Raw genomic sequence first — 275,362 nt, 5'->3', positions numbered from 1 at the left:
TTATGCCATGTGAGCTGTCGCTGAGTCTTTAATGAGAGAGAGAGAGGCCAGATGGGTCGTTGTTTGGCCACCGCCAACTTTTGGACGTCCAATCTAACCGACGGCGACTCCCACCGCCGCTTCAATCCCACACCTCGTGATCGCGGTTTTTTTGGTTCATCGATATTGATTGGATTCTTCCTTTTTTTTCTGGATCGATTACTCGTTTGAACATTTTAGGCTCCGATACCATATTAATATTTATAAGATTCATCTCAAAACCAATTGACAATGAGATGAGTAATCCATGTGTATTATAAACTTATGTAAGGTCCCTTCTTTTATTAATCTGATATCTTTAACACATCCAATCTAAGGTTTGGACCCCACAGATATCAAATATTTATTACATTTAAGTTCTTTCATAGATTCAAATTTAAGGCATTTAAGTCGATGTGACCAATAAATTTCAAACAGACAGATCTTTTAAGTCAAAAATATAATTCTTTTCAATGTTGGTACACTCTATATTATTTTTATTTTAATGTTAACGTAGTAAGTGATAAATAGAAAAAGTATTTATATCCACGCAGTACCATAAATTTTCCTATTAGATATAATAAAAATAGATTACTGTAAATATCTCACTATCTAATTTTTAGTTATATAGGAGTACCTACTTTATTTTCTGTGTTCAATATCATATATTTTCTTTTATAAATGCTATCTAATCTCACGTAATTTATAAATGATGTTGACATAGTAGTATTGAAAATTTTACTGAAAGAGTGAGTGGTGTTCTGTTTCTATTGACTAATGTGTAAGCAAACATTGTCCTTAAATAAATAAATGGCCTAACTTTGACCATTCTTTTCATTCTTGACAAATTTGTCAAACATATAAATTATTGAAAATTTTGTCCAAAAATCTAAATTATTGGAAACTTTTTCTATATTGAAGTGTGAACTTGTGAATCTTGGAATTCTTTTAACACTATAGTACAAGGAGAAAGAAATAGAGAAAATAAAAGCACCTACTTTTTGAGGTACAAAATTGTAGATAATTTTTTATTATTTTTTTTTGAAACAAAAGGTGCAGTAGATAAGTCGTTGAATGATAGGTGAGATCATTTGATATCATCTCAAAAGTGGATAATTCGATCCTACAACTTATAAAATTGCTCAATAATAGTTATTGGTTGATACTATAATTTATTGAATATTACCATTTAATAATTATTCAAAAAAATGTGTCATTAGTAGAATACAATACTCTTATTGAATTTGTGCATGACAATTTTTTTAATATATCACGTTAATCAATTATTTGTGTGATAGAATAATTTATTATTTTAGCAATAACAAAAATAGATGAATCTCTACTAGATTGTTTTATGCGTTAAATTGATTTAGATTACTTCGATGCTGAATTTAATTTATTTGATTATTACTAGGAAAAACTTTGTAAATATTGCGATGACCAAACTACCCAATAATTAATTTTCTTTGTATTTATTTGACAATCCAATGTAGTAGGGTTTAGATACTTACGAATATAAAAAAACATAAAAAATAAGAAACTTCGTGAATATCTCGTGAAAATAAATTTTATTCACTAAAATAATAAAAAATTTATTAATACCTTGTTAAAATGGATGTTGCTAGCAAAAGTATCAAGTTTTTTACATTGCCAAACTATTTGTTTTTGCTAATATTCATTTTGTTTCGCTCAAAGATTATTTTCCTTGAAGTTGAATATTCAAAATTATATACCTCACTACTTAAAAATTAATCATTTGATTGAATTAGTTTTCTTTTTGATAAATTCAAATAATAGTTTTTGAACTTAAGTTGAGTCACTTTTCAGTCCTTTATACTACAATGGTTCAAAACATACAAATTAAAACAAACTACATGTATTTCTTCGTCGGATCCTATTGTTTACATGAAAGAAATATCTCACTCATACAAATCCTTGACATAAACCAGGCAAAGGATTTGAATAAATCATTTTTAATAATCTCCAATAGGTTTATTACACTACGTCAATATCCTGACGTGGTATATAAATAGTAGTTGTCATTTATTTTATTTATAATATTGATAATGTTAGTTCTTTATTAACGTGAGTTCCAATAATAGTAAATAATTATTTACGAAATAAAATTCATATGCGTAACAAAGAAGCAAGTACTACAATTGTCACTAAAAAATTTCCAAGTTCATTGAAATTACAACTTAATTGAATCTCTGGTTTCTCGAATCTTCTCCCACTTTGAGATCTCCATATATAGTTTGAAAATTGAATCTTCTCACATTCGTTTAAGACAAATAAACTTATAAATCGAAACATTCAGGAAACTAATAAAATACAACATTCTCAATTTCCTCCAACCATTGTCATAATTCTTGGTGAGGTTTCGAAATCAAGGCTCAAATATATGATTAATGGATGTCCCATCAATAGCTGTTGATCCCCATTTTACAAATAATTTAATTTCTATGACCTGATTGAAAACCCGCTAGGTTCACTGCAATTTCCTCCCCCACCTCAAATTATTTTTTATTATTTTGCAAATGTGATTTATTATGTTCCTGCCCATGAATCCGCTCCACTCTGATTCCGCACCGACAATCCAAAGTCAACGAAAAGTCGCCACAATTCACGGTCCAGATCTCGCCATCCACCCACCATCCCTGCTCCCGTTTCCACGCTATCCCCACTCCTTCTCATGCAAATTTGCTCCCATTTTGCATGTGACGTTTGCTTGAGTGGTGAGTATTAATTATGAGTTTAAATATCATTTTCGTCTTTTTTTTTTGCCATTTTAAAAATTGTGGTTTTAATGTTGGTTTAAATTATAGTATTGTTTATGAACTTCCAATATATTCGCCTATTTTATTATTTTTTTTTTCTATTTCGAACATTTCTTTTTAATGTTTTGACTTTATGCAAACAAACCATTTTTTTGTACTTAACTTCTAATGAAGTATTTAACATAAATCTAATATAAAGTATTTTATTCATTACGTAAATGAGAGGTTGTAGTCACATGCAGTGTAGCAAATTAACCATTGGGTTGTCAGTTTGAACTCACAACATTTTGATCAATAGTATATATATATTAACCGATTGTTCTGTTTAGATTGGCGATTGGATCGCCAATTCGAACAGTGGATAAAAATGAAAATTTATATTTTAAATGATTAAACTTTTCCAGCTTTTTTTTTAGTAAAAAACTATTGGTAGTCAACTAGTTAATAAGACATATACCTCGTACGATTTATGGACCGTGATACAATAAGTTTGCCCATTAAAAAAATAATAATGATATCCACAATTTACTCTTTATTTTGAATATCATTTCAGTAATTTTAAAATCTCAATTTGTAATCTTGATATGTTTTTGTCCAATGTTAAATTCGTTCAATTTAAAACATTATAAATATGGTTAAAGGATCCCACGTCAAAGGGATATAACAAGATTTGTAAAATACATGAGTTACCAATTTTATTGTCAATTCGTAATTTTGAGGTGGAACTCAGGAATATTAAGAACTATGATGTACATATTAAAAAAATTATTTTCAAAAAATAAATTTTATTTAAATATTTTTTAATAGATTTTGAATACTTTATTTAAAAAAGAAAAAATATAGTGAGCGAGATTTTAACAATTTAAGGAAAAATCAAACTTTATTATAATTGTTGCAAATTAATCCACGTATGACGTGACGCAATCTCCCTGGTTAGTAGGGTTTCACTGGAACAATGATTGATATATAATTATTTCAATTTCATTTATTGTATATCGCATAGAATTAATCTGACAACAAGTTTGATGTATTCCGAATTAGAGTAAGAATATAATCTAAAATCGGAGATCACGTGCTGTTGTTATGCAAAAATTATGATAAAATTTTGATCAATAAAGTAAAACAATAATATGAATAGTACAATTATTAAAGAAGTTGCGTTGAGCATAATAGTAAAATAATTCACCTCCCATTTTGTCGAACTAAAAACAGGATTGAACCTACGTAATTAATTTGGTGCATTTTAGTAATGCAGATAGAGATCCAGCGTAAAAAAATAAATAAATACTTTCATACGACATTTTTAAGTGGTGTATTTTTAGTAACTAAAAAATATTAGTGCGAGACTTGTTAAATACAATAGAGATATATTAATAAAAATATATCATATCATAATGTCGTAGGAACTTTCAAAATAGTTAAATGACATGTGGGAGCGAAAATTCAAACTTCGAACTATTTGGTCAAATATATATACCTTAACCAATTAAAATTATAACTCAGGTTAATAGTAATTAATTAGTGTGTACGTATAAGCGTGATTTGTTGATAATGAAATTGGGTGAAATAAAATATCGTGGCTTGAATTTAGTTGGTAGGAAAAAAAATATATATCTTATGGACAATAGAAAAATTCATGTTGATCTCTCCCCCCCAAAAAATTGAAAAATACTTAGGTCACGTTTGTGAGGATCCATTTTGTACGGATCACGTTAAATGTTTGACAAAAAAAAAGATAAATGCGAAAATAAATATATATTTTAATATAAATCTATCAACTTTTTTCAATGGTGTTCAGCATAAATATGTCGTGGTCCTAAATATTTTTCATAAAAAATTTATAATTATTTGAACGTGAAAATTGGAGTATGGTAATAATTCAAGGTGTATTCATAAATATTATAAACACCTGCCTAAACATCCCTCCATCTATTTTTTTTCTTTTTATAATTCTGGAAATCACCTTTTCAAGTGATTTTTTGGATTTTGTGGAATAAGATAAAATATTTGAGACATCAATACAAAATCTAAATAAGAAAAACAAACACAAAAAGTTATTGAGAGCCAGAGAGGAAGCATTGAAGGCAGTTGACCCAGTAGCAATTTTGGAGTTTCTTAAAAAAATAAAGCAAACACATACAAAAAGAGCATGCATATAATATATGATGCAACATTTTTATATATTACATATTATTTTCTTAAAATTTAAAAAAATATTACACATCTTACAAATTATGCCGCTATTTCAGAAACCCAGCCACATGGCAAAACACAGTCGTTTTATCTATAAAAACTCCATCAGATCAAACTAAACGTCCAGGTCCAGGTCCACCCACTAATTAAAAAAAATACAGTGATATATAATTAAATTAATTACAATTAAGAAATGGTATTATTGTTCGATTCGTCGGCGTTGATGGTGTTATTGTTCTGGATTAGCGAGTTTTTGCAGTGGGCAATGGCGCCTTGGATTGCACTGTGTAGTTCTTCCATGGACGACATGTCGGCCGAGTAGTGCGTCGATCCACTAGCGGAACTCATGCTCTGTACGCCTCCTCGCCGGAGCACGCCGGAGTGACTCGGCGACGACCGAGTTGAAGATGGGCAACTCGGCAGGAAGCTGCTTCTCCCCCTTGGGTACCTGATTATAGTATATATTAATAAAATAAAAATAACATTTTATAATCTATTTTCGAACTATTGTCACATTGTTTTCTCCTATTTAAATTTTTTTATAATCACTAGCAAAGTTGGGTCGGCTATTAAAGTTCTACTTGTAGCCTTATTTTCCTTCCATTATTTTTCCCTTCACCATCTCGTCTTAAAAAAAAAAAAAAAGTTCGGTGTGCGAGTAATTACAAGACTAAAATGATTAACATGTTGAAAATTCAGCTTCAGTGACGATGTCCAATAGCTACAACATTTAGAGACTCTTGTGATGAAAATTCAGTCAAGAGTGATATCTAATAAACTACTAAAATACGTTGAAGAACTCTCGTGTCAAATTTCTTCCGTTAATCATTTGTATATTTGAATCTTTTTGTTATATTTACTTCAATGACAAGGAATCTTGTCCTTATCATCGGTAAATAAAAAAATGCTAAAACATAAACTTTTCATAAAAATCAAAATTAACGATGTATCAATTTTTTAGTAATAATGACGACAAGATTTGGTTATTACCGTTAATGGGTCAAATATTTTTTGAAACTGTGGGAAGAACGGGGAGATAATTTGAAAAAAGTGGAGGGATGGGTGAGAATATAAATTAAACAAAGTTTTTAATTTTTAAAATTTTTCCATAATCCAACTATACAAGTAGTAGTTGAGGCAGGGCGAGATAAACAAAGAAGAAGGCGAGAAATTGCCCCTCGAATTTTAAAATTTTCCATATAATCTACCAGTAATAAAATTTTGAAATTTGAAAGATTATATATATTAAAAAGAAAAAAAAAAGTCTGGCTCAAGCTCAACCTTAATTTAACTTACCTTAAGTTACCGGAAAACGAGAGAGAGAATCTGGCGCCCTCCTCAGTCTTGCCGGAAGCCAAACTGGCGGATTCCGCCGCACGAGGCGTGGCCACCGCCGCCGCCGGCGAGGGGGTGGATTTTCCAATTTTCTGCTGGACTTTCCTGAAGTACTTCTTGATGACCTCCTTAGCGGTGGAACCGATCCCTCTGCCACGTACCGGCCTAGAGGACTGAGATTCGCTGGCGTGCAGATCAACGTTGTTATTACTCTTGGGCTCCCTCGATCTGAAAACCGACGAGAATCTCGAAAACGAAAACTGCTTGCACTTCCGGTCGTGGCGCTGCCGGATTTTCTTAAAATGGTCGTCGTCGTCGGCGGGGGCGGGGCGGTAGGAGTCGCTTTGGGAGGAGGAGCGGGAGTCGGTGGCGGAGGTGGAACTGCTGGCAGTGGAGTCGCGGGAGGTGGAGGCGGTGGCAGAGGAGGAGGTGCTGGAGGAGGGGAGGAGAGTGGGGACGAGGGAGTTCCGGCGGGAGTGGTGGTGGAGGGGGAGGAGGTGGCCGTTGCAGAAGAGGTCGTCGGCGGGGCAGAGGGCGGTGGAGGATTTGCGGGGGGAGATGGAGACGGTGAATTCGAAGTCGGAGGAGGAGGAGGAGGAGGAGAAAGAATTTTTGGGGGACGGTGAAATTAGGGATCGGGGGTGGGATTTTATCGGATCTCTGTTTTCGATTCTCTGCATCTTCGTTTCCTCATGAAGAATGGAGAATGAAGAAGAAGAAGAAGCGTAGAGACAGAGAGAAAAAGAAAGAGATTTGGAGATTTGGAATTTGGAATTTGGAATTTGGAAGGAAGCTTCGTTGGTTATAAGACTTAAATAAAATAAATAATGGTAATTTGGGGTTCGACAAGTTTATATGTGCGTGTGTCCCATTTCTTTTAAGGCTCTACTATGTGTGTGTGAAAATAAAATAAAACTTTTGAAATAATAAAATATTGATTTGTTTTTTTTTTTACTTTTAAATATTGAATTTGAAATGATTCTTAAAAGATGAATGAGTTTCGGTTGATTCTATTGAACTTTCGAAATATTTGTCTCAATACTCAACTTAAAATAAGTAATCAATTTAGTTGTTGCGATTATTATTATGTCACTTACGTAATTACCTGCTGATGCTCAATATACATGAGTTGGTTTAGGTCGATCGGATCGGTTTTCGAGTTTATTTGACCTACCTTTCTTTGAGATCATAAGTTTAAATCTTCGTACTTTCAATTTGTTGGAATTTTGAGATATAAAATTAATATGTTAAGTCACAATATTTATTTTTATTTGTGTTAAGGTACATGGGATTAAACTTGGTACAGAAGAAGGTAAAATATCCTATTTATATTATTATTCTTTTTAGAATAGGAAATAAAGCCCTTAACCGTAGAGTTTATTTGTACCACACACACACACAGATATATATATATATATATATATATATATATATATATATATAGCATAAGTTTGACTTTTCTTAATATATATTTTTCTTTTAGGGAGAGGAACAACAACTTTTCTTAGTATACTTACACACTTTTAAATCATGCTATTTTTATAAAATTTAAAACTTTATGCTATATTAAAACAATATATATTTATTTTATGTTATTTATGTAACTACCTCAAACTATATATTTTATATATTTGAAAAGTTATAATAGTCTTATGGTGGCCTAAACTTTACTTTTATTTCATTAAAAGTATTAATCTTTTTCTTTCATTTACGAAGAATATGTCTGACACGACGATGCTTTCTTTTTAAGAATGTGATATGATTCTCAAAATAATGAAGTAATCAATTAAAAATACATTTTAAATTTATGATAATGTTTTGGTCAAGTTATATGATTAAAAAATAAAAGTATATTGAAGATTCCTTTGAAAATAATCATGTAATGTCTAAAAGGGTTTACGAAAAACTAAAAAAAAAAGAAGTTACTAAAAAGCTATTTTACTTTAATGTGAAGTCAAACAAACTCAATTTAAATACGGAATAAATGAATTATACTATAAAGCATAAATTTGAGGAAGTACTTTTAAGTCCAAATCACTCGTGAGAGCGGAGAGATATGTCCATGTTTACCATAATTTAAAAATTCACAGCTATTTATCTAAAAAATATATGTTTTTTTTTTGTATTTTTCTCATTTAATGGTAGAGATGGTATATAAATTTTTTTTAGTACAATAATACATGGGTGAAGATTCGAAACGTTTTGATTGAAGAATGTTGCTTCTAATTTGTAAGATATATCAATCTACACCATAAACTTCTAATTTTACTAAATTACATTTAAAACTTCAATAAGTATTGCAACTTTTAATTTTTTTTATGTCTTCACTTGAAAATTCATCAAAAATAGTATCAGCAAATGTGTGTTTAATGAATTATAGATTTTAGCACAAACTACTCTTAAAATATGGTAGTTATTACCATTACACCTAAACTTTCAAATGTAATATTAAATAGCAGTTGTTTGATGAATTATAACATTTGAGTTTGATTTTGATAATTATATTTATCTCTAATGTGACAGACTTAAAAAAACAACATTAAAGTTTTTTTATCATTATTATTTTTAATTTGTGTGTTTTGTAGAAGTTATTTGTATTTAGCCATCAATTTGTACAAGGCTTAATTTTGTGCCAATTTAATTTTAGTTAAAATTGTGAGTTCTTTAGATATTTTTACCTTACTTTTCATTAAAACCAGCAGTTGAATTTGTAAAAGAACAGAAGGTAAAAACTTCCAAACTTATCTAAATTTATAGTTTAAAGTTTTAAGTGAAAATCGATTAATTTTGTTAATTCAAAGTAAAAATTGATTATTATTTTTTTCATTTCAGTATTGTTGATGCAGAAATCTGGTGTAGGATCCCGCAAATTCGCATTAATATTTTTGAATAAAAAGGATTAATGAGATCTATAAAACAGAAGAGCACTAAAAACTGGTGTGCCACACAGACTATGATGAGGAGTAGTCGAGTATAAATATTAGAGTAATTAAGCATAGCAAATAGTAGAGATTTGTAGCCTACCTTAATTATGAGAGTATTTACCCTCGATTTAAAGACCTATCATGATATTTATAGGATATATTCCAGATATATTCTCTTGAATCAGGAGAAAATCTTATATGAGGATTGAATTGCAATGAGAATTTGAATTATATTTATTGATTTGTGTCAAAAAAAAAAGAAAATTATTATCGATTAAAGTCACTGTCACTAGCAATTTATATTTTTTGTGTGTCTATCCTCGCTGCTCGAGACACACCAAGTGGGCTTCGCTTGTTGGATAATGGATTGGTAACTGTACTGTTTCTTTTGTTTACACTTTTTGAAAACAAAATAAACCCATTAGCATTTTTCTTTATGAACACAACTTTTATTTTTCTTAAAAAAAAAAAAAGAAAGAAAACAACACAGAAAGATTTTCAAAAAGTGCATGCAGATACAACAAAATTCGGTTTTTCTGTTTTTAGTTTTTGTTTTTTAGTTTTCTAAAAACATAATTTTATCATTACTATAATAAATATTATAAACATTTAAGTTTGAATATTCTATTTTTTAAAAATATAAAGTTTTCACGTAAAATTTTAATTTTTTTTAAATTAATATTTGAGTTTCTTAAAAAATATATATATGTGTGTGTGTGAGTTAACAATAAATAATTAGCAGTAATAGTTATCCGACATTTTATATTTTTAATAATAAAAATGAAGACTAGTTAATAAAAAGAATTACAGGATATATTGTTATTTTTGTTTTTTTTTTTTTGAAGAAAAAACAACAGAAAAAAGACAGAAAGGGAAAAATACGAAACAAAAACATATGCGATATGTGAAGTTGCATAAGACAATCAAGACCTAACGAGTTTTTAGTTTTCGAGCAAGGATAAATGTTTTAAAACGACCATTCATATTGCAGTGACAATATTCAATCTTTTAAGTTCGTATTTATCAGCCAATCACGAATTACAATTTCTGTCTTTAATCTTTTAGTTGACTTACTACATCATATCACATTACTATTAGTGAGTGTTTATATAATAATAACTTACTAAAATTAAAATTAAAAAAATTGAAATCGTCAAAGGCAATAGACTACATTATAAATTAACCCTTTTTTTTTACACGAGTAAAACAAAGCTTACCTTCAAATAACGTACTTGATATTGTTGATGCTGATGCGAAAAAGGCCATTGGTCAAGTTGGCTTCTAAAGGTAAGTTAGGGCCGTTGGGTTATCTCTTCCACGTGGGAGTACTTGCACGTCTAAACTCAACACTAGTGTGGTGCTCTACTAAGTGCATTACGAAATTGAAGTTGTAACTTATTTGAAAGAGCTAAAATGGATAGCTAGAAGTTGGGTCTTTGATATTAGGCACCTTTAGAAATAGTATGATTCTTGTATTTATTGGAGTGCAATATGGGAAGATGCGCTTCGGATAGTTCGGGTAGTGCAATCGAAATGAGAATTATTTACCGACTTTAAAGATACTTTGACATTCAATATCATACTTCACTCGAATGTTACACTAATTAAAAGACAAATCTAAATTAATCATCACTTGATTCGTAGAAGAAAAAAAGTTAAGAATTTATAGTGAAGGAATTTCAAATAATTAATACAACCAACATGATCATAGTTCAACAATTAAAACATTTTATATATTTTTTAAAAAAGGGAAGGTTGAATCGTCGTTGTATTAAAAAAAATTGTTAACATAAAAAAGCAGTCAGGAAAAAAAGGAAAGATAAAATATGAATAGAAACATCTATATCTATCCATAACCGTAACGAGAATCAATGTGACAGATAAGCTTGTATTTACGGGAATTTACTCGATTTAAAACATCTGTCGAAAAAAAGAAAGTAGAGAAAAGGCTGAAGGATTTGGATACAAAGGATTGGGCTTTTGGAGAAGGCCAGCGCCGCAGGAATTTTGTTTTTTTTGTTTTCTCTCTTCTTTTTTTGAGAATGAAAAAAGAAAAGAAAAAAGCCAAAAGTTTGACCAGAAAATGAACGAACCAAAAATATCAAACTGAAACTACAATTTCATCGAATCGAATGTGGAAACGTTTTACGTTCACGTCTTATTTTCTGTAGTTTGTTCAGCATACGGATCACGACGTTTTCTCTGTTACTGGATAATCGAAAGGGAAAAAAATTAATTAATTTTCAAAAGAATCGGAAATCCATATCCCAATCGCTGTTGCCGTCATGGTTTCGTCATCTACCTAAAGATGCGTGCCTGTTTATATATCTATCCGGTATGAAGCTTATATGAATTGATCCTTTTTCCGATCGGATTCTGTAATACCAATCTTTTTTGTATCTACAGTAATCGGCAGATTGAAATCTTGGACTGCTCATGGATTCTTCAGCGGCTCGCCGTCGCCTACGGGCCATTCAGGATCATCTCGTCCCCACCGGCGACGACTCTTCTTCTCAGCTCCGGCCTAACGCTACCGCTGGCGAGTTTTTCACAGGTCTATCTTTTTCTCTATTCACTTCTCTTATTGGCTCTCGCTTGCTTATTCGTTTTATTCTTCTCTACGTGCGAACAACTCACCGGCGTTGTGGTAGTTTGTTCGGAATAGATTAGTAATTTTGTTTCGTATGAAAAGTTAGGGATCTGTAACGTTTCGCAATTTACGATGATATGACCATTGTCTTGGTTTTCTTTTAATCGTTCTCGGCCAATCAGAGTAACGTGGGCCATAAGAACTATGGTTTTTTTGACTTGATGCATTAGTATTGACGGGTGGTGCTTTAATGCTGGATGTTCGAACACTTGTTGGCTCTGTTTATTATATTCTGATTCTGGATTCTTTGGATTCTCATTGTCCATGTGGTGGGGGTCTGGTGGTGTGGGACGTTGTAGATAGCGCACGATTTTGGCCTAAATTGAGCGTTTTGGCTCGGATTATTTTGAATGTGCATATGAAGGAGGTTCTTATCTTTCATATTTCTTCATTTTCTCTATGTCACAAAGCATAAGTTCCAGTGCTAGTCATTAATACGCTTGATTTCAGAGAATCTAGACGTTGCCAATCATTATTTGAACGGGGGAATACCAACTACTAAAACCTAATTGTCGAAGGAAAAATGGAAAACGAAAGTTAAAACTCAGCATGTAAGTTGTGGGAACACATGATTCTTTTTATTATTCGGAGCCCAGATATGCCTCTGATATTCTGATGAGTCTACTGGTTTGGAACTTGGAAGTGGTCGGATTATCTTTTATCGAGGTAGTTGAAGTCTTTAGTGATGGGATGCGTTGGAATTTGATTGGAGGAAACTGGTTAGAAAATATAACCAGCCTTTATCTTTTTCCTTACTTTTTTGGAATCTGCATGTTGGGGGTTGTACTCTACATTTAGTAGAAGATTCTTTGGGGACTGTTCTCTGTTGCAGGATTGACATTCAATCCCAGTTTGTAATTCGGGGACAGAGGTTGGGTTTTCTAGGTGGTATTTGGATAAGAAGCGAACGACAATTTTGAGTCCGAATCTAAACAAACGGTGTGATGGAGGCGGCAAACCACAGTTCTTGTGCATGTATAAATCTAGAAAATTTAGTGGACCATCTTCTCATATATTATCATCGAATATGGAGAAGCGAGAAACGCTATTCCCTGTTATTGTAAATATATGTGATACATTATGCTAGTCGCTTCATTTCTTCTCCCATGCTTTGCTGACATTGTCAAAGTTGTTATTAATTCTGAGCAGTGGATGGCTACAGTATTGTACTTCCAGAGAAATTGCAGACTGGAAAGTGGAATGTGCATAGGTATAGTTGTTAATGTGTTGTTTGAACTTGATCTGCCCTTTTTGCGATGGCTATGCTTCATAAAGATCATATATTTCCTCATGGTAGATCTGCTCGCTCTCCTTTGAAGCTTGTGAATAGGTTTCCTGATCATCCAGAAATTGGTACATTGCACGATAATTTTTCGTGAGTATCTTCTTTATCTCCTTCCGATCATTAAGAACTGGAATAATTTGTTCATTGCTAATGTTTATTACCTATAAATAGCTTTTGACTTGTTATCTAACTTTATCCACTTCAGGCGCTCAGTTGATGTATATAGGGATTACAAATATCTAGGTACCCGGATCCGATGTGATGGGACAGTTGGAGAGTGAGTTTTATGCTATTGTTAAATTTTAAATTTTCAGTAGTGGTTGTGTCCACAAATTTTGACATATCCTTTCACCCTTTAAGGTACAAATGGATGACGTATGGAGAGGCAGGTACTGCTAGGACAGCAGTAGGTTCTGGCCTTGTACATCATGGTATACCGAAGGTCAATGCCGTTGTTTAACTTATCACTTCTTTGTGTGGGGATTTGTATGATTACACCTGATGAATGTGTATCTACTTGTAATTTCTTTATTGTCTCCCAACTATTCTTTGCCTCTTTGACACAGGGATCTTGCATTGGGTTGTATTTCATCAATAGACCCGAGTGGCTTGTAGTTGATCATGCCTGCTCAGCATATTCTTACGTATCAGTTCCTTTATACGATACTCTTGGTTTGTCATTTCTCTTCATATTTATTTCATTGATAATTTCCCTGGCCTTGTGTTTGAACTTTATTTTTTTTCCCTTCTTTTTTTACAGGTCCTGATGCCGTCAAGTACATTGTAAATCATGCTCTTGTACAAGCTATATTTTGTGTTCCTCAGACATTGCATATTGTGAGTGAAACATAAACATTAGATGTTAGTTAGTCTGCTGCATTGTTAGATTTTATATCCAAAAGAAATGACGCTTCTCGAAGGACCAGTTTCTAGTCATATCAGAAATTAACTTCAACCACATCCTTGATTTTTGATTGAAGATTTTACTTCAGAAAATGATTCCCTAATATTTAACTTTAAATTTGCAGCTATTGAGCTTCCTGTCAGAAATTCCAACTGTACGCCTGATTGTGGTATGGATCACCGTATCTTTGTAGTTGATCTGAATTGGATTCTGATCTCCAGTTACTTGTCCTAATTAATTCATTTGGCTTCCCAATAGGTTGTAGGTGGGCTAGATGATCAAATACCATCACTTCCGTCATCAACTGGAGTTCAGGTTCTAACGTACGCCAGTTTGCTTAGTCAGGTAAGCATTTAGTCTCCCATGATTCCTTGTTATGGAGAAAGAGTTAAAAAATAGAAAAATCCTTTCTGTGATCCTAGAATGGAAAATGTAAGCAGGATCAACATGCTTAGCCGTTAGCATGTTTCCTATGGGCTGCATCTTCTTTGTTAAGTTATCTATGTTTCATTCTGCAGGAGTTCACTAAGATTTCTGATATTGTATGGTAGTGGCATTTCCTTTAGTGGTCCGGTTATTTGTTTGTTTTTAGCAGCAATATTGCATGTTCCCACTAAAAGTCTCAAAATAGGTCAGCGAATATCCTCCCATTGTCCTATACTGCACTGTAACATTATTTTAAAAATAATTTCTGATATTATAAGGGTTTCTATCCTTCCTTAAAATTTCACGAAAAAGTATGAACATTTTGATCCAACTATTATGTATTAATAGCAATACATATGGAACGAAATCAATGAATCCTAGTCCTGTTTGCCTCTAATTTATTATCCTGCAGCAACTTTACCAATGATTAGATCTATACGCATCATGCTCCAACGTTAGTTTCTTGGAAAGCCCTAGTTTCAGACATCCTCCTTATTTGTACTCTTAACTGAATTTGAGCATAGTGAAGAAAATGTAATGGAAAAAAAATATAGTACCTCATCTAGCCTAGTATAAAAGGAGCAAGTTGTAACTTCAAATGTCTTTTAACGTCATGGGTTCATACCATGGTTGCCACCTACCTTGAATATTAAATATTGAGGGATGTCAAATGTTATGAATTTGACTGTTGATTTGTGAGATTAATGCTTGTAAGTTGGTGTAGACACTCACAGTTATTGCATCATGTTGTCATGTGATATTTTCTTGAATGATGGTATCTATTAGGGTACTGTTCAGTTGGCAATAACTGAATATTGGTCTCACATGACAACATTGTTTTTGGCAACTTTTTGGGTTTCATATATTTACTGTTTACCCCATTTTTAAAAATTAATTTTTCATCTGCATACTTTCCTTCCAGGGTAGCAGTAACATCCAGCCGTTTTGCCCGCCAAAATCTGATGACATAGCAACTCTTTGCTACACCAGTGGTACAACTGGGACCCCAAAGGTGTAGCTGTTAAGAATCGTTTTCTTTCTGACCATGAAGTTGTTGATGTTGTTTAATAATGATTTGTATTTTAAACTGGACAAGGTTATTTATCTTACTTCTAATCTTCTCATTAATATCTTGCCAGGGTGCTGTGCTTACACATGGGAATTTAATTGCGAGTGTTGCTGGATGTTCTCTTGCCTTGAAATTTTACCCTTCAGATGTGTGAGCATCAGTAGAGTGACAGTAACGTTTTAATGTTTTGATTGATATATTTGGTTTCTACTGATTTACATTCTAATTTTCAGCTACATATCATACCTCCCTTTGGCACACATATATGAACGAGCTAACCAAGTTTCGTCGGTTTATTTCGGGGTTGCTGTTGGTTTTTACCAGGGGGTATGAAGCTATACAGATACTTTCTTCTACGATATATTCTGCCTATTATGCACTTGAGAGTGTTTTCATTCATTACTTGAGGCAAACTGATATGGTCTTCTATACTTGTGTTCAGGATAATATGAAATTAATGGATGATATTGTTACGCTAAGACCTACAATCTTCTGCAGTGTTCCCAGGCTGTATAACAGAATATATGCAGGGTAAAGATTCATGCATCAATAATTATTGATCAATCAGAAGATACTATACTTATCTTATCATTTGGTCGGTTAAATGGTGAACAGAATTATTAACACTGTAAAGACCTCTGGTGTGCTTAAGGAGAGGCTGTTTAATGCGGCCTACAATGCCAAGAAACAAGCAATAATGAACGGTATGGTTTTAACGGTGAAAAAGATCAGTTTTGAATGTCGTGTTTTACTTCATACTTCTACTGTTCTTTAAAAACTTCTATGGTTCCAATATCCTCCTGTTTTTTCCAAATTCAGATTTTAATGTTTAAGGTCAATGTTTTTTGAGACCATGCTGATTTTTTACTCAAAAGTTTATGTTTATTGATCGGCTAAACTTATCCAAAGTCCTTGCCCTTCTCTCTTTTCAGAAAATTTGCTTGTTGATCCATACTTGCATCTATTTATAATGTCGAGCCGTACTTTTTATTTGAATCTTTTTATGTATTAGTATTTTCATAGTTTTAAAATTTGATTATTGTCTATATTGTGTGGGCATCCTACTATTAAAGGAAAGAATCCATCTCCCATCTGGGATAAATTGGTATTTAATAAGATAAAGGCAAAGGTTGGAGGACGGGTTCGTGTCATGACATCAGGTGCCTCACCATTGTCTCCTGATATACTGGAGTTTTTGAAAATGTGAGTTCTTTAATCTTTTGGTTCCCAATTTGAATTTTACAGATCCTTATTATTTTTTTCTTCTTCTTCTGTTCATTATTATTTTTATTTCAGCTTCCTTTTAGTTTATGAATTATTAGATATAACTTCTTCACAGCTGCTTTGGTGGTCAAGTACTTGAAGGGTATGGAATGACAGAAACATCTTGCGTTATTAGTGCTATGGACATAGACGACATCCTTTGTGGTCATGTTGGGTCTCCTAACCCAGCTTGTGGTAAGCTTCTGACACGAAGTTCTCAGTAATTTTGAGTTTAAGACTTGCTTAATGAGTTTTTGCGATAAATCTATGAAAATATTCTGACGATTGCATCTTAACTTGGCTGCAATTTTAGTGGTATTCTGATGTACAATAATCTCAATTTGTAAAGCGTGGGAAATTGCTTTGAAGTTGTAGGTCTAAGTCCAAATAAAGAAAAACTATTCAATATGGCCACCATCCTCATAACCATTGGAGGATGTATGGAATCGCAGTTTTTAAACTAACTGTAACATTAATTAGATGCAGTGTAACTTAATCTATATGGTTTTGCACCCTGAGTGGGTGATTCTGAGGCCTATTTCCATGCCCACTGCAGTTGTATTCGAATTATAATTCTAGTCTTGGGTCAAGATTTTCTTTCATTTCTGTATTAGAAATAAAGCTCGTGGATGTTCCAGAGATGAATTACACATCTGATGACCAGCCCTATTCTCGTGGTGAGATCTGTGTCAGGGGTCCCATTGTTTTCAAGGGCTATTACAAAGATGAAGTGCAGACGTAATAATTTTCTTCGTCCATCTCTTGGAATGACTTTAATTGATTGAGTACTTCATAATTTAAATAATGATTTGAACTGGACAGGAGGGAAGCTGTCGACGAAGATGGATGGCTGCATACTGGAGACATTGGATTATGGTTGCCAGGTGGTCGTTTAAAAATTATTGACAGGTGAAATCAACCTCCTCGTTTCCCTTTGTTGTCTTTTGACTTATAGAATTTGGACAAATTTGTTAGTTAAGAGATTGCTATAAGTATAACCATTCTGGAATTTTCTGAAGCTACTGGAGAAGTGCCTTAGAGGTTGTAAATACGATATAATTTACTAAGAGTCGTTTTTTGGTGTCTGGTTTCTAAGGAATTTACTAGAGGTGCAGTGCATGCAAAGTAAAACAAGTGTAAGAGAGACGAGTGAAGGAGGAAGAGGGGTTCAATATATAATGAAATATTCCGTACATTATGAATTGACTAGTGTTTGCAATATGAGTTAATGTTGCTGGGAAGTAATCCTTGGGCTAGATATGGCTGGTTCGTACATTTAGTGTTGCCTAGTTCATTTGCTGGAAGTGACATTTTTTCTCTGAGAAGTGGTCTTAAGCTTAAATCAATCTCCTAATACACCTCTGTAATTGAAGGATTCCCTTCTTTTATTAAAAGTACTGTATTTTTCATAGGAAGAAGAACATTTTTAAGTTGGCACAGGGAGAGTACATTGCACCAGAGAAAATTGAGAATGTGTATGCAAAGTGCAAGTTTGTTGCCCAATGCTTTGTTTACGGTGAGAAACAGGACTCTGCAATTTCTTCACCTTTTCTTGTCTCTTCACATTCTATATCACTGGTCTTTTTGCATTCTATCATGTCATTGAACTACTTGGTTACTGACGCTCTTTGCTACTTCCTGAAGGTGACAGCTTCAATGCATCTCTGGTAGCTGTAGTCTCGGTTGATCTGGATGTGTTGAAAGCATGGGCTTCCTCTGAAGGCATTAAGGTGTGCTCGTTTCTATCTTAGTCTAAGAATATTATATCAGGCTCCATTCTAAACGTTAGTTGTCAAATGAGCAGTTCTTTTTTAGTCAATTGAGAGATTTATAACCTCTAAAGAAACTATGGAAAGTGGTTGACAAATCCTTCCTCAGCTGCCACATTCATTCATTTATTTTTTTTCCCTAAATCAAACAAAACATTCCATTAAGAAATTGAATAGTTTTACAAACAGAATTCCCGACAGGGAAATGCTAAACCAACTCTCACAAAAGTTTTGCTGAGACCAAAATACAGATCGCACACCCTTCCAACTTATTTTACTCAAGACTCTTAAGGAACGAGATCCTGTAAATAAAAATGCAAAATCTCAAAACACCTTAGAAAGCCCACCCCAGGAAGTGGAGGACAATTTGATAAAGTCATATCTTTCTGTTACGCAACCGGATAGGAACTCTAGAGAATTTTTCATAAGCATTCAAGGAAAGTTCCATTCAACCCAAACGTTCGAGAGGCTTGGACTCTCCACGCATAAAACATAAAATCACTGAAAAGATGCTTTCTACCTAGTACCTACATAACTACTTTACTTGAATACTAGTCCAGATACACACACAGAAATAACTTCTAATAACCGCCTTGGATCCCACAATGCAGAAACCTACTCTCTACTCTCTAGTATAACTCCAAAAAAAAAAAAAATAAAAGAAAAAGGTATAACTCCCCTGTCCTCGATTCAACTTCCTTCAAGACTTCCTTCTTGAATAACTGTAGTGGATGGGTGGCAAAACATGAGATGTATTACAGTATTACTTTATTCCACGGACTATTTTAGTCTCTGAAAATTCTGGAGTTTCTTTCTTCTCAAAACCCCAAAACAAAGCTTCGACAGAAACATAAATTCTAATAACCACCTTGGTCCCCACAATGCAGAAACCTCTCTGGTATAACTCCCCCGTTCTCGATTCAATTTCCTTCAAGTTTGCCGTTGTCTTTTTTCCTTCTTGAATAAATATAGTGGATGAGTGGCAAATATGAGATTTATCACTTTCTTCTACGGAATATTTTAGTCTCTGAAAAAAACCTGGGGTTTCTTTCTTCCTCAAAAAAAAACTTTGAGAAGTTATCCACATAATCTCAGCATATTTTCTAGAAACGCGACCTGACCATCCAACGAAGGGAACAAATTATTTTTTGAGCTAATGCCAAACCTATAAAAACCCAAAATCTTGGACAATTGGTGACAAGTTTTCCTGCTTTAATGTCAACGAAAGAACACGTGGCTCATATCTTGTTCAGCCTTCATACAAAGGACACATTAGCCTCAAACACATGAAAAGGCACTTCTCTTGGAGCTTCCCTGCAGTTTTTAAACTTCTCCAATCATTACCCTAACATTCACTTCTCCAGGAGACTTTATTTTCCCTAAAGCTCCCAGCAACCCTCTTGAAAAATTGTAACCTTCACAACAGTGAACAACAAATTTAACTGATGTTCTACGGTATGATTATTCCCCATTACATTCCCAACTTGAGAGAGGGAGATAAGTGCTGACTTATTATGAAAATAGAATTTCATTGATCTCTCTCTTGTACTATTTATCCAGAGAGATTTCAAAATGCCTAGGACCATTGCTTGTTTCTAGGCTCAACGTCTATGAGTTTTGCTTCTTACCTGTCCATGAAACCATGTTCGTCGGAGACTGTTTCGTGCCCTTTGGTATTTGAGGGTTTTGGCATTGGCAACCTAAGAATGAGGCCCTATTGGCCAAGTGATAGGTGTTTCTTCAAGGAACCAGATGCTTTTTAACATAGGATCATTGTGAGTAAATACGGTCCGCACCCTTGTGCATGGGTCTCGGTTTGTGGGTCTATAGGCTATTCAAAGAACTCCTGGAATGCTATATTTTTGAGATTTCCTCGTTCTCAAGTTATATAAATCGCCCTGTTGGATAAGACACAAATATTTATTTTTAGGAGGATTGTTAGGTAGCCTCTTTGTACTTTGTTCCCTCGTTTGTACTATATGTCAGATACGAATTTACATCCAGTGCCCTATGTTGTGCCGTCCTTGGGTCCTAATTCTTCTATTTTTTTTGGCTTTCATTGTCGACGTCCATTATCGGATAGAGAGTTGGTGGAAGTGTTTGCCCTTCTTTTGTCCTGGGTAATGTTTAGGTGGGTTTCAAGAGGAGGATGTTCAGTTCTGGGTCCCCAACCCTTTGAGGGGCTTTTCTTGTAGTTTTTTGTCCCATATTGTATGTGCCCTTCCGCCCCCTCTTGTTACCATTTTTTCTCCTCTCTGTCAAAGGTTCAGATCCCAATGAAGGTTAAATTCTTTGCATGATAGGTCTTGCATGGGAAGGTAAACACCACAGATCGTATTCTGAGGCATATTCCCTTTTTATGTTGGGCCTGCAGTGGTCTACTCCGTGCAATCTTGCATTGGAGGATCTTCACCATGTTTATGGGAGTGCCCATTTGCTCAAGCCTTATGGAATCGACTTGTGTCAGTTTTTGGAGTTTTGTGGCTTGTAATAGGGATTGTTCTTCTATAATAGAGGAGATTTCATTTTCCTCCGTTTCGAGATAAGGGTAGGGTGCTTTGATAAGCTTGTCTTTTTTAACACTATTTTGTGGGGTTTATGACTTGAGAGGAATGGTGAAAATTTTGGGAGGTGGGGAGGTTTTGGGAAGAGGTGTGGGAAGTTGTTAGGTTTATCACTTCTTTAGGTTAGGTTCTACCATTTTGGATTGGAGTCTGGGTTAGCTCGGATTCCTTTTGAGGGGTTGGTTTTTTGTATGCCTTGTATTATTTTTTGATGAAATCTTGGTTTCTCATAAGAAAAAAAAACTATAAAACAATGTTGCATCTAAAATAAGTACAATAACCTACTGTACATATTCTATCATTTATCCTGGCATGGTTTCCATATATAGTCCATAAGTTGAAGTTCTCTCCTTGTAATAGGAAGCCTCGTCTACTTGACCATTCACACTGAATTTTGAACGTCTTGAAGCAGGGTCTCTTTGGAATTGTGTATAAATTGATTTATGACTCCCCTGGCACAGGCGATATCTTCCTGCTTTTATTCCACATCCCCTGTAAAGTAGTTGCCTCTGTTGAAAATCTTATGAGACTTTCTTTTATTGGGATGGAAACTCTTCTTAGGGCAACTCTCACTAGGTGGATTGGAAGAAAGGTTAAAACTCCACTTGCTTTTTAATTATCTTGCAAAACCAGAGAATTTATTGGTTTCTCAATCTTTTGGTAGTTCAACAGCTCCCAAAGTTTTATCCTTCTCCAAGGCTTGCATTTGAAGACTCAATTGCATTTCCCTCCGTGTTGTGCTGTTTCTAAAGAAGTCTTTGGGAGATTTGCTTTGGCTTACATTAGCCAAACAAATTCATGTATCTAGTCGACAGGTGTAAGTGTGCCTGTTTGATTTTAAAATGGTATAAGATCGAATCAACCCGCGATAGATACAAAGTAAGGTAATGAGGTTAAGAAGGATAATGATTGGCTACAAATTTTCAACTAGTTAGTCAAAGTTAAGACAGTTTCAGAAAGAACTGCCCTTGAGCACTTATTTTATCCTCAATCAGATTTGATATATTTCTTACTAATTTGAATGTGTATGAGTTGGGTAGTTGCATAAAATATTCATAAGTCATGCATGGATCAACTCAATTTCTAAGAACACCATTTTTTCTCATCTTTCTAACCAGTGTGCCTCTTACAATTTATGTGCAGTTCGATGATCTAGCCCAACTATGCAATGACCCAAGAGCAAAGGCCGCAGTCTTGGCGGACATGGATGCTGTTGGAAGGGAGGCACAGGCAAGCAAGCAATTATTGTATAAAATTATCGATTCAATCATACAATTTTGCTCACGCTCACCAATTATAAAACACGACCTTCTTTGTTTATTTCCAGCTGAGAGGTTTCGAATTTGCAAAAGCCGTCACTTTGATCCACGAGCCTTTCACATTGGAGAACGGTCTTCTCACCCCTACGTTTAAGGCAAGTGGTGAATCTAGAAATTAATTATATGAAAGGTAGCTGAATGATTTAAACTATCGTGATATGTCTTAAACAAGTTCATTTCTTTCCCCAGATCAAGAGACCCCAAGCGAAAGAATACTTTGCGAACGCAATATCGAATATGTATGCGGAGCTCGCCTCATCGGAACCGTCCCCTCAGAAGATGTAGCAAACTGGAATAACTGTTACAAAAAGGTATGGCAAACTTAAGCTCTTAAGATCTCGAAAACGTAAAACCCGAGCCCCTTGGAATCGATCTTACTGTGGAGACTCGAGCGCTTTCCGTTCGATTACATGGTGCTCTGCTCTGCTGTAACATAACACAGTGTTAAGCCACTGACATCTCCTTGAAGAGCATACCATGTTCTAATACTGTTAGTCTCCCATTGTTCGCCCAAGAAAGAGGACGATGGAAATCATCATTAGTCTTTACATATTCGAATTTTTATGCTATTCATTTATTGAATAAATTTTATAACTTCAATTTTCTATAGTTTCAAGTAAAATAAGTAGCATCATTGTGCTTTTGCTCATATGTGCACAAGTATATGGTTGATATATTAGCACTAATAATCAAGTAGATCAATGATATATGAAATTAGACATATCATTGCTTGGGCCTCGTGTTTATTTAAAATATATTTAACTTTTGCTTTCTTCAGTTCAGATTGGACATTTTGGTTTTACTACTTTTGCAAAATTGAAAAGTGGTGGCTATTTTTGTAAATTCTTATTAATCTTTTGCTACTTTTGCAAGTGCTCATTGTTTTTATTAAAAAATAAATAATAATAATAAATAAAGAAAAAATGAATGATGATTAAGTTTCAATTAGATTCTTGAACTTTGAAAATTTTTAATATTTAGGACTAAAGAGATATAATGCAGAAATTAATTTATGGTTTATTAGTAGTAGTGCAAACACTTAGCCAAGGGAACTGCTGGGAAGGATGTTTTGCACCAACTTATTATTATACCATCTTACCTATTTGCTGCTAAATCCTCATATCATTTAGAAAATTTCACCTAAAAGTACGGATCAAATTCCATCAATATGCCCATTTTTCTTCAAACCAACTTCATTTTCTCCAATTTTCTTGCCCTCGAACTCATCCTCCTCGCCCACGAATCTCCTCCAGAACCAGTGCTGTTTCCACACCCTTTCTGTCATCTCTTCAATCGGTACATTCTTAGTCTCTGGCAGCAAGAACAGCACAAAAACCGACATAACCAAAACCCAGCCGGAGAAGAACAAGAATATCCCAAACTTGAAATGGCAAAGCATGGAGAGGAAGGCCTGAGCTATCACAAAAGTAAACAGCAAATTAACACAAACCGTCACGCTTTGGCCTGCGGAGCGAGTCTCCAGCGGGAATGTCTCGCTCGGGATCAGCCACCCCAACGGTCCCCATGACCACGCAAACGAAGACACGAAGGTGCAGACCATCACCACCACCAAGATTGCAAAGCTTCTAGTGAGATCATCCGAGTGATCCTTGACTTTGATGCCCAGAATTACTGCGATCACTAACTGGGAAATGAACATCTGCACTCCGGCTTCCAGTAACAGCATACGGCGGCCGACTTTGTCGACGGAATAGATCGACACAACCGTGGATGCAACGTTGACAGCTCCAGTGATGACAGCCGAGTACAAGGAAGCACTGCTCTTGAAACCCAGCGTGTTGAATAGGACTGGAGCGTAGAACATAATAGCATTGATGCCCGTAAACTGCTGGAATATCTGTTCCAAGGACAATGGAGTTAGTTTAAGATCTCAACTTGAAGACAATTCAAGTACAAGGTTAGTAACTTGAGTAGTTTACAAAGACTTGCAGCCAATCTGCAGTGAAGAATTTGCATCAGTTTTATGATACTAACCTGCAGGGCCACAGCAATGACAAGTTGGGGGCGATTCCGGCGCTTGAGTAGATTTTTAAAAGGGTGCTTTATTTCTCTAGCCACACGGCTGGCTTCCACCAACTCCAAGAACTCTGGTTCAACATTATCAGTCCCACGTATCTTTCTCAGCACTTCTTTGCCTTCCTCCAAATGACCGCGCTCTATGAGGCTGTTGGGAGTGTCCACCACCATTAGAGCCCCTAGAGTTAGGAGGCCGGCCGGAATTCCAGCCAAACCCAGCGACAGCCTCCACCCCCACCCTCCCTCGATTCTGTGTACAGAAAACGCAAAAGAAGATACAGTTTAATTCAGAGCTTAACAATGTAAAAAAATGGTGTGCTTCTTCTTGCTTCCATTGTTGAGGTGAACTTCTTACTTGGCTGTGCCGTAGTTGACTAGGTTTGCAAAGAGAATGCCAATGGTGACGTTGAGTTGGAATAGTATGTTTAATCCTCCGCGGATTCTGGTTGGGGCTATCTCTGAAAGGAACAGTGGCACTGCCTGTTTCACATGAATTTCCATTAATATTGAACTGAACTGAAGGTATCATATGGAGATAATTGGAGCTAATTCCAAGTTATTTGACTCACAGTCAAATGATCAAGAATTAAAAAATTGAGCACATTTTAAATTTTATAATGTAGGAACCAAAAGAAAAAAGTTAGACAAATTAAGTGTCTATAATCCATTTTTTTTCAATAAAATTTACAGTTTATATTAATGTTTTTCTTAAAAATTGTAAACTATTAGTTCCTTAAAAGCTAAATATTTTCCAAAGGTTTTTCGTGAAAGATTTTTTAAAATCAGGGGTGGATTTATCATAGGCCACAAAATACATTCTTCCAACTTTTCGTGAAATGTATGTTTATAATTAGTGGTGGATTCATCATAGGCCAAATAAATTCTTCCAATTTATACATATCAATAAGCTTCTTGATCTAGTGGCATGTGAATCTCACCCATAGAAGATAAGAGTTCGATTCTTTTATGCCATTTTGGTTAATATTTTTATTCATTTAAAAATTAAATAAAAACTCTTGCTAAAAAACTTATTATTATTTTATTTATAAATTATATTAAAACTCTGATAAAAAAAATATTTATTATTTTTACTCATTAAAAAACATAAAACTCTTTTTTAAATTTAAAGTAACTAATTTAACTTTTATATTGTGTAAAATTACGTTGTAAGCCAATAAGGTATCTACAAATATTATATATTTTTATTTTATTTTATTTGTTTCTTATTATCAAATTTAAGTAGAAATTAATAAAAAAAAGATTTTAGTAAAATTAATCACCTAAAAAAAATTGTAATTCTTAAAAAGAGAAAAATTCTACATATCATTTTGTTTTTTTATCTTTATACTTATTTCAACTTGACATAAAGTTATGGATTTGACACTATTTTTAATGTTGCAAAATATATATAATATACAAATTCTATTCCATTAGAGAAACATCACATATAAAAAAAAAGATGACATCTATAATGCCCAAAGAGGTTTAAATTTATAGAGCAAGTTTGGAGTGGATAATATCATATGTAAAAATAAATATGATATTCTCGTAATAAGAATAAAAGGAAAGAGTTAAAATATTGACCACAATTTTTTTAAAAAGTTAACAAATTTAAATTTAATTTCTGATATAAATAATAAATATGAGAGGTGTGTTTGCACTTATTTAATAATTTGAAGATCTTGTAGATCTTGTTGAACTCTAAAAAGAAAAAAAAAAAGATATTGTCTGTAGATCATGGAAGAAAAAGGGGGGAGGTCTAGAAGGCGTTGGTAAAGGATAGCAAAATCATGCAATTCAAGAAAACTGTGTAGAAAGAAATTAAATAGGTGATGTTGTACATGGCTTCATGTGAAAAATTAATAGCTAAAAAGAGAAAAAGAGGAACTTTATCACAATTCACAAGAACTCAAAAAAAATAAAAATAAAAATAAAGAAAAACACAATTTACAAGCTTCGATCAATATGTATCCAAAAAGGAAGAAAAGATGATGGAAAGGCTAAATGAATCTTAAAAGTTAAAAGTTAGGTCCTTATGATGTCATAATTCAAAATTATTGACCCCATGCAACATATTAATTTTCTACTACATTTAGTACTAACTATTAAATGTAAATCACAAGGAAGAACAACATTCTCTTTCACATTTTCAATTTTATACCATAACGATTTTTTTGAAGAATGATTTTGATAATGATTTTAAAATACGAGAAACTATCAACAGAAAATATTGTTAAATATATTTATTTTTCACCAATATAAGTATAATTCAGACATCTACTTATTCTTTTAAAGTTTGAAAGTTCAAACCTCACTCTACATCGGTTGAATTAAAATATTTATTTTTTACAAATAATTTTTAAGGATATAAACTATTATTTTTTAGGGTAAATGATTTTAATAAAAAGATAAAAGTGAGTGGGAGAGAAATTTTAACTTTTTTGTGTATTTACTTTTATTTGAATAAAAAATATTATTTAATTAATCAAGACATTAATAACTTTTTTGAAATAGCACTCCAGGTTAACTTTAACCTCAATAATCTCTCTGTTTAGTATTTTGGTCCCACTATTTTTTTGTTCTTCAAAAATCTCGTTTCCATTACATGAATTTGTATTTATAAAAGTTTCCATTCTTAAATTATAATAAAATAGATTAAATTATAAAATTAGTACTTAAACCTCGATGATTTATTTAATTTGGTCTCTGTGCGACTTTTGAACTTTCAACAATGACGTCACACTATGCAGTAACATATATTCATTTTTTTTTTATGAAAAGAGTAACATATATTTATTAATTTATTCAGTTGCCTACGCCCTAATTTATAACCTGTTAATTTCATCCAAATTCAAATGACATGAGCATCATGTGAATGGTATATCAAACAAAAACTAACAAGTAGTTAGGGAAGCATATATAATCCAAAAAGTTTATAGAAGATTAACTTTTTGAAATTCAAAAGATATTAACTAGCAAAATATATTTTATTTTATTGACAAAGCATAAATTGGTATTTATATTAAAAAAAAAGATCGACGCAATTAACTGCTGTTTATTCCACACACCTGATTAGCGAAGCCAACACCACAGCCGAGCGAGATTCTCCCAACGATGAGCATGGCGAGGTTTTCAGCCGTGGCATTAAGGACCGTTCCGATTATAAAGAAGACGCCGGCAATTAACATGGTTAACCTTCTTCCAAGCTTCCTGGTGGTGTAGGAAGCAAAGAAAGTCGCCGTTAAACCAGCCAAATACAGCGACGATGTAAATAACTGAAGGCCTTGATTATCGTATTTACAGTAATTGCTGTCGATTTCTTCCTTCAGCTGCGTCTTCCGATAAACCACCGGGAAGAACTTCTTCAAGAAATCCTGCATAGAAGTAACGCCTCCTGCGATCATTGATTAACCAAAAATTGTTAAAAGAGAACGAAAGAAAAAAAAAATCATAAGAAGGCCTACTGGCAAGGTAATCGTCGTCACAGAACACACAATCATTCGTAACGGCCATAGGTTGAGAATTTTGATTAACGAAAAATGACCAGAGAGGAAAAACCATAAGAAGGCGACTGGTAATCGAATCGAGCATATCTCGTCGTTAAAAACAGAACAAACTCAATCAATCGTACGTAATGGCCATTAGTTGAGAGATCAATTCGCATAAAATTATTATTGTGTACGAAAATTCGAGAAGATTCGAATTCACAGTATTGATGTTAATTTCAAATTTCAACACAATCAGAAATGAATGCCGTAGCGAGGTTTGTTTTTCCAAATTTTCGATCTATTCAGAGAGCTAGAGAGAGTTTTGAGAGGTGACCTGAGACACCGACGTCGTAGCCGAACATGAGGCCTCCGGTGGCGGCCATTACACAGGAAATGACGACAATCGGAGTGATTTTGGCCTCGAACTCGCCGCCTCCGTCCTTACTCACGGCGGAGAATCCTCCGGCGGCAGGCATGGTTGCGACGATCGCGTGTGTTCTAAAACACGAGCACACCTGGTGAAGATCTTGCAAATCTTCTCCCTATAAAAACGCAGCAAATCCAATGATAAATAAGGAAGAAGAAAAATGAAGAAGAGAAGAAAATTTTGGTGTGTGGAGTGCGGAATGGCGCGAGTAATTTATAGGCCGAGTGAGCACGGACTGCACCTGTAGGAGCTACCGCGAGTGCCCGGCGGCAGCGCGTGCCATCACTAGGATTCTTCCACGTGGCAACATCATTTTTCATAATCGTTGGATTGGACACATTTAGAAAAATATGGGTTTAAATTATATTTTACTCTTCACTCTTCACAGGAGCTCTAAGAACTCTAAATAGTTGGTTGGACGTCTCTCCCGTACCGCTATCCACTTATACTAAAGCTGTCCGTCAATATTATTATCAATTTTTAAGAACTCTAAAATGTGGTTTGGAAGCGAGCCGCCTGACCATCTTTCAAAGAAAAAATAGACAATCGAGATATGACATGACCTACATTTTTGTCTATTTTCATGGAATCGAGCTGCTTTGATCATCTTAAAAAGAAAAAAGAAAGACAATCGAGAGATAACATGACCTATTACTTGCCCGACATGCACTTTTGTCTATTTTCAATTTTGATTAATTTTAGTACGTAGATTTGAGAGTCAGTCCTATATTTTTTTTAAAATGATAATTTTGGTCATCATTTTTATTTTCATTTCATTTCTAATGTAACGATAAATTTTTTATTAAATGATTCACGATGGGTTTAAAATTTGTGTTAAATTTTATAAATAAAAATCAAATTGGTCACTTTTAACAATATAATAGATATCTTGAATATATAATAACTAAAATAAATAAAAAAAATAAAAGTATAACTATCAAAGTGGACGTTTTGAGAATAAAATACCAAATAAAAAATAAAAAGTTGACACCCAAATTAATTTGTTTGGGAAGGACCTAATTGACCATTTATTCATCAAAATCAAACCAAATTAACAAAAAAAAAAAAAAAACAGTTTTATACTTTTCATAGCCGAATTGACAAATATATACTTAAAATAAACCAACTTGACTTATTTTGGTTCGATGATTTCGTCGGTATTTTTTAAATTTCAACTTACATTCCTATTTGATTTCTCTCTTCTCGACTTTCTTCATCATTTCTGGTCAACATAAAATCAATTGGTGGATTGTGGAGTCATAAATGACATGACATGTTTTTTTAAATTATTTTTTTGGTTAAAGTTCACTAATTATGGATTAAATAATAGATCCATATGTGCAATTAGTTATTTTTTAATCAATTTCCATAAAAACTTTGCAATATATTTATTCGGACCTCTTACAATAAATTTTGTCGCATTAACAAAATAGAAACAACGTTATTAAAAAAAATGCAACAATCTCACGTCATATTACATTTAAAAAAGTAACACAAAAGCGTAATTTCTTTTGAGAACTTTCACCTACGAAAATCTTTAAGCTATGGTTTGTTTGTGAGTTTGAATAATACAGATGATCAAAAGAGAAAAAATTACATTCTTGAATCAAATTACTTAAAAAAGGTGATGTAACAGTCTAAAAGTTATATGTTCATTTTACCTTCAAAAGAGGCAGTTTGGTTGGCAAGAACTTGGGTCTTTTGATTATACCAGTTTGGAGACCTTAAGTTCGAAAACTTCCTTAATCTTAATATAAAAAATTCTTGATCTCTCACATCCAGTACTCCGTGTGACGGGCGCGGGTGCCTACGGTAGGAAAATAAAACTCCAACTCCCCTTATAAAAAAGGTTAGGTTATGTCAATCATTTTACTTTACCCATTTAACAAATGAGGATTATTTAAATAATATTTTTAGAAAAAATAATACTTTATCTCTGAACTAATTAGTAAAAAATCTTCGTATTTACTTTATAACAAAAAAAAAAAAAACTCTAATTTTCTTCTCCTTACATTTCTCTCTCCTACTTATCAAAACTATAATAGTGGTCAATATAAGACTTCTCATGACTAGTGAGAAAGTGAAATTATTCCTTGAAAAATGGAGGGTCACATTAATAAACTAATTTATTTTGCTTGTTTACCCTTAATTTTTATAATCAACATTCTCATTTTAAGTTTTCGTATCAAATCATTATTAGTTAGTTAGTTATCAAATATGCCAACGTTTAACTAATGATGTTAATGACACAGATGTATTAGAATTAGTTATATAAAACATTCAAAGATATAACTAGTCACAATTGAAATCGTAATTTTAACTTAAAACTTTGGATGATTGAGATAAAACATAGGATTTTATCTACTTTTGATGTGTTTTTTTTCTTTCTAAACCTTTAACTAATAATTAAGTTGGGTAAGTCAAATCATTGGTGGAATTTGAAAGGCATAGTGGTAACACCAACTAACATTAATATAAGGCATAAAAATAATTGAGTTTAGTTGTTGGGTGAATTCTCATCCACTAAAATACTCAAAAACAAGTTTCAAAAAGGCACCAAAAGAAATGGAAATTGGGCGATTGTGCCCTCTAATATTTTATAATTTTCAACAAACCCATCATAAAAAGTTTAACATTTTCAGCAAACCAATGAATCTTCTTAAGAATTTTTCGTTTATTTTTAATTTCCTCCACTTAATTTTTTTGAATTGTACATGGGCCCCATGCAAATCGTGCAATATTGTTCCTTTTCTCCTAACGATTCCTTTTTGTTTCTATAACGAGTCTTTATTTTGCTTTTGATTTTATCTAAAAAGTCTCGTACCAATATAGATATTGTTATTCACTTATCACTCGTATATCTATGATCTTCTTCCTATCAACTTATCAAGTGAATATGAGATTTGATTACGATAAAACATATCATTTGATAAATTTGTTGACATATTATATCAATGGTTTGTTGATATAAGAATATTAGTAGTTTCCAAATTCTAATGGTAAACCTAAAAGAAATAGAAGATTTTAAATAAAACAAGTGTGTGAAGTGATTAAAATAAAATTGGCACTTCACTATAACGTGGTTGGAGATAGAGGATGAAAAACAATGCTAACTTATTTATATCATACACGTTGTTTTTGGGTGGTTTGTGTACTATCCTTCATCATGATTATCTCAAAAAAAAAAAAAAAAAAAGGTTCTGCTTACTTGAGAAGTCTACAACTAATTGATTGTAGAGTTCTAAGAGTGGAAACAATTGATTAGATAAAGAATACTTTTAAAGTGATTGTTGATAAACAGGAGAGAAAAATGTAGAAAGAGAGATCCTTTTCTTTTATCCAAAATTTTTAGTGACAGTCAACTTTATCCCCACCATAATTGAATATTTGACAACTTAATATTTTAAAATAAATTTTTGTCCTTGCATTTTTCTCTTAGTTGTCAAATATTCAACGGTGATAAGGATAAGGTTACTCCTTATTAGGAAAGAGTCAAGTTTTATCTTTTTTTTAGATAAAAGAGAGTATTTTATGGAAATTATTTAGGTTAAGACTTTCGATGTAGATTAATTTAACATAACTTAACTAATCAAGTCTATTAATATTCATGAGTTTCATCTCAAAATCAATTAGCTATGAGGGGGTAGCCCAGGTGTATTATAAATCCTTGTTAGGTCTCTTATCTTATCAATATAGGATCCTTAACAAAATCTTATAAAAAAAATAAAGTCATTACTATATATATATATATATATATTTTAGAATAGTCGTTCAAATCGTTACCCTCATATTTGAATTGTAGTACTAAAAATATATATATATTTTTAGTACAACCTCTGTGAGTACTAGGGAAGACTTTAGTTTTAGATCTTTGAAAATTTACATAAATAAAAAACATATAATAATCTAATCTTAGTAGGTCTGGATTTCTTTAAAAACTCGAATATTATTTTTAATTAAATTATTTTTGTTTTCGTTTAAAAGATATAATCTTAGTTTGATCAAATTTTATTGAAAAAAGACTAATTAATTTCAAAACTGGAAATTTCATTTCCGATTTACTCTAGAATCATTAAAGATCCGTTTGGTAAAAATTTCTGTTTATTATTTATTGTTTAAAAATTTCTGTTTATTATTTATTGTTTATATGTAAGTATTTGATAACTGTTTATGTTTCTCATATCTCATTTTTAATTAACGTACAAATTTTAGAAAAAAAATCCAGTTTTTTTATAATGTTTCGAGCTTTTCCAAAATATAGATAAAAGTATTATTTTATCATTTTCTACTTATAAAATGCATAAAAAATATATAAAAAAATATAACGTAAAAATTTGAATTTTTAATTTTCATATAAAGTTTTTACTCCTTTTAATTTAAAATGTTAGAGATCAAGAAATTATTATCCATAACGTTTATGTTTCTTTTTTTTTTCTTTTAGTAAAAATAAGAAAAATTTACCTGACATAATTTTATTTTTCTTAATTAAAAAAGAGAAAATAAGAAATGAAAAATAGTTACCGAATACAAATTTATTTTCTTGAATGAAAAAGAATAAATGAGAAACAATAAGTAGAAAATAAGGGGAAAAAAACAACAAACAAAGAAGGGAATGCTACCAAAATGCCTCTACATAACACATTCTCTCTTTTACTTTCCTTTTTTAGTGCAACAAATAGGAATGAGAAACTAGAACTCATTATTTCTTAGTCATATCGAAATATATTTGGTTGAGCTAAGCTCATGTTGGTCACATTCTCTCGTATACTAATTGTATTATTATAATGAATCCAAATCATAGTGATTTACAATTTTACTCCATCTTTATTTATTTATATTATTAATGATTTTTCTTTAATAAAAAATTACACAACTTTTATTATTTTATGTGATTTTATTATAGAAATTCAATTTAATTTATCAATTATTTAATTGTACTTTGTTATTATTAATTTAGATGAATATAATTCATTATTATTCGATATTATTTCAAAAAATTTATATTAATCTTTTTGAATTCATGTAATTTTAATTACTTATTAGTTGTTCATATTAAATAAATTGTTAAAACAAAAAGAAAATATATTATTATTTTAATTAAAAATAATATTAGCATAGTTTTTAAGTTAATGTATTTATAGCTTTGTAGGTATTCTAGTAAGTGTAATATATTTTAATTTCTATTTCAGTTCATTTTAGCAAGTAATAAACTCAATTCCGAGTTCAGAAAATTTCCATAAAACAACTTCAACCAACATTCTCATTTCAATTTATGATTCCAATTCCAAAAAATTCTGGAAAACAAAATCAAAGAAATAACATTTTCATTCAACTCCGACGGATTTCATTCAGATTGTTTTGATTCAGATGGTATTATTCCAAATCGAGACGAGGCCTTGATGCTTAAACCGATTCCTTTTTAACCACATCCTCGTCCATAAATCTCTTCCAGAACCAGTGCTCCTTCCACAGTCTCTCCGTCATCTCCTCGATCGGAACGCCCTTTGTCTCCGGCAGAAAGAACATGACGAACAGCGACATCACCAGCACCCAACCGGAGAAGAACAAGAAGATCCCGTACTTCATATAGCACAGCATCGACAGAAAAGCTTGCGCGATCACGAATGTGAACACCATATTCACGCAAACCGTTATGCTCTGCCCCGCCGATCGCGTCTCCAACGGAAAAGTCTCGCTCGGAATCAGCCACCCGAGCGGTCCCCACGACCACGCGAACGACGACACGAAACTGCACACCATCAGCACCACCACGATCGCCGTCCCGCGCGACAGATCGTTCTCGTTGTCCTGCAGTTTCACCCCTAGCACGATCGCGATGATCGTCTGCGAGATGAACATTTGGACGCCGGCTTCTAGCAACAGGATCCGTCGCCCGATCTTGTCGACGAAGTAGATCGAGACTATTGTGGAGAGGACATTGACGGCACCTGTAATCACGGAGGAGTAGAGAGACGCATCGTTGCCGAAGCCTACTGTGTTGAACAGAACCGGAGCGTAGAACATGATCGCGTTGATTCCGGTGAATTGCTGGAACACCTGGAGGAGAATTGTGATGACGAGCGGCGGGCGGTTGCGGCGCATGAGGAGGTTTCTGAACGGATGTTTCACTTCTTGAGCGATGCGGCTCGCCTCCAAGATCTCCTGGTACTCTGGCTCGATGTTGTCTGTTCCTCTGATTTTTCTTAGCACCGATTTTCCTTTCTCTAAATGGCCGCGTTCGATCAAACTGTTCGGAGTATCGTCGACTAAGATCGCTCCAAGAGTCAACAACAGCGCCGGAATGCCGGCCAATCCCAGCGATAGCCTCCATCCCCATCCGCCTTGAATCCTGTAACGAAAGAAACGAACGTTCCGAATTCGAATTAGATAACACACGATCGGAAACTCTGTATTCATGATTTTGATGATGTTCTTACTTGGATGTGCCGTAATTGATGAGATTCGCGAGCAGAATGCCGACGGTCACATCGAATTGGAACAATATATTCAATGCTCCACGAATCCTCGTCGGCGCTATCTCCGATAGAAACAACGGCACGGCCTGATTTCAACGAAGGAATCAACGTCAATCTCAGATTGAAAAGATCTATCCCGAAATTGTGTTCACTTCAAAGAAATAGGAACAGAACAGACCTGGTTGGCGAATCCGACTCCACAACCGAGACAGATCCTTCCAAGAATGAGCATGAAGAGGTTGACGGCGGAGGCGTTGAGAATCGTTCCGAAGATGAAGAAGACTCCGGCGATGAGCATGGTGTGTTTCCGGCCGAGTACTCTGGTGGTGTAAGACGCGAAGAATGTGGCCGTCAAGGCGGCGAGATACAGAGAAGACGTGAACAACTGTAAGTTCTCATTATCGTATTTACAGTAATTGCTGTCGTCCGCTCCGTGCTGCTGAGTTCTCTCGTAGACGACGGGGAAGAACTCCTTCAAGAACGAAGGCATCGACGTCACTCCCCCTGAACCAAATCGACATGTCGAATTTAGAGCAGAGAAGAAAATTAGTAGTACTGAAGAACACAAGTTCAGAGATTCGAAATTACCGGAAATGCCGATGTCGTAGCCGAACATGAGCCCTCCGGTGGCCGCCATCAAACAGGAAATGATGACGACCGGAGTGATCTTGGCCTCGAACTCCGCGCCGGAGGAAGCCACCGCGAACCCTCCCGCAGGCATGGTTAGTTAACTGACCCTGCTGCAGACTGATTTTTTGACGACGGCAGTGGCGAAGTAGAAAATAGAAATGGAAATCAATGGCGGTTCGAGATTGAGATTGAGATTGAGATTGAGATTATTCTCGATTTGGAATGATTGTTATGGAAATTGGGGATTGGGATATTGATTTATAGAGACGAAGACAGTGAGTGGAGAAGAATTTGGTAAAATTCAGATCTGAAGGAACTGAAATTGAGGCTAAATTGGCTAAGAATGGAATGCATAAACTGTTTCGGAGACATTGAAACAATCAGAGATGTCTTTGGGCGATGTTTATCTTTTCGATTTTTACGACAATGTCTATTAATGGATGAAGAAGAAGAAGAAGAAGAAGAAGCTAAATTTAGTAAAATAAATAATAATGGTAATTAAGAAGGAAAATTAATTGCCATTCAGACGACATTGGAAAGTTTTATCCAAATCCAGGAACCACGTTAATCCCATTTAATGTCAAATGAAACGTTCCAATATTCCTGAATCACCATTTTTTGCTTTCAAACCTCACCCTAAAGCAATAATTTAAATTTAAAATTTATAAAATGATAATTGCTTTTTTATATAGGATAATTGAAACGAATAATAAAAAGATTTATCTACGATTTTAAGAGATCAAATATCTTATAATGGTTAATTAGTTGAACTATAGGCATACATCAACATTGAGAATGGTTATTTGGCTTTTGTGTAATAATAACATTAAAAATGATTTAACATAAATATGAAACTATTTTCAAATTCGATGCATGCAAATTTAATATTGTATTGTCATGGTTTTTGTTTTATTTAGGAAAAAAATTTCATTGCATACTATCATTGGCTAATATGAACTTGGGGTTAAAAAATCTCTACATTCCCCTATAGGGTGTAGGTATGAAGTTCCCCATCATATGTGATGTATTATTATTATTTAACAATGTTGTGGGCTGATATTGTCAAAAAAAAAAAAAAGGAAAAAAAGAAAAAAGTTGTAGGCTTGGTATAATTAAATAATTATCTGTAAGGAACCATTCATAGAGTGAATGAAGGACTTGGTTCCAATCGGATTAAGAATTTTTTACCAGAGAGCTTTATTTAAAATATTTAGCACTTTTCTATTTGTTTATTTATTTAAGTTTGTTCATATTTTCATTTTTGTTATGAGTGGTTATATATTTTTACAATAATTTTTCAGTAAAATAAATGCGATCTTGGAAGTAGGTATTAAAAAACAATACAAAACTTTGTGATCGGAAATAGGTGTCTCAACCAAGTTGAACTAAGCTAAAATTGGTAAAAATTTGAACCTGTTACTTCAATGAAAGACTTGAAGTAGATGTCATTGATCGTTGAGTTATGCTTATAATATCTACTCTATTTTCGTAGTAACTCTCTTTTATATTAATGAGTTAGTAAATCAATCACATGCTAACGAGTTAGATTAATTTTCACTATAATAATTCTTATTCTAAAATGATAATTTGCATTATTTATAATGCTTTTTTTAAGTACGGCAAAGATGAGAGTTGAGATTTAAACCTTAATCGGGTACATAGCAATGAAGTTGAATCAACTTATAGACAAATAAAAAATCATTTGTCAACTGATATTTTCAAATAAATAATTTTACTAAAAATAGCAAATTAATAATTTATTCAATAACATAAATATATATAAAAAAATAGTAAAAATAATTAAAATCTTTTCGTTTTAAATGGAACTATGTTTTAAATAGACGATTTTATTCAATACCACTTAACAATTTAATTTATATTTATTTGATTTAGGGAAAAAAAACTATTATAAATAGTTTACAAACTATTCTACATTTTGGGAAATAACAACGAACCCAGACGAAAACTCGTTAGTTCAATATTGCAACAGCCACCATATATAAAGCAAATAACATGCACACAAAGTCCAAGTCCACTGCATTTTAATTTTTAAGAAAAATGAAACTACATTATCACATTTCAAATGAATGGGTCCCAATTGCTTTTCTGAGATAGACGAAGGAGAAGGAAAAAAAATAGAAAATATTATCTTCATTGTGATTTAAATAGAAACCGTGTCATGCATTTGATATGTAACAAAGTATGTCGCCTACTAAAAAAAAGGTATATCGATATAGATGCTTTGTGAGACTTGACTAAGTTATAAGAACAAAAGTGGTAACTTTTAAAATCATATGGACATTGAATTAATGACATTTGTAAAATAGTTTTTAGGTTGAATAACAAATTTCGGTTTGACCATAGGTGTAATTTGCTCTCTATAATTTTAAAAGTTTTAACTTAGTTTCAAGGTTTAGGGTCCATATAATTTGGGTTTAGTTTCCAATTACTCCTTAAGATTTTAAAATTTTCAATATGGTTTCTATTGTTGGGAAATTAAGGCACTCCTTACAATTTTCCTCCCACGATAATCTCTATACAAAAATTTATACGGGTTCATCCCATAAGTTTATGGGCTACGTTTAGTCAGTGCGGATTCTACTAATAAAGAGATTTGATACAAGCACCCAGATATCTAATCCCGATATTCATCCTTCCGAGGTCTCAACAAAAGTCTTATATCTTCTAAGTATTATAACATACTATACTTAGGTACAAGAAGGAAAGACTCACAAGAATCAAGATCTAATTACCCTGAATACAATGATCTTGATCTATTCCAATGTTGCTGCCAATACCCCGAGCCTATGCCTTGAAACTGCCACAAAACGCTTTAAAAAACGACTGAAAACGACTCTAATTTCGACGGGAAAACACTAAAACTCAAAACTGCAGCTTTTATAGTGCTATGACACTGTCCATAGCGTCATGGCGCTACAGACAAAAAAAAGTCTGCGCGCCCCATCGGGACAGCGGCGCGGCGCCCTGTTGTAATGTCATGGCGCTGCCTCCTCGGTCGTTCTAGCCTGCAGTTCTCCGCTTCACCTGTTTCCATCACTCTTCGTCCCAACGCGTCCCAACACTATCCTAACTCATTTCGACATTGATTTGACTCCACCAATCCAAACATGTATGACTTTAAAAGTTCTAATTTAGACCTTATATTTCAAGCTTAGTTTCACTTTCGTTGAGTTTAGTTTCTATTTAGTTCTCATTAAAATTTTCAATTTGCTTCAAATGATTTAGTCTAACTTTACAATGTTAGGCCATGTTTACTTATCTGCAATCGTAATCAAAGAATCATATTGAAAACTTTCATTCTTTTTTATGGTATATACCAAATTGTAAGAATGAAATCAAATGATGGGATCCACCTCAAACTTTACAATCTCATATCCTCTCATTACATCTCTACAACCCCATCAGTCCCATTCTTCATTCCTTATTTGGTGGGCTCCACATGTTATAATTAATTTACAACTTTGAACTCCTCTCTCATCTATTAATTAGATACATAAAGTTAATAATTTTATAATTTATTCTCCATTTATAATTCAATTTTTATTAGTTGATGTTATTTTATTATATAATGTTATAAATTTATATTCATTAATATCAATAGATCTTTTTAAATAGAAATTATTATTTTTAAATATTAGAATAATAAAATTTAATAAATGTAATATTAAATTATCGTTGTTCTAATAAAAAATATTTTATTTGATGCAATTTTATTTTAATTATTCATTATTTATTAATATTAAATAAATTGTTATAAAAAAATATTTACTAGCAATAATATATTAAATTAAAATTTATTATTATTTTAATTAAAAAAGTTTGAACAGTATTTTTATTAACTAAAAAGTAGAAATAGATATACTTGTTATATATGTGATTTTGATTCCGATTCCAGATAGCTCTAATAAACAACAACAAATTAATTCTGATTATGATTTCTTGTAAACAATATCAAATGAATAATATTTTCATTTCGATTAATTTCCATTACTATCGTTGATAGTTAAATGGGACTTCACTATATTAACCAATTATTTCTATGAAGGACCAAATTTGTAATTTAATGTTCTTTAAAATTACATTCAACCAATCAAAAAACAATTTGACCCGCGGAAAAGGGTAAGACGTGTTCATGTTTTTATCAAAAAAAAAAAAAAAGAAGAAAGAAAGAAATCTTCAGAAAACGTGTTTATTAATTATTACAAGGAAGCGTCAAAGTCATTGAAGCCCGAAAAGTCAAGATTTTTGTTCCAGTAAACCGTCAAGTCTAAAACGATATCCCCCGGGCCACGGATTTGATGTCATCGTCTAATTTATTTATCTCTCCACTGTTTCTTTATTTCAAATTTCTATGGCCGCCATTGATCTGTTTCTTCATCTTTCTCTGTTATTGCTTCTCTGCTTTCTTCACTGTTACGCCCAGACCCATTCCCCACACAATACACTAATTAATTTGGGTTCCACAATCGTCGCTGGGTCGAATGAATTCTGGCGATCATCCTCCGGCGAGTTTGCCTTCGGGTTCCACCGCATTGCCGATGGTAGATACCTTGCTGGCATAGTGTTCGACAAAATTCCTGAGAGAACTTTGGCATGGTCTGCCAACAGAGACGATCCAGCACAGGCTAATTCCACCATTGTTCTCAAACCCACCGGCGAATTCGTGCTGATTTATGCCAACAACTCCCAATTTCAATCAGCGACGGCACTGTGGGGAGCTCTGCTTTTATGTCCGATGATGGCAACTTGATGCTGCTTGATTCCTCCTCCAATCCCGTATGGCAGAGCTTTGATCATCCGACCGACACCCTTTTGCCGGGACAGGTACGAATGAATCTAAAAGCTAAGTTTAGGGTTAGAGTAAATTGTTGGGATTGCAAGTGTGTGCATACAAAGTTTCCTAAAGTGATCTATGGTATACAAGTATGGACAATTGTCTCCCTTAATATAAGAGGCATTTTGGGTGAAACAAAAAATAAAGTCATAAGGGTTATGCCCAAAACCGAGGATATCATTGTGGAGATAATATACCATTGTCCATGACATAAATTTAATCCTTTTTATACATATTCTTAACATAGGTTCTTCGAATGGGCCAGAAACTGTACTCAAATGCCAACGGAACAGTCGACTACTCAACCGGCCAATTCATGTTGGACGTTCAATCGGACGGCAATGTCATAATGTCTGCTTTTCGATATCCCGACCCTGCCTACAAGTATACTGGCACTATCAATTACAAAAACTCCACCATTGTCTTCAACAAGACCACGGCTCTCTTGTATGTCCTCAATGACACGACAACTATTTATTCTACTTTGACCCAGCTGCCGGTTCCAGTAAAAGACTACTACCACAGAGCAACCGTCGACGACAAGGGGAACTTCCAGCAGTTGATTCGGATTAAGAGCGGCAGTGGTGAGTGGAGATCGGTGTGGAAGTTCGTTGAAAGGCCTTGTATGGTGAGCAACATCTGTGGGGTGTTTGGATTTTGCACCTCAAATGATAATCAAAACGCGAATTGTGAGTGCTTGGAAGGGTATTCGCCGATTGATCCTAACGTGCCCTCTAAAGGATGCTATCCAAATTTGGCCGTGGACTTTTGTTCAAATTCAGACTTCAAAATTGTTAAGCTTGAAAATGCTGATTTCCCGTTTTTCAAGGTGGAGGAGTCTGATGCGACAATGGTAGCATCGAAAGATGTGGACCAGTGTGAGGAAGTTGTGAGGAACGACTGCCTCCGCACGGCGGCAGTTTATTTTAACGGTGCCTGCTATAAGAAGAGGATGCCATTGTTGAACGCTAGAAGAAGCATTCCAGATACGAATAATCACGTGGCGTTTCTTAAAGTTCCCACAATTAACAATGTTAATGGAGAACGCAGAAAATCCCCTTCTAATGAAGCTCTGTTGGCGATATTTGTGCTCTGTTCCACACTTGTAGTGCTTTTTACCGCCATGGCTGTCTACTACCATCCCAAGGGCTTTCTGCAAAGGAAGAAGCCTGCAAAGCCAAAGCCATTGGAGATGAATTTGAAGGTATTTTCATTCAACGAATTAAGAGAAGCGACTAATGGGTTCAAAAACAAGCTCGGCAGAGGAGCTTTCGGCACAGTCTATAATGGAGTTTTGATGTTGAGTGACCAACAAGTGGAGGTCGCCGTGAAGCAATTGGAGAAGTTGTTTGAACAAGGGGAGAAGGAGTTCATCACAGAAGTCCAAGTGATTGGATTGACTCATCACAGAAACTTAGTTCGATTGTTGGGTTTCTGCAATGAGGGAGATCATCGGCTATTGGTTTATGAGCTCATGAAAAATGGTCCTTTGTCAAATTTCCTATTTGGGGAGAAGGAAAATCAAAAACCCAAATGGGAAAGCAGAGCAGAAATCGTGATGGAGATTGCAAGAGGGCTGTCATATTTGCACGAAGAGTGCGAAACCCAAATCATCCACTGCGCTCAAAACATTCTCCTCGACGACAATTACTCGGCGAAAATCTCCGATTTCGGCTTGGCCAAGCTCATGAAGAAGAACCAGACACGAACAGCCACCATGATTAGAGGAACAATGGGATATATGGCACCAGAATGGCTGAAGAATGCACCTGTTACAACAAAGGTTGATGTTTATAGTTTTGGAGTCATGTTGTTGGAGATCATATTTTGCAGAAGGCATGCAGAAGAAGGAATAATCCAAGGCGATGATGATGCAATATTACTTGTGGATTGGGTTGTAAGTTGTGCGAGAGCAGAAAGATTAAGAGCCATAATAAGTCATGATTCTGAAGCAATAAATGATTATGAAAGGTTTGAGAGGATGGCAATGGTGGGTTTATGGTGCATTTCTCCAAATCCAGCCCTTCGGCCATCCATGAAAGAGGTCGTACTAATGCTAGAAGGAAGCATTGAATTGGGAATCCCTCATTTTCTCGAAGGAGATGCTTATTTGCACGCTTAAACCCAGACTTTCAAAGTATAATCCCTCTGATGTTTACCAGAGATTCGTGCGGAGTAGAGATTCGAACTCGACCACGACCTTTTGATCGGAGATAGATGTCTAGTTGAGCTAAATTCAAGTTAGCGCATAGTTCAATATCAAAAATATAAGGTTGGTTTTATGTATTGACATAATAGCCCATAAAGGTGGGTTAGGATTGTGATCTATATTATAATAGACTTTGGTTGAGTGACTGTGATCTCCTTTTTACAAGTGAAGTACCATTTTAAGTATGAAATAATGACTATTTTTTTTTTTGAAACCGTAGGATAAGGATTGAGATTTCTCAGAGAATGTAGATTGTTTGATGTATTTGTTGAATGGGCTGAATTTTCTTTTCTTTTTCATTGAATATTCCATAAAAAATGAGAGGTAGAAATTTGAACTTACGAGTCAATGTGAAGAAGTGTATATGTTAAATCACGGGTTATATTCATGACAGAGAAATTATTTAAGAAAGTTGATACAACATGATTGATAATTTTTATTGTTGAATTTAGGAGAGAGAAACTAAAAATCATGTATTAAAACATGATTAAACTACCAATGGATCCAAAAGTTTAATTTGATGGATTAAGATAATTTAATTATTTATATTGGATATCTAACCTATTTCTTCGCCATGTATTTAAGGATTTAGGTAGAGAAAACAAAAATTTGACGACCATATTATGATATTTTGAGATAATTTGACAACCATAAACACTATAGGTACATAGATAATACTAAAAATGACAATATTTGAGATATTGGATAAATAAACACGTCTCTGCGGTAATAATTTGACTTAATATTTGAAGGAAAATAGAGAGAGAAGCAAATAGACAAGAAAATAATAAAAGAAATAGAGATACCATTTAAAAATTAATAAAAAAAAAGTGGACCCTTTAAAAGATTATAAAATACAAATTTAAGATTTACAAGCAATTGGTTAGCAATCTCAACTAAGATTTAGGTTTGAAAACAATCAAAGTTAACTACCTAATTATAAATTTAGTTAAAAACGATTTTATTTAGGTAAAATATAAAACGTTTTATGGATATTTTATACTAAATATTATAGAATCAAATAATTGTCGAACACGTCGTAAATTCATCATAGTTATAACTTATAAGAAGAAAAAGAACTGAACTTTTGGCAAAGTCGAGATGTGTTGATACCTTATAGAATTATATATTATTAAAATAAAAGAACATCTAAGATTATGTTAATGTCAAGATCTAAATTTTATGAAAATCTTAAGGTATATCTAAATTAATAAAGTAGTATTTCACAATAAAATTTTATTTCAAATATTATATGAAAATCTTAAGATATATCTAAATTAATAAAGAAGTATTTCACAATAAAATTTTATTTCAAATATTATGTCTAACATTTTTTAATATTTTTTATATTTTATGGATATATTTTTTTTATATTTTTTTCGATACTATGGAAACGTTTGATTCTCTTCAAACTCTATGTCTTTTTTTTTTTTTTACAAGCTCTAAACTCTATGTCAAATCTATTAACATATGAAAATGTTGACATATTAACAAAAATTTAATGCTAGTATCTTATAAGTTTTATAATTTCTGAGTATCGATTTTACTATTTAAAAGATGCAAAAAAGATTATTGAGAAATGACAAAGGCTTGAGATCTTGAAAGCTTGGGGCATTAAAGTACCACTTATCTTTTCCAAGTTCGAATCCTATACTGGTCATAGTGTTTTTTTAACCTAGGTAATGAACTTTGTTTATAAGGATCTATTAACATAAATTACACGATATTGTTTTCGAGAAATAAAAAAAAAAAGTGGAAGAAAGAAGAATGGTCAAGTCTTCATCCGTTAGATTTGAATTATTCAAGCAATGCAAATTAAATTTGGCCAACGAAATAAATGAGTTGTTCTTTTTTTTTTTTTTTCCAAAGGACTACACAACTATTTCTCCTTGAAATATTTGGTGGGAGTTGACTGACTTATTTATAGATACGTCAACATCGATTTAAGATGACTATTGAATTTTTCAAGCATAGTTCTAATTGACATATATCTCCAATCAAGAGGTTGTGAGTTCGATCCATCTCTACTCCCGCTTGTTGTACTAAAAAAAATTAATAGGCATGTACCATATAATTAGAGTATTAATATTCTATTTGACAATTCCATCAATATTTTTACATGTCCATAAATTTGACATCAACGTGAGAGATGAATCAAAATTTCTATAACATCGCAAAAAAATCATCAAAATATAAATAATATCAAATATGATATCACTCGTATGGACATGATGCTAATAGTAATAAATTTAAACCTATTTAAAAAGTGTAAAATACTTATTTGTTACAAAATTTATTGATATGTTATCCATATTTTTATCTATATCAACATTTGGGTATAAAATTGCTGAAAGAAAGGAAAAAGATAAGGCTGGCTTAAAAAACCGATTGCGACAACTTGGATGAAAGCTTTATTATTTTGTACGCCACCGATAATTCTTTCTCGTTTGATTTTTCTAAACTCAACAGTGGCTTAAAACCACAAGTCAAATTTTGTGGTATCAGACCAATAACGCCATTACCATGGAGCTTCCGTAGACGATTTCAAACACAATTTTTTCACAGCTCCTTCAAAACTTCAACCGGGTCGATCATTTTCATTTTCATATGCCAAAAAAGGCAACAAAAACACGACAATGGCGTCCATGATCTTTCTCTCTTTCCTTCTTCTAAATTTCTATGTGTGTTTGGCTCAAAATGGCTCCACCATAACCATGGGTTCCTCCATAACTGCTGGATCCAACCATTCTTGGCTTTCTCCATCTGGGGATTTTGCATTCGGTTTTCATCTTCTTCCCAACGGTCTCTACCTTGTCGGAATTTGGTTTGATAAAATCGCAGAGAGCACGCTGGTTTGGTCGGCCAACCGCGACAATCCGGCGCCGGCGAACTCCGTCGTCCAGTTGAGCAGCACCGGCCAGTTCGTGCTTTCATTCCCAAACGGCACCATTATTCAACCCGTGATGTCCACACAAGCGCCTGCAACTTGCGGCCAAATGCAAGACGACGGCAACTTCGTGTTGAAAGACTCCAATTCCGTGCCCGTCGGCGAAAGCTTTGATTCTCCGACCGATACTCTCCTAATCGGGCAGATCTTGGGGGTGGACAAAAAGCTGTTCTCTGCAAAAAGCGTCTCCAATTTCTCAACAGGGAATTCCATGTTGCAAATGCAAACAGACGGAAATCTGGTGCTCTCCAATTACAAAATCTCCAATATTGGGTATTGGTTCACAATCGCAACCGACATTCAAAACACTGTTTTAGTCTTCGATAACGCCACTGCTCTGATGTACCTCAACAATAGAACTGGCTCATCAAGTGGACTGATTTCTTGCAATTTGACAGTCCATGTTCCAACCCCAATTCAAGATTACTACCACAGAGCAACAATTGGCGTCCATGGCGATTTCCGGCAGTATGTTTACCGGAAAAGTAACGGCAGGGAATGGCTGAGGGTGTGGGGAGCCATGAGAGACCCCTGCCTTGTGAACACCGTTTGCGGCTTAAATGGGCTCTGTAAATCAGCAGATAATGATACAGTAACCTGCGATTGCTTGCCTGGTTTTGTTCATTTGGATCCGAGTGATTCTTGGAGAGGATGTCGGCCGGAAACTGTGATGAACTACTGTAAGGAAGATCCAGGGAAGAATTTCACCATCCAGGTGATTGACGATGTGGATATTGACTTGCCCCCTGAATCCGAGCGTTTCTCGGATTTGGCTCGTACGTTCAATGTCGATGTTGAGCAGTGCAGAGAGGCACTCATGGAAGATTGTTACGCCATGGCAGCAACTTGGAAGGATTCGACATGTCGCAAGAAGAGGACGCCATTAATAAATGCTAGAAATACTTCCATTACCAATGGGACAAAAACTCTAATCAGAGTGCCTTTCCTGCTAAAAAACGGTTCTGAAGTCGACGACGGCAATAAAGACGACAAACTTAGATACCGGAAATTCCTCGAGATTGGCGATATAGTCGCCGGAGTTCTGGCTTTTTGCTCCGGTGTCGTTGTCGTTTTCTATCATCCCACGGCTCGGAGACTGATGAGAACGAAGCAATTTTCCAGTGCAAGTGCCATCGGAATCAATTTCCGGGAATTCACTTTCCAGGAATTAGTTGACGCAACCGATGGATTCAACAAGATTCTGGGCCAAGGATCTTCCGGGAAAGTATTTCGAGGAAATTTACACAGACGGTGCCGACGTCGAAATTGCAGTGAAAGTGCTCGACAGAATGACTGAAAGTACCGAGAAGGAATTCGTGACGGAGCTCAGAATCATCGGCCGGACATATCACAAGAATTTGGTCAGATTGTTAGGTTACTGCGTCGAAAACGAGAAGCAGCTTATTCTAGTCTACGAGCTAATGCCGAAGGGCGCACTATCGGGATTCCTATTCGACAATGGCGAAAACCCTAATTGGACACAGCGGGTGGAAATCGCGATTGGAATAGCCAGAGGATTAGCGTACTTACACGAAGAGTGCGAGACGCAGATCATCCATTGCGACGTGAAGCCCCAAAACGTGCTGCTGGACGCGAATTACACAACGAAGATCGCCGATTTCGGGATCTCGAAGCTGTTGAAGAAGGACCAAACGAGAACGAACACGGAGGCGAGAGGGACGATCGGGTACATGGCGCCGGAGTGGCTGAGGGGAGCGCCGGTGACGGCGAAGGTAGACGTGTACAGCTATGGAGTAATGCTGCTGGAGATCATTTGTTGCAGAAGGCACATTGAGTTGGACCGAGTGGAGGAAGAAACCGAGGAGGAGGATTTGGTTCTTTCGAATTGGATATTGAGTTGCGCGGCGGCCGGAAATCTGGAGACGGTGGTCGGAGATGAGCCGGAAATATTGAGGGATTTGGAAAGATTTGAACGGATGGCGATGGTGGGATTGTGGTGCATTCATCCAGACGCGGCCCAAAGACCGTCGATGAAGAAGGTCACCCAAATGTTAGAAGGCACCGCCAAAGTTGGAACCCCTCCTCTGCTTCTCTAGATATTTTATTTTATTTAATAATACGTGGGAATCGAAATTCAAACTCACAAAGTTAGTTAAAGAAATCATTTTTATTAAGCTAAATAATTAACTCTAGAGTTTTAATTCAGATATAAACTTATTTGAATTGGGTTGGAATAATGCCTTTTTCGCTCCTCATCGTGGTAGAACATGAACTTGAATTTTTATCTTGAGATTTTGTGAGAAAATTCGAGTTGGATTGGACTATAAAATATATACTTTAATTGAAATGTTATGCGTATAAGATATAAATAAAAAATAAATTATACAAAATATTAAAAGAGACCACATGAGGTATTCTTGATCATAACTATTTATTTAACTGTCTGATCTTAAAACATTTGATGTCGGAAAATATATAGAAATTATTAATTTCTAAGTTAAGTGTCATCATAGATTTGAAATCATTCTCTTAATTAAATTTTGCTACTTTTGACCCTATTCCTAGTTTTGAAATTAAAAAAAAAAACCCATATATTTATGGTACATTTATGACACTTGAATAAATGAATTTATCACTAATTTACATGAAATAGCTAAACATTTTACACCTATTAATAAATCAATGAATTGTTTAGTCACTAGGAATACACTGTGATTGGAGTTGTAAATCAGTGGTACACATGAGTGAATTAGTGATACTAATTAATGAATTCATCATTTTTTTTTGAAAAGAAATGAATTGATCATGCTATCGAGTCAATGATACACTAGAATATAAGTGAATCTGTGCTATTACTGAATTTTTTTATTCATTTAATAATTCAATGAGAGGGTGATACTAATAAATTAGTAACATTGGCAAAGAAGTGATACTAGTAAATTATCCGCTGAACATTTCATTTTTCTAGGGTTTGTTTGGTTGGAAATTCAAATTCTGTTTTTTTTTTCACATTATCGAATCAAATGGATTCAGTGGATACGCAAGACTTGGGAGATTCATTTCGAATTCATAGAAATTTTGAAAACGATTTTTTCATGTTTTCAATGTTTTCAGATTCAGAATTTCAAAATTTTAAGATGCAAAATTATATTAAAAATATAAGAACTTTGATAAATATATTACTTTATATTATAAACTAATTTTATGTTTATTAAAATTAAAACAGGTAAAATATTTTAAATTATATAACCCTGTAAAATAATAATTATCAAAAGTTTATTTAGTTTTATTAGAAGATGTGAGGGTGGATTCAAACTGGTCACTAATTTAAAACTACATGGTAGATCACTTATTTAGCATCAACATTGAATTATTGTTTTACAATCAGGATTCACAACCGGTAGTAAATCACTAATTTATTCACACTACGGGAAATTTCACTTCATCTTAGCCAAAAGCCGAGGACGATATCATGGGTAATTATGTTATAAAAGGAAAAAAATTAAACACTGATTTGATTCATTTTGATCTCGTAGTTTTAAAACATTAGCATTGTAGTACTTCTATTTTTAATTTTTATTCAATGAACTCTGAAAACGTTAATCTTAGTCATTTTTATTAGAGACCTATTTTGGTCTAGACTCTCGCTCACTATAAATTTATATTAAAATATTTATGTTAAAATTTTGTTGACCTAAACTAGACAGTTTTGAAAATCAGTGACTAACCTAAATAAAAGTTGGAAGCATAAAAATTAAAATCTACATCATGAGAGTAGAGGAACCATAGTATTTAAACCAAGAAAGAAAGAAGAAACAAAAATTCCAAACAAATAAAAAATTTCATCTTTTCTTTTGTCTTTTAGCTTTACACTTGGGAAAATGAGTCGGGAAAAAGCTGAGGATATACAGAAGCTGTGGGTGAGCTGAGCTCTGCGTATCAAAATCACTGATTCTAATTGGCCAAACCAAGATCATCTTATCCACTCCCAAATCCCCTCCGCCCCCAAAGAAAAGAAAACACAACTTCATAATCAATCTCCCCAATCCTCCATTCCCAATCCAAATCCTCCATTTCCAATTCCCACCTCCATGGCCATGGCGGCTCAAGCAACCCTCTTCACCCCCTCCCTCTCCACCCCCAAATCCGCCGTCAAAATCCCATGGAAGCAATCCCCAGCTCTCTCCTTCCTCAACTCCAAGCCCCTCAAGCCCACATCCGCCCCCCGATTGGTCAAGATCGCCGCCGAGGCCGAGGCCACCACGGAGGCCCCGGCCGGATTCTCCCCGCCGGAGCTCGACCCTAGTACCCCCTCCCCGATCTTCGCCGGCAGCACCGGGGGCCTGCTCCGGAAGGCCCAGGTCGAGGAATTCTATGTCATTACATGGGAGTCCCCGAAGGAGCAGATCTTCGAGATGCCCACCGGCGGCGCCGCCATCATGAGGGAGGGCCCCAATTTGCTGAAATTGGCCAGGAAAGAGCAGTGCCTTGCTCTGGGAACCAGGCTGCGCTCCAAGTACAAGATCAAGTACCAATTCTACAGGGTGTTCCCCAATGGGGAGGTTCAGTATTTGCATCCCAAAGATGGCGTGTACCCTGAGAAGGTCAACCCTGGGCGCCAAGGCGTGGGGCAGAACTTCAGATCCATTGGGAAGAATATCAGCCCCATTGAGGTGAAGTTCACTGGCAAACAAGTGTATGACTTGTAAGCAAATTTATCAGCTTTTTGGGTTGCCCTTTTTAGCTTGTGTCTATTGTTGTAATGTTTTTTGTGATATCAATACTGTCATCTCTCTCAACTTAATTGTTATAATATCTCCTCTGTTGTTGTTTGTTCTTCTGTTTGGTGGATTCTGCTATATAATTGTTGTGATAGATGTTGGATTTCGAGGCTAAATTATGATGAAGGTTTAATAGATCATGTTTCAAGCTGTATAGGTTAGTTGTATATGGTTATCTGCTTAATTTTATACACTAATGTGGTTTTGATGTTGGATTGAAATGTTGTGACGATGATTTTCTTTTTGTGATTTGTTGGTGACAAGAATCGGTAGATGTATAGTGGTCTTTTCTCGTAAGTTCTATTTGTCTAATCCATCTCAATATATTATTAAAGATTAAAAACGATACAAAGGAAGTGTAATGCTGATGCTTCAAGTGAAAGTTTAATTACTATATCGAGTGATCGTTATTTTTCAAAAGAAATGGAGCCATCTCCTTGCTTTATCTATATACATATCATGACAAACATGAGGATTATCGATTCTCGTGAGATGAATTGAAATCTTATTAGAAAAAAGAAAGATAGAAATATTTTTTTTAAATGAAAGGAGCAAATCTCTTCGTCCATTTTTGATTCAGATTCAATCAACATTCAATTCAATCTCTTCGTTAATTTGAGCATAACTCAATTGATTAAAGTATATTCTCTGTAAAAGATCGTGGATTTGAATCCTCACTTTCACATGTTTAACTAAAAAAAATAGAAAAACTTGCTTACCCTACCTTTAGTCAAGAAAAATGGGTTAACTTTCTAAGAAAAAAGAGCATATCTATTTTGAAGACCTGGAAAGTTGCATATGAGAAGAGTATGCCTGACGAATATGAACTTGCAAAGACATTCTCCTCTAATTGTCATATAAAAAGAATTTACAAATATTTGAATAATTTTTCTTTTTTAATACAATATGTAGAAGTTGAGGAGTCAAGCAATGCGATTGACTTGTTGAATAATATGTGCAAACACACATTTCATTTGAGAAAGTAAACATAATAATTTGTTCCACCAGACACCAACTCCAAAGAATTCAATAAGATCATGAGTATCATTTTCGTAACCATGGACTAGATTTGTGTCAAGAGTTGCAGGATAGGATAGCTTGTGTTGATGCAAGATTTGGATTCATGGCTTGACATCAAACACTCCGGTGAACACATGCACACACAAGAGATTTGCAAATTGCCGCTAAGTTCAACACACTTCAATGTGTAAGCCAGACAAAAAGTTCAATCGACAATAGCTAAAAGTAGACTTGTAAAGCCAAAGGTAGAGTTGTAAAATGTACACTGTGCTTTAAGCGTCTCCTCTTATTTATAGAGACAATATCTTAAGGTTAGTTCGAATGTACCAACTCGATCGAGTTCAATTGACTCAGCATGATTGGATTGGGTGGTCTGGCTCTTGACCTCACTTCAGGTGAACTTAGAACAATAATTTCACTCATAACAACATGCATTTATTTTATATAAAGAGTTAAGAATTTGAACTTAAGATGATAAAGGGAAAATCAACCTCCAACCCAACTAAAATCCTTGTTAGAGGAAAAAAGAAAGATGGATAGTTTATGGAGAAAGGATTCCTTGCAAGAATTTCTCTGTTATAATATATAAACTTTTAAGTCAAACTTTGAATGAAGTTTTAAGAGTTTTTTGTTGATTTTGATTATACCAATGTCATGGCTCATCAGATATATTTTACAAAATTTTTACTATATAAAATACATACATTCATGCTAACATGAGTTTAGCTTAACGATAATTGACACGTCTCTGACCCCTTTTGTTATACTAAAAAAAACATATAAGCAAAAAACAACAACGGTTACATAATATTGATAAATTTTCAATTCTATTAACAACATAGTTCTCGAAAACAAGTCGGGATTAGGGTCGGAAACAGAAACTGCATCCGAGTTTCTTCGTCCCCATTGAAACAGAGAAAGAGAAGTTTCTTATTCCTGTCTCATCCTTACCAAGAACTTTCCTTTCTAAAGCAAGTCATTTCTTTTCCAAGTGATGTTACTAAATAATGTTGAAGCATATAAGCCAAAAGCCCCTTTTTTCATTACTATTATATTTGTAACTTTTAAGTCACTACACAAACAGTAAGAAACCAAAAAGAAAAAACAATACACAAAGGAAAAAAAAAAAAAAAGAAAGCCTAGAGGAGATCTTCTTTCATTTCTAGGCTGACATGATGGATTTCTATATTCTCTTATTTAGGGACTCTCTATTCTTCTCTTTTCCTCTCTTGAAAAGCTATCAAACTTGGTTGAGCTTGCAGGCTGCAGCTCCATATCCATATATGAACCTCGCTGTTCCTTCCGTGTACACGTGAGTCTCGGTGTCGAGCCTGCGAAAATTCTTGCCTGATTTAGAACTTTTCAGAATTTTGTAAATAAATCAGAAGGAAAAAAAAAACGTTTACTTACGACTTTCGAACAGCTTTGCTCAATGTGGATGCAGATGAGAATGTTTTTCCATCAAAGTACTTGTTCTCCCCTTTGATTCTTTGTTTGATTCTCTGGTCCAAATCATCAGCATTCAGGACAAAAGGGGTGTTTGAAGCCTGCAAGTTTCAAGAAATCTTTCTTAAAAAAAGAAACTAGAACCCCCATTTGAAAGTGGCATTTAGAAACCGTTGTCGTTTTCATTCAAGTGAAAAACACACTTGGACGATGACTTTCCCTACTTTTGTTCTCATGGAGTTTCTTTTCGATAAATAGTACTACATGAATATGGATATTACTCTTCTTCATGGCCAGCTACGTCGGCATCATTTAAGAATAACGTGAGGTCCAACAACATTAAAGAATTATTTATAAAAGAAAGGAGTAGATACTCCCGTAGTACTAGAAATTTTCCCGGCTATAGAAACAACCTTGAAAAACGATTTGGTATAAAACACACCAAACAGCCTCTAGACCTTTCATCTCATGTTTTATCATTATGAGAAAGATAATCATTATTCCAGCCCAAAAGCATGAGAAAGTATAATTTTCTTACCATAACCCAACCCCAAGTATCAGCAAAGGAAGGAATATGGGCAGAATAAGGCACCACATCTGCAAATCAGAAAGAAAAAGGAAAAAAAAAAAAAAGAGAACAGAACCACCACTCTATGCATTAGTAAATTCCTGATAGAAACTTAGGATAAACCCAACAACAGAAATAGCCTCAGGTTTTGCTCACATTTGAAAACTTGCTTTAGAGTATTGTAGATGCAAGAAAACACTTCTGTATGGCTGAAGATTCCAGCTGGACCAGCCTGCATAGATTTCAACAATTTGAATTCATCCCTCTCCCATTTGACATTCAAAAAACTGAATTCATTTTCATCTCTTTTGCTTACCTGAGTGATGAATATGCCATCTTGTTTCAATCTAGGCTTCACAGTATACTCATAGAAGGATTTGGTGTAGAGTTTGTAACAAGGACCTCCCTCTATTGGGTCTGCAAGGTCGCCCACAATCACGTCGTATTGCTCTTCTCGACTCTCGAGCTCCGCTCTGCAGACATGCCCAACAGAAAACTTATAGTAACTGAAAATAGCAACTGTAATGTAGGATGAATCGTAAAAATGCCTTAAATCAAACCCGAACCTGGCATCGTTGATGACAAGTTCAAGTCTTGGATCGCAGAAAGCTTCTTTGTTTACTATCAGATACGACTTGCAGAAGTCGACCACCTCCTGTTTAATAGTTTATTCCACGACAGTTTCAGAGAGCTTTCTTTCGTAGCTATTAATGGCGATAAAGAAGAATAACGAAGGAATTCGAACCTCGTCAATGTCGCACATGACAACTTTCTCCACAGTCTTGTGTCTCAGTAGCTCTCTTGCTGTGGAGCCTTCACCTCCTCCCATGATAAAGATGGTCTTTGGACTGACATTACAAAAAGAATGTTATCAACATCGTTTTATCCTTAAATTCCTCAAAGAGAATCAATAATTAGGCTTAGAAAATACTTGGGATGATGGAGAAGTGCAGGGTGAACAAGGCATTCATGGTAAATGAATTCATCAGTTTCTGCACTTTGAAGCTTTCCATCGATGACGAGCGCCTTCCCGAACGGCTTCGTGTCGAGTAGAGCAATGTCTTGGTACTGAGAAGCTCCAGTATGCAGTATGCTACAAGATTACAAAACAAAGTTCATTAAAAAGCCTGTAGATTTTGGCAGACAGGAAGTGAAAAATAACCCCCAAACTTAACCCCTTTTTGTTTTAACTTTTAAGGTTTATTGTCTGGCTTTTCCAAGACCAAAGGATTATTTTATTGAGATAGATTATGAAGTGGGAGGGGAAAAAGTCTTCCACTTTTTTAAACATTTCAACCCCATTTCAACTTGTTGGACCTTCACAAAGACCAGCAAAACATCCCCAATATAAGAACCGACAGACAAGCTAGAACTATGAAAGCATAGTTTAATGATTTTGTCTCAACAACTCCCCCTTAATCTAATCGAAATACCAACACACTTTTACCTCAAGACCCCCTCATTTTTGCTGTACCTTCCTTCTAGAAATGGGAAAAATTTTAGAAAACAAAGCTGAATGAAGTTGAAAACATTGGTGAACATGGGCAGAGAGGATTCAGAAAACAGGACACGTTTTTTTTTTTTTCTTGTGGGAAAAAGTTCATTTAAAATGTAATAGAAACAAGTACCTATTTAGAGCAAATGACCATCTTAAATTCTCCTCAATCTCTTCCTCGTACCAGCAGCTCTTTCGATACCCATTTAGGGAATGGCCCTTCTCAATGAGCTCATTTCCATTGTTAACCAAATTGACAGAGGAAACATCGGCCATTGCTGCTGAAGAGAGAAGAGAACTCAGAAGAGAGAGAGAGAGAGCAGGAGAGAGATGTGGATGGGGAAGAAATGGAGGGAAGAGGGGTATTTAAGGAAGAAGAAGGCAGGGAAAATCTGAGGGAGGGCTGTGATTTTGGTTTGCAAATGAGAAAAAGAGAGTTCAGAAAATGCATCACATTGGGAAATGGCTTGGCTGTGGAGACTGCTGAAATTGAAAAGTAAGCTCCCAAGAAAAAAGAAAAAGAAAAAGAAAAAAACAATCCTTTTGGATTTTCGTAAAGTTTCCTGAGATCAATGTTTTTGATTTTCTAAGGATGATTTGGTCGCGTGGTTTCAATTCCTGTCTTCTTCTCCCCTCCTTCCTTCTATCCAATCTAATAAATGACAATCATTACACGTTTCTTATGCATGTGACATTCAAGATTTTAGCGACAAAGAACCAAAATTCACTCAAAAACTTCATAAATTTGGTAAGGATTCAAAATTTTCCTAGGAAACAAACACCCCAGTTGTTGAAATTCTCCCAAAAAAACCAGTGCAGGAAAGGAAATTGTAAGTGGAGAAATGGTCAATAGGGAAGAAGATGGCTCTGCCCAATTGCATATCATATTCAAATTTTCTTCTTTTTCCTCTTTTCATTTTCTGTGGAGCAGAAAAGGATAAAAGATGATGATTGAAAGGGTGACAATTACCGAAAATCCAGGTTATTCATTTCTTCAAGAATATGTGAAAAATCTTGGTTAGAGAGAGAGAGAGAGGGGTGGAGAGAGAAGGGCGTGCAATGGAAACCATCATAATATTCTCTTTGCTCCAAAAGATATGAATGAGAGCGTGCTATGCCAAACGCACTCATGATCACCATTACCATACAAATATCCAACCCCCCAAAAAAAGAGATCAAAATGCATAAAAGAAAAGAATCCAAGTTCACTATAATTGAAAACAAACAATAATAAAAATTCCTCCTTGTCCCTATTCAACTCCTCTAGTTAAATCATCTTGATCCGCCACTTGTCGGGATTCTAAGGGATAATTGTGAAAAACACTTTTTTGGGTCTCGTCGGACCCCTCAAATGCATAGTTCGAAACAAGAACAGTGATGCAAGTTGAGCATGAGCATGATGTAATAGGACAACGAGTCTCTCCATATTTCTACAACAGGGGTAAGTATACAATACCATTCACTCTAAATTAGTTAAATCTGTCTAATTTTACTTATAGAATTCTATCTGAAAGACTTAGAACAATCGTTCTATTTAAAGCTCCTCTATTTCTAACAGATGTGAAACTATGTTTTCATTTCAAACATGACATGCCGAAGCAGTAACCTCTCCACACGACTAGGACGGAGGTGGGTGGGTGGCAGTGGAGGAGTGGCGGTGGAGTTATGGCCAACAGGTTTATAAGCACAACTAAGAAAGAAAAATGATCCCTTTTTTGTGGGGTGATGATTTTATTCACCCACCCCTTGTTTGGGAAAGCTATGATAGCCCCAAAGCCCTACAAGACTCCTCAAAATCCAACCTCATGTCTCTCTTTTCTCTCTCTTCTCTCTCTCATGTGCATTATTATTATTATTTTTTTATTTTATTTTTTTATTTATTTATTGTTGGGTTGGGTAACCTGTAAAGTTGATAACACTTGGCATTTTGGTCCAAGTGATTTTTTCTCATCATTCTGCATAATGGGTTAGAATCTTAATTATAAGCATGCTGCATTGGACATTATGGGTGGTGTTCTTCTGTCCAATTTTAACTATTTCAGATTCACTCTTATTTGGTGTTGAGTATGTGAAATTAATAGTAAGTTTTGAATGATGATGTAGATGTGTTTTCCTTTTTAAGTCTCTTTTTCTAAATTTTTAACGATATAAAATGGGGATCTCCTAGTGTATAAAAATGACGTGCTTTTGAAGTTATTAAACGGGAGAGGATAGCTTATGGACCAATTAAAAAAATTTTAAAACAAAAAACTACTTACTTTTATGTCACTCGAACCAATCAATCATATTATACGACTTCTATAAATAATATACGTAAAAGATTAAAAAGTTTTTTTTGGGGAGTCCTCAATCATCATTGTAGACATTTTCACATGTAAAGTTGATAGATACATGAACTAAGATTTATATTAAATAACAATACAAAATTTATTTATTTATTTAATACAATAAATGAGGGGATTCTAGGTGTGATTGAACTTCAACCTCCGAGATGAATGTATATTAATTGCTGAATAAAGCTCGTGTTGGGAACAATATAAAATTCAACAACAATAATATTTTTAGGTTTTTAATCTAGTATATGAACTTTGAGATTATTTCATTTTGGTTCTTAGAAGAAACTATAACGGGATTTTAAATTTATTTTAAACTATTTTTTGTTTTTAGTTCAACGAAGTAAGAATTCGAGATAAATAATATATTTCTTTAACTAATCGAGATATATTCACATTAACTTTATTTCAAATGCTTTTTTAAACCTATCTTAAACGAAGATATTTACCTATGTAAGTAGAGGTAGAATTGGAAAAAAAAGATGGTCACAATAGATCGTTTTCAATTCTAATAAACTAAAAACTAAAAATTCCTCTTTCATTTCAATTTGAATTGCTCTACTTGGTTTGTTTCAATCTAGCTTCCTTTTTTTTTCTTTTTTATTCTTGTCAAAAACTTGGTCCTGAGCCGTTTGAAATGACTTTTGAGAAAATAGTTTTTAGGTAAATCTAGACATTTGTTTCAAATCAATGCTTTCTTGAGAGATATTTGGCGTGTTTGAGAATAATTTTAATACGGTCAGAATCAATTTTACTAACGTCAAAATCACTTCTATTTCAAAATACACATGTTCGACACTAATTCATGGGTGATTTATGAAGCACTCAATGATTTTGGTCAATTACTTCGGGAGGTTATTTTTCAAATTTTTTTGTAAAAAAAATTAGCAAATTAAATTTTAAAATAATTATGGTTTTAAAAATTTAAATTTATCTCAACTAAACAAATTTCAAATTTAATTTTCTGTTTCACCTTAAATTTTGAGAAGTTTTATTTTCTTTATTTCTAAAATTTTTGTTTCTTTAACTTTATCGTCTTTAATTTTGTTTATTTTCACTAAATTGTTTTTCTAGAATTTTTTACACTCTAAAATTCTAGTTTCATCTCTTTCTAAATTTATTTTTCTCTCTATTTTTTTATTTTTTTTCTCACCCTTTGAAATTATTTAATTTGATTATTTAGTTATATATAAAAATTATAATTTTCAAATATATGTTAAACGTGTCGTCTACATCTATAGGAAAAGAAAGTTCAAAAAAATCAAATAAAATTTGTGGAATTTGCGATATCATTTGCGATTTGGGGAGATATCGCAAATCTTCCTCCATATTCACAAATTTCCCCATATTTTTAAAATAATTTTTTTTAGTAATATTTATAAAAATCCGTCAAAAGTTTGGTTGAAAAGCCTGTCACATAGTTTCTTTTTTTTTTTCCTTATTATTCTTCTTTTTTTTCGTTTTTTTTAACATTTTCAATTTTTCGTTGTCTAATGAATCAAAAGTTTTAGTAAGAGCCATCGCGTAGGACTTTTTCCTTATAAATATACTTTTTAATTAATTTGTTTGGTTTTTTTTCGTTTTTCTTTTAAATATAGCATTATAAATGTAATGTGAAATTTTAAATCTTTTACATATAAAATAAATTAATAACACTTTAGTTGAGTTATATTTCGCAGGTAGTTGATGGTAGATAATGGAATTAATTGTAAATTTGAGCATAACTCAACTATTAAGACATCTATCTTCAATCAAGAAATTGTAATCTTGAATTTCCATCCTTACATATTATACTAAAAAAAAGTAATGAATTTGAAATTGCGAGCTCTCCATTTAGCTTGCTAGTTGGAAGATTCTTATTTTTGTTATTTTCTTAATTTTAGTCTATACATTTGTATAAAATTTAGGCAAAATGTTGGAAATTGATGTTATTTATATGGCTTGCACACAAACCTCCTCTCTCTTAAATGTTTTTTTTTTCCTTAAAATGTATTTTTTGGCCTCTAAAATCACTTGAGAAATAATACTAAACCCTCCCTAAGTTAGCAATTCTTCTAGAAATAGTATTTAAGCCATTCCAAATACACACTTAATTAGTGTTTCTTCTAAAAATGATTTTAAAATAACATTCCCTTAAAAAACACCAATTCACTAATATATCTAACTTACCTATTAGATGAACTTTACACAATTCAATAACTTTAAGGGATAAGTATACAGGTAGACTTTTAAATAACCTAATTACATAAATGACTTAAATGTTAACAATTTACAGATTTGTCAAATAGAGATTTGGGCCGGTGTGAAAGTTACCAAATTGCTCATATTCATATACTTATAATAAATAAATAAAACTTTAAACTCTAAATCTAAAACCCTAGACCCACTGGAGATAATTTCTCTTTTTAATTAAAAATAACAATAATAGCCCTAGATGGTAAATCCTAAATTCTAAACTCTAAATTTTAAACTCTAAAAAATATATTTTAAAATATAATAATATATATAATAAAATGACATTTATTGTGCAATTTGGGAACAAAAAAAAAACTAAAAATGTAGATTTGCAAATATTTAAAGAAAATGACATTTGTGAAATATCTCTAATTTTAGAGCTAAGACTAGTAAATACTCAACTTTATACTTACAAACTAGCCCATTGGGCCAAGATGCAACCAACTACGCATAAGAGATTTTAGAAAGGTTGCTCCAAGTCCATTATAGCCCAAAATTGGATGGAGGGGGGAGAATTTTGTGGCAATACAAACTTTCTTCCTTCAAACTTTTTTATTTTTATTTTTATTTTATACAACATGTGGAGTGGGGTATGGGGGTTCGAACTCATGACCATATGTGCCTTAACCACTTGAGTCTTATGCTATATAAACAAAAATTGCAAACACCATAAAATACCTATAACGTGTTAACACAATAAAATAACATGATGATCATGTAATTATAAATTTCTCAATCTTAAATAAGAGTAGAGAAAGCTCATACAAAAATAGAGGTTACTTTTTTCATGTTTTTCTTTCCTTGATATGTTATAAAATTTGACTCTTTTGTCGAGAAGAGAATTTAAAAGATATAATTTGAAAGAATAAGTTTGGTTTAAGATCATCCCATTAAACATAACTCAAGGACATCATACATACAATCTTAAATGAACTCTTAAATTTTATTTCATTCAAATAAGTTTATAACTCGATACATCTTCTTTTTTTATACAATACGTGAGATAGGAGTTCGAACTCATGATCATAGAGTGGCTATAACCTAATACAATTTATGCAATTTGTATTGGACTCCCATTCAAATAAGTTTAAATCCCAATTAAAAGCTTAGAATTCATAATCTAAGGTTAGATTGATAGGGTTATTCTCCAACTGAAAAAGTTCTTGGAGCAATGGAGGAGTTCCAACTTCGGCGGTGCCTTCTAACATTTGGGTGACCTTCATCATCGACGGTCTTTGGGCCGCGTCTGGATGAACGCACCACAATCCCACCATCGCCATCCGTTTAAATCTTTCGAAATCCCTCAATATCTCCGGCTCGTTTGCCACCACCGTCTCCAGATTTCCGGCCGCCGCGCAACACAGAACCCAATTCGACAGAACCAAATCCTCCTCCTCACTTTCTTCTTCGACTCGATCCAATTCAATGTGCCTTCTGCAACAAATGATCTCCAGCAGCATTACTCCATAGCTGGACACGTCTACCTTCGCCGTTACCGGCGCTCCCCTCAGCCACTCCGGCGCCATGTACCCGAACGTCCCTCTCGCCTCCGTGTTCGTTCTCGTTTGGTCCTTGTTCAACAGCTTCGAGATCCCGAAATCGGCGATCTTCGTTGTGTAATTCGCGTTCAGCAGCACGTTTTGGGGCTTCACGTCGCAATGGATGATCTGCGTCTCGCACTCTTCGTGTAAGTACGCTAATCACCTGGCGATTCCAATCGCCATTTCCACCCGCTGTGTCCAATTAGGGCTTTCGCCATTGCCGAACAAGAACCCCGATAGTGCCCCCTTCGGCATTAGCTCGTACACTATAAAAAGCTGCTTCTTGTCCTCCACGCAGTAACCTAACAATCTGACCAAATTCTTGTGATATGTCCGGCCGATGATTGTGAGCTCCGTCACGAATTCCTCCCTGGATCTTCCTTACAGTAATTCATTACAGTTTCCGGCCGACATCCTTTGGAAGAATTACTCGGATCCAAATGAACAAAACCTGGCAAGCAATCGCAGGTTCTTGTAACGTTATCGGGTGATATACAGAGCCCGTTTAAGCCGCAAACGGTCTTCACAAGGCAGGGGTCTACCGAGCCATTTTGAGCCAAACACTCGTAGAAGTTTAGAAGATGAAGAAGAAAAGAGAGAAAGATAATGGATTTGGACGCCATTGTCGTAGCTGCTGAAAATGGTCCTTGGAAGTTGCTTCCTTGTAATGGTGTCGCCATTGATTAACCACAAAAATTGACTTCCAAGTCGTTGCTAAGTTTAGAGTCTTTAGACAAGGCAACGAGGATGAGGAAACCATTGTTTAATTTATTTTTATTCGGTAACTCTATGAGCTACCTATTTAACTGGTTTTGAGATGAATATTGATACGGTATTAGAGTTCAAAAGACTACAAAATACCTTTCGACAACTTATTAATGAACGAATTTTGGGACTCTCCCGTACCTATTAAGGCTAGTCATCATTAGCTCTTTGTCTTTCTAGTAGCTTTCCTTGCTTCGTCATACCGGCGAATGGACTTACTGACTAAGTCACTTACGGTTTGGAACCTTTGCTAGGTGCAACAGTTACTGGACATCTAAGGGTAAAACATTGTTTCGATACGGGCCGCTAAGGTGGCACCAAATCGAGACAAGAACATCTCATCTAAAGATGGAATGGGACCAATATTGGTAAATCTAAGAAGTATGTTAAGAATCTTTATAAATGAATTTAAATTGATTAAAACTATTATCGATTTTTGTAGGACAATAAATATTGGGACGGGAGATTAAACCTTCAACCTTAAAAAAATAATGATGTCACACACAATTTACTAATAATCAAACTACAAAAATGCCCTCGTTCAGTTCTTTCCAATTTACCGGGTCCTTTTTCTTCGTGGAGAATTTCCTCCCACTTTCCATTATGTCTCGAAAAGTAATTTGTCACGTCGTTATCGTATTCAATTTCATTATCTTCAAATTTAGTGTTCAAATACCTTGACTTGGCAAGAAAGAAAATAGAGGAAAAAAAAAAGAAAGCGTCGACCTTGACTTGTGTTTTACTATTTTATGTACACCTTGTTTGCTTCTCGTACCGTGGCTTGTCGCTGGTGAAATGAATTAATGAGCTTTTGTGTAAGTTCCGGGTTATTTCCTAAAATATAGGATATTTGTAAACTATTTTGAAAGGTGGTGAGGACAACGTTACCTCCCGTGCTTCCACAATGGTATGATATTGTCTGTTTTGGGTATAGTCCTCACAATTTGCTTTTGGTTCCACCCAAAAGGCCTCGTACAGATAATTGTCCTCTCCTATATATTTATAATCTGTAACTTTGTTTGCAATCACCTTACAACCCCAACAAAAAGGATAATACTTTTTTTATGGTATTTAGTTAAAATAAATATATATTTCTTTTAATATATAGGTTAAAAATCACATTTTAGTTCCGGTACTTTCATGACAATTTAATTTTTAAACTTTAAAATTAGTAATGATTTAGTTTTTAGGTTTTAATGATTAATCCTAAGAGAAATAGGGGGTGTCTACCAACTAAAGTCGTACCAATTAAAGAGTTGTTGCTTCAAACTTGGTTTAAATTTGAACCAATTAACGCTTTAGAAAAAGGAAAGAGAAATAAGAAAGAACCCCAACTACCAATTATCGCCACCTATGCTAGAAGTAGAAGTTGCAATGTCAAGCAGAAGCAAACCCTCAAATCCCAAGAGCCAAAGAGCCAAATTTGAGAAACAAAACATGATCATAGATGTTTTTTTTTTATTCGTAGAGATTTCAACTTTCAACTTTGATCGATAATATATACCTTAATTTGTAAGTCGAGAAATTAAGAAATTTGAGTTTTGAAGATCATAGAGAATAATATAATAATATGTTAGTAACAAGTGACGGTTAATATTAGGCATTGATGTGGAACTTTCATACTACAATAAAATAAAATCATAATAAAGTTCTCACCACCTTTAAATCTATATGATTTGGGCATATAACTACTACACACATTCATTATTGGATTTACTCAAACATCTAAAAATTCTCTCTAATCTCACTCAACAAGTATTTTAAAGCAAGACAAGACTAATTAAAACATAAATCGAAACTTGGTGCTCATTCGAGCAAAGGAGGGATTCTCACTTCAATACTTCCTTGTAGCATTAGCACAACCTGTTTCATGGATGGTCGAAGGGTCGGATTTGGAGAAATGCACCACAAACCCACCATTGTCATCCTCTTAAACCTTCCATAATCATCCATTGCTTCAGAATCATGGCTTATTATGGCTCTTAATCTTTCTGCTCTAGCACAACTTACAACCCAGTCCAAAAGTGCTATTGCATCATCATCCCCCTCTGTTCCTTCTTCAACATTCCTTCTACGAAATATGATCTCTAACAACATCACACCAAAGCTATAAACGTCAACTTTTGTTGTAACAGCTGCATTCTTCACCCATTCTGGTGCCATATAACCCCTTGTTCCTCTGATCATGGTGGCTGTTCGTGTCTGGTTTTTCTTCATGAGCTTGGCTACGCCAAAATCAGCGATTTTTGCTGTGTAATTGTCGTCGAGGAGAATGTTTTGTGGCTTTATATCACAGTGGATGATCTGGGTTTCGCACTCTTCGTGCAAATATGACAGCCCTCTTGCAATTTCCATCACGATTTTTGCTCTACTTGCCCAGTTGAGTTTTTGATTTTCCTTCTCCCCAAACAGGAAATTTGACAAAGGACCGTTTTTCATGAGCTCATAAACCAACAATCGATGATCTCCTTCATTGCAGAATCCCAATAGTCGAAGTAAGTTTTTGTGATGAGTCAATCCAATTACTTGGACTTCTGTTATGAACTCCTTCTCCCCTTTTTCAAACACCTTCTCCAATCGCTTCACGGCGACCTCCACTTTTTGATCTCTCAAAGTCAAAATCCCATCATAGACTGCCCCAAAAGATCCTTTACCGAGTTGGTTTTTGAACCCATCAGTTGCTTCTTTCAATTCGTTGAATGAAAATGCCTTCAAATTCACCTCCAATTCCTTTGATTTTGCAGGCTTCTTCTTTTGTAAGAACCCCTTTGTGATGGGATGATAGTAGACGGCTGTGGCTGCAAAAAGCACTGCAAATGTTGAACAGAGCACAAATAATGCTAACAGAGCATTTAATTTTTTATGCCCTTTAGGGACGTTATTAATTATGGGAACTTTAAGAAATGCCACAAGATTAGTTGTGTTAGGAATGCTGCGTCTAGCATTTAACAATGGCATCCTCTTCTTGTAACACCCACGGTTGAAATAAACAGCTGCCATGGAAAAACAGTCGCTCCTCACAGCTTCCAGGCACTGGCTCCCATCCGATGATTCGACCATCTCCACATCAGAGTCCTTGAGAAATGGGAAATCGGCATTTTCAAGCCTAACAATTTTGAAGTCCAAATCTACAGAATTCGATGAACAAAAGTCCACGGTCACATTCGGGTAACACCCTTTGGAGGGTGTGCTTGGATCGATTGGCAAGTACCCTTCCAAACACTCACAATTTATGGCTTCATTATCAGGTGAGGTGCAAAATCCAAACACCCCACAAATGTTGCTCACCATACAAGGCCATTCAATGAACTTCCACGCTGTTATCCACCCCTCATTGCCGCCGCTGCTGACGCTCTTAATCCGGTACAGCTGCCGGAAGTTCCCTTGATCATCGAGGGTTGCTCTGTGGTAGTAGTCTTCTACCTTTACCAAGTCTGGCAATTTGGTCGTCATAGGATAAATAATTGTCGTGTCATTGACAACAAACAACAGTGCTGTCGTCTGGTTGAAGAACGATGGTGGTGCTCTTGTTCCCAGTGGTGTCAGTATATTTGTAAGCAGGGTCGTTATATCGAAAAGCAGTCATAAGGATATTGCCGTTTGCAGCAACATCCAATCTGAATCGGCCGGTCGAATAGTCGACTGTTCCATCGGCATTCGAGTACAGTTGCTTGCCCATTCGAAGGACCTGTGTTAAGAAAACGTATACAAGATTTTAATTTACTCAAACTATAAACTTAAAGCTTTTGAGCCCAGTCTTAGTTTAACAACCTGTCCGGGCAAAAGGGTGTCGGTCGGATGGTCGAAGCTCTGCCATATGGGATTGGAGGAGGCATCAAGCAGCATCAAGTTGCCATCGTCGGACATCAAAGCAGAACGCCCCTCCTTGACATTGCTGACAGAAACTGGGGTTTTGTTGGCATGAATCAGCCATAATTCGCCGGTGGTGCTGAGACTAATGGTGGAACCAGCCTGCGCTGGGTCGTCTCTGTTGGCAGACCATACCACAGTTCTCTCAGGAATTTTGTCGAACACTACGCCGGCAATGTATCTGCCCTCGGCAATCTTTTTGAACCCGAAGGCAAACTCGCCGTAGGACGATCTCCAGAAATCATTCGACCCAGCAACGATAGTGGAACCCAATTCAATCACCGCGTTGTTCGGGGACTGGGTCTGCGCGCAACAGTGAAGAAAGCAGAGAAGCAATAAGAGAGAAAGATGAAAAAGTTGGATGGCGGCCATTGAAAGAAGTAGTCGATAAGTTAATGGCTGTATGAATTATGATGACAATGATATCATATCCCAAGGGGGTGTCGTTTCATCTTTTTTAAAAGGAAAAGTGGAAGAAAATGTTTGGCCCCTTCGCCTGCCTCTGTTTCGCACAGAAAAAATCCATCCATCAAACTTTTTTGGAATTTGACGATTCAATTACAAATTTGGTCGATATTTGACACTTGTTTGGACCAAAAATTTATAAAAAGATCCAGTAAAAAAAAATCAATTTAATTTATTTGAATTCAATTCAGTATTAATTATCTCAAAAAAAAAAATCAGTATTAATTTAATCCTCTTAATTTTAAAAGTTTTACATTGTGTTTCAGTCGAATTTCACAAATTATCCTGTATACATATTGCTTTTTTTCAAGTAGAAGTTTTCTTTAGTTAACTGTCTCGGTGGAGTGTATTAAGGTTTAAGGTTAAGTAAATAAAATAGGTACATCTTTTAAAATGGGTAAAACACAATTTAGGATTCACTTATATTTAACCAAATTATAGGGACAAAATAAAATTAAACCTAAATTTCAACTTTTAAAATCATATAAGACTAAGTTTGTCAATGTCAAGAAATAATAATGTTATGGAGAACGAAAATGACCCGAAACGAGACAAGGAGTTGAAGTCTGATTGGGGAAGACCGGCCCGAGACATAACGGGCCGGCCAAAAGAGTGACCTAACGCCGGGGCAGAGAACGAGGAAAGCGACCAGAGGGAAGCCCAATGAGCCACGAAGGGCTCGGCCCCGACCCAGGGCTCGGTCCCGAGCCGTGCTCGGCCCACGGCCCAGCCAGTGATCCCCCGTCTTCGATCGACGATGTCGCCCAGGCCCTGCAACGGTGAATTAGGGTTAGCTACGGAAGATTCTGGAACAACTTCGCGCTATAAGTATTGATCCAGCCTTAGAGGTATAGGGGGAAGAGAGTTGACTACATTTACGTTATTCTCTTGCTAACTTAAGCATCGGAGCTCGTATGACTAGAGTCACACCGGTTTAGCTCGATTTGATTTTGCAGGTACTAGTCCCGGATCAACAAGTTTGGTGGATGCGAGGTAGTGAAACGGAGGACCGAAATCCACGCATCAACAATTGGCGCCGTCTGTGGGGACGATACAGCAAAACGAGTTTCGTCGAAGCAAAATCCCGATCTGAGGTGAAATTTCGATCCAAGGCGTGTAGGGTGCAGTGGCCGACCATTCAGGCGAGGTAGGACGAAGCCCTGATCATCGACTTGGTCCGAAAGCGACATGAATCCTGATGAGAGCCATCGGTGCTTCAAAGAGAAGAGCCTGAAAGAAGCGGCTGATCACTTAGATGAGGCAAGACCGAGCCCTGATCGTCAACTTAATCCGACCACCCTTGACGGGGGAGAACCAGTGTCGGGCCTGAATAAAGCGACAGACCTCTCGGGAAAGGCGAGGCCGAGCCCTGGTTATCGACTTAATCCGACCACCCTTGATAAGGGAGAACCAGTGGCGGGACTGATTAAAGCGAGAGATCTTTCGGGAGAGGCAAGGCCGAGCCCTGGTCATCGACTTAATTCGACCACCTTTGACAGGGGAGAACCGGCTGAAGAGGTAGAATCTGTCCCTCTGACAGCCGAAGATCGACGGGTCAACATCGGAACCAAGTTGGGGAGTGAGGAAAGAGAAAGCCTTATAAACTTCCTCAGAAGCAACGTTGATGTGTTCGCATGGTCACCGGAGGACATGCCGGGAATCGACCGAGGAGTTATGGTACATCGACTCAACGTCGACGAGAGCTGTAAGTCAGTGAAACAGAAGCGTCGCACGTTCAACCAAGAAAGGAACGAGATTGTAGCTGAACAGGTGGATGAGCTATTGAAAACAGGCTTCATTCGGGAAGTACATTATCCCCAGTGGATATCCAACGTGGTGCTGGTAAAGAAGCCAAACGGCAAATGGAGAATGTGCATCGACTTCACGGATCTAAATAAGGCCTGTCCAAAGGATTCTTTTCCTTTGCCTCGAATAGATCAATTGGTTGATGCCACTGCAGGACATGAAAGATTGAGTTTCATGGATGCCTACTCTGGATATAATCAAATCAAGATGCATGTACCGGATCAGGAGAAAACTTCTTTTGTCACGAGTCGAGGCTTGTATTGCTACACCGTGATGCCGTTTGGACTAAAGAATGCAGGTGCAACCTACCAACGAATGGTGAATCGGATGTTTGCAGCCTTAATCGGCAAAAATATGGAAGTTTACGTAGACGACATGCTGGTAAAGAGTCGAAAGAATGAGCGACACGAGGAGGATTTGGCAGAAGCGTTCGACATCTTGCGAAAGTACAAGATGAAGTTGAATCCCACCAAATGCACGTTTGGAGTGACCTCAGGCAAGTTCCTGGGATTTTTAGTGCACCAAAGGGGAATCGAAGCCAATCCAGATAAGATCAAAGCTGTTCTGGAGATGGATCCACCTAAAACTCTGAAGCAGCTGCAGGGACTCAATGGAAGGATAGCAGCACTCAACAGATTCGTTAGCCGTTCCACTGACAAGTGCCTACCATTCTTCAAAATCTTAAGGAAGAAAGGACAATTTGAATGGACGGAAGAGTGCGAGGCTGCCTTTAAGGAGCTGAAACAGTACCTAGCGGCAGCTCCACTCCTCGCAAAGCCGATCGTGGGTGATGAGCTCTACTTATACTTAGCTGTATCCAGCACTGCGGTGAGTTCCGCGTTAATAAAGGAAGAAGATGGACGACAATCCCCAATTTACTACACAAGCAAGCAATGGTAGATGCAGAACTTAGATACCCACCAATGGAGAAGCTGGCATTGGCACTGGTCACTTCAGCTCGGAGACTACGCCCGTATTTCCAAGCTCACAAAATAATGGTCCTCACCAACTTTCCCTTACGACAGATCTTACAAAAGCCAGACACTTCTGGACGACTGGTAAAGTGGGCTGTAGAGCTCAGCGAGTACGACATTCACTATAAGCCAAGAACTGCCATGAAAGGGCAGGTTGTGGCAGACTTCATACAAGTATATAGTATCGACCCACAAGTGGTTGAGGAAGAACAACTCTGGACACTCTACGTAGATGGGTCCTCAAATTTTCGGGGATGCGGGGCAGGACTCCTACTAATCTCTCCAGACAAAGAAAGGTTCGAATATGCGCTGCGATTCAACTTTCATGCATCCAACAACGAAGCCGAGTATGAAGCTCTACTAGCAGGACTAAAAGTGGCCATGTACGTTGGGGTCAGGAACATACTAATACTTAGTGATTTACAGCTGATTGTGGGTCAGGTGAAAGAGGAGTTCCAGCCTAGAGAACCGCGAATGGCGAAATACCTTTCACAAGTAAGAAACCAGCTCGACCAGTTCTCAAAATATGAGATTCGACAAATTCCACGTGCTCAAAACGTCAACGCCGATGCGTTAGCTCGACTAGCTGCGGCTTATGAAACCGACTTAGGCAGAACTGTACCGGTCGAGATTCTACCTGAGCCAAGCATAGAAGCTCAGGAAGCCATGGATATCGACAATCAAGGGCAACCAGAAGAAAACTGGAAGAGCCCTTTGATCAAATATTTGAAAGATGGGATCCTGCCTACTGAAAAGATAGAGGCCCAGCAGCTACAACGACGAGCGGCCAGATATGTGCTTAAAGACGACAATCTGTACAAAAGAGGCTACTCGTTGCCGCTTTTAAAATGTCTAACGCCCGATGAAGCCGACTACGTCATGAGAGAGATACATGAGGGTGTTTGTGGGAGCCATTCTGGAGCACGATCCCTAAGCCACAAAATAATTCGACAAGAGTACTACTGGCCGACCATGCTGAATGACACGAAGCAATTCACCAAAAAATGCGACAAATGCCAACGGTTTGCAACCGTACCTAGACAACCGCCAGAGCCTCTGACAAGCATAATGAGTCCTTGGCCCTTTGCTCAGTGGGGAATAGACCTTATAGGGCCTCTCCCACTAGGAAAGGGCCAGACCAAATTTGCAGTAGTGGCAGTCGACTATTTTACTAAGTGGGCCGAAGCCAAAGCCCTAGTGACAATTACAGAGAAAAAGGTCACCGACTTCATCTGGAAGAACATAATTTGCCGCTTCGGAATACCCTACGCCATTATCAGTGATAATGGGAAGCAGTTCGACAATGCTGCCTTTCGAGAATTTTGCAGGGAGTTGGGCATTAAGCACATCTGTTCCTCGCCAGCACATCCGCAGGCTAATGGGCAGGTTGAAGCAGTCAACAAAATTATCAAAAGAACTCTGAAGACCAAATTAGAAAAGCTCAAAGGGTTGTGGGCAGAGGAACTTCCTAACGCATTATGAGCATACAGAATGACACCTTGTACTTCGACAGGAGAAACGCCATTTTCATTATCATTTGGCTCTGAGGTGGTAGTGCCAGTCGAGATCGGACTCCCCTCCCCAAGGGTAGAGCAGTTCACTCTACTTGACAACAACGAATCCGAAAAGCTCAACCTCGACCTATTAGAAGAACATCGAGAAACAGCACGACTACGAACGGCTGAATACAAAAATCGAATAGCTCGATACTACAACTCGAAGGTCAAGCAACGTGACTTTAGAGAAGGTGATCTGGTGTTAAGAAAGGTTATGCCCAATACAAAAGATTCAACTAGCGGTGCGCTCGGGCCAACATGGGAGGGCCCATACAAAGTCACTAAAGTGGTGCGAATAGGCACTTATGCTTTAGAAGACCAGCGGGGGAAGGCCTTACTACACCCGTGGCACGCCCAACACCTCAAAAGATACTACCACTAGTTCGACATATTTCTGGACATTTTTATGTTTCTCCATTATTTGGACCAACTAAGCTTATTGTAACCAAATCTTCGACATGATGATTTTCCTACTAATAAAGTATTCGACGTTCAACGTGATACTTGAGTTCTTATGTTCATTCTGAAATAAATTTCTCAAGCAGGGGGCATCATATAAATATCTACATATCTACGACCTGAACATCTACATATCTACGACCAATCAAGGAACTCAAAATTGGGACGGACCTAGAAGCAGGTCGATAAGCTGAAAGCCAATCAGTGAAACCAGGGAAAAGAATCCCGAGGTGCTGAGAAAGGCATGCGTACGGGCCCAGCAAGGTTAAAACAGAAAACAGGCAAGCCTAACCGATCAACGAAACCCACGGGTAGAAAATCATATGGCAAAAGCCAAAATAGGTTAAAAACCCGAGGGTGTTGATTTAACTGGGGGTAAAAAACCGGCAGAAGCCAAATATGTTAGAAACCTAAGGGTACCGACTAAACTCAGGGTATAAAGGCCATTGGCAAAAGCCAAGTGGGTTAGAAACCCGAGAGTAAACCCTGAGGTATAAAACATGGGCAAAAACCAAATAGGTTAGAAACCCAAAGGTATCGACATTAGTTCTGTTAAAGTTAGATCCCAAGGCCAAAATGGTTTAAACTCAGATGAGAATAAAACCAGGCTCAGGAGACTTGATTATGGTCAACAAAAATTGGAAAAACTTCCAATTCATGAATAGTATCGACAAGTTCAAGGTACAAAACCAGTGGCAGGAACCAAGCACTAAGATCCAAAATTGGATCAAAAGCTTTTGGTAGAAGCCCTGTGCGTTAGCAACCTTCCCATTTTTAGCCAGTGATATACAATGATCTCGTGGTAACGACAAAGCGACAAGTACTCTGAAAACAAAGATCATTACACAATTATTCGTCTTCTGTTTTGAGAGTGGGGGCCATTGTTATGGAGAACGAAAATGACTTGAAATGAGACAAGGAGTTGAAGTCTGATTGGGGAAGACCGGCCCGGGACATAACGGGCCGGCCAAAAGAGTGACCTAACGCCGGGGCAGAGAACGAGGAAAGCGACCAGAGGGAAGCCCACTGAGCCACGAAGGGCTCGGCCCCGACCCGGGGCTCGGCCCACGGCCCAGCCAGTGATCCCCGTCTTCGATCGACGATGTCGCCCAGGCCCTGCAACGATGAATTAGGGTTAGCTACGGAAGATTCTGGAACAACTTCACGCTATAAGTATTGATCCAGCCTTAGAGGTATAGGGGGAAGAGAGTTGACTACATTTACGTTATTCTCTTGCTAACTTAAGCATCGGAGCCCGTGTGACTAGAGTCACACCGGTTTAGCTCGATTTGATTTTGCAGGTACTAGTCCCGGATCAACAAGTTTGGTGGATGCGAGGTAGTGAATCGGAGGACCGAAATCCACGCATCAACAAATAATAATAATAATAATAATAAATAATAAATTGTTGACCTTGACTTGGACGGTGGGTACAAGTTGTATGATTGTTACAATGTGGATGGTGAAATTAATTAATGAGCTTTTGCGCGGGTTCGAGGTTATTTCCTAAGATATGATAGTTGTAAACTATTTTTAAATATATAATAGTTTTTCTTTTAGTGTTTACATAAATATTGTTAAATAAATATGCATTTTTAAATACAATATAAAGTTTGCAATTTTATCAAAATAGTACAAACAAAATCAAACTCAGATGTAATGTAAAATACCAATAAAAATGAAAAATTGTGGCATTTAGAAAATACATATAAAATTTATGTTATGAACTAAATTTTCTCTAGGTTTTTTTTCTAAGTCAAATAAAGTGCATTTGAATAGTTAAACACTTTTGAGTAAGCATATCTGCAAATTTTTCCAATTCCATAAAACTAACACATGTTACTTTATTTAAAGTTGAAGGTTCAATCTCTCATTTTACTTTAAGAAAATATGTAGTATACATATTTTTAGTCAAATCATCTATATAACAAACAATTTTAATTAGGTTAAATTATAAATTCGATCTCTTCACTTTTGGGGCTCTATCAATATATAATTTCTAGATTTTAAAACGTTTCGATCTCTTATCCATATATTTTGAGGAGTTTGCAAACTTTCAAATTTATGTTTAATAAAGTCTTATCGTCAATAGTTTAACATTTAAACGACATGTTGACAATAAAAGTGAAGGTGTCTTAACCCGTCAAACTATGTTCAAGTTGGCCACAGACTCACTATATTATATTATTTAAAGATTACACGATGGATTGAGTTTTTTTTTTGGTTGGTATCACAAACCTTTAATATATACATATATATTGTTTGAGTTAAATTCAATTTAGAAGTTTATTTGAATTTTTTAAAACATAAAAAGATTAAACAAAACTGAATTAGAGACATATTAAAAAAAGAATTAAGTTCGTGCACCACTATATATACTTTTTAATTGTTATGAAAAATACTCAACTTGTATAGTATGGTTAAATTATGTAATCATAATGATAGAGCGTATTTTGAAATAGTCTTCTTTCTTTAAATGATATTGTGATTATAGTCTATCACTATCTAAATTAATCAATAACTAATGAATATAAATCAAGAATCATCTAATTAAATTAAAAATGTAATTACTATTATTAAAGTCAACCAATAAATAACAACTTTTTAAAATAAAATATTCACGATTTTTTTTGTTCTACATGTTCTATTTTGTAATCACTAATATGAATCAGGGATAATATTTTTAGAGGACTGTTTTAGAAACTTATTTATACAAATGTCTAAAATTTTCTAATTTTACACTTTTAGATTTCTACAGGTAGGATTTCATTTTAATTTCAATTTTACCCTTATGTATTGCATTTATATTTATTAGGGTAATGGTAATGTGTAGCAAAAATATTTTATATATTTCAAAAACTGTCATCAGCTTTTCAAAATTTCAAATATAGCAAAATATTTGAATTTTTATTTTCAGATTTTTTATTATTCCAATTTTACCCTTATGATATCTAATATATATCTAATGTATATCTATATCTGATATACATCCAATTTATATCTTATATACATATGATGTAGATGTATATCATACATCAAATCTATATCTGATATACATGTTATGTAAATTTGTATATGATATACATCAAATCTATATCTAATGTACATCCGATGTAACTCCGATATACTTTCGATATACATTCGATGTACCCCTAATATACAGTATCGGATATACCACGATAATACATTATCAAATATACCACTTAAATATATTTGCAACTGATATACTAAATATAAGTTATATCAAATGTTTAATTTTTAGTGGTATATCAGCTGTTTAAATTATAGTTTATCATTTCAATTTGTTGATTAATATACTAATATTATTAATAATGTTGATTACTATATCACTACTATTTATTCAATATTAATATTAATTAGATACTAAATATAAGGGATATCAATTGTCTAAATTTATAAAGTACATCAAAATGTTAACTTGTCTTTTTGAACGTGCATGATCCACGTAAACCTTTTATATAATAACTTTATATTTCAAAAATAAAAAATAAAAAATTTTGCACCATTGTTTTCATCTAAAAAGATATTAGATATAATAATATGATATCAACACACATATGATATCAAAAAAAAAAAAAAAAGATATCAACACACATATATAATAGTTATATTAGTAGATATAATGGTTATATCGGAGGTATATAAGTGGTAAATTAGGTATATATCAGTATTATATTAGTGGTAAATCATATAATCACATATAATAAGTTATATCAGTAGATACCATAGTTATATCAGTGGTATATCATTTGCATATCAACGGTAAATTAGAGACATATCAAATATATATCACATACATATGTATTGTATTAGCAAGGTAAATCAATGGTTACCATACGCTATATCAGTGGTAAGACATGTTAGAAGTTGAATAAATATCATGGTTATATCATAAGTAAATCAATTGTATATCATTATTATATCAGTGGTATATCAGAGATATATATCAATAGTTAGATATATTACAGATATATATCAGATATATTAAATGGTGAATTTGTAATTTTACAACTGGACCTCCATTTTTTCTGAAAAAAATTGCTATATTTGAAAAAACTAAATGTGGTTGCTATTTTGCTTATTTTACTAAAATTTTTTGCCATATTTGCAAGTGCCCCTATTTATTATGGTTATTTGCATTTTTTGAAATATAAAAGATTTAATTCCATAAATTATTATCATAATCTTTTAATTATTGTGGGCCTTATACTAATTTTCAATTCAAATCCCTTAATTCACCCCTTCAACACCCTAATTTACTCATTCAAAAACATTGATTTCCCCTTAATTCACTCTGACATTCATGTTCAATCTTCAAAGACAATTCAAAATCACATAAACATCTTTTGAAGTCTCGATAAACATATATCTACATATCCAAAAAATATATTCAAAATCACAGCATATATCCACTTATATATCCGCATATATACATTAAAATCACTATAGTATATATCTGCATATATACAAGTTGAGTTATAAGATATATCCACTTATATATCCCCGTATATACTTTTAAAATCACTATAGTATATATCTGCATATCCGCATATATACAAGTTGAGTTATAAGATATATCCGAATCAAATCACTATACTATATATCCTCACATATAGAATATTTCACACCAAATAAGAAATTGAAAACATCCGTTGGAATGCAAACCTTTCAATCTGGAGATGAACTGCTCTAGCGACTGAGAAAAATGGAGGCAACCGGAGATGAAGGTAGGCAAACGTTGGCCGGAGACGAAGGCAGGCAGAAATATCCGGAGAATAAGAACCGATGGAAATCTCTTTTTAAAGTCGGTCGAAGATGAAATGCTCTTGCGACAAAGAAAACGGAGCCGGCCAAAGATGAAGGCACACGGTCGGAGAAGAGGAACGGAGGGTCAGGAAAACCGGCGGTTAGAGGAAGAAAAGAAAAACGAGGAAGAAGAAAAGGGTGTTTTCGAAAATGGATGAGTTTTTCTGGTTTTGAGATTTTTTAATTTTGGAATGTATCATTAGTATATTTTAAGGATTTGACCTCCCAATTTACCAATTATAAATTTTAATAATTATTTAACATTGAGATTGATCTAAGGATATAATTTGTATCATGGATACCATCTAATTAGGGATTGTTTGATGATAATAGTATAAATTCTATACTTTTCCATCTAATTATGATTTTTAAATAGGCCGGTACTAATCCCTGTGAATTATCCATCCTTTGGATTGGCAAATTGTATTGGGCTTTGGGCCAGATACTGGGTCAAGTCAGCCCAACAGGCAAGACTGTTGGGCCTTGCCACGCTTTAAACGATACCTAGCATTACGGACACCTTTATGGAACAGATATTTCGTTTTATTTCAAAAATTAATTTTAAAAATGGGATTTTTTTAATTATTCATTTTTTTAAAGAATATTATATCTCATATCTATGTTTAAAAATATTTTCAACTACTATGCTTAATATAAATTTTCAAATTAATGTCACCAATGGATTAAATACACTTTGTATCAAAATTATCAAATTTACACCAATTTTTTATAAGAAAATAAATCCGACAAATGCAAAATAGAAAGATTAAGGTTTTGTGTGAAACATAGCAAAAGCTAAGATTTTTTAGTACCTCCATCATGAGTTTTTCTCTCTATTTATAGTGAAAAACTTAGAGTCAATAAAATATTTTTTTTCTGAAAATTTTTCATGATCTAGAATTCTTTTTATAAAAGAAATTGAAACTAAAAAAAGAAAAAGAAAAGAAAAGAAAAAAAGTCTTACTTTCTACCACACTTATTCATCCATGAAATGTTAAACTTTGTTTTTCAACATATTCATGCTCCAAAAAATTAAAAAATTTCTCCATCAAATGAATCTATTTCTTATAATGAACTTGGATAACGGAAAAAAAATTTTATTTCTAAAAATATTTTCACTTTTTTCTAATGAATTACAAATAAGTTAAACCAATACATTTTACACGTTTCAAACAAAAAAAAATTGTTAATTTTGAAAATTGAAGTTATATTTAATGAATTCACGGTGGTAAAAAAGGAAATTTGACCAAAAAACTATTTTTAGATGACGTAAAATAATATTGTTTTAGAAATAAATAAAGACCCATATGAATTGATGTCGATGTTCGATTTTCGACCGTCTGATCTAATCCAGCTTCTTCCCACAGTCTGAGCGTCCACACTGTAAGATTTCCCGCTATCGTTTTGCCCTTTGTTTCAAACCCGATGTTCTCTCTGGGAAGCTCTAGAAGATGATCAAGCTTTCTTTCAATGGGGTCTATAAATTTCTGTGCTCTTTCCAGTGCTTTTTCAACCGACTCGTCTCGTAACCTCTAGCGGAATTATCTTCTTCTCGTCTGCTCTCATTGCTCTCTTGCTCGCTTCTCTCTGCTGCAGAAAGTTCTCTGTCTCAACCATTTCGGCCGCTACTGTTTCTGGTAATTCTATTTTCTTTCTGTAATTTGTTGCTTGCGGAACTGAGGAGGTTTTGGTATTTGATTTTCTTGGCAGTAGTTAGCAATTTTCAATCTGTTTGTGCTGTTCCAGAATGAGTTTGATGTATAATTCCCTTTCTTCTTCGTATTAGGGGCTTAAATGTAGTGATTTTTCAATGTCTTGCTGTTTCTTAGAATTGGTCGAATATGAAGTTTCTGCTGTCTTTATACCGTTGACATAGCCGAGTTGTTTATAATTTCTCCGTAGGTGTTTGTTAGAAAAACTTGGGGAAGTGCATATCTTATTTCAATATTTATGCTGATATTTGAAATGACTTATTAGTAATAAGAAGTGGACTGTAGAGATAGATTATAGTTGAATCTTGTTTATTTTGAATTCTATGCGGTTGCTGTCTTGGTGTGTTGAATTGACACATCTTAAAGAAATTTTGCCTTTCATCAAGTAAATGTGCATATATATTTGGGGAGTTCTGCTGCTCTACCAGCCATATGCCAGAATTTAATGTTAGATGTTACAGTCTATGTTTTGTATGAAAAAGAAGTATAGTCCTATTGGCAAAACTAAAGCTAGTATGACAAGTTTACATTTAATATTTTTTTGCATTTATAGAGAATTCTGAAGTGATAAGAGTCAACCTGATTTTGTTCGAAAAGTGTTTTTCCTCTCTCTCACTCTGTGTTATAGCTTGATTGATTAGAAGAATTATGCACTTGAGTTTAAGTTTTGAAGTGTACGAAAGATGATTAGGTGGACTGTAAATCCCATTTTGAGGTGCAGAATTGTTTTTTACTATTCCATACCCTCTAGTGCCACCTATAATTACTGATGGCAAGGCCTGAGCTTTGGTGAATTAGCCACTGAAATCTAAATCTATAACTTTATATTGGTCAAAATGCAGATTATGGCCGAACCAATATATACTGTAGCTTCTGATAGCGAAACCACTGGGGAGGAAAAAACAACTTCAACCTTTCCAGAGATTGCGGTTGGAATTGATATTGGTACTTCACAATGTAGTATTGCAGTCTGGAATGGTTCGCAGGTAGAGCTTCTTAAGAACACTAGGAATCAGAAAATTATGAGATCATATGTGACCTTCAAGGATGACACTCCTTCAGGAGGAGTCAGCAGTGAACTTTGCCATGAGTATGACATGCTCTCTGGTGCTGCAATTTTCAATATGAAACGCTTGATTGGAAGAGTTGACACCGATCCAGTTGTTCATGCAAGCAAGAGCCTTCCTTTTCTAGTGCAAACTTTAGACATTGGTGTTCGTCCATTTGTTGCAGCTTTGGTGAATAATATGTGGAGATCTACCACTCCTGAAGAAGTTCTGGCGATATTTCTAGTTGAATTGAAAATGATGGCTGAATATCAATTAAAGCGGCCAATAAGAAATGTTGTTTTGACAATTCCAGTTTCATTCAGCAGGTTTCAACTGACTCGGGTTGAACGAGCTTGTGCAATGGCTGGCCTTCAAGTCAGATTGATGCCTGAGCCAACAGCGGTAGCTTTGTTGTATGCCCAACAACAGCACCAGGCTGTGCATGAGAACATGGGCAGTGGAAGTGAAAAAATTGCCCTTGTATTCAACATGGGTGCTGGGTATTGTGATGTAGCTATATCAGCTACAGCTGGAGGAGTGTCCCAGATCAGAGCCCTGACTGGAAGCCCTATTGGAGGAGAAGATCTACTTCAGAACACCATGAAGTATCTTTTGCCAAATTCTGAATCTATATTCTCAAACCATGGAATTGATGAGATCAGAAGGATGGGATTACTACGAGTTGCAACCCAGGATGCTATCCTGAAGCTTTCATTTCAGACTAGTGCTCAAATCGATGTCAACTTAGGAAATGGGTCAAAAATATGCAAGGTCTTAAGCCGGGAGGAGTTTGAGATGGTGAACAGCAAGGTTTTTGAGAAATGTGAGAATCTTGTAAAGCAGTGCCTACATGATGCAAGAGTAGAGATTGAAGATTTGAGCGATGTGGTAGTCGTTGGTGGATGTTCATCCATACCAAAAATCAGAAAACTTCTAATGGAAATAAGTAAAAAGAAGGCACTGTATGAAGAAATCGATCCTTTAGAAGCCGCTGTTTCTGGTGCAGCCATAGAAGGTGCAGTTGCATCGGGCATTGGTGACCCCTTTGGAAGTTTAGATCTTCTCAGCATCCAAGTAACACCCCTCGCTATCGGAATTCGGGCTGATGGCAACAACTTCATTCCAATCATTCCGAAAAACACCACAATGCCAGCGCGCAAGGAGTTGGTTTTCACAACTGTTCAAGACAATCAAAGCGAAGCACTGATTGTTGTCTATGAAGGCGAAGAGGCAAGAGCAGAAGAAAACCATCTGCTTGGCTATTTCAAGATCATTGGAATTCCACCAGCACCCAAAGGAGTCCCTGAAATTACTATTTGCATGGACATTGACTCTTCAAATACGCTTAGAGTTCTAGCTGGGGCAACACTCCCAGGTGCTCAACACCCTGCAACTCCTTTCATGGAAGTCAAGATGCCGACTATCGATGATGGACACAGCTGGTGCGCGGAAGCTCTGCATGGAAAACATGGTGTGTCCATGGACTTGGTTACCTTGAGGAAGAAAAGCTAGGTGAAAAATCTGGAGGTTCCTACTCTGTTTCTGTATACACCTTTCATAAGTTTAATCTGAGTAAATAGCGAAAATAATGTGGGTGAGTGATGTAAATGTTACACTTTCATGTTTTAAATTGTCAATAGCATCCTGAAAATGAACTGCTGTGAAGTTTTCCATGCTGTAACTATTCAAAGCAATTCTAAATTGTAATGCTTCCTTGTTCATAAATTATAGAGGCTTGAAAATGCCTTCATCATGATGAACCAAGGACACAATGAGGCAATTTGTGTCCCAAATTACCCTCCAAAGTGATTCTCACATGGCCTTTGTTTTCTAGACAAAAAAACTCTCCAAAGAAAGAGTTCTACACTATTGTTTATATTAATTTGTATGGTTTTTCTTTTGGATTTAAGATGCCTACTTCATCTTAATTGAATATATGTAGTTATTAAGCCAATATTAGAAAGAATATATGTAGTTATTAAGCCAATATTAGAAATTTGGATATGCCGAAGGCCGAAGGAAGAAATGACTTCGAAGTCTTTCTTTTAAGTAGTCATTCACCGGTCTACTTCTGAGCGCATCAAGGAGATTATCTAAACATAATATACGTCTTTTTCTCATCCGAATCGTTTTCCGTCCGAATCGTTTGAAAAGAATTGAACAGAAATCTTCTCTCTTTTGGGAACAAGGTTCCATGTTGATGTGTCCATATTCCCTTTCAAAAGAAGAAGAGTAGCCTGTAAAACTGCAAACAAAAACCAAACACTCCTACACTACAACTAGTAAACTCCAAAACAAACCTCTGAACTTCAAACACTCTCAAACTCTAATGCCTTGTCCTCATCCAAACCCAATCTCTGGCTGCCCTCAATTTACAAACCCTAATTTACGGACCCCATCCCTTTATAATTAATAAACACAAATTATTGCCTTCCCACCATTAGATTCCAAACGCTAAAGGGCACTGATTTTGCGACGTCATCTCTTTTGGATCAGCCAGAAAAAAAAAACACAAACTCCCCCATCAAAACGACATGTAGTACACGACAGAAAACAATATATTTATAAATCTCACTCCCCAAAACTACATGTGTTCCTGATTCTGACCAACCCCTTCAATCTCTGTTCTGCCATTGTTTCAATTCCCAATGCCTCAACCTAAAACTCCTACCTTTTTTTTTTCTCTTAAATTCAGAACCTCCATTTTGACTTTTCTCTCGGTCTCAAACTCTCAACTTGGCAAAACAAAACCCGACACATATTCCCAATCCTACCCACTTTCTTTTGCTCTCTCATCGTTCCATGTATTCCTCATCTACTTCTTTTGTTTTCTATGAATTTTACTTGCAAAAAATTCAACTCTCTGTTTTAATCTTGGCGACTCTCTTATTGAGCAAAAACCCATTTGTGTAAAAATGATACCCAACTTAGTATATCTTAGAATATGCATAACGACAACAATTTAGTTCATACGATATCTTTCGAATCGAATCCATGAAGTCATATAAATAAGTAGATAATATCCAATAAAGTCTTGCATTTTCATGAAATTAACAGATATGAAAAAATGTATATAATATACATAGTTAGACTTTGGATTGGAAATGGGTCTTTTTTTTTCTCCTCTTTTCAACGATCTTGACATTTGATTTCACCGGCTCGACCACGCTACCCATTTCCAATGCATGGTTTTTCTTTTCTTTTTTTTTTTTTTTGGGTTCCAAAACCCAAAAACGTAGACTTTGTAAAAGATCCACCAACTTAAAAAAAAATGGACAATTTGCACAGCGTTTCACACCCCGTCTAGCACGTTGTCGTCTTCTCCTCAAACTCGAAGCTTTTTCTTTCTTGGTCCACCCAAACATCAACTCCCAACTCGCGTCGCGACTCGGACTGAGTTACCAACACACCAACTCGTCAATTATTCGTAGTGGGATTTGAGAATACAGTCCATTGTGGACCTTTTTTTGGTCGATTGATTGATTGATTAATGTTAAAATTTTCGTATCTTGTTGTAGGGACAAATGTGTAGGAAGAAGTCTTCTTTTTTGTACTAAATCAGAACCGTTGAGACATTGACACGTGTCGGCGTCTGAGGTGGGGAGCGACGATGGAGATCAGTCCGCCAAGTGGGGGCCTCATCTTTGACCTGTAGATCATCTCATCGTACGGTCTTCGGTAGAATTTCAACAGCGGCCGGAACGCTTCCCGGCTCTTCTCCGTTCTGCTGACGTGGAACTCCTTCCGGAAGAACACCGCCGGCGATTGCAGGAACGACGGCCGTGGGGTCCGCGGGTGGTTGACTTTTCCGCCCCCGCCGCCGGCCATGGCGGCGGCTTTCGGCGGCAACGGCGTCGATGGAAACAAGCTTTTCCTCGTCAGCCTCGAGCTGTAACTTCCGTCGTTGATTCCGCCACGTGGCGTTCTCGCAGCCGGCGATGCGAACGACAGCGAACGGGCGTTAAGTGGGGAGATCAGCGCCGGCCCCAGTGGACAGGGACTGGTGGGCCCCACTTTTGAAGCTGACGTGTCGGTTAGGCTGAGATACCACGGCTTCAGAGAGTCGAAATGGTGGGATACGGTGAAGGAGAAGCGGGACGATGCGGATGAGCCGATCTTGGCCGTTGGTTCAATCGAAGATTGATCGAATCGGAGGGACGCGGCTCGCGGATAGGCTGCAAAGTCGTTGAAGTCCAACGAATCTTCAAAATCTAGAGACGACACCACCATCGTCACCGTTGATAGCTCAACGAACGGTCGAACGCCCTGCAGTTCCATCATTTAAACATGGGTACGAAAACACCAGATCCAATAATCCCATCAACATAAAAATTTATTTTTTCAAAGAAAAGAAAATACATTATCTCAAATTTGTTAACGTTTAAATCCTATCTTATTACTTCTTATATGAAATTAATACATATATAACCCTAAGAAAGAATACCAACTTCACGTATGGGCAGGTCAGAAGTTAATTCAATACCAGAACACAAATAACATAAAAAATAGCTATTTTCTAAGAGTATGAGAATCAAGACAAACATTTCGATTAAAATGAAAATATAAAAACTAAAAATAATATTTAAACATGAGAATAAAATTGAAAAAATAAATGAAATGAGCGTGAAACTCTAAAAGCTAAAGTAAGAGTTTGAAATATTTTTTAATAATAAATCATTGACATGGAATATTTTATCCCAAGTTAGGAACAAAAATTGACTATTGAGGCAATTATGGCCCACAATACGAAGAAAAAAGAAGGCTGCATACAAAAAAAAAAAAAAAAAAGAGCACAATAGACGATCGACTCTACAAAAAGCAAAAGACAAAATATTTTAAATAAAGTGCTCAAACGTAAACATATGCAGTGCAGTCAATATTTCCTTAATTATTCTACATTAATCAAAGAAATAAACAAAATTAAAAAATAAAAATACCTTCCAAAGATATGAGAAGAGAGACGGTGGATCTATAACGAAGGCGGAATGGAGGAGGCCAGGATAGAAATCGGCCACGATCTTCAGCATCGCCAGAAATAAGTTCATAAAAGCCGAAGCCGACCTGAAAAAGCCTGCATTTTTCCCACGCTTTCACATATTTACTCCATTGCCCCAATCATTTTCTTTTTTACACCCCAAAAAAGATTTTAATTCCAAATACTCCCCACTAATTAATATTAATAATTTCTTTTCTTAAAGTCTGAGCAAAAGTCGAATTCTGGGGACTTCTGCTCAATCTCCGAGTAAAGTACTGCTGGAATTGACCAATTCTACGAGAGAATGGATGGAGACACTTCAATTCCCGATATTGCCCCTGGGTTCCCTCCGGTCCTAAAAGTGGTGGCTCTTGACAGCGACACCGCCGTGCCACACCGGACAGTTTCTGAGACCGCCTCAGACTCTGCCGCCACTCCCACAATATGGCTTTATTTTCAATCTCTCTCATTTTATTACTTTTGTTTTTGCTTTTTTTTTCCTAAGTTTTTTCCTTTTTGCAAATGGTGTGGAATTTAAGATTCAGAGTTTTTACTTACTTGCGTCGAAAAGGATGATCATTTGGTTGGTGTTCTTCGGCATGGTCCCGATGGCCACTTCCAGCGTGAACACAAGCAGACGAATGAACCTATAATGAGATTTAAAAAAAAAAAAAAGGGAAAATAATAATGAGATTTCTGTAAATGTAATCATTTTTGTTCTCTGTGGTGGAGATTTTCTTGTTTTGTCGTTCTGGGGTTTGATTTACTCACAGTTTCTGCGAATGGAACTTGGGATAATCCTGCTTAATCCGGAAAATCTGCCACAAAAAAGTACACAAAAACTATCACTCTCTTTCCTAGAGAGCGAAAAACAATGCGATTGATAAGAAGATCATTTTAATTCAAAGAAAAAATAGACTAAAAGGTTATAAATTTAAATTTCTACGTACTAGAGGACAACGCCATTCAAATGTAGTTTACTTTAGTTTCCTCTTAATAATAATTCAGTTTAAAATCCGTATGTTCCTATGACTTGGTGTAAGCAAATTCAAAATATAGTATTTAAAATTCGTTCATACATTCAAAATGAGTGAAGATTTTGTATAATATAAAAAATTATAAACTATAAATATTTGACTATGTATCTATATCTAATTAATGTAGGTTGACGTTAAATACCAGAACGGGTCGTAATTCTTCGTCGTGGCCGGCAACATAAGCGACGCCATCGGCGAGCTCGGCGGAGAACTCATCGGCGATCAGATGATCTGCGAGAGAGAGAATATTCAAAATAAAAGAGACGAATAAACCGGAGATTCTTTGGCCAAAAAAATTTTTGGTTTTTTTTAATGTCGTTTTGAAAGGAATGGAATCACGTAAGTGACTTTAATCATTACTAGGTAAGATCGTGAGCCTACTTTAAAACGTTTATATATCCCAATAAAAAGAAAAAAAAAGCAAGATTCTCAAATTTAAAATAAAAGAAAAAAAAAAAACTAAAAGTACCAATGCCAATGCTATCCCTCCAAGAAAGGCAAGCCCTCAAGCTCTTCACTGCCTTCTTCACATTCTCTCCTTTAGCCTTCAGAAACCTCTCCACACAAGCAGTATTACAAAACTTCTCCTACACGAACCAAAAAGAATAAAAAAAAAAATTAAACGGAATGGTTATCAAACTGATTCAAACTTAGTTTGAAGACGGATTTTTGACGGACCTGTTTGGTTGTGAGTGGGGCTTGTTTGCTGAGAAGTCGAAGAACGGCTTGAACTCTCTCGTCTCTGTGATCATTCTTCCCCATTTTCCTAAGCAACTGATCTTCGAGAAAAAACACTCCTTCTGATAATACCAAACTTCTGCTTCACGCAATTTAAAAAGAAAAAGAAATTGATCGTTTAGAGAGAGGGAGAGAGAAAGGGAGGAGAGAGGAGTGTTTGAATAAACAAGATGTGGGGAGATTTGGAAGGCTATATATTTATAACAAACGATGGAGGAATAACGCCGTTATAAAGGGAGGGGCTTTTGAAAAAGGGAAAGAGAAAAAAAATAACGGCAACAGTCATGTTGGTCAATGGGTTGGTGAGAATGATATTGTTGGTCCGACAGGGATTTTGGCGACGGAAAACGTAGTCGGCGGGGACGCCGTCAACTGCCGGTTTGTGGGGAATATTTTTTGGCTATCTACACACAATTTGTATCTCTCACCTCACTGCACCCACTCAGAGGAGGGGGGGCTTTTTAATTAATTCCCTTTTTTCTTTTTTCGGTTCCCATTAATGGGTTGGAAATGGAAGTACGGACTTGGTTTGCCGGTTTTGCCCTCGGTTTTTATGGGTTATTTCCATGTACAGCTTGCATGGTAATTAGGAAGGAGGGAGCAAAAAATGGCGAGTAGACTGTGTGAGTAGGCCAATGGGAACGAGACAGTAGATACCCAAATTAACATCCTTTATTGTTTCCATCTTAAATACAAGTGATTTTTTTTTTAATATTACATCCAACTAAGCCAACCTAACTAGTAGCTCGATCGCTCGAAATATAACCCAAGAGCCGAACTAACATCCTTCACATCTGCCGCCTACATTGCTAGTCGAGTCGATAAGAGGATACTCCGTGAGGAATGGATCTCTGACGTATTCCACAACAACACACGTTATGATCGATTTCTAAGACGCGAAATAGTCGTTGGAACCTTGTCGGACGCCCTGTCGGAAACTTCACTGATAAATAAATACACTCGTCTCACTTTCAAGTATGCAAAACTATATTCTCCCTCGGATTTAGCTCAGCTGCATACTAAATTGCTTACTTGCCATCTTAGTTCACTAATCAAATTAATATCCGTCCAAATTGAACTTCACAAACTTGGTCAGCAACTTATCTAATATTAACGTTAATAATTATAAGTGATATACTTCAATATCAGTTACATCAAGATGGAAACAAGGGCAAGAGATGTAATTTAAGGGAGAGGAAAGTAAAAGTAAAAAATGAGTTGGTAATTAAAATTGATTGTTTGAAAGAATGGGGATTGTTGGCAATGATAGCAAGGTGGACTAAAGGATGGAGGAATGAGTGGTGATGGGCCGGGTAAAACCCGTGAACCTGAACGGATATCGCGGGATAATCACACGTACCATCCGTTCCACACACGTACTGATACAGCGCTTTCGGGTGCTTGATTGCCATTGATTTTCTTTCGTCCTCTCCCACTTCTGCTGCGCCGCACTCCACTGTATTTTTCCCCTCGCCTTCTTCCACGCTGGATTATTTCTTTAATTTTCTAATTTTCCTTTTTGGCTCTTTCTTTCATTTCGTTAGAGGTAACGTCTGATTTGATTGAATAAGCTTAATTAGGAGCGATTTAATTTTAATTTTTTAATTAGTTTCTTCAATTTATGTTAATTTTGTTGTCAAACCGAATTCACTACCACTCCTAACAGAATTAATATTATGTCTTTTATACTATTCATAACTTGATAATGGGATAGTTGTTTCATTGTTTTTTTTACCAATCTTATTGTCAATCCGAGTCAAAGTATTTCTTATATTCCTAAAATATATGGTTTTATTTGGCTAAATATGTATTTCTTTCGTGGTTTTTTAATTTAGTTTTACTGTTTAGAAAGTTTCTTTAATACCTCATGTTTTTTATTTTTTCTTTTCCGGTTATATCCTTTATGTTAGTGATTTTTTTAGTTCAATTATTGTGGGCTGGGAATCAAACTATTATCTTTAGAATGGTAATAGATATTATATCTACTAAGCTATGCTCATATTAGTTTTTATATCAAATGTTAACATTAGTTGGTAATTACCCCAATGGACTTAATTAGTCCACAAAGACTTTATTTAATCTATCTTTTATCTCATTTTATTCAAAAAAAAAAAAAGAAAAGAAAGAAAAATGCTAACATGATATGGTAATTTTTTTAAGTACAACATTTGAGATGGGGATTCGAACTTACGATCTTTGATCGGAGATAGGTGTCTTAACCAGTTGAACTATATTATTCAGGTAAACAACATCATACGATACTTAGAGATTAATTTTATTTGTGGAGTTTACGAACTCTTCAAAGAATTGGAGGAGAAATTAGATTTTTTTTTTATTCTATTAGATACTTCTGTAAATTTTTACTAATAACTAAGTATTATATAAATTTATTGTCGGTCAATTTAATATCTACTAACAATATAGTTAAAAGTTAATAAGATATGAGAAGTTAATTTGAAATTTTCTACACGTTAATAAGTGAAGCGTGAAAAAAAAACCCCCCTCAGACATTACAAACTAGACCATATATTAGCCTTATTTCGCAAAAAAAAAAAAAAAATTTAAAAGTATCTAACAGCTTTTATTTAATTTTAACGGTAAACTTTTCAAATAAAATTTTAATTTTTGAACTACAGTTTCGATAATTATTCCTCTCATTTCCCCCCTATTTACTGATTCCAATATGCAAGGGACAGAAAATCTATTGAATAATTAATAAAAAGAATTGAAGTTAATAAAATATCCCAACAAGGTGTTTTTTGGTACTAGTAATTTTAAGAAACGACGACGGTTCGAGTCTTGGGTAATTGGAATTTAGAGAAACACATAAATCCACGAAGTCAAAGCCTTGATAATTGTCGTCCAATCTCGTGTTAAAAAAAGCTGTCCCTAACTCCGTCATCGTCACGGCGGTGACCTTAAATTTCTACACGTGTCAATCCTCCATTATCTCCTCAACGTCCTCCACGTGTCACTGTACTTTTATCAATATTTTTTTTCCAATTACACGTGAGAGTGAAAAATTCGAGTTTTTAACTTATTTGTTAAAAATATAATACAAGTTATACTCAGATTAACTAACGATTGGTTGATTTTTTTTTTCCAATCCATTTTCCTCCCTTTGGGATTTATCTACATAATCTTGTTCTTGTTTTCATTTGTATTGTTTTCGATTTCCTACGTACATTTGTATTGTTTTTAATTTTCTCTCTTAATTCCTCTTTTAAGAGTTTCCAAAATCATTAATCAGTGTTCATGAAAAATTAAAAAAGATAATGACGCGTGAATGTTATTGATCAAGGTTATTAATTGTTATTATTATAACATTTTTAACAAATCTATTTTCAATCAAACAATTAATCATTTTGGTCGTCAACATGAGCTTACTGCGTTGTTCAAGGTTGGAGGTTCGATGTCCTCCCTTCCCCACAATTATTGTAAAAAAAATCGAACAATTAATCATTTTAAATAAGATAAAGTTATCACGAGTGAAAAGTTATATTTCTAAATATTTCATATTACAGTTATAATTGAAAAGTTATAACAAATCCGTAGTTAAAAGTTATATATATTTGAATCTCCCTTGTGTTATATTCAATGATTATTTCAAAAAATAAAGTAAAAGTAAAAATAACAAATTATAAAAATTATTATTTTTGTAGGAAATAGAAACAATTAGATTATAGCGACGTATTGAATAGTTTTAGTTTTAGGCGTTTTCCAAAGCTGAGAAGTATGGAGGTAACTTTATCGTGATAATTAAACTAATGAATAAAAGCTGTTTCCTAGTGTAAAATAGCCTTCCCTTTGTCTTCTTTCAAATTTGGGCACATATCACAGATTCTCTCCTTCTTTACCTTTGACTTCTTTTATTTATTTATTTTTATATTTATATTTTTTGCTAATTTTATTTCTTTGTGCATCTCATGATTCTCCCATATCAAATACAATTATATTCATTTTTCTGTTTATTTTTTTAACTTTCTAGAAATACGGATTCCATTCCAAAACTAATTGACAATAAAAATAGTAGCCCACGTCTATTATAAATTATGATTAAGTTTCATCTCTTTTCAATGTGAAATTCTTAACATATCCCTTCTAGATCATTGCTACTTTTGGTAATGAGAGGAGTAATCCATGTCTATTACAAACCATTATTAATAATGACTGGTTGGTAATGATATATTCTTGTGCTCACAACTATTAATGTTTGATAACTAAAAAAATTATAAAAGCAGATAAATTTTTTTTTTTAATTTGGAGCTGTGGTATAGAGATAAATATCATTAATCAAGACTTAATTAAGTATTTTTTTAAATAATAATAAATATACTATTTTGGCTATACATACAGGTGGGTGACGATTGGTTGAAGGATGAGCTACCACGTGGACAATGACTGTGATGTATAAAGTTGAATCCTCTACCTACCCTTTGAATCTCTCTCTTTTTTTTCCCTTTCTTTTTCAACTTGGGAGAGAGATTTCAAATTTTGAAACAAAACCCTCCTTTTCTCTCTCTCTCTCTCTCTCTGTATCTGATCATTTGTTTGGGTCACCCACTACACAACATATAGACCATACTATAAATGATAGTTTTTTTTTTGCATTATAATATTCAAATCCACATATTGCCTTCCTCTCTGGCTTTACTCTCTCTCTAATGAGAACCCACTTGAAGTTGAAAAGGGTGGCAGAATTTCCATTATAAAATGAGATATTTGGTTTCCAATTTGGTTGATGTGTAGGGCCTATTTGGTCTAGTTTCTTTGTCACTAAAATTTGGATTGCAACTCTTATAGCCTCTAGCAATGCCTGTTAAAGGTAATAATATATTTAATTTCTCTTCATAGGAAAGAAAAAAGGCATATATATATATATATATATATATCAAATGTATATTTATATATAACATAGGCATGCCTCTATATATATATATATATGTAATAGTTTGATTTCATGAATTGGGTTTGTGAAATAAAGCCTACATTTAATATAATGAGTTAGTTTGCTAAAACTTAGGGATCATGCATAAACTTAGAAAATTTTGTTAAGCACATGAATTGGGAGGAAATATCGACTCAAAGGATTCGAACAAAAAATCTCTCGCTCTAATTCCATTTAAACATAATTAAACGATCAATGAATCTAAAATCTTAAACTGTTGGGTTAGAGTAAATTTATAGATATATATGTTAAGGATCTCATATTGAAAAGATAAGGGACCAAAGTTTGTAATGTAAGTGAGCTACTATTCTCATTGTCAATTAATTTTGATATAAAACCTCATGATCAAAATGGGATCCGACCAAGATTGGTGAACCGAAAAGAGGCACGATTTTGAGAGGGTGAAGGATCTCATATTCAAAAAATAAGAGAACTAAACCCATGAATATTTGATAATCTAACATATATTTAAAAGTATTTTTTTTAGTTATTCTTTATTATAATTCAAAGATAAACTTTGTCATCTACAAACCTAAGCCAAGTTTGATTGAACTCGTGAGTCAATTCCCTCTTAAATTGGGTTCATTTATTGTTTTTTTTAATATGTCGAAAAATACTTTTTAAAAAGTATTTTTAAAATTAACAAATGCCTCTATTTTCATTATCAAATAAAAATACATAAAATTGAAGGACAAAGTTGCTAGCTAGCTAGCTTCTATACCTAATTGTAATCTTGTACTATTGATAAGAATATGAAATAAAATGTTGAACCATTTGCTGTGCTATCATGCAACTTTGTGTCACTTCAAATCACTTTTTGTCCTACTCATTCTTTATTCCATATAAACTTTGATTACTTTAAAAGTTAATTATTTAACCCTAATTAATAAAGTAATTAAGCCACTATTGATTAGGGTTTAAAGGTAAAGAAGATCAATCATTGTACATCAGTAGTGGTAGGGTTAACTACAAATTAAAACAACCCCCTTTGTTGTTCAGAGGTTTAAAAAAATCATATATCATCATCACCCTAATTAAATTAAAGCTTGATTAAAAAAACTAACAACGATTGTTACCTTTAAAATGTTTTAAATAAAATCTAAATAATCTGTTACCATCGTGATCTAACCTAAATGTCAATATATAAATTATAGATCTAAATTTGTACCATATTTATTTAGTATATGAAGGTCCTACATGTACACATAAATATATATATAAAATTTTTTTTATATGAAATTTAATTTTCTAAATCAAATATTCAGAAAATTTATCCTATATTTACTTTTAATATTTATTATGTATTTTATATGTCAAGAATAATAAAAGAATATTTTAATTTATGTTATGAAAAACATTATAAAACTGGAACAAGAAAGTAGATTTTATTGTTTTCAAGATTTCTACACAATTGTGTAAACACTGAAAAAAAACGAAAAATAGAAATAGTTAAAACAAGAAATAAAAAACGAAATTGAAAATGGAAAAGATCCTCAATTACCCCTTCATTTCCCACTCATTTACTCACATACAACTCGACCAAATTTGAAATACACAATCATCAACCAAACCCTCCAAAACCAAAAAGAAAAGGAAAAAAAAAAGCTCAATATAGCAATAATGAAAAACTCTCAACGGTTTATAAATGGAAATATCTATATATATTATGATCTATGAAGCTTTTTCCCATTTCCCTCCGACCTAATCAGCGAACAGCCAACCAAAAGCAAAGAGAGATAAAAGGGCGACTGAAGAAGTAATGAATAGGTTCCTTTAAGGTTTGCAGAAAAAAGATCAGTTCAAAAAATAAAATTAAAAATTAAAAGAAAAGGGAAGAAACAGACAAGTGTCGAAAATGTTGAAAAATAGCATCGGACTTTGAGTAACCGTTGAAGAAGAAAAAAAAAAAGAAAGTAAAATTTGATCCACAGGAAACAGAAGAAGAAGAAAAAGTTGAAATGATTGAATAATGGTGTAAATGTGGGGGAGAGAGGGGCCATGGCAGCTGGTTTTAATTTCTGTTTTGTGGGCCGCCATTGAAGACCAAACTCTTTCTTCTATTCCTTCTAATTTCTTTTGCCATTTACAAGCTGTTTTTGTACACTCGTGTTTCTTTTTTTCTTCCCCATTCTCATTCATTTTTTTTTTTTTTTATCTCAAAAGGGTGTTTTGTATATATAGTCTTTGTTTGCATCTTCAATAGAGAGATTGTTTTCAAAACATTTGTGAAGGAGATTTAGGAGTTGCTCGGTCTCTGGCTTACACAACATGTATTGTTATGAATGATTGGATGGTTCGGTGTAGGTTGGAATTTTGGTTGAATATATAATCGTGTCTTATGGTGTTTTATATTATATTACAGGGAGAAGAGCCTATTGATTTTTTGAGATGATAATAAATATATATTATTGATTGAGCTGTATTTGAGTTGACCGTTAATAAATTTTAAAAAAGTAACAATATAATGTTAATGAATTTAGTTCTATTTGGTATAGTGACAACTCATTCTTATCAGGTAAGTTAATAGGGTTAGGTGTACTCCAAAGTTTGTAGGCTATCGATTTTCTATATATGAATATATTTTTTTAACTAAATTAAAATAAGGATTTAAGTTTTGTAATGAAGTTGTGAGTTGAAGAGAGATGAAGCTTTATTTACCATGAAAGGTTTTCTAAAATGGAATATAACACATATAAAGTTTCACTATAGTTAGATATTATAATAATTTTTAAAAGATTATAATATTATTTTAGAGTACTTCAAAACTTTATATAACATTTTATTTTTAGTACTCTCAAAAGAACTCACTAAAAACAGGATTTTAAAGGTAGAAAATTACATGTGTGTTATGTTATGTTGGGTAATTTTATGTGACCAACTTTATTCTTTGAATAACCCACATATTTTTTTCTCCTTATTTTAAAAATAAAGATTTTAAAATAAATCCTTGTAGTTGAATCAATCAATGTCATTTCAAGTAAAAAGCTATTGATTTCACAATTATACCAAAATATTCATTCCTTATTCACCTTTAACTTCCCTTTGCTTTGTTTTGTTTTGTTTTTTTTTTTTTCCTTTTTTCCTTTATGACATATGTCAACTTTTGAATCAACAAAGAAAATTGTACATTGAAAACTATGTGCCTACATGTTATAACCTTACAACTCATTGATTTGATTAGGGCTAGTTTTACCTTTTATATATTATTCATTGCCATTTACAAATAAAATCCACAAAATTATACCTCTCATTTTCTTTACATTTGGTTGTCAATTTTATCCCTATACTTTTACTCCAACATAACTTTCAATTAATTATAATCTTTATGTTGTTTTAGTCTAAATCGTGCAAGTTTTCTATTACATTTAACTTCATCTATTAATGTCAATATGAACATAATTAAATGGATAAGATACTTATTATTATCTCAGATGTCGATGATTTAATTCTCCAACCTTATAATTGTTGAAGTAGAAAAATACCCAATAATGATAGTGACCGTTTAGATTAATAAATTTAAACATGGTATCGAAATTATGCCGCATAGATAAAATTGGCATCGATGTGGATAGTATAAGAATTATTAAAATGACTCGTGTTGGAGGTGATTTTTTATCAGCCACGTGTCAACATTTTATAGGTCAAAAAACTCCTAATGATCATCATTAATGACACAGTCGGAAGGCTAAATCCATGAAGATAAACTAAATCGCTCAAAATTTCTTACAGGTCGAGCCGGCGTTAATTCCATTGGTCGTTTGTGACTTCCTAAAGGTCGGATCAACCAACGAAGATCAAGTAAGGGACGAGCAGATGATTATTACGTTGTTTTTCACAAACCAACCACTCTTCCTCTGACAAGGATCTATGATTAATTTGCAGGACTGTTATAGCCACTCCTCAACTGTTGTCCGAAAGTCAACCTATATAAATAAAGAGTCCCGTCTGACTACTCAAGTACACCAAACTATCTTCACACTGAGTATAGATTGGACCGACTTGAGCATCTAAGCAATTTACTCTATATGTGCAGGTTCCTTCGTTCATCAGCCTCATCCAAAGTCCGAACTTCGCAGAGTTGGTCAATTTCTTGATCAAACAAAACTCGATTCTATTAGTTTTGTGAAATGTTTCATAACTCTGAGAAATTGAAATTCAAATTCAAAGATTCTACATGTAAAAAGAAGTACTCCTCAAGATAAATAATAATTACAAACAAACAGAGAGGTCAGATTCATCTGAATCAATTTTTTGTCTGTTCACCTGAAGTTACTTTGAAATCAGAAGATAAAAAGAAAGAAGGGGAAAATCTATCTCCACAGAAACTTTGATAAAGAGATCAGAAGATATAATAATTTTGGTGGCTATGATATGAACCCTAAAGTCCAAAACCCATAAAGGCAGTGTGAGATTGCAAGTGTCCTTAAAAGTCTTCAGTTTCAGAGGGCAGTGTCTTTAAGCTTCTCCCCCATTAAGACACCCTGCCCTAAACCCTCCTCTCCCTTCTCATTCTTTGTTTTCAAATGCTTTGTTTTTTTCCTTTGCTCGAATCATTCTCCACACCCCATTAAAGCCCTCTCTTTCAAAATGTTTCTAATTATTCTTCTTCTTCTTCTGCTTCTTATTTGTTTTTATTTTCTATGGATGCTCAAAATATATGATTTGGGTTTTTAGAATATATCATTACAATGTGAAATAGATTGTAAGTATATTAAATCCCAACAAATTTCTCTATAAATTAGCCTTTGGTTAAATTATTAAACAAGATGCACATGAATATTATATTGAAAATTTGTTATTTATTGCATTTTAGAATTTGATACTTATTTCAATAATAATAAACATTTCTTCGAAATGTATAACAAATGGTTAAGCTAGTGATGCAATAGTGTCTAAAACTTGTTAATGCAACTGCATGTCGAGGATTTTTTCTTAGTACAATATGTGGGGTAGGGGATCGAACTCACAATATTTTGGTTAGAGATATATGTCAATTACTTCTGAACTATGTTCGCTTGCTTTGGCCAGCCCTAGATGAATTAATGATGCATCATTTTTTATGTGATGTTGCATCAACTTTATTGTTACCATTTAATGAGGTAATCAATATTTTGAATTACATTACTGTATAAAAATGTGTGGACATAATTAGAATATAGGGATCAAAACATTAAAAAGAGTAGAGTGTGATTCCAAATGTTAGAAAAAAAAACTATCTTAATTAGCAAATTTTGCCTTCTAAGTTCTATCAACAAGCTAACATAGTTTTTGTCATAAATTATTTTATTGAATATAATCAAATATTTAATAAAATAATCTTCAATATTTTATTGAATAGACTTTAGTAATTAATGAATGATATATTTACAAAATTAAATTATGAAATAAGTTTGCTATTTCCTAAAGTTTGTGCAGAACCAAAAAAAGGAAACAAAAAAGAAAAAAGAAGGAAAGAGGAAATAAAATTATTTCTGGACAGTTGACGTGTAACCCTTCCTCTTTAAACAAGCTTTAGATGTGCGCCGTGATCACGTGGGCTTCCCTGACTTCGAGCCCAATGAAAACCCAGTAACAGAAGCCCATAACTGTGGGCCTGGACCCTATATAAGCACGGGACAACATAATCTTTTGCTGGGCTGCTTTGTAAAACCCAGACTTTAGAAGTAGAATATGTGGGCCTAGCCCAATAGTACTCTCATCCTATCAAATTAAGAAAGCCAACTGTCACTTTTAAAAAGGATAAAAAAAAAACGCTTTTCAAAATTTCAATCTGCACCACTCATTTTTGTCATTTATATAATGCTCATCTGTTTTCTTTGAGTATAGGAAATTTTAAACTAATTATTAATATCTCAAATTTAAAATATTAAATATTATTATATTTTCATTCTTAATAATATATTTTGTTAATTTTGTTATATATATAATTTTCATTTCTGATTATGTAAAATAATATTTCAAAATAATTATTTTATCATAGGATGATATTCAAATTTTCTATTGGAATTTAATCTAATAAATAATAAATGACATAGCTAAACTTAGAATTTTACTTTATTTGAAAATACTATTTTAAGTTTATCATAGGATAAATTATTAATAAATTGTTAACTAATTAAAGAGATATGATTTAAGATTTAATTAATTGATTGGTTATTGGGCATAACTTGTAATCTAGAAATTAAAGAATGGAAAAAATAATCGAAAAATGAGTTTTCATAATTTCTACTTTTTGAAATATATTATAGATTATAGATGTGAACGAGAACCACCTTATAATAAGTGAAAAAAAATATTGACGAGTTAACCTAAGTAGGTAACATTAGTAATGAAGAGATAATGAATATTATAATTATAATATTTGAAATTGTGAATTTTAAATTTTACAAAACAATAAATGAAGAAAAGAAAAGAAAAAGAGGTGAAGTAAAAAGTTGTGGATTCTCTTTGCTACAGTTAGTGTGTTGGAAAGAAATATTTCTACCGTGACTGGACCAACTACGTCAGGTACAGGACTAATGGCCGAAACAACTTTGCTCACTTCTTCTTAACACACACCTCCTTTCACTCGCAATCCACAACGAGTCGTTGCATCCTACATAGATATACTACATATAGTTCAAGTTCAAGTTCAACATATATAATATAATTAACAAACAAAGCATTAATTGGTATGCAGTATATACTATGCCTATGAAAAATTACAATATTAATCGCCTCTACTAAAGTAATACGAGCATCAATGACAACTGCACCAGATTTGAACCAACTACCTCTTACAAAATTGGGTTCTAGATTAACACGTGAGATAACTACTTTTCGTACTAGCGTTTTAGATTGATAGTGAAACAGATCAATCACACTCACCGTTCCCCTTCCAACTCAAACAAATAAGCAGCGCGACATCCTAAGATTTTGCCATTAGCAAGCAAAAGAGTCCTCTTTCCTTTGATGCTGATGTTATATCTATGCAATAATTCAATACATCCCTTCGCCATGCATGGAACGAAAGCCACCATGATACAACCTATAGTTAGATATCATAAAAATGAAATGATAGAATTTTACTCTAAGCTTTGGGCCGGGTTAATTAATTGGAGATTTTAATCATGTTTAAAACTATGCGTACCTCTGCTCTTCCTCTGTGCAGGACGGACGTCGTAGTGTATGGTGTTAATAGCATCCTTCATCCGCCATACTTCACCACAAATCTCTCCATCATTTGTTTAGCCACCAATTTTCCATCCATCACTTTCACCTTCGGATCACCTCAAATCAACAATAATATAATAATAATAAACTAAATAAATATTAATCACTGATCTCAATTTGTTCATAAACAAAAGTTAAAACATGGGCAAACCAGTGTTCCAAGAGTTAGAAATAGAGGTCGTAGAACACCGTGGAGAGTAGTCAGTAAGATGAACAAATTCATAGGAGTTGGGGCTATATGAAGGTTGATTCGACTATAAAGAGCAAATTGGAGTTGGGTGGAATAATCTGTGAATCTCATCGATGACTTGAACCAGGTATATGAATATTCATTTCATTTACTAATTTCATTTACTACTTGTCAAATGATAATGTCTTTTAACTCTTCTAAATACAACAACTATTAAAGAAATACATGGATATATTTGGAAACAAACAAAGCCAATAAATATATAATTATATTTCGATTTAAATTCAAACATGAAGGATATTATAATTATATAGATATAGATATTCATGCCCATAAAAGAATATATAAGATACAATATGGTTCTTGAGATTTGGACATAAATACTACCTAGTCCTTCAACTCTCAAAATAAACCATTTTCTTTTATGAATGATGAATTTCGTATTATTATTATTTTTAGTACAAACATGTGGGGTGAGAGATCGAACTCACAAACTCTTGGTTGGAGATATATGTCAATTACCTGTTGGGATGGGTGGAGCCAAAATGACGTCGAAACGAGCTAGAGATGAGTCAGGATAGCTAGGACGCGTCGGGATCGAAGCGGAATGAAAAACAGGGAAGCTGAGCGTTGCAGACCACAAAAGCTGAGGAGGCAGCACTGTCCAGACGGGGCGCACATGTTTGCGCTCATTCCGTAGCACCATGGCACTCTGGATAGCGCCATGACATTGTGTCGACGTTTATATAAGTGCAATTTTCGATTTAGGGTTTTTTCTAACTCGATTCTGAGATCTTTTTAGAGGATTTTGTGGCAGTTTCAAGGTAAAGGCTCGGGGTATTTGGCAGAGACTTTGGAGCATATCAAGATTGACATTATCAGGTAATTGTATCTTTAATTCTTGTGAGTTTTTCATTCATGTTCCTAAGTATTAATTGTGTTAAAATACTTAGAAGTTAGGGGGCTTTTGTTGGAATCTCTAGGAAATATTTTGGGGAGAGCTTTGAATTCCAATCCTTAAAGAATTGTTAGTGAATTACACATATCTCTGAGTGGAAGACTGGACGTAGCCCTTAGTGGTGAACAAGTATAATCTGTTGTGTCATTTATCTTGTGTTTACAGTTTTTCTTTCTATTTACATATTGTGGTTGTGTTTGAATATTTTTTGTGGAATGAGAAATTATACAGGACGATTAATTCCCAACATTACAGCTGAGCCCATTTTGGCAGAATTTTGTATTTTTTTAATGTGGTAGTGCATGTATAAATTTGTGATCGATTCTAAATGTAATTTTAAATTTGTGCAACTCTGCCAAGGCAGAGTTGTTTGTTTTCAAGTTAAGCTCTGTATCTCTCTCTCTTTTTAGGTTGGCATAACAAAGAAAGAGAGTGTCAAAAAAAACATACCCATCACTTTTGGAAGGTTCAGGATCGTCAGGGAGCTTCTAATAGACTTGATTTCACTTAACCGTCACTATCAAACTACTCTTTGTCGGCTTCTACCACTTGTCCCTCGTCTGCTCGTCGAGTGCGTCCCTGGCTCTTACTCGTCTAACGTAGTCGATCGAGTTTCTTCGTCCCTCTCCCGCTTATTGATTAGGGCGAGTCACTCAGGTCCCTTGACACTCGTTCCTCTTTTCTTTTACGAAAATCTCGGAGTTTATGTGTTTTTCAGAAACTCAACTAAAAACAGAGGGGTTCTCTCACTACGAAAGATACGTACCAGATGGTGTACTGATAGATCTCCTCTCTCTATGTGTGTGTATATATATATTTTAAGTAGGATATTGTAATATATAATTTATTAAAGAATGAAATTTGATTATTTTCTCTTTTTTTCTTCTTCTGATTTTTTGTTGGGATAACTCACAATTTTGTGATTTTTTTTTTTTTTATTTTTAATGAGTATTGTTACTTTTTCTTCTGCTAATTGATGGGGAGATTTTTACATTTACTTTAAGGAGAGCCTTCTTCAATATTAGAGATTTGGGGGTCCATTTGTGGTCATCTCTCACCCCACAATGGAGGACAAATTTTGTACTAATTTTATCAATGAAGAGTCAATTTGACAAACCGTTTCGCTCATATTCGTGGATGAGTATGGAAAGGGGAGAAAAATAAAAATAAATATCACCTAAATTAAAAATAATATAAAATTAATAAATATTCGACTTATCAATGCCACTCTTAGCATTCCATTAGTTACCTCAACGAAAATTTCACTCTTGGGATTTTTTTTGTTCGGCACAAATTTTAGCAAATAGCAAATTTATTTCATATATATATATATATATATATATATATATATATATATATTTTTAACCTATCATTCATTACTAAAGTCTATTCAATAAAATAATTTGTGACAAAAACTATGTTATTTTGCTAATAGATTGGCAAAAATTGCTAAGTAAGATAATTTTAATTTATTTTAATGTCTTGGTCCCTATATTTTAATTTATTTTAATTTTGTCCACATATTTTTATATAGCAATTTAATTCAAAATATTGATTACCTAATTAAATAGTAACAATAAAGATGCATCATTAATTCCTCTGCAACTGTATTAAGATATCATACGAGGTTTTATACAGTAGGGCTAGTTTAGCAGTTTGTTATAGATGATTTTTTTTTTTTAAATCATGGTGCATTAAATAAAATTAAAAAAAAAATGCTTCTTTTCAAACTTATTCCAAAAATAATGCTTTTGAAATTAGTCTCCCACTATGCCATTTTTTGTAGTCGGCTACCATAAGTACGTGATGCTTTATTGGCACCACGTCTGATTTTTTACCATGTGTTAGAACGCATTTCACGGTCGGTTGTTTGAGGGAAATAAATATTATTATATATTTTATATTAAAAAGTATGTTTATTTTGGATACCAATTAGTGGTGTAGCAGATGATGATGCAGTTTTTTCCTTCTTTTCAGCAGTTCGAGCCTTAGATTTGAGACTTCAGGTTGATAATCAAAACTATAGAAAAATTCTCCTCTATTAGAGACGACCATGTCTTGATTTTTTTAATAAATCAGACGTGACGTCAATAAAATGCCATGTGTGGTCGTCTCTTAGTGTGAGAATAATTTCAAAATCATTATTTTTTGAATAAGTTTCAAAAGAATCATTTTTTTCTTTAATGCTATTTAATGCAGCATTATTTTAAAAATAAATTTAAATAAAAATATTATCTAAAAAAATCCTGTTCATTTCAAAAAAATATGTATTATTATTGAAATATATATAATTAGGTGTTTAGAAAAGTTTAATTGCGTTTGCGTTAATTTTTATTTGCACATTTTTCGCGATCCAGATAAAAAATTCGAAAAGATTTGGGGGAAAAGGAATATCCGAATATAGGACTCATATTGAAAGAAACCATTTTCGAGATTTATATTACCTTCCCAATTCCATTACAATAATCAAATTCCGATATAATCCAGTCGTTTACGCAGCATATTTATCCTCGCCAGAGCCCGATTCGTGTTATTTACTTTACATTAAGTTATTTTTTAAAAGCATTATTTTTAAAATAAATTTCAACAAATACATTATACATTTAATATATTTCAAACGAGCATTATTTTATAAATAAGTTTGAAAATAAGTATTATTTGAAAAAAAATATCTCTATTATGTTTGTAGCAATAAAATTATAGCGACTAATCTTTTTGATGCTCATGCCCTAAAATTCTTTGTACTATATTAATTACCTCAAACTTCTACCTTTACCTTGAATGATACTTTAACAATATTAACATCGAAACGAAATAATAAAAATATTGTGTTTAATAAATTTCTAATTTTTTAAGCTGGTATTTATATTAAATTTTTAATTTTGTATGTAATAAGTCCTTTGATGGAACCTATTAAAAATATAGAGTGAATGGAAGAATTAATTAAATTAGATATAATATAAGAGTAAATATTTGAATGCTGTGAATTCTGAAATTTTAGAAAACAATAAAAGAAAAAATGTCAAAAAGGAAAGAAAAAAAAAAGAAGCTAATTAAGAGTAAAAGTTGTGGATTCTCTTTGCTGCAGTGAGTGTGTTGGAAAGAAGCATTGCTACTGTGACTGGACCAACTCCCCCGGGCACAGGACTAATGGCTGAAGCAACTTTGCTCACTTCTTTGTAACACACGTCTCCTTTTACTCGGGATCCACAATGAGTCGTCGCATCCTATATAGATATACTACATATAGTTCAAGTTCAACATATATAATATAATTAACAAACAAAGCATCAATTGATATATAGTAGATACTATGCATGTGAAAAGTTATAATATTAATCACCTTTACTAACATAGTACCAGCATCAATGACAACTGCACCAGACTTGAACCAATTATCTCTCACAAAATTGGGTTCTAGGTTAACACGGGAGATCACAATATCTACTTGTCGTACTAGCGCTTCAGATTAATAGTGAAACGGATCAACCACACTCACTGTTGCCCCTTCCCGTTGCCCCTTCCAACTCAAACAGATAAGCAACGCGCCATCCTAAGATTTCGCAATTATCAAGCAAAAGAGCCCTCTTTCCTTTGATGCTGATATTATATCTATGCAATAATTCAATACATCCCTTTGCCATGCATGGAGCAAAAGGCTGGATGATACGGCCTGTGGTTAGATGTGATATAAATTAAATGATTAAATTTGACTACTCTAAGCTTTCGGCCGGGTTAGTTAATTGGAGATTTTAATCATGTCTATGCGTACCTCCGATCTTCCTCTGTGCAGGGCGGGCGTAGTGTATGGTGTTAAACGCATCTACATCCTTCTCAACGCTAATACTACTCGAAACTAGATCTTCGTGAGGTGAGGGTATTGTAGCAGAGATGCCATGAACAGAAACATTATTGTTGTACTCTGATATACAGTTCCAAACATGGTCTTCTATATAACAGTGCAATTCCCTATCGTCTTTTGTAACTATAGCTTTAGTCTCAGAGATCATCGGGAATTTGGCTTCAAAAAAATTAATACCCACCAGTTTGCAACCCTTTTTTACATTTCGGACATACAGTTCACAATCCCTCTCATTTCCAACATGAATTAAGGCTAATCCAGGAGCAACACCAATAGCATCCTTCACCGCCGCCATACTTCACCACAAATCTCCTCCATCAGTTGTTTAGCCACCCATTTTCCATCCATCACTTTCACCTTCGCTTCTGTCCTTGAAGTCATCACATCACCTCAAATCAACAATAACATAATAATAATAATAATAAACTAAATAAATATTAATCACTCTCAATTTGTTCCTAAACAAAAATTAAAACATGGACAAACCAGAGTTCCAAGAGCTAGAAATAGAGGTTGTAGAACACTGTGGAGAAGAATAGTCATTAAGATGAACATATCCATAGGAGTTGGGGCCACAGAGGCTGATTCGACGATAGGTAGTCAGTTGGAGTTGGATGGAACAACTGAAGCAAATAAGCAACGCGCCTTGCTTCAATTTCGCAGCTGCGACCAATGACAACAGCTTTCCTTTGATGTCGATGCTATATTTATGCAATAATTTAATACATCCTTTTGGCATGCATGGAGCAAAAGCCTGGACACCTGCTAGATATATAGCATATAAATTAAATAAAATGATTTAGCTAGCTAGTCACATGTTTAAAAATAAAATACGTACCTCTGATGTTCCTCAATACACGAGGGGCATAGTGTATGGAGTTAAAGGCATCTACATCCTTGTGGAGGCTAATACTACTCAGTACAGCTTCGTACTCTAAAAGAGGGGAAGGTAATGTAGCACATATGCCATGAACAGAGAGATTATGGTTGTAGCTTGAAATGCAGTCGCGCACGTGTCATGATATGTAATCGTTCGCTTCCACGTCATCTTTTGTATACCTTGTCTCAGAGAGCATAGGAAATTTGGATTCAAAAAAATTAATACCCACAGACTCGCAAGCCTTTTTTACGTTTGCGACATAAAGTTCAAAACTTCCCAGATTTCCAACTCGAATCAAGGCTAAACCAGGAGCAACACCAATAGCATCCTTCATTCGAGATACTTCACCACAGATCTCCTCCATCATTTCTTTCGCCACTAATTCTCCATCCATCACTTTCATCTTCACTTTTGCAGTTGAAATTACACCTAATTAAATTTATTTTGTTTTTTTTAAAAAAAGATATCATATCAATCACTCAATTTGTTCACAAACAAATAAATTAAACGTAGCTATACTATAGAGACGCACAAACCGGAGTGCGAGGAGGGAGAAATAAAAGTTTTAGAACATCGTGGAGAGTAGTCGGTAAGATGAACAAATGATCTGTAGGAGTTGGAGCAACCAAGGCTGATCAGACCAGGGGGATGGGGAGCAATTGAAAGCTTAGTGGGATAATCTGTGAATCTCATTGGGCACCACAAAAATGGTGGAATATCAAACGTAGTCAAATGAGACGCTATTTGCTTATACAAGACTATTAAACAAATACATGGATATATTTGGAAACAAACAAAGCCATTAAATATCTAATTATATGAAAATTTCAAACATAGATATATTATAATTATGTATATATAGATATTCATACCCATAAATAAATATATAAGATTTAAGATTTTGATTCAACACTTTCAAACACGATATTTCGCAATGTACCTATCAAAAATAATATTAATATTATTGCTTTTTACTGTAAAAAATAAGTTAAAATTTATTATTAGTTTAATTAAGAGTAACATCCGCACGTTGATATATGTAATTTTCTAGAAATAAGAAAGAGGAATATTTAATTTCATTGGGAGGAAAACGGTGGGATCCTATGGAATGAAAACAACGCGTTTCTTTGACTTTATTAATACAAATTTGTCTAGATATAATAAGCCAATATATTTATATAAATATATTAGATGCGAAAAAAAAAGTGGTACCATGGAGTAATATTTTTATATGGAAAAACAAGAGATTTAAGGCAACAAATCTTGCAAAATCGAAATGAAATCTTTTTACATTATTTCAACCACTCAAAATTTGAATTTAGTCTGTATAAATATGGTAAAGAAAATCCCGAAAACCTAAACCTTTGAACTTTTAACCCTAAAAAATTTAATAGAAAATCGGAAAGCAAAAACCCTATACACTTTTTCAAAAACCCTATACACTTAAACCTTATAACTTAACAAATAATCTAATAGATCTTAAATATAAATATGGAAAAGAAAACCGTAAGAAGAATATAATAGATTTTGAATACAAATATAGATGAAATTATTATTTTTCTTAATGTAAATATAGTATTTTTCTTAAATGTTAAGATCTTTTATTGATTGTAAATATTTACAAATATATATTATCGTATTAGTAGTGTTTTTCTCCAATTGCCATTCATATATAACCGCAAAACTATTGTTGAAAAAGTAGTAATATTTTTTTTTCCCAAAGGTATGAATATTTGTGATAGACGATGGAGACTGTTAAGCTTTGTCAGAGTGAGAATAGGATTTTGATGAGTGGTGGGTTTCATGAACGAATCAATCTCTATAGTTTAAAAAGTTTTTCGATCCGACTCAAGAGTGTCCCTAACTTCCCAATACTCAGATGTTGTGGTGCAAGTTTGGGTAAACTTTTTATTTGCTTTTTTATAAAACAGAATGGAATGACGACCTAAGAATTAATTTTAAATTATATATATAATCTCGAGAGATTCATATGGTTTTGTGTGTTAATTTTGTTTAGGTGATAATGTTGATGAAGCTGCATCGTTCATTGAAGCATCAAAAGATGCAAATCTAGTGTCGCTTTCTCGATGCTTCTTTTCAAATTGGCTAGATCCAATCTCAGCTTTCCAATGTTTGGTGGGGAAAAAGAATTGGAAACCAGGCGTTATTCTTGAATCCAACTCCGACGACTCATCTTCTTCAGTTAAGTATTATAAGTAAACTATATATTATTTTAATGAATTATGAATGAACTAATTAATTAGAATAATAATTGTTTTGTCGTTACAGGGTCGTTATAGTGTGGTGGGAGCTCAACCAAGTATACATGTAAGGGCAAAAAATGGCAAAGTCAAAATCATGGATCCCATGAAGGATAACGTATTGAAAGACGAAGAATTTGCGTTTCATCCGTTCAGCATTCCAATAAAAATGTTAGAGCAATGGAAACCTAAGTCAGTGGGTCAACTTCCAGATACATTTTGTGGTATTCATTTCTTTTTTTATATAATATATATGATTTCAGTGACAAAATAAAGTAATTATTATAATTGCAAGCGTAGGTGGATGGATAGGCTATTTTTCGTATGATGCAATGCGATATCCAGATTGGAAAAAGTTGCCAACGTCATGGACACCATTTGATGACGTACGGATTCCTGACTTTAATATAGACCTCTACCAGGAAGTGGTTGTATTTGATCATATGGAAAAGGTTAGGTAGCTATATGATATTGAATTCAAATTCATGACGTGATGGAAAAAATAAAAACAGAAAGTGTATATCATACATTGGGTGAGGCTTGATGTGTATCCGTCGGCAGAGAAAGGTTATGAAGAAGGAGTGAGACGTTTGAATATAGTAACGTAAGAAATTAAGGATAGTAAAGGGTGAGTATTTAGTATTTAATTAGTATTTTGAATTACGATTAATTATTATTTAAATATGGATTTTAATTTGAGCAAATTGGGAATTATTGAAGGTTGAGTCTAGACTTTGTCAACTTAAATAGTGCTGCGATTGCAAGCGGGAGTGATTTATATTGAAATCATGAGAGTAAATAAAACTTGCTTATTTTTATTAATGTCAAAGTGGCAGTATATATAGAATAGATCACTGTACAAGCAGTTACCCAAGTTACACAATACAACTGAATTAAGTTAATATACATTGGTAAACTTAAATCCTAATACTCCCCCTCAAGATGGAAGATGTATATTTAGTACACCCATCTTGGATAACAAAAGTGAAAAGGAGTTACAAGACAAAGCCTTTGTAAAAACATCGGCTAGCTGAAGATCCGAACAAATAGGCATAAGCTTCACAAGACCGTCAACAACTTTGTCTCGAACGAAATGACAGTCAATTTCTATGTGCTTTGTTCGCTCATGAAATGAAGGATGTGTGGCAATGTGAATGGCAGCTTGATTATCACAAAACATAAGAGCCGGCGGTTGGAAAGGAACTTGTAAATCTTTAAGAAGGTGAGTAAGCCATACTATTTCACTGGTGGTGGCTGCAAAAGCACGGTATTCGGCTTCAGCAGAAGAACGAGATACCGTTGTTTGCTTCTTAGCCTTCCAAGATACAAGAGACTCCCCTAGAAAAATGCAAAATCCAGTTGTGGACTTGCGAGAGTCCGAACATGATGCCCAGTCAGCATCATAGAATGCCCTTAGCTGAAAAGAAGTAGAACAGGGCAGAAGAATACCTTGCCCAGAACACCCTTTTAAGTATCGAAGTAGCTGAAGGGCAGCATCAAGATGGGGACGTCGGGGCTGAGAAACAAACTGACTAAGACGATGTACTGCAAACGTTATATCAGGCCTGGATATGGTGAGATAAAGAAGACGACCAATAATTCGACGATACTGAGAAGGGTCAGTCAATAATTCACCAATAGAAGCATGAAGCTTAATATGTGGATCCATGGCAGAGAAGCAGGTTTAGAAGCCAAGAGACCAGCATCTTCAATGATTTGTAGGGCATAATGGCGTTGAGACAAGAAAATGCCCTTTGAGGAACGGGCAATTTCAAGCCCTAAGAAATACTTCAACGAGCCTAAATCTTTGAGCTTAAAAACAGCATTCAAGTGAGTCTTTAACTCAGAAATAACAGAAGGAGAAGCCCCAGTAAGGATGATATCATCTACTTATACTAATAAAGCCACAAACGTGTCACCAGAGCCACGAACGAACAAGGAATAATCAGACTTAGCTTGAGTAAAACCAAGTAAAAACAACGCATGAGAAAACTTGTCAAACCACTACCGAGAAGCTTGTTTAAGTCCATATATAGATTTATGTAAGCGGCACACCAAACGCTCCCCCTTAGGGACAACCATATCATGTTTATAGTCCAAAGGTAAGTCCATGTATACCTCTTCAATCAAATCACCATGTAAGAAGGCGTTGTTGACGTCCAACTGCACAAGAGGCCAATTAAAAGAGGCAGCAAGAGTAAGGAGTACCTTGACAGTAACCAACTTAGCAACAGGGGAAAAGGTCTCAATGTAATCAAGGCCCTCTTGTTGGGTGTACCTCTTAGCAACGAGCCGGGCTTTATAACGCTCAATTGAGCCATCGGATTTGAGCTTAACTTTGTAAACCCACTTACATCCGATGGAATGATGACCGGAAGGTAGAGGAACAATAGACCAAGTGTGATTTGTCTCCATGGCTTGTAATTCCTCTTTCATAGCTTGGCGCCAATGGGAATGGGGCACGGCTTGATGATAAAATGTGGGCTCAAAGTGAGCAGAGACATTTAGAACATACTGCCGGAAAGATGGAGATAACCGGTTATAGCCAAGATAATTCTGTAGAGGATACTTAGAAGTAATCTGCGGAAGAACAGAGGAAGAAGTCAAATGGCAGTGGTAATCACGAAGATAAGAGGGCGGATGAACAGTCCGCAAAGAACGTCGTGGAGCGATACGAGCCATATGGTCCACCGCAGGAGCACACGCTTCAACCGAGGGAGCAAAAGCTTCAACCACGGGAACATGAGTCTCAACCGAAGGAGCATCAACATTATCAAAACCAGAATGTATCACATCAGCATCAGTAGTCTCAACAATGGGCACATCAGAATGCACATCAGCAGAATGGCCATTACTAGGTGCATCAGAAGGTAATGAATCAACAGAGAAATCAGCATGAGTCATATCAACACCAGTATTTTCACCAGATAAAACATTGGGCAAGACAGATTCATGTAGTCCTGTAGAGCCAGAAATGTTAAAAGGACATGGTAGAACAACATCCGGAAAAGGATCCATAGGCGCATCTTGAAGAGAAACTTTGTGAAATGGGAATACTTGTTCATGAAAAACAACATCCTTGGAGATGAATATCTTGCCATGTTCAATATCAAACAAACGAAATCCCTTGACTCCTGGAGGATAACCCAAGAAAACTGATGGTATAGCCCGAGGGTGAAAGTTAGAACGGTGACAGGGCAAAGTAGAAGCAAAGCATAAACACCCAAACACTCGTAACTGAGAGTAATCAGCAATTTCACCATGAAGCCGATAATAAGGTGTATCCCAATTGAGAAAAGGGGATGGAGTACGATTAACGAGGTAACAAGCTGTGAGAACACACTCCCCCCAAAATCTAATGGGAACCCGAGACTCAAAATATAGAGACCGGGCAACGTTTAATAGGTGTTGATGTCTTCTTTCCACAACGGAGTTTTGCTCAGGCCTACCAACACATGAGAATTGATGAAAAACTCCTTTGGTATGAAAAAAATCAGTGAAGGACAATTCCGGTGCATTATCTGATCTAAACTGCTTAATGCACTTGCCAAACTGTGTCTCAACGAGTTGAAAAAATCTAGGAACAATAGTCAAGGCATCAGATTTCTGACGGAGCAAATATACCCAAGTGTAACGGGAAAAATCATCTACTAAAGTTAAAAAATAACGAAATCCAGCATGAGTACAAGATTGGTAAGGACCCCAAATGTCACAGTGAACAAAATCAAATATGTCATTAGCAATGCGATTGTGAGATACAAAAGACAAGCGACGTTGCTTTGCTAACGGGCATATTAAGCAAGAATCAAGAGGTGCATTCTCATTAGATCGAATATGCAAAACATCTTTTAAAGCTAGTAATATGAGAGGGATGTCCCATTCTAGCATGCCAAGTGGGAATAGAAGCCATACAAATAGGGTGTACAGGAGAAACTTCACTGTGTAGAGACTTATTGAGTCCAAAAATGTAAAGACCATTCCAAAAATCACCCTTGCCAATCATCTTCAACGAGAACTTGTCCTGAATAAGGCAAGAATCACCAAGAAACTTAACCATTAGAGATGTATCACGGGTTAATGCACCAACTGAGAGTAAGTTGAAGCGAAACTGAGGAACATACAACACATTCTGTAGAATAATATCAGAAGAAAGCTGAATATCTCCAACAAATTGCACCAAAAACTGAGACTGATTACGCAGAGTAACAGATATACCAGATACAGGCTTCAAAAACAGAAAATGATTTCTGAAATAACATATATGAGCGGATGCCCCTGAATCAATTACCCAATGATTTACCAAGCTATTTGAGGAAATTATGGATGAACATATACCTGCCACATGAGTGGTGCTAGAGGTAGTAGACGTTCCATCCTTAGCTTTGGTAAGGTGACTTTGAAGAAGACTCAACAGAGTTTGGCATTGCTCAGGATTCAAAGATGCCAAAGAATCAGCCACACCAGTAGAGGATGCTGATTTCGACAGATTATCATTACAAGCAGAGGCGGTCATAGAGGATTGTGTCGACTTCGACTGCGAAGAATTACGCGAGCGATACCCCGGAGGATAGCCATGAAGCTTATAGCAACGATCGACTGTGTGACCTTGAAGGCCACAGTGAGTACAAACAGATCATTCCCGACGCTTCCCTTGATTGTGAGAAGAACGATCTGTAGATGCCGAAGAAGATCGGGCCATCAAGGCAGTAGGAGAAACCATAGGCGGGGAAGACAGTGCCCGCTGTTGGGATTCTTGAGCAATGAGGGCAAAAGCTCGATTAATAGAAGGCTCCGGCTCCATAAGAAGCAATTGAGCCCTAATCTGACTGAAGGATTCATTTAATCCCATCAAGAACGTCATTACGTACTCCGTCTGAAAATAATCAGATATAGCTTGCATACCACCGCAAGAACATCGCTCGCATGTGCAAGAAGGACGATACGACGCAAGTTCAGTCCATAAAGTTTTGAGTCGAGTGAAATAAGTACTTACAGAAGACTGATCTTGAAGCAATGTGGAAAGTTCACGACGCAATTGAAAAATCTGCGGCCGATTTTGACGTTGAAATCGTTCTTTAAGGTCTAGCCACATCTCCCGTGCCGAATCGGTAAATAGCAAACTCGCAGATATCTCCTTTGACAGAGAATTCAGGATCCACGATAACCACGTTGTTGCAAATTATCCATGAATTGAGCAATTCACCAGTAGGTTGCTCAATAGTACCATCAACAAAGCCAATTTTGTTCTTGACCGTAAGAGCAATAGTCATAGAACGGCTCCAGGACGTGTAATTTTCATCTGTGAGCAAATCGGACACAAGAACAAGACTTGTGTTATCAGAATGATGGATGAAATAAGGACTGGCGTGTTGATCAAAAGGAGACGGAGTTGAAGAGGATGCTGCTGGAATTGCAGAAGTGGCCGGAACACTAGGTGGAACCAGCGGTGGAGGCAAATCAATCGGAGTTGAAGAATCCATCGAGAAAGTTGTGGCGAAGAAGCGGAGTCGTGGCGAGGAAACAAGAAGAGTGGTGGAAAAAACAAGAAAGGTCAAAGAAATGGTGGGACCCGCAAAGAACTCTCACGCAAAAAATTTATCTCTCTGATACCATATTGAAAGCATGAGAGTAAATAAAACTTGCTTATTTTTATTAATGTCAAAGTGGCAGTATTTATAGACTACTGTACAAGCAGTTACCCAAGTTACACAATACAACTGAATTAAGTTAATATACATTGGTAAACTTAAATCCTAATAATTTAAGTTGGGTGGAGCATGAGCCGAGTAGTCTGTGCTGGAGGGAGGAAGAGTTCAGTGGTTTAAGGATGGACTCAGAGTTGAGTAGCGAGTTATACAAAGAGGGCGTGGCTGTAGCAAAGGAACAAATTGTTAAAGGGGAGCTTTCTCATTTACTTCTAGGTCTGCGTTTCAAGTATGGAATTGGAGCCCATCTTTTCAATATTTACAAGTATGGAACTGGACCCCACCCTTTCGATGCCTACAGAGCATTGAGGAGCTTAATTCCCAGTCCATACATGACTTACTACCAAGTAATTCTAGTTATACTATTTCATTTTCTTCACCCTCCACATTTTTTTTTATATTTTTTTAATCTACATTATTATTATTTTTGCTCATGCCCAGACTGGATCTTGCCTAGTAGCTGCCTCTTGTCCCATAATTCTTACCCGTGTCAAAAAGGTAACAAATTCTATTATTAACTCATTCATACCTCCATATATATCTTGATCCCCAAATTATTTTTATTTTTATTAATTAGTTAATTAACAGGGGCGGTACTTAGAACAAATGGTGATCGTGAGTCGACCAATTATAGGTGAAAATCGTGACATGACCAAAGAAGAACCATTTTTATTATGAAAAGTTAAACATGCTCGTTGATTTGGCGATCTTCGAAAGGTAATTATTTCTACTATTTTCTACTTGTTAAAATAATGAATTTTGGATGTTCAAATATATATATATGATGATGTTTGTAGCGTAATTTAATTAGTGATTATTGGCCGTGATGCAGGTTTTAAAAGATGGGTCGATGAAGATAGAAAAGCGGAAGAAAGTAGAAGTAAATCCACATTTAATTCACATAATCTCCACGGTAATTTATTATTAGGAAAAAAAAAAACTCTCCCGAACGTGTAGATGACAAAAAGGAATATATATATATATATATTGATTGTTGTAATTGTGATCTGTTGCAGATAAGAGGGGAATTAGTTGAGCATCTAACAAGCTGGGATGTGTTGCAAATTGCATTAGACATTGGAACTGTTATTGGGAGACCCAAGGTTTTTTGATCAATTATTTTTGTTGTTTATATATATATTATCATATACTAGTGGCGTTGACGTTGAATTTATTTATATACGTGAAGATGAAAGCAAGACGAAGCTTATATGGAGGTGGGTTTGGTACATTAAGTTTCAATGGTGATATAGAAATGGCACTCGCTCCATGGACCATCCTAACTCCATCACGTTATTATGGTTGCGAAATGCTGCTTCAAACTAGTGCTCTCATAGTGGCTCAAAGTAGTCCTGACCATGAACACCAGGAATGCCACAACCAAGCTCTTGCTTTGGCTAAGGCCATTGCTTTAGCAGGAGCCAGTTTTGTCGACCCTGATCCCCGATATTAATGATAGAAAATTACTTTGATCCATAAGGGCAAAATTAAAAATTGAATATTTTTTTTTTTACATTTCTCCCTCCTAATTGTCAAATATTTAGTAGCGACGATAATAAGATTGGGTCTCACCAATAACGAGCTGACTTTTTACACCCCTTAGCTTAATCTTTTCATATGGCTATCTTCTCTTCTCTTTTCGTCTTTTATCACATGTTATAGATGCTTAATTGGAGAACCGAAGTATACTTTTGTAATTTCTCTTTGGGTATTAGAATGAATGTGTTATGGGGAGATAAAAGAAGAATAGACCAAGCGACGGCGACCGAAGGAAATCCGAGAGAAAGCACGAACCAGAAAAGGGGGGGCGGCACCCGATGACTTGGGCCGCCCCTGGCCGACCAGTGGTCAGTGCCGAGCAAGGACCTTTTACAAAATATCTACAGCCTTCCAAAATATCTTTTGCAAAAGTAATAACCGACGAAGATATGATAGACCAATTCTTCTAATAAAAAATCGCATGGAAGCCATCGGGCCTAGGCGATTTGAAAGCACCCGTAGCAAAAATGGCCTTCCAGACCTCCTCACCCGACAAAGCACGAGTTAGAACACTTTCGGCTATCAACGGAAGAGGCGGGAAGAAATATATGAAAATAGGAGGAAGAAAACTGTAAAAGCACAAGAATAACGACACAACAAAGAGGGCTACTCACGATTAAATCCTTTTCTCCTGTTTTGGCTCCATAATCCAGGAAGGAAGTTAAAGTATTCAAACAGTTGGTTATGCAATCCCATAAATCGACTGAAAATGGTTAAAAGCTATACCTTTCAGCCACCCAACATCGGATGGATATCCATTCATCATTCGGCCCCTTTGATAATAGCCCTCTTATGAAAATAGGTAGTATTACGATCCCCGAAACGAACCCAACCACAGTGAGCACGCTGAATCCAGGAGAGCTCCTCTGGAGGATATTATCTAGATCCAAGGTCAGGTCATTTTCAAGTCTCAAGCTTGTTGAATACCTGCAAGCCGACGTAGAATGAGACTCTTATGCTTCCGAAGACTGCCAAAAACATCCTTGTGCCAAACTAAAATTTTCCCTTTAAAATCAGCAAGACACGAAGGGGGAGGATCAGAAGGGTGCCAAGATTTCCTAAGGAACGAATGGAAATTCTGATGCAAGTTCCAAGCAGCCAAGAAATTGAACGAATGAGAAACCACTAAAGAGCCACAGGAAGGGGCATAGTTCAAAATAATAGGGTGGTGGTCTGAGAGCACCATCGGCAGCACACGAACTGACGTATCAAGAAAAGCCAACTGCCAATGCGAATTTGCCAACGCTCGATCAAGCCGTTCAAAGACACGATCAAACCCAGCAATCAAGGGACCCTTCCAAGTAAACTTAGGCCCAGAACTTCCTAAATCGATAAGCTGACAGTGATCAATAGTAGTCAAAAAAGGAGTAGCGTCCATTGGGCTCAAGGGAGCTCTGCCATCCTTTTCATCAGCCGAAGCAATGACATTAAAGTCTCCAATCAAAAGCCAAGGACTCTGATTGGTTGGCACCATGGATTTAAGAAACGGCCAAAGCTCACGTTTAGAGCTGCGTTGGGGGCTACCATAGACAGTAGTAAAGAAACCCGATAAGGCCTCCTGATCAAAACGGAAATGAATAGCCTGCTGATTCCAAGCAACCTCCATTAGAGAAACTCGATCAAGCTTCCAAAAAACCCAAATACCACCTTTTAAATGGTCAGCTTCAACTCGAACCCACGAAAAATGGGGGAAACTACGACAAACCGAATCAGCAATAGGACCACTTATCTTAGGCTCCACAATAACCATAATATCAGGCTTATGCAGAAGAATAAAGTCACGAAGAACTTATTTAAAGCAAGGCCTCCGTGTACCTCTACAATTCCAGGAAAAAATAATCATTAAAACAACAAAAATGAGGGGGGTTGACAGAAGAACCTGCATCAACATGAAAAATCCACAGGCATCCCAACCAGAGCCACCCCATCCATACCCATTGGCGAAACCTCAATACCGACTACAGCGTCCCTAATCGGAGATACTGAACCACGAAGACACTCCAAAACAGGAGGAAGAAGGGATGGGTTCGACGGATCTTTTAAAGAAACGGACGGCCAGCCATCGAAAAAGTCTGCATTCGGGTCAACCTCCAAACCCGCCATCGAAGTCGGGTACTGTAGAGCTCGAGAAGCTTCCTCTTCAGAATTCCGAGAGAAGCTGACAAAACAAAAGAAGATCCCAGAAGAACGGGTTCCTTAGCGGTAAAAAGATTGAGAAGGATGGGTATTCTCTTTCCCCACAGGATTCATGGGCCTTATAATCAAGATTGGGCCCGTTCCCATAAGTTGTGGCCCAATCCGATTAGATGGCTTGAGTTTAGGATTTCTCCGAGTACCGCCTTTTCCCTTTTTAAATCCAGGTTGGTTAGACAAATTCGTACCAAAATTATCCGTGACAGCCGAAGAAGATCCCAAAAGAGACGCCTTCAAGACCAATTCGTGTCAACTTGAATGCTCTCCAAAAAATCCTCCCAAGATTCATTATAATTTCCAAACTTTCTGGTATCTGACCCGAGATTTGCACTCGAAGGTCCCTTTGATTTTCGTCGAGATCGATTTACCAGAATCCACGGACCATGGCCAACCGGAGGAACCGACGGCGGATGAGTAGCCGGGTGAAAATCACCATTGTTATCCTCCATACGACTAGATCCAGAAAGGAGAGCATCCGTGGTCATCGTGGCGTCTTCACCAACCTTATCAGTTCGATCATCACCAGCCCCCGAATTCATAGAGGGTTAGGCGCATGATGGGAAGACATACAGTCTTCCTGTTTATGACCGAAACATCCACAGTGGAAACAAACCAAATGAATACCTTCATATTGGATTCCAAGACGTTCACCAAGAACAATAAAACTTGTGCAAAGTTGCTTGATAAGATCAATTTCAACACAAATACGAGCAAAATTTCCCATCTCACCAAGCTGAGTATTCAAATTAATTTTAATTGTCCTTCCAAGAAATTCACCTATACCTTTCATACCAACTTCATTAAAAAGCTCCATGGGACAATCCGGAATACGGACCAATAAAGCTGCATGATCAATTGTAGCCTTGGAAACGAGGGCAACATCTAGGGAAATTCGAACTATGTTAACCATCGTTAAGTTATATTGACTTTGGTATAAAAAATTGGTATGTGCATTAAATTTATAAAAAGTTCTTAAGTTATTTATATATTACAATTTGATAAATTTATTTTATTATTTATAATTAGTGTACTTATAAAAATATAAGGTTAAAAAAATATTATTAATAATAAAATATATTTAAAATGAAAATATATCATCAATATTTATCTCATACAACTTATTTCTTTTATTTTTACATTTCATTATTATTAATATATTAATTTAAAATGTGTACGTATTTTAACATTTTTATTTTTAAAATATTACTTTACATATTTTGAGTCTATAAAATTATTTTAAAATATTTGTTTGTTTATTAAAAATTCTTACGATTTTTCAAACTGTTATATATTCAACTTTATAACCAAAATTATTTTACGAATTTAATAATATTTAAATTGCATTATTTCGTACTTCTTTCTAATAAATTTTAGGTTACATTTCATATCTTTAATATATTGATTAAAAAATATATAAGTACTGTAATAATTTTATTTTGAAAATGTTATTTGATCTAATTTGGGTCTATTATTTTTTAAAAAAAGTATTTCATTTGTTTACTAAAAATTCTAAAGAATTTTCAAGATAACATTTTGTTGTATATTAAACATTTTAATTTATACTGATTTAACTTCGTATTATAATTAAAATTATTAAAATTATTAAAAAAATCTTTAAATTATATTATGGAAAATTGAAGGGACAAAAGGTTTATCTATTTCAACAAAATCAATGTGACCTTGTAATGGATCATTACATTATTATTATTTTCTAAAAAAAAGACATTCTAAATACAAGAATACACAAACTATAAAAGAAAAATAGAAAAAAAAAACAGTAAAAAAAATCAAACTTTAGCTATACACTAATATAAAATATGCTCATGCTCAATAGATTCGACACTAACACCAACATGGTTTTGAGATGTTTTTTAGATTGAATAATATTTGAGAGAAATGTTTTTAGAGAACTAAGTGTGTGTGAAAAATTAGTGAAATAAAATATGTTTTAATAGTAGTAGGAGATAAAACGTTACACAACTTTTGAAATTCCATATCAATGGTAAATAAAGAAAAATAATTTTATGTCGTAGAAAACCTTTTTGAAACCTTTTGCATTCTAAACTTCTTTAGATCATATACATTGATAATTAATGATTAACAATTAATTTAATATCTATAATAAATTATTAATGACATAATTTGTAAATTAATAAATTAAGGAAGGGACAAAAATGTTCAAAAATATTTTTTCAATATCTCCATTTTAATATAGTATAGATATAGATATAGATATTTTGGAGTAGAATAATATTGTAATATATAATTTATTAATTCCTCTACAACTCATTAACATATCATACCACATTTTATTGGCTGGTGCATCACCGATTTAACAGTTTGTTATACATTTAAAAAAAAAAAAGTTTAAGAGATTACGACTTTCAATCCCCCACCTAACTTGTTGTACTAAAAGAATACTTTTTTTTTCTTTTGATATCTGTGAGTGTCCGGATTAGCTTACGCTCATCTCAACTAATTTCACGGGACAACCGTCTAATCCTACAACATTTGGTGTTGGTAAACACATAAGAATTACTAATTCTTGGTGGTCAGGGTGATTGTACTAAAAGAATACTAAAATGCAATAAATAATATTTTTCTAATATATTATTCATGTGCATCTAGTTTAATAATTGGACCAAAAGCTTTATAGACAAATTTGTTGAGATTTAATATACTAAGATCTATTTCATATTTAAAATTGGAAAAATGTTTAGTCATGTCATTTGCCCATTTTGTACAACAACCTCCATCTTCAATTTTCCTTTTTTATTTGTAATGCACAATTATGAAATATGTAATAATTAGAAACAAAGGCATACAAAGTTGGAAAGTAAAATGTATTTGAGGTGGTCAACAAGAAATTGTAGTTAAATGATTGTGACATTTTTCTTTATTTTGAATATGTGACTCATTCTTGGTGTTTCTAAATTCAATCAAAACCTTCCATTTCATCTTACTTCCATTGAGAGTATAAATCATAACCACACCCCACAAAAATTTCTCTCTCTTCCCCCTTTGGAAAATGACCACACTCTTGTTGATAATGCAGACCTCTCCAATAAGAAGTTTCGAGAGTCGACTTTCCTCTGCATTTCTACAATGTTATGATTCTGTCCAATGTAGACCAAAGGACGAAGAAGAGACTGTTTGAGTTCGTCTAAGATTAAAAAATAATATAGCTCAACTTTTGCTCATAGTAATGGAGATGACACGATGGATCTTCTTTTATTCTAGCTGACATGAGATCTGGATTGCATTCCCGAGTCAATAATGCAAACGTCTCCGATAAGGGTTTCGAGAGAGAGAGATTTGGATTCCTGTGGATAATGAAGACATCTACCACAAGGTGCCAAAAAACAAGCAAAGGAAAGCAAAAATAAGCCAAAAAAATGGGAGTTGGAAAAACTAGGTTGAAGCACACTTCTAAGGCACCCAATTGGGGGAGTAAAGGACATGTGGACTTGTAGTTGTGGGATGGGATCCCTTGTGGGAGACTCCACTTTTAAAAGTTTTACACATTTTGATTTTCTTCAAAAACAAGAGAAATCCAAAATGGGAAAGCCATCATCAACACAATAATCAGATTCTCAAAACTCCTAAAAGTGGGTTTTGAGGGAATATGATACAAATTGAGAAGAAGAAGAGATTTCAAAAGAGAAAAAAAGGGGGGGGGGGGGGGGGGGGGGGGGGGGGGGGTTTAGGGAAGTGTGAGAAGCAATGCAGATTGGTGGTGAAGAAGGCTTCTTCTAGTACAAGGAAAAAAAGTGCCTGAAAAAGACATTTTACCAAGAATCATATGAGGAAATGCATGATTTGTTCAACAAAATCCCCATTACCTAAGCACCAAAAGAAGCAAAAAGAACAAAACAAAACAAAGAGAAATCCTCTGTTCTTATTTTTTTCCTCTGAATGAGCTGAGGGACTTCTCTTCTCCAAATGGGGTGGCTCCAATCCCTCTTCTCCCCATTGAAGAAGCTCTGGTTTCGCCTCCATTCTTCGCCCAAAAAACGTAAGTTACTTCCCCGTTCTCGAACTCGATTTCGCACTCTTTCTCTGTCTCCTCTCTGTTTTTTGAATGTAGCCTGCATTTGCTTCATTTTTCCCTGTGCAATGCCACCATTTTCAAAACTTGAACAACCCATTTTCCCTCTCTTTCTGGGTTTTCACTGGCAAATCATGCAGAAAAGAATCTCTTCAACACCATTTGAATTTGAATTTGAAGTTCAAGTTTTCTTTTTTCTTTTTGGGGTTATTTAATGCAGGAAGAGGGATATATATTCTGTATGAGGATGTCAAATCCTGCCCCTGTGAAGATGTCCATGTGCTCTGGTCAATTCTAGTGGAATCACATGCTCCATTGCCACCAAAACAATGAAGGTTTCATCCAACAAAACACACTGTTTCTCAGTAATGTACATATAATATTTATAATGCTTTACTCGAGGAAAAAAAGGAATGAAGAATGCCCAGAAAAATAAAAGTTTCTCTTCCCCATTTTCCTTTTTTTTTCTTTTCTTTTTCCTCTTATGCTAAATTTTTGTGTTGCTTTGTCCATTTCAGCAGTTGAGGGTAAGTTGAATTCTGAATTTTATATTTCAAAGGTTGATTCTGAAAATGACATGAGAAAACTTTAGAATAGAGATGGGACAACTTAAAGGTGCTCTTTCTAAGATATACTAAAATAAATAAATAAATACCATGCCATGAATTTTAATTGATATTAGAATAATGGTCCAATTTTTAATTATTTTTTTCTTTGTAAACCTGTGGAAATAACTCAAAAGAGACTTTGTTTGCCATTTATAGAAATTTGCAAGGGGAAAAAAATGAAATGAGAAATGATGTAGAGGGGCTTTGAATGATGAATCTTGGGGTTTGAAATAATAATCTTAAATTAGAACTGAAATGGTGTGATAAAATCCCTTAGATCTGAAAAAGTAGTATTTGCTTCAATATATGGTAAGGTTGTTTACTAATCCAAATCTTGGAAATAATAGATGTTCCCAACAAGAGACCTGAACATTTTGGCTCACAATTTTACTAAAGCTTAAAGTTTGAATTGTATGAAAAAATTAGGAAAAATAACCTTTTTTTTTTTAGTACAACACGTGGGTTGAACTATGCTTGCTTTGACAAAAAAAAAAACTTTTAATTTAGTTTATATTTGATCCCTAATTTTCAAAATGTTACATTTATATCCTTAATTTTTGAATTTAGTTTCTATTTAGTCTTAAGATTTCAAAATGTGGCACTTTTATCCCTGAGTTTTGAATTTAGTTTTCATTTGGTCTTTAGGTTTCAAAATGTTAACATCTTAGTAACCCTAACAAAATGCTGATTAGGATATTATTATATGGTCCATTTAATATATATATAATATGATTAAGAGTCGGATCTTTGCTCCCCTATATCCACGGGCACCTGCACCCGCCCCAAAACATTCTTTTTACAATATTTTAATAGGTGATGATAAAAAAATAATTAAATAAAATTAGTCAACATTTTGTTGGGTGGTCTGCTGAGGATAATTTTTTAATTATTTTTTCTACCACGTCACCTTTTGAAATATTATAAAAATATCTTTACCACCTAAGCATATAAATAATATAAATTAATATTAAATAGATCCGACAATATCCTAGTTAGTATTTTATTAGGGTTACTAACGGTTCTATTGTCAAAAACCAAAAGTAAGTTAAGTAAAAATTTTAACATTTTGAAACTTAAATGACCAAATGAAAACTAAACTCAAAATTTAAGGATACAAGTGTAACTTTGATAACTAAGGACCAAATCAAAACTAAGTTTAAAAATAAATGGCAAAAGTGTAACATTTTAAAATCTACGCGCCGAATTGCATCTGAACTCAAAATTCAAGAAAAAAAAAGTGTATTTTACCAAAAAAAAAAAAAACCTAAAAAGACCGGACCTTGAGTAACATTTTTGTTACTGACTTTATAGAAGTTAGTTTGTAGAACAAAATGAATTCATAAATTTGAATTTATGTAGCCTATGGATCAGTAATCTTTGGAATAACCAAATTTATTTCCTAAACATGATTCCAATCATAAAATTTAACCTGAACCAAACATTTATTTCCTAAGACATTCTTAGAGTGTAGGAACTATCTCACTCTAACTCAATAAATGGGTACCTAAAACCTTCATGACTCTAACATCTCATATAGTTTATACCATCTTCCATGGAGCAACAAATTCTCTCTAATATTTTCATCAATAATTCTAATTTGACTCTCTCTCTGTTACTTTTCAAGTCACAACTCACAAAGATTTGTAATAATAACAAGAAACCAGAGCAAATAACTATACACCTTACTGGAACTAAACAACAATCATAAGAATATTAGACCCTTTCTTCAAGTTTGTGTCACAATTGAGTGAATGTTTTAAAAGAATCAGTCAACAGTAACAGTTCATCGGTCGGGACCTATATTTCTTCATGACACAGTTACCTGCGCTCTCTGGCAGCACGAAACAAATGATAGTAAATAAGAAACCCTACTCCGCTCGAGGTTTGATCTTCTAACAAAATGCTGAAACCTGGAAAGAATAAAACGGAAAATTTTGAGTAACACTTGTTTTGGTAATGTTTTGTTCAGCAGTAGAGTGGAAAGAACCTTGAATGAACACTCATGTTGTACTATCCTTCAATAGAATAGATCATCAGATCTGTTATGGTTCCTGCAGAGCACGTGCAAGTTATCGAGTTTTCATTTAAGTCAAGTCAAGTCCCCACAGAAAAAACTACTGTTCATTCAAGACTGATAAACAGAATACTGAGACTGCCAACATTATTTTAACCAAATTTAGATACCATGTCTGGAGTTCAACATAAATTATAGTTGAACATAAGGGTACTGCAGAAGTTATAAATTGGTTGCAGACTAGCTGCCTAAAACGTCTGCACCGTTGAGGAAGCAGAAAGGATAATGAGCTTCACGCAATAATAATATGGACATGGACTAAATATTTCTATTGATTGGGGAAGGGAAAAGATAATTACGACTCATGAGCTGAGGCTGTACGGCTCCTATGTGTTTATCGTCTATCTTCTTATTGGTATTTAAACAAAATGAAACGAAGGAAGTTCATAGAACTTTAACCAGAAACCTTACGGAATTATAAAGCAGATGGAGACGGCTGAGCAGCCACACCAGGCAACCAAGCTTCCAAAAAGTTTTGGCATTCTATATCTGCACGAGACAGAGCAGCAAGAGGAGTGACGGTAATCTGAAATGGAATCACGAGCTTCTAATTAATGATGATAATATCTTCTGTAATAATTTCTATTTTCTAGTACAAAAACATGTTAATTTTCTAAAGAGAATGATACACACGTAGCCTTCTCGTAGATATTTGAAATCTGTATCTTCGTCATCAACAGGTGCACCTATTACCTACAAAGATAATAACTTAAAGTTAACATTTACAAATATAACATTCTGAGTGACGCAAAGCTAGGAATGGTTAAATAAAAGAGTCATCAAATTATCCAAAATAAAATAATTCCAACTGAGAATGCAAATGGGTGCAACCTGATGGTTAAATGTTGCAGAGAATGAGCAATCTAGAACAGAACAGTCCCAGTGTTCTAGAGATTTCCATTCATAATGATGAAATGAATAGATAAGTACGGAAATTTTTATTGTTGCACTCTCTGTATTAACTATTGGGAAGTTAGAGTTTCTCTAATTGGCTAATTTGGAGGTTAAACCTCCCTCCTACAAGTTCATTTTCCTTTACATTTTTCGTCTAGATACAGGTTTGCAATATTTGGACCACTTACAACAGAAGACAAAACTGTAGACCTCAACTTAATAGTGAAGCAATGTTTTCTGAATGCATAACGGAGCCCTTTCATGTTGTTGGGTTAAGAGAAACTCTTGCATACATTCAAGGAATTCAGTGCAGCATTTTGAGGTGAAGATATCAAAGAATCATCCTCGAATTTCACACTCGAGGACAAGGGTGTCGTTAGGGAGAAATAAAGTGAACATGACAACCATGTTTTATTTTATGGTCCTTCATTTTCAATAATAGATAAGCAACCAGAGGCTAACTTCCAATAGCATTTCTAAACTAGAATTGATAATTGATCCCGATAGATAGAATAGAAGGAATTAATGGGTTTCTTGAATTATAGAATTTGGAGGAGGGAGGAGAAGAGTACCAACCTGCCTCGTAAACAGTTCAGATGATTCATTTGTCATATAACATTCCGCTACTGATGCTGCTGGCTCCATCGTCATTGTTGACAACATTTTACCTCCTTGAGAATCAGAAGCAACTCTTCTCCAACCCATTTTGTACATGCATCGACCTTGTTTGGTTACCTTATACCCCTAAATAATGTACAAGGAAAAAAACATCCACCAGTATTACTGTTACCCCACCTCTTTCATAACATGGAAGTAGAATAAGCAGTCAACATAATACTTTCTAGAGCACATCTCAATTCAAGATGGCACAAGATGTTCACTAGGTGTTATAATATTTATTACCCTATGGTTAGCAATATCTGTTGGAAAATCAATATTCAAGAAACAACTTCGTGGAAAAGTTTGAGCCTTGGCATCAGCTAACATTGCACTTATTATGGGCAAGCAAGCCTCAGCAGCGAGTGTGTAGTCATTTATATTGCTCCTACCCCCCAACCCTGAAGCTCCATAACAAGAAAATTCAAATGAGTAAAGACTAATAATACAACCTATAATAATGAGATATACTTTTAGAGTGATAATTAAGATGATCAACAAAATTTTAACCAAGATCACAGACAATCTTCTGCTCAACACTTTGGAACCTTTCTTTTGGGAAAAAAAAAAGAAAAGAGAAAAAAGGGAATCTATCCCAATAGATATTAGTTATTACGTAACAATTACATGATTAAGTCTAGCAATAAAGGAAACCTTTCTACATACCACTCATAAGATAAAGAAATAGAAGGAATGCCATTAAAAAAGGCTTCTCGAGCACCAGCTACCGTTCCAGAATATACACTGCAGTTTAAATGAAAGACTGAATCAACAAAGTTAAAAAATCATTTCCAACCACGCACAGATAGCTCTCATTTTACTTGCTAGACAAATAAGTATGAAAGCTTTAATGGGTTCCACACAAGTTGATACTTTAAGTGCAAACTTTTCTTGCCAATACTATGGGCATGTAAATACGCATGCTGAGCACATATTTGATACTTCAGTGCCCATTGATAGTTAAGCTGTCAAAATAGTTCAATATAAGGGCAAATCTGTCAAGATTAGTCACTAACACGTGATAACCGCAGTTGCTACCCATGTTTATGCCACTGACTACCTGCAATTAAAAGTACAATTCATAAATAGGCAAGAAGAGCTAAACAGATTACAAGTTGTATGCACCAACTTCATTAGTGATAACATTGTGAGAAGAGTGACCATCCAACATAAAGTAGTTGTTTGACAAAATAATCTACATTTACAATTACAGATACACATCTGGGTTGAAAAGACATTTCTTGTGTCATTATAAATCCTAACTTCTTGTCAGCTTATCCACACGTCAAATAAATTAAAGTGAACAAAGCACAAATAGAAATAGCTCTATATGAAAAAAAAATATACTACAGGCTACAGCCAAACCATGCACTAAACGAAAAGAGAACTACCAGATCAGGAATTGAAGGAAAGAGAGCTTTGGATATTCCCAAAGAAGTACAATCGGCTGGAGTTCCTACAGAAGCACAAAAGCTTAAAACCTCGTTAGTCACTAGAAGCAATATCGGGCATCAGCTAGGTTGAAGTTCAAGTCAATGATAATTGGTTTTGATGAAAACGAGAAATACTTCAACATTATGTCTCAAGGAGGGAGAGTGCATGGCAGATCATTTCAGTCCATTTCATTACAACCCCAAAGCTTCAAGTTAAATACATTCAGTAAAAGTGAAAATAAAACAAATATTGGAGGAAGAGACAAGTAATTGGACATTGGACTATAGCAAATATCTTAATGTACATTAATGGTCCTAATATATTGGTAAGGCCCCATTTGAGCATAATTACTGTAAAGGTTTTAACTCTCCCTTACTCTGCCACACTACTATAGCTTCATAGCATTGTCACGAGCACCAACATTGTGTTTATACGTAGAACATAAGAAAGTAGACACTTCCACGAACTAACCATCAGGGGCTTGGGGTTATAGGCCTATTAAAGAATTATTTTTCCCAGAACCTCCAACGAACTAAACATTTCCAGGTGAGGTAGAATAGCTGAGAAGTGAACAGTCTATTTAAGTTTCTTGTAAAAGATAAAGCATTTGAAAACAAGGATGTCAGAAACCCTGCTGCCATTCAAGTTGAGGAGAGAAAGTTAAATCTTTCACCAGCAAGTGAATTCATTTATCATCGATATCCAAATACATTCTTCCTACCAACTCCTAGAACTAAACTCAAAGGCACAACAAAATCTGCAGTGTGCACTAGTTCAAACGAAATTAAAGATTTCAAAAGAGAGGAATAGAAGACAGACCAGAAACAGCATAAGAAGTTGTTCCTTCAATAGCGACTTTCTTAACAGAAACAGGATGACGCCAAGTAATAGATTGGCTAACAGCTGATTTTTCCCTGCAAAAACAACCCCCCACAACGTCATAATAATAATAATAATAACAATTATCAAATAAAACAAAATGAAGCTAATAATTCGGGACCTACAACCCAATCTTATAATATTGACTAATAAATAAGAAAACTGTACAGAAGAAAACAGCTGCTTATATCTCAAATCACGCGATCCGATGGCCATCGACATTCTAAAAGAAAGAAGTTAGCATAATCACTAGCAAAATGATAAAAGAACTCTAAGTGCACTAGCGATCAGTCAAATTAGAACCAGCAAACAGAACAGACGTATGAACAAAATTTCACAAACTAAAACGCACGTATCTGAAACACAGATCATAATCATAAGTTTCAGCCGGCAGCGCACGCAAATTGGAACAGGAAGAGCAGGAGGAGAAAGAGGATAAGAGGCGTACGAATCAGGAGCGCAGACTTGAACATTGTAGAGCTGAGTTGAGACGAGGACGCGAACCAGAGCGCGAAGACCGGGCGCATCGATTCCATCGTCGTTGGTGACCATGATCGTCGGTCTACTGTCTGAGCTGACGGCGGTGGCTTCCATTTTTGCGCACAGAGACGCAGGAGGACGCCGGAGCAACGTAGAAGAAGAGAAGAGAAACTAGAGTATGGCCTCGGGCACAGAGGACTGATTTAAAAAACCATTATTCGGAAGAATATCTGAGACTCCATAGCCAATCAAAGCGCTCCGCTGACGCAATTATTGTAATTTTGTTCTACTTCTCGTCGTTTCCGCCTTTTGGAAATTTACATCTGTTTTCCTTTTTGCAAGGAAACTAAAAATGAATATTTTAAAAGTGACTAAAACTATTAAAATAAAACATATGACTATATAAATATCTAAATATAATAAATCAACAATAATTTTTCTTTTTCGTATATGTGGAGTGTGCATGCGATGGAATAAATTCTGCAGATGCTTTCCGCAATCCGACGAAAAATACTCTGTCTCTGACTCTTGAATCTTGATCTGGACTTAATAATAAATTAGTACTTTATACCAATAGATATTCATTATTCCATATTTAACTTAGATCCTCCGTAAACCATAAAGATAAAGCTCGAAAAAAAAAAGAAAGAAAAAAGATAAAGCTTGAAACTAAAACTATAATATATATGTCAAACCCGACATAACTCAACTTGTTAAAACACACGATCTGTAACTATAGGTTCATGATCTATTTTCTTTGATTTGGAAGTCAAATAGATGTAGTCAACCTATTGAGCTCGATCAAAATACTCTGCTCCATTTATGATTTGTGTCAAGATTTATGTCGAACTTTATCATGCATATCGTTTGTATGTGCCTAACTATTAAAAAAAATTTACGAGCTTGGTGCCAATAGGGACGTACTCAGACCATGATATGTTGGAATGGTTGTATGTGGTGTGTTTTCCGGCAGAAGCAAAATCAATGATGAACCCGATATCATAGTTTGGCTAATGGCCATGTAAAGCTTCTTGAACGTGTGAAGAACAAACATGGAATACGTGAAAGGGAGGACAGCAATGTTGAGAAGAAGCTCAGGACACCCACATTTAATCATATCGAATGCCTCGGTTTGTGCTTGCGTTATTCACCGAGTGACTAGCGAGGTCGTCGTTGCTGTGGAACATTCAATTTCTAAGGACATAAAATTGGTCCTGACTTCAAGGAAGGATTCCTCTGCCTGTGCTGCTGTGGGAGTTGATTTGACTCAGAGAGGATAGAAGGGAAGCTTAAAGTTGTGCTTCAGTCTGTCATTGATAATGGGCGAGTAATGTGAAGGTAAAGATCAAGCAGCAAAAGAGAGCAAGGAAAGCTGGGAGATTATGAAGTTGCCTTTTTGATGTAAGTCAATTTTCTATACAACTTAACATCTAAGTTTTCTACTTACCTCCTTTATTTGCTTGCCATTTAATGTTCCCTGCACAAAGGCAAGTGTTTTTAATTGATATGATCTAGAGAAAGATTTATGGTCAGAATCAAAATGTTATCTGTATATATGTGCCAATGCTTAACTTTGGGAAGCTTTAATGGAGAAATGGGTTGGATCTTTGAACCATGTACACCATTTGATAAATAATTCCTTTATTTTCATTATTCTAAGAGTAGTTACTTGCATCCTGTTCTTACCAATGGTTGAAATAATGAATCAAAAGGTTATTATTAAACCCAAATAACCAAATCCCAGGAGAAACAACATTCCATAATGGTTGGATTTCATGTATTTAAATTAAACCAAGACCAAATCTACAAAATCATCCAAAATCAGAGGCTCAGAGAACTCAGAGAAACAACATGGCATCATTTGTGTTATTGTTCTTGGTTATTCGTTTGTAGGTTTTGGATGGAGAAATGGATTGGACATTTTAACACTATGCATAATTTGAACCCAAACGACCAAACACCAAGAGGAACAACATTTCAGAATGGTCATTTTCCATATAGTTAAACTAATCCCAGGATTAAATCTACAAATCATTCAAAACGAAGGAAGTAAATCACCAAGAACTCAGATTGAGCTTTGGATGGAGAAATCATTAAATTTTCAACAATTGGAATCTTTGGATGGAGAAATGGGTTGCATCTTTGAACAATATGCATCATTTGACAATTAATTCCTCGATTTTCATTAGGCCGCTTAAATCAGCCCCTTGCTTCTTACAAGTTACAACTGACAGGAATTCTGGAATAACGTATGAAGAGAACAACATTCCAGAATGGGTTGTTTCCATAAAGTTTAAAGCAAGACTAAATCTACAAAATCATCCAAAACGAAGGAAGTAAGTAAGGAAGAACTGAGATTTTCAGTCATTAGCTGTGGCTAATTGAAGGGCCAGTAACTCCTCCTCAGGGATGGTCTTAATGTGGCAGTCGGAGCGGGGATAAGCCACACAGAGAAGCGCATAGCCGCGCTCCACAACATCATCGCTGAGCATTCCTTCGCTCTGATCGACGGCGCCGCTGACAAGGCGAGCAGGGCAAGTCATGCACACACCAAGCTTGCAATCGTGGGGCACGGACAAGCCAGAATCCAATGCGCTGCTCAATATGCTCTCGTCGTCTTCAACCTCCAGCTCGGTGCTCTGCCCCTCGTGCTCAATCACCACTTTGTACGATCGGACGAGCAACCGCCGCCGTAAGCCGATCTGGGTTGTGGGTCTGAGCTTGAAAACAGAGGAAAGCTTTGTGGGTTGCTTTTGTTTTAGTGGAGAGAAAGCGGATGGAACAAAATGAAGAGTTGCCATGGCTACCCTTTTCGTCTCTCTGCTTGGGGACGAAATGAAATGTGATTTGTGAGGTTGTGGCTGTGGCTTCGAGGGCGTTGTAAAGGGATAAGGATTTGTTATTGTGCTTTTTCCTTGATGTAATTTGCCAAACTAAACTTTATAAAACTTTTTTTTCTTTGAGAAATCTAAACTTTATAAAAATAATTTATTTGCCAATATATTCTACCCTCGTGGCTTTGGTTTTTTAAAAAAAAAAATTGCATTTTTTAGCATAGCTTAATGTATCTATCTCCATATCCAACCACAAAATAATAATAACTTTATAATTTGTTTAATTAAAAGATTTACCTAGAATCAATAGGGCGTTTTCTTGATAGCTTGATATATCTATTAAATGTAGAGTAAATACTTTGTAATAATTTTTTTGTTAAATAACTAAATATCATAAAAAATTGAAAAGTATTTAACTTGAAATATTGTTCAATCTCCCCTAAACATCCTACAAAAGTACTTTGAAATTATTCATTTACATAATTTAGGTGTTTACCGATGTGTAAGTATTTTCTTATCTACCAGCATTAAAAAATTGATGGTTATTTATTCTATTTATGCATTCATCTAACTTAGTGTCATTTTTAGTGGTGCTAAGTATAAGATACCTGATAAGCATCTAAATTTTATTATATTCATAATGAGTACAAAATTAGGATACTATTTGGATTTGTTGCTTACCAATAAATAAGCATAGTCTACTTGTTGCCTTTACAAATTTGACAACTATTTATTTTCTTTTCCTTTATGCTTCGTCTCAATCGTTGGTAAACACTTGAGTTTTATATAGTTCTCACATTCAATGTTGACTTTTTTTTAAGAAGGACAATATTCATTTGGGAGACATAGTGAAAATTCTTTAGAGACAAGGTTGGAGGTAAGAATACCATTTTCTCTTTAATTTCGAGAATAAAGATGAATAGTGCATTATTGATCTTGACCTCACCTCTAATGTCTTTTGGGTTCTCTTTTAATGTTATTATTCATAGGTTAACCCAAAAATTTTATGAATTCGGTGATTAAAATGAGAGAATAATGAATTTTATTTGCATATATCCCCAACCCCAATTATTTAAAATCGGGAAGTAAGAGTATTGAAATTATCCATGGAGTTATGGACTTCGTTTAGGTACACAATTCAAAATATATATTGTTTGGGAGATGAAATTGTCGAACGACGTTGATTCTCCCACAGAAGAATCATTCAAGGTGGTAGCTCCACCTCGAACCTGTCGAGGTGAGAGACTCGACCATTATGATTTGCAAGCTTATTAGACGGTTTGATCTGAACAACCCAGGTTCAACCTGTGACTCGACAAGAATAACCACCGGTCGTGAGGTTTGTTGGACTCTGCGCCTATAAATAGAGGATCTCATTCTTATCTTAGGTATCGAATTTCTCATCGATTTTGTTATTCAATCTGAACTGCTTTTTGCCCTCTTGTGCAGGTCATTCCGAAGTAGTTCGAGTTAACTGGCATCCGACCATAACCACGTCAAACCTTGTGCAATTTTTTTTTTTTTTTTTTTTTGCATAAACATATATAATTATACGAAGGAAATATTTATTTTTGTAAACAACTAGTTTTTTAATGAATTATTGAAATATTATTTTCCGACGTCGAAGAATTCAAATGAATAAATGAAGAATTTGCTATACATCTAAATTATAATAACGACCTAAAATAGAGAGAGGAATATTTTAAAGAGAACAAAATATTGTTTCATTTTCATTTTTATTAATGTCTAACAAGCGTAGTTCAATTCCCAAACTACCCTCGAGAAATAAGGCAACTCCCTGTATGACCCAATTCAATTTCCTTATTTGACCTTTCTCCCCCCTTCTGCTTCGCTACTCGCACTCTCGCAGCTTGCGTCGTCGTTCAGTCCTCGCCTCTTCGAATCGCTGCCGGATTGGCTTCACTCCGAGCACTGATTAGCGGCGCCGATCAAGTACGCTTCGTTTTCTGTTCATCTCTTTCTGCCTTATTTTTATTACAACTTTCAAGTTTGCGATCGAGCTTTTTATTTTCTTTGCGGATCGTATGCCTGTTTTGCTTGCGGCTCCGACTGAGATTAGGTTTTGCAATCCGTTTTTATTTTGAGTAAATTCTGGACTATATACTCTACTCGGAAGGATTAGGGATTTATTCTATTGTATTGAATCATTTGTGTCCAAGTATAGTATTAGGACTGCCGAGTTCGAAACCGAAATGCCTGTTGTTGGTCTATAAGTTCTTTGCTAAAAGCTCGCTAGCAGTGCTATGGAGAATTTGCTTTTATTTTGAAATTTGGCCTCCGTTTTTCTGTATTTCTGCGTACTAGCGAACCTATGGCTCAGTTCACAACTGTCTGAGTATCTGTAGTTTCGTTATACTTTCTCTCTGAAATTAGAATCTCAGGCGCCTGTTTGTAGTATTATGAATTATAATTATAATAAATGATGGGACGGTTTTTAGCTTGAAATTGTTCTGAGTTTCTAAACTGTGGTTGAACGTAGCGTAGTCCGTTTTTTGTACTCTCCTTTCCTTTCCGCGCTTAATATTATTTTTGTCTCGATTCAATGAAATTACGTTATTGTTACAATGATTTGTCGGTAAATTACTAGTAGTTGGGGGATGAGGTAGTGGTGATTTTCAGACTATGGTTTTGCTGTTTGGTGCTTGCTTGTTTTCAAATTAAACACTGAAGGGTATTTATATGTTAAGTTTTCTTACATCGAAAAGTCAACTCCGGTCTTCATTCGTCTATGCTACAAGTGGACTTCCAGATTTCCTGGTTTTCCTTTGATGCTTAATTTTTTTTACCTTCACATGAATCGCAATTATGAATGATGAACTGAAGCATCGGGAGCAGGAAGGAAGTCTTTACAGATTGTGAAGTCAGTTTCTTTGCTTGCTTTGAGGGATATCTTTACTGGGCATTAGCTGTGGCCATTTCTTTTGCTTGGTCGACTTTCACCACTGGGTTTCAAGTTCTGACCACTATTGCTGAAATGGGCAGAGAAAGTTTAGGACGAACTTGGATTAAACCAATCCACCCTGATTACAAATGTAGATACGATTATAGTAACTAAGATAGTTTACAAGTTCACTCCTACATCAAATTCTGTGCTAGCACAAGTTCAATAGCAGAAACTTAATCGTACAAGTTTACAATATCAATCATGCACGCCAACTATTAGATGCTTTGCTTCTATGAGTTGATTCATTCACTGTGGGTTGTATTTTTGTTCTTTTGTCATAGGCGTACAATATCCATGTAAATAGGTGGTTGGGATCTGTGGTTGTTCAGAGGTTTAAAGGGGCTTCATGTTCTTAAGGAGAGGGTTTGCATTTATTAGCCCTCACTTTTTTTTAAGGGGCTGCAGCTTTTGCTCAAAAGCATTGCCCAAGGGAATCCTTGGAAGCGAGAATGAAAGGGTATCTCGTTCAGATGGCATAGCAAATGGTTCATTCAGGCATCAGCTATCTCCATTGTTCCCTGATGACAAACCTCAATCAGGTGCCTATGATGTTGAACTTGTAGATGATGATACTTGGGCAGTTTCATGTGGTTTAGCAGGAGCATGGGAAGGGAGAGAGAAGGCCTGGTCTGGCTTGGAAAATAAATACTTCTTAGAGGAAGAGGATCATGACCCAGTTGATTATTGTGATTCAGATCTTGATGATATTGACAACATGAGAATACGTGGGAATCTATTCTATAAACTTGACCGGGGTTCCAAAGAGTTTGAAGAATATAGCTTTGATTTTCATCGGAAGAAAAAATCTATAAAGGAAGATCAGAAGCAAAGCAGAAGCAGAATCAATGATAAACCCGATAATTGTTTGGCAAGTGGCTATGTAAAGCTTCCTGAACATGTGAAGAACAAATATGTCATAGTTGAAAGGGATAATGATGACGTTGAGAAGAAGCTCAGGACGCCCACTTTTAATCAGCTCACTGGTCCTTACCATGAGCCATTTTGTCTAGATATATACATATCAAAGGCTTCAGTTCGTGCTTGCATCATTCACCGAGTGACTAGTAAGGTTGTTGCTGTGGCACATTCAATTTCTAAGGATATGAAATTTGACCTGACTTCAAGGAAGGATTCCTCTGCCTGTGCTGCTGTGGGGGCTGTTTTGGCCCAGAGAGCACTGGCAGATGATATCCACAATTTGGTTTACACTCCAAGAAAGTTCGAGAGGATAGAAGGGAAGCTTCAAATTGTGCTTCAGTCTGTAATTGATAATGGAATGAATGTGAAGGTAAAGATTAAGCAGCAAAAGAGACCCAGAAAAGTTGGAAGTCCACCATTAGCATAGGCGGATGAATATCATTGAAGTTGCCTTTTTGATGTAAGACAACTTTCTGATATACGAACATCTAAATAATATTGTTATAGATTATTATTCTCTTACACGATCTTATTTATAATTGTCGTTATATTATTGATTTTGTTTTTCGGTGGCAAACAGTTCGGTTTCTAGAATTCAAAACTCTTGGAAGTGTTGTTAGTCGTTTAAAATGAAGGGTGAGGTGCAACTATACTCACGTAGAGCCACTCGTATACTGTTGGTTTAAGAAAACTCCTGCCTACCCTCCTCACCCTCTATCTTGCTGACGAATGAGACCACCCCATCTTCCATGACAAAGCCATATTCCTTGCAATGCAGAGCAATCTGTCCTTTTCCATGAACTACATAGATACACCAACTCACGCTAGATTTTCTGGAGTTCGGACTTGTATTTTTCATAGATATTTCATGTGGATGGATGTAAAAAGTCATTCGTCTTTCTGTGTTATATTTAAGGTGATGGTTTTGCACTCTTCTTCACATCGTTTTACCAAGTTTCTAACCACTTTACAGATCAAAATGGCAAGCTCAAGTGAGAGTGATCGCAAGGAACCAGTGAACGAACAAGTTATTGCGAACATGTACGGTGCTTTAAAGTCCGAGCTCAATCAGATATACTCAAAAATCACAGAACTTGAAATGGAAGTGAGTGAGCACTCTCTGGTCATTTCTGCAATTGAGCCACTTGACCCATCAAGAAGATGCTACAGAATGATTGGGGGAGTGCTGGTGGAAAGAACTATCAAAGAGGTCCTGCCTGCTGTTAAACGAAACAAAGAGGGAATCGAGGAGGTCGTTTCCAGACTCAATGAAGGGCTGGAGAAGAAGAAGAAGGAAATTGCGGACTTGGAGGCCAAATACAAGATCAGGATTAGAAAGCCTGATGGTGAGGCTAAGGAGGAAGACAGCGGGCGGAAAGAAGGCGCAGCCCAAGGAGTCCTTGTTGGCCCTGCAGGTGACACTTAAACCCAACACCATCTACAACTCCTGATCATATTCTTGTAGTGCTAAACTTTTTTGTTTCATCCGGATGGTTCACTGCTCTTCTATCATCGTGTTCGTGTGAAATTTTGTTTGAGAACTTTCAGTTCAATAGGAAGATTCCAGGTCTTATGTGGTATATAGATTTTGAGGGAAGAAATTGAATGGGAGCAGATTTTTCAGCGTTGTGAACTCATTGAAAAAAATTCTCAAGTTCTAGATTCTCTCTTCTGAATTCATTAGTTTAAGACCTCAAATAGAGATTTGATTATGACATAAGTTTCCTCAATCTTTCTACCTTATTAACACGAAATTACAAAGCAGTCTCTTCCATTAGAACCCATTGGAATTTCGAAAAATTACAAAGTTCACATCTCAATTGAAGCCTCTTTCATATTATCCTCTCAGCTGAAGAAATCCTGAACTCCTTTTCCGGCAAAAACTCGGTCGGACAGCTCCGCTAATAAGGCATTTACAGTGAGCAAAACGACACTAGACCCAGCGATAACGCCGATCACCACCCCCGTCGTACCCAAAACCTTTCGAAACGCCGGCCATTCGATCTCCTTGATCTCCTCCGCCACTCCGCCGAGCAGGCCCCCCTCTTTCTCCACCTTCTGCTGCTTCAAAGCCTCCTGAATTTCGGCGCCCAAATTTGCACCGGATTCTGCAGGTTGTCCGGCCGTTTTTGACCCCTCCGGCGGCCCTGCTTGAACTTCCGCCCCTTCGGACTCTGTATTCTCTTGGCTTTCCTGGACGGCATTGACGGCGGCGAACTCGATACTCCGTCTCGAATTAACCGTCGGAAGCCTGATCGTGGGCAGTAAGTGAGGGAGAGAACGGCGACCGGAGCTCCGCCGTGCTGATACGAACAAGGTGGCGGCTCTGTTCGTTGAAGTGGGTGGAATCGCCGGGAATTTTAGGGAAATCGGAACGGCCATTTTCCCTGTCGGTGAGCGGTGGAGAATCAGATTGGATAAATCGGTTCACAGTCATACCTCGGGATAGCTAGGGCTTTGTTTGTGGCCCACATTATCTTTTACAATCGTTGGATCCCATGTGGGCCGAATTTTGAAAAGCCCAAATCTTTCTGATTGGGCCTAGCCCATGAGAATTTGGGATACAGGTGGTTTCATGAACCCAAAACAAGGGATTTCCCCAACCCCCCCCCCCCCCCCCCCCCCCCCCCCCCCCCCCCCCCTTGATACCCCCTATGTAAAATTTACACAGTGAAATTGTCCCACTATTGCTTATTTTTTTGTCATACCGTGCTGAAAAAAGTATAAAATTCTCAGAAGTAACTTGAGAAAGATATTAGGAAAGGGCAAAAAAGAATTAAAAATTCCCAAATAAATTTTCTATTTGCAGAGAGAAGTGAACTATATAAAAGGCATTGGTGATTTACCTGATGCAAAATTTGTTCAATTATTGACTAATTAGTTGATTAGTTAGTACTTATGGTTATTAAATATTTAATAATTAACTATATTATCCTCAAATATGCCCTGACTGCATCTCCATCTCACCACTGGCAAATTGATGAATGAAGTTGATAGTGAAGTATTGAGCCACCAAAATTGGCAGTGATGGTGAGATATGCATATTTTACTCTACTTCCAACATGGAGTAAAATATGGTAATTGCATCAAAAAATTCCATCACTTACTCCAAATCCAAGCCTAAGCCTAAAGATTTGAGAGAACCAAAAATGGTATACCCAAAACAAGACCAAGTATCTTGGGGATCATACTTAATACAAATATATTCATAAAAATACTAAAAGAATGTCTTTCTTTTTAGATGCCTCTTGGAATCTCCCTTTGGATCTGCTTTCCCCTGTCTCCCTTTACTCCATATCAAACAAAACTCCTTTCAAATCTCTCTCTCATGATCTTGGGTTTATCAAGCCTATACCATGCTAGTGTTACATAATTTGTGGATGGGTTTGCCTCAATTTGATGACCCTTTTCAATATTCAAGAAATGTGCAAAAGGGTAAGGCTCAGAAAGAAAAATGGATAACAAAAATCGTAAGAGCTCAAAATTGTATAGAATGAGAATTCGCAGGCGAATTCTAAATGAAACATAATTAAGAAAAAATTAGAGCTAATTAAATACTTTCTAACTTCTACTTATCAAAATGTATAGCTATAGATTTTTTTTTTGTTAATTAGAAAATGATTTGTACTTTTGTGAACTTTATGAATCAAAAGTGTTAAAGTGAACTTTGGTATACTAAAAAGGAGAGAGAATCTGCTTTGGAAAGTATAGAAATAATAAAGGCAATGGTGACAAATCCTCTTTCTTTTTCAACTCTTAGTTGCCCAAATTGAGATGCAATAAATCTTCTGTCTAAAGATGGTGTCAAAAATAAAATCTCATTTTCTTTAGAATATTTGCCTCTACTTATTTGCCTTTTTATTATCAATATTTTATTCTAAAACTAAAATCAAAATAGTAATCCATGTTTTTTTTTAACTATATTTGTTGGGCAAAAAGATTTAGATAAAGAAATGTTGCATTGGTTTTCTTAGATAAGGTTCAAATGCCCCATTATTTTTTGTTTTTAACTTTTTTTAGAAATTATTTGGTATTTTTTTTTTTTACGTTTTTCGTTTTAAATTTGTTGTAATTGTTTAAGTTTCCCATTTTTCATTTTTAAGAAATGTTTTTAAAATTGAGTAGAAATTTTAAAAATAACAAAATCAAGTTTTTCAAGAAGCAAGAAACTGTTACCAAATATGTTATTGCTATTTTTTTTAATAAAAGGGGAAATTAATTTTGTTTTTCTTTATTAAAAAAGAATATATGAAAAATCAGACGTGAAAAACAAAAAGAAACATGAACATTACCCAACAAACTCTTAAATTTCAATTTTTGGCACTAATAAATATTTTATATGAATAGAAAAATTTTCATCCTAAATTATAATCTCAAAATAACACGTAGTTCATCTAATTAGTCAATTTCGTTATTGTATATTGATTTTTTTCTTTAAGAATATAGGTTAACTAACAAACATCGGTTGACTTAAAATACAATTTCCTATAACTTATTTACAAAATATTTATTGAGTTGAGTTTTTTTCCTTCTTTTTTGGTATTGAATTTAACATGATTTCTTTCCCAAATAGAATTTTGTTTTTGTTTTTGTTTTATCATGACTTAATATACAAGAACAAAAAGGTGTAAAATTCTTTAAAATAGGAGCATCAGATGGTAGATGAAGGGTAGTTTAGTAATCATTGATATTTTCAAATTTGATTTTTGGTATATATCTATTCAAACTAAGCAATATATGTATAAATTCCTATAAAGTACTTACTAATTTTGAATTTAAATCCTTCTATCCCACATATTCCAAAAAGAGAAAAAACACAACCTACAGACCGATTTTCATTAAATAAACCAACCTTCACACAATTCAAAAACTATTTGATCGAACTTTAAGAACCAAACAAGTCGGGTCATAAGAACAACTTTTCGACGGCTGAGAGACATCATAAAACAAATTTAATTGTACCCGTTCTTGAATTTGAATCATCCATCCGTATTGCCTTTAATTTGACAGAGAAAAAGAAAGAACAAATTAAATGGTAGAGCAACGAACAAAATATACTATACATAGCCATGTAACGTTAAACAATTATTCATTTGCTTACACAAAACTTCCATCTACCTCTCCATAAACAAAAACAAAAATAAACAAACAAATGGCGTTTGCATAAGAACTTTGCATACCCCACCACCTTCTTTAGTTTAAAAAAAAAAACTGCACTCAGTGGATGGCTCTCGCTCTCGTCAAATGTGGCTGTCGTCTAATAACCATTAGATGCATGTATGTGTAAGTCCTATAATTTGAACATCTCTTCAAATAATATTTGGTCGTTGAAAGCACAACTTAATAATTTCTTCCTCGTATATCCAACGGTGTAAAACTACGGACCGGATCGTCTCGATCTCCAATAATTTCTCTCCACCCCACCCCCTTTCAGCTTCAGCTGGTTGATCCCCACTGCTGCAAACACCATTAAATTACAAGCATTTATGTCATCACCCAACACAAACACAACCCAATAGGACCACTCCCCAACCCCAACCCCAACCCTAACCCCCACTCTCTTCTCTCTCTCTAAAGGACAATAAACCAACCCTTCTGCCCCTCTTGTCAGCAAGTATGTACCAAGAAGAAAGAGAAAAAAAAAAACAACTAAAAAAAAACTCTTTTTTTTTTTGCTTAATTTTCTTTCATTTTCTGTTCCACCAACCAAACACAATATTCTCTCTTTTTTATGAGATTGGTGATGTGGGATGCTTTATGCAATCCCACGCTTTCCTTGATTCTGTGTGTTGTGTGATGATCATCGAAACCCACATTTTCTTTGTCTTTCTTAGAACAAACATTCCAAACTTTAACCAACTACTAAGCTTTGCCCCTGCAAAACAATCCACAAAATCTCATCAACTTTTCAAAAAGATCATAAAAATTGATTATGAAAGGATATTTTTCTTTCACTATTTGTTCCTTTCTTCCTCATCTTGCCTTTTTGAACCAAAATGGTGTAAGTTTGTGTATAAAACAAGAAGAAAAAACTGATGCAAAAATATTATTCCCAATGAATACTGTGTAACTTTCCAATGTGGTATATTTTGAATGGTTAGAAATTTTAGTAGGATGAATATAGAAATGGGTAAATATTTAGATGCTCGCTATTGTAAAATTTTTTACGATAAAAAAATAATTGAGGTACCAATCAAATTTATCTTGATTAAAGATATATGTCAATTATACTGAGTTATGTTATTTTTAACAAAAAAAAAATATAATAAAATTGATATTTAAAAAAAGAAATAAACCATATAGAGCCCACGTAAATTTAGTAGTAACTAGCACATATGTCTCTATATTCTCTAATCCATACGAAGAAGTTAGGTATGAATTCGAACATCTCACTCTGTTTAATAAAAAATAATAGTGGCAAGTATAGAGATAAATACTACCGGTCAATACTTAAATGTTGTTCGTAAAAATATATTGGATAAGAAGTCACTATAATTAATGTGTTGGCAGGTATTATTGTTGTACCAATCATGTGAGCCGAAATTGCTCCGCTGCAGGCGGTGGTCGGAGGGAGAATCCGGCGACTTTTCGAGCAAATAGACGACGAGGTCGGAGAAAGCACTCAAAATAAACTTGTGGGTATGAATGGGGTTGATTTGGAGATAACAGAGGAGGAGGTCCTGCAAATATCGCCAGTCTCGCCGGACGGTCACCGGCCGATCTCTCGCTTCGACCATCTCCTGCATTGAGTTTCTGAAATCGGAATACGGGTCCATAGAGACCTTCCGGACCTTGACGCCGCCGTCGACGGCGGCGCCGGTGCCGGCGGTGGCGTTGTCGGGGGAGGACTCGAAGATGGAGTTGGAGCAGCCGGGGGAGGAGAAGAAGAAGCGGTGGGAAGCGAAGGCGGCGGAGAAGTCGGGGACGGCGTCGGAGTCGGAGGTGGAGTCGTCGGAGAAGAAGCAGTCGTCGGCGGTGGAGGTGGAGGAGTTGTCGGAGTTCTCCAAGTGGGGAAGAGAAGTGGGTTTTTTGTTGGCCGTGGGCGGCGGAGATGGGGGATTCATGGCGGCCGGAAAGCACCGGAGTTTGGAAAACCAGAGGTGGAAGCTATTTTTCTTGACGGTGGACATTTTGAGAGAGAGAGAGAGAGGAAAGTGGAAGAAGAGAGAGAGAGAGTGGGGGTTATATGAAGGGAAAATGGAGGGTGGGCCCCACAGGAAGGTCAACCAGACCAGAGAAAGAAATAAAACTTTTCGTCGGGGAACACGCAAAAATGGAAATAAATGTTTTCCATATATGATGAAACTTTTTCTGGATAATCCACTTTTTTCGGTCTTTAAAAGTCTTGGGTTGAATTATCTATTTAAATCAAAACCTATTTAAATTTTACAAATATTCATCCATTTTTCTTAGTATTACATCATAAATACGAACATATGAATCAAATTGACTCTAGTATAGAAGAGATAGAGATGTCAATTGTTCACTCAACCGGTTAAAAACTTTCAACCTACCATTAATTTGCCATTTGAATATAGTTGAAACATATATATTTGACTAAAAGGTACAAGATTTAAATCTCCAACCTTTAACTGAAAAACGTAAATCATATCGATATAATCTTTTTCAAGACTAATTTAAAATTATAGGGATGAATGGGCTGGGTAATTTAATTAATAGAAGTTTGTTCTTTTAAGGAAATTTAACCAAAAGTTTTGTTATTGTCTATTTGTTGATTAATGGAACGTTACTGTTACTGAATGGTAAAATAGTATTCCCAAAAACACAAGAAGACAATATTTGCTGATTTAAATCAACCGTTACTGATGCTAATGGGAAAGTAACAGACGTCCTAAAAACACATGAAGTTACAAGAGTTAAAACCAAGTTTTAGGACATAGTTTAAATTTGAACCAAAAGAAAACACTGCTGGTTTTTTCCTTTTTTTGATAGAACAAACAAGTGGAGATTCGAACTCCGACCAAAATATTGGTGGGTTTTTGAGATTCGAACTCAAAGACCATTTAGTTGGAGATAGCTCAATGATTTTATATTTTTTTTAATACAACAATATGTAAATGAAGATTCGAACTCATGACCAAATTACGACCATCTTGATCAAAAATAGATGAGTGCCTAAACTAATTGAATTAAGTTCAAGGTAGATATTCAACCTCACGACCATTTGATCGAAGATAGATACCTCAATTAATTGAGCACTAATGATATTATACGGAATTTTTACAACTAACCAATGATGTTATACGGTATTTTTACAACTACAAACAAACATATATGTTTGAATCTTCTCAGCATTAACCAACCTCAATACAATCCAAGAGTAAGATTCCTACTATAAACAACATATATGTTTGAATATTCTCTATATTGACTAACCTTAACATAGTCCAACAGTAAAAATTTCTCCTCTTTCAATGATGTTTATTTGGCAATGGCTACTCGAAACATTGTAGTTAAAAGAATTTTGAAAAACGGTCCACCCTACCAGCAACAAATTTATCAGCCATTTGTAGATTTGAAAATTTACAAAAAATATTTATTTTCTTTCTATGTTATTTTAAATATGTTTAAATCATTATTTATAAATATGATTAAATTAAATCATCAATCAACATACCAGCAGAGGTGGTAAATTGAACGTACATGTCATATTAAGGGAAAAAAACATGAATGAACCCAGAGACTAAATTAAGTTATCTGATTTGATGACTAAATCGGACATTTTTACCGTCTCCAAAGTCCAAGCCATGAAATAAATAAACCACGAATGAGCAAGTTAAACACATATCCTGAAGGAAACATGGCTTTTTAAGTAGCTTAGAGAGGAGCATAGACTAACTTAAAATTGAAGTTTGAACATCATTTTTTAATTTGAAGTCGAACACCATATCCAAAACTTTTTATCCATTTTATTTTCAACGATCGACCCCAAGATAGGTGGTGCACTGCTGACCTCCTTCTACAAGTTAAGGAAGATTGTAATTTTCAAATAAAAATAATTAAAGAAACCAACCAGAATCAAACAGCAAATTCAAAATACAACCTGCACAGAAACCTGACTCAACAGTGAACACTCGACAGATTCTGAAACCAGAATTTACAGAGTTTTAGGACACCAATAACGGTTTCAGAAAACTTAATTCCTACACTTCCGATCAAACCATAACAATACACACTTCGAGAAATAAAAAACTCTACAATCATACTTTGGGTCCTCACTGCTGTTCAATTTTTCATGCATTACTGCCCTCGTTCAGCCTGGCGGCCGCGGCGATGGAGGCCGCCACCCCACCGGGGTGTGTCGTCAGGTTCGAACTGTTCCTCAGCTCCGCCGTCACCACCCCTTCCGCATCCTCCCGGCCCACCGGCTTGTCCGACGCCAGCTTTCCAGTTGCACCCTGTCGTATCACAAATTTATGTATTTTGATAAAATAATATAACCCCAATAAAATAGAAGTCAAATATAATGTACAACACTAACAAACATTTAAATTTAAATCATACTATGTAACAACTTATTTATGCTATATAGTGAAATTTATGGATACCGTTAGGATACGGCTAAGCTGGATCTTGTCCTCGTCTCGTTCGAATCCGGCGTTCAAAGCCGCCGCCGACTGAGCCATGGCGGCGAGCCCGCCAGGGGCTATGATATTGCTGCCGGTTGCTCTTACCTCTGCGGCTTGAATTGCTGCTGCGTCACTCTGTTCCACCGGCTTGTTTCCTGCAGCTTCACCCGCCGCTTCTAGTGCTTCTCCGATCGTTATTACGTTCTGCGCCGTCGACACTGCCCCACTCGCCGCCGTGGTATCCATATACTGTCCCACCACCTACAACAGAGGAAAAAACCATCCCACGAACAAAAGAATAATTCTTGGAAGAAAAAAGGTCCAATTATAAATCTGATCCTAAACTTTAAGCTCGTTTCTGTATTTTCAAAGTAGATAAGACCTTAAAAGAGATGAATTGATGGGAGAAATTAAAGATAAGGGACCTGTCCGGCGACGTATTCGGTAACGACGCGGGCTCCGGGGACGTCGGTCTCGCTGATGTTAATACCCTGGTATTTTGCTGCGTCGCTAACATCACGGCTGCTGAGAATACCGGTTCGGACATTATGGGCGGCGGCGGCTCGCATGACATCGGCCGGACCGGCGCGTGGCACTTCCCCCAGAACTCTGGTTTCGGCACTGCCCATCATGCGAGCATCCTGAGGTGCAATGGGGTTGGAAGCCAGGTCGCCGGAGACGTTGAAAACGTCGCCGTATTTGATGGTTTCCTGTCGCTCGTCGTCGTCCGCGTCCCTGCGTGGCTGCTCCTGACTCATGATTCCAGACCAAAAGAAAAGAAAACGACGCCGTGAGGTAGCTAGGTTTCTCAGCTATTTGAAGGGATTAATGGCGGTGGGGGGTGCATGTTCAGACAAGTGTTGAAATAGGGAAGGAGAAAGGATGGAGATTTCACCATGTTTTTGCACACATGGCGATCTCCTAAAGCTTGAGAAATTCAGAGAGCTGCTTTCTGTGTACAGATGGCAGTTTCTGCAAATATATTGGAAAAATTTTCCCTAAATTCTGAACACACTCTCACAATAGAAAATTAAGTACTGACCATCACAATTTAGGGTATATTGACCTGCTAGAGACATCTTTTAATACTAGAGAGTTGATTGTTATAGAGTAGGTTACAGGAAGAAAATTACACGAGAGAAAATTTTCTAGTAACATTCAACCACAGAGATAAATTGATGTTAGAAAACTTGATCAAGTGAAAATAGATTGTAAAAAAAAGTTAACTATTACTGTTACAAGATACAAGTTACAATGAGATAATTTGGAAAGAAAAGAAACACAGAGAGGAAATAAAGGAAACTTTTCAAATAATCTCCAGAAAAATAAATATCATTGATGATTCTGGATATTGCTCAGTAAAAATAATTTCAGTACCTAGAATAATTGGTAGGCAATGGGGCCAACATCAAGAGCATATATTGCTGTGATGGTGACAGCCAAACTTTGGTGATATTTCTCTGATTTAATAATTCTACACTTCAAAAATAGAATAATAGGTGCCGGCAATGTATCCAGCAGCTTCCTGCATCTCCTTCCTCAACTTCCCCAGCAGGTCCTGAATTTCAGAGTCCTTCTCATGGCTTCTGTCTTTGGCTTGGAATATATGAATTCTGCTGTCTACGGTTATCCAACTGAATCCAGCTCCCTTCTTTATCCCGACTTCTCTCATCTCATTTCTTACACCAGTCACTTCTTCCCACCTGAATTCACTTCTCAATCAATTTACCAAATTGGTACTGAAAATAATTCCTTTATTGATGATTGTGTTTATTAGACATCAAACCTTAAGAAGTTTTTACTATTAACTAAACTTTGAAATGAGATATTATATCGATGGCATGACATGCATATTAAAACAAAGGATTTATTGATTTTGACACGACATGATAAATAAATACCAAAAGAAAATGGACAATAAATAAATTTTGAACGGTGTTAATAGCATTACCTAACACAAGATATGATAGGTTGCTAAAAAAAGAAGAGCATGTTACATATGACACTTTTTATTACCCCGCTGTCCACTTTTTTCTGTTATATGGCGTTAAACCAACAAACTTTGTTATTAATTAAAGACTATTTAAAACCACGATTCAAAATTTAGAAACATTTTAGGATGTGTTGGAAGGTGAGGGTAGAATTAATAATTTTGAAAATATCATCGAAGTGATACCTAAAAATCAATTTTTTAATTTACTATAATGAAAAGAAAAGTGTACTTGCAATGGCAAAAGTGATTTCACATCCTTAGAATTTTTTTAAGTTTAAAGGCTAACTATACACCATCATTCAAATTTGGACTAAATTTATAACTTAAAACAGTTCAAAGAATTTGAGAAATAAAAGCCAAGTTCTTGAAGATTTCTATGGAGTTTCGAATTGGGTTAGTTACCTGCCAGTTGCAGCAAACATATTGGACAGCACAACGTGGTTTCCAGAGTCTTTTGGATCAAGTTCAAACAGCTTCTCAGCGGCTAACTTTCCCAACTCTGGCTTCCCATGCATTCGACAAGCCCCTAACAGAGCGCCCCAGATTGAGATTGTTGGAGAGAATGGCATGTTCTTTATAAAATCATACGCACACTCCACCATTCCAGCACGCCCAAGCAAGTCCACCAAGCTAGCGTAATGCTCTGGCCCTGGCTCTACATTGTACCTTGCTTTCATGGACTCAAAAATCTGCATCCCCCTCTTCAAATCTCCTGCTCTACTGCAAGCTGATAATGCACAGACCAAACTCACGTAACTCGGTGCCATGCCTGCTGCCGATGTCATCTCCTCGAGCAATGCCACGGCCTTGTCTGCGTGTCCTTGGTGTGCATATCCGCCCAACAGTGTATTCCAAGACACCAAATTTTTGTCTGGCATCTCCTTGAAGGCTCGCTCTGCTTCATCAATGCTTCCACATTTTCCATACATGTCAACCAGTGCACTCCCAACAAAGATGTTCTCCTCTACACAAGCCTTGACCGCTAGCGCTTGAACTGACCTCCCCAACTCGATTCCTGAAAGGCCAGCACAGGCACAAAGCACACTCGATACCATAAAATCAATTGGTTTGATGTCTTCTTTCCTCGCTTGCAAGAATAAGCAGCAAGCCTTCTCTTCCTCGTTGTTTTGAATGTAAGCAGCTATCAGAGAGGACCACGAGACGGCATTCCGCTCTCCCATTCTGTCGAAAACCATCCCGGAACATTCGACCTCCCCACATTTCCCATAAAAATCAATCAACCCATTTGAAACAGAGACATTCTGCTCAAAACCACTTCGAATTATGAATCCATGTAGCTGACATCCAGGCTCCAAGCCCAGTTTGTCTGAACAAGCATTGAGAAAAGCACAGAATGTTATGGAATCAGGGCTCCCACCAGCACGAAGTAGCTCAAGAAATGCAATGACGGAATCTTCAGGCCGCCCATGGTGCACGGAATTGGATATATACGCATTCCACGTTTCGAGGTTTCGGTGAGGCATTTCAACAAACACCTTGGATGCGTCCTCGAGAAGACCCAGTTTACTGTACATGTCGAAGGTGCTGCACCCAACGAAGACATCGTTTATTAGTCCCTCCTTAACCGCAAGTGCGTGTATCTGTTTGCCCGACATGGCCATGCGAAGGGAAGTGGAAGCTTTGAGAGCGCAAGGGAAGGTGAAATCATTGGGGCGAACACAGTCGCTTAGCATGTGGGAGAAGTAAAGTAGAGCAGAAGAAAAATGGCCGTTTTGGACGGAGCCGGCGATGAGGGCGGTCCAAGTGACGACGGACCGGCAAGGGGCGAGTCCGAGGACGAGTTCGGCTGAGTCGGGATGATCGAGTTTGGCGTACATATTCACAAGGTGGTTGTAGAGGAAGGAAGGAAGAGGGGTTTGCAAGGTTTTGAGAATCTGGGCGTGGGCTGCTCGGCCGAGAAGCGAAGAACGAGCCGATACGGCCAATTCGACGAGTGAAGCGAGCGAGTTTGGCGAGAGAAATGGCATGGTTGGCTACTGCCGAAGATCATGATCTGTATTGATTAGAATTGATGAAGCAGAAAAAAGAAGAAGAGAGAGCAATTTTGCCATCGTTTCATGTTCGATTGGAGAATCTTCCTCTATGAAGCTACTCCGATTCAGTTGGATTTGGCGGGAATTCCAGAAGCCATAGAACTGAGCTCCATTATTTGAAGATTTATAAAGGCACGAAGCTTTCTTTCTCTCTCTTTCTCTCTCTTTCCATTCAAACAAATTTCCGCTTCTCTCTCCGCTAAATTCTGACATAATTTCTAAATTCAACCGCTCCCTCTCTCTCTCTCCCTCTCTGATAACTAGAGGAGAGAGAAAACTAAGATTTCGAGGGTCTGGAGGACGGAGAAGACGAAGACGAAGCTCAGAGGTTCATCCATGGAGCCCAGTGACGGATTAGCCTCCACCAACTACAAGGCCGGATCTGTCTCCGGCCTCCAAACGGCCATTTCGTCGGTATTTTCTCGGTGGGACGGACTTCAAATGGCCATTCAAAACCAATGGGGCGGTCGCGACTCTCACCAGAAATCTCTGAATCTCGCCTCCGATGTCTTCTCTTGGTTCTCTCGATCCAAACGTCGTTATCCCTTTCCCGGCAGCCATTAAAATTACCTTCTGAATTTTCTTGATTTGCTTCTGTTCTTAATGCGTTATCCTTCTCTTGCAGCTCCTCTGTACGTGGAAGATCTGGAAAATTTGCTCCATGAGAGCTTGTTACTCTCCTTCAACACCGAGATTGAAGATGGCAGCATCGAACAGGTAAACTTCCGCAGTTGCAATTGTTGGATTACGACATTTGAAATTACAATAAGATTAAAAGAGAAGTCCATTCTTGGATGAAAATTCGAGCAGGTAGCAGAGCAATTGATGATGATATACGAAGAACATTTGCAGGGAAGTCGCTAGAAAATAGAATCAATGTTCATAAGAAAAAACATCGGCATCGCATTGCCAAGGGCTTGAAGGCTGGTAGAATTCAGAAATGTTATGGGAATTCTTATGATTAAGTTCAAAATTCAAACACTGTAAATGGAATATTCATTCATCATCCTCCATGTTTTAAATATTTTGATAAAAAAAAAAAAAAGAGTTTTGAAGAGGGTGATAAAATATAGGTTAGATTATACTATTATTTTTAATACCACAAATTGGGATATGGGTTCTAACTTTTGGGGAGGAGTAGGTGTTAGTTGCAGTTGAGTTATTTTTTTTATCACTTTCGTAATATATTTTAGATTAAATATACAATACGATCATCACTTATCAATTTGATCTAATGTATTAGAAATTTTCAATTAGAAATTCTCAATTAAACCATTCTACACGTAAAGTAGTTAAAATTTGTTAAGATAAAATTTTAAATTATTGTTTTGTTATCATATTTAGAGAGTGAACATAGATGTTATTTAATACATGAAATCCAATTCGGTTCATGAATAAAATCCGACCTATTAATTAACAAAATTCATTTTTGAAAATGTATACATAACTTCTGCCTAATTGATGGTGATATACTTGATTTCTTTGTTTCCAAAATTTCAACATAATTTTTGGAATGTTTTTTAAAAACAGACACAATTATCAAAAGCTTATATTTCGAAAAAAAAAAATTAGAAACAATAAACAAGAAGGTTACTAAATGTCCTTGAAGTTTCTTGTGTGATGTTATTGTTTCCATTTTTTTTAGAAATATATAAAAAAAATTATTTTATCATTATTATTTTAAAATGCATACTACAAATTAAAAAAGTATTTATAGCATAAATATTTTGAATATTTAATTTAAAAACTAAATTTCATAGAGGAGTTTTACTTTTTTAATCTAAAATTTTACGGCACAGTAAATAATAAATGATTAACAAACCTATTTTTGTTTAATTTTTAGTAAAAAGAAAAAAAAGCAGGAAATAACAAACGGTTATGAAATGTAGTTGTGTTTATTTTAATTGAAATAGAGGAGGGAGACAACAAATAAAAATGATAGAAATAACTTTTTGATCTACACAATCCGCTTGGATTTTGTAATCACCAACTTTAATAATGATCAATGAATTCCATTTTTGATTTTGTTTTCTATTATAATTATTAATATTGTTTAGGTAGTTCATACCATCCGCACATAATTGGGATTTCAATTCTTCCATGTTTCAATAATAGTTTATTGATCATTGGAAGGGAAGCTAAGGTAAAAAACATGGAAGAAACAGGTATTTTCACGACTCTACCACCCAGTCAATTCTGTTCCATTAAATCTCTATTTCATGGCCACATCTTTTTTCATTAAATGAAAAACCTTCCTCTTGTTACATGAATCCAATTTGCATTTCACCAGGAAAAAGCATCTTTTTCTCAACTTTTTCTCCTCTTTTGATAGGGCTATGTAATTTATTTGTTCTATTGTATTATCAATGGCATGAGAAGTTGTACCTTCACTATCATAGCTATTGAAGACGTCTTCGTGGATACGAATCCTCAATTTTGACTTTAGGATATTTTGCTCTTGATGTACCAATTCTACTGCAGCCTCCAAGTTTATTAGTTTGATCGATCTTCTCTTATTTCTTATTTAGAGTTTTATTTCACTTTCTAAATCTTAGATCGGTGCTGGCTTTTGAACCTTTTGCTTGACTCGGTTGTAAAAGAGGTTGGTACCTGACCAAGACCGTAGGCTTCCCAATGTTTTCACGGGGAGTCGCATTCTTTGCCTATGCAATTTGTCGAGAAAAGTCTAGAGATACTCCAAAAGATGCTTCAATAGTGGGATGCATGGTGGCATGTTTAGACGTTGTAAGAAAATTGGGTGACATCGTCAAACTACTTTCCCAATGATAAAGTGGAAGATGCCTCATATAATGCAGATCTATCTTTATTTGCTTTTGTAAAGCTGTTTGTTCGTTTGTAATTATGAGTATTTATTTTTCCGGATTTATTTTAGAATTCTTTCGTTGTTGATAAAATTCGCTAGAGATAGGGGTTTTGTCTTGCTTATCGGCCACATCTTATCTTACTTTTTAAAAGTAAATTCAAAAGAGATAAGATTGTCAGTCAGGTCCGTCGACCTTAATTTTATCCCAAAAATGATGTATCTAACAAAATCATCTCCTCAATTTTGTGTTGTGAACTTTAACATGGAATGAACCTATTAGACAATCTTAGAGTTGACATTTTGATACCACTCTAAGATTAGTGTAAGGGAGCCTGTAATTTAACCTAAAATTATTCAAAGATTACTCAATTGGGCCTGTTTATCATATGGGCCTTCAGGCACAGTATTTCGTGGCCCATCAAAGACACCGAAAGGCGTTGAGCCATTTGCCCCCTTTTCTCTCTCTCCGTCGTGCGGCGGTAGGAACCTGCGCTGTGTTCTACTGACTATTCTCATTCCCGCGAAAATAATTCTCTGCCAAATTTCTCTCTTCTCTCATTACCTCTCTCTCCAATGTGAGCACTGTTTCTGTTTGATTACGTTTCTTTTAGTCGCTCCATAGTTATTGGATTCACTCAGCGCTTGAGTCTCTTGTGTATTGCTTACATTTTCTTCGTTTCCTCCGTGTTTTGCAGGTGAAGGTGAAGAGATGACTGCTGGACAGCGCAAACCCTAAACTTCGCCGGATGTCTGATTAAATTCTTCGAGGTGAGCTTCATGATATCGACGATCTTCATTGATTAGCTTAGCCGTGAGTTAAGTTTGAAAATCCTCTTTTGCAAGAGGTAGGGAATTATTTAGGGCGGTTTGGTTATGATCCTATTCTCGATTCTTGATCTCATTTATTGTTTCCTATTTTTTAGAAAGAAAAAACAAGTTTTTCTTTTTGTCACCAAAAAAAAAAAAAAGCTCTCAAGTTTTAATTTTAAAATTTTAAAACTTTAAAACTTTACATGTAAAGTGATTTTTTAAAAAATAAATTATTCAAATTATTATGTCATATTAATTTTTTTCTTCCTTTTTTTAGTATTTATCATGCCTTTTGTGAGTAAAAATGATAAAATAATGCTTTGATTTATGTTTTTTATTATCACCAAGATTTTGTTAGTTTTCAAAATTTGCATACAATTTTGGGAATGCTTTTCAAAAATAGGAATAAGAAAGCTGAACAGTTAGCATATGTACATGTGTGTGTATATATATCAAAAATTGGGAACAAAAAAAGAAGTAAATGAAAAATGAGAAACAATGTCATGGTGAATTATGTTGGTCCAGTAATGCATTTGTGAAGGATTTCTTCTAGTTTCAAATTAGCTAAATTAATATGTCTTCGGTTGCTAAACTCTCCCACCCAAGTAGAAAAAGTATGTCTTAATAAGACCATGTTCAAGACTTCATTTGTTTGCATAAACACTGTGAGCCAGTGATTTGGTATGTCTTGAGGGAGGAAATCAGCATTGGCATCCTAACACATGTTATCTGTGGGCAGATTAAAAATAATTAACATAAAAATTAATTACTTAATATAATATTCTTTGATTTTAATTATTCATTTTTAATTGTCAAAACGAACATAGCTCATCGAAATATATCTCCAACCAAGAGGTTGTAAGTTCAATCTCTCACTCCCACATGTTATAAAAAAAAAAAATTGTTCATTTTTTAATTAGGCATAATTAATTTTAAAGTGTGTGACGAAACAGACATTGTTAATAAATTTAATTAATTAATTAATTAAAATATAATTATATCTCTTATAATAAATAACTAAGTCATAATCCTAGGCTTCGCATTTCAATTCTTGCATGTTGAACAACCTTTTAAGGCATTGTTTCCCTTGCATGTATAATTTTCTTTTCCTTCTGTTCTCTCCCTCATCTTAATACCTTTTGTTTGTTCTGGAAATTGATCACAGATAAGAAAGGATAACAAGAACTGAGAGTTATCTGCATGGTTTTGCATTATGAGTTGCCAGTTTCTAATAATGAATGTTAATGGTATTGCATGTGCTTATAGGTTCTATTCTAAAGAAAAAAAAAATGATTGTTAATAGTATTGCCGTGACTGTGTTTATAGGTTCCTTTCTCAACCACCCTTAGATGTCAGGGGATCCTGTGGAGACTGAAGTTCTTGAGGATATAAATGGGAGCACGCATAGGGTAAATAAAAGTGATCTGATCCTTAGACCAGTTTCTCAAGATGAATCTGGGGAGGGATTGCCATATGCTCCTGAAAATTGGCCCAATCCTGGTGATAACTGGACTTGGAGAGTGGGGAAGAGAGTTGCTATAACTGGCCATTTTTTGGATAGGTACCTTTATCCTCCTCGCAATATTACTCTTCCTGAGAACTCAACTCGTAGAGGGCAAGGTTTTGCAAGCAAGCTTTCAGTGGAAAGATTTATCCAGTCTGAGTTCCCTAATGCAGACGTTGATGCATTTTTTGCTTCATTCAGCTGGAAGATACCAGCAACAAAGTCATCTTTCGCACAAGGTTAGATTAATAAATTTGATCATTCACTTTTTATCCTATATTGGAAATTTAGCGGTAGTTTCATTAACTTTATTCTATATCTTAGTTTTAGCATCTCGTCTTTACTTATCAGAAATTAGATCTGATTCTTTGGTTCTTTTTTTTCTTCGAATCAATGGCTAACAGCTGTACAGGTTAGGATTTTCTCCTGTTTCTGAATTTTGCAGCTTAGATTTGTGCTATCCAAATCCAAGTAGGTGGCCTGGACCTCAAGGGGATCCGTCATAGTTCTATTGTACCATTTTGTCAAAAGCAGTGTTGTCCATAACTAATTTCATATCATTAGTTATTATATTTGCAAGATGGGTGTATGTGATTGTTTGTTGATATTGACTTGTCATGGATATCTCACATCTCTTTTCTTTTGTGTGTGCGCGCACGCATAAAAATTGTTTATTGATCTTTTAAAGTTGACTACATGCCGTCCATCCTAGTTTTACAGTTTTATCATGTTTTAGGGAGTCGAGCCAAACAAGTTCCATTCCCATTACCCTCAAAAGAGAAGACAGAATGCTCAGCATCTGATTCCCAGATTGATCTAGAGGGTTGTAAGGCTGGAAACAAGGACTGTAGTAGTTTATCTGCTGCAGAAAACCCAGCTTTATTAAAATCCATGTCCTGTGATATTTGCTGCAGCGAACCTCGGTTTTGCCATGATTGCTGCTGTATTCTTTGCAGCAAGATTATAGACACAACCAATGGAAGTTATAGCTACATAAAGTGTGAAGCAAAGGTGGGTGATGGTTATATTTGCGGACATCATGCTCATATAATATGTGGTCTTCGATCTTATGTGGCTGGGACAGTCGGAGGAAGCATAGGGTTGGATGCTGAGTATTATTGTCGGCGTTGCGATGCTAGAACAGATTTGGTATCACATGTTCAAGGATTTTTGCAGTCATGTCAATCAACTGATTCTCGGGATGATATTGAGAAGATCTTAAGCATTGGTGTCTGCATTTTGCGTGGTTCGCTGAAAAAGAGAGCAAAGGAGTTGCTAAGACATATTGAGTTGATTATTTCAAAGGTAAAACAGATAAGTTCTACAACTACCAGATAATTTTACAATTTGTTAGGCTGAAACTGCTCCTGGAACTTAACCATGCTATTTGACATTGAATGCTTGCATCAGCTTAAAACTGGGACTTGCTTAGAAGAGATTTGGAAGATGGAGGAAGAAATCTCAGCTATTTGCACTGGTAATTTTTCTTCAAATCCCTGCCCTTGATAACTATGGAGGAAGACCCCACATGAAAATAGGGTCTGATTATTCTGCATACTTGAGCAAATTCTTCTTGAGAACAATGTCTCTTAAGTGGTTAATTAGATAATCTGCCAAATAACCAGTATGTTCACCAACCACTTACACCATCAATCTCTCATTTCCTTGATTTTGCGTCCTGTTAAGAGAATGTTGTATTTTTATGCACAGATGCAGCTGATAATGCTGATACTTCCATACAAGGTTCTCACGACACTTCAGGCTCCATTATAAACTCAGACTGGACTGTGTCCACCCCTTTTGATCATTGGACCGAGTCCCTAAAACTTGAAGCTGAGATCGATCAGGTTCTGCAGGCACTCAAAAGATCACAAGAGTTCGAGTACAATTTAGCAGAAGAAAAGCTTCGATTGCATAAAAATTATCTACTAAATCTATTCCAGCAACTTGACAAGGAGCAAACTGAACTCAGACGTCAAACATCATCAACTGGACAAAATTCTTTCCTGAATAATGTAATAAATAGAGTGGATCAAGTAAAACGAGAAGTAAAGAAACTCAAGAGAATGGCAAATGTGGCCAATGGATTTGGAATGACTCCAAATGGTATTCTCAAGGAGGAATTCGGTTTGGAAGTTGAGTAGAGGCAAAAGTTCATTGAACCACGTTGGTTCATTTGATCTTATACAAGCTCCAATAGTTTTTGCTGTATACCATATGGCTTCACATGAAGCAAAGTGTACAATATCGAATGGCATCTCAACTCCTCAAGTAGAGTTTACTTGCTTGGTTTGGAAATATGATGCCAGCTTTATGAAAATGGCTGGATTCAGCAAGCAAATACTAAAGCTATGCAGTAGTGGAGTTGCCAAAGAGTGTAGAGTAGAGGTTTTTGGGAGGTTGAGGGTAGGCCTTCATATCAAATTTTCAACACCATTGGTGCGTTTATTAGCTGACGGTTTGCTTTTTGTTGGCTTTCAGTGGAGCTCAGCAAGGAACAGGCTTTGTATCACTGCATGCAGCTTTTGATTTGCCCAAAAATATTATTATTATTATTATTTTTTGTAAGAAAAAAGACATAATCCCATTTATTACATAAGGAAGCTTCGTGGAAAGTGCTATTTTCTTTATGAGGATGATGATCCTACTGTGGACGTGCGAATGACTGTTTCTATTGACGACAAAATTAGAGGTCGGCTAACTTTCATTGCTTAAAACTTATCATTTGGCTTTTCTATCCATGCGAATGTCTTTTAAGTCATTGTTGTTCTGTTAAGACCATGGTAAAATGAAATTGTTTTTTATGTTTTTCCAAACAAATAATATTTGAGATTTTTGTACTGATGTGCTATTATTAGTCTTTAAGGTCGGGTTTTTTTTTTCTTTTTAATTTTTAGCCCCGAAAGTCTCGGTGCGACCTTTTTTACTCCACCGAATATAAATGTATAAATGAAGGGAACTTTAGTATTGTGGTGCAAAATAAAGAATAATGAAATGTATCTGGTTATTGGATATTATATAATTATAGAAACTTTGGACTTAAAAGAAGTTAAGCATTGATGAACTATGTTCACGGCGACTTATAATAGATTTGGACCATTTTTTGATTTGTGCGTGTGTTGAATAGGAATAGGGGACCACTGTACTATGACATATTTGATATCCCCAAAGGGATTTATGACATATTTGTATAGTTTAAAGTTATAAAATTAAGCCAATAGTATTCAAAAAAATAAATAAATATTATAAAGTCCACCTCTTATACAATCTTAAACCCAAAGCTTAAGACAATGTATTCCAATTATAAGTTTATAAAGAAAGCTTAAATGAATGGTTCTAAAGTAATCGAAGTTATTCTTTTGATTAAAATTGACTCCTAATCAGTAATTTAAGTACATAATAACTTTTAATTATTTACACACTGTTTAAAAAATGTCTTCATAAATGAAACTATAAAGTTATTTATTAAAAACAAAATCAGAGGAGAACAAAACAATCCTAAGGACTCACTTTTATGTTGAAGCAACCATTTCTATCAAAATAATAGCCATTATTATGGGAGGAGAGAGGATGAGTGCCATATTATACTGTGGCAGTGGGGATTGTGGGCCAATGCAATGCAATCATTTTAAGTCCAAAAGAATTATTACACAAAACCGATACTTAATGCCGAGGATAGAATGAATGATGAAAGTTGAGACCAATGCCTAAATTCACATGCTCAACTACATGAAACCAAAATAATAAGCCTCCATGTCCCAACGTTTTAAAACGTTTTAAAAGTACAATAACTAAAATGAACAAAATTAAAAAATACGATAAAAATAAACTAAAATTGAAAGTACAAAAACCAAAATAGTATTCAAACCTAGAACATACAAGATGTTCTTATTTTATTCATAGAGTTCAATGGGTCAATATAGAATCCTATTATGTATATAAAAAAATGATACGAGAGTCTCAAAGTTCCAACTTGACAATAATCTATCGAATGAAAAAAGGTGTCAAAATTTTGCAATCAAAACCCTAAAATTGTCACTAGAGAAATTTTTTACTTTGATGTGGATGATGAGGAAATTCAGGATATCGCATCTTATATCAACAACCACACCATTGGTATGAACAGATATAAGTTGATATTTGAAGTGTAATTAAATTTTATACCCATCTTCCTACCATAAAACACATTTTAAAATCCTCTATTTTAGCTTTTGAAATGAGGACTTCTATATATATGTAGAAAGAGATCCCATTATTTGGATAGATCTCTCATGAATTGGAGAAAAACGAAGAGAGGAACATAAGCAATCAAAAATTAACTGATGGTATTCAATATCATTCCTAATGCCAAGAAAATAGTAGATTTACTTGAGGATAAACTTTAACCCCAAATACTTAATAGTTCTCTCTCTGAAGGTTAAAAAAATTATATACACCAACTACAAATGTATCAGTAACCTCATCAACACCCAGTGGAAAATCATACCATTACCATACCATACCATACCATACCATACCATACCATACCATTTCCTCTGCAATTCTTCTACCAATACCATACCATACCATGACCCACAGAAACATTAAAAAAATAAGGATATCAAAGAGCATGAAGACAGCTCTAATGAACAGGTCAACCATCAAAGAAAAAAGGAGATCTAAGGAATGAGAATAGGCAAGCAGTTAGGATTTAGGAATAATAATAGCCAACCTAAACGTGGCAGATGTCAAAAGGCTTAGAAAGATGAGTTTTATGTAGTCTTTGGCTAGCATGAAAAGCGCCCCATCATGTTTTAAAGGCTAAAAGTAAGGAACATATGGCCACATATAGGACCCATAAATGGACAAGAAAGAAGCAAGACTTTCCAAACCACAGAGAAGGACAAGTGATTGAGGCACACGCAAATGAAAAGAGAAAAAGAAAAAAAAGAGAGAAAATGATGTCTTACAAAAATGGCTAACCCACTAAGGAAATGCATTAACTATCATATATCAGAACCGTTTATTGACAATTAAGAAATGAAAGCCAAGGGAGAGAGTATGAGTTGAGAACTACTTTTTCTTTAAACCATCTTCAGTGTGGAACTATCCAATTGAGTTATCAGTAATTTGTTGTTATATTTTGATTCATTCAGGCCAACAGATAACCATTGACATAAAAAGTACCCTCAAAGAAATGGAGTTCAAATTGCATACGCAAGTTTATTAGAAGTTCAAACAAATCCTAAAGCAAACTATCATCGGGGAAAGGATCAGTGTTTCCAGGTTTTATGTCTGTGATGGATAAATCATTCAGATGGGAAGCAATTCGGTTTTTGTTTCTAAGTTTCTTTTGGGCTAATTGGTTAACTGGTTCAGCAAAGGGAACTAACAGGAAATCTGGAACAGCATTAATAATGATGAAGAAGGAAATTTCCAACAGTTAGTACAAAAAACAAAGGGCAAAGGATTTAATTTACTGTACAAGAACAAGCCGACCTCCCATGCCATCTCTGAAACTCCCGCTCCCATCTCCCCAGATATCTCCTCCATCATCATCTTCAGAGCTCTCCTCCTCGTTCCCCTTCGGGACAGTAACAATGAGCTCTCCGTCGACGAACGCCGCACTTGCAAGCTCCGGCCGCGTGGTCTCCGGCAGCCGGAACCTCCACATGTCTAATTCCAGTTCATCCATTGCCATTTCCACCGACCCACTTTCACGCACGACGATCTTAATAACCCCAGGATGGATTTCCACGGCATGAGCCCTTACTCCATCGCTGATGCTGCCGTCGGTTTCGGCAATGAATCGGAAACAATCGGGATTCTCCTCGATCAAAACATCGGCATCAGATCGAAAAGGGAGCTCGAGGACCCGACTGAAGATATGAGGCAACCTCCTTAGTTTCTTGTGGTTCAGATGGGACTGATCTTCGAGAGAATTCCTCGAATTGGGGTTATACCGGACGGTGATATTGCGCTTCCTCGGCAATGGGTGGACCTTCATGGCGGTGGAGTTTTTGATTTCCGGCTTGTTCTTCACACTGACAATAGGTTTCGTAGGGGCGGGAGAAACAACGAGAACCAGAGCGATGATTAATAGGAAAATCAAAGATGCCCTAGTGAACAAAGCCGGACGAATTTTGAAAGGAATCGAAATCTTGATGGGATTGTTGTTCAGAGGAGGGAAAGGAAGAATCATAAAGGAATCAAACGAATTGGTATGTGTAGAAACAATTGGACGAAGAACCCCTTGAAACAGATATCGGAGCAAGAACCCTAATCTTCAGAATTGGGGACTGAAAGAGGAAATTATGTCATGGAGAAATTTGAGAAAATTGGGAAATTGAATCGAAACGAAGAAGAAACATTCGAGGAAGAGAATTACAGGGAGAGACGTGAGAGCAAAACTTCGAAACATCGCTCAGCAGATATAAAAAGGAAGGGAAATGGATTTTTCCTTTTTTTTTTCTTTTTTGGAGTTAAATTATTATTATTTATAAGAATTAAAGTTCGACCTTTAAATTTAATGAAATTACAAAGTCGGTCATGTTATTTTAAACAAATTACAGGTGGAGAATTTTTAGATAAATTTTAATCCAATCTTCTATTGTGACCATAAATCTTCTTCTGTTTGTATTCTGCTTCCATTTTTATATAAGATATTAAGATGTTACATTTGATTATAAGATATTATTAAATATTTGTTAAGTTATAGGAAGAACTCAATCTATAACAGTACAACTCACAAGCCAAAGTTTTAAATACTGCAATGTTTTATGAATTTTCATCAATGTACTTTAATTTATTAGTCTCAATGAACTTTATCATTATAAGTCATCAACATCACATCAGTCCACTCAGCATATTATTATTAATTTTTTGTTATATTAGACATTATTAATTGACATCATTGAATTAATAAAATAAAAAAAATACAATAAAACAAAATCAAAATTGAAACTTAAAAAAATACAGAGACGAAAGTTAACACAAACATAAAAACACCTTAACAAAAGAAATAATTCAAACTTTCTTCTTATTATTATTTTTTCTAAGAGTTACTGATTTGTTTCTTGGTAACAGTTAAAAATACTTTCTATCAGTTTGATTCATTTGAGTAAAATTTGCAAATTTAAACTCCGACTAAAAATTTTAAGTCAATCCGTTGCATAGTTCGATTAAGACATAAATCCTCCTATCATATGTTCGAATGCCAACTCTAATTGAACTAAAAAAATTCATTATTTTAACGAGTTAGAATTAAAACATAGTAATTCTCAAAAGCTTAATTTTATTTTTGAGAAAACGACCTTAATTCTTAAAAAACTGAAAATAAAAAATTGTTATATTTACAATAATAATTAATATCATGTCGAATTTGAACTATTGAAGCTTAAGCTTAGAAATAAGAAAAGAAAATTAAAAAAATAATAATAAAAAAAGGGAAAAGAAGGCTTGGGTTTATTATATGTTTTGTCTGATATCTATTGCGGCACTATGCGTGCGGTAGGGCCACAATCATGCGCCTAAGATTCCAAATTGATAAAAGCCAAAAGCTTCAATTTCAATTTTAAATCACTCATTTTCCTTTCAACTGCTCTGAATCTGAACCCAACAAATAATTTTCACCCCACAGTACAAAAATTTAAAAGGATGGCTCCCAACAAGAGGCATCAATGCCTGAACCCTCCACAAAAACAGAGAGAGGAGAAGAAAAAATGTGTTATTTATCTCATAAGTGAAGGATTTCTAAGAATATCAGATTAATGTAAACAAGACAAAAGCCATTTACCATTCTTAACGCGTATTCCCATTCACCAGTCGTCTTTCTTGCGTAGAGCTTTCACTTTCAACAGCCGCGTGGTCTGAAAAAAACAAAGATTTTCCCCACAATCTTTGAAGGATGTTAGAAAATTCAGCAACTGGAAAAGAGATTGGAGTTTCCAACCTTCAACCACTACCGTGTTCTTTGGAACATTGCTCTCCCATCTCAGACCACCATGGCCATCGTCTCTGTCACTGCTCCGTGGATCCTGCACTATGGATGGCTATGGCTTCTCTGTATATCCTGGCCATTAATTCACCATAAAGAACATGATGGTAACAATTATACACCATCTTTCTTTTTCCAATGATAGGCAAATGACAACACTGCACTTGGAGTGTATTGTATAAGCAAGTCCAAGATTCCTCCTTCAATTACATGCTTAGGTACAAAAATACACGCAATAAACATACGTTCAAGGTGGCTTAAAATCTCTTCTTAGAATGAATAGAACCTGAAATTACACATGTTCGAAGCTTGTTGGTACCGTTTGATTATGTCTTCGATGCCGACGATGGTATCTTCTACTACGAGAGTGAGATTTGAATGTCGTGGTGGAGGAATTCGAATGTTGAATTTCTTCTCCTTTTGCCAGTGGACCAAAAAGACAATCCAGCGGGTCTGCCGTAGCGTCAGTACCCGGCTTAGTCTGCATATAACAGAAGTTCAAATCAGACAAAAAGATAGAAAAACATCATGTCATTGCAACTAGTTCATTTTAGTGTAATGATAAAACAATCAATTGCATTTCTTTCCACTTGAATGTTCAAATTCTTATCATGTGCGAAGTTTTCCGCTCAGGTATGCGACATATCCATCAATTTGAACAAGGAAAGATCATTTGACCAAGACAGCAACATAACACATTAACACCTGTATCCCAGACTTCCCAGTGAATCATCCCCTTTCGAATCCACTATATTCAATTTCTTGTGATGCAAGGCAACTTGTTGAGAACCTGGAAGGACTTTCTTGCATCTCTGATACATACTTATCAATTCCAGGAACTTTTAATTACAATGCTTGAGATCATATAATTTTGAGTATGCTGTGTTGCAGTTCACAAGTAAGGAATGACCACATTTATTGATATTTAGACTTTCAAAATTTGAATCCAGATTCCAGTATCTATTATCCATATAAATATTATAACACTAAAATCATTACTACCCTAATTGATAGTCCAATTATGTAATATTGAATAAAACCACGTTAATGAAATTCAAGGGATGCACAGGTAGGGGTCTTCCTCTAGAGTCTAGAGCATACCATACTGCCTTTTGCTTTGATCAGTATTAGCACATAATATATAATCAGAAACTATAAGTAAACAATCATAGAAGTATCAATCAAATGGGAACAGAAACTGAATTATTGCACATACAAGGACTGGCTTGAACTCAAGTGCATTTCCTTTGTCATCAGGCTCATCGTAGGAGTAATTCTGGTTGGAATTGGAATCATGGTTGGATGAGTAATGGTGCGAATTTCCATGCAAGTTGTTCTTAGTGTCATTGTCATGTGTCCTCTGACCATGAGCAACATCATCACTAAAGAAATTTCGATAACGCCACCTTATTCTTGGACGGTCCAAGGTTGAATCATCAAAAACTTTCTCATAATAAAAATGCTTGGATATGTGCTGCATCGTACGAGGATCATTGTGATATTTCGTCACTACACTGCATTGAGATAATAATTTCTGGACATTACAAGAGAACTTACCATAATGACTTAATCAAGATTCAAAACCCCACTAGTTAAGAATAGGATTAAGAAAAGTATGGGATTCCATGATCAGTATAACTAAAGTTTACTAACCTATGCCAACATCATCAAAAGGTCACCCTATGGTAACAATCAATCTAACCTGTTGAGTTATTGCAGCTCTTAGTCTTAGTAAACTAATACAAGTATATAACCCCCTTCTTTCTCCGATTAAACAAGCTTCAAGTAGTTTCGTGCTCGTGCACCGACTTTGGTGCCAAAAGGATACTCGCTAGCTTGGTTAGCCCCATTGTTTCTCCAGTTAAGCCAGCTTGAAAGCATTTTCAGCACTCATGCAGGACCTGAGTGGCATAATGGCACCTATTCACTCGGCCACTATGCTGGGATAGTGAGCTCAGACACCTATTTTGTTATATTTAATCAAATTATATCATAACTTGGCTTCTGTTAATGTGCTCATCATTCACAAAAAGTAAAAAGGTCGATAATATCAATAATTCTAGCAACAGATATACCAAATAAAGAACAAGCATATAACAAGATTTTAACTCATAGCTCCCAACAACAAGAGATCAAAGCTACATCATTCAGATTTTTAGATGATTCGTAGCTCAAGTGTTGTTTAACGTGGTTTTGCATGAACATCAGTAAACTTTGTTTTTCTTGCATGGCACTACTAAGAAAATTCAAATATTAATAAGGGTGAGTGACATACATATTTGCCAACTCCTTCTGCATTCTACTTCCATCCAGTGCAAGAATATGATCGACGCACGAATTCAGGGACCTGCTAAATCTCCATAATCCAAATAGCGCAGCAGCTCCTGCCAAAATACAACCATTAATAAATGAATTAAAAATTAACTTCTGCAGAACCTAAGAATGAGCAATTAATTTTGCATATATGTGACTGAACAGAGTTCTGTCGTGGCGTGTGCAAGATAGAGTGAGAGAGAGAGAGTTCATTTTACCTCCAGAAAGATTTAGCCGAATGAATTTATTCAGCCTCCATGTTCCTGCCAGAGGAAACAAAAGAGTAAATAAAGGAAAAAACGAGAGACAGGAGAAATGGCAGCTAGAAGACACTGCAAACATTTAAGAATCAATCTATATTCGAGTGTATGTGGTATTTCTTGTACCATAAATAGCAACACAGTGACACAAGCTTTAAATAGCTTGCTAGATTTTCTCTTCATTATAATGAGGGAACAAGTTATTCGATCACCAAAATGCACAACATACCAATTGATTCAACAGACAAACCCCCCACTAATTTCATAGGTTAAAATTTTCTTTTAATAACCGGGTTTTAGAGGCCTCATTCTTTGGATTATACATGGCCTACCCCACTAATCCCCAAGAAGAATCCGCCCATTCCAAAGCCACTCCAAGAGATGACAAAGGCTTTAAGTTTTTATGTATTCGACCTAAGGCTTGAACATAGGACCTTGGAGGGGAGGATATCTCCAAAAATCCCAATCCTTCCCAGTTCCCACCCAACAATCCTTCGGGTTTGGAAATTAAGTTTTATCCCCAATTATTTTTTGCTGCCTGTCTACAAAACAATATGGAATAAAATGAAACCAAATAGTAGTTTATCCGAAGTTATAGCTCTATATATTAATTTATAAAGTGAAGAGAATTAGCACTTAAGCACGAGCAAAATAAACTCAATCTGTAGGGAACTATAGATATTGAATAGAGTGAGAGAAATTTGACTATTACTTACAAATGTTCCTCATAGTTATTAAATGAAAAGAACAGTGTAAAACTGGAAAAAGAGATGATCTGGCTGGGCAGTCCTACTCCTACGGGCATAAACACATCAATACAGAAAATTAAACAGCTGGATGTATCCTCACCAAATTTTCAGATGGAAGGAAGATGAATTATGTCGCATTTTTTACAACATACCTGCCCATGTCACACCACCTCCAGCTAGAGCTCCAAATGTAAAATCTCGAACGGCCTTAGATTTACATGTTTGAAGCAAAGTTGCTTCCTCGATCGTCAAGCTGTTCTATGTTGCAAAAACGAGTAGACGTAAAAAATTAAACGACATGGAACAAAAGCAAAAACGTAGGAATTTGCAATTAACTGACGAGCAACAGATTAAGGCAAGTCTTGGCTCGAACCAAAATCGGTTCCAATTCAATGCCAAAAAGGAACTCGATTATCGAATCAAATGAAAAAACAGATTCCTCGGGGTTCCATGTGGATCCTTGACAACAATCAATCCCAAAACTAACTTCGATATACAGCGTAGAGGAACTTAAGTGAGTTTTCAAAGCCGCAAATTTCAGAATGGAAGAGAAATCGGAGGGGAGAATATCATGGAAAGTGAGATACCTGTTTGGACCTGAGAACTTGTTCGAGTTCGAATAAAGCTTCACCCATGGCGGGGCTCCGATCACGAAACACGACGGCTAAACGGAGCAAAGTGAGACCTGAGAGATTGAGAAGCAAATCCCTTTGAGGACAGCTATGGACTGGGCCTACAACCTTGGGCCTTGGAACAGTAAAAACTTATGGGCCAAAGAGCCCACGTCCAACAGCCAAACCTTCCCGTGAGCTCTGCGGGAAAGATCATTTAGCCTTCGAAATCAATGGAGCACCCTCTCAAAAATAACTTCGTACGATGACCCTACTCCAATTGTAATAAAAACAAACCAAATGAAGAGCCAAATAAAAAATAGCTTTTGAAATGTAGCCTTAAGAAAATAAAGGAAGCAACGATATAAAAGAACATTTTTAATACTACCTTATTCAAATTCTTCAAATTGAAATTACTATTGAAAATACATTTTTCAAATTTTCAAAGAGGATATTCACAATTGAAAGTACTTTTCTAATTTTTTAAGATTCTGTAAAGAGAAAATATTCACGACTCTTTATTTCTTTATTTGTAAAATTAGTGATGATAGTATAGATTGGAAGAATAAAAGTAAAACTGAATACGAGAATATAGTGATCGGTGAAAAGTTAATTTTTAGAATTAAATGTATCCAAGTGGATTATAATACAACTTCATGACCAAAATTTCGTAACTTAGAATATAATAGTCATTTCTCCACCTCTAATATTTCATTAATACTTAGTGAGCCACGGAATTATGTTTTGAATGAGTGGAAAATTTTGAGGATTATTTGAGTCAATTTTCCGGGCCATCTTCCGAATGATGAGCCATGAGGATCCAACGTCTTCCCTGCATTTTCCCCATCCCACCGCTCCACCGTTGCTCTGCTTCGCTTCCAAATTTCCTTCAGATGTTGTCTTGTAAACTACTGCAACTCTCTATCGCTCCATCTTCTACTTCTGATTAAGCCGACGCCATGGAAACGCTCAGCCACTCAACCTCCGCCCTCCCACTTCAATATCACGCATTCTCCACCAGACCCACCACTCTCGCCGCCGCTCTCGCCTCCGCCTCCACTCTCCTACACCTCAAACAAGTCCACGTTCAAATCCTTCGCTCCAAATTCGAACGCTACGATTCCGATTCCCTTCTTTTCAAACTTGTCCTCTCATCTTGTGCTCTCTCCTCCAGCCTCGACTATGCCCTCTCTGTCTTCGATCAAATCCCCGAGCCCAAGACCCGTTTCTGCAATAAGCTCCTGCGCGAATTGTCTCGGGGTCCGAAGCCGGAGAATGCGCTTTTTGTGTACGAGAAGATGAGGGCCGAGGGTCTGAGTCTGGACCGGTTCAGCTTCCCGCCGATTTTGAAAGCGGCTTCTAGGAATCTGTCTTTGAGAACGGGGATGGAGATTCATGGACTTGCGTCGAAGTTGGGGTTTGGTCCAGACCCATTTGTGGAGACGGGGTTGGTGAGAATGTATGCGGCCTGTGGAAGGCTTATGGAAGCACGGTTGGTGTTTGATAAAATGTCTCACAGGGATGTCGTCACTTGGAGCATCATGATTGATGGGTACGCCAACTTCTATTCTGGATTGTAATTGTAACTGCATTTATCAACCAATTTCTTTTCAAAATATGAACTTAAATGTAAAAATTTTGCTCTTTACTTACTAGTGATTGTTGGATTGGCAAAATTCAGTAGTCAAGGTATTGGTAATTTTCCTTAGGCTCTTTATTTGAATGGTACTATTCTAAAAAGCCATGACTTCTATACTTACCATTTTATGATGGATTGTTACAGTTATAACTATGTTATAGTCATGGATATTGTTGCCACTTTTGGTAGCCTTCAAATATGGAAGAACATTATATTTATATTGGCCCCTTACATTGTTCATTTGGGAGAGATGCTACTTATGGCAGTAATTTTTCTATCTCATCCTTCTCTGGTTTAAATGCATAGCTATTTAGAAGAAAAATGACTATGGAACTTATATTTTTCCTGTAACCTCAAGCATACAGGTACTGCATAAGTGGCTGTTATGATCTTGCCTTTCAACTCTTCGAAGAAATGAAGAGAACAGACATGGAACCTGATGAGATGATTCTTTCAACCATTATTTCTGCCTGCGCTCGTGCTGGAAATTTGGATTATGGAACAAGAATACACGAGTTCATTACTAAGAAGAATATTGTCATGGATCCTCACTTACAAAGTGCTCTCATCACGATGTACGCAAGTTGTGGCTCCATGGATTTGGCTTGGGATTTGTATGAAAAGATATCCCCCAAAAACATGGTTGTTTCAACTGCCATGGTTTCTGGGCTTTCAAAATGTGGACAGATTGGTGATGCTCGCTATGTGTTCGATCAAATGGTGGAGAAGGACTTGATATGTTGGAGTGCAATGATTTCTGGATATACTGAGAGTGATTGCCCTCAAGAGGCTCTTGTATTGTTCAAGAAAATGCAACTACTGGGAATAAAACCTGATGTAGTGACCATGTTGAGTGTCATCTCAGCTTGTGCTCATCTTGGTGCATTAGAGCAAGCCAATTGGATCTGTACTTATGTTGATAAAAATGGGTTCGACAAGGCATTATCCGTCAATAATGCACTCATTGATATGTATGCCAAATGTGGGAGTCTAGAAGGAGCGAGGGAAGTTTTTAAAAAGATGCCAAAGAAGAATGTTATATCTTGGACATGTATGATTAATGCTTCTGCAATGCATGGAGATTCTCATAATGCTCTAAACCTATTTCATCAAATGAAGGATGAAAATGTTGAGCCTAATTGGATCACATTTGTTGGGGTGCTTTATGCTTGTAGCCATGGAGGTCTAGTTGAGGAAGGCCGAAAAATATTTCACTCAATGATCAATGACTATGGCATTAGTCCGAAACACGAACACTTCGGTTGCATGGTTGACCTCTTTGGCCGTGCAAATCTTCTGAGAGAAGCTCTTGAGATGATAGAGGCAATGCCCTTTGCTCCTAATGCTATTATTTGGGGATCCCTTATGGCTGCTTGTCAGGTCTATGGCGAGACTGAGTTAGGAGAGTTTGCTGCTAAACAAGTTCTAAAGCTCGAGCCAAATCACGATGGGGCCTTTGTTGTCTTATCGAATGTATACGCTAAAGAAAGGAGATGGGAAGACGTTGGGGAAGTTAGAAAACTAATGAATGAGATGGGCGTTGCCAAAGAGAGAGGATGCAGTAGAGTTGAATTGAACAATGAGGTGCATGAATTTCAAATGGCAGATAGAAAGCACAGGCAAGCAGATCAAATATATCAAAAGTTAGATGAGGTAGTTCAAAAGTTGAAGATGGCTGGTTATACGCCTCGCGTAGATTGCGTTCTTGTTGATTTAGACGAAGAAGAAAGGAAGGAAGCAATCCTCTGGCACAGCGAGAAACTGGCACTTTGCTATGCCCTCATGAACGAAGGGTCACACATTCGCATTATAAAGAACCTTAGGATTTGTGAAGATTGTCATACTTTTATGAAATTAGCCTCTAAGGTTTATGCCAGAGAGATTATCATTAGGGACAGAACTAGATTTCACCATTACAGAGACGGTTCGTGTTCATGTAACGACTATTGGTGACCAATTTTTGTAAATATGTAGTCTTATTAAAATGACTTTTACAGTAGAGTTCTTCAAGGGTGGTTTTCTCTGATTACTTAAGCAATTATCGTCAGAAAAAGAAACCATCAAATAGATGGAAACTTGATTATATTGAGTTACATTTACAGATAGCATCAACTCTATGACATAGGAGACAAAATAAATCAATTTTGCTCCATCAAAAAAGTAGAGGAAGAAAGAAAGTAAAATAAAATTTAAAAAGTTTCTCACTTTAGAACGCCATTCTCCTCATGTTGGAATCTTAAAATCAGTAGTAGTTGTAATCTGATGAAACATAGTCTCAACATCCAAAACCAGCCAAAGCTCATCCTTCAATCTTCTTATGACTTTCAACATCCAATGCTTGAAGAAATCAGCAGCCATCACATTCAAGCTCGAATTCTCTAACAACGAGCTCTGTCGATACTCGAGGACCCATGTATGAGGATCAAATTGCACAGCTGAGGCGCCCCATTTTTTCTGCACCCAAGAAGTGTTCGCCTCTCGAACCAGGTAACCGATCCCTCCATCAGACCACTAAGAAACCAGAAAGACCAAAAACATCAATAGAATATCATTCATTTTTCTGTCCATAATCAGACTTTGATCAACTTTTTCTATTCAATTCAACAGGTTTTGAGTTTACCTCTGTAACTCTGCCTGATAAGATTGTGAACGACCGTTGCGAAAATCCGCTACTGAGCAGTCCAGCAGTCTGCAGAGGCCATCCCCATATGCTCACTGTCTCTGTAGCTGATTTGTAGATTGTGCACCTTGAACATAACAGCATTCCCTCCTGCCATGGAAGCACAAATCAAAATTCTAAGGCCATAGATCATAAAATGTGAAGAATACAACTGTAAATATAGACCAAACAGAGGAATTTTCTCCTCCAATTCTTTTGAAACAAGAGGGTTTTTGAATCTACCTGATCAATTTTCCACATGGAATTCGTGTAACTGCAATTTGAAATCTCCCCCTTCACCATGCCCTGCAATTCCCTCTGCAAAACCCTCAATTTTCCATTCAAATCTTGCACAAACTGAGAATTCCTACCCGCAGTTCTAACAATTTCGGCCGACAACGACGGCCGAATAACCCCAGCGATCGCCCAAGAAAACCCAGCAGCCGCCGCGAAGATCAAACTCAGAACAAAAATCAACTTCAGAAACCGACGCAACGAATCCAAATTGCCCTCCCTTGTCTCAGCCTTGAATCTCGAACTCAACTTCACCGGAGATTTGAAATCAGGGAACGACAAGATCCGAGGTGTGTCCGAAGTCGGCGTCGTCAAAATCGAAGCGTCGAACGAAATCGGAGTAGTTTCGACATTAGGCCGCGAGGCAGAGAGCTTCGTGAGGGAACTTTTTTGAACACTGTAAGGCATTAGATCCAAAGTGGCGCTGATACTGTCTAAGCAAATTTTGCAACTGCAATTCGCATCTTTCCGGCAACCGGGGTAGTAGCAGCTGTCACGGGCTTCCGATCGCTCATCCTCTTCCATGGCGGCGGCGGCGGTGATGGTTGAATTCGAAGAAGCTGAGGTTGAAAGAACCGTTTTCATGGCTTCTGTCGTTTCCTCCGAAAACCCAAATTTTCAGAGTCGATGGGAGAGACGGGAAAATTTAATCGGAGAAGAGAGAGATTCGGGGTTTCGAAATTTGAATTCCCAACGGTCAGTTGGGATCTGTTTCTTTATTTACTTCCACATCAGATATGGAAAGTTTTCTAATTAAATATTTTTCATTATGCCAATCTGAGATCAAAATATGGGAAGTTGAAATTAAAAATAATAATAATAATAATAAAATAGTGGCCTCGTTGTGTTTAAATATTAGTTATTTACTTATTTTGGGAAAAAATATTTTTAGAGTTTAGATATATCGATTTAGATGATAGATAGATATTATGATCCATGTACATTCGGAAATAGCAATTAGGAATATAATATTTACAATTTTGTTATTAAGGGAAAATAATTTCAAATATGGGTTGTTTTTGTTGTTTCATTTAAAGGATTTTATTTTTCTTTCCTTTTCTGTTCCTATTATTTTGTCCACTTAGATTTGAGAAATTTGAGTAATTTTATTGCACTAATCCAGTAATTTCATTCTTTAATTTGAACATAAATGTCAGTATTGTTTTCGTTTTGTCTAAAAAGGAAAAAATATATTTTATTCGTTTTTTTCCCAGTTTCCTCTATTTTATTTGGCCATATTCTTTTGTCTCAATATTTCTTTCATTCTTCAATTTGAACATTGTTTTCGTTTTGTCTCAAAAAAGAAAAATATATTTTTTAAAATTATGCTTTATCCTTATAATTTCTTTATTTTGTAGGTACATTTCCAATCCATTTAAACTTTTAGCCAAATTTAAAAAATGAAAACAAATTTTTTAAAACTATTTTTTTTAGTTTTCAAAAATTGGCTTAGATTTTGGAAGCAGTTACAATAAAATACATACAAAATAAAGAAATACACAGGTGAAAGTAATGTTTACCATTTTAATTTTAAAAAATAAGAAACCAAAATCAAAATGATCGTCCAACCAGACATTTAAGTATTTTGATCCTTTCTATTTTTATTAAAGTTTGATCTCATAAATAACCTTGTTTTTTTTTTTTACTCGGCATGTAACACAGTGATATAAGTAGCTTTTTTTTTAGTTTAATAATCATTGAGACAAAGAATCAAACTATCAACTTTTGAGATAATAATAGATACTTTTATCTATGGATCTATATTCAGATTCGCAATTCTTACCTAGTGGACCAGTGAAGACATTTTAGTCTTTTAGTCAGTCAATTTGAACCCGATTATAACATTTTTCCATTTTACAATTAATATTCAAGCTACATTTGCAAGGGAAAAAAAAACCCAATCAACCTAATTTTAACATTGGGTTTTAATTCCGTAAAAAAAAACATTAAATTTTAAATTTGCTTTAAAAACATTAGAATTTGATTTCATCATTTTTTATTTTTATTTTTTTTGTAAGCGTCGAAATCTATTCTAAGCTAAGTTCTATTATTTTGGAGATTTCTAGCTAGATGCAAACATTCTTGCAACTAATAGAATTATTTTTGTGAGTGCTAGATTTTGGAAGGTTTTGAATGATTTATTAGTTGGGTTTAGATTATTCACAAATTTGATTGTGAATTGTAAGGTTTTAATTTAACAACTATTTCAAAATTAGTGTTTAATGAGATGAAATTAAGATCTTAACGTTAAAATTGACTCACTTAACAAATATAAGACCAAAAAGATATTTTTTTTTCAAAAAAAATTATTATTATTATTATTATTATTGAGGAATACAAAAAATTAACTAATCTCAAATTAAATGAAAGATCAAATTACATGATCTGATTTAGACATGAAAGGGAGGGAGGGAGATTCAATCACCAAATACACATAATTCAATCATTTAAAATTATTATAACAAAATTTCCTAACTAAATCATCATTGATTCAAGATTCATGAATCTTCTAATTAATTATATAATTTCATAAACGTAATTAGTTGATTATGAGAGATGCAAAAGGGTTGGTTATCTACTTGAGAATTTAGTTAAAACTTTGGCAAGTTTAGTAACTAAATAAATAAATTAAAGATGGGCCCTCTTATATATCGTGGCTCAACTTGGGGCAAAAGGCCAACTCTAATTTTTCTAATGAAAAATTTTGCTTCAAAATAATGCAACCACCCTTAATAATTTCATCAAGAAAAAAAAAAGGCAAAAGTTAAATCCCTATTTTCTTTTACCAAACTCAATTATTCATCATCTGAACTTATACAAATCTTTTGATCTAACCTTCTTTCTTTTCTATGTTTTTTTAAGACCATAAAGAATACAATATAGTTTTTTATGTCTTCTCAACCCATTTGACAAACATGTGCACAACTCTTTGCCCTTTTTCACTCCAATTATTACTCTTCCTATATTATTATTTTAACAACATTATATTACAAATAAATGGTGGGTAATTCGAATTCAACCACCAATTAACAGAAGTACTAATGTCGGGGCTACCGGGATTTTCATGGTTGTAATTTGAGCTGTAGATCCTACTCCGGAGACGGAACTCCCCACATTAGTAGCATGCGTCTGATTCCGGCATTAATCAGCAAATAAGGATATTTATCCATCAGTAATGAAAATTACATTAGTAAGAATATAAACCGAAACATCTTCCGATTGGGTCTCGACTATTGGTAAAACAGAACTTAATTTAGCAACTCTTTTCAAAATGCGTGAAGGTAAATAAAAAAACATCCTCAAATGTAAGCTTCGTGGCAGAAAAGAAGAGATATTTGTAGATTAAACCTGTACTTGTATGGAGGGACATAAATGATATGATTGAAGTTTGTTGTTTCCGACATAGGCTACTTGTTTCTTTGCCAATTAATTTCAAGATGCAACGGATCAATACTAATCATTTCTATGTTCTTAAATAATAACATTTTCTTTCTGAGAAATAAAAATGGTAATTTTAACATGGCATTCATTTTCCCAAAAACACATAGTTCATAGGGAAGAGTACTAGCTAGGAAATCCCCATATAGTGTTAATAGACTTTCATCTATACAAAAGAAGAAAGCTTTGAAAAAGGCCTTCAATGGCGTATTATTCCAATAATCAAGAAAGGGGATCAGAGATGGAAACCCTAATGGTTAATTAATTAATTATATAAGAAATTGACCAAAATCAGTACAAAGACATAGACGATTCAAAGCCCACCTGCGAGGAGCTGGCCGATCTCCCATATTTCTTAGCAGAAGAATTAGAATTAGAATTAGAAGAAGAAGAGGAAGACGACATGTCGCTGGACCTCCTCCTGAGCATGAGCCTCATTCCATCGGCCACACGAATGGCAGGGTTGGATTTGAACTTGCGGCAAAACGACATGTGGGCCTTCACAGCTTCCTCCACCGATCCCTCCAATGGCTTCTTGCTCCTCTTGGCTTCGTCTCTGACAGCCTCAGAACACAGCCCACACAGCCATTTCCCTTCGAATTTGGCCTTCACTTCGCTGATGTAGAATTGGGTGCAATCCTCTTTCAGCCCACAGCAATCGCACGTGACAACCAGCTCCATCTCCATAGCCGAAAGCTCCAAACTCTTTTTGCCCAATTGGATGGAGAGAAGACGACCCAGATGCTGGATTGGATAATTGTGATGTGGGTAAAAGTGGGGTTTGGTTTTGAAGGTTTTCTCAGTGGGCATCAATGGCGGAAGAGAGAGAAATAGATTAGAAAAAGGAGTTTTGGCATAATCAGCTGCATGTTTGAAGGGAAATGGGACAAGGAGTTGGTCGGGGGACCTTTGGACGGATGGTTCTTTAAGGTATTAAATATACCAAAATTCCCTTTGGCCTTGTATCAATCTTTGTTATACCAATTATAACCGTTGACTAAAGTCGTCTTATTACTTGGATTCTCCTCTCTATCTCTCTCTCTTCTTTTCAAGAAAATCCTATCATATTATATAGAGCAACGCGAGGCATTTTTCCCCGTTGTAAAAATACAATAATTGATCAATCTGGACATAGTTCAATTGGTTAAGACATCTATCATCGATCAAAAGATCGTTAAGTTCGAATCTCCACCTAAACATATTGTCGTATTCAAAAGAAAATCAATAAATAACATATAGTTAAAGTTGGGTTTAGCAAATGTATATATATATATATATTTCAACTGGAGATCAACAAAGCTGACATGGATTTACCTCAACCATTTAGACATCTTACTTCTTTTTTGAAATCAGAGGTTCATTCTTCTATTTTAATATTTGTTCTACTTAAATAAATCTAACATAACAAGTTAATTATTTGATGAAGGAGACCAAAAATTGAAACTTTAAGTTAATATACGAATTAAAAATATAATTATACATAAAATCTTTAATATATAATATATGAAGGAGGGTTGGTCACGAAGACTCATTAAAAGATTCTAAAATATTAATTGACGACGGTTCAACTTAAAATACTTCTACCCCATTATTTGTACTTTCTGTTTAAAAAATTTTGTTTAATGAATTGGTAAAATATAGTCGATTGAAGTGTGATGATTCATGCAAAAACACAACAAACAACAAAAATATATAAATGAAAACTATGAATAATTAAACTGCTAATAAGGCAAAACGAGTATAGCTAACGGTAATGGACATATATCTCCAATCAAAAGATTGTGAGTTTGATCTCTCACCTCACACATGTGTACGTACCAAACCTTTAATAAGAAAAAGGAAAAAGAATAAATTATTCCATACAAAAATTGGGGAAGTTGTCTCTTGTTAGAAATGGTAAGGAAAAAAAATGAGGGGATTTTCTCGAAGGAGGAAGGGCTAAGGTTTGAGCTTGGGGAATCAATTATTTGTTTTTCTGTTTATTTTTTATGTCAGAATTGATTTGGTTGGAAAATGACCCCTACGTTTTAGTGGTTCAATATCCCATTGATTGGATTTGAATGGTTGGGACTCACTTGTGTTGATTAGAATATTTGGTTAATCATAAAATAATTGAAATTTTTTAAAATCTTTTTTTTTTCCCTAGGAGTAATTTAGTGGGAGAATTTCTAATCTTCCAACCTCTCACCATTTGAATTATATATATGTTTTTTTTTCTGGACTCATCAAATGTTTACTGTGGACTTAGACGTTGATATTCGTGCCTACTTCACAGCTGCTACCATGATCATAGTCGTTCCCATTAGAATCAAAATTTTTAGTTGGATCATGTGGGGATTCGATACAATACATAACACCCATGTTATTTGCCGTAGAGTCCATCTTTTTGTTCACGATAGGAGGATTCATTGGAATATTCCCGACAAATGCAAGACTAGACATTGCTCTTTTGATTTGTAATTTTGAAATGAGAGATAAGATGCGGTTCCTTTTTTACATCTTTCTTTTATTTCAATAACTCAAATAAAATATGATTGTTGAAAATTCATACTTTGATCGTTTACTTATGTTTTTAAAGTTAATTTTGAAACTAATGTTTGTTGCATGTTGGTTGAGTTTTTTTTCTCAATTTGGCCAATTATTTTATATATATATATACACCAACTGCCATTTTTCTCCAAACATATTCACACACATTTCCAACGTCTATCAACTATCCTTAATAGAATCGATATATGTGGCTAAAAATATGGTTAAATTTTAACAAAATAGTATCCTTATAAATTTCACAAGCTACATAAAGCCATTCAAAACCATTTTTAAACCACACAAAATTGAAAATAACAAAAATAGACGAACCGACCTTTTGAAGACCAGTTTAGTAACGTTCATATTTCTTGTTTCTCGTTTTCAAAATTATGAATAAACATGAGCATTTGACAACCATTTATGTTTTTTGTTTTTCATTTTTTAGAAACATTCTCAAAATTGTCTATAAATTTGGGAAACAACAACAACGAGTTTATTGTTTCTTGTTCCCGTTTCCAATTTGTTCCAACATAAATAAAGATCTTGTTTTATCATTATTGAATCTACAGGTGTTGCAGGTCACACAATTCTATTTTTCTTTATTATAAAAGAGCTGGAAAATAAAAAACGAGAAACGAAAACAATAACAAATGGGTATTGAGCTATCACTTTCTTTCCCCCAAAAAAATTAGAAGGCTATCGATCACTTAGGTAGGTACTAAAGTTAGGTTTAATTTAGGAAGTTAGTCTTTACCATGTTTTGCACTAATTTTTCTCCCTTGTCCCAAGCAAATGAAATGACCAATTATTAGTTAAATTTGCCTCCCAAAATTTTGGACGCTTGGCAGACAGCAATTGGTCATTTACTTGAAAGTTTTGAAGTGGACGACAATGAACATGTTACATTATTTTTGAGAGAAGTCTTGTCACTCATTCCAAACCACTAAACATTTCATTTATTTTCCCTTTTTGGGACAAAACATCGTGCTACTCCTCCCTAATTCCTTTTTCGTCGTTCCTTAAATCCAAATTAGTGTTATTAACCCAACATTACATATGTTTGGGATGCAAAATAATAGTTTTCTATCAATTAAAAGCCGTGAATGTCTTGAATACGTATAGTCGCATTATCATATGGTGTCGTTTTGAATATAATTTTGGATATGTAAAAATGTGTGGGATTTAGCTTAAAACAAGCAAAGTTTTATATTATATTCCAGAGATGTGACGTAAGTTTTAGTGTCACGCATAAGGACAAATCTTGTTCAATTAATCAATGAGGCTCGCTACTAATTCATATCCTTAGACAATGTCAAGTGCCAATGATTGTCTATGTCAGCTCAACACAATACCGATCCATTATCAATCCATGTTTAGTTTGGACCACGTTAATTTGACACATGGTTACACACCTTTGTCTATCTTGTTAGTTGGTTTATTTCACTCATCTATTTCCATGATCTTCAATAAAATCTTTGCTCTTTATTATATTTAATCGAAATCATCAATATGACGCATAATGTCATAGCTATAGGGTGGTGCCACCCTTCATCGTCATATATCAAAACTCAATTGATAACTCTCCTCTCGTATTTGTCTCATTAAAAAATATCACACTTTTATTGGAATCACTTCAACCAACGCAAACAGAATGTTAATAAAAACCCGAGCAAATTTATCTCAAATTGTAAGAGGTTGACAATAAATTTTGAAATACTTCAAGTCTTGTAGGTCATTAATGTGTGAGAACCAAAATGGGACAAACTGCGTGAAGTATGAAAGGCAGAGAGAGGCTGAGGGGGATTTGTGAGAGACCAAAAATGCTTCTGTCTTTGCTTTCCCATGTGACTTACTCAGAAATAGCACTCCAAATTAAAGTTTACAAATTTTCAGAAATAATAGGGCCAAATGGATAGCCTTGAAAGAGTCATGTGGGGCTATTGAAGTAGAAAAGACCTACCTTTTGATTTTGCTAAGATTGAGGGGAAAAAAAAAAAGAAAAAAAGGAAAAAAAATCCTTGTGAAATTTCATCGGTGTCTGTCTTGCTCTTGCATACTGACAGCAGAATGCTTGTCTCATGGGTGTTTTTGGCCACTGAAGATGACCACTGTTGTGTCCCCTTCTTATGTCTTAATTATGTCACAAGAGCCTGTCCCAAAGATGAAAGAATTGGATGAGTTTGCACTGAAATCCCACGGCCCACCACATACATGTTTTACTTTAATTTTATGTTTTTTTGTGCAACAAATATTGATCGAGGTCAATCTGGTAAAGGCAGGCTGATTGGGGGAGCGGGATGAACTGCAAAGCCACTTGGCAAGGAAAGACATGCACAAGGGAACAACACTCCAACGCTCAAGTCAATTTGAGTTCAACCTTAGTATAGAGATCGATCTACAATGTGATACGTGGTTGAGGAGTGAAGTGTTCTATTTATAGGTTAGGATATCCGGTAGGAGATCCAACTGATGGTTGGACATGTCGTGTCGAAGGTCAGCCCGTCGAGCTTGCATGTTCTGGGTGGGGAGACCTTCATCCTGCTTAAGGGTCTTTCTATCCAGTATTTGACTAACCATGGAAAGTCGTTCCTCGATCTTCAGGGAAGACCTTCAAGTGGTAGGGAAGACCTTGTTTGTTGGACTTTCTCTGTCTTCCACGTGACAAGGCTATTTTTATCCGCAACAATGTTTTTCAAGTGGAATTATTTCGGAGTGACCATCACAATATGGTTGTCACTTTCATGATTCATCTAAGATTAGATATTTGAGATACGTTATTAAATAACTACAGTCAAATTTCATTCATTTTGGAAGAGAAAGCATCGCGAATACAAGTTACTTGACAGTTGGATAAACAAATGACAAAGAAAAGACTATAAATTTTTTAGGGTGTGAAAGGAGACTTTTAGGCGTGATGATTGCATACAAATAAAGGAAAGTAGAGGTGGTTATTGAAGATAAGAGATACTTGGTTGGGTGAGACTCGACCCTTGAGAATAATCGGTACAGCTCTCTAACTTTTCAAGTACCTACCAAAATATTTTGCATGTGAAAAAAATTTCGTCCCACTCAAAATTTAATTAATAAAATTTATTCAAATTATATCGAATAGCGAGTATCAGCTCAATCTTTTTGACCTTGAACAATGAAACCAACTCAAAATGATCAAATATCCACTCCACACGACATTAAACACTTAGTTTGTTTCAATTTTACTATTTCTCCGAAAACATAGATTCATATTATCCCTGTCATTTAGATCTCAAATAGTCAATATCGCAGGATGCAAAACAAAACCCGCTATCCAAACAAGGGAAAAAAGTAACAAAACCACATCCCTTTTGAATTATTAGCTAGTGATTGATCTTAAAGCACTCAATTGGTCATGCATTCCACCTTATCTACTACTTAACCTACTTTCAAATATGATTATTGTCCATAAAGTTGACATTTTTGTACATGGGTTTCTTTAGCCATTGGTGTAGTGGGGCAATGATTTCTCACATGGCTGATGGTTCCTCCTTTATTCAACATTTATTTATTTTCCAGAGAGATACCCTTCACATGGCCACCCCACATGCTCTTACCTTCCAACCAAGGGCTTCTTTCAACTGCCCTAAAAATCAATCATTCTCTTATTATTTTAATATTAGTTTCTCCAACAACAGTTTCTCTCGATAGGCAAAGCGAGCATAGTTCAACGGTAATTGAGATATATCTCTGACTAAGAGATCATGAGTTCAAAACCCCTTTGTACTAATAAAACAATTTCTCTCGATATCTGTATCGAATAACCAGAAAATCCAATCAACACAAAAATATTTAAATGCTTATCAACAAGTATCCATGTCTGGTGGATTACTTCTCATTTTTGTGACAAAGAAAAGAAAGAAATGCAAAATGAACATTTTTTTTCAAATTTTTTTAAAAATTAAAAAGTTACCAAATTTTGATTTGTGGTCAATACAAAGATGGATGTTGACAGACTAGTTTACTTCAGTTCTCAACAGGAAATTGTAACCAGCTTTGGTTTGGATGATGGATTTTTAAAGAAAGCAAAATTTTTTTTTCTCGGGTCATTCATTCAACCATCTGATCAAGCAAGTGCAATAATGCCCATGGAATCTGAAATCATTGTAGATTTCTTCTGGATGCAATTTTTTAATGGTGGTTAAATAACAAATTTGGTTGTTTAGGATTCGGACATAGTTTTAATCTAGTATTTTAAAAGTTTCAATTTAGTTCTTCTAATTTAAAATTTATTTTAATTGTCCTATGATTTAAAAAATTTTAATTTGGTTCTAGCTAAACCTCACGTCTCTTAATTATCTTTTTTTTCCTATTTTCTTCTACCTTTCCGTCAGCCTTAGACCTTAATACAATTAATTAACGCAACAAATAGAAATATTACCCCACTGCCACTTAAAAAAAAATTCAATATAGTAAATGATTTGTGAAGTTTGACTAAACCAAGGAATCAAAGTAACTTCTAAAATTATAGAGACTGAAATTAAACAAAACTCACCCCATGGAGACAGAATTGAAAATTTTAAAATTATAGAGATCAAATTTATAATTTTTTTTACGAGGTACGTAAGTATTTAAACTTCCAACCTTAATGGAGAGATATACATTTTCACCTTCCAACCTTAATGAAGAGATATACATTTTCACCGTTAGCTGTAGAAAGAAATATATATTTTCATCATTAGCTATGCATATATCTATCATGGCAAAGATAGGAAAGTATATAAAATATTCTCATAAAATTATGGTCATTATTTGAACCTTTCAACCATAAAAGTTCTTTGTATTTTTGTTTGGCAATCTGACCACCACTATTTAAAGTAGCCGAAATGGCAGTTCCCCGTGAATTCTACTTATCCTGTCAACTAAATCCAATGTCACACAAACCAAAAATAATTATAAAATATACTCAAATTGCATCTATGTAGTTAAGTTGGTTACCCATTTCTATATTCTTTGTGCATTTTTTTTACAGCATGTGAGGTGGAAAATCGAACTCACAAACTCTTGATCACTAAGTTATCTGATCATTGATATTAAAAATAATCAAAATTGGCCAATTAGCCCAAGCATATTTTTATCTCAAACATTCATTACCAATTAATCAACTTTACCATGTCATTTAAAACTTAAAACCAACCCCATTATCGTTTAAAATATCCAATTAATTTTCCATTAGCGTCACCTACCACACAATAACTTCAAGAATTAGAACTATTTCTTAAACCTAAAGGGGCTCGTCGGAACTAAAAAAAAATATAATCCACCCACTATTTTATTTACCTTATATTGGAGGGTATCATAATCAGACAAGCCATAACGTGGTCTGAAGGCCCTGACTTTAATTATTTTACCTTATATATCAAACTTCAATTCCAAAACTGGGGGCACAGATTGGATAAGCCGAGGAGTTAAGGGGCCCACCCACGTGGACAACACAGTCAGCTAGCGCCGTATGAGTGGCTCAGGTGGGGCCCTTGTGGGGTCCACTGTTCATCGTCTGTTGCTACTCTGTAAGGGGCAGATCTTGTTCATGGACTCAATATCCCTTCACCTCTTTAATCAATCATTTTACAGTCCCTCACTCTTCTCTCTGACATAGAATCTGCGGAAAGCTTAAAGAGTGATTACAGTTCTGCTTTTGGGGAGCAGCTGCCGAGGTCAATTAGACTTCAACTCCATGTCTGTGGTTTCCGAGTTTGCGTCCGGAGATTCCTGGGGAAGGAGGCGGAGCAAAGGCAACGGCAACAGTGAGCTCAGGTTGCACAGGATTATCAAGGTGGAGAGGTTGTCGAACGAGTCTTTGGTGACACCAAACAGCTGCGTCAAACCGGCACCAATGAGCCCGCCGAGCAGACTTCCCCCATTTGATATGGACATGAGGGTTGCAAAAAGTGTGGCTTCCATCCCTTCTGGACATAACCTTGCTGCCAGCACAAGAACAGGCATAAAAGACGCCTGCAATCAAAGTGGAAATCTGTTTCACAGGAGGACAAGCATTCACGATCCAGTAGAAACAATGTACAGTTATACAATATAAATTACCTGACCGAGTACCGTTATAATCAATGAATCCCCAATCGCAAACCACTCATCACTAATACCCAACTCACGATTTATTCCGGTAACAAGGAGAACCTAGCAAATGACCAGAGAAACAAGATAAAGTAACTAATGAAGTATGGACTACAAACATGAACTGATGAAATGTTTCTATCATGTCACAGACCTGACTCATCCCAAGTGCACAACCAAAAATGGTGGTTACAAGAAAAATTTTCCTCAGAGGGACTTTCTTGAGAAATCCATTATAAAGCCCAACACCAATTAGAGATGCTACTGATGTTACAAGCTTGACACGCCCTAGAAACTCTGGAGTGAATCCAAGTTTATTTGTACTGAGAAAATATTGAACCAGAAGTAACTTTAGATACAAATTAGATGCTGAGTGACATGAAATCGTGAAAGCAACTAAAAGAGTGGAATAGAAAAGGGGATAACATTTAGAAAGAGTGACCATACGTAAAGTAAAACATGGCAGAGTCTGATTGTGGTGTTGCCTGCCATAAGAAAATAAATAGTGTTGGAAGAAACACATTTTGTTGACTAACAGCATTCCACAATTCAGTAATATGCTGTCTTGAGCTCCGGATAAAATTATTGTCGGCTGAAGGACGATTTATCCCTCTGACAGGCTGCTCTTTCACGAGAACTGCCACCGCAGATGTTATCAATGGCAGCAAAGCTGTGACTCCAAAAACAAACCTGGGATACCCAATTTGCATTTTAGAATTCACAATCAATGCCATTTTTTATGTAACACCCACGAGTGAAGAACTACGGTACCTTACACCATATGCATCCACCAGCGAGCCGCTGAAGTAGGAACTCACTATTCCACCAAAAGCCGAAGACCCCCAACATAATGACTGAAGAGATCCTGACATACTTTGTGATTCACCACGTGCCCTCTCTACAACCATGGAATCAACAACCTACACCAAACGTCTGATGTTTCAGAAAGATAAACCCTAGGTTGCAAACCGCGTAATTATGGCTAGTGTACATTTATGCATTTTCTCGAGTAGATTGGAGAGAGATGCACAGGCATAAAATTCTAGATTAAACATTAACATTATTACTTCAACTACAATGTAGATTTACTCATAAGGGTCAAACTTGAACGTTCAGTGGGAGAAATGATAGCTGTCAATATTAAACAATCTGAGTCGAAGCCATTCTCCGAGCCTGTCTTACTAGTGAAGAAAAGGGAAAGGTGTTCGAGGTTTTGTGATGACCAAATTCTAGATTAAATGTTAACATTATTACTTCAACTACAATGTAGATTTAGTCATAAGGGTCAAACTTGAACGTTTAGTGGGAGAGATGATAGCCGTCAATATTATACAATCTGAGTCAAAGCCCACTCTCCGAGCCTGTCTTACTAGTGAAGAAAAGGGAAAGGTGATGGAGGTTTTGTGACGACCAAATAAACTCCCTGTCTCTCTCATTGATGAGTTGTTAGACTAACTGAATGGAGTCATGCTTTTCTCAAAACTTGACCAAAATTCGAGATACACAGACACAAGCGAGACTAGAGGATGTGCTGGACAGCTTTCAAGATGCAAGAGAGCCATTATATATTCCTAGTGATGCGCTTTGAGTTCACCAGTTCACATTCAACCTTTCCAAGCTTGAATGATTGATGTCTTAAGACCAATCTGCAAAAATTTGTCCTTTTTGGATATGTGATCATATCCCAGGTAAAAAAGTTTGTCCTGGACCATCCAAGATCCAGTCCATGCTCACTTGGCCCAAGCCCAAGAGAGTCAAGACATGAAGAAAGCTATTTGGAGAGGAGACGGATTTATAGGGTTAATGAGATATTATCTCAAATTTGTCCAGAGATAAAACAGCATAGCTTGGTTGACAAAGAAATTAAAGAAAGATTGGCAACTGACCCATGCCATGACATAAACCAAAATATAAAAAGACCAACCAACACGTTTACATCTTATCAACATTGAGAAACAAGAAGATTGACGTTCCAAATGCAAATGAAAGTTTATATAAATAATGAATTGTTAAGATGCCAACCCTAAATTCTGGTCTCCATAAAAAAAATGCACCTATCGTTTCAGAAATAGTAATTTGATGTAGCTACTAAACTAAGTTGTAAAGTGGAAGACACTTACAACATCTGAGAAGGCTACAGAAAGAGATCCAAGAAGTATACAGGAAGCTGCACCATACTTGCTATCAACAAGGGTGGCCATTAAAGTCCATGAGAGTGCACCTAGCAGTCCTGATAAAATCAAGTATGATCTTCTTCGATAACCAAAAAGAGGAACAGAATCGCTGCATTCCCAAAAAATTATTAGAAAATTATTCTTTTTTCTTTTGGCATTCGTGTAAGGCACAAGGAAGTCAGGTTGGACACTGGAAGAAAAGAGAGAAACAAGGAAGAAAGACATTTGTACCTGATAAACCCATACAACGGTTTGACAAGCCACGGAAATGCAGAGAAGCCAGATACTACAGCTGTCTAGTCAATAAATATCATTTATCAGATATCTAATTGCAAAAATCTTTTTGTCTGATTCAGAATAAAATTATGAAACTGCAATAATGCTTTAACACAGAGATGATATACTACATTAAATTTGATCACAAAGGAAAATGTTTCAATTGATTCAAATAAATAAGAGTTATAAATAAGAACACTGAACAGGAAAGAAACGTGAAAACAATATACAACCATCAGTATGCACTATGGACCATTAGGTATGTCAACACAGCACATCAAACATTTGTAAGTAAGACCTAAGTATTCATGATCACAGGACTATATAGTATATACCTCTGCAGGATCTAGATGTAAATCATCCTTTAAGTAAAAACTGACAGCAAGCCTTGCTAGGCCTAAAACCCCTTGAACAAAATAGACCATGGCTACAGCCACATTATCTGGGGATAGATCCACCCCAAAAATTTTAATGGCACTTGGGTGATATTTCTTCTTATGAGCAGAATTTTTACCACCGTACGAGATCAACCCTTCCCTGTCATTACCTGGATGATACAGGCAAAACAACACCAAGAGAAGGCAAGTAGTAAGGTATATAGTAGAATTAAGAAACTCAAAAGCTAAAATAAAAAAGTGTCCTGGCTTTGGTATAATATGATGAGAAGCACCAAATGCAACTCTTAAGAGTCCAGAGATCGAGGATCACATCAAGGGTTCCATTTAAAAGCTCTTCAAGCACATCTACATCTAATTTTTCTAAAGATTAATCATATGTATCATCAAAAAGCACAATTCACGCTGAATGTAAAAACAGATTTATGGTTTCGATTCAAAATCATTTCCTCCATCAATCAAAACACAAATACATATATCTGTACTACTAATCAACCTTCACTGTGCACGCTTCCGAGACTCTAGGCGCTTGTTACCTTGTTGTGCTCAACACCAATTCTTTTAACAATTAGCTACAATTTTAGAGTTACAAACGATTTATCTCCAAAGCAGAAGCACAACTGCCCCTCCAATCGAACCTCTTCATTTATTAATAAGAAACCGCTCAATTAATTGAACCTTGACTTTTCATGAGCCGTCTCATCTCAGAATATTAAGATTCCAAAATACATGTTGTGCTTACCATGTAATTTATATTCCCCAACCAAACAGAATAGGTAAGAAAACCAACAATTCGCATTTCAGTTTTCCTCGGAGTTCCATAAGACCCGAGGAAATGACGTGCTCACACACGTGCTTTGACGCAAAACAGAAGAAAACAAAAAGAATTGTAATCTTACCGCTCCAAGAATTGGGCAAAGGCTCGTCATCGACGACGTCCATTGACACAGGAACGGCGACGGACATGTCGTCTTTTGGCGAGTCCCGACAAGGCGGCTGCGACGGCGACGGCGACGGCGACGGCGGCTGTCGACTCCGCTTCAAGGCCCCGGCGTGGAGAGGGATTGGGCTCCGGCGTGTCTTATAGGGAGGAGGGAAGGACAAAATTGGGTTTTCGAAGCGCGAGATCGAGATTGAATGTGTGATGGATGCGGGCATTAAAATATAGGCCATAGGGTGACGTCTTATTAATGTTCCTAATTTGGATTAGAATCTTAATTGTAATTTAATTAGTACTGAAATGACTAAACTAACCCTGTTCGCCGATGCGGACCTGAGTTGCCCAAAAACACTGTTTTTGGCGATGTCAGTTGCTCTTCTGTGGTCGTGGGGCAGGCCACACATAAATCTCCCATATTTTTGTTATTTTTAATGTGCTTTTGAAATAGAAAAGCATGCTTCAAACCAAAAAAAAAAAAAAGAAAAAAGAAATAGAAAAGCATAAATGACGTCTTTTAAATAATATATTGATAAAATAAAATAAGGAAAATAAATAAAGTTATTTTTCCAAATAAAATGATAGATGCCAATTTAAGTAATAGTGTTTAAATGTAAAAAACTGCCTAGTGGTACAGTGGGTGTATTATTACCCTAATAAAACTTCCATTCCAAGTTTGAATTCTGGGTTCTGTTCTTTAAAAGTACAGTATTTTTAAAATAAGTTTAAAACCCTACAATATTTTTTATATTTTTAATTAAACAACTATATTTTTAAAATAAGTTTCATTCGGAACAATATTAAAAAAAACCCATCTTGTAACAGTCATTTGGGATGAAATTATTAGTTTGAGGTTTCAAGTAACAGCATTCTAATAAAATTGAGTGATGGTGTAAATTGATTTTTTCTCTAAAATAATATGTCTATTATATATTATTTAGTAGTTTTAATATAAAAAACTGCTTAGTGGTGCAGTGGGTGTACTGTTATCCTAATATCACATTTGTCCCAAGTGTGAATCCTTGGTCACGCATCTTTTGGTCTACCAATCTTCTGTTTTTTAAAAGTACAATATTTTTTTTAAAAAAAAACCCCTTTGATATCAAGGGAGCATATGCTATCCTACTAGTTTGAGATGTGATTGAAAAATTTTAAAATTTATAGATTAAATAAATATAATATTCAAAAATTTAAAAGCCTAAATTTATAATTTATAATGTAGCGTAGTATTTAATAATTTTATTGATATAAAATAGAAATCTCATAAATAAACCAGGATTGAAAACAATGTAAAGTTTCCTATCGTCATATTTTTTAAAATATATATTTTCAAATATGATTATAGTCCTAAAATTTTTCTATTTTATACTGTGATTAATAAATTATTGAAGACTATTCTGTGTTTTAACTAGTTGGCATGGAAAGCTTTGCTCTTAAAAAATGCATCTGTTTGATGTTTTAATATATAAAATTTTTAATTTCAGTCTCGATTTTCATTTAATCTTTTAGTCAAACAATCAAATTAGGAACGAGGATTAAAATAAAAATAAAAAATTAGTTAATAATAAGGATAATTGTAGTAGGTAGTAAAAATAATTTATGTATTTTTAAAATGTCACCAACTTTTCAAGATTTCAAATATAGTAAAATATTTGAATTTTATTTTCAGAATTTTTATTATTTCGATTTTACCTTATGATATCTGATATACATCTAATGTATATATGTACTTGATATATATTTAAAGTGTATATATATCTAATATACATTCCATCTATATTTGATATACATTTAATTTAATGTACCTCTATATACTTCTAATGTACTATTGATATACATTATCAGATGTATCCACGATATATATATATATATATGATGTATCTCAAATCTATGATATATTAATTATATTTGCAACTGGTATACTAGATATAAGGTATATAAGTTGTTTAAATTATAGTTTATCATTGCAATTTGTTGGTTGATATACTAATATTATCAATAACATTGATTACTATATCACTACTATTTATTCTATATTAATATAAATTAGATATTAAATATAAGAGATATAAACGGTTTAAATTTATAAAGTAAATAAGATTTTTAACTTTTTTTTTATGTGCACGATCCACATAAACCTTTTATACAATAACTTTATATTTCAAATTTGTTTTTATGATCCACATGAAAAAAAATAGTGGATACAATAGTATTATATCAACACACATGTATTATAGTTATATTAGTAAATATTATAGTTATATCAAAGGTATATCATTGATAAATTATAAGCATATTAAGTATATATCAAATATATATCGATGTTATATTAGTGATAAATCATTTAATCATATATAATAAGTTATATTAGTAGATATCACATTTATATAAATAATATATCATTTGTATATCAATGGTAAATTAGAGACATATAAAGTATATATCACAGATATATAAATGTTGTATCGGCATGGTAAATCAATGGTTATCCTACGCGTATCAGTGGTAAGCCACGTTAGAAGTTCAGTAGATATCATAATTATATCAGAAGTAAATCAATTTTATATCATTATTATATCAGTGGTATATAAGAGAGAGTAAATATATGATAGATATATTGTAGGGTAAATTTATAATTTTAAAGTTGGACCTCCGTTTTTTTATTGGAAAAAATGCTATGTGGTTGATATTTTGATTATTTTACTAAATATTTTTGTCATACTGGCAATTGTCCCACGTAATAATATTCTTGCAAAAATTCGAAATCATGATATTTTGCAATTCTATTTATTTATTACTTTATAAATAAATAAAAAACTACAGCTGTGCTAAACTTATTGGCGAAGTTTAGAATTCTATAAAAGACATTTAAACCAAAATATATCAACTAAGAAAACTATTAAATGATACACAGGTTTTGTATACCTAAATTGGTCACTGGATTTGATCGGTTCTTAGAAAACTGAAAATGAAAAAATCCCGAATTTCGCCCTTACAAAATCCATATTTCCTCAACAGCCCCTCTCTGCAAAACCCCACTTTTTCCAGAACCCTCTGGGATCCATTATTCTCGACTTCCACCAACGCCTGAACCCTAACAACCTCCGGGAACTCTTTCAACGCCTCCGTAACGGCCGCCCTCAGCGCCGCCGTGGCAATCCCTCGTCCCCAATGCTCCGCCGCCACGGCATAGCTGATATGTGCTCTGCATCTCTCCTCCGTTTCCGGCCTGACCGAAACGTACCCGACGGAGCGGCCGTCCAAGCATATGGACCGCCGCCATGGATGGGGAATCGCGACCTTCTCTAGGTAAGTTATTGCTTCTTCTTTGGAGGTAATTGCGTCCCATCGGAGGTAGCGGGTTACTCTGTCGTCGCCGGCCCACCTGAGAAAGTCGTTGGCGTCGGAAAGCTTGAACGCCCGGACGGAAATTCTTGATGACTCCATTGATCAGAAAGAGGGCCGGTTGTTCCTGAGAGTTGGGGCTGGTCAGCTACGGCGGCCATCAATTTATAGGCAAAATTCCCCTTTTACCCTTTATTTTAGCTGGGTCAATTTTTATCTTAAAATTCAGGGTGAAATTACAAGTTTTCAGTGTCTAATAATTTTTTATTTTTATTTTTGTGTTTAATAAAATTGTCAATTTAAAAAAGGATATAAGTTCTCAGACTTTCAACTCTAAAACATATGTATAAACTTAAAATTGCCTTATAAATTAGAGATTTATCCTGTTATATATTTTCCAAAGCTTGAAAATCTATTTAAATACGAACATATTGGATAGTTTTTACAAATTACAAACTTATTAAACACAAGTTTATAATTTTATTTTTATGGGCTAAACTGACGATTTAATCAAAATTTTCATTAATTTAAAAGTAAAAAAAAAAGTTCCATCTTGCTTGACCATTACCAGGTATCATGACCTCTCCTGGAAGATAAAACGTTAAAATTTCTACTCCCACCTTTTTTTTAAACTAAAAACATAAATAATTAAAATTATTTTTAATCTTTGAAATTTTAAAATATCTATTTCAGACTAAATTCTATTAGTATCATTTTTTTTTTCATTTTTAGATTTACATAAATGACCGCAAAACACAAAAACCTTATTTTACTTAAAAATAAATCATATAATTTGGATTGAAATTTTTTTAACAAAACAAATAACATGACTAAAAATACTAGACTTGGATTTTTCTTTTCAAATTACAACAAATATGGAGGAGGAGAACAAACTCAAAAATATCATAATTCAATTAATTAAAGTTTATATATATACACACTAAAAATAAGTCGAAAGTTCTCCATGTGGTGTTAAATTTAATAAAAATAAAAATAAATTGCTGACGTGCGAGACTTTGAGTCCACCCCAAGCAATGCAATTTTGACTCATCAAATATGAAAGTTCGTCGCAGTTTCTCCTCTCCTCTCTATAAATCCCCCATTGAAATTTCCAAACTCCGCAGAGGAAGAGAAAAAGATCCGCAGCCATGGCAGTGACTCTCCGGCCGCTGGATCTGACCGACATCGACGATTTCATGGTGTGGGCGTCGGACGAGAAGGCGGCTCGATCCTGCTCGTGGGAGCCATACACGGACAAATCAGACGCCCTAAAGTTCATCAAAGACAAAGTCCTGCCGCACCCGTGGTACCGGGCGATCTGCGTCGACGGCCGGCCGGTCGGAGCGATATCGGTGACGGCGAATTCGGCGGCCAGGGACCGGTGCGGAGGCGAGCTAGGGTACGTATTGGGCTCCAATTTTTGGGGGAAAGGGATCGCGACGGCGGCGGTGAAATTGGTGGCGGAGAGGATTTTCGAGGAGCGGCCGGAATTGGAGCGGGTGGAGGCGCTGGTGGCTGTGGAGAATTTGGCGTCTCAGAGAGTGGTGGAGAAGGCCGGTTTTCACAGAGAAGGTGTTCTCAGAAAGTATGGAGTATTGAAGGGCAAAACCAGGGATTTTGTCATGTTCAGTCTTCTTTCTACTGATCTTCAATCCAAAATTATTGATGAACTGTACTGCGTCAAAATTTCTGAATGATTTTAATTTGAGTTTCGAATTCAGTAGTTTTTACAGATTTGTGTGCAAGGGAGAAGGGCCGCCATTGTTGTAGTGTGTAAGCTTAAAATCGATATGAATTTTTTCTCTCTCTAAAAGGTCCATCAAGTCTTTACTCATTGGAGAGGAGCTATGTATCTGTGGATGTACTCATAATTTCATTGGATTAAGTAAGATTCAATTAAGCTTAAAAGAAAATGTCTTTTTTGGAAGTTTCATTGAGATGATAGAGACGTAATTAAAATTAAGATTGCCATTATAGTTCAAATACATGGCATATAAATTATTATCCCAAAAAAAATATACATGGTATATAATTTAGTAATTTAATCGTTTAAGTGGTAAATGTGTCACAGTTATCAAAATGGTGTTTGACACATCATTTTAATAAGCTTGAATTTGTATGATTGCTTTGTAACATAAAACTTTGGAATACAATTAATGTTGAGAGGTAAGTTATAATCGGTAAGATTATCGCTTTAAATGCTAACTTGAATAATGTTGAGTGGTTAAGACATATATATTTTTTAAAGTTGAAAATTTAATTTTTACCGATATATTTAACATATTCATCATTTTAGAAAATAGAGACTCTAATTTAAAAAGAGATAAATATAGATTACCGTGAGATGATAAAAGATGATTTGAATAAAAACGATGAATATTTTTAAATAATAGAGAAGAAAAGGAGAAAAACTTTTCAACTACATTCCTCCACCATTTTTACCAATACATTTGATGTTGAGAGTGATATTATTGTTGGAAAAAAATATGGACGAATTATTCACATATCAACTATTTTTCCCTTTCCCGAAATTAACAAATAAGTAAGTAACAATAATAAATGAATAAGAGATATAAATATAAAAGCTCTAACACCACAAATATTTAACTCATTCATCTAAATCTTGAGACTATGTTCAGGTTTTATAGTTGAAAATATTACCATGAAGATCTCACTCAAAATATCACCTACAAAAATACTAAATAGGATTACAGTATAATTGAAAACATCTTCACTAAACCCACGAATACAGACTCATTTTCACACACTGTCTACAACTACTCAAGTCTCTTTTGTTTAGATTATGTACACTTGATACAAGTCTTAAACCACCAATTTATAGAAACGTCTAAGCCAAATCGAAAAGGGCTCAGATACCTGGATTCTGATTCTAAGCTAAATCTTGCAGCAACGTCTTCATGGGTCATTGTAGTGTCGCAGCACTACGGGCTCGATTCTCCTAGTTCAGGTGTTATGCAACTCTACTTTCTTTCTTGTTTTGGTTCCATTGTCTCAACAATTACATATTCTGTCATTAAGTCTTTGCATGATGTCGTTAGTTGTTCTTAACTTACTCGAATGAACATTTTGTAATAAATTAGTTGGTGGTGGTTAAGCCCACTGTTTTTGTACCTTGAGATGTACTCAAAAGACGAGTGAGAAAAGTAAATAATATATATAACCTTAAAAAATGGACGTTGACCAAGTGGTAAGCTCTACATCTTGTGTTAATTCTTCTCTACCCTACTAATTTTATGTTGTCTTACTTTGTCATTGTCATTATACATTAATACATTGAACTGGAATAATGCTTAACATGTGTATTGGAGTTGGAGGATTCAACGCTTGCTAGTTTTCCTTTGAAATTTTTTTATTTCAATAGCTAAAACTTGTTCTTCATTTTTTTTGTCTCGTTCAAAAAACAAACTGTGATTGAACACCCAAATACCATTTTTTTTCATCGAATTCGTGAGCACTTCTTTCAAGAATTTTTATTCTTCCCAAATGTTAGCGAAATTGAAATTGTAAAGATTTGATGGCAATGATAATTTTTTTATTATGGAGGAAGAAGATGAACGTCAAACCCTCTCAATCTAGGAACAAATAATTCATATAAAGGAAAATCTAATCAAAAAAAATTTATTATAGTTAATTATTGCAGGCCAACGTGAACATAACTCAATACATATACAGGTTTATATCAAAGGAGGTCAAAGAAATCATATTTGGATTGATTAGGTAACAAAATTAAAAAATCTGAAAATTTTTGGTGGTACGATAATTTAATGTATGTATTAAAATATTTAATAAATTAAACCCAAGGATGAATGTACAGATTGATGACGTGCGAGACTTTGAGTCCACCCCAAGCAATGAAGGCAATTTTTGACTCTCCAAAATTGAAAATTCGGATGCGGTTTCTCCTCTCTCTCTATAAATATTAAATTGGAATTCCCCCACTGAAATCTCTAAGTCGGCAGCCATGGCAGTGACTCTCCGGCCGCTGGATCTGACCGACATCGACGATTTCATGGTGTGGGCGTCGGACGAGAAGGTGGCTCGATTCTGCTCGTGGGAGCCCTACACGGACAAATCAGACGCTCTAAAGTTCATCAAAGACAAAGTCCTGCCGCACCCGTGGTACCGGGCGATCTGCGTCGACGGCCGGCCGGTCGGAGCGATTATGGTATCGCCGAATTCGGCGGCCAGGGACCGGTGCAGAGAGGAGCTAGGGTACGTATTGGGCTCCAAATTTTGGGGGAAAGGGATCGCGACGGTGGCGGTGAAATTGGTGGCGGAGAGGATTTTCGAGGAGCGGCCGGGATTGGAGAGGCTGGAAGCGCTGGTGGATGTGGAGAATTTGGCGTCTCAGAGAGTGGTGGAGAAGGCCGGTTTTCACAGAGAAGGTGTTCTCAGAAAGTATGGAGTATTGAAGGGCAAAACCAGGGATTTTGTTATGTTCAGTCTTCTTTCTACTCATCTTCATTCCAAAACTGATGAACAACTGTGATGAGTCCAATTTCCGAATCGCTTGAATTCGAAACTGAAATTTCGGTTGTACTCCAAAAAAAAAAAACAAAGAAGACTGAAATTTCTCATGTTATATACCAAATTTCCGGAAAAATAAAAATAAATAAATAATGGATAACGCTCTCTTTTTTAATATTAGAATTACAACACACAAAAAATAGATATTTTTATTACTTTTTAAGTTGAACAAGTGAGGTCAAAACAAACCTAGTTTAATGGTAATTGAAATGTACATCTAGTTAAGAGATCATGAATTTAATTACGTTGAGCAAAATTTGTATTGACTTCCTACTGGTGAAAGATAATATATTGAATATAAATATAAATATATAAATATGAAATAATAGTGATTTTAACACTATTAAAATATTTGTTTTTTAAAATACATATATTTTATTTTGATGGGTAAAATCGTATATATATATGATGATAAAATATTAAAAATTTAAATGGACCCACCAAAATAATGGTAATTTTGTTGGTTAAAAAAGTATTAGATTGTAGAAAGATTTTAGTAGGTGGGAATTCAAAACTAAAGATATATATTTTAAAATATAATATATTTGTGAATATTTATTAATAAGAGTTTCCCAAAATTGTAATGGGCCGAGTCCATGGCCCGAGGAAATTATCTCCACCGTTTTCCCGTTGAAACCCTACTTAAAACAAAAATTTACAAAATTAGCCTTGTACTTCAATAGTAAGACAATCGTAACTCCTTTCTTCCCCAATCCCTCAGAAAAACTACTGCCACTGCAAATGGATCCTCTCTCAGCTCTCAGAGACTTCACCATCCGAGGCGAGCTCGATAAAATCGTCCGAGTCAACGACGAGTTCCGTTTCGCCGCCGATTATTCCTTCCCTTGCTCCGCCGAGACAGCTTACCGGTCCAAGCAGGGCAATCTTTACACTATCGAAACCCTCGTCTATTACATAAAGAATCACCATATCAAGCACACCGAGTACCTTCAGAACGCTCGCACACAGGGGATTCCTCCGGTCACTTTCCCGGACCGGAAGCCTTTGCTTGATTATCTTACCGGCAAGGTCTCCTCCTCCGACGCCATCGAGTTCCTCGTCCCTCAAAACCCCAAATTCCCAGATTTGCCCTCTGTGGATGAGTATCGCCCTGAAGATCCGGTGATTGTTGGCGCGGCTATCGATGCGGTAGACGAGGACCACGGTTTAAAGGATTCTACCAATGTTGATTACATGTCGATGATTAGGGCTATCGAGAGACCGTTGAAGGACCGGGAATCGTTGTTGGAATGTAAGAATAGGAATTTCTATAACGTGCTCGTGGCGTCGACGAAGCGCGAGGAGGAGAGGCAGCGTATTGAATCGCAGCAGAGGAAGGATGGTTTGGTGGCCAAGAGTAGGTTAATGGGTTCCGACGACAGGGGTTTGGTGGGATATGGTGATGAATCGGGTTACGATGCGAATCCGAAACCGAAAATGCACTTGAAGGGAGGGAAGATTGGAGAGGGCGTTCCTATAGTACTGGTTCCCAGTGCTTTCCAGACTCTAATCACAATATATAATGTGAAAGAGTTCTTAGAAGATGGTGTTTTTATACCTACAGATGTTAAGGTTAAGCAGATGAAGGGGGCGAGGCCCGACTGTGTGACCGTGCAGAAGAAGTTCAGTAGGGACAGGGATAGGGTGGTGACGGCGTATGAGGTTAGGGACAAGCCTTCAGCTCTGAAATCGGAGGACTGGGACCGTGTTGTAGCTGTTTTCGTATTGGGAAAGGAATGGCAGTTCAAAGATTGGCCTTTTAAGGATCATGTTGAGATTTTCAATAAAAGTAAGCGAACTATTGATCCCAAATTGGTTGATTTTTGTTCCTTAATATGCTATTCAGTTTGATAAGATAGAAAGTTAGTCTGTGATGTTAGTAGAGAACTGTTTTTTCCCTTCAAGTCGAACAGAATTTGCATTACTTAGTATGCTCTGATAAATACGGTTTGGATCTGAAAAGGATTAATATGCATTGAATATTTTGCAGTTATTGGATTTTATATGCGTTTTGAAGATGACAGTTTGGAATCAGCTAAGAACGTGAAGCAGTGGAATGTTAAAATTATTTCGGTAATCTTCTACTTCCTTAATTCATCCCCTTCTGTGCTATTGCATTATCTTGATTCTTGATCTGGCTGTGGTTTGATTTTGCGATTCCCTGCTCTCTTTTTGTTTATGTTCGTATAGTCTAGTTTAATCTTCCCTATTGTACCGTGGCAACTTAAATTATGTTTCGTTTTGCAGATTAGCAAGAACAAGCGGCATCAAGACAGAGCTGCAGCATTGGAGGTGTGGGATAGGTTAGAAGAATTTGTACGGTCACGCTCTCATTCTTGATGTGAATTCTGGTGCGCCTTTTTTTTCCTCTTCCCTGTTTCTTGTTGGGGAAGACCCTTGTTTGGTGTCCTGATACTTGTATTGAGCCTCGTTCCAGATGTAAAATAACACTTCTAGAAATCCTTAATGAGAATCAGTTTATGATTTTGAGTTGAACTCTTATCTATTTTTTGTAATCTCTGTCGTAACTCTTTTTGGTTTGAAAATACAGTAACGTACATTTCCTGTAAGAAAAATTAAGTATATACTAACTTAGTTAATTGATGTGTCATAGTGCTAACGATATAGTGTCACATGGAATTACCAAATTCACAACTGGGGCAAGTAAACCCAAATACCAAATGTAGTGTTGACTTCACAAAGCTATGCAAACTAGTATTTTCAAGATGCACTTAGGTGCTCGTCAGAGGTGTCTCCTGGTCGCCTGACTGTCATTTAGGGCAAGTAGCTTCGCCATCTTTGTCTTATGACCATTTGTCAGAGGTGTCTCCTGGTCGTGTGACTGTCATTTAGGGCAAGTAGCTTCGCCATCTTTGCCTTATGACCATTTATCATGGCGATACAAGCACTTGACTGCATGAAGGTATTCATTTTAGGTCGACAAGTTCCATGTTTACTTCTTTGATCCTTGCTTCTGCTTCAACCTTCGCTAAAGCCTAGCAATTTGTTTCTTCTTCCTTCGACTTCAACCTAAAATTTTACCCGAAGTAGTTTTTTCTTCTTCATCCTTCAGTCTTAGGCTGCCAAGTTCATTCTAATTGCCAATATTTATTAAAAAAAAATTGTAACCCTACTACCATGGAGCTACACAAGGGTGAAAGAAGCATACGATAAGTTGGCTTCATCATGTAACGGTTGGTTGGAAGTAGAGTATACATAAGTAGGCTTGTACCATGATCATTGAAAAATGAAGATAATTTGTAAGTTCATCCAAATCCATTTGTAATTGATTCTTTTCGTTTCTTTTCTTTTATTGCTTTCTTTCTTCTTCTTTTTTCTTTCTCCCTCTCTATTAAATGTTTCATATGCCTTCTGTTTCTAATCATTGGTGGGGTGACAATGGGATGATAACTATTTTAGACATTTTAGTCATTTGTTCATGTTACTTATGGAGCGGCCAATATAAATATCACAAGCACACAATCATGTATTTTATTCAAAAGAATCTCTGATGTAGTACAAGGTTCTTGGAAACAAATGCCATATGGGGAGAATATGAAGATAGATATAAAACACCCTCAACACAAGGGATGCTCAAAATATTGGACACTCTAAAAAAATTCAGAACCCAATAAATGATCAACTGAGCATAACAAAACTTGTAGAAGATAGGTTCACTGGTAAGAAGATCAGTACAACTTGAAAGCTGAAGCATATGCAGAAGCCAACAAGATGGAGAATAGCAGCAGAGATTTTGACGAATGGATGGAGCTTCCATCTGATGAGTCATTGTCTGTTGATGGAACAGTCTTAGATCCAGTTCCTGCACAAACCGTTAGGTAACTTAATCGCTTAGTTGCCATGGATCCGGCATAGTACACAATTAAGAGTTTGTTATGTTCATACCTGATGGAACGTTGTTAGAAGATTCTGGTGCTCCTGCTGGAGAATCAACTGCCAATTTTCAGGTACTACAAGTTAGCACTTTAGAGAGAAATTGACATTTGTTCATAATCCTGCTAATTATTTATGCTCATTAGTGCCCATAAATTTTTGCACATGCATGCTTACCCTTGCAGTTGCTGACAGAAGGAGTCTGAACATTGCAAGCTTGAGGCAGAGCGAGAGCCTGGGTTTGGTTGATATTCATCCCAAGCGACGAGCCACCACCATTCAGGACCTGGCACAAGCACAGTGGTTGCGAACGGACAACACTTGCAAGCTGTGTGCAGCATGCTGATGACGGGGTAGAGGAGTTTCCTGTGATGTAATTGAGGCATGGTGACAAGCTGATCAGCACATTGGTACAGTCCGACTGTGCGGCTGCTCCTGCCCAGTTCACAGCAACAACCACCACAAGTAGAGTCATCACCATCTTTTGCTCCATTTTGCTATGAACTATTATAACTTCTGGTAATGGTGAAGAGAGTTAATTTGATGATAACTCGGAAGGAAGAGACTAAAGAGTTTTGATTTGTGAAGGTCTGGAGCAGAATTGTGTGGGTTTTGTAGGGGATGAAAGGAAGAAAGAGAAACGGGAAGAAGTTTGATTTGGTGAACCACTCTTCCTACTTTCTTAACAGTTTTCTATGTTGGAGCTTTTGAGGTTAATATGTTCAAACTTGGGGCTTTGAAACCTAACCAATTCTAATTTGGGGAATGGTATGGAGGTCGGTTATCATGGCCACCAACTTCTACATTAGGAAAGAGCCCAGAAATTTTGAGGAGTCAACTTTAATGGCGTGAAGGAAGCTTATTCCAGGTTCTATCTTTCTACTCTTTTTCTGGCTTTCAGACTTTTATTGCTTTCTGTCTTTGGTCAATGATCATGCTAACCTAACCTTATGAGAAAAATTTGCTGCTTTTAGGTGAATAATCGGTTTTAATTCCAAAAGGTATGAAGGGAGGTGGAAAAGCCAGCCTGGGAGCGGTTGGCTCGGTTTGGGTTGGTTTTTCGATTGCGATATTGTAACTTATTTTTAAGAATTGAACCGACTGGCCAACTCAGAATGGATTGAACTAATTGAACTGACTGACACGGTAAGTCTGTTTCATTGGGTTGGGAAATGATTTTGTTTTTCAGTTTGATACTTTGCCGTGTTTGTTTTCTCATAGTTCCTTTGATATGTTTTACCCCTTCGTCAAATTTAAAAAATAAAAACAAAATTTTAAAAGCTATGTTTTCGTTGGATAATATATATTATGTTCTTTGTTTTTTATTTTTTGAAATTAAGCTTATAAATATTATTTTTACCTATTTATTTCTTTGTTTTGTTATCTAATTTTTAAAAATGTTTTCAAAATCTAAGTTAAAATTTGAAAATTAAAAGTAGTATTTAAAAACTTATTTTTATTTTGAGAATTCAAATGTGATTTTTTTTTAAATAGAAAACTAAAAACAGAGTTGTTATATATATTTTTTAATTTTCAAATTTAAAGATGTATTTTAAAAAATACATTAAAGAAAGTGTCTGAAGTAGTATTTATAAGTTTAATTCTAAAACAAATTAAATAGTTATCACGGAGGGTTGAAATTCATTTTTCACATGGATGGAATGACTTGGAAAATGGGGGTTAAGAAAATACTAATACAAACATTTTAAAATTTTAACACAATGTCCAAATGCCACTTTAAATTCTTAACCAATGTATTATTAATATATTATCAAGTGTCACTGCTTGAATATAGTTTAACATATTAAGATATATCGAACATAATGTTCAAACATTACTTCAATTCCTAACCAATATATTTTGTCAAGGTATCGTAGATTCGAATCTCCACCGCCTGTACTAAAAAAAATATATATGTAGGCATATACGTAGGCATCACTCTTGTTCGTCGTTACTAAATAATAATCTATTTCTCGAAAAATTGTGAGAGCACAGGAATGCCAGTTAGGAACTTTGAACTTGGTTGAGCTATGCCAAAGTGTCCTAGTCTTAGTGCCATCATCCATCTCCTGCAAGTGGTTGCTGAGGTAGTTGAGCTTCAAAACCCAACTCATGGCTTCCCCTCCAATCTTTTCTCACCCCATCTCTCTCACCTATAAACTTCCTTCATCATCCTCCTCTCTTCCCTGCAACAAACTTCCCAATGGAGCCATTTGTTCTTCCCTTCACCCGCTCAATCTCGGTGCTAGCTCTGGCATTCACGGTAGCAATTTTCCCTGTTTCGGGTCAGATCAATTCACCTTGCAATCCTTCCGTGATTGCCCGCTTCACTCCCTGCATGAACTTGCTCACAAACAGCACAGCAAATGGGACTTCACCAACTGCAGACTGTTGTGATTATCTAAGGTCACTCACCAGCACAGGAATGGACTGCCTCTGCCTCATCGTCACCGCAAGCGTTCCCTTCCAATTACCGATCAATAGGTCGTTGGCCATCTCTCTTCCTCAAGCCTGTAACATGCCTGGCGTACCCGTCCAGTGCAGAGGTAAGACTCCAAACTGATCGTCTTGATCCTTTTCTCGACGAGAAATTCAATAAGTTGATGTGTGTTTTGGTTCTCCATTTCCAGCCTCTGCTGCTCCTATCCCAGCTCCAGGTAATATGGCCTTCTTCAAACTTCAAAGAGTGAAAAGACATTTTTATTCTGTGAAAGATATGAAAGTTTCTCTTGTATGTTTTGATAGGTCCCATCCCACTTGGTCCTGCTCTCTCGCCTGAAGCTTCATCAACTCCACAAGGTACACAGTTTGCTATCTCTTGCTCTTGGCTTCTAGTTTTAAACTCTTTTCTACTGATCTTCAAATGCTTTGCCTTTCTTGATTAGCTTCTGGGATTCCTCAACCCGCCGTGCCTGCGCAGTCGCCTGAAGCTGACACGACACAGTTTCTTACTCCGCCTTCAACTGGGGGAGATGAGACTCCGACCTCGAACACCGAGGGCAGGACTGGGATTTCCCCTGAGCTGACTCCGTCATCTGCCGCCATACCCTGTTGCAGCTTCTTGACTTATCTACCATTGTTGGCATTGAGCTGTGTGGTTTTGAAGCTATACTAGATTACTTATTCAAAATCTGTTGATTTGTTTGAAGAGTGTGGAGTTATTCTTTTGAGTGGAATAGTAATTTGATGAGTTTTTCTTTTCCTTTTTTTTTTTGGGCTTTTATACGGTTGAGATGAGTGATTCGTTGCATGCTAAAAAAGCAGACAAACAGAGTTGTCTGTTATTCCTTTTGTTTCAAATTTTTATTTCTTTTCTAGAGTTTGTTACTTTGTTTAGGTGTTGGGTATGAGAAGTAATTATTTAACTATTATAATCGTGGAAAACTACATTTTAGTCCCCCATGATATCATCTAAAATAATACTTTCAAACTTAACTTGTGTTTTTTTTAACTATTGTAATTTGCTAGCTACCCAAGTAATTTGGAAAAAAAAAATTAAAATTTATCTGTTATATCTTCAGATAACTTGTAACATTTCCCATCTAAGAGTTGAATAAGTAGTCGTAGGCTCGAATTCCTACTCCCACATGTTGTACTGATATATATATATATTATATATATATATATATATATATATATACAACTTAGAACATTCAATTTGTATTACTTATCACTATCGCAAGAGATATCTTAGTAAATTTTAATTAAAAGATGGAACCAGAACGAGGGGCCAAATTAATACAGAAGTTAAAACCATAAGGGGCTAAAGTGAAAATATGGAGACTAAGATGGTTATTTAACCTACAGAAATGATCTCTCTGTATTGGATTTGCCCTTTAAAATTCAAGCAATGAGAAAAGTAGATTCTTTGGGCATTGAAGCTGGTTTAATCGGATCTGGCTTTCTCAAAGCTTGCACTTTTCAGATTCAACCTCACAGGAAAAGAACAAAAAAAAAAAAAAAAAAAAAACAAAGAAACACCAACATTTCCTTGCGAGGCCAACTTAATTGTGAATCTATTCATAAGTAGTACCTTTGAACTTCAGCACAGCAGATGATAAATCAATCTATAGAAGTTCAGATTGCGTTTGTTCGCTCATGTATTCAGGAACAAGAGACTTCAATCACAACATAACTCTATCAAAATGTCTGAAACTAGGCTGGAAGAGGGTAAAATACACCCCGCTCGCCGACCATACAAAGTTAAGATGATAGAAAGAAATGCAAACCTCTGCTGATAACATTGAAGTCTTAAGCTGAAGGTACACTAGCTCCATCCTTGATAGATTCGCGCCAAGCAACCTCCCTAGCTCCGTTCTCATCGATGATCTTGATCACAAAGTTTGGCGGGGCCACAACCAACCTAGACCTGATCTCCAGTATGCACTTATCGACCAAATCAATGGCTTCTTCTTCTGTCATGCCACTATGATAGTGTCTGTCCATCATGGAGAGTGAAAAGTAAGACCCATATCCAAAAGCTCCCTTGTCAACCTTGTGAAGGGTGGCGATGTAGTCAATGTAATAGAGGGATGGACCAGTCTCCTTGTCGTATCCCGCTAGCAGAATGTTTACGGAGTATGGATTCTGAAAAAATCAAAAGTTCAGATTGAAAAATCAGGTCACATTTCCAAGTTACAGCCGACCCAATAATTCAATTTCCCATGATAGTGAATGACGAGGAATCTTAAGACTACCAATATCCCTCACAGCTCACTCGCAGATACAGCCAAATGCATTCTGCCCATAGTGACAAATACCAAATTACATAGTAAAACTCCTACACTAACTGCATACCTCTAGCCTAGCTTAAGCTTTAAAGGATGATTATCTGTGCCCTGAGTGGCCAAGAAGTTTGTTATTTGACAAGCACACACCTCATTGAGAAACACTAAAAAGAGAGACCATGCTTGTGAATTCTGGGACAGCAAGATCAAGGAAGAGTTTCATAAAACTATACATACAAAGTACGTTGGTAAACAAGAATCAGTTTTTGTGAGAGTACACTCGTAAACAATGCAGTCATCGCATCATATACCATACTATTTTGGAACAATCTGATCTAACCTATCAACATAGTAAATTTCAATTGAGCGCATCAGCATCATTTGGTGATATTAAATGGAATCACAAAGAAACACAAAAACCACAAGAAATTCCTAGAGTAAGAGGTAAGCTATAATACGCAAGTCATGTGAATTCTTAATTCTCTGATTTAACAAATGCCTTCCCGAATGATAAGGAAGGAACCAAAAAGATGATAATGGCTAGAGAGAAACCAAAGGACTTTTGAGGATAAAGAAGCTTCTTTTGAGGTTTTTTGTAGAAATGTACAGCACATTGCTTCTTGGAGGTGCATTAATTATAGAAAATTCTTTTGTAACTACAACCTCTCCATGTTATCAACAATTGGAAAAAGTTGTTTTAGTCTTTGGGTGGGGTTCGCTCTACCCAGCCCCTAGGTTGTCTCCTTCTATGAGTTAATACACAAGTTTCTTATTAAAAAAAAAAACAGAGAGAGAGATGATAATGGAAAGACTGAAACAGGATGTAAGGGAACCACACGAACTTTATCGTGCCTATACAGGTTGATACATGAACACAAGCACAAGTCAGATAGAGTTTTAAGAATACAACAACACAGACTAATTTCTTGTCACTGCGAGGCATTCTTAAGATGACAGAAATCAAGGGTTTTCCTAAAAGCAATCAACACAATCTTTCTCTCACTTCGTATAGACATTCAAACAGATTTAAGCTCCACAAAGTGGTAAATTAGATTAATACAAAACCATTCATATATTTCCAGGATCAAAATTTTGCAAAAACGAAGGCTGAATATGTAATCAGATAAAAGTTACAGAAAGGAGAAACGATATACCTTACGCAAGGCGGTAGCAAGTTCGCCACGAGTGAAGTTAGCAGCAGCGGCAGTGGTCAAAGGAATCCCATTGCGGAACTGATACAAAGACACATTCTTCTGGATGTACTCCGTGAACTGAACCCTATTCAATCAAACCAGGGACAACATAATTGACAAAAAGCAAAAACAATTAGAGAGGGAAAGAAAAACTGTATCGATACAAATCTTGTACCTGTCGCCGGGTTCGCCGCTGGCTGCGACGAGCTTGTGGGAATCGAGGACCATGATCTTGTCCTCGTTGGATTTATGGACCAAAATACTGTGCACCGCCGATGTATCCGCCGCCACTATGACGAATCCGTTGCCTACGAGACCGAATACGCACTCCATCTTCTTCTTCTTCTTCTTCTTCTTCGATCTGAACTTTTTATGGCTTCTGTGAAATTTGGAAGCCCCCTTCTGCAATTATGCTAACAGCAGCGACTTGAAGAACAAGTTCTCCCGGGGGGTTTATTTATTTATTTATTTATTATTATTATTTTACTTTCAAATTTTAGATTTATATCCATTTCTTTCCTTCCCCTAAGGGGTTTTTTTTCATTATTTTGTATTGATAATAAACTTTATTTTAAAATTTAAATTTCAATAAATATATTCATAATATTACACAAGAATTTAGAGTGATTTAATTGCACCAATTTTATATGCTCAGGAGAGTTATTAATTAAATTGAAAGTTAAGAATGGTGTGATTGTAACAATTTTATGATTTAAAGATTTTGTTTTCATTTATTTTAAAAATGTGTTTTCTCAAAACACTTTATAGTGTATATTTCAAAATAAAGTTAACAAAAAGTTGCGTGTTAGCTTTTGAGTTTTTTTTTTTTAAATTAAAAAGTATTTATAAAATTAATATATATTAATATTATTATATAAAAAAAAAGAAAAAGTAATAAAAATTAAACGTGACCGGGTCGAGGTCGGGGATGGGGTCCGGACCGATCCCCATCCCCGCCAAGGAACCCGATTGGGATCCCCGGTTTGACCCCGTCCCCGGTCAAACGTGATCGGGTCCCGCGGATATTTTTACCATCTCTAGTTCAATCCCTAGTTTTACTACCTAACAAACATTGTTCACACTGTTTTAGTTATATATTTTTAGTCATCTAAAGTAACGTTGAATTGTATGTCGAAAATATTAGAATTAAATAAAAATATTAATAAGTCACCGTGAGCTCAACTTCGTGAATAAGACATTTTACTTCGATTTGAAATCGAATGTTACTTTGCGAAATCGAAGCTTCAATCTCTCCCCCCCTACATTTATTGTTTTCAAATATATATATTTTAGAAATTCTATAGAAACTAAGAAGATTAAAAAATTGTAAAACAAATTGTTCATTATAAAATATTAACAAATGAATGTTATTATATTATGTCAATAAATATATATATATATATATATATATATATATATATATTTTTTTTTTTTCTTTCTACCAAGTAATCTTGTTTTAGATCGGTTAAACCCAATACAATAATGTTAACAATAATTGTACTAAAATTGATAATGTAAATGTTTATAGAAGGTGTGATCCGATAACAATTTCGTTTGTTTTTCACTTTAAAACACTTTAAAACACTTTAAAACAGACTTAGAGATAAAACTGATCACTTATGAGCTTGCGTATTTTATTCCTCTTAAGGAATTTTTTAAAAATAATTTTAATTTATTCGACCTTATTAGCAAACACCAAACCAGATATTAGATAATAACCCTTTTCTGTTTTTGTTTTTTTTTTTACAATTTTATGACTCCATTTTTCACCTCTAAAATTGTAAAATACAATTTTATTAATATATTAGCATATTTTTTAAAATGTTTACATAAAACTATATAAAAAAAAAACAGGAAAAAGTAATTAAAAACAGAAAATCAGAAAAACAAATTATCATCTTAGCAAACACAGCAAAACAGATTATCATTTATTTATTTATTTTTCCACAAGCATAATGCCCTCTTACTGGTACAAAAAGCTTCCCCTTCTTCTTAATACCCTTACTCCCTCTCAAAAGACCAAAAAGTCCCCCAACTTCAAAATACCATTCCATTATTTTTATTTATTTATGTTCATATTCATTTCTCTGCATCTTCTATTTCTTGATGGCTAATTTCACAGGTAACCGGCCGATTCCAGAATCGACAGCAACGGGCGTCTCTCCGTCGATCTCCGGCGTTCCCCTACCGGCCCTTTCGTGAAGAACGATTCTCTCTGGCTTTTGAAAATCTCATCCGCTTCCTTTCCTTTTATGTTGAATGTGAGTTCCTTCGCTTCTTGGTCTACTTCGTTCATTATGTTCTCTTTCCCTGCGCGAGATTTGAGGATGAAATTTTGTTTTTATGACCTTCGTTTAGGGTTAGGGTTAGCAATTTTGAGTTTGGAGTTCTGTTCTTACCGGCTAGGAAGTTTCTTAGGTTGTTTTGGGCGTTGATTCCGAAGCCAACCAAGCGGAGATTCTCCTTCGGGGAAGCCATGACGGCGATTGGATGACCTGCCGGGACGACGAGTAAGCCGCCCGGTGATAGATGACCGGCGACTCTTTCAAATCGACTGCTTCTTCCTTCTGATTCCTCGCCCTGAAGATGAGGGCACGCCATCTCGAAGGAGCCGGCTCCTTCTGCAACGAATACCGCCCACGTTGCTCTCGAGTTGAAGTGGGGCACCATCATTCCGCCCTAAAAATGGCGACACAGAGGTTAGTAAATACAAAAATTCTACAAAATTTGGGCTCACGAACAATTCTAGGGCTAGGGTTTTTCTATTTCTATTTGCAATACTTGTTTGATGTCAACAATCGCAGCGGCCACATTGGTTCTCTGGAGTTGCGGGAATTCATCGGGGCAAGCCTCGAACATCTGCCCGTATTGGTTGCTGTAAACAGGGGTTTGGTTTTCGAGCTTGATTAGAGCTCGGGTTCCTCGGCCACCTTTTCTGACAGAAGTGGCGCGTTGGCTCAACGCTTTCAGCTGTTCTTGTGAACCCTTTATGATTTTTCCTCGCCTCTCACTGTGCTGCTTGAAAACCCTCTCTAGCCTATCACGTGGGATCTGCAATTTCATTCAAAAAACTATATCAGCTCTGAAAATATTCAATCTCCCTTGGAGAAAAAGAAATAGACTCACGTCTAAAGCAGCTTCAAGAACATCATTGCTGAAAACGGTGTAATATGACTGATCTTCACCTCCAGCAGATAGGTAATCCTACAGCAAAGACATGAGAGAATTGAGCAAAAACCAAGAATTCTTAGGAAAGAATTCATCAAACTGCGCCCATAGTTACCTTAAACTCGCCGGGATTGTTAATGGGCTGAATCAATTTCACGATCTGTAGATCTTCATTCTCATGGTTGACCAAGTAAATCGTGGCCCCTGCCGGGATCACCATGACATCTCCACGTTCAGCGTTATAAGACTCTCTTTTTGTTTCCTTCCTTTCTTGAACAACCGTAGTTATGGCCGCCCTTCCTGAGCCCCAAAAGAAGTAACTAGTAAGGTTCAATTCAAATTAATTCAACCCAGTTTGGAATTCCTGTAAGTTAGAAGAAGCAGAGGAATTTACCTCTTACAACCAAGAGAACTGTTTCAGCGTCCAAGTGGTGGGGGATGATGAAGGTCTGAGGGCGGGCCTCAAGTATGGCAAATCGGTTGTTTTCAATTCCTCTTAGAACGTCAGACCTCTGTGAGAACCTCTCCAGCACCCTCCAATGGCCATCCTCAGACCTGAACCTTGATTGGAAACTATGCTCATGGAAGTAGTAGGGATTGTGCCTGCCCTGTTCTTGCTCCTCTCGGGGGATTTCCACTTGATTTCCGCGGCTCTCAGCACTCAAACCAACAGACACACAAGCAAGAAACAGAGTGAACCCCAATGCACACAAACAAAGCTTAGCTCTCGACGCCATGTTTCAGAATTCAGAGCCGATGCCCTTCACAGCCACCCCATATTGGGTAATTTATAGCACCCAACAAGAAGTTGTCTGTGAATGGAGTGGGGGGTGAGTTTCACATGCTGATTGCCGAGTGTCCAAGATGGCAGAGATGGAGGTGGCTGGCGGATATGAGATGTAGTGAAAAGAAGCAACACTGGCTACAAAAAACCATACGAAATATAGCTGTTTTGGCCTCTTGGGAGCAAGTACTACGTGTTGGGCTGCATGCGAATGCTTTAAGGGCTATGATAATCAAACCAAAACAATAAGAAATGGCCTTAAAATGTTTGATTGTGGCGCCTATCATGTCAAGAGTGAGTGATAATCAGTAGCTAGAAGATGGATGAGATGAATCGTGGTTATCTTTTGGAGTATTTCAATTTAGAGGGAATGGATTCAAACTCTAGTGGCCACCTAAAATTTAGTATTCTTGTGTTTTCTGGGCAACTAGGCCGTTGTTGTGTATCAATTTATACCCAAAACTCTAATTTTACTAATTAGACTTTTAGACTTTGATTAGTATTGTAACATGTATCTTAAATTCGAATAAGTGTTGCAATTTTTAACTTTTAATATATTTTCATTTGAAAAATCTTAAAATATATATATAAACTGATATTTGTGTTTAATAAATCTCGAAGACATATACGTCTCATATAAAATTGATGAGACTTAAAATAATGATGTAAAGTTGGATTTTGTTGAAATTTGTCATTAAAATATATGTTCTCATGCATATCAATCTATTCATCGCTTCTCTATCGGTTAGATTATAACAAACAATTTGAATAAAAAAAATTTACATAGAAATGTTTAAAGGAAATTAAATCAATAATATATATTAGATGCTTTATTTTCTTTGGATTGTAGTTCAATTCATAAGAGCACCACTTATCAAAGCAGAAGCTATAGGTTCGAGCCCCGTCCCAATGATTCAAATAATAAAAAAGTAAATCAATTCATCTCTTTCTTTCTGGTGAAAGGGATAACAAATAACATATTGAATTTTATAACAAACAAACATGCATAATGTCTCTTATTTTTTTCCCAACATTTTTCATTAAGAAAAGGGAATTTATATTTCTTCAATGATGATAGAATGACACATGTGATGCATGTTCAAGGTCAATTTGACACATTAATTGAGTTTAATTTTGTGTCGTGTTTGATTTTTGTTGAAATTATTAGAGTTTAAGAGATTTTTAGTTGTGTTAATATTAAAATTAGTGGGTTAATTTGACAAAAAAATGAATAAAAGGTAAAAATGGTAATACTTTTTTAAGTCTAAAGTTGAATTTGATGAAATTAAAAATGATTGTGACAATTAATATGTCTTGTGAAGTACTTCAAAGTAAAAATTGATATATATTTTCTTTTTTTGCGCTTAAAGAAGGGGCTTCCAAATCTTAGATCATAATGCATTAACGAACAAAATTTTCTATTTATTAATTATGTATGAGCTGGATCGAGTCAAGTATCGCAAATTTTTTAGTAGACGAGATTTTACGAAAATAGTTATTCATATTCATAGGGAGAACAAATTTTTTTTATGTGAATTTGACATAACTGGTGAGAAACCGCTATTTATAAATTAAGAATTAAATTAAAAAAAATTAACTTTTGCGAGAACCCTAAGTATCACTCCACTATATATAACGGAACCTTTTTTTAAGACCCACTCGTTATTAATTAATAACCTGTCCATGGATGTAGATAAATGTTGTTAATCAGTAAAGAGTTTTAATAAAATATGATTCATAATCATTGATAAGATCTATGTATATATCTACAATTAATAAATAAAAATATAGAAAATATTTAATTTATAAGTATAACCCTAACTTAAAAGGAGAGGTTGAATTCAAATGTTATTTTATCTCCACTATATTTCATATAATAATTTTGTTTGGACCTTTTACACTGAACTCAGTGAAGTCTAATAACAATAAAAATAATAACTCCGAAAGAATCTATCAGAGATTACGTGATTCAATGCAATCATAGAAAAGCAAATACAATAAAGTAAGGAATATTGTTAGTTTTTTCTTTATAATTTATTTTTAGTACAACTACACGTCAAATTACGAGTATAAGAGTTTCAACCTTCGATTAAGAGAATGAATAAGTACTAATTACACTCACTATACTCATGTTGGCAAAACTCTCCATTTTTCAACGATGGTCAAAATAGAATTTTGTCTTTCAAATCAAATATTTTAATTCTCTTGATTTTGGGAGTGTCATCTTAATTAAAACTATCATTAATAACACAAAATATCAACATAACTCAACTACTAAAAAAAAATATATTGAACACAAACTTATAAGGGGAAAAAAAATTGAATATTGTATTTTATGTTCCGCACTATAATGATAAATACAAATTTATCCCAAAAAAAAAATAATAATAATAAAATTGAAAGTGCGCCGGCTAACTTGAAAATCGCTCAGCTCACTGCTCAGGCACTAAACTGAAAAGAAAAATCTGTTGAAAATTCAAGGTCCTTTTTTCTTGGTCTGAGCATCCTCGAAAAACGAATCAACCAAATCCTCCAAATTCATGAAACCGTCGAGCAGAATCTGTTGGGCTCGGCACAGTGTAGAGCAGAAGGCTTGCATACAACTGCAAAAACATCCGATTATTCCAAATCAAAACCTTTTTCAGATTATAATAAACATCAAAACGATACCCTCACTCTCACTTACCCGTACATAAACACGTTCTCCTTTCGGCCGATTTCGTTCTTGCAGTAGGAACAGGATTCCAGAATCCGGCCGTCGAAACGCGCCGGGATCGACGCGTCGTCCGGCTCCCAAGGTTGCAATTCGAACACCGGAACGCGATGTCGCGGCGGAGCCAACCCTCCAACCCCGGCGGGGATTTCGGAGGGATCGTCGCGAGTCAGATTCGAGAACAGAGCGATTTCGCCTTGGCTTGAGGAACCGGCGCCGGCGCCGGAATGTGTTGCCGATGACGACATTGGAATTTGGGAATCGGTGGAGTAGAGTAGGGTTTAGGGCTGGGATTTGCATTTAATAGTTTGGAGATTAAGGATAAACAAAAAAGGAATTGGAATTGGAAGAGAAGTAGGATTTGGAATTAGGGTTCCGAATTCCCTCTTGATTAGGATTGAATAAGTGCTTAACGGTCTTTTGATTATGATTTTTCTGTTTGTTTTAGTAATTTGCCTGCCACTCCAATCATATATATATATATGAGGGTACTTTTGGAATTATTAGTTTAATTAATCAAAATTAATAATATATTGTAAATTCAAGATTAGTAATGCTAATTAGGTTGATACCAACGTGGATTATGGATGCAATATGGCAATTGGTAAAAGGAAGCAAAGATGATAGAATATTATGGGAAGAAGGATGGTGTTACTATTTTTTGTAAATCAGGCATGCCTCTCATCAGCAATGAAAATTATATGTTGGAATGTCTATAGGTTGGGGAATGGAGAACGATTCAATTTTCATAAAAAGACAAATATTGAAGCAATAAATTAGATAAGAATTATTCACGAGCTTATTCCTATTTTCTACCATCTCATTTAACAACCAGGATGGTGTTGCGGTTAATGAAAATTTGTCTATATCATGGACAATCACTTCCTACCTGATTGACTAATGTATCTAGGATAAGAGTCTATCAATTTGAATCCCTGATTTGACTAAGATACAATGTCAAATTCCATATTTTAATCAGGTTCTGGTCTGGATTAGGCAGGTCCATTTTCCAACTTCATTTTGTTTAATATTTAAATAATAAATTATTAAATATTAGTTTTTTTTTTTATATTCATTAGTGTCCGAGCGAGTTTATGCATACCTCGACTAATCTCACGACACAACCGTCCGACCCTACAACATTTAATTTCGAGAAACACATAAAAATTATCAATTCCTAAAATAGGTGTCATTATGAGCTTTGAATATTAGTTATATAATATTAATAATAATAAAAAATTAGTATTAATAATATGTCGATCTATCTCATAACTTTGCATTCACACCCCAGCTAAAAAAATAATATTAATAACATATTAGTTTTTATAAATATATTATCAATTTTAAATTTCTAAATCCAACAAATCCAATCCAGCTTATATTATTTTTCTCTAACCCTAATTCTAACTTTTTCAAAACATTCTTCTTTGGTTCATCTTGCAGCCACCCCCACCACCATTCGATCTTCTCTTCTCTTCCCCATCGCCTCCTCCCATTAATAACGGGAATTTGTCATTAAGTGGAGATGAAAATACTGATGCCTCACCCTCACGAAATTAATTTGTTGATGTCGAATTTTGACCAGGTTAAAGTGGTATGGTCAAGCTGCCTAAGCAAACTTCGCGAGAGAAGACCTCGAGTATATATGACGAAGCTTATGGAGCAAGTTTGATCATGAGGAAAGACCTCGGGTATGACCGAACTTATGGAGCGAGTTTCATGAAGGAAGACGACCTTGGGCATGACCGAGCTTACTCAGCTAGTTTTGTGAGGGAAGACCTCGAGTATGACCAAGTTTACGGGGAAGACTTCAGGTATGACCCAGAGCTTACAAAACCAGCTTCATGAGGGAAGACCTCGGATGAAATTTATAATATATTTAAAAAAAAAAAAGAACTGGGGTTGCAATTTTAAAATTTTAAAAATTCTGTGATACTCACCTAGATTTGATAAGAATTATTTAAAAAGGTTTAGCCCATGATCGAATCTAAGTTGGTTTTTTTTACCATTTTTTTTTTTTTTTTTTTGTAATTCAATTATATAATATAATATATTTGTATATAATTGAAATTTATACAATAAATCAAATATTTTTTTTGAAAACTGAAAAGACAATAAATCAAATATTATAAACATAAAAATTTTGTTAAATCATAAATTTGATCGGATGATTTCAGCTCTATTATTTAAATTTCATCACTTTGATTTTAAAAGTCATAACTTGGGATTTTATGATTTAAAATTTTTTCCAATTGATTTAACTTCACAAACAGTTTATCAATCATTTTTAGTGGCACCACTTATCATTTGTGAGATTCAGCCAACTATGAGGATTACAGTGAATCCTTTCAAACTATAAAGACAAAATTGAAATTGAATGCAAGTTATAATACCTAATTTAAAATTTATATAATCTCGAGAATCAAATGAAATTATATCCAAACTATAATAAAATAAATAAATAATTTGTACAAGATTTACCAAATTTATTATTTAACATAAAGTTTTATAGTGCATGGAAAAACTAATTTTAAATTGTTTATAGAGATATATATACACAAAATTAAATTTCATTATCCCACCCCTGGCCTATTGGGTCTTGCTTGTATATAGGTTTTTTTTGTTGAGGGATATATTTCTCTAAAATAACATTTAATATCATATCGAAAAGTGATTTTTACCAAATCTAATATAAATATATATATATATATATATTTGCAATTCCTCTAATTGAATCTTTTTTTAATTGGACTATTTTGCTATGAAATGCGAGAATCAGATGGAGTTCCAAAGTCCAGTCCAAAGCGCCATTTTTCAAAGGCTATTTTCATAAATTGCGGGCTATTTTCATAAATTGCTTGCATTTGATCATTTTCATAAATAAATTTAATAACGATTTTTGTATTAACCACATTAAATAAAAATTAAAGTTTATAGAACAGTTCTAATTAGAAAAAAAAAATTTCTCAAACAAGCCCTCAACTTTTAGCTCACAAAAAATGTCTTATTTATTTATTTTTAATAAAACAATATGGGAATATAGGAGTTCGAATCTTTAAAATCTCAATAGAAGGAATACATTCTAATTACCACTAAGTTATACTCATGTTGGCGATAAAAACCTGTTTATACTTTAATTCTTCGTCCTACTCTCAATGTATCAAAAATTCTCAATTAAGTCATTTTCAACAAAAACTAATAAAATTTGTTTTTAGAAAGTTGATATATTATTGAATTAACATATTTGAACATGTGAGCATACCACTTGAACAAGCCATTTGAAATAAAATAATTTTGTTGATGGACAGGTCAGGTTTTATGTGTCAAGTAGCATGTCCAAGTATGTTACTAAAATAATAATTCAATGATATATCAATTTTTTCTTAATAAATTTGTTGCGGAATGACCTAATTGAAAATTTAAAAAATTAAGGACCAAATCGAGATTCGAGAATCACCTAAAAGAATAGAAACTATCCATAAATTTAACCTAGTTAAAAGAACAAAAACAAAATATTATTTCTCAAACAACCCCAACTTTTAGGATTTTTGTTTTTTGTTTGCTCAAGTGACGGGACTTAAGATTCAAATTGTTGACAAAAATCCATTTTAACAAGAATAATACTCTGGTACTCATAAGTAAACACTTATCTCGTTACTGTATAATAAATATCTCTCTTTCTACATTTTTCTCTCCTACCTGTGAAAACTTTATCATTGGTCAAGATAATATGGGTATTTACTATTTTAATTATGGAATGGAATTCCAACAATCATGTTTGAAATCAAATATCATATCTACACATTCCATTTTGAGTGCTGTAAATTTGCAATGGAGTTTTCAGTCTTTTGAGGCTTTCACCTTAATGATAGAAGTTCACAAGTTGACCTCCCACACCACACTGACTTCAACTTATTTTGATGTGGGTTTTCTCCTTTTATGTCTAACAACACTTTTCCATGCTCCTCCACAGCCAAATGTGAAGCATGTTTTGACAGAATCATGGCTGCACAACTGCAACAAAAAAATGGCAGCACTTGGTTGGTTCTTTCTCTGGCAGTGTGCTTCTTTGTGGATCCCATAAACACAGTCGGACAATTCTGCTTTTAAATTGAGGGATTGATTAGCCATGATTACAATTCTTTGGGTTTTTTCTTTTTATTCTTTCACTTTTAGTCAACCAGTGGGGAGCAGTTTTGAAGATGTGCAAGAAAGAAAAAACAAAAACAAAAGTTCCTTCTGAATATTGGCTTCCATTGCTGCCAAACCTGCAACTTTGTCCTCTGCTTTTTCTTTCTAGTTTTGTTCATTTTCATTGCCATCACAGGCTGGCTTGTTATGAAAAAAGAGAAGGCTTTTCTTTATTCTTAAATAAAAAAATGGGATGGCAGGAGGATGAAGATGGCATGCCTGAGAAGACAATCAACAGAACCAACTTTTTTCAGTAAAAGTGATGAAATGCACCACAAGAGAAGAGGGGAATTCAGAATTCACACTGTAACAAAATAATCTTTTTCTTTAACTTTTTTTTTGGGGGGGATTTGGTTTCACTTCTTTTACAATATCATACATCAATTGATTCTTTTGCTCTTTTTGGATTTGAGGAAGAAAAGAAAAAAAAAAGTGCTACAAATCATTCACTTGACTACCTTTCACTTGTATTTAGCAACCAATGTGTATTTTCCTAGACAGAGAGAAAAAGAATCAAGAAATGAAGATGGGGGGAAAAAAATCAAGAGGGGCAAAAATATTAGTCGATCCACATGGCATTGCGCCGTTCTGGATGAGTTTTTCCTCAGTCCTGCAAAAACACAAGCTTTTTCATGATTAGAGCATGAAGAAACCACAATCATTCTTTTAAGTACAGAAGTAATCAGCAAATTGACTAAAGTGATACACTGCAGGAGTGCTCGATGGGTGTAACAATCATTACCTGAAAGCTAATCGTCGTCGATTAGGAGACCGAATTATGCAGGTTGTACTAAAAAGTGAGTAAACTCAGCAGGCAGCAGCAGCAGCTAACAAGATATAATGATGACCAAAGGCAAAATGGGTGTTGTTGGGAAGGAAGGTCAGTGAAATTAGCTAACCTAAAGAGAGGGATTCCTGAATTGAGAACCTGATAAAAGAGCAAAAAACAATATGAGACAAACAAGCCAAGACCCCACAACAGCAGAAACCAAGAAAAAAAAAACACAAAGTAAGAAAAAGCGGGCGCGAGAAGCTTACTTTTTCGGACTGTGGGCTATGAAATGTCACCATCAGCCTTCACGGATGAGCTCCACCACCATCTGGGACCAGATTTGCAATCAAATCAGATATAGCTTTCTCGAGGGGTTGAATTATGGGAAGAGTGGAACAAAGCTTTGTAAAGGAGAGATTCAAACAAATCCTAATCTAGTTTATAACTGAATGCTGGCAAGATATCAGTCTCCTTTCATGAGAGGAATCTTATAGGAAAATTCTTTTCTAGGATTGTGATGTACAAAGTTTGTTGGGTCAGCTGAAAAAAAAGAACGATGGGCTTGAATGCTTAGTTATAAAGGTTGGTGAAAATGGGGATAGCTTACTTTTAAGTTCTTCCACAGGCCTCACTCTATTTATGGCTGGATTTTGTAGCCATTTGATCTCACTTTCAGAAAAAGTTTAGTTCAGTGTATCCATGTGCGTACGGGAGAAGCTCCTCGACCTCAATCCTGGAACTTGAATAACTCATGCTTTTCTTTAATCTCCCTCGGCTGGATTCGACCTCAGCCCAAAAAACTCCATAAACAGGTCTATGGTCGGAAAACCTTGACTCTCCACGGACATAGGATAACTGATGGAGGCCTTCTCCGTGCCACAATATCCGATCGCACCTTTGTAAACACAATATGAAAATCAGAATGCTGAATTGATAGGGAAAAATTCATGTTTCCTCACAGCCCTGATACTTGATGGCCTGGCCTTTGTGTTAGCTTCATTTAGATTTCTTTGAATTGAACTTTAAGTAAAATGGCTGGCAAGATGGACTTACCAAGCAGGCTTACGACGTTTCTCTTTGGGATAAGCGCCCTCCCCTGCATATCGGTCTGAATTAGTTGAATACTTGTATGTGGGAGGAAAGTAGATCTTTCCTTCATTCCATCCAGCAAATACACGCCCTCGTCTTTGTTCAATTCGTAACTGTATAGCGAAGTAGTGTGTTGTAAACGGAGAGTTTCTCCTTCACTAAATAACTAAAACCATGCATTTGGGTTCACTTCCAAAGTATTTTTGAAGATGAGATGTTATGTGGTCATACCTGATCCTTCTCAAGCAATGCCCTCCAGTTTTGCATCTCCACAAGTGCCTTGGCGGAACGGTAAGAAAGAGCAATCCGATAGTTCAAATCCCCGAGCCAAATAACACGACTGCAAGATAGCTTAAGATGGTCAGAATAATGACCTAAAATAAAAATATAACACGAACAAATCCATATATATTATCGACTTCAAATCAAAAAGAGATGCCATCTAACTAAATTCAGTCTGCAGATGTCTCTGATGGGTGAGGATGAGAAATATCTTACTCGTGCTCGAGGATCGTTTCTGGGGACTTCTCGTCGCCTGCACTGTGAACTCGTGGGAACCTTGTCTTCTTAAGTATCTCCATCACATCGGAGTTTCTTCTAAGCTCGTCACCTTCTTTCTCTCCGGATGTTAAGTGAGTGCAAATGAAGCAAAAGCTTGTCTGATGCAAAGACATGCTGATAGAAATCGATCCCTGCAGTAGATCAGAACATTTCAATTAACCAAAAAAATTTCAAGAAGCTAGAAAATGAAACTGAAATAGCTATTTTATCTAATAATCGATACCTTATTTCCAAGGTAGCCCATCAATCCTCTACCAACACAAGAAACTTTCATGTTTCGGACATGATCCCTCAAGTCACTTTTTACCCATATTGTGAGAAATATGCCAACCATTTGCTTGCTTGCAACTAAGCAATATCTTGAATGTCCTGGCATTCTATATCCACCATCCTGGGATGAGGATCCACCATGGGACATTGGTGAGAATAAAACAGTGCTTGGTGACTCCCACGGAACATTATCGTCATCTGACGAGCCCCATCTTGAGCAGTCACTAGGCCTGGAATAGTCACTTGGCCTGCAAAAGTCGCTCGGCCTAGAGTAGTCACTTGGCCTGCAAAAGTCGCTAGACCTTGAGTAGTCACTTGGTCTTGAGTAGTCACTTGGCCTACAGTAGTCACTTGGCCTGTGTCCCCATCTAAAATTAGGATCAAAATCACTCGACCTATGACCGAAGATCACACGGTCGCATACACTGAATCTACGGTCAAGTCGTGGCTGTGGTATTGAAGGATCATTATCCATTCTCCAACTGTGGGTCGTTTGAAATGATCGACGATGGAAGAAAGATGAATTCTTCTGCCTAGCAGACCCCTCAAAATCTGCATTTATCTCCACAATGGGTTTTGGTATTGGAGATGGCGTATAACACGCATTACCCCCGCTTGTTCCCGGAAGATTGTTCAGAGTCTTTCGGATGAGAGCCTGCCACTTTTTAGCAGGGCCATTGTCTTCTGCACCTAGTATATTACCAGCATTCAATGGCACTATCTCCTGAAATCTGAAAGACAGAACAGAAGAAACTCACCAAACATATTCCCTTCTCCAAATCCCAGGCGAAACAACGAAGCAAAAGATGTGAGAAAATGTGTATCTTAATTCATACCCAAGAACATAAATGTCTGCAGGAGGTGAAGAATGAAGCCAATCGTCCAGATTTAGATTGTTAGGAGGAGATCTTCCAGCCACGTTCCATGTAGCAACAAAAATGCTGAAGAAAATACCACTCAGTTCACAAGTCAAAACCAACCAAAATGCAAGAAAAAGAAGAAAAAATATGTCTCGAGGGAGAGATATATATATCAATCATCTTTACCTATAGTTCTGCACATCAATAATACGAGGATGGTCAAGATTCATTTTCCCTCGCCGCCCTGGCTCGCCATTTTTGCTGAATTTCTCTGTGCATTGATGAAAAGATAGAACAAAATGTCAGGAGGAAGAAGACGAACCAAGTTTTGGTAAAGAATTTTCTCAGAAGCGCTGGAGTGGCTATGTTTATGAACCTGTTTTGCTTTTCTTGATGGTGCATGGTTCCCTCTCTGAGAAGCTGCTGCTCCTGTAATCCATTTCACCTCCTGCAGAAGAAAAAACGTTGCCATTGTTGGGGGAAAAAAACTTAAAAAGATTTAACCCAGAAGCAGAAAACGAAAGATTTCATGGGTTTTATATAGTCCCTTTTCGACGAATTCGAGAATCAAAATTTTGGAGCTTCAAGAAGGCAAAAGAGTTGGGGTTTTTGCAATCCAATTGATCAAACAAAAGAAGAATTATCGAGCCTTGGGGAAATTTAAAAGACCGACCTCTATAAGCAACATCATCTGCTTGAAAATCCTCGCTTTTGCACCTGATATTGAACCACTTTCTGACCATTTTCTTGGACCAAGAGAGCTTCAAACCAAAAGGGCAAACGAAAAAAACAATCAGATTCCCATTTTTTGCATAAAAAAGGAAACTAGAGAAAGAAGGAAAAAAAATTGGAACAGTATACAGATGGGGTTTTAAAGAAATTGAACAAAAACCTTGCTTTTCTTAGAATTCTCATCTCTCATTGTTCCAGCACTACTTCATACAGCTTCACTAGTATTCTCTCCCCACTCAGAATTTGGGGGTTTCGCTTCAGATCATCAAAAGAACAATCAGAACCCCATAAAATGGACAAGGATTCTTCTCCAGCCAAAACTTCTGGGTCGTTCCCACAAGCCCAAAACAAAGCTCAGAAACTCCAAAGACTTGGGAAGATGAAACCCCAAACCCCAAACCCCAAACTCCAAAACCCAAAATCCCTTCCTTTCAGTAGACCCAGGAAACAAAACAGAGGCAGAGGAGAAAACTTGTGGTAAGTGGTGAGTGAAGAAATGAGGGGGAGATTCTGAAGTAGTAGAAGAAGACAATGTGGGAGGCAAAGACATAAGAATAGAGAGAGAGAGAGAGAGAAAGTTTTAGAGAGATATAAAGCTCATAGAGCTTCTCTTTCTCTGTCTTGTGCTCCCAAAGGGCCTCGTTCTCTGTAAAAACAGCAAAGTATCGAATTTGAACAGTATAAAGTGCAGAGAGAAGAGAGAGAAACGAGAAAGAAATAGAGAGTGAGTCAGTGTTAAGGGTCTCTCTCTCTTCTCCTCTCCCTCCTTTTCCTTTTTAATTCTAGTTAAGACAGACTCAACATGATGGAGCAACGGGCATGTCGTTTATTTAGCTTTTACCCTCAAAAACCAAAGGGTCAGCGAAACAAAGGCTGCCCCCTTCAGTCAGCAAAGCCATAAGGGAAGCCAAGCCCTGCACTGCCCCTCTTCTTCCTTCTTCTTCTTCCTCCCTGTTTTGGTCTACCATCAAAGCAAAAGCAAGCTAAAGAAGGCAATAAAGATAAAGCGAATGTGTGTATTAGTACTACATGTTTTATGTTTTTTGTTTTTTGTTTTCTTCTTTTGTTAGCCAAGGAATGTTTGGGGGAGAAGCCACAGTAATTTTCACAAAAGCCCCTGCCCTTAGCCTTAGCCCTTGCCCCTTCTCTTCTCTAACACATTGGATTTTGTGTTCTTTCCTTTCCCTTGAGTCAGATTTTTGTTTAAACTAATCAAGCTTTCAACTTTATTTGTGTTTTGCAAAAATCCCCTGTAATTACTGCAACAATCAAGAGAGAGACACAAAAAAAAAACATAAAAATGGACACTTTGCCAAAGAAGAGACAGGTGGAGATGGAGAATGAATACTAAACTATACCAAAAATATTGTATTGGTACCAAAACCAAAATTTTCTCAAATAATGATTGAAAGAGGGAGGGGGAAAAGGCAGTTTCTGGACCAATGTGGGATGTTTTTTAGCTTAGAATTTTGACTGGGAGACACCAATAATTCAGGAAGTTCAAACAAAAATTTTAGCTTATTTTCTGTGTCCTTTAAGGTTGTAATATACTATTGGAGCAACAATCGATCAAGTGTAACATGTGAGGTTGTGAATTTGAATTCACGATCTTTTGGTCAGAGATAGGTGTTAGACCTATGTTCATTTCGACAAACTAATTCATTGACGCTAAGTATTAATAGACCATCACCCAACCCAAAAATTTATGGATGGATTGGAAATTAATAGTTAATTACGATAACAGAAATTAATTGAGAGTATAAGATTGAAAAAGTATAAGATAACTTTCAAAATAATTACTCCTCATATTTTTGTTACAAAAAAAAATTACTCATATTTATAATTTAAATAGAGAAAAATGGGATGTAGATTTATAAACTTATGAGAAACTCACAAGGAAATGGCAGCAGTAACTTATGTTGCAGCCAAACATGGAAGTAAAGTTATGAAATTTATTCTCCCAACCAACATTTTAACTTATTTCCCTTTCACATGATGTGTTAATTTCTTTTTCTAATTTATAAACACAATATATAGCTTCTGATTTTAAGAATTTAATTATCATATTTTTTTTTTCACTTTTCCATTTTTATATTCCAACAAGTTAATTGCAATCTTAAACTTAAAGATGATTCAATTTTAAATCTCCACTTTTCTTATTTTAATTAAAGTACTCTAATAAAACTTATAAAATTTCAATTTAATTATATTGAATTCTAAAATATATATATATACATTGAAAAGGGGCCATGGAGGAATGGAAAGATATTTATAATATGGTTGAATTTGAATCTCATAAATTTCATAATGATCACAATGAACAGTGTCCACCAAACACAAGGTTGAACAAAGTTTTTTAGTCACTTTTAGTAGCTCTAATATCATAAAAATTCAATTATAAAAACTTAAATTGATAAGTTATTAGATTTAATACTTTTAATATGTTCTTAAAATTTTCGACATGTTCTTACAAATTGTTCACATTAACAGATAATTAATACATAAAAAAATATTTTAGAGTGTCAAAGACCTATTGTAATAGGGTCATACATAACTATATATATAACCTATAATTATAACAATGAAAAATAATTCTATTGGTGTAGGTCTTTCCCTACAACTTCCACTCACTTTTAGCTACAATACTAGCATTTAAAGGGACAAGAAACTTAGTAAATAAAATAATAAACTAGACAATTATGTGATTATGTATAAATACACAAAGCCTTAGGAAACAATTCAATACTATAATATAATAGAAGGAATTTCTATTTTGGGGAAGATTTAAATCTTTGATCTTTTGGGAAGTAAGTAATATTTTGACCGATAGAACGAGTCTTATTAGCAATAAAGCATATTTTTTTTATACTCAACTTAAATTCTAATATAGTCGATGTTACATAATTATCTAAATAAAAAATATTAACTCATTACTAGATATATAGAAAACGTGTGATGAGAACCAATACTTTTAAAATTATAAGGAACTAAACACCAAATTAGTAAGACTAGAATAAAAAATAAAAAATACTCATGAACTTTGCCTTTTGTTCCATAAAGACCTAAATCATTTAAAAAATTTCAACACTACCAGAGACCTTTTTAAACGTTTCAATTTGAAACGCACTTTGAACATACATCTGTTTATATTTTATATAAAAAATTGACGTAACAGATATAACAAGCAAGTAATGTAGAAATTTACTTAGACTAATTCTGAAAATAAACAAAATATGGAAGAAACTATTATTTTTTAAATAAAATTTATGACAAAATTAGGTAGACAATAGGTAAACAAATTTTTACTATAAAATTGAAAGCTTTGCTACCACGTCGATCGTCATGTTCAATATATTCGACGTTGTTGAGAGGATATTTTTAAAACTTTTGAAATGACAAAATTGAAAGAGATTTATAAATTGTTTATTTTTATTTTTCCAAAAGAAAACACCAAACCCTAGGAAGGTGTTAAATTAAAATTGAGTGTGGAGAAAAAAAGAGGAATGATGTAAATTTTCATATGGGTGGTCAGATTCAGACCACGCGCAACAGTTTGCAGCCGGCACTCCGGCCGCCGTCCAAGCGGCAGCTCTGCCACCTTGAAACCCGCCAACCGCCGTCGCCCGCCACCGCTCCCAATTTCACAGGTTTTTTTTTTTTTTTAAATACAAATTTTGACTGTGGTGGGTTCCATTTGCTTTTCCATAATTGGTTGCTTCAGAAAAAAAAGTATTCTTTGAATGGACAAAATATAGTGAGGTTACGGCGGAACATTCCATCCAATTCATATTTATATAAATAAATAAATAAATAAATATGTATTTTTTTTTGTTTATAGTCTAATTGTTCTAACTTTTTTGTTGTCATCAAAATTAAAACACCCTATCTGTCCCATAATCATCATGCTCATTGGGGTTTTTTTTTTTTTTTTGTTTAGGAAATTTATAATTCAGATATCATCATAACCCACAAGATTAAATTTTATATATAGTCTTATATTTTAATTTTGTCCTCCAAAGTTTGCATTAAAATTATTATTTTTCTTGTTAACTTTTTTATTAATTATTTCTGTAAGAATTATATCTTTTTATAATTCTGACTCTTAACCTACTACCTGTGGTGGTTGGGTTGAATAGTTGTCCATTCAAACACTTATTAATCAAGTTATGAATAAAAGAGGTAAAGCATATGAGGTTTTTGTTAAATGATTTATTTAAAAATCAACATGAAATATTAAAATGGTTTTTATGTGTAAAATTCAAAGATTAAAATATACTGCTCGAGGTTTAGAGACGGTTGATGCAAGATTTGGAACATTCAACATCTGCTCATCAATGGAGTGCTAAGCTCAACACGCTTTGATGAAGTCAGACAAAAAGTTAAGACGAGAGTAGCAAAAAGTTAAGTTGAAAAGACATACCTTGCACCCTAGGGTTCTCTTATTATTTATAGAGAGAGTCTCCGTCTCTGATTGGTTCGGGTGAACTGACTCAACAGGATTGGGTCGAGTGCTTCATCCTAATTTGGAGCAGTTCAACACACCTCTCTTATTTGGCCTCACTTTAATGAACTTCGTACATTTCACGCAAAACATATACCAAAATAAAATAAGTACGAAAGTCTTGAATATAAATCAATATTATACTATATATATTGATAACTGAATTTTATGTTATATCACGATTAGAATTAGAAGTTGAGATTTATTCTTTCTAACAAGTTAAAAAAATCAGAATACAAGACTATTAATACTCAAAATGTTTAAAACTCATCGTAAGCTTTTTGAAACGTGTGACAACTTTGGTCTAAAGAAAATTGGGTCGTTCCCAAAACAATTTCTTTCCCTAAAGGTGATATATTGCATGAGTTCATATGGTAAAGTCATGATGATGGTGTGGAAACTTAGGCCATATATGCTCACAAGTTACATCCAATATTGTTACATATAATAATCAAATTAGATTGATTTCCCCTTTTTTTTTTCTTTTCATTTGAAATGGGAGGTAAGGTAAGAATGTGCTTTTCCTTTTTGTATGAAATTTAGAACAATGTGCTTGTGGGTTTTAGCTTGTTCCAAGGTGGGCATTTGAGAATGATTTGAAGCAATGAGAGAGAGAGGGAAAATAAAGTGAACATTGAATAATGCAAAGGAAACATATAAAGTGAGGAATTGTATCAAAGACTAAAGAGAAATGGGCCCATTTGGTTTTGGTTTAGTGTATATCCAATTCCAAACAGGGCAAAACAAGTGGGGTTGCAATTTCAAATATATACATATATAATACATATATATATATATATATATATATGCTCCATTTTCCCACCCTCTTGTTGACAAAATATTTGATGCACCATTTTCATGAGAAAGTGCTCTTCCCCTTTGGAAAATCAATCTATTTCCATTTCAATCTTGCAATTATTAGCTCCCAAGTTCTTTTTCCCCCCTTCCTTTATTAAATTACATTGTGTATAGTATACTTCCCATTCATTTCCTCATTAAGAGAAAGAAAAAAGAAAGCCTAAATTTTCATTTGAAAACCTTTTTGTGTGATATATATGAAAATACGATGGTTTGTTTTTCTTGGATTCTCATATGTGATGCTGTGTTTAGTTGATAAATCTCAACTCTCTCGATAAATGGTATAATACTCAAAGTAGCTATTTATGATAGTATACAATTTGTGCGACTATATGTATACAGAAAATAATCTTTATTTATTTAGCCAATCAAAACATAGTTCTAGCTATTGATTAATTAAGGTATTAGTAAATTTTTTTAACAGGTATGAAATTTTTCATCTTTTAAAAAATATAATTATAATTTTTATTTACTTAGATACGATCAAAACTACTTGAAGAAGTGGGAATATACTTTCGAAGAAACCCTCGAGAAAAAGGGAGAGAAGGGAATAAAAGGGAGAAGCAAATGAGATGAGAGTGACAAGCAAGTCACACCAAAATCTAATTGAGATTGAATAGTTGTAGCAAATCTAGAAGACACCCAAAAGAAAATTCAATAGTAATTTAAAAACTAAAGGTCCCTCTTCCTTTGATGGTTTTGGTATCTTAGAAGTGGTGAGGCCATTTTTTTTTCCTAAAGAGTTTTTTTATTTTTATTTCCATTTTTAAATTTCTTTTGAAGAACATAAGAGAAAACAATCTTAGAACACTCAAACAAACAAGCTCTTAATTTTTGGGTTTCCTCACCCACCAACTTTAACGATCTTGATATCTCACGGCTTGTTTGGAAATTTCATAAAAAGAGATTTTTCGTTTATATGTCTAAGAACACCCCTGAATTATTTATGAAAGACCAACAATTTAATATTTCCACAAATTAAAAAAGCACCCCACAAATCAAATCCTAGTATACAAATGGGATCTAACACACACCATGGGTTGGTTGGGTTTCAACAAAAAAATGATTGCAATTGAAAATGAAAAGAAATGAAGGAGAAGAAGAAGAAGAAGAAATATGTTGGAATCTGTCAAATTGGGTTGTGTTTGATGATCTTGAAAAAATTTTCCACTCAGCCAAACACTAGAATGAAAATGAATGAATGGATGGATGGATCCCATTTGAGTTGATTTGTGAGCTTGGAAGATGTTCAATTATGGGCCCCCACCAAAACCCATCTTTTTAACAAATAATTCAAAGCATCTATAAAACAATTTGGTTACATGTTTCCCCTTATTTTTGTAAAAGCTTCCCTCATCATCATCATCCATAGAGGAAGATTCCTCCCACTTCAAATTCACTTCCTTTATTTAAAAAAAAAACACTATTTATATTTTGACGAGATATTCTTAATATTTTAGATTCCATTTGTGTCGAGGATTCTCGCTAATTATTGGTGCTGAGATGGAACTCGTGAATATTGATATAGAATCATAGTCTAAAAATTCAAACGACCATCGGTCAAAAAATGAAATCCAGTCAAAATTGTTGAACCAAAAAGAGACTCATCTTAGGGGAGCATTGAAAATATAAGAAACCTATGAATCTTCATAGTTTGATAATACTATCATTTCTTGTTTCTCATCTTATGTATCTCGCTTCTGGTTTCCAATTGTTTTAAGAAAAAAAAGTAAAAAAATGTTAGGTTGTTATTTGCTCTTTTTTATGCTCTCAAATTTTAAATTTAAAATAAAATTCACTTGAGAAGATAAAAACCGTAACTATTGTATTTTTTTAGTACAATATGTGGGGGTGAGGGATCGAACTCACAACCTGTCAATTACCACTAAGCTATGCTTACTTTGACTGTAACTATTGTATTAATTAAAGAAATTATAAAATGATATTTTTTATTGAAGATTTGGAGAAAAGAAGTATGAAATTTGGAATTAGAAACAACAAATCAGATCTTTTTTTTTTCTCTTTTTCTCTTTACATGTTTTTTTAATTGTAGTCAAAACATTTTTAATTACAAATTAGTCGTTGGCTTTACTTTAGCTAGATTTCAAAAGTATTTTTAAAAGTATTCAAAAAATAAATTAAACTTTTAAAAAATACATTTATAAGTTTTAGCCAATTTTCAAAAACAAACAAAATACTTCTTTAAATTTACTTTTTAAAAAAATATATATTATGAAGCCACCCAATAATTTTCTATTATTAAAAAATTTAAGTTTGTTTATTAAGCATTATTTATTTATTATTTTTAAAATTATATTTTAAGTCTCATCGATTTTTTAAGCTATTTTCTTTGACTTGCAAATTTTGGCTGGAGTTTTAAAATTAATGAGCTCGAGTGTCTATTTAAAGACTTTAAAATTCAATGAATATGAAATCATTTTGAATTTAAATAGTTTCTCCTTTTTCTGATGTGACATTCATTATAATTATGAGCAAAATCTGTCTTAATTAAATGAGATTCTCTTCAGTCAAAAAGATGAGAATTACATATGAAATACAAACAAATTAGTTTTCTCAACATGGGTTCATTAAAATATTATATTATTTAAAGTGGTCTAATTTTAAAGATCTCATTTGTCACTTAATCATTGCAAAACATGATCCAAGTTAAAAACGTTATTGAACACCAAAAAAGATGCATGGTTCATAGAATTTAAATATTTACAAAAGTTAAACAAATGAACAAATATTAATAATGTGGTTCACACACTAAATTTTCTTGTAGGAAAATTCTATAATCAAATTGTACGTAGCGTATGGTAGATTTTATAGGTTGTACAAGATTGCTAACGAGCGACCATAATTATATAGTCAAAGTGAGTATAATTCAACAGTAATTGGTATATATTTATAATTAAGAGGTTGTGAGTTCGATTCTCCACTCTTAACTACTATCTCACAAATAAAAACATACTTGAGTGTTTATCGATCCACACTCGTACATTGTACGAGGTTGATCTTCTTTTTCCTTGAAAACCAACATTTCCATTCAATAAGATGTCAAATGCCTCTCTGTACATCCACAAGAGGAATATTATTTGGAGCTACTTTTGCAAGCTCATGCAGAGGTTGGTTGAAACTTCTTTTTGACATAGGCAAGCACTATGTCGTTCAAGTTCCTCGCCAACATTCAAATAAGATACTTACCATTATTTTAATTCAAATTTGGGTAAGGTGGATATTTAAACCTTCGAACCATAAAAGAGGATAGTAATACCTTAAATATAAGACAATTACATTTCTAACCAATAAAAAACTATTGTAAAATATTTGACTACACATGGTTCAATAGTGTTAGAGATAAAAAAAAATAGCTTTGTCACGTAGAAACAGCGAAAGGTCGAAAGACTAGGTCTTTCTCAAAAGACTAGGAGGAATGACCAACCTTCGTACGTAGCCACAGAATTGCATTGGAAAACTTCTATTTGGCTCAAGGTCTTACCTCATCTCCAACTTTACGCACCTGACAACAGGGGCGGATTCAGCGTGGGCTCGAGCCCCCTCAACATAGAATATATTTATATTTGTTAACTCTTAATTCAAAATTTTATGTTGGTTTAGTGGCAAAATACGTGCCCAGCCCCCCTTCATACCGTTTTTAACTTAAAAGATTTTTTAATTTAATTTAGTTATGAATTTTGAGATCTCTAATTCATAAATTAATAACGAATTATCCAACATAAAAAATCATTGGTCGAACATCTTGTCGAACACACCATCTATAAATAGAATATCTCATTCTGACATCATATATAACATTCTAGCTCGATCTCTCTAATAAGGTTGAACTTAAACTGACTTAGAGCATTGAAGTATTTACTTCTCTTGTACATGAAGGTTTTCCTTTGCCAAGTCAAGCTCGCTCTCATCACCTTCTTTCACCAATTTCGACCATGATTGAAAAATTGCATAAACAAATAGGAGCTGTTGTTGACTTTTTGATATGATATATCTATAGTTGGCTAAAAATTTATAGTGAGATACACTACAAGATGAAAAGTATTGTCCATAACTATCACATATTTAATCAATCAATAATTCATCAACGTCATTAATTACCATACATCAAAATCAACCAACTAATTACATTAATTATGGAATGACCCATAAAATTAGATAGTAACGCCTTGAAAGATAATTGAATAAAGATGATTATTCCGCATCAATATATAGATGAATTCATATACCTTTACAACTCCTCAAAAATCCCAGAAGATCCCAATATATACCACTTTTGACGAACGGCTAAGATTTCACTATCACTCTCTCTCTCTCTCTCTCTAGGAAAAAAAAATTAGAAAAAAAGGCAGCATATCCGATTTTCCACCACACCACCCACGTAAATATAATAACAGAAATAAATAAATAAATAAAATAATAATAAGTCAAAAAAATTAATTAAAGTAAAAGAGGAACAAGAGAGAAGATTTGATTGGCGCTTTTGCTTTTTGCTTCCTGGTCCAAAGCCTGTGCCAAATTTAATCGAAGATTTACGAGGCAGTCAAAGCCGGAGAACCGGCCCGCCACCGCCTCAGCCGCCGCCACCGCCACCGCCACCGCCGCCCCCGAGCTTTATTTATTCCCACAAGAAAGATTCTTGCTTTGCGACCGGAGAGAGAGAGAGAAGAATCCCCAGAAAACAGTTCTTTTTTCCCATGATGGGTAAAATCAAAGGATTAAATACTATAATTTTGTTATATTTTTGGTTTCGTTTAGTGCTTTAGTTCAGGTATTTTTGAAATTTATGTCATCTCTTTTCCCTATGGTTTTTATATGACAGCACAAATTTATATTAAAGAATTTCCTTTGATATTAAATTCGTGTTAAAATTTTACAAACAACAATCAAATTAAATTAGTCTTTTTTTTTAAATACACAAATAAAAATAGACGTTTCAAGAACATAACAACTAAAATTAAAAAGATTTCAAAGTAAATAGACAGAAATAAACAAAAAAAAATAAAGTGTAGAAAGTTAAAATCAAAATATGTACAGCGTCAGCAGGTCAGGGAAGGGCAGAGGTGGTATTTTTTAGGTGCCTTTAGTTTTCAAAATGTGACAAAACAAAAAAGAGCCCTAATTGGTAATTCCCCTTCTCTGTCTCTCTTTCTCTCCCGTCGCTTTCTTTTGCTTCTTCAGTATTTTAGTTATAAATTGTAATTTTTTTTTTCTTTCCCTTGTGATAGGATTTTTGGAAAATGTAAAAAGGAAAATATTCCCATAAAGAGGAAAAATGTGGATATGGGGTACCACTGAAAATGACTATGCTTCTAATCCTTTAGAGTGTGTTATCCAGTTAAGGGATCAGTATTGTCCCTCAGCCTCAGCCCACGATAGGAACATTAAACTAGTACAAAAATAAATAAATATTTAATAATTCACCCGTTTAAACTTTTGAGTTTAGTCATTCACACGAGAGTAGAATATGGGGTCTTACCGTAAGTGAGAGAAAACATATTAAATAAAATGCGTATAAATTGCTACTTTAAAGTTTTAGGAGTTAAATAACTTTTAAAACTCTTATTATTAAACGCACTTTTTTACGATGATATAATTACAACTTCGAGTTCACCTATTTCGGTATAACTTAATTAGTTAATATATATATCATCAATAAAAAGTTGAACGTTGGAATCTTCATTTGTTTTACTTAAAAAAAATTAATAAATATTCAAATTTTTTCGCCCGTTTCGTCTAGTAATTTAATTACAAATTGGAAAAGGATATGAATAGGGAATGGAACCTCCATCTTTTAATGGACGATATGTTCATTTTAGTTATAAAAATAAGCTATTATAATCGGTGTATTTAGTTATCTATGTTATTTCGGTCTTAGTATTTTTTAAAATTTCAAATTAGTTGTGATTTGGTTGGGAATTATCAAATAGTCTTTGCACATTAGTTCTATTATTATTATGATTTCCTTTTTAATTTCACCTTGTCATTAATTAACTTTACTAATTCTGTCAAAGTTATAAATTGACCTAGTCCAGTTTATTTCTTTTATTTAAAAAAAAATTACAGCTGCATATGGTAATTAAGTTGAAGATTAAAAACAAGAATCCAAAAATTTAAGAAAACAAATTTTTACAAATTTAATTTTTATGGATACCTTAACTAAAACAATTTAAAAAAAAAAAATTCTTTATCTCTACAATGTATGATATTGTCCGTTTTTGGTATAACTCTCACGACTTTACTTTTAGTTTCACTCAAAAAACTTCACCAATGAGATAATTGTCCTCTCTTATATACCGCTAATGTGAGACTTTGTCTGCAATCACCTTACAAACCCAATACTCTTAATCACCTCTTCCTACATCACTAATTAATAATAATTATATCTGTTTTTTTTTAACTTTTTTTATTTGGGAATGATCTTCGTTGTTCGTGGTGTAAATACATTAGAACTTAAGATATTTTGGACCACTCTATGAGCTGAAAAGAAGGAAGTGAGCCAATTTATAGTTATCTTTTTCAACAGTAGTCAAAAAGTAAAATATGAAATGGTTTCCTCTCATCAATATTGGGTGTTTTGGGACCCTAAAATCAGTCCCATAAAGTCAAATAATATATCCCGCACAGCACTGCATCATACTGTTTTTTTTGGGCATGGGATTTCGAATTTTCGACCATTTGGTTGATGAGCATACCTTAACCCGCTGTTCTAGGTTCGTATTTACCACAACATCATATAATACTGAAAAATGTGATTACACAATAGGAATTTTCATTTAGATTAAATTACATCTTTAAATTTATGTAAATTAACCAAAGTTTTGGGTGGTTGATATACTCTTAAAATTTTGTAAATCAAAGTATGATAGATATATTTTTATCATGAATGAGAAACAAAAGAATTAATCTAACAAGTTAGTTGTAGTTCGACTTGAGTGAAAAAATATAATGAACTCTACCTCGTCCATAATTTAGGATTCACTCTAAAATTGAATTAACCGTAACCTCAAAATTAGGTTTAAACCGGTTAATATGTGGTACAATAGGGTCCATTCATCTCGTTAATATTGAATTTCTATTACCTTTCCTAATTAAATTGGTGTAATATAATAATATTCATTATTGTTTTTACATTCAATTGGAGTATCGGACCAATTTAGGCCATAAATAAATGTAAGATTTTGATGTGATAAACAAGAGAAGAGAAGATTGGGGAAGCCATTGATGAGAGCTGAAGCAGGCCTTCACATTCACACATTAATGCCAATTACCTATTCTTCTTCCTTCTCCCAAGATTTGGGGTCTCACTTTCTCCCAATTTTGTCTTCTCTTCTCAACCATTCATCTCCCACTCTCTATTACATGTCTTGTATTAGTAATGACAGAGATGACTTATTTAATTACTCCCCCATATTCCACCAAACCGAATCCCTTAACCCAACAAGTGGAAATAAATATAGTTTATGAATCTGGTAAATTTAATTCATATATTGACAATCTAATAATCTTTGTTTTTATGCCAAAATTCATGGCTGATGATGGACTTTGAGGGTCAAATTTTTGATTTTGTGGTCTATTTGTTCAAAATGGTGTTTGGGAGTAGGTGAATATATACCTGTTTTTACTTACTTTTGAAGTTGGCTTATTTCATTAATTTTTCAATCATATGATTTAGAGGGTTATTGAAATAGTGTGTGTGATGTGTTCGCGCATTGCTTCATCTTTACGCTATAACGTACGTCCGTGTAGTTTAATATCTTAGGTTCGTCTAAATTTTTTTTCCCTTTTGTTTATATTTTTGACATGTCTTAGTGTTGGCTAACCCATTTCTTGGAATTTGAGTAATGAATTATTTATTTTTTTAAATTCAATATTATAGGGTGAAAATTGAACCATCTGTTTCTTAAATAAATCTAACCAAACTTACAAATTTCAACAAAATATATGTTTATAATTTATCAAACGCTGGTGAGAATATATTTTTTAAATGAAAACTTATCATAAGTAAAATTACAAAATCACTTTAAAGTTGAAGGTGAAAATTATAATCGTACTCACGAGCGAGGAAGAAAAACCTTAGCATCAAAAAGAGGAACTAGCAGAATCATAGTTTAAGGTGTAATTTAATGAAATAAGTCGAGGTAAAAATGGATACATCTCCAAAAATTTAAAAAAATTAAAGAAAAAAAAAAGGGAACTCACCTAAATGAAGAATAGGAGGATGGATTGGTTTGTCTAATTGGAGGCCTGCAATCAAACAGGGCTTTGTCTCGTCTCGGGCGTGCAATTTATTTAACAAAAATTCCTTTATTATTATAATTATTAGTTTTGATTATGAAATTGATTTTGTATTTAATTAACTACTAATATTATTAATCTAAATTAATTAATTAATTAATAAATAAAAGCCTTTCCACCCGCACGCTAATCATGTGAAAATGGGCCGAGCACACCGAGCATGCTCCTCCAAACATCATCATTGTATTATTATTTTTTTTTCCCTTTTTAAGAAATTATTTCAACATTGAGTTGTTTTATTTTACGCATTTTTTACATAATTAAGTACAAAATCATTATGGGCCGAGAATTTGGGCCCATTCTCTTGACGGGCTTTTGCGCTGGGAATTCTTCCAGGTAGGCCCATCGTTTTAATTGGGCTGAAAGTTTTTGGTGGACCCACGATGTTGGTACTTTTCTTATAGTTTTAGGATGTTTGTTTAGTTGGAGAATAGGGTTGCTCCGACCGCCGCTAGCTTAATTGTTGACATAAAATTAAACATAGTATTATAATGTTTATATATAATTTTTATCAATAGGCCATGGCGATGATCAGGCAAAGAAAATTTTCCTTTCATTCCCACTTTGTTCTCTGTGGTTTTATGGACACAGTAAAGTCTAGTAGTTATCGTAATATGGGTACTCGTTAGAAATTGAATGCGAAATTTCGTAGCCATGTTATTAGTTTGGATAGAGTTGAGTCTGAGGTTGAAATGACCTTTGATGAAAAATATTTTTAGCCCATTTTAAACATTTTTTAGGTAGAGTGATTTTGACTTAACAAAAATCATTTTTATGTTACCTTAAAATATTAAGGTATGTTTGAAAGTGATTTTCGTCGTGCCAAAATCAACTTGTTCATCGCAATAATCACTTCCTTTTAAAATTGTAATATTTCACAATAATATACAAGTGACTCTAAAAAATGGTAAAAATAATTCTGATGATGTCAAAATCACTCGTAAACATGTTGTTAGTATTTTGGTTACTTAAAAATGGTTTTGAAGATAACAACACTTAGGGGCCGTTTGGTTGAAGGTTTAAAATATGTAGCTAAGATGTCTGGGATTAAGTTGCTTGGGAATAAAATAATTGAGAATCAAAGATAACTGTGTTTGGTTGTGTAGAGGAATGTTAACAGAATTTTATGAGAGTAAAGGATTAATATGCTTATTGTGGAAGGAAATGATGTCATATTTGTTTTAAAATTAATCAAAATCAACTCTCAACCATTAATTTACCTCAGATAATTTTAAATAAATAATTTGTAATTAATTTATTTTTATTAAATTAAATTATTAAAAGAATAATTCTAAACATTTTTTTATTTTGTAGTTCTAAAATTTTATTTTAACATTTTTAAGGGGCAGAGAGTTAATTTGTTGCTCAAAAGGGTAGAAAAAAACTTAAGTTTTTGTCAGAAATTAAAACAACAAATAATTAATAGAGAAAAAAATAAACGAAAAAAATATGAAAACGAAGCACCCAGGAAAAAATGAATAGTAGAAAAAACGAAAAAAAAAGCACAAACCAAAAAATCAAATAGCAAAAAAAAAAAAATAAACGAAAAAAGAAGGCAACTAAAGAGGAAGAGGAGAGAGAGATAATTTTAGAGGAGAGAGGGAGAATTTTTTTGGAGAGACAGGCTGAAGAGAAAACCCATCTTTTTTGGCAGGATAATTTAACGTGTTAATGATGTCTGGGAAAAGAGTTTTTCCAAGCATATCATTTCAAATCTCCAACCAAACGTGGGTTTTATATGTCCAAGCCCGTTCCTCCCTCTTAAACCCTCCAATCAAACGATCTTTAAAATGTACTTGGAAGTGACGGTAGAATGAGTTAAGAGTGTGTTTAGGAATAATGGTAGAATTATTGATTTTGGAAAAAGAGATTTAAGTATAATTTTTCAAAATACCATTTAAGTAATACCTTAAAAATCAATTTAAAATAATTATTTTAATAAATCAAGTTATGACTCGTGAAAAGAGAAGTAATTTTTTTTAATACAAAAAAGAGGAAGGGAAGTGATTTTGGTACTCCAAAATATTATAAAATCACTTTTTGCACGAATTCAGAAGTAGTTTTTTCATCTGCCTCGTCTTCCAATTGATTATCCTGTACTAAAAAATTCGTTAAATGCAAAATAATTACAAGATAAATAATTTCAATAAAGAAGTTAGATGATTGTGACAAAATCAATAAATTACTTGCTTCAATAAATTTAGAAAAGTGAGGTTCAAATTTCCTCTCTCTTATTGTACTAAAATAAATTATACTATAATTAAGGTAATAGTCAAACATGAACTATTGTTATTTCTAGAATAGATCCTTTTATAAAAATTTTAATTTTGATTAATTATTGGATCATATAAATTTAGAGACCTATATTTTGGTTTCACTAGATAAATTTTGACATTTTTAATGATACAATTATTATTTGTTGGGTGGTAAGCAAACAAAGTTTCATATTTACTAGAGAAGAACATAATTTATAGTATATAGATGATAACAATTTTTTATCACCCAAAGCAAAGTCGGTGTTATATCCAAAACGGACAATATCATATCATTACAAAGATACTTGAACTACCGAATGGAACAAATGATAATGTTCCATTTAGGAGTTAAACAACGATTAAAAATAAATAAACATCTTGAATTAAAAAATATAGAGATTAAAATAAGTCAAAGAAATTATATTTTGATTTTAACCTCAAAGTTACCCAAAATTCCGTTTGTTTTTTTTTTTCTTTGATAATTTCACTCAGCAGTTAGCATATTTTTGTGAGGCAAATTCACCATTAACCGAAAATGTCCCAATTTTGCATATTATTGCAGGGGTCCGCAATTGCATTGGCCATGGAGTAAACGAGCAGTAGAAACTTGGAAGTCATTCGGTTGAAGGTTTCAGGACCCGAAGTCTGCGTGTCAATGGAAGGAAGACCTACGGAACTCCGAGAATTCTGGGAATGAGTTTCGGAATTGGAGTGGCAATCGAAGAAACCTTCGCGATTTTCAGCTGACCACATGTTTTCCTTCGTTTTGATCCCCGCTCAAGTTCTACTAGCGACCCCATGCGTGTTGGAACATGTTTGTCATCGTAGCTGACAATGGCGTCGATGCATTTCTGCCGCAAGCTTTTCTCCCCGGCGGGTTCTTCTGTTCTCTCCGGTTCGATTCTCAGCCGTCTCTTTCCGTCATTTACCATGTTTGTTGCGTTCTCTGTCTGTCTACTTCGTTTGCAGTGTTGTCGATAGATTATTGATTGAAACCAAATGACGTCGAAATATTTTCTTGGAAGTATCGAGTAGTTTCTGTTAAGTTTTTTCTAGCCCAGTTGACGGTGGATTTGATTCTGGCTTTCATTCTGAGAGAATGGATGTGGAGAAGCATTTTTATATGGCGTTTTTGTGTTTAATTTCTTGATGTTTGAAGAGTTATTCTGTTTTTACATTAGGCTAACAAAATTGTTATGGGTAATATTTCCTTCGTGGTTCTTCTATCCAAGAAAAGGTGTTTTCTTCTTCTTCTTCTTCTTCTTTTTTTAGCAATGGATATTGGGAAAACCTAAAACTTGTTAAAATGCTCAATTGAGGGGGAATTGTGTTTCCTACAATTGGATGACTTTGTCAGCTACCAATCCGAACATAGCTTTTCTGGTAAATATTAGAAGGAACTCGAGAAAAGAAGTGTTCGGAAACAGTTTTGGCATTATTAGGTCACTGGTGCGCGTACCATTAAGCATGTAGAATAAAACATTCCAGTGCTATAACATAGCAAATACCACACCCTCATTGTGTTGCATAAAGCATTTTTCTTTTCTACTTTTGGCAGGTTTTGTGGGGGCACTAAGCAAGGATTTCAAATTGAACTTTGGACCTTTTGGCTGTAGGCAGTACAGTATCTACAGCAGTGCCGATAAATTTGATTTCACAGACTTGACGTAAGACTATTAGACTTGTTTCTCATAATTTTTCTTTTTAAAAAAAGAACCTATTAGACTTAAGCTGCATGAAATTTAGAATTTAAGCATTTAACTTCTGTATACATTGTACGTTTACTTTGCGCAGCATTCTCAACTGTTGAGGTATCTTAATGATGTTCTCAGTGGTTGTGTCGGTTTGAGTCTATCAGAAGATTTTAAAAGTTGTGCAGTTATTGATGTGCAACCCCTACCAGAAGAGAAAATATTTGATGTGTCTGCCTCGATATGGTTGCTAGTTTGCTACCTCTATCACTTTTACTAATCAATAGTTAGCATACAATTGATACAGAGAGATACTTTTTTAGACCTGAATCGAACAGCCATGGCAGATTAGCTACAATGTGGTGAAAACTCCAACAAATGTCTCTGTTCAAATATGCCTCATTCTTACATACCTATTTAAGACGGAAGGTTTAGAAGTGTCTAGTTTTTCCTACTGTTTGTTTGTGTCGAGAGTTCTCCATACTCTTATGTTTATGCGACCAATAAGTTTCCAATGTTCATCCTTCTATATTTCTCGTAAATCATTTGCAAGAGGTACAGTCATTCCTCAGTTTATTAATTGCTAACTGGGTTACCCCTACTTAGACGTCCCCATTCATGGTATCCAAATGCAAGAAGGAAACATCGCAAAATTTTTTTGCACATGGGTCCAACTAATAGTGGCAAAACTCACAATGCTTTGAAGAGGCTTGAATCAAGTGGTTCTGGTACGTAGCAACCATTTCATGAATTTACTTTTCTAGTTTATTAATCTCTCTATTCAGTGTTTTACATGGAGAAACTTCTTCATGTCATGGATATCTTCTGAATCCCTGCTTTTGTCTTCTTATGCAGGCATATATTGTGGTCCCCTGAGATTGTTGGCTTGGGAAGTGGCTAAGCGGTTGAATAAGGCAAAAATTCCTTGTGATTTGATCACAGGACAAGAAAAAGAGGAAGTTGATGGTGCAAAACACAGGGCTGTGACTGTTGAGATGGCTGATGTAACCTCCAACTACAGTTGTGCAGTTATTGATGAAATTCAGGCATGTCCACTAGAGTTCATTCTTAGGAATTTGGGTCAACCACATAGAAACTCTGCCAATACTTCAATTAAGGTTGTTCTGTCCAGTAGAAACTGCTAGTGGTGGAAATTGTAGCTTGTTATATGTAGTGGTTGACGTGTTGTATGCTTATATCACTCACTTGTTATGTCTGGCATGCTCAACTATGATGCATAATTGAAGTTCTATGTTTTTTCTGTGCTGTGTCTCTTCTGTTCGAAGTTTTTAGAATATTTATGCAAGGGATAAGATTTACATTGATTTTGGGTTATATTTGAAGTAATGGAGTTCTTTAAGCTCTTTTTTTGCTTTATCTAAAGTTCTCTACATGTATTCAATTATTAAAAGTGTTATTAATGGTAACAATATTGATAAATGGATCTTTTTCAGAAAGTAGTTGAGGATAATTGGGACTTGACTTGTAAACTTTTAGTTGAAATAAAATGTTGAAGTTTTGAACTTATGGTTACTGGTTTTCCTTCTTTAGATGTTGGGATGTAAGACAAGGGGATATTCATTTACACGTGCACTACTTGGAATTTGTGCTGATGAGCTTCACCTTTGTGGAGATGCAGCTGTTGTACCTCTTATTCAGGAAATTCTAAAAGTAACTGGTGATGATATCGAGGTAAGAAAATTGTTCTCTGTATACGTTTCGTTTCATTGTTGCCACTTGTGATAGAAAAAAATTATAAGTGTTACTCTGTAGTGTTTACTATATCATGCAACAAAGTCAACGGTTATATCTATCAAACTATCACATGAATTTGAACGATATGTGCTATTATTGATATCTGACTATTCTCTTTCCATCGATTTTAATAGTTCAAGACTTCAAGTTGATAATTATCTTCTACATGATATTCATATTTTTGTTTTGTAAAGCTTTCTAGCTCTTTCTTTGCTTTAGGTACAATACTATGAGAGACTTTCACCTCTGATTCCAATGAAAGTTCCACTTGGACCCTATTCTAATATTAGGACGGGTGATTGTGTCGTTACCTTTTCACGTCGTAAAATATATGGCTATAAGGTCAGTTTCTCTTTATCTTATCTAATACTTATTCTTTTCACTGCCTCGAAAACTTCATTTGATAATTACTTATCCTCAACTTTTACCAGTATTGTTTTGACACTAAAGTTATTTCCATCCCTCCCTCCTTTTACTTTACCGCTTATTAGCTACAACAATTCTTGCTATAACTTCTTAGCATTGTACCTCCAACTTAAACTCTTTAACTGTTTTTGTTCTCTTTCTTTGCCAGAAAAAAATTGAAAGTGACAGTAGACATCTTTGCTCTGTAGTTTATGGTTCACTACCACCAGAAACTCGAACGAGGCAGGTATTAGCATCTGCCCGATTATGATAAAACATTAACTTGCCTTGGTAATAAAATAACTGTGCTTTCCTATTTCATAGATTAGTTCCATTACTGATACTCTTATGTTGTTGACCATCTTTCTTGTGTCTGTTACATGCTCTCTCTCTTAAAATTTTTCTGCTACTAACCACTTTGCTCCATGTTCGAACTTCGAACTTTAGTGGTTGTATATTGGCAACCTTGGATTCACTAAGTTGAGATGCTTTTAGAACTGCAGGCAACAATGTTCAATGATACAACCAGTGAGTTTGATGTGCTGGTGGCTAGCGATGCCATTGGGATGGGTCTTAATTTGAACATCTCGAGGATCATATTTTCAACTATGGAGAAATTTGATGGTTTTGAAATGCGGGAGCTTACTATACCAGAGATCAAACAGATTGCAGGTAAGTCTGAACTCCATTTAATTCGACTACTTCAATTAAGACCTTGAGTATATCTGATTGAACAATTGGGCAGAAAACGCTGTAACTTGCTCTAGGTTACAGATTATATACGGATACCATCAGTCTGCCATCAAAATACAGTAGAAATTAGTGGATAGTCAGAAAACTGGAAGCTATGTCTGCTAAGGGCATGGAGTGGAGTTTGAATGCTTGTAACACATTAATACCCACTAAAACACTTTAATTTCTCAACTTTACTTGATACTAACTCTATTTAATATGTTTACTTACAATCAACTATTTCTCCTTACTAGTTAAGGTATTTCTTTCAGATTTGCTCGACCAAGTTTGAAACTTAATTTTTTTTATTTTTGATAAGAAACCCAGTAACACATTCATTCAAAAAGGACCAAGTTTAAACTTATTCAAGGTTCTAGGTTACCATATTGTTTTTAATGTGGAGTTGTTAGCCAGTCTCTTTCCTCGATGAGGTCTTATTATATCTTCACGCTTAATATAGTTGATCTCGATGATCTTTACTCCATATGAATTGGTATAAACCTTATTGACTCCATTTTTGGAATGGAAGATGTAGGCTATTTTATGAGATCAGGGTCTGAACAAATTTGGGGTCCTAAGGATAGGCTCATCTATTGTTGGTTGGATGCATGTATCATCTTGTTTCGTTAGTTGCTATCAAAATACTTTCATCGAATTGTTCAAAGTCAAACATCAATAATTTGATTTCAGCTGTTCCATAATTCCTTGTACATGCTGTATGATTCAGAAATATTTCTGTTTTTGTATTTAGGTAGAGCTGGCAGGTATGGATCAAAATTTCCCATTGGCGAAGTAACTTGTATAAATGGAGATGATTTACCCTTACTTCATTCATCACTAAAGTCTGCGTCTCCCACTATAGAGGTGATCTTTTATTTAGTAATAAATGATTCGATGCAATCAATTGGCTTGGTGTTATTTTTTCAAATCATCTAAAGAATATGGTTTAAATTTTTTTATCATATTTCTTCAAACTATGAAAACTCAAAAATGCAGAGAGCTGGGCTATTTCCAACTTTTGAGCTCATGTATTTATATTCCCGTCTACACCCAGAAAATGGCCTGCGGCAGATACTGGTAGGTTGCTGCTTGACCTTCTTGTTGTTATTTGTATATTTATACCAAGCGTTCTGTCCAGTAAGTAATCATGAGTACCTAATATTTAAGGTTCATAGATACCTATGCATCTCATGCATCCATGAGGTACGAAACTTCATGGAGTGGTTCTGACGTGACATAGTTTGATCAACTTCCCAGAAGTAGTTAACCTTGATCTTTAGTTATTTGTATTGCGGAATTTAATTGTATAACCTTAGTTGGAAATATTTGATTGGGTTTAGTTCATTGCATCTCAACACAAGGAACGTAGGCAAGTTGTTGACTTTCTGCTCCTTTAGGTCGGTAGCCTGGTTTTTAGTGTACACATGAAATGCATTTGTTACAAGAGCAGAGCATTTTGAAAGATTATGGTTTTTCTTCATTTCATGACATAGTTATGACTAACATCTTTTTGTAACTTTAATATTTTATGCAGGAGCACTTTGTTGATAATGCTAAATTATCTGAAAATTATTTTATTTCTGACTGTGAAGAAATGTTGGTATGTTTGTCTACTGGATGATGTCTTGTTGAAAACAGGAATTTTATTCAATTTTGTAGGTTCTCCTCTCTTGGTAACACTTCCTTAATCTTTTTCATGTTGTAATATGTGTCTTGGAATCAGAAAGTTGCTGCCGTCCTTGATGAGATGCCCCTCAGTTTGCACGACAAGTACCTTTTCTGTATCAGGTAAAAGGAAAAGTGAATCTCGTTTTCAGTCATTCGCCAGTTTTGGGCCTTTTTAGTTTTTATAGAAGGAAGTTTTAGTTTGACAAAGTGTAGTAGTTTTAATCTATTATCGCAAACTCGTTTAAACTAATGTCAGTTGGTCCCCCTTTTTTAATGCAGCCCTGTGGACATGGCTGATGATATTACATCCCAAGGTCTTACACAGGTCTAATTAATCCATGCTTCTTGTTATATTCTATTTTCATCAACTGGCAACTTATATGTTTAAATGCATGATGAAGCAGTTTGCTCAAAATTATGCAAATAAAGGCATTGTTCGGCTACGAGAAATATTTACAGCAGGAACTCTTCAAGTGCCACAAACACAAGCTGCCCTGAAGGAGCTGGAGTCCATTCACAAGGTGAAATATAGTTATAAGCTCCTTGCTTTGAGGCAAGAGGTCCTCTAGTTCTCTCTCTCTCTCTCTCTCTCTCTCTCCCAATATTCTTGAACAAATGTGAAGTTTCCAGGTGATTGATGGAAATTGAACCTTTTGGTTTGTTTAAATCGTTTATATGGATGTAGTGTAGATGTTGAAATCACTCCATTACACCAATTAGTTAGCTTATAAACTATGATGTTATAACTGTTTATGCAAGCCACCACCCTCATCCCACAAAGGAAAATTGAGGCAGAGATTTTCATTATTTATATGATAAATGGTTTATAGCTAGCTTACTTTTATTGCTTGTTCTCAATTTCATTTTGTTCAAGTCCACGTGGCGAAATGTTTCCTGAAATGTAGTCTACTGCCAAATGATGAGTTTACATCTGTTGCTATTGGATTTGAAGGTTTTGGATCTCTATGTTTGGTTGAGTTTTCGACTGGAGGAATCATTCCCAGACCGTGAATTGGCAGCTGCACAGAAGTCAGTTTGCAGCATGTATGACACCCAAAGTCCTCCAGTAACATATAGTTTTATCCTGGCTCATGTTTCATGATTTCTAATTGCTTCATATTCTTATACCAGGCTGATCGAGGAGTTTTTAGGAAGAATAGGATGGCAAAGACCAAGAACAAGGCAATTAAAGTCGAATATCCGCTCAAGGTCCCTCCTATCCTCTAGTGTTAAACGATATCTCTGAGATATTCGTTGCATAGTAGTAGCTTTAAAAGCTGAGAATTTTGAGTTTTCTTTACCCCACTAATGTATACATAGAAAAGAGCCTCATCAAGCAGAAAGTCTGTTGCTTTCCAAATTTTAACCAATCCAATTAGACGTAGGTTTCCTTATTGAGTTGCTGTATAAATCTTGCTGGTAAATATGTTTACACGAGTGATTCTGTTTACCATTAGTTGCAGTTTATTGCGAACTTGATTCAAAAGGAAGATTTTTGTATACCTCTTCCCTATAATATTTCTATGGAGAGACATGGATCTTTTACATTTCCAATTCATGAATATTGATTGTCCTGTCCGTTTATGATGAATGGCGAGATAGTGATTTAAGATGTTCACAAATTTAATGTAGATGTGAATTCATTTTTATACTCTATGATTGTGCATTATATTCATGTTATTTTAAAATGGTGTACATAATGTCGATGTAGATTATATTGTTACACCCAACATGGGCAGCATTTGAATATAAAGATTTGTATTCAAATTTGTTTGCATTAGTCCTTTCTCTAATAACACTGTAAATAGATAAGTTCTCGTAAGAGCACCAATTTTGAAAATGGTCTGGATCAGCAAATTGCTCTGGTACAAATCTCAATCTTTAGCTCTGATCTTGCTCTGTTGCATAAGACATCAACTTCTCAACTATTTTAATTTCTTCTAACATACTTTTCCTCTCAAGTTCTTCCTTCAACATCTTGAATGTGGAGTCTTTAGGAATCATTCCCTTCGACACCATTTCCCCGAAGAACGAGCAAGCAAGATGGAGTTTCCCATTATCGCACAGCCCACGCACCAGAATCGAGTAAGTCCCAGCTTCAATACTCACATCATTTTTGAACATGTGATCTAACAAAAGCTTTAGCACCTTCATTCTCTTCTTTTTGCAGAACATCTTCAATAAAGGGTGGTAAGTCTTGAGGTCTGGCTTGCACGAATCTGCCTCCATTTTCTGCAGCAATCTTAGAGCCGTCTCTTCCTGCGAATGCGCACAAGCACAAGATATTATAGTGTTATATGTCAACACATCTGGATTAACTCCCTGCTTTGTCATGTCTTCTACTATCTCTTTAACATCTTTGAGCCTACCAGCTTTACCAAGAATGAATATCAGAGAGCTGTAGAAGGAACTATCAGGCACACACCCCTCTTTCTTCATCTTCTCATATATCTTTAGAGCTTCATTTAACTGTTTTGCCTTCCCTAGAGCATGCATTATAATGGTGAAAGTTACTGCATTAGGCCTGCATCCCTTCTGTTCCATTTGCACCAGAATCTTATTCACCTTCCGGAAGTCCTTGTCGCGGCAATGAGCTTCAATGAAAGCAGTATAGGAAATCACATCAGGTTCGAGTCCATGTTTCTCAACTTCATCCATTATCTTCCATGCCTCATCTAGCTTCCTAGCTTTGCAGTACCCATGAATTAGAACGTTGAAAGAGGTCAAATTGAAAGGTATTGAACCCTTCAATTCTTCAAACACATTGTGGGCATCTTCAACACTGCCCTCCTTGACTAATGCATCCATCAACACATTCATGGCTGCTGTGTCCTTGCCAACGCCATATTTCTCCATCCTCCGGAATGCCTCGATTGCCTCCTGATACCTTCCAGCCCTCGCAAGTCTCCTAATGACCTTACTCATCGTCTCCAAACTCACATACCCAGATAAACGACTCATCTCATCCACTAATTCCCACATCAGTCCAAACCTTTTAGCTCTCCCCAAGATGTCTACCATGGAGTTATACGACTCACGCGAATGCCTATAAGGTGTTTGTTCTTTTGCCCACTTGAAAATACCATAAGCAGGGATCCAATCATTCCCAAATCTCTTCAGAAGCTGTGCAACCAATGTGTTTGATACTCTGTAAGCACTTCCATTCAAAGCTTCCGCAACGTTTTCCGGTGATGGGTATCGATTCTTCAGCATCATACTTACTTTATCGACTTCGTTATCACTCGCCTGGTTAAGTGTCTTCTTAACAACGTTACTGTGGGCTTCAAGCCTTTGGGAATCAAGCCAATGCGCCAATGGAGGAATAACGAAGACATCGTCATCAGCATCTGTATGTGAGGAGTTTTTAGAATCGAAGAACTTGAACCAGTCCGGAAGCTCGGGGGACTCGGAGTCAGAGGCCTGGGTCGATCCGCTGATGGTGCAGAGAGATTTGGCCGAGGAACAGGTGCGAATCGACTTCCGGAAGTGAAAGATTATGCGAATTTGTGATTGTGATGCCATTATTATGAATAAACTCCGGCTTATTGAAGAACAGAATATTTATATATATGTGCTCAGTGAAGGCGAGATTCTTTGGCCATGGAAATTTGGCCTTCTCCACAGGTTGACGGCGAAACGGCGAGACCCGACTGGTATTTAACCAAACTCCGGACGGGTCCGGTTCGACCCGAGGTAAATCCCAAAATTTATTTCTTTATTTATTTTTAGTTCAACGGATCGGAAAGTTCTAATCTTTTAATGGAAAGATGTGTTTGACAAGTTGAACTGAGTTAGGGTCTGTTTGGCTTGAAATTTTGTCCGTAACTAAAATTTAACGAAAATGTTAAAATAGTAAAATAATACTTTTAAAAATTTTTAATTTAGTTTCTGAATTTAAAAAATAATTATTATTTTGGTAGTAAACTTTAAAATTGTATATTTTAATATTTGAATTTTTACGAAATAGGTATTATGTTCCGTTTGTATTATTTTCGTGGTCATGTACTATGATATTGAAATCTAAAATCTTATATGTTTTTTTAAGATAAAATATTGGAGATTTAAATATTTGACTTAAGCTGGCTTGAGTGACATTCGCAAATATTATTAAAAGAACTATTCATTTATAGATATCTAACATTTCCTCCCACTATATAACATCTCACTGTATAACAATACAATAGTTTGAACACAAGACCTACTCTGATACCATCTAAAATATGAATAAATTACCAATGAATCTAAGTGTTTAAGCTAATGGGTTTGAGTAAATTTAATTCATCTATTGAAACCTAACCTCATGCATTTTCTTCCTTTGCATTTTAGTTTATGCTTGAGGAATTTAAGAGAAAATTGATTGAGGAGTTAGAAAAAATTGGTTGAATAATTTTTACTGATGTTTTATACTTTTACAATTGTTTTGAAATTAATGTCGAAATGTTCCTTCTATCAATATAAAATTCAAATAGTTTGAAAATGAAAATATACAGGTAACTCGAGAATGTTTAAACCATGAGATTTAAATGGAGAGTCTAAACAAACTTGCACTCAAGAGAGAACTTTTTCCCTTTTTTTCCTTTTGAAGATGAAAGGGATGACTACATAAAAGTATATCAAATAAGTTCTCTCACTTAAAGCTTGCATTAGATAATATGGCGTTATTATATAGGTGCCCCTCAACAATGAACTACATTTAAAAGTAAAAAAATAAAAATAAAAAAATACCAATATTTTGAAACAAAATTTCTATCATTTATTTCTTGAATGGGGTGAAGATTAGAATTTTTTAATTTTAAAAGGTTAATGGCATCTTGACATCATTTTTTAATATGATATATAGGATTAGGAATTCTAACTCACAACTTTCTAATAGACATCATTTTTTTTAGTACAACATGTGGGGTGGGAGTTCGAACTCACAATCTCTTGGTTGGAGATATATGTCAGTTTAGTTATACTCATTTTAGACTAACAGACATTATTTTATTTACTACTAAACTATATAAACATAAAATAAAATCATATGAACCGGACTTTTGAACCAATGCTAAATATCTGACCGGAGATGTTGGACCGGGCTTTCGAACCGATGCTAAACATCTCTGATCTCCCATCGCCCGGACTCGGAGGCAAAACGCCGCAAACCCCAAAAGGGGTCTCTGGTCCCTCGATGGGTTTGAGTTTGTTGGATTGCTGAGCTTTTATTGGGTATCCGTTGCGAAACCCACATCCAACGACAGCTTCAGCTTTACAAATCCACGCTCTCTCTCTCTATCTACGAAGGTACACATGATCAATTCCGCGCTCTCTCTCTCTCTCTCTATCAACGATTGCTGAGCTTTGTTTGTTTGAAATGTTAATTGCAATTGTCCCATAATTGGAGGAATTGCCAGAATGTTGCTAAGAGGGATGCACGTCTATCGTTTGCTGCAGCGTCGTAATAGAATCTCATTAGTTCCTCTGAGATTACCCTAGATATCGATTGTTATTTGAGTGCACTGCTAATATTCTGAGTGCGTCTGAAACTGAGGGCATTGCTCGAGTAGTTGCATGCGAGAGGTGGGCTTTGAGAATGGAGATGTGTAATAGTAAGATAGCGATGGGGTTGAGAAGTTGTTTCTGTGAGGACCCAGAATTGAATTGTATGATTAAACCCAATTCTGTGATTGAAATTTTGTTAGGCATTTGTGCAGTTTTTTTTCCACCTCAATGGCAATCTTTTGACACTCTGTATAATCACGTGGAATTTTAAATCGTGACGGTTGGCTGTTGTGTATTAATCAGCATGGTTACTGATCCATGATCTGTTTTCTCCAGAATTACATTCTTTACAATATGAAGAGGCCAATGCCGTGGAACGAACAAGTGGATATTATTTCATCAGGTGAATCTTCTTCCTCTGATTCAGAAATAGGAGGTCAAAATGATGGGTTTGAGTTCAAGCCTTCGATGGATGATTTGAAAATCCCTGCCAAAGGAATCACATCTGAATGTAATTTGACCTTTGTCTTCGTTAGATCGACAATTCAACGTACTGCACGAGACCAATTCAGAATTCCTAATAATCAATGCTGCTGCATACATTAATTTTTCACATTCATAAGCTCTGAGAAAGATCTTTAAAATGTCTTCTAATGAAATGATGCAGGTTTTACTAAAAGGGCAGAAATGTATCAAGAATACATGAGACATACCAATTCCAGCACACCGTGGTTCTGTAATACCATTTACAACATGGATGGGATTGGGCAAATCTATAAAGCAGCTATATGGTCAGCCTTTGCATTACCTGACTAATATTCAACTAAAACAGTGGGATCAATTAAGATTCGTAAGTTTGGATGAATATAAGCCATTGGATTCTGTAATTCATCCGAGTAAAGCCGAAGCAACCGTATGGATGGTTGAAGAGATTCATAGGCGCACCTCATCCCATCATCACGTTCCTAAACTTTGGCTATCAGACGCAATGCACCATGTGTATGTTGACTCCATTTTCCCCCAACTATGAAAGCTGCTTCCAGTTATATTATGGTCTGTGTTGATATTACAACATATTTCTAGGAGGCTACCAGTCAGTGACAATGTGATTGTTATAGGAACAGCATTTTTCTTTTGTCGCGTTTCTCTAAAATCTGTAGGTTTCTTATTAACTGATAGAGAACGTGTTCCAGCATTGCTGCTTATGTCCATCATTGCTGTCCATCTGTGAAGTAGTTGATTGCATTTACTTTTGTAGCTTACAGATAGAAAGACAACCTTAAGTTCTGCATAGAACGAATGTAAATCAAAATTTTTGAAGATGCATATTTTCTTTTACAGTTCTGTTCTATCCGAGAATTATGTTACCAATAATCACCACATGAACAAGACCCATGTCGAAAGAAGTGAAATCTATTATTATCTCGTACTGTTATTTCCCTACCATACACTTCTGAAATGTATTTGGCAAATGCATGACAGTCTGAGCACATTCGGAGATTCTTCATAACACGAATCCTCACATGTTTTTCTGTACTTATAAGCCCGTAAGCCATGGCTAGCTTCTCGCTATGTCGGTTGAGCAAATATTGTTTCTCTTGCTCATTTACATCAAGCAGAACATTGGTTAGATCAGGAACATAGCCAGCATCACCAAGCCTGCAGGTAACTTCTTCTAGCATCATGTCAATGTCATAGTTTTCTGGGTGTGATCTGTCGCCTGAGGTGAACTCATGGATAACTCCATCAACTTCTATCAAGCTTGAACCAGGCGTTTTCTGAACCCCTTTGTCCCTCAGCTGTAGCCTCACATTCGCAACATCGGCCCACTTTCCAGCTGAAGCATATATGTTTGATAGAAGCACATGAATCCCAGTCCTTTCTGGAGCCACTTCTGCTAACCTTTCAGCTGCAAACGTTGCCATATCGAGATTTTTATGGGTACGGCATGCAGCCAATAGAGATCCCCATATGATCCCATTGGGTTTCATTGGCATGCTCTTTATAATATCTAGAGCTTCTTCTAACTTACCTTTACGGCCTAATAGATCAACCATGCAACCATAATGAACAATTTGTGGAGAGATTCCATGTTGCTTCATTGACTCAAATATGTACTGCCCTTGTTCAACAAAACCACCATGGCTACAAGCTGTCAATATGTTTACAAATACTACTTGATCTGGTTTTATCCCCTGCCTTAGCATCTCATTGTAAAGTTCTATAGCTCGTTCTCCATTCCCATCCACAGTCATTGCTCCAATGGCTGCTGTCCACGCATAGACGTCTTTTATATTCATATTGTCGAACACTTCCATTGCACTACGAGAATCGCCACACCTAGCAAACATATCAACTAATGCTGTCTCAAGCAACATATCACAGTAGATGTTATTCTTTACAATGTAGGCATATATCCACTTGGCAAGATCGAGAGCCCCGAGATATCCACACGCAGATGCAACTTCTACCATTGTCACTCTATCGGCTTCCATTTCCTTTGTCTGCATCTCTCTAAAAAGTTCAATTGCTTCTTTAAACATGCTCTCTTGAACCAAAGCATTTACCATTGTGTTCCAAGACACAATATCCTTTCCAGGCATCTCATTGAATATCTCCCGAGCCGACCCTACATCTCTGTTTTTTATATAACCCGCGAGTAACGAGTTCCATGAAATGATAGTCTTATTAGACATACCATCAAAAACTCTACATGCTAGCTCTTGTTTTCCAAACTTCATATACATATCAATCATTGCATTGCAAATGTTATCCCAAGCTTCATACCCATGTCTTAGAGCATAATTGTGGCAGCACTTCCCAAGTAGATAGTCACCCATCTGCCCACATGCTGAGATCGTCGAAAGCAACGAAACTCTATCTGGTCGAAGATCTTCTCGGAACATACCTACCAGGATAGCAAGTACCTCATTCGGCATACCATGGCGTGCAAAATTTGACATGATTGTGTTACATAAAACCAAATTCTTATCAACACATCCATTGTATAGTCGTTTGGCGGCACCAATTTCTCCATATTTCATGTACATATCCACAAGTGCGTTCACCATTTGAGTATTAAGCTCCATTTCTGACTCTTCAATATAAGCATGTATCCTCTTGGCCAGTTCAACATCTTTTAACTTGGCACAAGCCGATATCACACACACCATTGTGACAGAATTGGGTCCAACACCTGCCTCGATCATTTGGAAAAACAAAGCCACGGCCTCTCTGGAAGAATCTGTCCTACCATAACCACAAATCAAGCTAGTCCATGAAACAACATTTCTCTCGAGCATTCCATCAAACACCTTCCGTGCGAATGAAACTTCTCCTGCTTCCCCATACAGATGTATCAGAGAATTAGCAACAAACATATCTCCCTCCAAACCAATCTTCATTAGAGCTCCATGGAGCTGAACCCCTTGTAAAAACGCAGCAGCTTTAGCGCACGCACTCAACACAAATGGAAACGTGAAATTGTCTGGCAAAAAGCCAGCCCCTTTCATCTGAATGTACAGTGAAACAGCTTCATCGCAAAGCCCTGCAGCAGAGCATCCTCTGATCAACGAATTGTACATGAAAAGAGTAACATTCTCTTCGCCATCTTCCTCGAAGATATTGAATGCCTTTCGAGCATAATCCATGCTTTCCCAAGTACCCATTTCCACGCAGGCGGAAATCAGCTTAGTTACAGCCGATTGTTTACGAATGACGCCCTGCTTCGAGACATAACAGTGCAATTGTCGAAGCTCATCCATGGTTTTGCAATTTCTGAACAACCCACCTCGAAAATGGTGGGAAGGGGTATGCTTTGAGTGGTTCGGAGAGGTGGGTATGATGCAGTTCGGCGTGGCGGAGACTGGAGGACATGGATGAAGATTTGCGGCCATTATGGCGTCAGATGGGTGTTGCACTGCGCAACGAAGTTCTTACTTAGAAGTAACCATGCATTCAAAACAACGTCTTTTACATTGATCGCTCAATGGAGCTCCTTTGTCACTTCGGGCTATTCGTAATTGAAGTACATTGTGATGAAATCTTTGTTGAGTTGGTTTTTTCTCGTCCAGTAATGACTTCTTTTTTCTTTTTTTTTTCTCTTTCGTTTGTCCAATCTTAAAGTTTCAAAAGGGACACTTTTTGGACCGACCAAAAAACACATTTGTCAAAGCATTTTCGAGACCATTGAAAACCATTTTATAAACCTCAATAACTAAAAATGTCACTTTCTAAACTTTAGGACTTATGCTCCAAATTTCAAAGACTAGAATTATATTTTGTCCTTAATTAAAAAAATATTCACCAAAATCCGTCAACCAAACATAATTCAACAATTAAGACACAAGAAAGTTTCTCAGGTTTGAATTCTTCATCCCACCATTGCAATGTTGTATTTTCAAGGAAAAAGAAAAAGAAACATTCATCCCACGCTTATTGGTAAATAAAGAGACAAACTTCCATGAATAATAGAGTAAATTTAAATATTGAGAATCTCAACTGTGTAAAATCAATTGGGCTTTGTTTGTCTATACAATCTAAATGCATTATACCATAAATAAAGTTTAAAGTTTAAACAATGACCAAATTCTTAGAACCATAAATCAAAACTATTGGGAAGAGAATGCTTCAGTCACAAATTCTGAGGCAAAGACAGATTGATAGTAGCTGCGATCACAATTTGAGAGCATATATTTCAGCATCTACAAGCAAAATATCACATCACAAGGCGCAAAAGCAACAAAAACCACCATAGTTTTGACTCCTTTATTTCTACATCAACCCTCAAAGCGATGAGTTGAAACGAATTAAGGACCGCGTGGTGGGCCGAAACAGAAGCAGCCAGCAGCTTGGTCATCAGGAACCATCCCCCCTCCTTTGCTTGTATCAATGGCTTCCAACAGTTTGACAACCTCATCCATTTCAGGGCGTTTGGCTGGATTTCCATCCCAGCATTTCCTCATCACATTTGCCAGAGAACTTGGACAGCATTTCGGAATCTCGGGTCGCAGATTCTGGCAAAACAAAATGCTTATGCTTCAGATCTTCTTCACGAACAATATGCATAAACATAGAATTCAAAGCAAAACAGTAATTAAAAGGGACAGGGTTTTTATAGTTTCGTGTTCATCGGTATATATTATTTTCATGTACTCAAGCAGCCTGTATTTCTTATTTGTCTACCCTGCCTCACAAACATAAAGATAATGGCAACGAACAAGAGACGTAGGAGATATATTTCATTAAATACAACTGAAACACCGAACCTGTCGAACAACAGCAGATGACACATCTGCGAAACTAAGATCAGGATAAGGCATATCGCAGCAGTAAATTTCCCATAAGCAGATTCCAAAGCTATAGACATCACATCTTCTATTGTACGGCTTCCCATCAAGAACCTAAAAATGTGGTAAAATATTGGCATTATTAGCTCCTACTACACAGCAACTAGACATTGAGGTATGATATCTCATCAATAATTATTTACATTGAGCAGAAACTCAACATGTTTTAGCGCATACCACCACATCTGAAATCACACCTTGACTAAAGTTATTTGATAATCATTCAGAATGATTGCATAATCATGTTCTTCACCTTTTCTTTCCATCATTTCAAATCACAAGGTAGAACAAGCCACAAAAATGAAAACAAATCCAGATATAGAGAGCAAATCGATACTGAGCCTCCAAGGAGATAAAAAGTTGATGCAGAAGAACATAATAATTCAAATCGGTATTCTTTCTTCCAAATACATCAAAGCCATTTATAATTTTAGAATATCTGTCTTCGGTTCTAATAGCTATGACACATGATAAAACAGCATGGCTAGTGCCAAATTATCACGTATGTTAAGAAGAGAATGGCAAAGTTACCTCTGGGGCCATGTATCCAAGGGTACCAGTTTCCCCAGTCATGTCTCTTGGATTCTGAGCTTCAACACGGGCAACACCAAAATCAGCAATTTTAAGAGTTCTGTGAACATCTAGCAACATGTTTTCGGTTTTGACATCACGGTGTACAATCTTCTTAGAGTGTAGATAACTAAGCCTGTAAAATTTAGTTATAATCGTCATCGGTAATTCTTCTACATAAGAGAAGATGATACAGTAGCAGAGGCTTGTTCAAAAGAGAGAGAGAGAGAGAGACTTACCCTCTAGAGAGATCCAAAGCTATTTGAATCACAGCCTTAAAGGCAAGTTTCTTTCTTCTGTTCCTTATCAAGTATTGTTTTAATGTCCCACCAGCAAGATACTCGACAACAACACAGCAGGCCCTTGCGGGTAGCGAATTTTGACCATCCATTGAAGAACCTTTTGAAGGAATCTTAAGATTTGTAGCTCCCATTGAAGCTCCAACAAACTGATATGGAAGATAAGAAGGATAATCATTACATAACTCGTCACAAAAAGAGAAATTAGGAAAAAGAAAAGTTCTAACCTAAAGTATAATGATAAATAAAGTAATAACAAAATAAAAAGAGTAAAGAAAAGCTTCAATGATTTTCCATTCCACAAAGTACAAGAAAAATCATCCCAAAGAGGTACAGAAAAAGCTAAATTCATATATATAATAATGTGGCAAACAACAATCATGTTTCATCTTTTAAGTATGTGTACATGAACATCAACGATTCACTATAAGAACTTGAAGAAGCAGAAGAGGAGGAGGAAGTTTGTACTTTTGTAACATTAGGATGGTCAAGCTTGTGCCAAACAGCAACCTCTTGCCGAAATGATGCCCGCAGAGCAGCAGTTTCTGCAGTTGTGGCAAGACCATCCTCCCCCCAGTCCAATAGCTTCACTATAATAAAGAAAAAGTACAGTTCAGCTACAATTTGACATCAACTAAAATTTTTAGAAGGATAAAATGTTCATTATTAAAAAGTAACAGCATTAAGAATTATACGGTTCCCCTCACATAAAGCAACAATGTAATAGGTAATCAGTAGCAAACACCCAGCTTGAAATTAAGTCCACTCTTCCACATCATGCCAACTCATCTAAAAGTAGGGCATCATGATTTTCAGGCTCACATAAGGTTTCTCGTTTTTTCATGGACAAAGAAGAATGTGTTTCACGTTTTTAAGGGTCTATTATCAAATTAAACTTTAAACAAATCATGTCAAAATCCTAAATTCACCGAAGTTTTAAATTATAGGTATAGAATTCCAAGATTCCCATATTAGTTTCCAATGCCCACTCACAAGTAAATAGAAATCATGTTACCCTTTTTGGCTTTAACAAAAAACGTATCTATTATTTTAACAACCAGTTTCCAATAAATTGCTTCACCTCTGCAATTAAAGCAGAAGTAAAACTAAAAGAGAAAAGATGAAAAATAAAAGGATGTTTACCTGCGACATCTTGATTGTCATAAGCACCCCTGAATACTGTTCCGTAAGTCCCATGAGCAACAACATATCGGATATCAAGTTTAGACAAATCAATCTCCCACTCCTCCTTAGGCTTTTGGTTTTCAACGTTCCTTGACCAAACCCGGCTCAAGTGCTTTTCCAGCTGCATATCTAGGTTTTTCAAATCAATCTTATCTGCTCTGAATATCATGTCTTTGCTGCTAATGCTTCCCATACCAGCCACCTTTGAATTCAGAGTTCTATCCTCACTCTCTGTCTCCTTTGGGGTCTTAATACCTCCAATATCGTCTCTTCCTTTAGAATCCATAGCTAAGATCGAAACAGAAAACTAGAACACCTTGAATACAAAGGAATCCTAAGCCTGAAAATTTTAACAGGGTGAAGGACGCAGCCCAGTAAAGTAAGAACTGTATAGAATTTTGTTGTCTTTCATAACTCCCATTGAGGTAGAGCGTCCTTCAACCTGTAAAAAGGTAAAAATAGAGAAACCAGAAAAGATCCAATTCAGGCTTCTCCCAATTTAAATCTACTTCAGCAAGAAAGTTTAACTCGGAACAACAGGCGGTTTAATTTTTCAAAAAGGGATGTTTGATCCAAGAGTACCAAAATTTCCAACACAACCACCAAATAAAAATAGGAACTACCTCCAATGTTGACCAATACCCCAAAAAATTAATAATCTTCTGGAAAAAGTAGCTATCAGAAATAATAATAGTCAGAATAGAGAAGCTAAAAGATTATTCTTCTCTATCAGGAAAAAGAAACAGTTGACGCTAGAGTTCAAAATCCAATTTGTTATAAAAATAGAATAATTCCAATTAAAAAAAGAAAAGTAAACCTCCGGAAAACGACCCAAATCATGACTAACAAGCATCCACAAACTTAAAATAAGGTAAAACACGAGGTGGGGAAAAAGAAGAAGACAATTCAATAATGGTAATGACCTCTCAGCACAATCGAACCCGCGGAAAAGAAAAAGGCCCAACAAGAAGCATGAACGCAAACCCCAAAATGAATCCTTCCGAAAGAGGAATAGTTAAAAGATAACTGCCGTAAAGGTTGACTACGATGGCGAATGATGATGGAAGACGACCATGAAACAGGCGGTCAGTGGGGCATAGCTTTTAGGATTCAAAGCTAAGGGATAAGAAGCCGACGAAGTAGAACGAAATCATAGAGACGCCATTGGCGCAATCAGGAAAGCAGAGAATTCAAACACAGGATTCGGTTTCGTTGATCTCTTGGCCCCCTTCCCTTCCCTTCCCTTCCCTTCCCTTCCCTTCCCTTCCCAGTTGGTCCAAATGGGTTCGCGGCGGCAAACCCAGAGGACTCGAAAAGGTTATGGAAGAATACAGAATCCCACGACGACCAAAAATCGAAAACCAAATTTTCTAAAAAAGAAGAACCAGGAATGGGAATGGGAATCCAAACACCACGGAATTTGGGAACGATGAGGAGAAAAGCGCGGGGATTTGCCTACAATATAGGGCTCGGAATCGACGCTGACTCTTTCAAATTCGTTAGGTCTCTACGAAATTTAGTGAAACTTACAGGATTATAGAGAGACCGTAGATCAAATTCTATCTCAACTAAATTACCTGTATGTATCTCACCGATGAACCAAGATTCTCCTCGATTTTTACCCTAATTCCAGAACCCATATCCAACCATTATCTCATCTTTCACTCCCATTCAAAATATATATATATGAAGAAAAAATTCTTTTTGTTTTAGATATTTTTCCTGTAATAAATCAAAGAGATAAACTTGTGCTAAAAAAAATGATATAACATAATTTCTTCTATTGTCTTTTTTTAAATCACCACTAAAGGATAAGGTTTTATACCTTTATGAATCACTTTTAATCTTGTAATTTCGTTTCTAGGTATTATAAATTAGTTTTGTAATTATAGAAGAGTTGAGAAAGATTAATTAAAAAAAAAAAGTGCTTTCTTTATTAATTATTTAAATTAGATCAACCATAAGCAAGATAACAAGCTAAAAAGATGGAAGTTGTCAGTCACATAATTCTGTTTAGTATTAAATATATAAAGGTGGTCCTTATTTGACTCTTTAGTTTTTTATTTTATTAAATATATAAACATGAGACTATTTTACAAATGTCACTTTATTTTGTCTACGTTACCAATTTGCTTCATATTCCTCCAATAAGAAAAGGCATATAATGTTATCACTTAATTAAAGATATTAAAAATCACACTCCAAAATTTAATTATAAAAATAGTTTTCTTTTTTAAGTAGAGATTAAATACGGACAGCATATATTAAAGTTCAAATATTAGATTTATAACCTTCAAAATAAATACTACTATATTCCTAATTAAATTATATATTAAAAAAAACTTTAGACTTTTATACCATTTTAATTTAATAATTAAATTAGGAAATAAACAACGTGCAATGGTGAATACTTATATTACAAAAGAAAATAAAACAAAAAGAGTATATTTATATTTTAACATTGGTTTGAAAACTATAATTTCACTATTACTAATACATACGAATTAATTAATGAATATACCACTATTGTAAAACCAAGAATAGTCTGTAAATATCATCATATTATAAATAAATGAATTTTATAACATTTTCTTAGTCAAAATAAAATAAAAGGAGTATATTTATATTTTATCGTTGACTTGAAATTATAATTCTACTATTACTAATACATACGAATTGATTAATTAATCAATGAATATATTATTTAGATATCACTGTTGTAAAAACAAGGATAGTCCGTAAATATCATCCTATTACAAATAAATGCAAGACCTTACACTAAATTATTCGATTTTATAACATTTCTTAGTCAAACAAAAAAAATACATAAAATATAAGATATATATATATATATATATATATAATATTATATAGATTGGACCTTTTTTTTAGGAAAATAGTTGCATTAAATATATATAGATTGGACTTTATGGTCTGTAACACACAACTTCTAAATTTTCTAAGTTGGGAATTGGATCTAACAAAATTTCACTATTTCTTCCCAGTTTAATGGATAATGACGTGTCCCAATGGGAGTTTACGTGGGGTCATTTTCGTCAAAATAGTGCAACTTTTTAGTTTTTCTTTATATATATAATTATTATTATTTCTCCTTTTTTTTAAGTATAAGAACACACATTCACTACTTTACTAATTACTGGCTTTTAGTTATTTTACTATATAGTATATTTTCATTGATTTCTACATTATATTTAACCAACAAGTGTCTTCTTCTTTAATTTTATGTTAGATCAAAAGGAAAAACTAAAGAGATACACCCCTTTACATTGCAATTGAAGCGTGACTTCTATTCACTTCGCTTTGGGTTACAATTAAAGAAGTTGGACTTTTTTCGCTATAGAGTTAAATTTTATAGGTTTAATTTGATATATTTTTGTAGTACTTTATATATGATAAGCTGTTGATGCTATATATATAAAAGATAAATCTATTCTCTTGAATGCTGTGATTGTTTGTAAAAATTAAAAAAAATTGTTAATATGAACTTAACATAGCTCAATTGGTTGGAAAATATATCCCTAACCAAAAGGTCGGAAGCTTGGATCTCTACCTCCACATATCTCATTGAACTCCAAAAAAAAAACTATATTTGTGTTGTAAAATTATTTTTTTGGGTGAATTGTAAAAGTGAAAAATCTTATGTATTCAAAATTTAAAAGATTAGAACCGTGGATAAGATGACCTTTTCATCCCAAATAATAATATTTTGATACCAATACCTTAGCCTCTACCTTTTTTACAATAATACATATGCGTGAAAGATTAATTTTATTAGTTTATGTTAATGCAAAAATTTGGATGAGTTGAAAAGGTACGAACTTGGACCGCTAAAAAATATGCCAGTTTGGAAAGGTGAGCAACAGAGATGAGCTTGGACCAACTCTTTAGATGGGGAAAGAATAGTCTGTGCAAGAAAGAAATACTACACACCGGTGGGTGCTGCTAGCTAAGTAATACTTAAGTCAAACCTGCAGTTTTTGTGGTTTAGACTAGGACGCAGTGATTTACCTTTAGGGGCAATATCCCTTTATTCACGGGAGGACAATAATAATGACTTTCCAAACACCAAGACCCACCTTATCAAAGAGTTGTCATGCTAACTTAGTTGAGCTGAGGTGCGATGCTATTGAACCTCATCATTAAGATGAATTTTGCACCTCATTCCTTACAAGGCCTAACTAGGTCTATATCACCGCTCAAATCAATGACTGACCTTGTTCTTTCAAAAAAGATGTCGCAGTTAGGTTAGGTTAAATTAGCTCTTAACCAATTGAGTTAGACTTGGTTTGGTAGCTTAATTTCAATTCGATTCATATAGCTTTAAAAGTTTTAATCTATTCCTTATAGTTTGAGGAAACTTCATAGATTGTCCCCAAACCATTTTTTACCTAATCGAAAACGCACTCACTGTCTTCATTTTTACCTAACATAATTTTTACCTAACATAAATTCTAATGTAGTAAGATAATACAATCCAATCAAATAGAAAATATTAATTCTTTAAATCATCTAGTTTAACTAAATCATAAACATTCCATTGAAACTTTTAAAATCATAGAGATGAAATTGAAATCTGACTCCGATGAAATTAAATACGTGTGTATATAATATAATTTGAAGCTATGTTTTATTAGACATTTGGAAAACGAGTGGTAGTGAGGTGAGGATGCCGACATAAGAGAGAGCATAGACAGCTCCAAATACAACGCATCAAATAATTGTACGAAGGAATCTCCCCGGCCCTTTCTACCGGTTACCTTTCGTACCGGTAAACCTTGGTTTCATTTTCTTGCCCTTGCCCATGCGACAGGGCATGGCCAGTCAATAATATGGTCAAATTTGTGGACGTCACTCTCAATTTTCAAACTATATATTATACTACCAATTCCCACTTTAATTTCTGTCTGTGTATATAAATAACGATAATACCTATAAGCCTATTTTTTGGGGATGTTAAGAAAGGTTGATCCTGGTTCCACTTTCATCAACTTGGTTAATAGTTTTTTGTTTCATTTCTAATATTTATAAGTGTTCGGACCAATTTACGCCTATGGACAATCGTCTATGTTTAGTTGTAAAAGAAACACGTATGAAATTATTCTAACATCTGAAGTCATTCTCTCTTAATATTTTTGATTTATCTTGACTTATTTGAACTAATAAACTAATTCATGATAGTTGATTAGGTTAATAATATTGACTAGTTTGATTTTATATTGTTTTCAAAATTGAAAATGGAAAATTAATTTCAAGTCGTTAGTTTTTTATTTTTCAAAATCAAGCTTATACTTCCACATAATGTATTCATTTGCCTTGTTATCAATTCTTTGTAAATACTTTTTAAAAAATAAGAGCCAAATTTTGAAAAAAAAAATAATTTGCAAAAACTTACTTTGTGTGTTTTAAAATTTGACTAAAAATTCAAATGTGTCCACCAAAGTGTGAAAAATGTAAATTTTTAGAAACATGAGACTAAAAACAAAATCATTATCCAACATGACCTAAATAAATAATTTTATATAGTATTTTTATAGTTTATGGAACCAAAAAAAAAAATTTTTTTGAAGCTTTGGGCCGTGGAATTGGGCTGAGTGAGGGAGTCATCAAATTTTGGGCCGGCAAGAGCTCAGCCCAACCGTTCATTGGATGTCATGGGCTGTATTGTAGGCAGTAGGGTAGAGTCGGGTTCCATGAAGCGTACGGCGTATCAAAGTATTTATTTATTCAATTAAAAATAATTAAAGTTGACAATTGCTTCAGCTTAAAATTATTACAGATTTTTTATTTTTGTTTTCATCTTCTAAAATATATGTGGATATGTATTTTATTTTTATGAAGATGATTATAAACATAACCTCAATTAAAAAAAATGATTGGAATTATAACATTTCTTCTAACTTCATGCACGTTTCTCGAGAGAATTATAACATTTCTTTTTTAAAATTTTGATTTATCATCGTTTAGCTTTAAAAATGATAATGGGAACATATTTTTTTATACGCTTATAGCAATTACTAATTAATCTAGAGACATAACCACTAATTTATGTGGGTTAAAGTTCTACTTTATACTTTTTTAATTTGTAACATCTAATTTCTAAGCCAACTCTAGCTATTGTAAAGATTATTGCCAATATAATTTTAATCTATGTTACATATATTTGGGTCATGTAATTTTATAAACCCTTTTTATTTTTGTCCACCTCCAATTTGGAATCATATGTAATATTCTTATTCTAAAATGGGTCAATTGAACTTGATTCTCTTGTTTCATGCCAAAAGTAAGAAACAAAGTGTTGTTTGAGAAAGATATGAGTGTCTTTTATTGCATATTTATTTACTAAGTTACATTAATTACTTTTGACATCTTTAATTTTTTAGTACTTGACAAATTGCTTGACGATTATTCTTAATTTCCAATCACATCATCAAAGTTTGTGGGCAATGTTAGAATAATTACTATTTTTTTCCTCTATAATGGTAAATTAGTCTTTTTTATATCTTTTAGATGGTAACCCTAATCGAGTAATAATTAAAATCTTATCTTTTGTTAATAACATAAAGTCTTTTTTTTTTTTTCTTCTTTGTCTCTTTCTTTCACTGCTTTGATTCCATTATTTTGCATTGGAAATTTAACAAGCACACACCATAGTATATAGCACGTGCTTTAATTGTTTGATAATATATAGTGTGGTACAAAAAACCAAAAAAAAAACAAAAACATAGAGGTAGAGGGTATATTTAATGGAAATATTATTTTCCCTAAAAAAAGCCATAAAAAATGTTTCTTCTTTCTAAATTCCTTTATATATACAAAGCAATCATGTGAAATTGTTTGTGACACACCACAAAAGTGTCAAATAAATGTTATTTATAGATAAGTACTCGACTTCTAATAATTTGTTTTTGAATAAAAAAATCTTGATAATATATTATTTTATAAATGAGGAGAAACCTAGACTAAAAGATTGAAGTTGTATGAATTAGAAAAAATTTAGCACTAAATATATAATTTAGTCTTTCGTTGATTTTCAATTTCCCTTCCATTAAGTCTCAATCTCGTGATTTATGTTTTTTTTTTATCTAATCAAGTTCTTATCGACATAAAAAATTTTAAAATTTTGTGACAAAATAATAATGTTAAAGGTCAAACATATACTTTATTAATTAAGTTTAAATTATTCTATACGTTGATGAAATAGAAACATGAAGCACACATCAATAAGCCAAACCGAACATAGTTCAAATGGTTAAGATACTTATCTCTGACCAGAAGGTCATGAGTTCGAAGCCCCACCCCCACAATGTTGTACTAAAAAAAAAGCACACATCAATAAAATCCTAAAGTATTGGTATATTGGTAGTATATTTGGATATTAATATTTATAACCCAAGTCCGAGTCCTTGCATGTCTAAAAAAAAATTGATTTATCTTTAGCTATTGACATAATGGTAATGTTTAATTTGTCCACATTTCTATATCTAAATACCTAGATCAGATGTTGGGAATGCACAAAAAAAAAAGTGGTGTCTAAAATTCGGAGAAAAGAAGTCAAAAAGGGAGCTTTGTGTGGTTTGATTATACCATGTGGATGCCTCATGATTTGTGAGACATATAAAGCCCCTTCTTCAGCTGCCTCCTCCTTTTTTTCTTCCCACTCTCTTTTCAATATCAAACAAAACAGTGAGAGCGGTTGAAGTTTTTGAACCTAAAAGTTACCAACCAACCACATTAAAGTCAAATCTCATTCACCTTTCCAATCATCTCTATAGCTTTCTCACACTTCACTTATTAAATTTCTTGAAATGGATAGTCATCAAATTGTATTAAAAAATTATATATATTCAAGGGGTATAAAATTTGTGTTTAAATTTTGCAAGCATAGATCAAATTGGTCATTTTCTTTAAAATACATGATGAATCAAAGTTAATTAGTACATAGATCAAAATATTATTTAAACATAAATTAAGCTTTGCCTTTTTTCAATTTACTCCCTTATGTTTAATTAATTAAACAATAAATTAGGGCTCGAACTTGGATTTTGGGTGTCAACACCCAAGCCTCGTACCACTGCGCCAATACCCGAGGGTGCTATCAAAGTTAAAATTGATTGGTCATAAACTTACATGATTTTGTCCCCTAATTTTGTGCCACTTACTAATTGTCATGTCATATCAAGTGAGTTTATCATCAACTAATCTTACACTCATAAATAGAAAGAATATAATTGAAACTGTTAAAACGTAGAAAGTTTGAATATAAACTTTTTAAACAACAGAGAATAAATGGAAACAAGACTTAAAAGAACTAAAACACATCTAAACCTTCGCATTTTCAATTTGTACATCGTGCAGTATTTGAGCATAACAAGGAAGGCTAGAATAATTACCTTATACTAATTTGTCTCGAGTTAAAGAATACATATAAATCTAAAAAGTAAACGAAAATTCAATTATTTGATCACTTAAATTAAATATTTTGACTCAGGCCCATAATTTATTTAATCTTTTTCCAAACTTTTTGAAGACGGGGAGATCTTTCTAATGATGTAGTTGCAAGGCAAAAAGTACAAAGACAGAATATAACACATCTTTCTAATAATTAAAACTATATATTATATATTTTTTCTCCAGTCATTTTGCATTTGGCGAAATTTGGTTTGGTTTTGGTTCACACCCATTTTTCTTGGTCAATCTCATTATTAAAATCTCTCTGACAAATTTGACCCCATAACTAAATAAATAATTGGAAATAAATAAAGTAACCGTAGCCCTCATCCTCTGCCACCGAATCCTTTGTATAATCATGGCCATCGGATGTGGCATCCTTTGATGCATGCTTTATTCCACATGGACTCGACACCATCATGTCCATCGATTTCTTAAAAACTTCTTAAAGAAATACATTTATAAAATGCTTCAACTTTTCGTCCCTATATTTTACTCTATTTCAATTTAGTCCATATATTTTTTAAAATTTATTTACCATTTTACTAACTATTTTTTATTAGAGTTGAGGGTAGCAGAATAAAATATGACAGATCAGATTCATATTGTGAAGAGCTGACAGGTCAAATTAGTTGAAAAACATTGAACTTAAATTATACTTTAAAACAATCTTGTTTTGAGTGAAAGGTGAAATGAGCGATAGAAACTCAATTTTGAGTATGAAACTCATGTTGTTTAATATCTACTACTTGACTCTACATATTTTTAAGCTACAAATTTATAAATTAAATGAAATAAAAAAATCAATTTTCTAAAACTATTTTTAGGCGTTATACATTTTTATCCATCACACAAATTATATACATGCCATATAAACTTATTTGTTTATGATAGACATAGAAGATATTAATTGATTTTTTAGAACTTTAAAGATGAAGTTGAGAGTACTTCGTAATTACCATTTATATAGAATATTAAAAATTTTATGAGTTCTTTTCTCGGATAAATGTCTTGTATTAATGTGTTCACAAGTTAGGTGAGAGGGCAAAATATGTAACATACTTCAATAATATTAATTTTAGAAGAAAAAAGATAAGAGAAATGTGAAATTAAAAATAAATAGATAAAGTGAATGGAAGTGGACCTCGTACCTACTAGATAATGCAGACATTTGTATACGCGCCCGGCCAGCACAGCACGGCAAAACGACACTGACGTGTCTGTTGCTTGCCACTCTGTCACGCCACAAACATGGCGGTCGGGTATTCTTGTAATATTGCAGGAATAATGGGATTTTTTATTTCTTATATATTTATATTGTGATTTTAAAATGTTAGTACCAAAAAGTATGTTAGATTAGAAATGAGTCTGTGTTTAGTTTTAATTTAGTCTTTACAACTTTAAAAATTTTAATTTGGTGTAGTCAATTACGTTTGTTGTTTTTTCGTTTCTAGATTGAATATCGACACGATTTTTGTTTACATGACAATGAACTAATATTTTTTTTATTTAATTAAATATATTAGTTTGCTGTATTAGAATTTGAAAATAGGTAAAAATATTGTTTACGAATAATTTTTCACGTTTAACCGAAAAATAGGGACTGATTTAAAACTATAAACTATAGAGACTAAAGTGAAACGAGTCAAAACCATATATATCAAATATAAATTTTTAAAACTTAATTGAAATTATGCTCAAATTATAGAGATTTAATTTGTAATTTAACCTCAAATATATTAATATATATTTTACAAATCTATTAGTAAAATAAGGTTGTTTTATTATTATTATTATTATTATTCAAGTCTATATTAAAAAGAGAGCCAATCATGTGTGGACTTGGATTGTTTACTTTGGAAACGTTGAAGTCATTTAATTAACGGAATACCTAAACCTAGCTTCGTCTCGTTCCCATAAAATAGTTTTTTTATCAATGTCTCATTCTAGAATCTTAGTTCTGCAATAAGAGAAGCAACATTAGTATGTATGAAAAAATCATGTGTTCTCTTTATAATTACCTTCGCTTAGAATCCAACGGATCCTCAAGCACATCTACCCTCGAACTAACTAAATTAGTAGTTATTTATCATTGATCTTTTTAGGGAGTTAGTTTTAAAAAATATATATAACCAAATCAATTTGAAATCAAAACATTAAAATAATAAATCAATAAATAAATGAGCTATTAAAAGAACTTCCAGTTTATTTGGAAACTTTTCAAGTATGATAGGTAGAAGTCAAATATTAAATAACTAATAATAAATTGTACTAAAAATAATAATAACTCCAATGAATAGAAGTGAATTATTAAGTTCCATTGATATTCATTTTGGTTTTTATTTATGTTTTTTTTTTCTAAATTGAATTTGTAAACACTGATTTCACCCTCTCTTTTGTTGTACATCTCATTTTTTAAAACATTTTCAAAATCTAAGTTAAAAATAAAGTTGTTTTTTTTTTTAATTTGATCGAGAGTTCAAACGTGATTCTAAGAAATATTAATATGTATGAAAGAAATTGTGAGCCAACAAACATAATTTAAAAAACATAAAAAAATGAAATGATTATCAAATCCGGCCTAAAGGTTAGCTTGGTAGAGACACATATTGATTTGGTTTAATAAAATGATATTATATATAAACAACAAAGTTTTCTTATGTGAAGATGTTGATACTGACTTTTTGATGTGACGTATTTTTATTGACTTTCTGATGTGATGCATTTTTATTGATTTATAGTTATTAAATTTAATGTATAAATGAATCTCATTATAATATTTCAGTTAATAAAAATATGTCATTATCAAAAAGTCAGTAGATGCACCTACAAACTTCCAACCGACAAGGAGATAAATAATGTATCGACCAATTTTATATATTGATATCGACAATAGGTACATTCTTAGTACATCTTAACTAAATAATCATCTATCGTAAAGTGATTGAGAATGACAATATGTTTGACTTTATTTGTTATCGAGTCATTTAAGTACACCATAAGCAAAAATTTATCTAATTTTGATAAATGCATAAAAAATGGGAAATGGGAAATAAATGTGACAGTGAGCTTGGAAGCATCAAACCATATAAGTAATTAAATGGGTTTACTAATTCTAGACCAACATTGCATTCAAATTAAGAGATCCGGTAAATTATTGGGTTAATTAAAGAAATAATGTTTTTCTAGAGAGCCCTAAAATAAAGTACTTCAAAAATATTTCTTAAAATAACGTGAACCCATTTCTGCACGGTGATTTTTGTTTTCTCAAATTAAAAATTAGAAAAAGAAAGAAAAAAAGCATCCAAAGACCAGTTTTATAGCAATTCACAGTTTTTGATGATATAATATATATATTTGAATCATTTAAAATAGTATAAAATACATATAAATATTCAAATATGACAGAAAGTACGAAAATTTTCCAGCATAATCCATAATTAAAATCAAGCTCAAATGTAGGATAAAAATATATAGAAAAATCAAACTTATACTAAAAAGGTAAAAGTTTGTGATATTTTTAAAAATACATATTAAATTTGTACTATTTGGTGAAATTCTTATTTTTTTATTGATGGATAAAAATAAAATAATAATTACAATCTAGACGCCGGAAAGAAATATAGTGCTTTATAATAACAATTACTGAAATTAAAATCCTCCCCACATCTCAAATGTTATATTATTTATAAAATAATTATTAAAAGATAAGTCAGAGTTTTAAAACAATAATTTGTTATTGATTGCGTATTCAATTTGAGATCTTTTTTCTCATCAATATTACTTGAATTACCAAGATTATATTGATTAAAAATATGAAAAGTGTCCATCAAAACATAATACATTAGGTAAAGCATTTCTACCTTTCAGATTTAAATCCTCACTCTTTATTTATTTATTTTTTTACTTGTGGTAAACTCAATAGCTACTATCAATAAAATAAATTAAAATTTATTATAGTTTTAATTAAAACTAGTATTAACACGTCTTTTAGTTAATTTGTTGGTAATAAGCAAAAAAATAAAAAGTGGTGTTATATTTGATTCATATCGTAACTTTAGACCGTTTTTGTATTTCAATTCCAAAAATATTATTGTAAACTAATATAATATATTTATTTATATTTGAATTTTGATTATGGGTAACGAGTGGACGATGCTTTAATTCAAGCTCTTAGGAGTTATGAATCCATTGATGTGTTTACTAAAATGTAGTAATAATCACAACCAGTAAGATTAGCTCAAGCGGGGAATTACTCTTCCTAACAAATGATAACCTTGTTATTCCAAAAACTTCATTAATCTTATTTGTTCTCACACTTTTTCAATAATCACTTTATGATTTTTACATTCATCAGAGAATTTACTGGATAAATTACACCTTACCCATTGTGACCCTATAGAGAGAAGAATCATGTCTATTCTCCGGTCACTATACTGGAGGGGAAAGTCCAAGCGGCGAACGGAAAAACGTTTTGGGGATCTATCAGGTTAGACAACTTCGGTGAAAAACCTACGTCTTCTCTCTTAAAACAGTTATAGTACCATTCAAATGAACTCATCCTTTTGGTCATCTTGGTTTCGTCTATCAACAATACTCATTATTTATTTATTTTATTAATTATTGTACTATTTGACTATTTCTCGTTACTTTTTTATGAATTGTTTTACTATTTGTGGTTCTTTTGGCTCATTGTTTTTGGTCGAAACTCTTTTTTTAGTCAGATGCTTGCTTGAACGTTTTGAGCTCCGATATTATATCAATATTCATTGGGTCAATCCCAAAATCAATCGACAATAATAAGAGTAGTCCACTTATATTATAAACTCTTGCTACTTTATATTTTGAACGTATGATCCATGACATTTTTTTTATTTTATATTATCAATCATTTTTCTTATAATAAAAACAAATTTACTGTTAAATTTTCAAGTACATGTGATCATACATAAACTCATAGATTTCCATCTTTGTTAACTATTTCATTTTAATTATTTATTGTTATTATTTAGGCTGTTAAAATAACATTTTTTTATTAAGTTAATCTATATTTTTCAATAATAATTTTTCTTCTAATAAAAAACTATTATGACATTTTCAGTTAATCGTTATTTAATAGTAAAATAATACAAATTTCTACGTAATTTATCAATTATTTAATTTTTCTTATTGATTATTAATTAATATCAATCAAATTGTTAAAATATGATTCACAATTATTAAATGTCACAACAATAAAAATTAATAATATTTTATATGATTGTTCTATGATATAATTTTATTGTAATTTTTATTTAAAAAATTATTGTACTTTTATTGTTATTTGTTATATTAAATAAGTTGTTAAAATAAAAAAATTCATTATCAAGTAAAATAGTAATAAAATATTATCCATTATTGTTTTAATTAAAAATAATACAACACATATTCATATTATGATTCTAAACCGTTTAAATAAATATCATGTATATTTAGAATTATAATTCAATAAAATTTTTATTAAATAATAGGAAGAAAAAATAACATTCTCATCCCAGTTGGTCTCATCACGATTCCTTATCATTCCGATTATTGGCAAGTAAACGAAGTCTTATATTGAAAATGATAGGCTATAAGACATTTTATGTCATTTTTGTTAAAATAATAATGTAGAATGGAGTTTGAAACTTTTACTTTAAAGAAAGGTAATATATATTTTTGTCAACAAGACTTATTATGAATTGACACACTTTAATTCAACTATGTATCACAACGTCAATTATATAAATATTAGTACCTTCGAGTGTTGGTACAATGACAAGAGGTTTGGGTGTTGACATATAAGATCCATGTTTGAGCCCTCTTGTATCCGGAAGTCAAAAAAAAAAAAATAGATATTAACATTTAATTTTAATTTTTTTTATTATTTACTATCTCTTCAAGTTTTCTTCCAGTAAACGAGAGATACCTACACACCTATAGAATAAAAAAAAATCAATGTCAACATGAGCCCAACTTAAAGTAAATAACACATATTATGTAAAAAAAATTAATAACACATATTTATTTAACTGAGATGACAGGTTATATCCTTATATCATAATTTATTTAATGTGCTAGAAGACCATTCAACGCAATTTAATTATTTGGGAATTTTAAGGAAAAATATAATATATAGTTTGGATACTGGTGGAAATTAATATATAATTTTCTTAAACAAGTGGGAAAGTAGATTAAGAGGAGAAGGGTGTTGTGCGACACGTGAGAGGGCGCGTGGCGTTGGATCTTCGAATACGCCACAAAAAGCTCGTGTCCACCGTAGTGAATGCTCATCAATGTAGAGTAACTATTACGTCATCCCCCCTTCCCGCCCTTTAATGCCCCATTTAAAACCAATTTTAATTTCATTAACTTTTAAACTTAATTATAAAATTCAATTTATAGGACAAATGTCAGTTATTTTTACTTCTTTTACTGTCAGATCGACCAGAAATACGGAAGTACCGAAATGTTGCTTTTTTGCCTATAAATAAACATAATTATTCATTTATTCTCACGTTTGTTTTATATTTAATTTAAAATTGTGCGAATTCCATTTATAACTTATAAGGATATGATGCAAAATAATAGTAAACATGACGAAAAAATAGAAACACGAGTAATTATGATACAATTTTAAGATCGATTCAAATAAAAATATTTGAAAAGTTAAAAAGATTCAAGGTATCTCAACCTTGTACGTTAAAACATATTCGTCAATGGATCACTGGTGGACATAAAAATAGTATATTAATAATAGATATATATGAGTAAATACCGTAAAAATGACACTTTAATATACAAGGTAAAAATATTTAAATAGATGTGAAAATAATAAAAATACATTTTATGTATTTACAATTTATTTATTTATTTTCATGATAAATATCGCAACAAAAAATGTTTACCTATGGTAATTTTTTCTTTAAAATACTAAAGGGATGTTTTGCTAAATATTTCAATAATTTTGGAGTTATCGTTGTTTTATTTTTTAGTACAATAAGTTGGGGTACCAGAGTTCGAACCTCTAACCTCAAGAGGAGCCGCAGGTGCCAATTAGCTGTTCTCATATTGACAATAATTTTAAAGTTAAAATACTTGAATCGACGTATAATGCATTTAAACCATTAAAAAACAATAAAAATTTGAGTTCACAATTAGAGCAGGACTCGTTGTCAACTAAGATACGTCAATCCATGCTTAATTGGATATATATATATATAGACACACACATGTACATACATACTTATTAGTTTCCTTCAAGATTAAATGTGTCCTAGGTGTATTTATTGAACTAAACAGACGTAGAAGCTATGCAATTAATAACATTTTTGTAAGTTAAAATTATCAATTCTTACCTCCGTGAAGTTATATCCTAAAACAAAATGTTGATTTTGTTTAACAATTTACTTTTGGATTTACGATGGAAAAATGTATTTATAAAAAAAGAAAACGTATATTAAAAAAAAAATAAAGAAAAATCTAGAAAAAAAAGGTGGTTTCATGAAGCTTATTACTTTCACACATATTGCAATTACAAAATTAAAGCACAGGAAAAAAAATCAATACCTTTAAAACATATCTAGGAAATAAACACAAGGGTTTAAAGTACAGCCACGGAAAATATAATATACATATGATTTTAATTTTTAATTTTGAAAAAGGCTTACAATTATTAGACCATTATTCCACGACAAGTAATTTTCATCATACCAATGAAAACAGAGTAAGAATATTGTCTTAATTAGTACAAAACTATTTCCATTTATTTCCTTTTTCTTCTTTTCAATTTTGACCCAAAAATATGTCTGATTTTAACAAAATATAATTTTTTAAATCATAAAACTCTTTTATTCACAATGAATGCCTTCCCAAAAAGAAAAAAAAAAAACAAAAAAACAAAAACAAAAACAAAAATCTCCATAAAGTACACATTAATTTGTCTTAATCCTATATATAATATGTTACAGTTAATCCGGCCATAATCGCTTATGCAACAGTTCATAGAATCATAGGCAATTTAGGTCTCGGATTCAATTCACTGGGCAAAATGATGATATGACAATTAATTGCTTTTCTTCTTCAACTAATCATCACTTCACAGCTTTGGAAACAATAGAAAAACCCAGAAAAACGAAATCCACTCATGAAAAATGGCAGATGGGAAAGAAGGGAGATGGAGCCATGAAGTGAACGAGGATTAAATTAAAGAACTGGGAGGGAAAAAGAGAAAGATGGGAAAGAAAAATCATAAAGAAAATAAAAGAAATTAAAGACGGAAGCAGGAAAATCCAGACCCAGAAAAGCGGAATCATATTCAGCTACCATACGTTACTTTTGATAAATAGTTTAGTAGATATAAGAGTGTATTACTGTAAAGAAGAATGCAAAGAAAAAGGAAAAAGAAAAAAAATTGAGAATTTACTGTGAAAAAGATAAAGAGGGGGCGAATTTTTTTTGTATTAACGCATCGACAGCTGTGAAGAGGAGAGTGTGGGAGATTGTGGTGGGACTCAGCGGTAGGGTCCGGGTTATCCCCACGAGAAAATCTACTATCCCGCCTTCCCGCTCCTTTGAATCTCATCTGCGAGACCCCATTTTCATAAGAAGAAAGAAAGCTAGGGTAAGAGGGGGAAACTTGAGACACAGAGTAGCTTAAGTTGCTCTGATTGTGGGATTTTCAGTGGCTTCTCATCTTTGAGGTATGCTGAAAGAACCCATTTAGCTCGCCGACATGGACACTCCGGAGAGGAACCAGATCGGCACTACTTCCGTCTCTAAATTTGAGGTGATGCTCCCCATTGATGATGGGGGTAGCCCTTTTAGCGTGTGTTTGTTTTTTTGGTTGTTTTGTGGCTTTTTGTTTTCTGGGTTTGGATTGGTTTGTCATTCTCGTGCATGTTCTTTGATTCCAACTTCGTTGACTTCTACACCCTTAATTGGGTCGATCCCATTTCTCCTCTTCTGGATGTATATGTTGCATGCTTTGGATTTGTCTTGTGAATTCCTTGATCTGTAATTTCAGTGGGTTCGGTTGGTTTTTCCTTAAAGCAGTGTTGTTCATATCTTCAATTCGATGAATTTATTGTATCTTCTTCGAATCATTTCGGTCTGAAGTTCTGGGGGAGGACTGACTTCCATGTGCTTTGTGAATTCAAGCTCCAGATCTCCAATTTGGGAAATATTTGCTTTCATAATGGTCACTGATTTAGTTTCGGTGCTGGGTTATTTGTTGTTGTTACTTTGAAGGTTGGTGTGTTTAACTTTGCTGTGCTGGGCCAAACTTTAGAGCAGATCTCTACTTGATTTTGGCCCGTAGCTACATGCTTATAGACAATGTACACTGGCGTTTGAGGCTGGGGGGGGGGGGGGGGGGTGGTTTGGCGGGGGCGATAAGTGCTTAGTGAAACTAGTTTGTTATGCAGTTAATTCTTCCATATACTTCATTTTTTCATGCCTTTAATGGGTTATTGTTGATGCAGGATTCCCCAGTTTTCAACTACATTAATAATCTTTCACCAATCCAACCTGTCAAGTCCATACATACTACACAGACGTTCAACTCTCTTAGTTTTGCCTCCCTTCCATCGGTTTTCACTTCGCCACATGTCAGTTCTTACAAGGAATCTAGATTTTTAAGAAGGTACGGGCCTTTTTAAAGATGCTTTTTGTAAATTACTAGTGAGGAAATGTAGACTATAGTCTATGTCGCTCTTTATATAACTGAAACTTTATCTGTCATTAGGCACAGTGATGCAGATCTATCAAAACCGGACTTCTCTTCCGAAAATGGGAATAAAGTTGGCACTGATGGAGGTGTTACAGGCAATGTGGCTCAATTGCCGGATAACTCTAGTGTACCACATGGTAACTCTGATTCGCTTGCTAATCCATCTACCGAGCTGCCTTCTGAGCATCTGTTGTCTACTAAAGAGGAGCCACAAGCAACGAAGTGTGATTCTCCTCGTCCAGATTGTGACCAAAAGCTACCAGATTGTGTTATAAAATTAGGTGAAGATCCACCTTTAAGTAACCCTTGTGTTCAAAATAAATCTGGAAATGGATCATCTGAAGCTGAAGGGAATAAGCAGGTCATAAGCCACACTGAAGAAAGAGAGGGGACAGGTTATGACTGGGAAAGTTTGATTACTGAAGGTGCTGATCTTTTGATATTCAGCTCCCCCAATGGCTCAGAGGCTATCAGACTAGTTCAGAAACCATTAGACCTTGTGACAGGGTTTACTTCAAGTACCTTATCTCAGATCATGGAAAATGACAATACCAATCTGTCAAAAATGAGAATTGCTGATCCAATAGAATCTAGTGGTGTACAGCATGAAATCGAGTTTCCATCCTCGCAAGCTGGAGAGGCTTGTGAAATAAAAGATATGGACCAGGCAGTAGAGGGCCTTTCCTACCCAAATTCAAATAACTCTATGAGTAGGGAAATAACAGATGATGAGGTGGCTAAATATATAACAGATGATTGTAAGGTATTAATGTTTAACTGTCTTCATTCAAACCTTTTATGCAAATCCTATGCCAATGGTTCATACGTTCGCATCATGCATGTGAGAACCACAAGGTAATAATGAATAATGCAATTGAGATAAGGAAAAGAAACTACGATCTTACTTGAACATGATTTGTTCTATAGGTTGTACAACTGTGTCCTTGAGTTCTAAGATATGAAAAGGAAACTGATGTACATGTTGCTTATGAAGGATAACATCTCATATATTAACTTTTCGTTGTTTTTATTACATCAATTGTTAGGTCAGCACCTTGTAACCATGACAATTTAAATTTATCTGGTTACTTCTTGTGTAAATTTTTTGTGTTTGCGGTGCTAACATAAGAGCCTGTTTATCACATATTGATCCCTTTGGTTGCAAGTATCATATTAGGTTAGTTTTGCTTAGAAACTTTGTTTTAGCTAATAAGTTATGTAATATGTTTTGGGTATCTAACAATAATAGTTGTGGCTTGTTTCTTTGCCTACAGCCGGTATCTAATTTGTATCGTGGTATGCGGAGGCGCTGTCTGGACTTTGAGGCAGCAGTCAGTCGAAGAAAAAACTTAGAAGATGGTTCAAATAGTGGTTCTGTGTCAACACATGCAGAAGAGAAGATGACGTCCATGGATAAACAACTGATCCCTTATAAATCTGGTGGTGTCCCAGCTAGATGCATGTTGACTGGAATAGGTTTACACTTAAATGCTTTGGCAACGACCTCGAAGGATACCAAAAATCTCAATCATGAAAAGTTTTCGTCCGAAAGGCAACTCAGTTTGCCCAATTCTAGTGCTTCGTGTCATTCACCTTCAACTGGTCTGGATCCTCTCTTGACTTCGGTTGTTACTGAAAGAGATGTGGATCCTTCAGAGAATGGGGTTCAAAATGAGGAAGATGCTTCTAGGGCATCTGCATATGTGCTTGCTGAGGATTTCAATCAAAACAGTCCCAAAAAGAAGAGGCAAGTCATTCTCTCAATGAAATTGCTATTGTACCACAGTATATAACTTAGATATTTTGCTGCACCACCTTGTTATCTAATAAAAGCCAAATGGATTTGCAGGCGTAGGTTGGAACATGCTGGAGAAACTGAGTCGTCATGTAAACGCTGCAACTGTAAAAAGTCCAAGTGTTTAAAACTGTGAGTTTCAACTCCAACAGTCTAAATCATTTTGATAATACTGGAGACTATGATATACATGCAGAACAGTCGCTTGGTTTCTAAAATCAAAATTTTTGGTTATGCTGGGGGATGGGGTGGGAGCGCATCTAATTTTTCATTTGTACAAAGAAAATTCACATATTTCCTATTTTCCCATTTCAAATTTCAATTGTTTCATGTCTTCTAGATTTACTTCATAATTATTGTATTTGACTTTTTGTATTCTCTGTGCAGTTATTGTGAATGCTTTGCAGCTGGTGTTTACTGTATTGAGCCATGTTCATGTCAAGATTGCTTTAATAAACCTATTCATGAAGATACTGTTCTTGCAACTCGTAAGCAGATTGAATCTCGCAATCCACTTGCATTTGCTCCCAAAGTGATCAGGAACTCAGATTCTCTTCCAGAACCTGGGGTATGAACAGCTCTGTCTAAATTTGTTTTCTTTAGTGCGGGATTTTCAGATGATAACTCAGAGAAATTTGTTTCTGTCAGGATGAATCTAACAAAACCCCAGCGTCGGCACGACATAAAAGAGGATGCAACTGCAAGAAATCAAGTTGCCTTAAGAAATACTGTGAATGCTATCAGGTTCTTCCCCTTGGAATATCATGCGACTTTATTAATCTTTTTCTTTTCTGCGGGATCTTATTAAACCATTTGTCCTTTTCACAGGGTGGTGTTGGATGCTCCATCAGTTGCAGATGTGAGGGGTGTAAAAATGCATTTGGAAGAAAGGATGGTGAGTTGTACAAACGATTTCACTGGATTATCTTGAATGGCCTACTGATTATCTAGTCTCTTGATTCTGCATCAGAGATTGTATAGGTCGTTTTCTTCTCACAATTTGTATTTCATAGATTATATTGTTTTTGTTTCAGGGTCTTCTCTATTAGGAATAGAAACTGAACAAGAAGAAGAAGAAACAGAATCAAACCAAAAGAGTGTGGTGGACAAAGCTTTGCAAGGCCCTGAAATCCAGAATAATGAAGAGCAGAACCCAGGCTCTGCTATTCCCTCAACACCATTACAGCTTTGCAGGTGCATATCTTTTAAATTTTCAGCTAAATAATAATGTTAATATTCATCGCTATTGGAACTTTAACAATCTACATCTGCAGGCAATTGGTTTCCCTGCCGTTCTCTTCCAGGGGCAAACCGCTGCGTTCTTCTTTTCTAAACGTTGGATCCTCATCTGGGTTTTATGCTGGCCACAAACTCGAAAAGCCGAATATCCTCCGACCTCAACCGGATCTCGGGAAAAATACAAAGCCTGTTTCAGAAGATGAAATGCCAGACATTCTTCGTGGTGATTGTTCTCCTGGTGCAGGCGTGAAGACAGGTTCCCCCAACAGCAAGAGGATATCTCCTCCTCAGAGCGACTTTGGCTTATCGCCGCTGCCACGGACCGGCCGGAAGTTGATATTGCAGTCGATTCCGTCCTTCCCTTCTCTCACCCCTCAACACTGAAAATGGTGAGTCTTCCGAGCAAAGTCTGCTTCAATTTGCGAATTAGTTGAAAAAATATGTTGCTCAGTGGTACTCTGTTTGAGCTTTGTATAATAAAAAGTAGTGTCCCTACGCCCAATGCCTCCAACTTATCTTGTAAAATATTAGTTTTCCAAAGCTTGTTCCTGTAGAAATGGTGGTTGGACCGTTGATTTAAATAGATCCGTGATTAATTTGCTTCTTTTCAATCTTTCTTCTCATTAGAGTTTAGATGACAGACATCTGTTAGATCCATTAGACTACTAGACTCCGATTTCAGCTATAGTGATCACTGATCACCGAGTGAGCAGAGTTGGACCAAATAGCTTAGCCAAAGGCAAATTCTAGGTCCATTAGCCCATTGGCCCAACCCATTTCTTGAGCCCCGCAGGAGCCACCTTAAATGAATTCCTTTAGTTTGGATTGGAATCAACAGAAATAGGAGAGAGAGAGAGAGAGAGAGAGAGAGAGAGAGAGAGAGGGAGGGAGGGAGAAATGAAGCAGCCACATGGGTGAGAGATAGGCCTTTGTCCTTTTTCTTTCAACAAGTACTGTATGGGAACAAACATGCCTAGGATTTTTACTTGTTTGAGAAAACCCCTACAAATTTACAACATCAGTTCCAACTTTTTCCAGAACCCTTTTCCAGAATTACACTGGTAGGCACAGCTGGCTACTCCACTAGAATACAAAAACAAAATCTGAAAGTTTATCTCTTGGTTGGGGTCCATAGGATTCACATGCCCCTCTTCTTTTCCACTTTTCTTCTTAGATACCTTAAGGCAACTTAATCATGGAGGTTGGTAGAAGTCTATTGGGTTTTGCTCTTATATTATAAGGGCAATCATGCCGACACTCTACAATAAACTTGAACAAATATTCAAACCGTTGTCCACGCAAAGACAATCCCTTGGTCCTAAAGTTTATTATCGTGTCCGTTCTTTTGAGATGCTATTGGAATTAAGAACAGTAAACCTTCACCAAATACATTGAAACCTTGTTGTTTTTTCTTGGTTTCTGCTGATGATGACACTGAACATGTTAGATGTTAGAACCCAAATTATATGGATGCATATGCCTTTGATGAGGAAATCAAAAGGGTGGTGAGATACAGAAGAATAGTCCGTTCCTCAATTATGACTATTTTAAACTTTGTACTCTTGCTTTGATTTTGTGTTCGTTAACACGGTGTAAGTTTACACAAAAACATATCTTGACTCGATGGTTTCGATATTTACTTGTCCTGTTACTATATTTGACTTCAAACATTTTTTTCATCATATATAATCTGAAAGTTTGATGAAATTGTCAAAGTTTTAGAAATTTCCAAAGGTAAGAGTGTGATAGATATAATTTGAGATTCAGGTTGGAAAGAAATTCAAACTCCTATTCTCTCTCTCTCTCTCTCACACCAAATAGTTTGATGAGAAGCTTTAGAGGGAAATCACATCAAGAGGGTGGGGGGTGGGGGGGTTTTCTAGGCTGTTGTACAATTTTTAAAGCATGGTGTAGCTTTTTGGTGAGGAGTAACATCAAACAGTAGTTGAAAAAGAAAGAGCGAGGCAATTAGAAAGGACTTTGTCTTTGTGTTGGTGAGTGCCCCACTAGAAAATTGCCATTTGCCCACTATTTTCTTTTGTTATTCTTCCTTTTGGGGAGATTACATTTCAGATTTTTGGGTTTAAGGTCACTGTCTTTGTTCAACAATACTAGACAATCTCCATTGATGGTGTTAGAACTTTGATTGATGCAGAATGTACTCCAAATCTCCATTGTTGGAAGGTTTACAACATTTCCTGCAGATTTTAGCTTGCAGTTACTGTGCAGCAACATCTTCTTCATTTAAAGCTTGTGTAGTTTAAACCTTGAATGCAATCTCCAGCTTTGCATCCTAAATCTTTTTCTTTGTTCATAAGAGCGATGGAAATTAATTTCTAAAACTGGAGTACTTTCCG

General features: G+C 34.8%; 43 protein-coding genes, 2 long non-coding RNA genes and 4 pseudogenes across 64 annotated transcripts; 22 read left to right on the top strand and 27 right to left on the bottom strand.

The window, feature by feature from the left end:
* Positions 1-4,873: 4,873 nt before the first annotated feature.
* Positions 4,874-7,127, bottom strand: LOC148211172 (putative membrane-associated kinase regulator 1). The gene is made up of 2 exons (XM_088124571.1): positions 6,285-7,127; positions 4,874-5,436 (listed from the first exon to the last, which is right to left on the bottom strand). The coding sequence occupies exons 1-2, from the start codon at positions 7,001-7,003 to the stop codon at positions 5,175-5,177; spliced, it is 981 nt and encodes a 326-aa protein (XP_087980697.1). The 5' UTR covers positions 7,004-7,127; the 3' UTR covers positions 4,874-5,174.
* A 4,206-nt stretch (positions 7,128-11,333) lies between these two features.
* On the top strand, positions 11,334-23,145 carry LOC111009493 (long chain acyl-CoA synthetase 6, peroxisomal). Of its 2 annotated transcripts, XM_022282584.2 has the most exons (24): positions 11,334-11,582; positions 11,654-11,801; positions 13,047-13,107; positions 13,195-13,272; positions 13,388-13,459; positions 13,543-13,624; positions 13,749-13,854; positions 13,943-14,019; positions 14,211-14,255; positions 14,345-14,431; positions 15,435-15,524; positions 15,652-15,731; positions 15,815-15,908; positions 16,024-16,112; positions 16,197-16,285; positions 16,655-16,784; positions 16,921-17,039; positions 17,459-17,582; positions 17,667-17,753; positions 18,257-18,360; positions 18,489-18,574; positions 22,321-22,407; positions 22,505-22,591; positions 22,686-23,145. In XM_022282584.2, the coding sequence occupies exons 2-24, from the start codon at positions 11,684-11,686 to the stop codon at positions 22,779-22,781; spliced, it is 2,088 nt and encodes a 695-aa protein (XP_022138276.1). In that variant the 5' UTR covers positions 11,334-11,582; positions 11,654-11,683; the 3' UTR covers positions 22,782-23,145. The 2 variants fall into 2 exon arrangements, with proteins under 2 accessions (XP_022138276.1, XP_087980696.1); XM_088124570.1 differs by lacking the exon at positions 11,334-11,582 and having other exon boundaries at positions 11,601-11,801.
* Positions 23,146-23,409: 264 nt separating this feature from the next.
* LOC111009494 (sugar transport protein MST4) lies at positions 23,410-28,642 on the bottom strand. Its single transcript, XM_022282586.2, has 5 exons — positions 28,356-28,642; positions 27,602-27,927; positions 24,889-25,013; positions 24,492-24,783; positions 23,410-24,354 (listed from the first exon to the last, which is right to left on the bottom strand). The coding sequence occupies exons 1-5, from the start codon at positions 28,495-28,497 to the stop codon at positions 23,650-23,652; spliced, it is 1,590 nt and encodes a 529-aa protein (XP_022138278.1). The 5' UTR covers positions 28,498-28,642; the 3' UTR covers positions 23,410-23,649.
* On the top strand, positions 24,232-24,887 carry LOC148211171 (uncharacterized). The gene is made up of 2 exons (XR_015791044.1): positions 24,232-24,414; positions 24,498-24,887. It is a non-coding gene; the product is annotated as an uncharacterized LOC148211171 (long non-coding RNA).
* A 5,022-nt stretch (positions 28,643-33,664) lies between the features above and the next one.
* Positions 33,665-36,141, bottom strand: LOC111009155 (sugar transport protein 13). Its single transcript, XM_022282118.2, has 4 exons — positions 35,513-36,141; positions 35,103-35,428; positions 34,886-35,010; positions 33,665-34,797 (listed from the first exon to the last, which is right to left on the bottom strand). The coding sequence occupies exons 1-4, from the start codon at positions 35,643-35,645 to the stop codon at positions 33,852-33,854; spliced, it is 1,530 nt and encodes a 509-aa protein (XP_022137810.1). The 5' UTR covers positions 35,646-36,141; the 3' UTR covers positions 33,665-33,851.
* A 4,028-nt stretch (positions 36,142-40,169) lies between these two features.
* On the top strand, positions 40,170-42,917 carry LOC111009136 (G-type lectin S-receptor-like serine/threonine-protein kinase LECRK2). Its single transcript, XM_022282084.2, has 2 exons — positions 40,170-40,399; positions 40,657-42,917. Exons 1-2 carry the CDS (start codon positions 40,304-40,306, stop codon positions 42,529-42,531), a joined length of 1,971 nt encoding a protein of 656 aa, XP_022137776.1. The 5' UTR covers positions 40,170-40,303; the 3' UTR covers positions 42,532-42,917.
* A 2,277-nt stretch (positions 42,918-45,194) lies between these two features.
* On the top strand, positions 45,195-47,763 carry LOC111009510 (G-type lectin S-receptor-like serine/threonine-protein kinase LECRK4; annotated as a pseudogene).
* Positions 47,764-49,510: 1,747 nt separating this feature from the next.
* LOC111009152 (photosystem I reaction center subunit II, chloroplastic) lies at positions 49,511-50,358 on the top strand. The gene has a single exon (XM_022282113.2). It carries the CDS (start codon positions 49,618-49,620, stop codon positions 50,233-50,235), a length of 618 nt encoding a protein of 205 aa, XP_022137805.1. The 5' UTR covers positions 49,511-49,617; the 3' UTR covers positions 50,236-50,358.
* A 1,989-nt stretch (positions 50,359-52,347) lies between these two features.
* LOC111009509 (thermospermine synthase ACL5) lies at positions 52,348-55,696 on the bottom strand. Its single transcript, XM_022282607.2, has 9 exons — positions 54,970-55,696; positions 54,273-54,434; positions 54,087-54,189; positions 53,908-53,996; positions 53,658-53,814; positions 53,498-53,573; positions 53,312-53,370; positions 52,738-52,874; positions 52,348-52,658 (listed from the first exon to the last, which is right to left on the bottom strand). The coding sequence occupies exons 1-9, from the start codon at positions 55,110-55,112 to the stop codon at positions 52,568-52,570; spliced, it is 1,017 nt and encodes a 338-aa protein (XP_022138299.1). The 5' UTR covers positions 55,113-55,696; the 3' UTR covers positions 52,348-52,567.
* Positions 55,697-60,328: 4,632 nt separating this feature from the next.
* On the bottom strand, positions 60,329-66,043 carry LOC111009325 (G-type lectin S-receptor-like serine/threonine-protein kinase LECRK4; annotated as a pseudogene). The gene is made up of 3 exons (XR_015790795.1): positions 65,482-66,043; positions 63,526-65,398; positions 60,329-61,326 (listed from the first exon to the last, which is right to left on the bottom strand). The product of XR_015790795.1 is annotated as a G-type lectin S-receptor-like serine/threonine-protein kinase LECRK4 (transcript).
* A 2,731-nt stretch (positions 66,044-68,774) lies between these two features.
* LOC148211170 (uncharacterized) lies at positions 68,775-70,307 on the top strand. The gene has a single exon (XM_088123903.1). It carries the CDS (start codon positions 68,775-68,777, stop codon positions 70,305-70,307), a length of 1,533 nt encoding a protein of 510 aa, XP_087980029.1.
* A 9-nt stretch (positions 70,308-70,316) lies between these two features.
* LOC148211169 (uncharacterized) lies at positions 70,317-70,763 on the top strand. The gene has a single exon (XM_088123902.1). It carries the CDS (start codon positions 70,317-70,319, stop codon positions 70,761-70,763), a length of 447 nt encoding a protein of 148 aa, XP_087980028.1.
* Positions 70,764-77,012: 6,249 nt separating this feature from the next.
* HSP70T-2 (heat-shock protein 70T-2) lies at positions 77,013-80,188 on the top strand. Its single transcript, XM_022282574.2, has 2 exons — positions 77,013-77,304; positions 78,222-80,188. Exon 2 carries the CDS (start codon positions 78,225-78,227, stop codon positions 79,938-79,940), a length of 1,716 nt encoding a protein of 571 aa, XP_022138266.1. The 5' UTR covers positions 77,013-77,304; positions 78,222-78,224; the 3' UTR covers positions 79,941-80,188.
* Positions 80,189-81,405: 1,217 nt separating this feature from the next.
* On the bottom strand, positions 81,406-85,356 carry LOC111009405 (uncharacterized). The gene is made up of 7 exons (XM_088123682.1): positions 85,119-85,356; positions 84,910-85,027; positions 84,583-84,671; positions 84,175-84,221; positions 83,962-84,050; positions 83,366-83,499; positions 81,406-82,694 (listed from the first exon to the last, which is right to left on the bottom strand). Exons 1-7 carry the CDS (start codon positions 85,200-85,202, stop codon positions 81,987-81,989), a joined length of 1,269 nt encoding a protein of 422 aa, XP_087979808.1. The 5' UTR covers positions 85,203-85,356; the 3' UTR covers positions 81,406-81,986.
* Positions 85,357-101,539: 16,183 nt separating this feature from the next.
* LOC111009326 (bifunctional protein FolD 4, chloroplastic pseudogene) lies at positions 101,540-102,643 on the bottom strand (annotated as a pseudogene).
* A 2,330-nt stretch (positions 102,644-104,973) lies between these two features.
* On the top strand, positions 104,974-106,273 carry LOC111009328 (anthranilate synthase alpha subunit 2, chloroplastic-like). The gene is made up of 6 exons (XM_088123901.1): positions 104,974-105,022; positions 105,246-105,430; positions 105,518-105,713; positions 105,790-105,941; positions 106,002-106,093; positions 106,210-106,273. The coding sequence occupies exons 1-6, from the start codon at positions 104,974-104,976 to the stop codon at positions 106,271-106,273; spliced, it is 738 nt and encodes a 245-aa protein (XP_087980027.1).
* A 5,043-nt stretch (positions 106,274-111,316) lies between these two features.
* On the top strand, positions 111,317-112,647 carry LOC148211168 (anthranilate synthase alpha subunit 2, chloroplastic-like). Its single transcript, XM_088123900.1, has 5 exons — positions 111,317-111,541; positions 111,636-111,692; positions 112,027-112,107; positions 112,211-112,297; positions 112,384-112,647. Exons 1-5 carry the CDS (start codon positions 111,317-111,319, stop codon positions 112,645-112,647), a joined length of 714 nt encoding a protein of 237 aa, XP_087980026.1.
* A 672-nt stretch (positions 112,648-113,319) lies between these two features.
* LOC111009151 (uncharacterized) lies at positions 113,320-115,040 on the bottom strand. Its single transcript, XR_015790694.1, has 2 exons — positions 114,668-115,040; positions 113,320-114,550 (listed from the first exon to the last, which is right to left on the bottom strand). It is a non-coding gene; the product is annotated as an uncharacterized LOC111009151 (long non-coding RNA).
* Positions 115,041-118,661: 3,621 nt separating this feature from the next.
* Positions 118,662-119,570, top strand: LOC148211167 (uncharacterized). Its single transcript, XM_088124529.1, has 2 exons — positions 118,662-118,941; positions 119,195-119,570. The coding sequence occupies exons 1-2, from the start codon at positions 118,869-118,871 to the stop codon at positions 119,305-119,307; spliced, it is 186 nt and encodes a 61-aa protein (XP_087980655.1). The 5' UTR covers positions 118,662-118,868; the 3' UTR covers positions 119,308-119,570.
* A 1,698-nt stretch (positions 119,571-121,268) lies between these two features.
* Positions 121,269-126,235, bottom strand: LOC111009400 (Survival protein SurE-like phosphatase/nucleotidase). Its single transcript, XM_088124530.1, has 11 exons — positions 125,969-126,235; positions 125,461-125,555; positions 124,599-124,663; positions 124,224-124,267; positions 123,875-123,951; positions 123,454-123,608; positions 123,127-123,294; positions 122,290-122,349; positions 122,068-122,182; positions 121,570-121,633; positions 121,269-121,492 (listed from the first exon to the last, which is right to left on the bottom strand). Exons 1-9 carry the CDS (start codon positions 126,112-126,114, stop codon positions 122,072-122,074), a joined length of 921 nt encoding a protein of 306 aa, XP_087980656.1. The 5' UTR covers positions 126,115-126,235; the 3' UTR covers positions 121,269-121,492; positions 121,570-121,633; positions 122,068-122,071.
* A 1,924-nt stretch (positions 126,236-128,159) lies between these two features.
* FDC1 (2Fe-2S ferredoxin-like superfamily protein) lies at positions 128,160-128,843 on the bottom strand. Its single transcript, XM_022282392.2, has one exon. The coding sequence runs from the start codon at positions 128,799-128,801 to the stop codon at positions 128,361-128,363; it is 441 nt and encodes a 146-aa protein (XP_022138084.1). The 5' UTR covers positions 128,802-128,843; the 3' UTR covers positions 128,160-128,360.
* A 1,821-nt stretch (positions 128,844-130,664) lies between these two features.
* On the top strand, positions 130,665-133,836 carry LOC111009286 (Ribosomal L18p/L5e family protein). Its single transcript, XM_022282337.2, has 3 exons — positions 130,665-130,787; positions 132,081-133,177; positions 133,691-133,836. The coding sequence occupies exon 2, from the start codon at positions 132,146-132,148 to the stop codon at positions 133,142-133,144; it is 999 nt and encodes a 332-aa protein (XP_022138029.1). The 5' UTR covers positions 130,665-130,787; positions 132,081-132,145; the 3' UTR covers positions 133,145-133,177; positions 133,691-133,836.
* LOC111009288 (prefoldin 2) lies at positions 133,697-134,382 on the top strand. The gene has a single exon (XM_088124314.1). It carries the CDS (start codon positions 133,697-133,699, stop codon positions 134,141-134,143), a length of 447 nt encoding a protein of 148 aa, XP_087980440.1. The 3' UTR covers positions 134,144-134,382.
* SECE1 (secE/sec61-gamma protein transport protein) lies at positions 134,355-135,150 on the bottom strand. Its single transcript, XM_022282338.2, has one exon. It carries the CDS (start codon positions 135,097-135,099, stop codon positions 134,563-134,565), a length of 537 nt encoding a protein of 178 aa, XP_022138030.2. The 5' UTR covers positions 135,100-135,150; the 3' UTR covers positions 134,355-134,562.
* Positions 135,151-137,750: 2,600 nt separating this feature from the next.
* LOC148211166 (transcription repressor OFP16-like) lies at positions 137,751-139,919 on the bottom strand. Of its 2 annotated transcripts, none has more exons than XM_088123718.1 (2): positions 139,243-139,919; positions 137,751-138,174 (listed from the first exon to the last, which is right to left on the bottom strand). In XM_088123718.1, the coding sequence occupies exons 1-2, from the start codon at positions 139,845-139,847 to the stop codon at positions 138,027-138,029; spliced, it is 753 nt and encodes a 250-aa protein (XP_087979844.1). In that variant the 5' UTR covers positions 139,848-139,919; the 3' UTR covers positions 137,751-138,026. The 2 variants fall into 2 exon arrangements, with proteins under 2 accessions (XP_087979844.1, XP_087979845.1); XM_088123719.1 differs by having other exon boundaries at positions 138,037-138,592.
* Positions 139,920-141,720: 1,801 nt separating this feature from the next.
* Positions 141,721-143,276, bottom strand: LOC111009344 (late embryogenesis abundant protein D-34-like). 2 transcript variants are annotated; one of them, XM_088124471.1, is made up of 4 exons: positions 143,203-143,276; positions 142,733-143,056; positions 142,287-142,568; positions 141,721-142,136 (listed from the first exon to the last, which is right to left on the bottom strand). In XM_088124471.1, the coding sequence occupies exons 1-4, from the start codon at positions 143,203-143,205 to the stop codon at positions 141,972-141,974; spliced, it is 774 nt and encodes a 257-aa protein (XP_087980597.1). In that variant the 5' UTR covers positions 143,206-143,276; the 3' UTR covers positions 141,721-141,971. The 2 variants fall into 2 exon arrangements, with proteins under 2 accessions (XP_087980597.1, XP_022138087.2); XM_022282395.2 differs by lacking the exon at positions 143,203-143,276 and having other exon boundaries at positions 142,733-143,065.
* Positions 143,277-143,503: 227 nt separating this feature from the next.
* LOI1 (Pentatricopeptide repeat (PPR) superfamily protein) lies at positions 143,504-147,171 on the bottom strand. Its single transcript, XM_022282064.2, has 2 exons — positions 144,703-147,171; positions 143,504-144,010 (listed from the first exon to the last, which is right to left on the bottom strand). The coding sequence occupies exons 1-2, from the start codon at positions 146,286-146,288 to the stop codon at positions 143,782-143,784; spliced, it is 1,815 nt and encodes a 604-aa protein (XP_022137756.2). The 5' UTR covers positions 146,289-147,171; the 3' UTR covers positions 143,504-143,781.
* On the top strand, positions 146,691-147,360 carry LOC111009121 (Pre-rRNA-processing protein TSR2, conserved region). The gene is made up of 3 exons (XM_022282065.2): positions 146,691-146,889; positions 146,980-147,071; positions 147,165-147,360. The coding sequence occupies exons 1-3, from the start codon at positions 146,691-146,693 to the stop codon at positions 147,216-147,218; spliced, it is 345 nt and encodes a 114-aa protein (XP_022137757.1). The 3' UTR covers positions 147,219-147,360.
* Positions 147,361-149,603: 2,243 nt separating this feature from the next.
* On the top strand, positions 149,604-154,122 carry LOC111009487 (uncharacterized). The gene is made up of 6 exons (XM_022282579.2): positions 149,604-149,753; positions 149,874-149,946; positions 151,315-151,731; positions 152,229-152,797; positions 152,903-152,969; positions 153,203-154,122. Exons 3-6 carry the CDS (start codon positions 151,338-151,340, stop codon positions 153,634-153,636), a joined length of 1,464 nt encoding a protein of 487 aa, XP_022138271.1. The 5' UTR covers positions 149,604-149,753; positions 149,874-149,946; positions 151,315-151,337; the 3' UTR covers positions 153,637-154,122.
* A 2,738-nt stretch (positions 154,123-156,860) lies between these two features.
* On the bottom strand, positions 156,861-158,317 carry LOC111009490 (uncharacterized). The gene has a single exon (XM_022282582.2). It carries the CDS (start codon positions 157,671-157,673, stop codon positions 156,948-156,950), a length of 726 nt encoding a protein of 241 aa, XP_022138274.2. The 5' UTR covers positions 157,674-158,317; the 3' UTR covers positions 156,861-156,947.
* Positions 158,318-158,908: 591 nt separating this feature from the next.
* On the bottom strand, positions 158,909-163,529 carry LOC111009363 (uncharacterized). 9 transcript variants are annotated; one of them, XR_015790749.1, is made up of 9 exons: positions 163,377-163,529; positions 162,942-163,047; positions 161,999-162,043; positions 161,743-161,851; positions 160,684-160,981; positions 159,787-159,948; positions 159,423-159,680; positions 159,267-159,339; positions 158,909-159,161 (listed from the first exon to the last, which is right to left on the bottom strand). XR_015790749.1 is itself a non-coding variant. In XM_022282423.2 (7 exons), exons 1-7 carry the CDS (start codon positions 163,422-163,424, stop codon positions 159,582-159,584), a joined length of 867 nt encoding a protein of 288 aa, XP_022138115.1. In that variant the 5' UTR covers positions 163,425-163,529; the 3' UTR covers positions 158,909-159,581. The 9 variants fall into 9 exon arrangements, 3 of the variants coding, with proteins under 3 accessions (XP_022138115.1, XP_022138116.1, XP_087979927.1); XR_015790748.1 differs by having other exon boundaries at positions 158,909-159,154; XR_015790747.1 differs by having other exon boundaries at positions 159,267-159,680.
* Positions 163,530-164,110: 581 nt separating this feature from the next.
* LOC111009402 (Pentatricopeptide repeat (PPR) superfamily protein) lies at positions 164,111-167,049 on the top strand. The gene is made up of 2 exons (XM_022282473.2): positions 164,111-164,952; positions 165,405-167,049. The coding sequence occupies exons 1-2, from the start codon at positions 164,360-164,362 to the stop codon at positions 166,990-166,992; spliced, it is 2,181 nt and encodes a 726-aa protein (XP_022138165.1). The 5' UTR covers positions 164,111-164,359; the 3' UTR covers positions 166,993-167,049.
* A 34-nt stretch (positions 167,050-167,083) lies between these two features.
* Positions 167,084-168,690, bottom strand: LOC111009403 (C-8 sterol isomerase). Its single transcript, XM_022282474.2, has 3 exons — positions 167,942-168,690; positions 167,660-167,809; positions 167,084-167,550 (listed from the first exon to the last, which is right to left on the bottom strand). The coding sequence occupies exons 1-3, from the start codon at positions 168,575-168,577 to the stop codon at positions 167,263-167,265; spliced, it is 1,074 nt and encodes a 357-aa protein (XP_022138166.1). The 5' UTR covers positions 168,578-168,690; the 3' UTR covers positions 167,084-167,262.
* A 2,237-nt stretch (positions 168,691-170,927) lies between these two features.
* On the bottom strand, positions 170,928-172,478 carry LOC111009375 (uncharacterized). The gene is made up of 2 exons (XM_022282436.2): positions 171,755-172,478; positions 170,928-171,121 (listed from the first exon to the last, which is right to left on the bottom strand). The coding sequence occupies exons 1-2, from the start codon at positions 172,238-172,240 to the stop codon at positions 171,008-171,010; spliced, it is 600 nt and encodes a 199-aa protein (XP_022138128.1). The 5' UTR covers positions 172,241-172,478; the 3' UTR covers positions 170,928-171,007.
* A 6,755-nt stretch (positions 172,479-179,233) lies between these two features.
* Positions 179,234-184,237, bottom strand: LOC111009427 (folate-biopterin transporter 1, chloroplastic). Of its 2 annotated transcripts, none has more exons than XM_022282503.2 (9): positions 183,806-184,237; positions 182,847-183,058; positions 182,467-182,531; positions 182,182-182,344; positions 180,833-180,981; positions 180,509-180,751; positions 180,216-180,384; positions 180,032-180,124; positions 179,234-179,944 (listed from the first exon to the last, which is right to left on the bottom strand). In XM_022282503.2, the coding sequence occupies exons 1-9, from the start codon at positions 184,077-184,079 to the stop codon at positions 179,648-179,650; spliced, it is 1,665 nt and encodes a 554-aa protein (XP_022138195.1). In that variant the 5' UTR covers positions 184,080-184,237; the 3' UTR covers positions 179,234-179,647. The 2 variants fall into 2 exon arrangements, with proteins under 2 accessions (XP_022138195.1, XP_022138196.1); XM_022282504.2 differs by lacking the exon at positions 183,806-184,237 and adding an exon at positions 183,403-183,643.
* A 2,379-nt stretch (positions 184,238-186,616) lies between these two features.
* On the bottom strand, positions 186,617-187,290 carry LOC111009437 (Acyl-CoA N-acyltransferases (NAT) superfamily protein). The gene has a single exon (XM_022282516.2). It carries the CDS (start codon positions 187,288-187,290, stop codon positions 186,778-186,780), a length of 513 nt encoding a protein of 170 aa, XP_022138208.1. The 3' UTR covers positions 186,617-186,777.
* On the top strand, positions 187,221-189,115 carry LOC111009349 (uncharacterized). The gene is made up of 2 exons (XM_022282405.2): positions 187,221-187,359; positions 188,313-189,115. Exon 2 carries the CDS (start codon positions 188,337-188,339, stop codon positions 188,883-188,885), a length of 549 nt encoding a protein of 182 aa, XP_022138097.1. The 5' UTR covers positions 187,221-187,359; positions 188,313-188,336; the 3' UTR covers positions 188,886-189,115.
* A 3,306-nt stretch (positions 189,116-192,421) lies between these two features.
* PHP (PLANT HOMOLOGOUS TO PARAFIBROMIN) lies at positions 192,422-194,232 on the top strand. Its single transcript, XM_022282488.2, has 3 exons — positions 192,422-193,525; positions 193,727-193,809; positions 193,984-194,232. Exons 1-3 carry the CDS (start codon positions 192,478-192,480, stop codon positions 194,074-194,076), a joined length of 1,224 nt encoding a protein of 407 aa, XP_022138180.1. The 5' UTR covers positions 192,422-192,477; the 3' UTR covers positions 194,077-194,232.
* Positions 194,233-195,203: 971 nt separating this feature from the next.
* LOC111009415 (Bifunctional inhibitor/lipid-transfer protein/seed storage 2S albumin superfamily protein) lies at positions 195,204-196,279 on the bottom strand. The gene is made up of 3 exons (XM_022282489.2): positions 195,808-196,279; positions 195,643-195,690; positions 195,204-195,559 (listed from the first exon to the last, which is right to left on the bottom strand). Exons 1-3 carry the CDS (start codon positions 196,121-196,123, stop codon positions 195,426-195,428), a joined length of 498 nt encoding a protein of 165 aa, XP_022138181.1. The 5' UTR covers positions 196,124-196,279; the 3' UTR covers positions 195,204-195,425.
* A 123-nt stretch (positions 196,280-196,402) lies between these two features.
* Positions 196,403-198,947, top strand: LOC111009365 (non-specific lipid transfer protein GPI-anchored 21-like). Its single transcript, XM_022282426.2, has 5 exons — positions 196,403-196,776; positions 197,626-198,176; positions 198,261-198,287; positions 198,376-198,429; positions 198,516-198,947. The coding sequence occupies exons 2-5, from the start codon at positions 197,834-197,836 to the stop codon at positions 198,743-198,745; spliced, it is 654 nt and encodes a 217-aa protein (XP_022138118.2). The 5' UTR covers positions 196,403-196,776; positions 197,626-197,833; the 3' UTR covers positions 198,746-198,947.
* Positions 198,948-199,616: 669 nt separating this feature from the next.
* Positions 199,617-202,012, bottom strand: LOC111009495 (proteasome subunit beta type-2-A). The gene is made up of 3 exons (XM_022282587.1): positions 201,726-202,012; positions 201,512-201,635; positions 199,617-200,217 (listed from the first exon to the last, which is right to left on the bottom strand). Exons 1-3 carry the CDS (start codon positions 201,881-201,883, stop codon positions 199,882-199,884), a joined length of 618 nt encoding a protein of 205 aa, XP_022138279.1. The 5' UTR covers positions 201,884-202,012; the 3' UTR covers positions 199,617-199,881.
* Positions 202,013-203,449: 1,437 nt separating this feature from the next.
* Positions 203,450-205,455, bottom strand: PAP85 (cupin family protein). Its single transcript, XM_022282239.2, has 6 exons — positions 205,113-205,455; positions 204,834-205,018; positions 204,677-204,754; positions 204,332-204,601; positions 203,950-204,229; positions 203,450-203,860 (listed from the first exon to the last, which is right to left on the bottom strand). Exons 1-6 carry the CDS (start codon positions 205,453-205,455, stop codon positions 203,667-203,669), a joined length of 1,350 nt encoding a protein of 449 aa, XP_022137931.1. The 3' UTR covers positions 203,450-203,666.
* A 7,249-nt stretch (positions 205,456-212,704) lies between these two features.
* Positions 212,705-217,687, bottom strand: LOC111009388 (type IV inositol polyphosphate 5-phosphatase 7). Its single transcript, XM_022282455.2, has 13 exons — positions 216,851-217,687; positions 216,632-216,719; positions 216,335-216,406; positions 216,145-216,229; positions 215,935-216,039; positions 215,052-215,829; positions 214,766-214,959; positions 214,499-214,607; positions 214,232-214,380; positions 213,786-214,073; positions 213,445-213,506; positions 213,149-213,334; positions 212,705-213,016 (listed from the first exon to the last, which is right to left on the bottom strand). The coding sequence occupies exons 1-10, from the start codon at positions 216,878-216,880 to the stop codon at positions 213,851-213,853; spliced, it is 1,833 nt and encodes a 610-aa protein (XP_022138147.1). The 5' UTR covers positions 216,881-217,687; the 3' UTR covers positions 212,705-213,016; positions 213,149-213,334; positions 213,445-213,506; positions 213,786-213,850.
* Positions 217,688-233,103: 15,416 nt separating this feature from the next.
* Positions 233,104-240,371, top strand: ATSUV3 (ATP-dependent RNA helicase). Of its 3 annotated transcripts, XM_022282251.2 has the most exons (16): positions 233,117-233,515; positions 234,179-234,287; positions 234,918-235,039; positions 235,167-235,357; positions 235,863-236,003; positions 236,286-236,408; positions 236,641-236,718; positions 236,975-237,143; positions 237,955-238,067; positions 238,200-238,280; positions 238,738-238,803; positions 238,927-238,991; positions 239,151-239,196; positions 239,276-239,392; positions 239,824-239,915; positions 240,003-240,371. In XM_022282251.2, exons 1-16 carry the CDS (start codon positions 233,455-233,457, stop codon positions 240,115-240,117), a joined length of 1,689 nt encoding a protein of 562 aa, XP_022137943.1. In that variant the 5' UTR covers positions 233,117-233,454; the 3' UTR covers positions 240,118-240,371. The 3 variants fall into 3 exon arrangements, 2 of the variants coding, with proteins under 2 accessions (XP_087980042.1, XP_022137943.1); XR_015790796.1 differs by lacking the exon at positions 240,003-240,371 and having other exon boundaries at positions 233,104-233,515; positions 239,151-239,185; XM_088123916.1 differs by lacking the exon at positions 238,738-238,803 and having other exon boundaries at positions 233,116-233,515.
* Positions 240,372-240,605: 234 nt separating this feature from the next.
* LOC111009234 (Pentatricopeptide repeat (PPR) superfamily protein) lies at positions 240,606-242,393 on the bottom strand. The gene has a single exon (XM_022282253.2). It carries the CDS (start codon positions 242,391-242,393, stop codon positions 240,753-240,755), a length of 1,641 nt encoding a protein of 546 aa, XP_022137945.1. The 3' UTR covers positions 240,606-240,752.
* A 1,774-nt stretch (positions 242,394-244,167) lies between these two features.
* On the top strand, positions 244,168-245,692 carry LOC111009485 (protein RDM1-like; annotated as a pseudogene). Its single transcript, XR_015790797.1, has 3 exons — positions 244,168-244,513; positions 244,689-244,863; positions 245,020-245,692. The product of XR_015790797.1 is annotated as a protein RDM1-like (transcript).
* Positions 245,621-248,460, bottom strand: LOC111009484 (LOW protein: PPR containing-like protein). Its single transcript, XM_022282576.2, has one exon. It carries the CDS (start codon positions 248,246-248,248, stop codon positions 245,717-245,719), a length of 2,532 nt encoding a protein of 843 aa, XP_022138268.1. The 5' UTR covers positions 248,249-248,460; the 3' UTR covers positions 245,621-245,716.
* A 350-nt stretch (positions 248,461-248,810) lies between these two features.
* Positions 248,811-253,461, bottom strand: LOC111009385 (serine/threonine-protein kinase 52). 4 transcript variants are annotated; one of them, XM_022282452.2, is made up of 7 exons: positions 253,332-253,461; positions 251,713-252,196; positions 251,038-251,159; positions 250,510-250,718; positions 250,232-250,406; positions 249,620-249,754; positions 248,811-249,367 (listed from the first exon to the last, which is right to left on the bottom strand). In XM_022282452.2, the coding sequence occupies exons 2-7, from the start codon at positions 252,038-252,040 to the stop codon at positions 249,161-249,163; spliced, it is 1,176 nt and encodes a 391-aa protein (XP_022138144.1). In that variant the 5' UTR covers positions 252,041-252,196; positions 253,332-253,461; the 3' UTR covers positions 248,811-249,160. The 4 variants fall into 4 exon arrangements, with proteins under 4 accessions (XP_022138144.1, XP_022138143.1, XP_022138145.1 ...); XM_022282451.2 differs by lacking the exon at positions 253,332-253,461 and adding an exon at positions 252,678-252,983; XM_022282453.2 differs by lacking the exon at positions 253,332-253,461 and adding an exon at positions 252,378-252,513.
* A 15,259-nt stretch (positions 253,462-268,720) lies between these two features.
* LOC111009277 (protein tesmin/TSO1-like CXC 2) lies at positions 268,721-273,616 on the top strand. Its single transcript, XM_022282317.2, has 10 exons — positions 268,721-269,029; positions 269,724-269,884; positions 269,987-270,734; positions 271,246-271,718; positions 271,821-271,898; positions 272,154-272,334; positions 272,415-272,510; positions 272,595-272,661; positions 272,801-272,960; positions 273,041-273,616. The coding sequence occupies exons 1-10, from the start codon at positions 268,976-268,978 to the stop codon at positions 273,387-273,389; spliced, it is 2,367 nt and encodes a 788-aa protein (XP_022138009.1). The 5' UTR covers positions 268,721-268,975; the 3' UTR covers positions 273,390-273,616.
* Positions 273,617-275,362: the final 1,746 nt, after the last annotated feature.

The sequence above is a fragment of the Momordica charantia genome (genome assembly GCF_013281855.1).
Source record: "Momordica charantia cultivar OHB3-1 chromosome 5 unlocalized genomic scaffold, Mcharantia_2.0 BLBB01000005.1, whole genome shotgun sequence".
Classification (NCBI taxonomy): Eukaryota; Viridiplantae; Streptophyta; class Magnoliopsida; order Cucurbitales; family Cucurbitaceae; genus Momordica; species Momordica charantia.
Note: the sequence above shows the minus strand (reverse complement) of the source record. Positions and strands in the feature narration are given on the sequence as shown.

Bases quoted from the DNA above. Each gene is read 5' to 3' on its own strand.
- LOC148211172 (XM_088124571.1), bottom strand. From the start codon at position 7,003: ATGCAGAGAATCGAAAACAGAGATCCGATAAAATCCCACCCCCGATCC. The intron at 5,437-6,284 runs GTAAGTTAAATT...TACTATAATCAG, and splicing joins TCGTTTTCCGGTAACTTAAG to GTACCCAAGGGGGAGAAGCA.
- LOC111009493 (XM_022282584.2), top strand. From the start codon at position 11,684: ATGGATTCTTCAGCGGCTCGCCGTCGCCTACGGGCCATTCAGGATCAT. The intron at 13,273-13,387 runs GTGAGTATCTTC...TATCCACTTCAG, and splicing joins ACATTGCACGATAATTTTTC to GCGCTCAGTTGATGTATATA. The intron at 16,785-16,920 runs GTGAGTTCTTTA...ACTTCTTCACAG, and splicing joins ATACTGGAGTTTTTGAAAAT to CTGCTTTGGTGGTCAAGTAC.
- LOC111009494 (XM_022282586.2), bottom strand. From the start codon at position 28,497: ATGCCTGCCGCCGGAGGATTCTCCGCCGTGAGTAAGGACGGAGGCGGC. The intron at 25,014-27,601 runs GTGTGTGGAATA...CATGTGAAACAG, and splicing joins GTGTTGGCTTCGCTAATCAG to GCAGTGCCACTGTTCCTTTC. The intron at 24,784-24,888 runs GTAAGAAGTTCA...TTCTGTACACAG, and splicing joins GTCAACTACGGCACAGCCAA to AATCGAGGGAGGGTGGGGGT.
- LOC111009155 (XM_022282118.2), bottom strand. From the start codon at position 35,645: ATGCCTGCGGGAGGGTTCGCGGTGGCTTCCTCCGGCGCGGAGTTCGAG. The intron at 35,429-35,512 runs GTAATTTCGAAT...GATTTGGTTCAG, and splicing joins CTACGACATCGGCATTTCCG to GGGGAGTGACGTCGATGCCT. The intron at 35,011-35,102 runs GTCTGTTCTGTT...CGTTGAAATCAG, and splicing joins GAGTCGGATTCGCCAACCAG to GCCGTGCCGTTGTTTCTATC.
- LOC111009136 (XM_022282084.2), top strand. From the start codon at position 40,304: ATGTCCGATGATGGCAACTTGATGCTGCTTGATTCCTCCTCCAATCCC. The intron at 40,400-40,656 runs GTACGAATGAAT...TTCTTAACATAG, and splicing joins ACACCCTTTTGCCGGGACAG to GTTCTTCGAATGGGCCAGAA.
- LOC111009152 (XM_022282113.2), top strand. From the start codon at position 49,618: ATGGCCATGGCGGCTCAAGCAACCCTCTTCACCCCCTCCCTCTCCACC.
- LOC111009509 (XM_022282607.2), bottom strand. From the start codon at position 55,112: ATGGCCGATGTTTCCTCTGTCAATTTGGTTAACAATGGAAATGAGCTC. The intron at 54,190-54,272 runs GTATTTTCTAAG...TTGTAATGTCAG, and splicing joins GCACTTCTCCATCATCCCAA to TCCAAAGACCATCTTTATCA. The intron at 52,659-52,737 runs GTAAGTAAACGT...GAATTTTCGCAG, and splicing joins AGCAAAGCTGTTCGAAAGTC to GCTCGACACCGAGACTCACG.
- LOC148211170 (XM_088123903.1), top strand. From the start codon at position 68,775: ATGGAGAAGCTGGCATTGGCACTGGTCACTTCAGCTCGGAGACTACGC.
- LOC148211169 (XM_088123902.1), top strand. From the start codon at position 70,317: ATGACACCTTGTACTTCGACAGGAGAAACGCCATTTTCATTATCATTT.
- HSP70T-2 (XM_022282574.2), top strand. From the start codon at position 78,225: ATGGCCGAACCAATATATACTGTAGCTTCTGATAGCGAAACCACTGGG.
- LOC111009405 (XM_088123682.1), bottom strand. From the start codon at position 85,202: ATGGGGAAGAATGATCACAGAGACGAGAGAGTTCAAGCCGTTCTTCGA. The intron at 84,222-84,582 runs GTATTTAACGTC...TTTTTGTGGCAG, and splicing joins AAGAATTACGACCCGTTCTG to ATTTTCCGGATTAAGCAGGA. The intron at 82,695-83,365 runs GTATTTTTATTT...ATGGAACTGCAG, and splicing joins TCTTCTCATATCTTTGGAAG to GGCGTTCGACCGTTCGTTGA.
- LOC111009328 (XM_088123901.1), top strand. From the start codon at position 104,974: ATGGAGACTGTTAAGCTTTGTCAGAGTGAGAATAGGATTTTGATGAGT. The intron at 105,023-105,245 runs GTGGGTTTCATG...AATTTTGTTTAG, and splicing joins GAATAGGATTTTGATGAGTG to GTGATAATGTTGATGAAGCT. The intron at 105,431-105,517 runs GTTAAGTATTAT...TTGTCGTTACAG, and splicing joins CCGACGACTCATCTTCTTCA to GGTCGTTATAGTGTGGTGGG.
- LOC148211168 (XM_088123900.1), top strand. From the start codon at position 111,317: ATGGACTCAGAGTTGAGTAGCGAGTTATACAAAGAGGGCGTGGCTGTA. The intron at 111,542-111,635 runs GTAATTCTAGTT...GCTCATGCCCAG, and splicing joins CATACATGACTTACTACCAA to ACTGGATCTTGCCTAGTAGC. The intron at 112,298-112,383 runs GTTTTTTGATCA...ATATACGTGAAG, and splicing joins CTGTTATTGGGAGACCCAAG to ATGAAAGCAAGACGAAGCTT.
- LOC148211167 (XM_088124529.1), top strand. From the start codon at position 118,869: ATGGGGTGGCTCCAATCCCTCTTCTCCCCATTGAAGAAGCTCTGGTTT. The intron at 118,942-119,194 runs GTAAGTTACTTC...TATTTAATGCAG, and splicing joins CCATTCTTCGCCCAAAAAAC to GAAGAGGGATATATATTCTG.
- LOC111009400 (XM_088124530.1), bottom strand. From the start codon at position 126,114: ATGGAAGCCACCGCCGTCAGCTCAGACAGTAGACCGACGATCATGGTC. The intron at 123,952-124,223 runs GTTAGTGACTAA...TTTAAACTGCAG, and splicing joins AGCAACTGCGGTTATCACGT to TGTATATTCTGGAACGGTAG. The intron at 123,609-123,874 runs GGTATGTAGAAA...ATGGAGCTTCAG, and splicing joins TATTTCTTTATCTTATGAGT to GGTTGGGGGGTAGGAGCAAT.
- FDC1 (XM_022282392.2), bottom strand. From the start codon at position 128,801: ATGGCAACTCTTCATTTTGTTCCATCCGCTTTCTCTCCACTAAAACAA.
- LOC111009286 (XM_022282337.2), top strand. From the start codon at position 132,146: ATGTTCTTAAGGAGAGGGTTTGCATTTATTAGCCCTCACTTTTTTTTA.
- LOC111009288 (XM_088124314.1), top strand. From the start codon at position 133,697: ATGGCAAGCTCAAGTGAGAGTGATCGCAAGGAACCAGTGAACGAACAA.
- SECE1 (XM_022282338.2), bottom strand. From the start codon at position 135,099: ATGGCCGTTCCGATTTCCCTAAAATTCCCGGCGATTCCACCCACTTCA.
- LOC148211166 (XM_088123718.1), bottom strand. From the start codon at position 139,847: ATGTCCACCGTCAAGAAAAATAGCTTCCACCTCTGGTTTTCCAAACTC. The intron at 138,175-139,242 runs GTACAACAATAA...TGGTGTTTGCAG, and splicing joins AATTTCGGCTCACATGATTG to CAGTGGGGATCAACCAGCTG.
- LOC111009344 (XM_022282395.2), bottom strand. From the start codon at position 143,065: ATGAGTCAGGAGCAGCCACGCAGGGACGCGGACGACGACGAGCGACAG. The intron at 142,569-142,732 runs GTCCCTTATCTT...CCTCTGTTGTAG, and splicing joins CCGAATACGTCGCCGGACAG to GTGGTGGGACAGTATATGGA. The intron at 142,137-142,286 runs GTATCCATAAAT...GTGATACGACAG, and splicing joins AGCTTAGCCGTATCCTAACG to GGTGCAACTGGAAAGCTGGC.
- LOI1 (XM_022282064.2), bottom strand. From the start codon at position 146,288: ATGCCATTTCTCTCGCCAAACTCGCTCGCTTCACTCGTCGAATTGGCC. The intron at 144,011-144,702 runs GTAACTAACCCA...AAGTGAATTCAG, and splicing joins ATGTTTGCTGCAACTGGCAG to GTGGGAAGAAGTGACTGGTG.
- LOC111009121 (XM_022282065.2), top strand. From the start codon at position 146,691: ATGGAGCCCAGTGACGGATTAGCCTCCACCAACTACAAGGCCGGATCT. The intron at 146,890-146,979 runs GTCGTTATCCCT...CTTCTCTTGCAG, and splicing joins TTGGTTCTCTCGATCCAAAC to CTCCTCTGTACGTGGAAGAT. The intron at 147,072-147,164 runs GTAAACTTCCGC...AAATTCGAGCAG, and splicing joins AAGATGGCAGCATCGAACAG to GTAGCAGAGCAATTGATGAT.
- LOC111009487 (XM_022282579.2), top strand. From the start codon at position 151,338: ATGTCAGGGGATCCTGTGGAGACTGAAGTTCTTGAGGATATAAATGGG. The intron at 151,732-152,228 runs GTTAGATTAATA...ATCATGTTTTAG, and splicing joins AAAGTCATCTTTCGCACAAG to GGAGTCGAGCCAAACAAGTT. The intron at 152,970-153,202 runs GTAATTTTTCTT...TTTTATGCACAG, and splicing joins AATCTCAGCTATTTGCACTG to ATGCAGCTGATAATGCTGAT.
- LOC111009490 (XM_022282582.2), bottom strand. From the start codon at position 157,673: ATGATTCTTCCTTTCCCTCCTCTGAACAACAATCCCATCAAGATTTCG.
- LOC111009363 (XM_022282423.2), bottom strand. From the start codon at position 163,424: ATGGGTGAAGCTTTATTCGAACTCGAACAAGTTCTCAGGTCCAAACAG. The intron at 162,044-162,941 runs GTATGTTGTAAA...TTCCTCTGGCAG, and splicing joins AGGTGGTGTGACATGGGCAG to GAACATGGAGGCTGAATAAA. The intron at 160,982-161,742 runs GTATGTCACTCA...ATCTCAATGCAG, and splicing joins CAGAAGGAGTTGGCAAATAT to TGTAGTGACGAAATATCACA.
- LOC111009402 (XM_022282473.2), top strand. From the start codon at position 164,360: ATGGAAACGCTCAGCCACTCAACCTCCGCCCTCCCACTTCAATATCAC. The intron at 164,953-165,404 runs GTACGCCAACTT...TCAAGCATACAG, and splicing joins TGGAGCATCATGATTGATGG to GTACTGCATAAGTGGCTGTT.
- LOC111009403 (XM_022282474.2), bottom strand. From the start codon at position 168,577: ATGAAAACGGTTCTTTCAACCTCAGCTTCTTCGAATTCAACCATCACC. The intron at 167,810-167,941 runs GTAGATTCAAAA...CTTCCATGGCAG, and splicing joins CCATGTGGAAAATTGATCAG to GAGGGAATGCTGTTATGTTC. The intron at 167,551-167,659 runs GTAAACTCAAAA...CTGGTTTCTTAG, and splicing joins TATCAGGCAGAGTTACAGAG to TGGTCTGATGGAGGGATCGG.
- LOC111009375 (XM_022282436.2), bottom strand. From the start codon at position 172,240: ATGCCCACTGAGAAAACCTTCAAAACCAAACCCCACTTTTACCCACAT. The intron at 171,122-171,754 runs GTGGGCTTTGAA...TGCCGGAATCAG, and splicing joins GATCGGCCAGCTCCTCGCAG to ACGCATGCTACTAATGTGGG.
- LOC111009427 (XM_022282503.2), bottom strand. From the start codon at position 184,079: ATGGCCTATATTTTAATGCCCGCATCCATCACACATTCAATCTCGATC. The intron at 182,532-182,846 runs GTATATACTATA...TTTATTGACTAG, and splicing joins TACATCTAGATCCTGCAGAG to ACAGCTGTAGTATCTGGCTT. The intron at 179,945-180,031 runs GTAATTTATATT...CTTTGATTGCAG, and splicing joins TTATAACGGTACTCGGTCAG to GCGTCTTTTATGCCTGTTCT.
- LOC111009437 (XM_022282516.2), bottom strand. From the start codon at position 187,290: ATGGAGTCATCAAGAATTTCCGTCCGGGCGTTCAAGCTTTCCGACGCC.
- LOC111009349 (XM_022282405.2), top strand. From the start codon at position 188,337: ATGGCAGTGACTCTCCGGCCGCTGGATCTGACCGACATCGACGATTTC.
- PHP (XM_022282488.2), top strand. From the start codon at position 192,478: ATGGATCCTCTCTCAGCTCTCAGAGACTTCACCATCCGAGGCGAGCTC. The intron at 193,526-193,726 runs GTAAGCGAACTA...AATATTTTGCAG, and splicing joins TGTTGAGATTTTCAATAAAA to TTATTGGATTTTATATGCGT. The intron at 193,810-193,983 runs GTAATCTTCTAC...TTCGTTTTGCAG, and splicing joins GGAATGTTAAAATTATTTCG to ATTAGCAAGAACAAGCGGCA.
- LOC111009415 (XM_022282489.2), bottom strand. From the start codon at position 196,123: ATGGAGCAAAAGATGGTGATGACTCTACTTGTGGTGGTTGTTGCTGTG. The intron at 195,691-195,807 runs GTAAGCATGCAT...GAAAATTGGCAG, and splicing joins TTCTGTCAGCAACTGCAAGG to TTGATTCTCCAGCAGGAGCA. The intron at 195,560-195,642 runs GTATGAACATAA...CGGTTTGTGCAG, and splicing joins TTCTAACAACGTTCCATCAG to GAACTGGATCTAAGACTGTT.
- LOC111009365 (XM_022282426.2), top strand. From the start codon at position 197,834: ATGGAGCCATTTGTTCTTCCCTTCACCCGCTCAATCTCGGTGCTAGCT. The intron at 198,177-198,260 runs GTAAGACTCCAA...CTCCATTTCCAG, and splicing joins CGTACCCGTCCAGTGCAGAG to CCTCTGCTGCTCCTATCCCA. The intron at 198,288-198,375 runs GTAATATGGCCT...ATGTTTTGATAG, and splicing joins TGCTCCTATCCCAGCTCCAG to GTCCCATCCCACTTGGTCCT.
- LOC111009495 (XM_022282587.1), bottom strand. From the start codon at position 201,883: ATGGAGTGCGTATTCGGTCTCGTAGGCAACGGATTCGTCATAGTGGCG. The intron at 201,636-201,725 runs GTACAAGATTTG...TTGATTGAATAG, and splicing joins AGCGGCGAACCCGGCGACAG to GGTTCAGTTCACGGAGTACA. The intron at 200,218-201,511 runs GTATATCGTTTC...TGATTTTTTCAG, and splicing joins TTGCTACCGCCTTGCGTAAG to AATCCATACTCCGTAAACAT.
- PAP85 (XM_022282239.2), bottom strand. From the start codon at position 205,455: ATGGCGTCGAGAGCTAAGCTTTGTTTGTGTGCATTGGGGTTCACTCTG. The intron at 204,755-204,833 runs GTAACTATGGGC...TCTTTGCTGTAG, and splicing joins ACAATCCCGGCGAGTTTAAG to GATTACCTATCTGCTGGAGG. The intron at 203,861-203,949 runs GTAAGAACAGAA...AATCTCGCGCAG, and splicing joins CCTAAGAAACTTCCTAGCCG to GGAAAGAGAACATAATGAAC.
- LOC111009388 (XM_022282455.2), bottom strand. From the start codon at position 216,880: ATGAGAGATGAGAATTCTAAGAAAAGCAAG. The intron at 214,960-215,051 runs GTATCGATTATT...GATCTACTGCAG, and splicing joins TGGGCTACCTTGGAAATAAG to GGATCGATTTCTATCAGCAT. The intron at 214,074-214,231 runs GTAAGTCCATCT...GTGTTTACAAAG, and splicing joins AAACGTCGTAAGCCTGCTTG to GTGCGATCGGATATTGTGGC.
- ATSUV3 (XM_022282251.2), top strand. From the start codon at position 233,455: ATGGCGTCGATGCATTTCTGCCGCAAGCTTTTCTCCCCGGCGGGTTCT. The intron at 234,288-234,917 runs GTAAGACTATTA...ACCCCTACTTAG, and splicing joins TTTGATTTCACAGACTTGAC to ACGTCCCCATTCATGGTATC. The intron at 239,916-240,002 runs GTATGACACCCA...TTCTTATACCAG, and splicing joins CAGAAGTCAGTTTGCAGCAT to GCTGATCGAGGAGTTTTTAG.
- LOC111009234 (XM_022282253.2), bottom strand. From the start codon at position 242,393: ATGGCATCACAATCACAAATTCGCATAATCTTTCACTTCCGGAAGTCG.
- LOC111009484 (XM_022282576.2), bottom strand. From the start codon at position 248,248: ATGGCCGCAAATCTTCATCCATGTCCTCCAGTCTCCGCCACGCCGAAC.
- LOC111009385 (XM_022282452.2), bottom strand. From the start codon at position 252,040: ATGGATTCTAAAGGAAGAGACGATATTGGAGGTATTAAGACCCCAAAG. The intron at 251,160-251,712 runs GTAAACATCCTT...TCTTTATTATAG, and splicing joins TGACAATCAAGATGTCGCAG to TGAAGCTATTGGACTGGGGG. The intron at 249,368-249,619 runs GTTCGGTGTTTC...TTGTTTTGCCAG, and splicing joins CATCTGCTGTTGTTCGACAG to AATCTGCGACCCGAGATTCC.
- LOC111009277 (XM_022282317.2), top strand. From the start codon at position 268,976: ATGGACACTCCGGAGAGGAACCAGATCGGCACTACTTCCGTCTCTAAA. The intron at 270,735-271,245 runs GTATTAATGTTT...CTTTGCCTACAG, and splicing joins ATATAACAGATGATTGTAAG to CCGGTATCTAATTTGTATCG. The intron at 272,961-273,040 runs GTGCATATCTTT...CTACATCTGCAG, and splicing joins ACACCATTACAGCTTTGCAG to GCAATTGGTTTCCCTGCCGT.